At 45.0% G+C, this 226965-nt stretch overlaps 3 protein-coding genes across 16 annotated transcripts; 1 reads left to right on the top strand and 2 right to left on the bottom strand.

Annotated features, from left to right (window-relative positions):
* Positions 1 to 6124: 6124 nt before the first annotated feature.
* Positions 6125 to 40274, bottom strand: LOC115458128 (C-reactive protein-like). 4 transcript variants are annotated; one of them, XM_030187978.1, is made up of 4 exons: positions 40142 to 40274; positions 39723 to 39795; positions 27980 to 28055; positions 6125 to 6934 (listed from the first exon to the last, which is right to left on the bottom strand). In XM_030187978.1, the coding sequence occupies exons 3-4, from the start codon at positions 28041 to 28043 to the stop codon at positions 6312 to 6314; spliced, it is 687 nt and encodes a 228-aa protein (XP_030043838.1). In that variant the 5' UTR covers positions 28044 to 28055; positions 39723 to 39795; positions 40142 to 40274; the 3' UTR covers positions 6125 to 6311. The 4 variants fall into 4 exon arrangements, with proteins under 4 accessions (XP_030043838.1, XP_030043840.1, XP_030043837.1 ...); XM_030187980.1 differs by having other exon boundaries at positions 6125 to 6931; XM_030187977.1 differs by lacking the exon at positions 39723 to 39795.
* A 24792-nt stretch (positions 40275 to 65066) lies between these two features.
* Positions 65067 to 183829, top strand: DUSP23 (dual specificity phosphatase 23). Of its 10 annotated transcripts, none has more exons than XM_030187073.1 (5): positions 65067 to 65139; positions 87955 to 88058; positions 114268 to 114426; positions 171595 to 171880; positions 183374 to 183829. In XM_030187073.1, the coding sequence occupies exons 4-5, from the start codon at positions 171614 to 171616 to the stop codon at positions 183557 to 183559; spliced, it is 453 nt and encodes a 150-aa protein (XP_030042933.1). In that variant the 5' UTR covers positions 65067 to 65139; positions 87955 to 88058; positions 114268 to 114426; positions 171595 to 171613; the 3' UTR covers positions 183560 to 183829. The 10 variants fall into 10 exon arrangements, with proteins under 10 accessions (XP_030042933.1, XP_030042938.1, XP_030042935.1 ...); XM_030187074.1 differs by having other exon boundaries at positions 65121 to 65139; positions 87952 to 88058; XM_030187078.1 differs by lacking the exon at positions 114268 to 114426.
* On the bottom strand, positions 90325 to 106461 carry LOC115457599 (C-reactive protein-like). 2 transcript variants are annotated; one of them, XM_030187070.1, is made up of 2 exons: positions 106353 to 106461; positions 90325 to 91131 (listed from the first exon to the last, which is right to left on the bottom strand). In XM_030187070.1, the coding sequence occupies exons 1-2, from the start codon at positions 106414 to 106416 to the stop codon at positions 90512 to 90514; spliced, it is 684 nt and encodes a 227-aa protein (XP_030042930.1). In that variant the 5' UTR covers positions 106417 to 106461; the 3' UTR covers positions 90325 to 90511. The 2 variants fall into 2 exon arrangements, with proteins under 2 accessions (XP_030042930.1, XP_030042929.1); XM_030187069.1 differs by having other exon boundaries at positions 90325 to 91134; positions 106353 to 106458.
* Positions 183830 to 226965: the final 43136 nt, after the last annotated feature.

Raw genomic sequence — 226965 nt, 5'->3', positions numbered from 1 at the left:
GCAAGAGATAATAACAGGTAATTATTGTCCTTGGATCTGAATTTATAGTAATAGTTAATGCAGTTAAGTTAAACCTGGGGAATAAGCCCTCTTAAATAATACTGATTTCAACAATTTTCGAAAGTTCTGGGTAGATTTTACTTGTTTGAGTAGAGCATTCCATAATTGAATGCCTATGTATGTAAAGTTGGTGGCGTAAATTGATTTGTATTTGTTCATCAGTGACGTCTTGTTGCCACCTTCGCTATGCCTCTATCCCTGCGATGGGCAGTTGAGGATGTCCAAAATGTGTATGTTTCTGTGAGAAGGATGTCCATGCCTTTGCTATGCCTCTGACACCCCCTTTATTTATTTATTTGGATTTTGGATCACAAGTAGCAGCAGTGGGATTTGAACCGGCCACCTCTGGATTGCAAGACCACTGCTCTAACCACTAGGCCACTCCTCCACTCCACTCTCTTGATATTTGGCCATCCCTATGGGAGGGGGAAGTTCAGGACGTCCAAAATGTTTGAAAGAAAGACATCCACGCCTTCGTTATGCCTCCGCTGACACACACACATCTCTCCCCCCAGGGACCTGCATACTGCTGCGATGGACCAGAGTATGATATTTAAGGCTGGAAAAAAAAAGTTTTTAAAGTTGTTTTTTTCAGGGTGGGAGGAGGTTAGTGACCACTGGGAGAGTCAGGGGAGGTCATCCCCGATTCCCTCCGGTGTCATCTGGTCAGTTCGGGCACCTTTTTGAGGCTTGGTCGTAAGAAAATATGGACCAAGTAAAGTCGGCCAAGTGCTCATCAGGGACGCCCTTCTTTTTTCTATTATCGCTTGAGGACGCCCATCTGTTATACATGCCCCAGTCCTGCCTTTGCTACGCCTCCGACACGCCCCCGGGAACTTTGGTTATCCCCACGACGGGAAGCAGTTGGGGACGCCCAAAATCGGCTTTCGATTATGCCGATTTGGGCGACCCTGAGAGAAGGACGCCCATCTCCCGATTTGTGTCAAAAAATGGGCGCCCTTCTCTTTCGAAAATAAGCCTGTTTGTGTCGCTGCCGAAGGCGCCAGGGAGGCTCCCATGGCCACTCCCTGTGTTTGCTGAATGAATTGCCCAGCAACCCAAAAATAATTTTTCTCAATGACTAAAGTCGCCAATTGCATCAAGAAAGAAGTAGATATTCTCTGAGATTCTGCCAAATAGAAATGCTCTTGAGAGAAAATATCATCTAATGAGTTTAAGCAGGGTAGTTTAGCAAACACTTTTCCAAGTGCACTTTTAGTCTGAGATAACATTGTCAGGTGAGGATCCAGTACAAGTCCAAGAACCTTCAAAGAGGATTCCAGAGTAAATTGCTTATCATAAACTTCAAGCAGATTGAAACATTAGTCGATGATCTTAGCCATAACAATTTAGTCTCTTCTGCATTCAGTATCAAGCAATATTTCTTAATCCAGACGATTGTGCAGACCTGGGTTGTCACATTGGAGACATGGTTATTACAAAAATATCCTTTAAAATCAGCATATGTGACATGTAGGACTGTGCTGGTGAAGTTATGCAGGAATCAGTGCACTTTGAGCATGGCAAAAATGGTGACATAAGCTCTTCTGGAAAGGGATTTTCACATATGAATTGCATTAGAGGAAGCCTGCATGGAGATATGTGCTTTAACATCTTCTCAATATTGCTACAGCATCCTCAACTTGTATTTTAAGTAGATAAGGACGGTACCAGGAGCTAACTAACTCTGGAATGTTAGGAATTTAGAGAAAAAATCTGTAGCTGGACGGGACACAGAAACAAGATAGAAGGTAGAGGCTCAAAGCTGAGGGAGAGAAATATGTGGAAGAGGATAAGGATAAAGCTGAACTGTTTAACAGTTATTTCTGCTCTGTGTTCACGGATGAAAGGCCGGGGGTAGGACTGTAGAAAACAAAGGCTAATGGGAATGGATGTATGGTAGACCAAGACCCGTTTAAGGAGGACTGTGTTCGTGAGGAGCAAGTGAAACTAAAAGTAGACAGAGCGATGGGGCCTGATGGGATACACCCGAGGGTGGTCAAGGAACTGGGAGAAGTTGTGGTGGCTCCGCTGACTGACCTCTTCAATGCTTCCTTAGAAACTGGAGTGGTCCCGGAGGACTGGAGAAGGGCGGATGTGGTTCCTTTGCACAAGAGTGGAAGTAAGGAGGAGGCTGGGAATTACAGACCTGTCTGACCTCGGTGGTAAGCTAATGGAAAAGCTACTAAAGCGGAGGATTGTGAGATTTCTCAAACTGAATGGAATGCAGGACCCGAGGCAGCATGGCTTCACTAGTGGCAGGTCATGTCTGACGAATCTGACTGACTTCTTTGACTGGGTGACCAAACAGTTGGACGTGAGAGGGGCAACTAATAAATAAATTGAGTGCCCTCGGTATGGGGACCTAGAGTAACATAGGGTTAAAAATTGGTTGAATGGAAGGAGACAGAGGGTAGTGGTAAATGGAGCTTGCTTTGAATAAAAGGGTGTTGTCAGTGGAGTACCGCAGGGATCTGTCCTTGGGCTGGCTCTTTTTATCGTCTTTGTGAGCAATATTGCAGAAGGACTGTCTGGTAAGGTTTGTCTCTTTACGGATGATACCAAACTCTGCAACAGGGTGGACATCCTGAAGGGTGTGAATGACACGAGGAAGGACCTAGCGAAGCTGAAGGAATGGACTGATATTTGGCAACTAAGATTTAATCCCAAAAAGGTGCAGGGTCATGCATTTGGGTCGCAAGAATCCGAGGAAACGGTACATTATAGGGGGTGAAGTGCTTCAATGTACAAAGGAAGAGTGGGACTTGGGGGTGATTGTGTCTGATGACCTTAAAGCTTCTAAACGATAGAAAAAGTGATGGTCAAAGCCAGAAGGATGCTTGGATGCATAAAAAGAAGGATGACCAGTAGGAAAAAGGAGGTGATAGTGCCATTGTATAAATCTCTGGGGAGGCCCCCATTTAGAGTACTATGTGCAGTTCTGGAAACTGCACCTACAAAAAATTATAAACAGGATGGAGTCGGTCCAGAGGACAGCTACAAAATTACTAAGCGGTCTTGAACACAAAAAAATATAGGGACAGGCTTATGAACCTCTACATGTATACACTGGAAGACAGAAGGGAGAGAGGAGACATGATAAAGATGTTTAAATATCTCAAATGCATAAATGTACAGGAAGTGAGCCTTTTTCAACTGAAGGAGAGCTCTGGAACAAGGGGGCATACGATGAAGTTAAGAGGGAATAGGCTAAGGAATAATCTAAGAAAGTATTATTTCATGGAAAGGGTGGTGGAGGAGTGGAATGGCCTCCGGTTGGAGGTTATAGAGTCGAGGACTGTGTCAGAATTTAAAAAGGCATTGGATAAGCATGTGGGATCGCTTAGGAAAAGGAAGAGTTAGGGGGTTACAAAGTTGGCAGACTAGATGGACCATATGGCCTTTATCTGCCGTCATGTTTCTATGTTTCTCTGTTTCTATGTGGGAAAGATCATTCTGGAACATGGGTGGAATTAGTGACTAGATGAAAAATGATTGGTGATATAAGATAGATAGGCATATGAGATGGATGAGACATACAGACAGAAACTTATAAAAAGAAGGAACCACCCTTAGTCCAGGGGGGGGAGTCTAGGGGGTGGTTAGAAAGCTGATTATCACCTAGCGCCCCTGCGCCCCACTTCTAACCTTTCTACTTTTATGTTTTAGTAGCTGCTTGTATCTTCCCTTGCTGTTGATACTTGTCTGCTGATTGAAGTAAGAAAATAAAGAGAATTGTGCTGAAGTTGACAACCGGGTGTGAGAGAATCATTTGGGTAAGTCTTCCCCATCACAGAGGTGGTGTAAAAAGGGTATCTTCACAGTGAGTGTTCAGGTAGGCTGGTCTTGCTTGGAACAACTTGGCAACCACGAAGGGAAACAAACTATGCAATCGCGCCTGCTGAGTGTCAGTCCTCATGATTTAGAAGGTTCCCTGATTCGCCCGAAGCCTAGGTCGCCCGCATTGAGGGACTCCTAAATCATGCACTGTGGAAAGAAAAAAGGTGATTCTGATGCGGACCTGTATTTCCGGTCAGAATACCTTGTGTTTTGGTCAAGAAGATCCCAAAGAGGTAAGTTTTTATACTTTGTGTTATTTGTGCTTGTTGCGGTCAGTGTAGTATAGGGTTTATTACTTTATTTCGCTTGCATTTTGTTTTGTACCTAAGTCCACTTTGTTATACTTTAGTAGTAGCAGTGGTCTTATGGGTTTGCTGAGTGTACTTTCAGACTCATTTTCAAAAGAGAAGGATGCCCATCTTTCGACACAAATCGGAAGATGGGCGTCCTTTCTCTCAGAGTCGTCCAAATCGGTATAATCGAAAGCTGATTTTGGACGTCCCCAACTGCTTTCCGTCACAGGTACGGCCAAAGTTCAAGGGGGCGTATCGGAGGCATAGTGAAGGCGGGACGGGTGTGCCTAACACATGGACGTCCTCGGCCCTAATGGAAAAAAAAAAGGGCGTCCCTGACGTGCACTTAGACGACTTTACCTGGTCCTGTTTTTCTTACGACCAAGGCACAAAAAGGTGGCGGAAATGACCAGATGACCACCGGAGAGAATCGGGGATGACCTCCCCTTACTCCCCCAGTGGTCACTAACCCCCTCCCACCCTCAAAAAAACATCTTAAAAAATATTTTTTGCCAGCCTCAGATGTCATACTCGGGTCCATCACAGCAGTATGCAGGTACCTGGAGCAGTTTTAGTGGGTGCAGTGCACTTCAGGCAGGCAGACCCAGGCCCATCCCCCTTCCTACCTGTTAACATTTGTGGAGGAAACAGTGCGCCCTCCAAAACCCACTGTACCCACATCTAGGTGCCCCCCTTCACCTGTAAGGGCTATGGTAGTGGTGTACAGTTGTGGGTAGTGGGTTTTAGGGGGGGGTTGGGGGGCTCAATGGGTGTGCCTAAATTTTAGGCACGAGAACAGTGTGTGCATATATTCTATAAACTACCCCTACTTTAGGCATATAGAATCACGCCAACCACATGGTTTTACAGTACCGATTTTTAAGGCGCCATATATAGAATGTCCTCCTCTGTCACTTTTATCCAGTGGTGAAATTCCCTCCCTCTTAGGACTGTAAACACTGCCTCCACAGCATCCCCACAATTGGGTGGCCCAATGAGCAGCGTGCTGGTGTGGAAATCAAATAGCACTTGTCATTAAGCCACTAGTCTAACTCAGCTGCAATCATTTCAATGTAATCATTAAAGTTGTCTCCTCCTTTGGGCCTTCAGCATGATCAGAACTAGGGCTGGGATCCTGGCAGCAAGAGGTGCCCTCCCTCCTCTTCCATCAGTGCTGCCTGCAAAGTGGCAGCGCCCAGCCCTGCTCAATCCATCCTGAAATGCGCTAGGCGGGGCTTCACCCCTGGGATGCACTGGGCAGGGCACCGCCATTTTACAGGTAGCGCCGATGGAACAGGAGGGAGGATTTCCACCGGATTTCCAGCCTCCCCTGAACCTGTGTCGGGAGGGGGGGGGGGGGTCAGGGGGGCTGGAAGTATGCTGGACCGCCAATACCCTGTTGCAGGGGGGAGGGGAGTCAGGTCGGGCTGCCGGGGTTCCTGCCGGGGCTGCTGCATTGAGGAGAATGGGAGCCAGCTAGCATGCAAATGCATGCTAGACCGGGCTCACCATTCCTCCCCAATGGCCTGCAAATCCTAACACCAACTCTGAGCTGGTGTAGGGTTTGCCATGGCCAGCGAGTCAATCTTTGGTGCACTGGTTGATGATCATTGGGGAGGAATAGGTTTCGCATGCATTTGCATGCTACTTGCGATAAAAGCCCTATTTTGCGTGCATTTGCATGCTACTTGCGATAAAAGCCCTACTTTGCATGCATTTGCGTGCTAGTTGCGTTCAGAGCCCGCAAGAGTGTTTCACGCGCTCGGGGGCTCTGATCATGGGGTGGTAGAAAATGCAGGTGCTACTACGGCGCTAACAGCCTCTGGCGCCTGCGTTTGCTTCTGATCATTGGCCCAAGAAAATTTTTTAATTTATTCTTCATTATGAAACCAAAATATGTAATTCATTCAATCCAAAATTAGTACATTACATATTATTGCCAAACGTTTAAGTTTATTTTATATTGATCAGATCCAATTTCTGTAGAATGGATGCTATCTAGGATGCTACAAGGCACAGGAAGATCATCAACTTTCTTGGTAAATCTTAATTGCTCTTACACCCTGCTGGGAAAAAATATCGCAGCAGGAAACTCATGGGAGCATCAATTTTCCCTCCTCAACTTGTGTAATCCTCTAGCTTGGCCTCGATGATGGCATCACCTTTAAGATTATAGTCCAATGACCTCCAATTAAGGATATTGCCTTGGATCAAGTAACTATTGACCAAGGCCAACTGAATTTCATTGGGTGACAAAACAAAGTTCCACATCTGGACATCAGCTATTTCACCTACACATGATTGCTTTATATCGAATGATCCCCCATAGGAATCCTGATCTTGTCCCAGTATAATGATTGGTTGTGTGCCAACAGAGTACCCTTTCTTCAAGGTTTTTCTAGGTAGAGGCTTGCCATTGATCCACTGAGTCACCACTCCGGTAGAAGACTTCCAGCTGGTACAGATGTGCCTCCAGCCCAGGGGGCTTTCTGGGGCAGTGAAGACTATTTCTTCATCACCCACAGTCACTGAGTAGGCTGTGCTATTGATTATGTAAATAAGGATGTCATTAAACTTTTCTGGGTTCGCGATAGAGAGCAGACTGTAATCACGAGTCAGGACAGTGTAGCAGTTGAGACAGACAGTGAAGCTAGTAAGTGAAGATGTCGCCTGTGGCCTCAAAATCACATAGGAGGTGCTGGATTCTTTAGGGAAAAGGACCACGTTCTTATTCAGGTCTGCTGAAAAAGAATAAAGCAAGATGAAAGCAAGTTAATTCTCTTGTGTGTAGCATCTTCAAATTCCACAAGAGCTGCTTCTGTCCTCCTCTCCTCTCCTATTTGGGGTGTAAATGTATAAGCTATTTGAACATGTTAAATATCATTTGAATGCATAAATAGACTCTGATAAAATTTTTTTGGGACTATATATGCTTAAAAGTTGATGCCAGGAAAGCATTGCACCTATTTGTATGAGACATATGCATAATTCAAGAGGGCAGGGAACAAAATTACAGAGCATATATAGGCATGGATTAATGAGATAACACCAATATGAATTTAATCAAAGGAAATCTTGCCTCACCACTCTAACACATTTCTTTGAAGGGTGAATAAACGTTTGGATAAAGATGAGCTGGTCGATATTGTGTATCTGGATTTTCAACAGGCATTTGACAAAGTACCTCATAAAAGACTCCTGATGAAAATAGGATAGGAGGTAATGTCCTATTGTGTATTAAAAACTGGTTAGAAGATAGAAAATAGGGAGTAGGGTTAAATGGTCAGTATTCTCAATAGAGAAGGGTAGATAGTGGGGTTCCTCAGGGGTCTGTGCTGGGACTGCTGCTTTTTAACTTATTTATAAATGATCTAGAGATGGGAATAACTTGTGAGGTAATTATATTTGCTGAAGATACAAAGTTATTCAAAGTTGTAAAATCGTTAGAGGATTGTGAAAAATTAGAACAGGACCTTACGAGACTGGGCATCCAAATGGCAGATGATGTTTAATGTTAGCAAGTGTAAAGTGATGCATGTGGGGAAAAAGGAACCCAAACTATAGCTACATGATGCAAGGTTCCACATTAGGAGTCACTGCTCAGGAAAAGTATCTAGGTGTCTAAGAAAGTAAGCAGAATGTTAGGAATTATTAGGAAAAGAATGGAAAACAAAAATGAGAATATTATAATGCCCTTGTATCGCTCCATGGTGTGACCACATCTCAAATACCGTGTGCTGTTCTGGTTACCACATCTCAAAAAATAATATAATGGAATTAGAAAAGGTACAGAGAAGGGCGACAAAAATGATTAAGGAGATGGGACGACTTCCCTATGAGGAAAGGCTAAAGCAGCTAGGGCTCTTCAGCTTGGAGAAGAGATGGCTGAGGGGAGATCTGATAGAGGTCTATAAAATACCGTGTGGAATGGAACGGGTAGATGTGAGTTGCTTGTTTATTCTTTTCAAAAATATTAGGACCATGGGGTACGCAACGAAGATACTAAGTAGTAAATTTAAAGGAAATTGGAGAAAATATTTCTTCATTCAATACGTAATTAAACTCTGGAATTTATTGCCAGAGAATATAGTAAAAGCAGTTAGCTTAGTGGGGTTTTAAAAAGGTTTGGAAAAAAAAAGGTCCATAAGTCATTATTAAGATGGACTCAGAAAAAATCCATTGCAAGGATAAGCAGCACAAAATCTGTCTTACTGTTCTGGGCAGGGGCGTAGCCAGGCTTCGGCAAGAGGGGGGGCCAGAGCCCTAGGTGAGGGGGCACATTTTAGCCCCTCTGCTATTGCTGACCCCCCCGCCACCTTTGACGACCCCTGCCGACAACCCTCCCCTGCCGTCGCCGTGGGCTACCTTTGCTGGCGGGGGACCCCAATCCGCGCCAGCCGAGGAGGTCTTCTTCTTCCTCCAAAGGCTTCGTTCTGTTTCTGATAGAACGAAGCCTTGCAGATTAGCTGATCTGCAAGGCTTCGTTCTGTTTCTGTGAGTCTGACGTCCACAACGTGCAGGACGTCAGAAACAGAACGAAGCCTTCGGAAGAAAAAGAGGACCTTCTCGGCAGGCGGGGATTGGGGTCCCCCGCCAGAAAAAGGTAGCCGACGGCGGGGGAGGGCTGGCGGCGGGAGGGGGGTCGAGTGGGTCGTTGACGGGGGCCAGGGCCAAATCTACGGGGCCCAGCCCCCCTGGCCCAAGTAGCTACGCCACTGGTTCTAGGATCTTCCCAGGTACTTGATGGACCTTCGGTCTGTCCCAATATGGCAACGCTTACGTTATTTAACAGATGAAACAGTGACAGAATCACCACATGAATATATTTTATCAAATACAAACATACATGCTGATTCCCACTGGCACACAGATGCACAAAGGTCTTGGAACAGGTGTAACTTTGTGTGGAATGTTTCAGATAGGTTATGTTATAAATACAAGTTATAAGTATACATATTGCCTTTAAAAAATATGTACAGCATATATGCCTAGATATCTGGTTGCAAAATTCCCCTTTCAATGTACAGCAGTTCTTCCCCAGGGACTGCTTGCTTCCTAATCACAGCAAACACTAAAATTTACAACAAAATTCAAACAAATTAAGAGGGTCCTTTTTACTAAGCCGCAGCAAAAATGTCTTGGAGCACCCTTCCACAAGTTTTTACCACTGGCTAAGGCCATTTTTACCGCAGCAGTATAATGGCTGATTTTCCATTTTTTGAATTAATAGCCATACGCTAATGTTATAAACTATACAATAAATGGGGAAAAGAATCCAAACAATGCGTAACCATAAAAAACCAAAAAGGATTCTTTACATATTAGTTGGAGGAAAAAGCCTCAAGAAGCTCCGAGTTAACAACTAAAGGAGCAGGACTTCTTCATCATTGGCAAAAAGCCTCCTTGGAAACAAGTTATAAATTTCAACCAATAACTGCTTATCAAAAAGAGCGCTAAATACTTAGCTTATCTAGTCTCTTTCTTCCAGCTATTCTATTAATCAGACCGTGACCCAATGGTGGCCAGCGTTTCGGTAGCTGAATCAGGGTCAGCCGGTCAAAGAGTTTTAGCTCCGTTCACAAAAGCAGACTCTTGGACCAGCTGACCTTGAAGCAGCTTACCATCTAATATGTAAAGAATCCTTTGTGGTTTTTTATGCATACGCTAATGTTGCCATTAGCATACGGCCATTAAAAAAAATTACCACATGAGCACTTACCGACACCTATTTTGTAGGCGGTAAGGCCTCACACAGTAACCCTACACTAACCAGATAGCACTAAGGGTCCTTTTACTAAGCAGAGGGTTTCACTAAGGACCCTTTTACTAAGCTGTGGTAAAAGGGGGCCTATGCTAGCTTCAGCATGTGTTCTTGATGCATGCTGATAACCCTTCTTACTGCAGTGGGTAAAAGGCTGCCTTTTTTTTTTTGTCCAAAGGAAATGGCTGTGTGGTAAGTAAACCACTTACTGCATGACCATTTTTTTTTTTGGGGGGGGGGAGCCCTTACCACCACCCATTGAGATGGCGGTAAGAGCTCAACCGTGCTAACCTGGCAGTAACCAGACAGTGCATTGCACTGCCTGATTACCGCCGGGTAAGCCCTGGCGCTAACAAAATAGAAGATTTTTTTGTAGAGCTGCAAATGGCGCACACTGGGGGTGGGAACAACTGCCTACGCACCAACCCTTTAGAATGGATCCTCAGAAGCTTAGCTGAAATTGGGTGGCGGAGCAGGTGGGGGGAAGAGGGGTTGGTGGTTGAGAGGCTAGGATAGGGGAGGGCAGACTTATACAGTCTCTACCAGAGCTGGTGATGGGAGACGGGACTGGTGGTTGGGAGGCGGGAAATACTGCTGGGCAGACTTATACGGTCTGTGCCCTGAAAAAGACAGGTACAAATTCAAGATATGAGTTTATCTTGGGCAGACTAGATGGACCATGCAGGTCTTTTTCTGCCGTCATCTACTATGTTACTATGTTTAGTAAAAGATCCCTAACTGATTAGGACAGGAATGCCCACTTTCTGCCCCCCTCCAGAAAACTTAGAACAATTTTTAACACCCAGATTAACACCCGCTAATTTGGCAGTTACCGCATGAGTGCATCTCATGGTACGCCATTTTAAGCTGCATTAGGGCCATAAAATATTAAAATAGCACATCAATAATAGTTACATAAATTAGAATGTAACAAAATGGATGAATCGCATTAGCTATAAACTCACTCAGTCCATTTCTTGTCAGTGTTGAGCTATGCGATTAATTTAGATCATCAAGGCAGGATTCATTTACTGTAGCTTATTTCTGTGCCAAAACTCACTAAAGGGGTCTTTTACTAAGCGGCAATAAGCCCAACACCCCTCTGCACACCATTTCCGGCGCTACAAAAAATATTTTAATTTTTGTAGCGCTGGTGTTTACCGAGCAGTAATCGGGCAGTGCCGCGTGCTGCCTAGTTACTGCCGGGTTAGCGCGGAAGCCCTTACTGCTACCTCAGTGGGTGGCGGTAAGTGCTCCCCTGAAATGGTTACGCAGCAAGTGTTTCAGTTGCCACATGACCATTTGTTTAAAAAAAAAAAAAACAGCCTTTTACCCGCTGCAGTAAAAGGGGGCCTCAGCGAGGATCCAAAACACTTGCTGATGCCAGTGCAGGCCCCCTTTTGCCACAACTTAGTAAAAGGATCCCTGAGTCCATGAGTTCGGGCACAGGATAAGGTACAGTAAACGAATCTTGCCTTGATTAACAAAATTAATCGCACAACTCAAAACTGACCAACAAAATGGTCTGAGTGAGTTTTGGAACGTGTTCTTCAAATACATAAAAAATACACAAAAATATTAAAAATAAGGAAAACAAAAAATAATGTCCATCTGAACATAAAAACATTTAATTCCCTGTTATTGACTTTTCCATCTGTTAAAGGTATCCATTTTAAAACATTATTTTCTGGATCTTTTTTGTTTTCTACTATTCGTCTTTGGAACATTTTACCAGTACAGTTATCTACTATAATAAAACTCACCCTCAACGTTCTGAGGACACTGACATCAGTGAAGCCAAGCCCTGACTTCCTTCAAAAAGGTTCGAAGGTTCGTGGTGGTGAAGCCACCAAAATCACTCTGGGCCCCGCCCTCGAGGGCAGAGCAATAGCAGAACAACGAAGGGGTTGGCAGGCAGGGAGGCGGGGGGGGGGGGGAATCGCTCCGGGCCCCGCCCTCGCGTCAAACATCATGACGTTGGGGGCGGAGCAATGGCAGAACAACGAAGGGGTTGGCCAGGGAGGGAAGGGGGGGTGTTGGCGACGAAAACCTTGCTAGCACCCGTTTCATTTGCTCTGAAACGGGCCTCATTTACTAGTGTTCTATAACAAATCTTTTTGCCTTTCGGAAAGCTTTAAAAACACATTTATTCTCTAATTGTAAAGAGTTTGCTATAATTTGTTTTTTGTTATTTTAATAGTTTAAATTTGTTTTTGTTACATCCTGATTTATATATCAGTTGTTTTTCTTGTTACCTTGCCTTGAATTCCTTTTTTTGGCAGATTTGGTGGGTTATGGGTTATAAAACCAGATAACATAACATTGGGGAAGAGCTGAGGTAGAAAGAGAGACAGCAAGTGAGAGAGAGGCTGGGAACATCAAGCATAGTTGTTTGCCACTCTGCTTTAATAGTAAGCGTTTAGCTTAAAAAATAGTTTCTATGTAATAATAAATATTAAAATAATGTTTTTGCCTTATGTTTATATTTAGGTGAGGGATTGAGAGTGTTAGTGTATGCAGGTAACTATGGTGTCCTTTTACAAAGCTGTGATAAGCACTAACACAAACTTACCACAGTTTAAAATGATGTACCGTGCTGAGGCACCCTGCGGTAATTTTTGCATGCGTGTGCACAAACCGCGAGCTAAAATATTTTTTTCAATTTTTTCACAATGGAGGCGTGCCTGGGGCAGATAGTAGGTGTGTCTATGCAAATCAGCGTGTCATCATTGCTGCATTCTAACTAATTAGCACAGGTTTAGTACATGAGTCTCTACTGCTTACAAAATAGGTGGCGATAGGGGCTCACGTGTTAATGGTCAAATGCTAATAGCTCATGAGGTGTGAGGAGAGTGTACTCTTCCTGTCAGCTCCCAGATATGAGGTCTTGTATCAATTTAGATCACATAGAAGGGGAGGTGGCCTAGCGATAATTTTTTGAACTACATTAAACGTCCAGGAGATTCCAAATGCTTTCCTTAGCATCCCTCCGGACCGGCCCAGGATTGGACTGATGGGTTGTGCACGCCTTACAGCAGGTTGGGAGACTGAGAAAAAAACTCTGACTCTAGCGAGCCAATAGGAGCCCTGGTCATGTGACCCTAGCCTCAGTATTTTCTCAGTCTCCCAGCAGGTAGGAAGTGAGCCCTTTAGTCTCTCTTTGTTATCTTCAAAACTTTTTATTTTGTCTGTTCTGAAATTTGGTGTTTATTTTAGTCTGTGCCAGAGGAATTCTTTGGAGGCTTGTTAGCATTTAACTTTTGCCTCAGGGGTGTTATACTCGGGTGTCCCGGGTCCCTCCCCCTTTCTTTCCTCCCCATCTCCCTGCTAAAGATCACAGTTTTCAGGGAAGGGCCCCCTTTTGGCAAGCAAAGGGGCTGTTGCCTTTGGGAGAGGCAACCAGTTTAAAGTTTAAAAAAAAAAAAAAAAAGGGGGTCAGAGCTAAGCAGAGCTTCCCCATAGACTTAACGAGCACACAGCTCTGGTGTCTGTTTCTGTGGTATCTGTTTCAGTATCTGCAGCAGTGATTAAAAAAAAAAAAAAAAAAAGAGACAGGAACGGAAAGAAAGACTCGGAGAATTTTAGTCGCTCTTCAGGAGTCTTTTAAGATCTCTTTTCGCGGGTGTGTAGTTGGCTAATCGCTAAATTTTGTTATTTGTTTTTGGCACGAACCGTTCCGGCGCGTGCATGCGCGTCTCCGCGATGTCGGAGAAATTGAAGCGCTGCGCTGTCTGTCAGCGGCGGGGGGTTTCATCCGCCGGTTCTTGTAAATATTGTTCCTCTCTGACTTCGGGTCCGCTTTTCCCAGGGCCGAGCTCCTCTCCGTCACGGTCTATTTCTGTGGTACCGGAGGATTCGGGCACGCGTCAGGACGCTGTTCCCTCGGATTTGGCGCGAACGGCGGCCATTTTGAATCCGGCTACGGAGACGTCTTCGCGGTCGCAGCCTGCGATTTTACCTATATCAAATGTTGATGATTTGAATTCCTCAGCTCTGGTACAATCTGGGCCCGCTCAGGCAGGGGGTTTTCCTCCTGAGTTTGTGCTTCAGATGTACCAGGTGTTTTTGATGCACAAAGGTGATGCAGGGATGGGGGCAGGAGATACTACCAGTCCTGCTCCTCCTCCCTCTAAGAAATCGAGGGAAGCTGATTTGCATGGGATTTTTTGGGATCAGGAGATGCCCTATTTAGAGGAGGAGGAGGATCTGATGGACAATGCCTCCTTTGATCCTGATTTTGCTTCCTCTGATCCTGAGGCTGCTTCTTTTGTCCAGGGGGATGACCCTTCTGTAGCTAGAGTTTTTCACAGAGATGATTTGCAGGAGCTTATTGCTATGGTCTCCTCTACTTTGAATTTTGACAATCTTCCTCCAGTTCCTCAGACCCGTAAGGTAGACTTTTTGATCAAGGGGTCTAGATCCGCAGCTAAAACATTTCCCATGCATCAGGACATCTGGGATGTCATTAAAGCGCAATGGGAGATCCCAGATGCGGCTTTTCGTCCGACTAGATCTATGTCTCGTCTTTATCAGATTCCAGAAGCAGATAAAGCTATGCTTAAGGTCCCGGTGGTGGATGCAGTGGTGTCAGCAGTGGCTAAGCGCAATACGGTGCCCATGGATGGAGGCACGGCGCTGCGGGATGTCCAGGATAGAAGGCTAGATTCTCTGCTTAAGTCAGGTTTTGACGTTTCTTCATTGGCAGTACAGGCTGCCATTTGTGGCTCTTTGGTGGCTAGAGCCTGCTTTAGATGGGCAGAGAGAGTCTTGGACAGGACGTCGAATGATCTGCAAGCTATCGATTTGGAGATAGCTCGAATTGAGACGGGGGCAGCTTTTCTATCTGCTGCGAGCATCTTCTAAGTCCTTGGCTCTGGGGGTCGCTGCTTGCCGGTCTTTGTGGTTGAAGGGTTGGTCGGCGGATGCGGCCTCCAAGTCAAAGTTGAGCAAGTTTCCCTTTAAAGGTTCTTTCTTGTTTGGAGAAGAATTAGATAAGCTGGTTAATTCCTTAGGGGATGCCAAAGTTCCTCGTCTACCACAGGATAGGCCTCGTCTAGCCAACCGAGGGTCTTTTTCTGGTAGGAGTTCAGTGAGAGGCTTCCGTAGATTTTCAGCTGGTCGCGGTTATCAGCCTCCTAGGACTCGTTTTGGCAATAGGACTCAGTCCTTTCGGGGTCCTCGCAGAGGAGCAGGGTTTTCCAATCCAGGTTTTCGAGCCCAGAGTCGTTCTTCCCAATGAAGGTGCGAGGGCCTCTCCTCTGGTTCCTGTCAGAGCTCGTCTCTCTCAGTTCTATCAGAGGTGGGCCCACATCACTTCGGATCAGTGGGTCCTGGAGATTATTCGAGACGGTTATGCCTTAGAGTTCGCAAGGCCTATTTCAGACGCTTTTCTGGTGTCTCCCTGTCGCTCTCCTCTCAAGGCGAGGGCGGTTCGGGACACTCTACGAAGGCTTTTAGATCTGCAGGCTATCTGTCCAGTTCCTCCTGCGGAGTACGGGCTAGGCCGCTATTCCATTTATTTTGTAGTTCCCAAGAAGGAAGACTCTTTTCGTCCTATTTTAGATCTCAAGGCGGTCAATCGAGTGCTCAGGGTCTCAAGTTTTCGTATGGAGACTCTTCGCTCAGTCATAGTCGCGGTGCGCCAGGGAGAATACTTGACAGCCTTGGATCTCACAGAGGCCTACTTGCATATCCCTATTCGGCCGGCCCACCACAGGTTCTTGCGCTTTGCAATTCTGGGGCGGCATTACCAGTTTCGCGCCCTGCCTTTCGGTCTTGCGACGGCCCCGCGCATTTTTACCAAGGTCATGGTCGTGCTGGCCGCGGCTCTCAGGAAGGAAGGTATTCTCGTTTATCCATACCTGGACGACTGGTTAATCAGAGCAAAGTCTTATCAGGAGAGTTGCCGAGTCACAGACCAGGTGATGCGGTTCTTACAGTCTCTAGGTTGGGTAATAAATGTACCCAAGAGTCGGTTAATTCCTTCTCAGTCTCTGGAGTATCTAGGGATCGTTTTCGATACGGCTCGGGGCCGTGTCTTTCTGCCACAGGGCAGGATTGTAAAGCTCCGGTCTCAGATTCAGAACTTACTTCGTCAGCACCGTCCTTCAGCGCGGGATTATCTTCAGGTCCTCGGTTCCATGGCAGCCACAATAGAGGTAGTTCCCTGGGCCAGGCTGCACATGCGTCCTCTTCAGTGGTCCCTTCTGTCCCGGTGGTCCTCTCAGAGGGATTCGATACAGATGCGGTTACCTCTTCGCAACAGGGAGCGCAGCTCTCTGTTCTGGTGGCTGAGGATGAAGAATCTCACTGTAGGAATGCCTTTAGAACCTCCTCGTTGGATACAGTTAACGATGGATGCCAGTCTGCGAGGCTGGGGAGCGCATTGCCTAAGCAAATGGACCCAGGGGCTCTGGTCTCAGCTGGAAGCAGTTCAGTCCATCAACTTTCTAGAGACCAGGGCGATCAGGCTAGCGCTGCAGCATTTCAGTTCTCTACTGGCAGGCAAGGCAGTACGAGTCCTGTCAGACAATGCCTCGGCAGTGGCGTATATCAACCGCCAGGGAGGAACGAGGTGTCGCCTCTTGTGTCGGGAGGCGGAGAGTCTGCTAGCCTGGGCGGAAGTTCATCTGTCAGCCATCTCAGCATCGCATGTAGCAGGAGTGGAGAACGTTCAAGCCGATTTTTTCAGTCACACTCTCGACCCGGGAGAATGGGCTCTCAGCGATCAGGCGTTTCAGCTGATAGTGGACCGCTGGGGCACTCCAGTTCTGGATCTTTTTGCCACCAGTCTCAACTCAAAGGTCTCTCGATTCTTCAGTCGCCGAAAGGATGCAAGGGCAGAAGGAGTAGACGCTCTCTTACAGCACTGGCCCTCGGGCCTTCTTTACGCGTTTCCTCCGTGGCCGCTGATAGGTCGTCTCCTACAGAGGATAGAGGAACACGGGGGACCGGTAGTTCTGGTGGCACCAGACTGGCCTCGACGGCCTTGGTACGCGGATCTACAACGTCTGTTGGTGGCGTCTCCCCTTCCACTTCACAAGACTTTACTGGAGCAAGGGCCAGTTCCGCATCCAGATCCGGCTCGATTTTGTCTTACGGCTTGGCTCTTGAACGAGCCCGTCTAGCTAAGCGGGGTTTTTCAGCGACAGTGATTTCCACCATGCTTCGGTGTCGGCGGCGTTCCACCTCTCTCAACTATATTCGCACTTGGAGAATTTTTGAGGCCTGGTGTGCGGAGTTTGGTATTCTTCCTTTTTGGGCGTCCGTAGCTCAGATGTTAGATTTCCTGCAGAGAGGATTTGATAAAGGGCTGTCGCTTTCTTCTCTTAAGGTGCAGGCAGCAGCTCTTTCCTGCTTCAGAGGTAGGATTCGGGGTAAGTCTTGGACTAGTCTTCCCGATGTGGTCCGTTTTTTGAGGGGTGTCAGTCTTCTTCGCCCTCCAGTCAGATCATTTTTCCCATCGTGGGATCTTAACCTGGTTCTTACCACGCTGACAAAACCCCCATTTGAACCTTTGCGATCGTGTTCTTTGAAGGATTTGACGCTTAAGACAGTGTTTTTGGTGGCTATTGCCTCTGCGCGACGAGTTTCAGAGTTGCAAGCTTTTTCATGTAGATCTCCTTTTCTGGAATTTTCTAAGGAGCGAGTGGTTCTTCGTCCGGTTCCTTCCTTTTTGCCTAAGGTTGTGTCCCGTTTCCATCTGGCCCAGTCAGTTTTTCTTCCTGTTCTGGGGTCAGCCACAGGGAATCAGGAGCAGAGACAGTTGCATACTCTGGATGTTAGGAGAGTGCTTAAAAGGTATCTCGCTGTTACGGAGGAGTTTTGTCGCACGGACCGTCTTTTTCTTCTGGTGGCTGGTCATCGTAAGGGGTTGTCGGCTTCCAAGCCCACATTGTCTAGGTGGATCAAAGAAATGATAGCGTCAGCCTACCTTTTGGCAGGTAAACCAGTCCCGGACTCTGTTAAAGCTCATTCAACTAGAGGGCAGGCAGCGTCCTGGGCCGAGTGCTCTTTGGTTCCACCGGTGGAGATCTGTAAGGCAGCAACTTGGTCTTCTCTCCATTCCTTTTCTAAACATTACAGGCTTGATGTTCAGTGTCGACAGGAGGCGGTCTTTGCGTCACGGGTACTTTCAGCGGGCTTGCTGGGGTCCCTCCCGTAGGACTACTGCTTTGTTACGTCCCATCAGTCCAATCCTGGGCCGGTCCGGAGGGATGCTAAGGAAGGAGAAATTAGACCTTACCTGCTAATTTGCTTTCCTTTAATCCCTCCGGACCGGCCCAGGCCCCTCCCTTGGGCTATCTTTCTGTCTGTATTTGGATGTTCAGTTTATTTGTTTGCAGAGCTGTTTTTTTTGCTGGTTACATATATGTTTGAAAATATAAATGATGATTAAAAAAAAAAAAAATTAAGAGAAATCATTGCTCCCCTTTTCAGGCCATACCGCTGCCCTGGTAAGGGTACGTGGTGAGCCTTTTCAGTTAGGCCATACCGCTGCCCTGGTACGGGTACGTGGTGAGCCAATGCAGTCAGGCCATACCGCTGCTCTGGTTAGAGTATGTGGTGAGCCATTACAGTTCGGCCATACCGATTCTCTGGTTAGGGTTTTCGGTGAGCCATGATGATAAGGCCATACCGCTGCTCTGGTGAGAGTTGTCAGTGAGCCTTTGTTAGAGCACGTTTCCAATATGTGCTCCCTGGTTGCTTGAATTCCTCGGGGCACAGACTGTCTTCTTCCCTTTTTTCTGCTTTGTTAATCAAATACTGAGGCTAGGGTCACATGACCAGGGCTCCTATTGGCTCGCTAGAGTCAGAGTTTTTTTCTCAGTCTCCCAACCTGCTGGAAGGCGTGCACAACCCATCAGTCCAATCCTGGGCCGGTCCGGAGGGATTAAAGGAAAGCAAATTAGCAGGTAAGGTCTAATTTCTCCTTTGCCGTACTCTGAGACACTTATTGTAAAGATTTCATTTTCTTGTCTGATATATCTTTCTCTCTTTTACTGCACTCCTTCACCTACCGCAAACCAGTGGTGCCTTTGTAACCAGGCTTTGGCAGATGCCAAGATCAAATATCCCAATATCCTGATTTTGGGGGACTTTATCCCCGGGATTTAATACATTGTGCCTCGATTTCCACTTGTAAATTGAAACATATTCCAAAACAATGTGCATAACTTAATTAGTTAACAGCTAATCAGCACTGAAAACTGGATGTTAACAAGCAAAATTTATGTGCGTTACTTGCTAAGCGTATTCTGTAACGTGGTGCATGTAAATTCTAAGTCGCATAGTTGAAAAGTGGGTGTGTAATGGGCAGGTTGTGGGCATTTGTAAAATCTATGCACGTTGTTATAGAATACACCCACTCCACGCATAATTTAGGCATCGGGATTTACACCCAGGTTTTAGTTGGCATAATTGACCATGAAATTTGGTCACGTGGAGCAGCACTCAATGTATTGTTAATAATAATAAACATGCTGCATAAATATAATGAGAAACAGTTGAACAGTATAAAGTTCCTATGGTCAGTGAAGTGCAAGTATTAAGGCAAAAGAGATATGAGTCACAAACCTGTGAAAACAATAAGGGAGTCATAGAAACAACCTTGAGCAGCCTGGTGTGAAACAGAGACAGGGAGTCTGTGTAAGGGTAACAGAAGGAATGTTGCTTGCAGACATTTGTAGATAAGAAATGTGAGAACAAGCTTCAAAGAAAAGGGTTGCTGACGTGCACATTGGGTGCAGTATGAATGTAAGTGTATTTAAACTGAGGAGAAGATATGTATCTTAAGCAAAGCAAAGCAAACATATATCTCTGTATTACTGCTGAGCAAACATATATCTCTGTATTATTGCTAAAAATATATTGTGTAAGTATACTTTGCTTCCAGCGTGATGTTCTCATGCTGCCTCTGTCCAACGGAGGACAGTTGAAAAAATAAAAATCTTTTGATTATTCTTCTTTATAATAGGTGTCAGTTTCTTTGTTTACACACATATAAGGTGTAAATAAACAGTATTCTACAACATAAGCCTAAATTAAAATGTACTTTACAAAATATGCTTTGATTTCAACGCAGAGATCGAGGTGCAATACATAGAATCTAGCCCTACATGTCCACGTTGATGTCCCCTCCCACCTGAAAGTGTCTCCTTTCCTTTCTTTTCTTTTGGATCTTGATTTTCATCAGTGGGTGTCGCTCCCATCCATCAAGCAGGTCATACCATGGATTTGGTTCTGACCCACTTCAGTTCATCTCCTTGCTTGTCAAACTTTCTGACCACTCTGGTTTCTTGGTCTAACCACTTTGTTGTTCATTTTGATCTGACCACCGCATTCATTGGATACGTTTTGTCCATGAACATATTGTACCAAATGCATTCAAATTGTAGACCCACATATAATGCAGTCACCCCTGCTTGTTTGTATAAAACTTGGCATTAGTGGTCTATTCTCCTACAAAGACTTCCTCCCTTTCTCAACCAAGCTTTCCTTTGTCTACCTACTGTCATTTCCTGATTATTCTTACTATCTCTGTCCTGATGGGCCAGCTAGGGTGTGACCTTTCTCTCCAATCAAGGACTGCTCTTTGTGACCACCTCTGCTGCCTTCCATAATTTTCAAATAGGAACTGTTTCTTTTCTTTTTGAGAATTCTTCACAAATCTTAGCAGTTGAAGTAGATAGTTTATTGACCTTTTCAAATCATGTTAAACAGATTGTACAGCCAAAGAAAGGAGTGGTGTAGCCAGCAGGGCTCTTCCGTAAAGAAACAGCAGGATGAAGAATATAATGAATAAAACCTTTGTTCATCAGGACCCTGAAGAATAAAGGTTTTATTCATTATATTCCTCGTCCTGCTGTTTCTTTATGGAAGAGCCCTGCTGGTCACACTACTCCTTTCTTTGGCTTTTGTTGATGCAGTGGACTACGGTCCTCCAGACTGTACAAAAATCTTTCTTTACAATATGTAAAGAGTAATTCTTTTCGAAAAGATTTACGGAAAGAACCAAAACACAAAGTCCACACTTACTGTTCACTAATGCATCATACATTCACCTCTGAACTCTCATTCCCGTATTATCACATCATTCATACCTTACTCACAGAAAGATATATACCATATGTCTTCATGCCTTTTTATCGCCCTCTAAGCTCCCATTGTTTCCTTCCAAAGTTTCAATGTTTGTGCTCCATTGTTACATTCCTTAACGACACCTCAATTGTTTCGCATAATTCTGCACAATGTAATCCATAACCAATCTGTAATTTCCAACATTTAACTCATATTGTAAGCCACACTGAACCTGCAAAAAGGTGGGAAAATGTGGGATACAAATGCAATAAATAAATAAATAATTCGAAATTTTTTTTGGATTTGCTGAATTTAAAGATTGCTGGTTCAAGCATTAGTTCTAAGCAGATTGGATTCTTGTAATATTGTATGTGTTGGCTGTCTATGAAAATTTGGGAGTAGAATATAATTGGTACAGAATACTGCAGCACATCTTATATTTTAAGTTTCTAGATTTGAATTTGCTACTCCACTTCTTAGGAAGCTTTACTGGCTTCCGATTGAAGCCAGGGATCAGTTTAAACTTTACTCTTTTGTTTACAAAGTGTTAACTGGGTTAGCCCCTTTTTATCTTACTGATTGGACAAATTTGTTTTGTTCTAATTCCTCTTATTCTATGCGTAAATTGATGTTGCAACAGTTTCCTTCAATCAAACAGCTTAGATATAAATCTGTATTCAATTCTTCTTTATATTATCAGGCTGTAGTACGTTGGCATCTTCTGTCTCTGTAAATTCACACTCTCTCGAATTACTTAACCTTTCAGAAATCGATAAAAGTGTGGCTATTTGAGGAGTTTGAGTTTAATTTTGTTTTATTTTTGAAATTTATTGTAGTTCCTGGAAAGTTTTGATCCAGTCTTCTTTATGTAATCCACAACGAACTGGTCAGGTGTTTTGCAGAATAGAAGTACTGTATAGTATAGTACAGTATCTTTCTCTTTCTCCTGGATGTGTGGGTGTTCTTTTCAACCCCTCTGGCCCATAAGATCACAGCAAATGCCCTGCTATACGCCACCCTCCCCCACCCCCGGGCAGCAAACTTGTTGGAGTGGAAAAGTAGCCTAGTGGTCAGTGCAGCGGACTTTGATCCTGGAGAACTGTGTTTAATTACCACTGCAGCTCATTGTGACTCTAGGCAAGTTACTTAACCCTCCATTGCCTCGGGTACAAAATAAGTTCCCGTATATACTATTGTCTATAATTTTAGCCATAAGCTATAAAGTTTTACTTCAGGCACTATTTCCCATCCCCCATCTCTCTTTTCCTGTCAGCCACATGAAGGAATTTCTGGCTGGTCACATGCTCTGATGGTGAAAATGTTGCTAAGGCAACTGGCAACTAAGACACCTGGTATATCTTGTTACAAATGTAATTTACTGAAAGCAAGAATGGCAAGGACACCAATTGCAAGCTTCCAGCACATATGAAAGCCCCAATTATAAGTCTCCAGTTTATCTGAAATCTCCGACACAATAACTACTGGTATGGCTATCCTAACCTCTTGGGCCAATGCCTTCAAGATGAAATTAAACAAAGAGAAAACTCAGTTCCTAATTCTCTCATCTCATTACTCCCCACCCCTCCCGACTACTCTTAGCATCCCAGACGTTAAGCTCTCCATATCTGACAACCTAAAAATCCTTGGAGTGATGATTGACAACCATTTATCTTTCGAAAATCATGTCAAATCCATCACAAAGAAAATGTTTAACATGATGTGGATGCTAAAACGAGTGAAATCATATCTTCCCCTGGACACCTTCCGGAACCTAGTACAGTCCACGGTATTGACCCATGTAGACCACTGCAACAGTGTCTTCACTGGATGTAAGACCCAAATCCTGAAGAAACTTCAGACTTCCCAGAACACTGCGGCCAGACTTATCTTTGGCAAATCCAAATTCGATAGCGCAACATCTCTTCGAGAGAAGCTTCACTGGCTCCCCATCAGGGAAAGAATAACCTTCAAAGTACATACAATGATTCATAAGATCATACACGGAGAATCCCTTAATTACATGAGTAACCTTATCGACCTCCCTGTCAGAAACATCTCAGTGTTTTCACGTACTTATCTTAATTTACACCTTCCCACTTGCAAAGGAATCAAATACAGAACCATCTATGCATCCAGCTTTTCCTTTCTGGGCAGCCAGCTTTGGAACGCATTACCAAGATCCATCAGAGCAATTAATCACTATCTTCCTTTTAGGAAAATGTTGAAAACCCATCTCTTCAAGCAAGCTTACCCAAACGACCCGGCCTAACTCATATACATCACTCTTGTTATGACAAAATCTATATGAGGAGTGGCCTAGTGGTTAGGGTGGTGGACTTTGGTCCTGGGGAACTGAGGAACTGAGTTCAATTCCTACCTCAGGCACAGGCAGCTCCTTGTGACTCTGGGCAAGTCTCTTAATCCTCCATTGCCCCATGTAAGCCGCATTGAGCCTTCCATGAGTGGGAAAGCGCGGGGTACAAATGTAACAAAAAAAAAAAATCTTCACCATGTCACCCTAACTACTCCATACTCTCCCAGTCCTCCTTCCTACACCTTACCTCTTTATCTTATCTTCATTACTCCTTCCCATGTTAACTCTCACATTCTCAGAGCCGTCTATTTCTATGTTACATTACAGTTTGTATTATTCTCCTTACTGACTCTAACAATTGTATTTTGTTTATTATGTAAGTCGCATTCTACCTCCTTTTGTGGGAAAGTGTGGGGTATAAATGTAATAAATAAATAAATATGCAGCACCTATGATTGGTCCAGGGTAGAGGAGAGGTGGATGCTCACCACAGACAATAAAACCATGCTGCAGACAAAGGAACTCTGAAAAACTAGGCATGCTTGGAGAGAGAGTTTCAGATCCGTCCAATGGCCTATGGTTTTTCCCGAAGGGGTTTGCTCTCCCCACTTCATAGAAACTAATTCTCTATATCTAAGAATCTTTCTTTCTTTCTTTCTCTTTGTTCTGTGACCTTTGTATGAGGAACAAACTCTCCTTCCTTCTTTTTCTCTTCTTTATATAATTAGTCTAATTACTTATAATTACCAGAGGTACTGATGTTAGATTTTGTAAGTTTTGTTATAACTTTACAACTGATATCTGATGCTGTGATGGTGAGTGAGTAATTAAAGACTTTTAATTCTCTCTAATTCCTGTACATTTTTTTCTATAATCTTTTATAACATTTCATAAGTTCTTTAGAGAATGGCATCCAAACGCAGCCTAGTACACTATTGAGCTCATTTTCAAAAGAGAAGGATGCCCATCTTTCAACATAAATCAGAAGATGGGCGTCCTCACAGGCTCGTCCAAATCAGTATAATTGAAAGCCAGTTTTGGACGTCCCCAACTGCCTTCCGTCGCAGGGACGGCCAAAGTTCAAGGGGGCGTATTGGAGGAGTAGCGAAGGCGGGACTTGGGTGTGCCTAACATTAGGATGTCCTCGACCCATAATCGAAAGAAACAAGGACGTCCCTGATGAATACTTGGACAACTTTACCTGGTCATGATTTTCTTACGGCCAAGGCACAAAAAGGTGCCCGAAATGACCAGATGACCACCAGAGAGAATCGGGGATGACCTCCCCTTACTCCCCCAGTGGTCACTAACCCCCTCCCACCCTCAAAAAACATCTTTAAAAATATGTTGTGCCAGCCTCTATGCTAGACTCAGATGTCATACTCAGGTCCCTGGAGCAGTTTTAGTGGGTGCAGTGCACTTCAGGCAGGTGGACCCAGACCAATTCCCCCCCCCCCTACCTGTTACGTTTGTGGAGGAAACAGCGAGCCCTCCAAAACCCACCACAACCCACTGTACCCACATCTAGGTGCCCCCCTTCACCTGTAAGGGCTATGGTAGTGGTTACATTTGTACCCCACATTTTCCCATCTATTTGCAGGCTCAATGTGGCTTTCATAGAGCCGTGGGGTGAAAGCCTCGTCCAGTTATGAACAAATATAGAGTGCTGTTATTAAATGAAATAGATATGTACAGACAAATTAGGAAACAGAGTAAGGTTATGTAAAGTTCATTAAGTTCGTATCACATTTGGGTCTATTTGAGTTGTTGGATTCAGGTATTTAAGTTGGATCATTAGGATATGCTTTTTTGAACAGGAAAGTCTAGTGATTTCCGGATAGTGAGGTAGTCGTACAAAATTTTCACAGCCTTTGGGAGTGCACTTCAGAGTTGTGTACTTATATATGAAAAGCTGGATCCATGAACTGATTTGTATTTGAGTCCTTTACAACTAGGGTGGCGGAGATTTAAAAAGGAACGTGATGATCTGATTGAGTTTCTCGTCGGTAGGTCTATGAGGTCAGACATATATCCTGGGGCATCACCGTAAATAATTTTATGAACTAGGGTACAAATTTTAAAAGTAACACGCTCTCTGATTGGTAGCCAATGTAATTTTTCACGAAGGGGTGTGGCCCTGTCGAATCATGGTCTTCCAAATACAAGTCTGGCTGCAGTATTTTGAGCCATTTGAAGCTTCTTTATAAGATTTTCTTTGCATCCGGCATAAATTCCGTTAGAGTAGTCGGCATGGCTGAGGACCATTGATTTTATCAGATTGCAAAATATAGCTCTCGGGAAGAACGGTTTCACTCTTTTAAGTTTCCACATTGAGAGGAACATTTTCTTGATTGTAGAATTAACTTGGTTCTCGAATGTGAGGTTCCTGTCAATAATAACACTGAGGATTTTCAAATTATCTGAGATAGGGAGAGTGTAGTCTGAGGTAGTTAGGTTCAAGGGAATATTTAAGTTGTAGCGGGATGAAAGGATGAGGCAATGAGTTTTATCTTCATTTAATTTGAGCTTGAATGCTTTTGCCCATGAGTTCATGGTATGCAAGCCAAGGTTAATTTTGTTGGTGATTTCTGACAGATCATGTTTGAAGGGGATGAATATTGTAACATCGTCTGCATAGATGAAAGGGTTGAGGCCCTGAGTGGATAAGGCCTTGGCTAGTGGAGTCATCATTAGGTTGAAAAGGGTTAGTGATAATGGCGATCCTTGAGGTACTCCGCAATCTGTTTTCCATGGGGGTGATAAATTTAAATTTGATTTCACTTGATAAGATCGGTTGGTAAGGAAACCCTTAATCCAATTGATTACATTACCACCAATCCCGAAGTAATCCAGGAGTCTTGGAGGCATATTTTCTATGGAACTTTGGAAGGCTACGGGCTTTGAAAATGAGCCCCTCTTAGTAATATATTATGATCAACCATATCAAATGCACTAGACATATCGAATTGGAGAAGTACATTTTTGCCAATTGCTATTTCCTGCCTAAATCTGGCTAGAAGGGTGATTAACACTGTTTCAGTGCTATGATGGGGGCAAAATCCTGATTGTGATTCATGTAATATAGAGAATTTATCTATGTAATTGGCAAGCTATTTGGTTACCATACTTTCCATCAACTTAACTACTAATGGAATAGAAGCTACAGGGCGGTAGTTGGTGATATCACTTGGGTTTTTTTTTTCTTCGTATCTTTTGGAATTGGGGTACGTAGGATGTTGCCATTTCCTTTAGAGAAAAGACCTAGTTAAAGCATGAAATTCACGTAGGAAGTGAGATCTGCAATAAACAATCAGGTGCGAATTTTAATAAATAACTGGGACAGGTGTCTAGGGTGCAATGAGTATTGTATTGACTGCACTGGTAATTGAATCAGTATTGAGGAGAGCAAAATTTAACTAGACTCGATCCGCTGGGTGTTCTCCTGAGGATGGATCTAGACCAGTAATGAAGTTTTCAAAATTGATAGTGCTCTGAGGAAGGTTATTTCGTAGTTTAACAATTTTTTCATTAAAGTATTTGGCGAGTTCATCTGCAGATGGGATGTCAGACTTAGTTGTGGTGACCGAGGTAGTATCCAGAAGTTTATGTACAATTTGGAATATTTTCTTTGTGGCTTTAAGATCTGGACCTAGTTTGGTTTTATAATAGGTCCTTTTGGCTTGTCTTATTGCATATTTATACTTCCTTTGAACTTGTTTCCATGAATTAAGTGTTTTATCATCTTTCTTTTTTGTCCATGCTCGTTCAAACTTACTGGTTTGTTTTTTTAATTTTTTCAGATCGTCATTAAACCATGGAACAGGTTTAAGTCTATATGAAGTTCTTGTGCGTAAGAGTGCTATTATGTCTAGTATGTTTCTGCATTTTATATCCCATTCAGAAAGGAAGTTTAAGGAGTTCGTCTGAGTTGACCATCCGTTATGGTATATCTGTTGCCAAAATGAGATGGGATCAATATGGCCCCTGGTAGTATAGGTTGTTTGTTCTTGGGTATGAAATAAACCCTTATTGCGCCATAAAAGAGATAAGTATAATTTATAGGGTCGGACCAAGGAATTTCTGTCCATTTGGAATCTGATATAATCACGTTTTGGTCAACAGACAGTTTATACGATAGTAAGTCAAGTGTGTGTCCTTTAATATGAGTTGGATTCATGCTCGGCCATTTAAGATCACATGAGTTAAGGAATTCCATGCATTCCTGTGCATCTGTAGAATTCAGGTCTTCAAGGTGGAGGTTGATGTCACCTAAAATCAGTATATTAGAGTTGGTAGTACAAGTATTTGAAATTAAGTCCATGAAGTTTGACTGACTTTCATTCCAGTTCCCTGGAGGTCTATAGAACAAGACACAGGTCAGATGGTCAGACAGGGATTTGCTATGGATCCTAATTGATGCAATCTCTAAATGAGTTGTCATGGACTCAGCAATGGTGACAGTAGTAAGTGGGATTGGTGAATTAAAGCTATCCCACCACCTCGTTTTCCTTCCTAGTCCAATGAGTGATTTTATATCCTGGGGGGCATAGATCAAGGATGATGGGATCCTTTTGATCATGGATCCAAGTTTCACTTATAATGTGTTTGGGGCTCTCAGTGACAAATACCCACCTGTAGAGGTCATGGTTCCTGAGATCATCATAAAGAAGAGACAACACAACGAGATTCTCTCCATCTTCTCTGAGTCCTATTGGAAGAAGACAAATAATTAGATGTTAAGATGGGGAAGGATATCAGTCTTCACAAGCAGGAATATGGAAGTTCCAGCAGAAGATCTTTTTTTGTTTGTTTTTATTTGAACATTTTATTCAAATTTTAAACAAAGCATTCAAGTTTAAACATAAAGGGGGAATTCAGTAAATGGCGGCCAATGTTAGGCACCGGGAAGATCTGCATCCTTTGCAGAATAGTAGATTAGCACAGATCTCATGCCTATCTTTGGGTGCGAGCACTTTCACCTACACCTGGTGTAAATGCTGGCACGCAACTAGAGGCAGCTGGACAAGTAAATGACCCTATTCTATAACACTGCATCTATATTCTGGGCAAGTAACTTAACCCTCCATTGCCTACCGCATTGAGCCTGCCATGAATGGGAAAGCGCGGGGTACAAATGTAACAAAAATAAATATTCAGTCCAATCCTGCTCTAGATAGTTATGCAGGCCCCAGCTGAATATCGGCCAGGACCAGCATAACTTTATTTTTTAGCCCCCGCGATCCCCCTTCCAACTCCCAAAAAAGGTCCCGTCCCCCCAGAACACCACCCCAACTCCCAAAGTCTGGCTAGCCCCCCCCCCCCCCGAAACTCCCTTTACTCCCTAGAGGTTCAGTGGGGGTGATGGGGACAGGAGCGAAGTATTTGAGTGAGCTTTGCTTCTGCTCCCACTGGACCACCAGGGAACTATGGCTACCCAGACCAGGGGAGGTTGGGGATGTTACAAAGGGAGGGAGCTTCTGCATGGTGCAGTCTGGGGGGGGGGGGGGGGGGAGGGAAGCTTGTTTAGGGGCTGGGAGAAAGATCATAAGGGCTAAAAAGTTACACAGGTGCTGACACTGGCATAGCTAAGCGGGCTGAATTAGGACAGCTTTTGCGCTGTCCTAAATTCGCCCACTTAGCTATGCAGGTGCCAGCACTTAATATTGTCAGTACCCACATAACTGCCAGCTCCTCTCAAAGCTGCCCCCTGTACCACCCTTAACCTGCCCATTTTTTTTTAATGGGCAGTAAGAGCTGATAGCGGCACTGCCTGGTTATGTGCTGCTAAATATTGGTGGTTGGTCAGCCAGGAATTGATTACAGAGGGCCGGAGGCTCTCCTACCCATTTAAATCACTTTGAATATTGGGCCCTAGGATTTGTTGATAGGCATTAATCATACTGAGCAATTAAAGACTTTTTAATTGTAATTTATATACATATGGTTTACTTTACATACTCAATTGCTTACCCCCCCCTGTTTACTAAGCTGCGATAGCGGCTGGTTGTGTGCTAATCAGTGGCGTAGCAGGGGGGGCTGCCACCCGGGGCGGGGCGGTTCGCCGTTGCACCCCCCCCCCCCCCGGGTGCAGCACGGTGACCCCCCCCCCCGACCAGCTCCCGCACCCTACCTTTAAAAGGAATATCGGAATCCGAGGCGCAGCGCCTGCCCTGCACATAAAAGAAATGTGGACCATCGGGCCTTCCCTCGCTCTATCTGTCCCCCCCGCCGCTGACGCAACTTCCTATTTCCGCAAGGGTGGGACAGACAGAGCGAGAGAAGGCCCGACGGTCCACATTTCTTTATGTGCAGGGCAGACGCGAGGCGCTGTGCCTCGCCTCGGATTCCGATATTCTTTTTAAAGGTAGGGTGTGGGAGCTGGTCGGGGGGGGTGTCGATGCGCCGAGGGGGGGAGCTGGCAGGGAGCACCCCCCCCCCCTGAGCTGACACCCGGGGCAGACCGCCCCTCCCGCCCACCTTGGTACGCCACTGGTGCTAATGCTGACACAGCCCATTCACTATGAAAAATCTAGAGTGATTTTTCTTTGATAGAACAGCAATGATAGCATTATTCTTTATGCAGAGAAATCTTTGTTCAATTTGTTCTGGTTTCTCCCAGTGAAGACAGCCCGATATTCAACCAGTAGCGATCAGCGCTTTCCTGTCGCCGTCATTATCCATGGAAATTCAATGCTCTGGCACTGAATTTCCAGGTATATGGAGTCAGTGAAAACATAGCCGTTAAGGATAAAGAAGGATAAAGAACATAAAGATTTTATTTAATGCAGGCGTTCACCAAAACACAGCTGTGTTGGGTCATCAATAAATTATTAATGTGAGTGTGGATCCAGTGACATCATTATCCCCACTTTTGCTCAGTGTAGAGTATCGGCACTTTTTTCTAATTTCCAAGAATCATTTCTAGGGCAATCAAAACTAATATATTGAAAAGATAGTGCTTGTCTTTTGTTAAATTAAGCTCTGGGTGAATAGATCTAAAGAATAAAGATTACAGCACTAATTAAAAACTGGGCTAGAAATCCTAATATATCTTGAATGGATTTCCATATTTGTATCCAAATGAGTTTAATAGCGCCCTCAAATTTATCACAATACTAACATTTGTTCCTTTTCTTCATTGGTGTCCATATTGCTCTGTGTATTAAGAAATACAGGGATTGCATTATACTGGATTGAGCTGGTCCGATTATTTTATTTCTGAATTGTGTCCAATTAATTTCAGCTATTTCCATTTCTAAATTTTTAAACCAAACATCCTGAATGCCTTTTTTCCAAGGAGGAGGAAATATTTTTTCACTTAATGAACTTTTTGCCAAGTATATGATATCAGCAGTTAGTGTATCTGGGTTTCAAAAAGGTTTGGACAAGTTCTTGGAGGAAAAGTCCATAGTCTGTTATTGAGACAGACATGAGGAAGCCACTGCTTGTCTCTGGGATCAGGAGCATGAATCGTGTTACTATTTGGGATTCTGTCGACTATTTGTGACCTGAATTGGCCACTGTTGGAAGCAGGATACTGGGCTAGATGGACCATTGGTCTGACCCGTTATGGCTATTCTTATGTTCTTATGTACTTCTTCATGGAAAGGATGGAGAATTCATGGAATGGCCTCCCGGTGGAAGTGGTGAAGGTGAAAACAGTATATGAATTCAAGGGAGCTTTGGACAAGCATATAGGATCTCTAAGGGAGTGATAAGGAGAGAAGATGGGATGGATGGGCAGACTGGATAGGACATGTGTTTTTTATCTGCCTATATTTGTCAATATTTCTATGTTTCATGTGTACACCTCCCCACCCCCACCCCCCCTTGCAGTTGTGTGCTTAGCGACTTATTCATGCCGGTTACAGAACATCGCGTAGCACTTTTGCGCATAACTTTGAATTATTCATGCCATACACCTGCTGGAATTCTGTGATGTATGCACGCTTTTGGCACCTAAATTTAGGCATATATATGAAGACTAGTCATTTGTCATGCAAAACAATTATCAGCTTAGCCGGTGGTGGGAGGCAGGGCTGGTGGTTGGGAGGTGGGGATAGTGCTGGGCAGACTTATACGGTCTGTGCCAGAGCCGGTGGTGAGAGGCGGGGCTGGTAGTTGGGAGGTGGGGATAGTGCTGGGCAGACTTATACGGTCTGTGCCCTGAAAAAGACAGGTACAAATCAAGGTAAGGTACACACAAAAAATGGCACATGTGAGTTTATCTTGGGCAGACTGGGTGGACCATGCAGGTCTTTTTCTGCCATCATCTACTATGTTACTATTCAGCTTATAATCGAAAGTGATCGCCAGCCATCTTCCGACACAAATCGGGAGATGGCCGGCGATTTCTTAAAAGCGGCGAAATCGGTATAATCGAAAGCGGCATTTTTGACAGCATCGCCGCTTTCCCGTCGCTTCGCCGGCGAAAGTTCAAGGGGGCGACATGGGCGGGCATGGGTGTGGCTACCAGATGGCCAGCTTTCACTGATAATGGAAAAAAAAGCGGCGTTAAGCCGTATTTCACCGGGTTTACTTGGTCCTTTTATTTTCACGACCAAGCCTCAAAAAGGTGCCCCAACTGACCAGATGACCACTGGAGGGAATGGGGGATGACCTCCCCATACTCCCCCAGTGGTCACCAACCCCCTTCCATACTAAAAAAAATAAAACTAAAAACCTTTTTTGCCAGCCTGTATGCCAGCCTCAAATGCCGTACCCACCTCCATGACAGCAGAATGTGTTGTATCCTCCGACAGCCTTTCCCTGGTTGCGATGTGGCTCTCGGGTGACTGTGACACTTTTCTGTTAGGTGCCCTGCAGAATCACATTAGCAATGCATTGTGGTGGATGTAGGGTACTGGGCTGTATTCCCATGGTGCTTTCCCCCCTTGCTAACTGGGGTCAGAGCGTGCCCTGTTTTGTTTCCTGTTGTAGTCCATGTGGTAGTGGCCATTTTTGTAAGCCAGTTTTAGTTCCCTTTCCTGTGTTACCCACATTAGAGAACGTAGTTCTTATCTTGAATGGTGCTGAAAGAGGGCATTGTACACCATTGTGCCAGCTATGACCTACTGCTAATCTTAGTACCAGGGGACTCTTTGCCAGTGGGGCACAACCTCTGATCTGCAGTTACCTGTGAGTAAACGTGGTTATTTCAAGAAAGGACTTTTTCAGAGAGATTAGTCTTCAGGTGTGAACTGGTGTGCCAAAGTTATACAGCAGCAATAAGTCCTAGAGGCTGTATGCAGGTCCCTGGAGCAATTTTAGTGGGTGCAGTACATTTGTGGGTAGTGGGTTTGGGGGGCTCAGCTCCCAAAGTAAGGGAGCTATGCATGTGGAAGCTTTTCTGAAGTCCACCGCAGTGACCCCTAGGGTGGCTGGTTGGTGTCCTGGCATGTCAGGGGGGCCAGTGCACTAAAAGTGCTGGCTCCTCCAACGGCCAAATGCCTTGAATTTGGCCGGGGTTTGAGATGGCAGACATAACTTTCCATTATCGTTAAAAAACGAAGCCGGCCATCTCAAACTCCAGCCAGATCCAAGGCATTTGGCTGGCCGGAACCGTATTGTCGAAACAAAAGATGGCCAGCCATCTTTTTCGAAAATACGGGTCTGACCAGCTGTTTGCGGCGCCGCCAAAATACATCGCCGGCCATGTATTTCGCCGGCGACGTTCAATTATGACCCTCTATGTTACTATGTTATGTTACTATGTTAATAACATCAAATCATTAGAAAAAACACAGAAAATAAGAGAGAATGTGCTCAAAACTGTCCCCCTCTTTCTGCAAATTACATGGAGGAACTGTTTATCATCACTGCACATGAAAAAACCTTTTACTTCCAATAAAAAAAGTGCAAAGTTTCCAAAACTATGGGGGTCTTTTACTAAAGATTAGCTCGAGCTATCTGCAGCAAGGTCCATAGGAATAAAATGGGCCCTGCTGCAGATAACAAAATAAATCATTTACTTATATGTTGCAAAATGTCTGCAGAATTAGGAGAGACAGCTATAACATATGATATGAGCACTGGAATGTCATAATTGTGCCTCCTGATTGTGCAGACGTTTTGCACAGATAAGTATGTTATTTATCTTGTTTGCATAGTTTTGGAGACTTTGCACTTGTTTGGAAGTAAAAGGTTTTTTCATGCGCAGTGATGGTAAACAGTTCCATCACACTATTTGCATAGAGAGGGGGATTTTTTTTTTTTGTTTCTTTGCTTTTTCCTATTATTTGTTGCATTTGTATCTCACATTTTCCCACCTATTTGCAGGCTCAATGTGGCTTACATAGTACCGTAAAGGCGTTCGCCAATTCCGGTATAAACAGTTACACAGTGGTGTTATGGTAGAATAAGGTTCATGTGGAACAAACATAATTAGGGAATCGCAGGGGCGTAGCTAGACAACAGATTTTAGGTGGGCCTAGGCAAGAAGTGGGTGGGCACCAAGTATTCTCCCCCTCCTTCACCACCAAAAAAAATCTCAGCTGGTGGGAAAACTCTTCTTTCCCCCTTGGCAGTCTGCAGCAGGCATGCACTGAAAACTGAGCATGTGCAGGTTCCGGTATCATAGAGAGTAGCATTTGCATTACCATCAGGGGGAAGTCTTCAGTTGGCGGAACTTGGGATCCCCAGCAGTTACCTCTAATCATGTGCTACTGTTGGATGGGCCCCGGCCCACCTGTGGCTATGCCACTGGGGAATCGTATAGAGGAAGAGTTAAGTTATATCCATTACGTTCTTTGGTTTCGTAGTGTTGCAGGGTTCAGGTATTTAAGTAGGGTCGGTAGGGTATGCCTTTTGAACAAGTAGGTTTTTAGTGATTTCCGGAAGTTTAGGTGGTTATAGGTTGTTTTTCACGGCTTTTGGTAGTGCGTTCCATAGTTGTGTGCATATGTAGGAAAAGCTGGATGCATAAGTTGATTTGTATTTGAGTCCTTTGCAGCTTGGGTAGTGGAGGGTTAGATATGTTCGTGTTGATCCAGTTGTATTTCTGATTGGTAGGTCGATGAGCTCTGTCATGTATCCCGGGGCCTCGCCGCAGATAATCTTATGAACCAGGGTGCAGATTTTGAAGGCAGTACGTTCTTTGATTGGGAGCCAGTGCAATTTTTCATGCAGGGGTTTGGCGCTTTCAAATCGCGTTTTTCCAAATATAAGCCTGGCTGCCACGTTTTGAGTGGTCTGAAGTTTCTTTATGAGTTGTTCTTTGCATCCCGCATAAATTCCATTGCAGTAATCTAGGTGGCTTAGTACCATTGATTGTATCAGGTTCCAAAATGTTTCCCTTGGGAAGAATGGTTTCACGCGTTTGAGTTTCCACATTGAGTGGAACATTTTCTTTTTTATTTATTTATTTATTTATTTATTTAAATTTTCCAATATATCACCACATAAAGTGAATATACAACCGGCATTATTTAACATTAGGAAACAAAAATAAGTATATATCTTTACAGCCCATTTGTCCACAAGTTAAAGAAATTTGATTCCAAGATTAAGGAAATTAAAAAAGAAAAAAAAAATACAAAAATTAATAATCAATAGATGCTTCCTCTGGTTCAGACCCCAGCCTGCTAAATTAGGGAAGGCTTACTATATTCACATCAACTCTTGCATCAATAAACTCTTTCAACTGTTTTGGATCTACAAACTGAAAATGTTTACCCTCAAGCATCACATTACAAAAACAAGGAAATCGCAAAACAAAATTTGCTCCCAATGCCACCACCCTGGGGCGAAGTTCCAAAAAGGCCCTTCGTCTCATCTGTGTAGGCCGTGAGAGATCTGGAAAGATACGGACCTTTGAGCCCAAAAACAGATTTTCTAAGTGTCTCGACGAAAGCCGTACTACGGCATTCCTATCAGGCTCCAACGCGAAAGTGGCAAGCAGAGTTAACCTCTGAGTAACTATTTCTAATGAGCTTTCTAGGAATGAGGTAAGATTCACTCCCTCCCCTATTACGGGGGGGGGGGGGAGGGGGGGGGGTTCCCACCTCCACTCCAGTACTCCCAATGTAATAAGCCCGTGTAATGGGAGGGAGTGAGTCCTTGTCCATTCCCAGGATGTCCACCAAATATTTTTTAACCATCTCCAAAGGAGAAATTAACGGCGATTTGGGAAAATTAAGAAACCTAAGGTTAAGCCTTTTAGTCTGATTTTCAAGGTATTCAAGTCGTTTAGGTAGGAAATTATTGTCTTTAACCAAAGCTGTTTCTATAGATCCCATTTCTTGAATTTTGATATCCACACGTTCCAATTTCTGGGTTTGCTGTGCAGTCACTTGTGCTTGAAGCAGGGCAGCCTCAGAAAGAACTTCAATATCAGAAGAATTCTGCTTTAAAGTAATTTGCATAGAGGTTTGGCTATTGTAAACCATATCCCATAGTGACTCCAGCGTCACAATTGCTGGTCTAATCACTCCACTAGCCACAGGAGGAGATTGAGGTAGACTATCAGCCCGAGCTAACTTGGAAACAATAGCTTGAGGCAATACCTTTGAAGCCTGTTGTAGTAATGCTTCCCGAAGTTGAGAATCTATCTCCGTTGCTGCAGTCACACCCTCAGACAGGACCAGCTGAGCCACTTCGGCATCTGTCTCTGTTTGAACAGCCAGCAACTCTCTTCCAGGCTGGGGAGGTGCAATTCGCTCCTCAGGGTTCAAGGAAGCCCCGTTTCCACTCTCAATCGACTCCGAAGGGCCAAGAGCTGCAGTGGGGGTCGAAGTTCCCTGAGGACCCGGTTGCTGCCTGGGAAATTGCAGGGTTGTTTGTTTCATCGTCGAGGAGGTCACAGGAACTGAGGGAAATTCCTTTACCTTCCCCCTCTGCTTCCCCATGGTTAACGAGGCTACAGAGGCACCGAGAGAAACTCACAAACACAGCAGCCTCCAGGAGCAAACACAGGTGCGTCTATTCACAGCGCCATCTTGGAAAAACGAGTGGAACATTTTCTTAGTTGTGGATTTCACGTACATTTGTATCCCACCTTTTCCCACTTATTAGTAGGCTCAAAGTGGCTTACATAGTTCCGGAGAGGTGGTTACAGACTCCAGCGAAAAACAAATACAGTGTAGGGGTACAATTACAATGACAAATACAGTAAAGAAGTATCATTAAATAGGTTGGGGTGTTTCAGATAAAATGTCATAATGATCATGTGTCGGGGTTAAGTTACTGTCAGTTCCTGATAACTTGCCATATTTCAATATTCAGTAATTATATCAGTTCTGTGGGGTATGCCTTCTTGAACAGGGGAGTTTTTAGGGTTTTTTTTCGGAATTCTAGATGATTATTCATAGATTTCAGGCGTTTTGGTAGTGGATTCCAGAGCTGTGTGCATATGTAAGAGAAACTTGACGAATGTTGATTTATAGTTCAGGCTTTTACAACTTGGGAAGTGAAGAGTCAAGTATATTCTGACTGATTCAATTGTGTTTCTAATTGGTAAGTCGATTAGTTCAGTCATATAGCTCGGAGCTAGACCATGTATTATTCTGTGAACAAAGGTACAAATCTTGAAAGCGATATCTTGAAAGTGATAAGTTCCTTGATAGAAAGCCAGTGTAGATTTTCCTGGAGGGGTTTTGCGCTTTCAAATTTAGATTTTCCATATATAAGCCTGGCTGCCGTATTCTGAGCGGTCTGTAGTTTCCTAAGGATTTGATCTTTGCAACCCACAATTATTCCATTGCAATAATCGACATGTGTTAGTACCATTGTTTGAATCATGTTGCGAAAAGTTTCCCTCGGGAAGAATTGTCTCTACCTGTTTTCAAATCTATGCTGAAAACCCACCTTTCTCTCTGTGTCAGGTGTTCAGCGCTGCGTGCGTCTGGTAGTGCTATACAAATGCTAATAATAATAATAATAACAATTGGAGCAGCTAGACAACTGTAGAGGTCTGAATCAGAGATTTTTACATTTTCCTGAGAATTTTGCTAGCAGGCCCCTTCCCCCGTGGCATTTGTAAAAGAAGATCCTCCAGGGGATTAAGATCCCTAAGAAAATCCCTCTTTCTCGTTTGCAAATAATGATGGATTTGGAGGACTGAGATAATTCAAGGTGCCCTTTCACATTTCTGAATTAGCTCCTCTTGGGACATGAACTCCTCCTGTGTCACAAAATTTCAAATTCTTTGGCCACTCCTCGCGTAAACTATTCAAGAAATATTTAATACTGGTGTTGCAGTTTCCTGAGAATGGAAACCCCTCCGGAAGGAGTGGGGTAGTTTGTTTATTTTTTAAATTATTTTTAATTTTTATACACTGCCTTCAAGCTATTGAAGCAGTATAAATTCAGGTACAGTAGATATTTTTCTGTCCCTGTTTAGCTTACTAAGGTGTATTAGCATTTTTAGCACACGCTAAAAACACTAGCACGCCTACAGTGTGGCTTAGTAAACAGGGCCCTGAGTTTGTACCTGAGGCAATAGAGGGTTAAGTGACTTTCTCAAGATCATAGGAAGCTGCAGTGAAATTTGAACTAGGCTCCCCTGGCTCGTAGCTCACTGCTCTACCACTGGGCTACTTCTCCACTCCTGTGGAAGATTATGAGGCTGGGTCACCGCCAGCTTTATTGGAACAATTTTCCTAGTGACATTTGTTCTTTCCCAAGATGTGCAATCAATCATGAAACTGTACTTCTGTTGATCTCAAACTTTACTTCTGGGTCAGAGAAGCAGGGTGTTTCCTGTTAGAAAGCAAAGGCAGCTGAGGAAAAAATTATTCCTTTCTACTCACCATTTTCGATATAGTAACATAGTAGGTGATGGCAGATAAAGACCTGTACGGTCCATCCAGTCTGCCAACAAGATAAACTCATTTTACATGATATGCGATACTTTATATGTATACCCGAGTTTGATTTGTCCTTGCCTTTCTCAGGGCACAGACCGCATAAGTCTGCCCAGCACTCTTCTTGTACTAAAAGTTATGAAGCTAATGTCGAAGCCCCTTCAAATTTACACTCAAGCCCATCCCTATCTATTCAGTCACAATCAGGGCGTAGACCGCATAAGTCTGCCCAGCACTCTTCTTGTACTAAAAGTTATGAAGCTAATGTCGAAGCCCCTTCAGATTTACACTCAAGCCCATCCCTATCTATTCAGTCACGATCAGGGCGTAGACCGTAGAAGTCTGCCCAGCACCAGTTTTGCTTCTCAATTACTAGCGTCTCCACCCAATCCATTCCTTCTAACCAGGATTCCTTTGTGTTTATCCCACGCACGTTTGAATTGCATTACCATGTTCATCTCCATCACCTCCTGCAGGAGGGCATTCCATGTATCCACCACCTTCCCGAGTCTGCCCCCCTTCAACCTCAATTCATGTCCTCTAGTTCTGCCACCTTCTCGTCTCCAGAAAAGGTTTGCATGCAGATTATTACCTTTCAAATATTTGAATGTCTGTATCATGTCATCCCTGTTTTTCCTTTCCTCCAAAGTATATATGGAAAGTGCCCCCCCTCCACGCTCCCTTGAGATTTGGATGTACTGCAAATTAACTGCATACAAAAATGTCTAAAAAAAAAATAGGTTTCAAAAATACTGATTTGGACATTTTTGTGAGAAAAACGTCCAAATGCTGCTTTATGCCACTTTTTAGACGTTTTTCTCTTTTGAAAATGAGCCCCATAGGACCACAGTAGATGATGACAAATAAAGACCTGTACAGTCCATCCAGTCTGCTCAACAAGATAAACTCATAGTATAAGGTATGAGATAATACTATACACATATACTTGATCTTGCTATGTCTTGCTATGTCCTTGCCATTTTCAGGGCACAGGCTGTAGAAGTTTGCCCGGCACTGTCCTTGTTCTCCAGTTACTTAAGCTGAATCTGTCCAGCCATGATCAGGACACATCCCATAGAAGTCTGCCCAGCACTGGCTTTGCTTCCCAATTACTGGTGTTGCCATCCAATCACCACTAACCTTCTTTGGATCTATGTCTTCTATACAGGATTCCTTTGTGTTTATCCCACACATTATTGAATTCCATTACCGTTTTCATTTCCACCACCTCCCATGGGAGGGCATTCCAGGTTTCTACCACCCTCTCCGTGAAATAGTACTTCCTGACATTATTTCTGAGTCCCCCCCACCCCTGCAACCTCAATTCATACCCTCTAGTTCTACTACCTTTCTGTCTTGGGAAAAGGTTTGTTTGTAAGTTAATTTGTTAATTTGCTGTTGTAATTTTTTTTATTTTTATCCCCCATTGTATGTTATATGATAGACTATGTTCTGGGGGGGGGGGGGGTTCTAGTAAGAATTTATCTTTATTTGATTGCATTTGAAATTGCTATAAAGATTTATTTTTAAAAATCAAGTTCACAATAGACATCAGGTTAAGAGAAATACAATACCTGATCAAGCAAGAGGTTTCCAAATCAGATGGCTTCAAATGTCAGAATGCTTAAAGTGACAAGCAGCTAATTTCTGAAATGAAAGATTATGAAGGTATGAACCTTACAAATGATTGTTAAAGCCAGAGGTGACATTCCATTTCATAAGAACCTTTTAACACATAATTCTAAATGATAACATTAATTGAAGATATTCCAATCTGCCAATTAAAAGATGTTATAAATAAATACATACATACAGCAGCCAAGCTGGAAACACAATAATGTATGGTCTGCATTTTTGGAACAGGTCTAACAGGATGGAGAATAGCTTTGCCTTTAGGAGTTTATGAATGCATTTTTCTTTACTCCCCACGGTCCACTCCACCATCTGCTTGGCCAAATGTACTGAGAACTTGGTGACAAGAAAACGGACTTACGTTTCGTGGTCCCCACTCTGCCAAATGTTTTCTCTTCTGGAGTGGCCAGACTTTACAGAGTTGCCCTGTGCTCCTGGCTGTGCCTAGGCAAACTGTGAAATGTTTTTCTTCCTAGCTCTGAATAGTGGGAATTTTCAAAGACTGGAGGGAGGGTGTAGAGCGGGGTTAAAGAAATGTTAAGAATGATAAACAGAGAGTGGACAGCCCCCTGACAACTTGCTTCATGGCCAGGTCTCAACATGATTGCAAAACTGAATTAGCTGATTAGATATCTGTGCAGTGCCACTGTGCTAAACAGAGGTAATAGTCTCCCCCGCCCCCTTAAATTTCACAACAAAAATCAAACTCTGCAAAGTTGGAGTTGCCCCATTCAGAGCCATCAAGTGATGCAATTTCATTGTAGGAAAGAGACTTTAGGCCACACTTGGTTCTGGAAGTTACACCCCACAGCATCATGGCTTTCTATATTCAGAATCAGCCTTCCCTACAGAATACTCCTAATGTTTTTAGCCCCTTCTTTAATTATGAATTCCCTCTGGCCCAGGTATTTGCTAATGGCTAGCTGGGAGCTACCAAGGCCCTAAGTCATCATCAGGGTATAAACAAGTGCCCTCCTCAGAACAGCTTATTATCGGCTCATTTTAGAGGGGTGAGAGGCATGGGGGAGAAAGTTAAGACCTGAAGATTCATATAAGTACATAAGTAATGCCACACTGGGAAAAGATCAAGGGTCCATCGAGCCCAGCATCCTGTCCACGACAGCGGCCAATCCAGACCAAGGGCACCTGGCAAGCTTCCCAAACGTACAAATATTCTATACATGTTATTCCTGGAATTGTGGATTTTTCCCAAGTCCATTTAGTAGTGGTTTATGGACTTGTCCTTTAGGAAACCGTCTAACCCCCTTTTAAACTCTGCCAAGCTAACCGCCTTCACCACGTTCTCCGGCAACGAATTCCAGAGTTTAATTATGCGTTGGCTGAAGAAAACCTTTCTCCGATTTCTTTTAAATTTACTACACTGTAGTTTCATCGCATGCCCCCTAGTCCTAGTATTTTTGGAAAACGTGAACAGACGCTTCACAGCCACCTGTTCCACTCCACTCATTATTTTATATACCTCTATCATGTCTCCCCTCAGCCGTCTCTTCTCCAAGCTGAAAAGCCCTAGCCTCCTTAGTCTTTCTTCATAGGGAAGTCGTCCCATCCCCGCTATCATTTTAGTCGCCCTTCACTGCACCTTTTCCAATTCTACTATATCTTTCTTGAGATGCAGCGACCAGAATTGAACACAATACTCAAGGTGCAGTCGCACTATGGAGCGATACAACGGCATTATAACATCCTCACACCTGTTTTCCATACATTTCCTAATAATACCCAACATTCTATTTGCTTTCCTAGCCACAGCAGCACACTGAGCAGAAGGTTTCAGTGTATTATTGACAACGACACCCAGATCCCTTTCTTGGTCCGTAACACCTAACGTGGAACCTTGCATGACATAGCTATAATTCGGGTTCTTATTTCCCACATGCATCACCTTGCACTTGCTCACATTAAACGTCATCTGCCATTTATCCGCCCAGTCTCCCAGTCTCGTAAGGTCCTTCTGTAATTTTTCACAATCCTGTCGCGAGTTAACGACTTTGAATAACTTTGTGTCATCAGCAAATTTAATAACCTTGCTAGTTACTCCCATCTCTAAATCATTTATAAATATATTAAAAAGCAGCGGTCCTAGCACAGACCCCTGAGGAACCCCACTAACTACCCTTCTCCATTGTGAATACTGCCCATTTAACCCCACTCTCTGTTTCCTATCCTTCAACCAGTTTTTAATCCACAATAGGACATTTCCTCCTATCCCATGACCCTCCAATTTCCTCTGTAGCCTTCCATGAGGTACCTTGTCATACGCCTTTTGAAAATCCAGATACACAATATTTATTTATTTATTTATTTATTTTCATTTATACCCCGCCTTTTGCCACATTTTGTAGCCCCAAAGCGGCTTACAATGAACAATAAAATAGATAGTTACAGTTACATTTCAAAATTTAGAGCAGAAGAACAGGATAAGAAGGGAGAAGTAAGGGAGACAAAGATGGGCAGCAGGCCCAGGTAGACCAAGGGGAAGTATAGAAATCCAGTCTGATGTGAACAGGGCCAGCACGGCGAATGAAGCTCTGGAGTAACAGCAGCTGCATGCAAAGGCAGGACGAAGTCGGAGGCAGACATCCTCTACAATGGAGTCAGCGACACAGGATTCAAAATGGCAGACCAAACGGTCGTCCTCTACATCCCCAACCGTCAGAGCCAGAGTCCTCCTCCACGGACGAAGAGTCGACTCTGAAGAAGCCCGCAGAGGACAGCGATTCCAGCAGGGATCAGCTTAGAGGAGGCATAACGATGATTTCAGCAGCAGCTACAGTGAAGGAGTGAAAGCCGGCGAACTCGGCAACGATCAGCTGAGATGAAGCAGAGCCGGAGAGTGCTGCAGTGGCTGCTGTGAAGGAAGGAGAGCCGGCGAGTAGCAGGCTGCAGACCGAAAAGGTGACTCGATGCGGCCCCAATATCAACCAGCTCCCCTTTGTTCACATGTTTGTTTACTCCTTGAAAGAATTGAAGTAGATTGGTCAGGCAATACCCCTCATTAACCTTCCAATAAGCTGAGTCATTTGATGGGGGGGGGGGGGGGGGGGAGAGTGCCAATGGGCAGAGGGTGCACCCTCTACCACACATATAAGGCACCTGGGATAGCATAGAGAGTGCTGGCAAGTGAGTGCCTGGCTTTGTCCTTTTGAATGCATGGCGGTATAATTCTGGTTTCTCCACTGACTTTCCTAAACCAGTCAGAACTAGAAAACTCTGCGGGTCTGAAGTGAGATGGCAAACCCAACAATGAGGCTGAGGTGACAGTAAGTAATGGCACTAGCATATGGGGTAAGGTGCTTAAATTGCACACTTTCTTCATCCCTTATGAAGAGGAGTGTGGTAGCCGTGTTAGTCCACTCTTAAGGTTATCAATAGAAATCAAACAAAATAAAACATGGAAAAGAAAATAAGATGATACCTTTTTTATTGGACATAACTTAATACATTTCTTGATTAGCTTTCGAAGATTGCAACCTTCGAAAGCTAATCAAGAAATGTATTAAGTTATGTCCAATAAAAAAGGTATCATCTTATTTTCTTTTCCATGTTTTATTTTGTTTGATTCATCCCTTATGGAATCGCAGCCCCTTCCTCAATATTAATGTGTGCTGCAACTTAAAGTAAAACTCACAGCACAGCATTAAATTAAACTCACAAGTAAATACCTCATTAAGGGGTCCTTTTATCAAGCTGCGGTAAACACTAATGTGTGCTTACCGCAGCAAAAAAGGCCTTACACACAGGCATCCCACGATAATTTTCTGATCATGGACGCGCTTCCCACACGCTAAAAAATGGATGTTATTTTTTAGGGCCGGGGTGGGTCTCAGGGCGGAGAGAAGGCATGTTCTGTGCTAACTGGTTAGCGCAGTTTTCTCCGAGGACAGGCTGCTTGTTCTCACTGATGGGTCGACGTCCACGGTGGCCCCCACCATCGGAATTTTTCAAAGCAAAAATATCTCAAAGCTTTGAGAGAACCTTCTGGCACGCGGGACGTGGCTGTCTTCCTGCCGTCGGCGAGAGTCCCGCTCAGTTACCTTTCTTTCTGCGGTAAGAGAGGCAGTGTTTCTCGTCTCTTCGGACCCCTCAGAGAACCTTCGGCCGTTTTTTTTACGGAGTTTTTCTCCTGTTTATTTCTGTTTTCCGTTTTCTTCTCCTTGCCTTTAAAAAATAAAAGAAAAAACATTATTTCTTTAGTTTTGCCCTTTCCAAGTTTCCTTTCGCTTCCGCTGCGGCCCTCTTTTTTGTGCTCTCCCTTTTGGCACAATCGTGAATTTTGATCTCGCCGCCGCTATTTTTCCTTCCATGTCATTGAGGACTCCCAGCGGCTTCAAGAAGTGTACTCAGTGCAACCGGACGATCTCGGGTACCGACCCCCATGCGTGGTGTCTTCAGTGCCTTGGGCCCGACCATCGCCCAGACGCATGTAGTTGTGTCTTATTTATTTATTTATGGTTCATTTATATCCCACATTTTCCCACTCATGCAGGCACAATGTGGCTTACAAAAATTAGGAAAATATACAATAAAGCAGAAATACTTTGCAGAGGAGACAGAGGATAGACAGTGAGAGAAGTAACTAGCAACGGAAAGCAGAGCAGGGTGGGGAGCGTGAGGGGGATATCAATCAGCGGAGTAACTTGAAGAAATGGACACAGGGGTCGAGACAAGCTCTTCGGGATCTTCTTTTTGGTGCTTCGTCTGGTTCCTCGACGTCGACATCGGCACCGGGGATGGCATCGACTTCAGGAGCGCAGATAATGGCTGTCCGGAGACCACCGCACGCTGGGAGCAGTGAGCCGTCGAGTGGGTCTCCACGTGTCTCGAAGACTCCTGCTGTACAGGCCCACTGGGACCGACCACTCTCGGACCCGACTCCAAGGAGGCATGTGGATTCTACGTCCTCCTTGTCGATACCAAGGAGTATCGATGACGCGCATCGAGCGAAGGCTAAGAAGCATCGTCATCGGTCTCCTTCCAAGCACGATACCGGGAGCTCCGGGGCATCGAAGGATTTGGCACCCGTGAAGCGACGATGCCGTGAGGAGCGCTCACCCTCCATTCAAGAGGTGTCAGTGCGTCGGTCTTCGGGCAGCCCGGTACCACCTCCTCAACCTCCACGGGTTCTGACACCGATTCCTGCATCGACCCCGCAGCCTTCCTCGACAGTAACTCTGGATGAGCGCATCCGAGCCATTCTTCCAGGTCTTCTGGAAGGGTTTCTACGCCAGTCTGCTCCGGTACCGGGGGTGCTTGCACCCTCCGTACCATCGATGGAAGCGGCAGCTGGCTCTCCGCCTGTGGTGAGGTCTCCGACGCCGGTGCCGCCTGCGGCAACCGCCTCAGCTGCCACCCAGGCTGACTCCCCGTCGACATTGATGGAGGGAGCTTCATCGCCTCCAGCATGGGAGTCGACTTCTCGACATCGCCATCGAGGACATGGTTCCTTGGCGTTGAGACGGGCCCAGTTTCAGACTGCAGTTAAGGAATTCTTTTCTGATACCAATGAGGATGCCTTGTTGGATGAAGAGCAAGATCCCAGGTATTTGTCTTCTGAGGAGTCTTGTGGTCTTCCCTCTGATCCTACTCCTTCACCAGAAAGAAAGCTTTCTCCCCCGGAGAGTCTTTCTTTCTGTTCATTTGTCCAGAAAATGTCTGTGGCTATTCCCTTCCCTGTGGTATCTGAAGATGAGCCCAGGACTGAGATGCTCGAGGTCCTTGACTATCCTTCACCACCTAAGGAGTCATCCACGGTTCCTTTGCATAATGTGCTCAAGGAGACTCTTATGCGGAACTGGATGAAACCACTAAGTAATCCCACCATTCCCAAGAAAGCTGAGTCCCAGTATCGGATTCACGGAGAATCTGAGCTGATGAAGTCACAGTTACCTCACGACTCTATGGTTGTGGATTCCGCTCTCAAGAGAGCCAGGAGTTCTAGAGACTTTGCCTCGGCGCCCCCGGGGAGAGAATCTAGAACCCTGAACTCTTTTGGGAGAAAGGCCTATCAGTCCTCTATGCTCGTGGCCAAAATTCAATCTTACCAGCTCTACAGGAGCATTCACTTGAGGAACACGGTGAAGCAACTGGCGGACTTGGTCGATAAGCTCCCTCCGGAGCAGGCCAGGCCTTTTCAGGAGGTGGTCAGGCAGCAGAAGGCGTATCGTAAATTCCTATCCAGGGGTGCTTACAATTCTTTTGATGTTGCATCCAGAACCGCTGCCCAAGGTATAGTGATGCGCAGACTCTCATGGCTGCGTGCCTCTAACCTGGACAATCGAGTCCAGCAGCGGATTGCGGATGTCCCTTGTCGGGGGGATAATATTTTTGGTGAGACAGTCGAACAAGTGCTTGATCAGATCACTCAGCGGCAAACCGCTATGGACAATCTCTCCTGCCGGGCGCCTTCTGCTACTGCCTCATCAGGTAGATGTTTTTTCGGGGAAGGAAGAATGCTCCCTATGCTTATAATAAGTGTAGGTACAATCCTCCTTCTTGACAGCCTTCTCAGGCTCATCCCCAGCACGCTCGTTCTCGTCAACAGTGTGCGCCAAGGCAGGCCCCTGCAGCTCCCCAGCAAAAGCAAGGGGCAGGCTTTTGACCAGCTCCAGTTGAGCATAGCCGCTGTAAAACTGTCCGTGCCAGACGGCTTGCCAGTCGGAGGGAGGTTAAAAAATTTTCACCAAAGGTGGCCTCTCATAACTTCCGATCGGTGGGTTCTTCAAACAGTCCAGTTAGGATACTCTCTCAAGTTGATGTCCAAACCTCCAAATTGCCCACCAGGAGCTCAGTCCTTCAGCTTCCAGCACAGGCAGGTACTTGCAGAGGAACTCTCCACCCTTCTCAGCGCCAATGAGGTCGAGCCCGTTCCACCAGGGCAAGAAGGGCTAGGATTCTATTCCAGGTACTTTCTTGTACAAAAGAAAACAGGGGGATGCATCCCATCCTAGACCTAAGGGCCCTGAACAAATTCCTAGTCCCACAAAAGTTCAGGATGGTTTCCCTAGGCACCCTGCTTCCCATGATTCAGGAAAACGATTGGCTATGCTCTCTGGACTTAAAGGATGCTTACACGCATATTCCGATACTGCCAGCTCATAGACAGTATCTTCGATTCTGTCTGGGAACACGTCACTTCCAGTACTGTGTGCTGCCCTTTGGTCTGGCGTTTGCACCCAGGGTCTTTACAAAATGCCTGGCAGTAGTTGCAGCGTCGCTACGCAGACTGGGAGTGCATGTGTTCCCTTATCTCGACGATTGGCTGGTGAAGAACACCTCAGAGGCAGGAGCTCTACAGTCCATGCAGATAGATGACTATTCAACTACTGGAGCTACTCGGGTTTGTAATAAATTACCCCAAGTCCCATCTTTTTCCTGTTCAGAAACTGGAATTTATAGGAGCTCTGCTGGATTCACAGATGGCTTGTGCCTATCTTCCAGAAGCGAGAGCAGACAATCTTCTGTCTCTAGTTTCCAGGGCCAGGGCCTCTCAGCAGATCACAGCTCGGCAGATGTTGAGAATTTTAGGCCACACGGCCTCCACAGTCCATGTGACACCCATGGCCCGTCTTCACATGAGATCAGCTCAATGGACCCTAGCTTCTCAGTGGTGTCAAGATGCAGGGGATCTAGAGGATGCAATCCAGCTGTCCACCGATTTTCACAATTCTCTTCAGTGGTGGACAATTGGATCCCATTTGACCTTGGGACGTCCATTTCAAATTCCTCGGCCACAAAAAGTGCTGACAACGGATGCATCCCTCCTGGGGTGGGAAGCTCATGTCGATGGGCTTCACACTCAAGGAGTTTGGTCCCTCCAGGAAAACAGTCTTCAGATCAACCTCCTGGAGTTGCGAGCGATCTGGAACGCTCTAAAGGCTTTCAGAGATCGGCTGTCCAACCAAATTATCCAAATTCAGACAGACAGTCAGGTTGCCATGTACTACGTCAACAAGCAAGGGGGCACCGGATTTCGCCCCCTGTGTCAGGAAGCCATCAGGATGTGGCATTGGGCTCGCCGTTATGGCATGTTTCTCCAAGCCACCTATCTGGCAGGTGTAAACAACAGTCTGGCCGACAGGCTGAGCAGGATAATGCAACCTCACGAGTGGTCGTTCAACATGGGCGTTGTACGCAAGATCTTCTGAGAGTGGGGCACCCCCTCGGTGGATCTTTTTGCCACTCAGATCAATCACAAGGTCCCTCAGTTCTGTTCCAGGCTTCAGGCCCATGCAGACTAGCATCAGATGCCTTTCTCCTGCATTGGGGAACAGGCCTTCTGTATGCGTATCCTCCCATACCTCTGGTGTGGAAGAATTTGCTGAAACTCAAGCAAGACCGCGGAACCATGATTCTGATTGCTCCCTTCTGGCCGCGTCAGATTTGGTTCCCTCTTCTTCTGGAGTTGTCCTCCAAAGAACCGTGGAGATTGCACTGTTTTCCAACCCTTATAACTCAGAACGAGGGGGCGCTTCTGCATCCCAACCTCCGGTCTCTGGCTCTCAAAGCCTGGATGTTGAGAGCGTAGAATTCGCTTCCTTGGGTCTCTCTGAGGGTGTCTCCTGGGTTTTGCTTGCTTCCAGGAAAGATTCCACGAAAAGGTGCTACTTTTTCAAATGGAGGAGGTTTGCCATCTGGTGTGATAGCAAGGCCCTAGATCCTGCTTGAATACCTTCTACACTTGTCGGAGTCTGGTCTCAAGACCAACTCCGTAAGAGTTCATCTTAGCGCAATTAGTCCTTATCATCAACATGTGGAGAGTAAGCCTATCTCTGGACAGCCTTTAGTTGTGCGCTTCATGAGAGGTTTGCTTTTGTCTAAGCCCCCTGTCAAACCTCCACCAGTGTCATGGGATCTCAACGTCGTTCTCACCCAGCTGATGAAGCCTCCTTTTCAGCCACTGAATTCCTGCCATCTGAAGTACTTGACCTGGAAGGTCATTTTCTTGGTGGCTGTTACTTCGGCTCGTAGAGTCAGTGAGCTCCAAGCCTTAGTAGGTCATGCTCCTTATCTCAAGTTTCATCACAACAGAGTAGTCCTCCACACGCACCCTAAGTTCTTGCCGAAGGTGGTGTCAGAGTTCCATCTGAACCAGTCAATTGTCTTGCCAACATTTTTTCCCTGTCCTCATACCCGCCCTGCTGAACGTCATTTGCGTACATTGGACTGCAAGAGGCCTTTTATGTGGAGCGGACAAGCCCCTTCAGACAGTCCGCCCAAATGTTTGTTTCTTTTGATCCCAACAGAAGGAGAGTTGCAGTCAGGAAACGCACCATTTCCAATTGGCTAGCAGATTGCATTTCCTTCACTTCTGCCCAAGCTGGGCTGACTCTTGAGGGTCATGTCACGGCTCATAGTGTTAGAGCCATGGCAGCGTCGGCCCACTTGAAGTCAGCTACTATACAAGAGATTTGCAAGGCTGCGACGTGGTCATCAATCCACACATTCACATCTCACTACTGCCTTCAGCAGGATACCTGACGCGACAGTCGGTTCGGGCAGTCGGTGCTGCAGAATCTGTTCGGGGTTTAGGATCCAACTCCACCCCCCTAGGCCCATTTTTATTCTGTTCCAGGCTGCACTCTCAGGTTAGATGTTTTCTGCATTAGGTCAATCTCAGTTATGCCCTCGCCGTTGCAAGGCCCAATTGACCTTTGTTATTTTAAGTGAGCCTGGGTGCTAGGGATACCCCATCAGAGAGAGATAACAATGAAACATTCACTACAGGGAAACGTAACAAATGTCCTCGGAGAAAGTGAAGATACATACCTGTAGCAGGTATTCTCTGAGGACAGCAGACTGATTGTTCTCACAAACCCGCCTTTTCTTCTTGCTTTTGCATATAACTGAGCGGGACTCTCGCGCGATGGGCAGGAAGACTGCTGCGCATGCCAGAAGGTTCTCTCAAAGCTTTGAGATATTTTTGCTTTGAAAAATTCCGATGGTGGGGGCCGCCGTGGACGTCGACCCATCAGTGAGAACAATCAGCCTGCTGTCCTCAGAGAATACCTGCTACAGATATGTATCTTCGCTACATTGCCGCATGCTAACCAATTAGAGCATGATTAATATGTGAGCCCTTCACACACTAATGGGAAGATTAGCGTGTGGTCATTAATTGAAAAAAATTGAAAAAGTGGCCATTTTACCCATGCGGAAAAATGGCCTTAGAGTGCGGAAATTGCCTGTGTAAGGACACATTAGGGCCACGTTTTACTAGAATTTGATAAAAGAGCCCTTAAGAGGCCTATATACTAAAGTACACTAACTGTTTAAACACAGGCTTTAAATGTGTGAGGCAAATCATTACCACTTTTGTAAATACTATTAACGCACATTCCCATGTTAAATACCTAACATGACATTGCATGTTAATTTTAATTTGTAACCCACACATTCTAAAATCCTCAGCAGCAAAGGAGTGGGGTCTGAGCAGAGAAGGGTGAGGAAGACAGCACAGATGTTAACATACATTACCATAACACTTGTTAAGATAGGACCCGAAGTGGTGAACTGGATTAGGAACTGGTTGACGGGCAGACGCCAGAGGGTGGTGCAGTGGCGTAGCCAGACTGCCAATTTTGGGTGGGCCTGAACCCAGAGTGGGTGGGCACAAAATTTTCTCTCTACCCCCCTCCCCCAGCAAAATGTAGTCACACTCAGATACATTTGTCACACAGGGTAAAGTGCTGCTTTTCAGTGCATCAGATTTCAGACAATATATTTAATAGCCTAATCCTTTTCAGTGAGCTTCCAGAGGCCAAAACCTCCTGCCTCAGGTCAGTATAATGCTGTTACGGTATCCTCTCCTGACCTAAGGAAGGAAGTATTGGTCTCTGAAACTTTATTAACACCATATTACTTTATCCTAAATTAAAAATACAATTATTTTCTTTACCTTTGTTGTATGGCCATTTACTTTTTCTCATTGTGTTGCTCCCAGTCTCTAGATTCTGCTTTCCTTCGTTTTCGCTTAACTCTTCTGCCAGGGTTTCCTGGCCATTTGTCATTTTTCTCTCCTTTTTCTTTGCTTTCTTCAATATTTTTCTGCCTCTCTCTCTCTCTGTCCAGATTTAATTCATTCTTACTACCATTCTTTAATTTCCTTCATCTACTTATGGCTTTTCATCTTTTTCTCACCCTTGTTCTCCCCATGCCCCTTCCTCTTATTCTCCAGTCTTTCACTACTCTCCTTTTCCATCCAGCAGCTCTCTTCTTTCTCTCCCCATCCTTCCAGTGTCTCCCCTCTCTCTCCCCATCCTTCCAGTAGTCTCCCCTCTTTCTTTCTGCATCCTTCCATCCAGTGTCACCTCTTTCTCCCTACCCTTCCATCCAGCGTCTTCCCTCTTTCTCTCCCCATCCTTCCACCCATCTACCCTCTCTCCTGATCCTTCCACCTAATGTCTCTCTCTCCCTCCTTCTAACCAGTGTCTATCTCTGTACCCTTTTCTGTTCAGTGTCCCTTCTCTCTCCACATCCTTCCAGTCTCGCCCCTTTCTCTCTGCATCCTTTCATCCATCTCCCCTCTTTCTCTCCCCATCCTTCCATCCAGTGTCTCTCTCCCTGTCCATCGCCATCCTTCCATCCGTTTTCCCTTTCTCTGCCATCCTTCCATCCGTTTTCCCTCTTTCTCTGCCATCCTTCCGTCTGTTTTCCCTCTTTCTCTGCCATCCTTCCGTCTGTTTTCCCTCTTTCTCTGCCATCCTTCCGTCTGTTTTCCCTCTTTCTCTCCCCATCCTTCCATTTTCCCTCTCTCTGCCATCCTCACATCTGTTTTCCCTCTTTCTCTCCCCATCCTTCCGTTTTCCCTTTCTCTGCCATCCTTCCATTTTCCCTCTCTCTGCCATCCTCACATCTTTCCCTCTTTCTCTCCCCATCCTTCCATTTTCCCTCTTTCTCTCCCCATCCTTCCATTTTCCCTCTTTCTCTGCCATCCTCCTGTTTTCCCTCTTTCTCTCCCCATCCTTCTGTTTTCCCTCTTTCTCTCCCCATCCTTCAGTTTTCCCTCTTTCTCTGCCATCCTCCTATCTGTTTTCCCTCTTTCTCTCCCCATCCTTCTGTTTTCCCTCGTGCTCCCCAGTCCCCATCCTGCCATCCGTTTTCCCTCTTTCTCTCCCCATCCTTCTGTTTTCCCTCGTTCTCCCCAGTCCCCATCCTGCCATCCGTTTTCCCTCTTTCTCTCCCCATCCTTCCATTTTCCCTCTTTCTCCCCAGTCCCTATCCTGCCATCTGTTTTCCCTCTTTCTCTCCCCATCCTTCCATTTTCCCTCTTTCTCCCCAGTCCCCATCCTGCCATCCGTTTTCCCTCTTTCTCTCCCCATCCTTCCGTTTTCCTTCTTTCTCCTCAGTCCCCATCCTGCCATCCGTTTTCCCTCTTTCTCCCCAGTCCCCATCCTGCCATCTGATTCAGGCCCGCCAGCCCCAGCTACAAAAAGAAGCGCTCAGCTGATTGAGCTGAGCGCCGCCACCAACGCTAAAGACGAGAAAAAAATGTTAAAAAAAAAAAAGCGCGGTACCGCAGGCAGCCTCGAAGCATTGGCTGCTGGCTCTGCAGGCTCCTCCTGTCTCTTACGTCACTGCCCCTGGTTCGCTCCAGGGGCAGTGACGTAAGAGACGGGAGGAGCCTGCAGAGCCAGCAGCCAATGCTTCGAGGCTGCCTACGGTGCCGCTTTTTTAAAAACATTTTTTCTCGTTGTTAACGTTGGCGGCAGCGCTCAGCTCAGTCAGCTGAGCACTTCTTCTTTTTGTAGCGCCGGCCCTGCTGCTCAACAGGAAAAGCAGCAGTGGCTGGCAATGGGAGCAATGGGAGTGGGCGGGCCAGAGCTGAAATTGGGTGGGCCTGGGCCCACCCAGGCCCACCTGTAGCTACGCCCCTGGGGTGGTGGTTAATGGAATTCGCTCGGAGGAGGGAAATGTGAGTAGTGGAGTGCCTCAAGGATCGGTGCTGGGGCCGATTCTGTTCAATATATTTGTGAGTGACATTGCCGAAGGGTTAGAAGGTAAAGTTTGCCTATTTGTAGATGATACTAAGATCTGTAACAGAGTGGACACCCGGGAGGGAGTGGAAAACATGAAAAAGGATCTGAGGAAGCTAGAAGAATGGTCTACGGTTTGGCAATTAAAATTCAATGCGAAGAAATGCAAAGTGATGCACGGGAGACGTATGTGTTAGGCGGTGAGAGTCTGATAGCTACGGACGGGGAGAGGGATCTTGGGGTGATAGTATCTGAGGATTTGAAGGCGACAAAACAGTGTGACAAGACGGTGGCTGTAGCTAGAAGGTTGTTAGGCTGTATAGAGAGAGGTGTGACCAGCATAAGAAAGGGCGTGTTGATGCCCCTGTATAAGTCATTGGTGAAGCCCCACCTGGAGTATTGTGTTCAGTTTTGGAGGCCGTATCTTGCTAAGGATATAAAAAGAATTGAAGCGGTGCAAAGAAAAGCTACGAGAATGGTATGGGATTTGCGTTGCAAGACGTATGAGGAGAGACTTGCTGACCTAAACATGTATACTCTGGAGGAAAGGAGAAACAGGGGTGATATGATACAGACGTTCAAATATTTGAAAGGTATTAATCCGCAAACGAACCTTCTCCGGAGATGTGAAGGCGGTAGAACGAGAGGACATGAAATGAGATTGAAGGGGGGCAGACTGAAGAAAAATGTCAGGAAGTATTTTTTCATGGAGAGAGTAGTGGATGCTTGGAATGCCCTCCCGTGGGAGGTGGTGGAAAACGGTAACAGAATTCAAACATGCGTGGGATAAACATAAAGGAATCCTGTTAAGAAGTAATGGATCCTCAGGATCTTAGCCGAGATTGGGTGGCAGAGCCGGTGGTGGGAAGCGGGGCTGGTGGTTGGGTGGCGGGGATAGTGCTGGGCAGACTTATACGGTCTGTGCCAGAGCCGGTGGTGGGAGGCGGGACTGGTGGTTTAGAGGCGGGGATAGTGCTGGGCAGACTTATACGGTCTGTGCCAGAGCCGGTGGTGGGAGGCGGGAATGGTGGTTGGGAGGCGGGGATAGTGCTGGGCAAACTTATACGGTCTGTGCCAGAGCCGGTGGTGGGAGGGCGGGGCTGGTGGTTGGGAGGCGGGGATAGTGCTGGGCAGACTTATACGGTCTGTGCCCTGAAGAGGACAGGTACAAATCAAGGTAGGGTATACACAAAAAGTAGCACATATGAGTTGATCTTGTTGGGCAGACTAGATGGACCGTGCAGGTCTTTTTCTGCCGTCATCTACTATGTTACTATGTTATGTTAATGACAAAGCAAGATAACACATACTAAAGGGCTCCTTTAAACACAAAGGAATCCTGTTTAGTTTATCCTATGCATGTTTGAATTCCATTACCGTTTTCATTTCTACAACCTCCTGCGGGAGGGCATTCTACATATCCACCACGTATCCTGTCCCCCCTTCAACCTCAATTCATGTCCTCTAGTTCTACTGCCTTCCCGTCTTCAGAAAAGGTTTGTTTACGGATTAATACCTTTCAAATATTTGAACGTGAGTATCATATCACCCCTGTTTCTCCTTTCCTCCAAAGTGTACATGTTCAGGTCGGCAAGTCTCTCCTTGTACAGTTTGCAATGTAAATCCCATATCATTTTCGTAGCTTTTCTTTGCACCGTTTCCAGTCTTTTTACATCCTTAGCTAGATACGGCCTCCAAAACTGAACACAATACTCCAAGAGGGGCCTCACCCACGACTTGTAGAGGGGTATCAACACCTCTTTTCTTCTGCTGGTTATACCCCTCTCTCTGCAGCCTAGCATCCTTCTGGCCACGGCCATCGCCTTGTCACATTGTTTCTTCACCTTCAGATCCTCGGACACTAACACCCCAAGGTCTCTCTCCTAAGTCGAGCTTACTAATCTCTCCCCTCCTATCTGGTATCTCTCTTTTGGGTTTCTGCACCCCAAGTACGTGACTCTACACTTCTTGGCATTAAAGTTTCCATGCAAGATCCAAAAAATGGGGATCCCCATGGGACAATTCTTACAGATAAGAAGATTATGTCAGGATGAACAATCTTTTGAAAAACATGCAGCGGACTTATATCAAAGATTAAGAAAACGAGGGTATCCAGAGAAGACACTGAGAATGGCACGTAAGAGAGCCAGGAATGCACACCGTCAGTGGTTACTACAACCTCACTTTCGCTCATGTAATTCACTAAAACGCATGGTATGTGTTCTACCTTACTCTAATCGCACCAATTACATCAAAAGAATCATTCAAAGACATTGCCCGTTGATGAAATTAAACAATGTTTCTCCAGACCTCTGTTTTGCCTATAAAAGATCTAGGAACTTAGGTGAACTGTTGAATAATAGGAGAGATAATGAAACATTCACTACAGGGAAACATAACAAATGTCATGGATCTGTATACTGCCGCCATGCGTGGTGCACGTCTGAAATCACACACCCAGCCACAGGGAAAAGATATGTACTTCGCAACAACACTGACTGTGAATCCAGAAGGGTAATATATGGCATCCGATGTCCATGCACGAAATGGTACAAACCAAGCGATGCATCAAGGATCGGATTGCGGAACATCTCAGTAATATAAGAAACCAAAAGAAGGACACACCATTAGTTGCCCATTGGGCAGAGGTGGGGCATCAGGAAAAGGATTTGTTATTCATAGTATTACAGAAACTACAGGATGACTTTTCAGGAGATGTAGTATCTAAACTACTGCAAATGGAAAAGCGATTCATCTACCAATGGAAGACAGTGGAACATGTATGTGATGTGTTTGGTGATGCTCTCGATGAGTCAATCCAGTGGATCTTTCATCATGTAGTTGGGGCAGTTGTGTAGCATACAGTATGTATATGCATATTTTATTAGTAGTTTTTTTTAATTTTTTTACTGTGTTTAGTTCTGGAGATTTAAATGTGGACCAGATTCCATCTGCTGCGGTGTAGATGTCGTTACTTTCAAATTCTTGTATGAAATCAGTTATGGATGTTTGTGGTTTTGCTAGGTTTAATCTTGTTTGTTATTTTGTTTTTGACATATTGTGCCAGCTCCTCCGTAATTGGAAGCGATTCAGTTGATGTTAATGTCTTGGGTTTTCAGTAGTTAGTTCATGAGTTCAAATATTTTTTTTTCGTATTGGTCTGTTCAAGGTTTGCGTATGTGTTGTAGCGTTCTGCTTTAGCTTTCTTTATGTTGTCTATATATTTTCTTATAGCTTTTCTCCATGTGGCTTTGTTTGTGTCTGTTTTGTTTTTGGCCCATGTTCTTTTACGTTTCCTGCATAGTTTTTCATGTGTAGTACCTCAACAATAAACCATGAGAGTGATTGTTTTTTTATTTCTTGTTTTTGTTTTGAGTGGTGCTATTTTGTTTAGTGTTTTCTTCGCTTGCTTCGTCCCATTTCCTCATGAAATGTATATCTTTGGGTGTTTTGTCATTATGCTCATTCCTCATTATTGTCCAGAAGTGTGGCTGTCTACTTTCCGTCTGGTTGTGAATGTGTGTGGTGTTCTTGGTTCTCTTTTCATGCCATTATTTTTCCATTGTAGTGTGACAGCTTGCTGTGGTCTGATCATATTACCTCTTCCCATTTGTGGTTTTCTAGTATGTGATTGTTGTTTGCTGAGAATATGTGTGCTAGTATGTCCAGTAGGTGCCCTTTTGTTTGTGTTGTTTTGAAGTTCCATTGGATTATGAAATTCATTAGGGTTCTTGTGTTGATGTTGTTTTGTTTTTCTAGGTACAGGTTGATTATCTCCCAGCAGTAGGACATTTGGTTGATTAGGGCAGATGTTTGATACAAAGTCCATAAAGTAGTATTGTGCACTTCCTGGGAGGTGGTGGTAAAGTATGAGTGGAGGAGTGGCCTAGTGGTTAGGGTGGTGGACTTTGGTCCTGAGGAACTGAGTTCAATTCCCGGCACAGGCAGCTCCTCGTGACTCTGGGCAAGTCACTTAACCCTCCATTGCCTGCCACATTGAGCCTGCCATGAATAGGGAAAGCGCGGGGTACAAAATGTAACAAAAAAAAAAGTATGATACATAATTGTTCAACTAGTGCTGTGTCAGTGATTCTGTATGCCAGGATTTCAATTTCGGAGGATGTGTGTTTAGTGACAAGTTCTACTGTGAAGGAAGACATATATTATTGCAACTCCTCTTCACTTCTTTTTAGTTCTGGAAATATGAACTGATTTATATCCTTATGGACATAGGTCTAGAAGTGCAGGGTCATCTTCGAGGCATAGCCATGTTTCAGTTAGGAGCAGTAACCCAATTTGTTCTGTTTCTATACAGTCTCTCAGTAATTCTAACCTGTTTACTGCTGCTCTTGCGTTTATATATCCTATGGGTATCATAACATATGGTTCATGTTTGATGTTGGAGAGTTTTACATTTTGTATATGTCTGTGTGTTTCATTTGTTTTAAGATTGTGATTTTGTTGGTTATTTTTCTGGTTTTTGCATTGTTGGTTGTTTGTTTTGTTGCCGTTTTGTTGTTGGATTTGTGATGAGAACTGGGCATTTAAAAATCTGTCCTTTAATTGGGAATGGGACTTGATATACCACCTTTCTGTGTTTTTTGCAACTACATTCAAAGCAGTGTACATAGTATACACAGGTACTTATTTGTATCTGGGGCAATGGAGGGTTAGGTGACTTGCCCAGGAGCTGCAGTGGGAATTGAACCCAGTTCCCCAGGATCAAAGCCCACTGCAGTAACCACTAGGCTGCATTCTCAGAAATCATAGCATAAGTATAGACAGTTATTAGAGAATGACATGGGGATGGTGACAGAGCCCATGGGGACAGGACGGGGACAGATCCTGTGGGAATGTGGACAGAATTTGTCCCTGTGTTATTTTCTACTTTGAAGCCTGTTAATGAACTGGACTGTTGTTTATGTTTGAGTGATGCAATGATATTTTGATTTTTTGGAAAAACAAGCAAACATGCTGGCCAAAACTAGCAAAATCTGCATGGGGGATCCTGTACATTGCTGCTACCAGCACATCTTCTAAGAAGACATTTTCTATTGCAGAAAGGACTGTGGAAGACAGGAGAGTTCGACTGAATCCTGAGATTATTCATGACTTATTTATCCACAGAATAAAAAATCATGCATACATAGAAACATGTCTAAAAAATATATAAGTACATAAGTGTTGCCATACTGGGACAAACCGAAGGTCCATCAAGCCTTTGGTTCCAACAGTGGCCAATCCAGGTCACAAGTACCTGGCAAGAACCCAAAACAATACATTTTATACTGCTTACCCGGAAATAAGCAGTGGATTTTCCCAAGTCCATTTTAATAATGGCCTATGGCGCCTTCCTTTAGGAAACCATCCAAACCTTTTAAAAACCTCGCTAAGCTAACTGGTTTTACTACATTCTCTGGCAATGAATTCCAGAGTTTAATTACATTGTGTGCCTCTCTAATCCTGATATTTTTGGAAAGAGTAAACAAGCGATTCGAGTCTACCCGTTCTACTCCACTCAGTATTTTATATACCTCTATCATATCTCCCCTCAGCCATCTTTTCGCCAAGCTGTTTCTGCCTTTCCTCATAGGGAAGTCATCCCACCACCTTTATCATTTTCGTCGCCTTTCTCTGTGCCTTTTCTAATTCCACTATATCTTTTTTTGAGATGCGGTGACCAGAATTGCACACAGTATTCAAGGTGCGGTCGCACCATGGAGTGATACAAAGGCATTATAACATCCTCATTTTTATTTTCCATTATTTATTTATTTATTTATTGCATTTGTATCCCACATTTTTCCACCTATTTGCGGGCTCAGTGTGGCTTACAATAAGACTTGAATAATAGAAATACATTTGTTACGACTAGGTTATGGATTACATAGAACAGAGTTGTGCGAGACATTTGAATATCATTGGGAATATAACAATGGGACATCAACATAGAAACATTAGAAGGAGACAATGGGAAAAAAGGGCATTATTAGACACCTAGACATATAGTGTACATAGTTCCGTGAATAAATGTATGATTGACTGGATAAAGGGATGATGGATCAGAAGTGGATGTGTATTGCATTGGTGAACAGTGAGTGTCCTAATAATGCCTAACATTCTATTTGCTTTCTTTGCTGCCACAGCACACTGAGCAGAGAGTTTCAAAGTATCATCAACAATAACTCCTAGATCCTTTTCCTGGTTGGTGACTCCTAATGTGGAACCCTGCATCATATAGCTATACTTCGGGTTCCTCTTTCCCACATGCACCACTTTGTACTTGCTCACATTAAACATCATCTGCCATCTGGATGCCCAGTCTCGTATGGTCGTCTTGCAATTTTTCACAATCCTCTTGCGATTTAACAACTTGAACAACTTTGAATAACTTTGTGTTGTCTGCAAATTTAATTACTTCACTAGTTAGTCCCATATCTAGATCATTTATAAATATGTTAAAAAGCATTAGACCCAACACAGACCCCTGGGGAACCCCACTATCTACCCTTCTCTATTGAGAATACTGGCCATTAAACCCTACTCTCTGTTTTCTATAATTTAACCAGTTTTTAATCCATAATAGAACACTACCTCCTATCCCATGACTTTCCAATTTCCTCTGGAGTCTTTCATGAGGTACTTTGTCAATGCCTTTTGAAAATCCAGATACACAATATCGACCGGCTCACCTTTATCCACATGTTCGTTCGCCCCTTCAAAGAAATGTAGTAGATAGGTGAAGCAAGATTTCCCTTCACTAAATCCATGTTGGCTTTGTCTCATTAATCCATACTTTTGAATTAGCTCTTTAATTTTGTTCTTTATAATAGTCTCTACCATTTTGCCCAGCACCACCGTCAGGGTCATAGGTCTGTATATTTCCCGGATCACCTCTGGAACCCTTTTTTAAAAAATCTGCGTTATATTGGCCATCCTCCAATCTTCCGGTACCATGCTTGATTTTAAAGATAAATTATATATTACTAACAATAGTTCTGCAAGTTCATTTTTCAATTCTGTCAATACTCTGGGATGAAAACCATCTGATCCTGGCAATTTGCTACTCTGCAATTTATCAAATTGCCTCATTACATCTTCCAGGTTTGCAGAGATTTGATTCAGTTTCTCTGACTCGTCAGCACTGAATACCATTTCTGGCACTAGTATCTCTCCTACATCTTCCTTGGTGAAGACAGAAGCAAAAAATTAATTTAATCTCTCCACTATGGCCTTGATCTCTCTGAGTGACCCTTTTACCCCTTGGTCATCTAGCGATACAACTGATTCTTTTGCCGGCTTCTTGCTTTTAATATACTTAATAAAGTTTTTACTAAGCATTTTTGCCTTTAATGCAATCTTCTTTTCATAGTCTCTCTTTGCCTTCCTTATCAGTGCTTTGCATTTGATTTGCCATTCTAAGATTCTTTGCAGAAGTCAGCTATTGTTGGGGTTGGAAGGGTAGAGGGTGGCTGTGGGGAGGTTATTATAGTTGCTTGTTATTATTATTGTTTTCTATTTGTGATTTACAAACAACAGTTGCACAGCATATTCTTCCTTTTTTTTACTTCGGCTTCTGGGCTTAGATGAGGACAGAGCCCACAGGAATGGGGCGAGGATGGCAACAGAACCTGCGGGGATGGGACAGAGACAGACCCTGCAGGGATGGAGTGGGGACAGAGACAGAACCCACGGGGTCAGGAATAGACTTTGTCCCTGTGTCATTCTCTCAACAGTTATTCACACATTATCACACGCACACACCAGAACTGGCAGCCATATACACAGTGCAAAAGTAAACAACAACTTCTACAGAGTACATCCAAAACAATTTTTATTTCCTCATTTCCATTTTCAAAACTTCTAGACAGCAGATGTACAGACCAGAAGGACCCAAAGCAGTCCAAAACAAGTAAAGTCAGAAACAATACAGTTTATACCTAATTGTGCAACCACCCTTAGGTTTCGCCTTTGAGTTTAAAAAGCAATACCATATGCACGTAAGGTCTGGATAAACAAATTAAGACCACAGTAGCATAGTAGATGACGGCAGATGACCTGTATGGTCCATCCAATCAAAGGTTTAAGCAAATGCCCTAAATATGTAATACATGGTAGCAATAATGAAATGGTGATGGAATATTCAAATAGTAGGCAGCCAACAGGTTTATTTTCCAATGAAAATAAATAACTTTATATGAACTTGGTGGCTATTAGTGTGCTGCCTGCATTTACATCCAAACAGACTTTAAGTAGAAATAAACATATACAACAGAATTGGCACATTTAGACTGACTCTGGACTTCTGCATGAAGGTAGTATTTCCCTCATTATTCAATACCTGTCTTTTAAATAGTAGTAATAAAAAATATCAAGTGCATCTTTATAATTATTATTAGTATTTGTATAGCGCTACCAGACGTACACAGCACTGAACATCTGACACAGAGACAGTCCCTGCTCAAAAGAGCTTACAATCTAAATAATACAGACAGACAAGACGGTTACGGGTGATGAAAAGTAATGGGTAATGAAGTAATAGGTGGTAAAGAGTAATGGGTGAGAAAGAAGATAGGGACAAGGGGAGGGCAATTGAGTAGTAGCTAGGAACTAAAAGCAGCAGTGAAAAAGTGGGATTTCAGCATAGATTTGAAAATAGGTAGAGATGGAGCTAGACGTATAGGTTCAGGAAGTCTATTCCAGGCATAAGGTGCCGCGAGAGAAAAGGAACGAAGCCTGGAGTTAGCAGTGGAGGAGAAGGGGGATGACAAGAGAGATTTGTCCAGTGAGCGGAGTTCACGGGGAGGAATGTAGAGAGAGATAAGAGTGGAGAGGTAATGGGGGCCTGCAGAGTGGATGCATTTAAAGGTCAGTAAGAGAAGTTTAAACTTTATGCGGAAGTGGACAGGGAGCCAGTGAAGTGATTTGAGGAGTGGGCAAGTGTGGGTAAAACGATTCTGACGGAAAATAAGTCGTGCCGCAGAATTTTGGACAGACTGGAGAGGAGAGAGATGGCTGAGCGGAAGACCAGTGAGAAGTAAATTGCAATAGTCCAAGCAAGAGGCGACAAGGGTGTGGATAAGGGTTCTGGTAGCGTATTCAGAAAGGAAGGGGTGAATTTTGCTAATGTTGTAGATAAAGAAACAAAACTAAAATCACAGATGTAAAAAAGCCAAATTGGCTTTTTTACATCTGTGATTTTAGTTTGGTCTTTCTGGATATCTTCCGTTTTTGTTGTTTTCTTGTTTTTTACTGGAGATTTGGACTCTCTTTGTTGTGGGTAGAAAAAGAAACGACAGGTTTTAGCGACCTGTTGAATATGTGCAGAGAAGGAGAGTGAGGAATCAAAGATGACTCCAAGGTTACGAGCCGAGGAGATAGGGAGGATGTGAAAGCCATTAACAGAGATAGAGAAAGGGGGAAGAGGGGAGGTGGGTTTAGGGGTAAAAATGAGAAGTTCCGTTTTGGTCATGTTAAGCTTTAGATGACGCTGAGACATCCAATCAGCAATGTCGGACAAGCAGGCTGAAATTTTGTCCTGGATAGGGGTTGAGATTTCAGGGGTGGAGATGTAGATCTGAGAGTCATCAGCCTTCGTGGCCATTCCTCTCCTACTCTCCTCCGCTCTCTTTTACTCCTTCTCTTACTCTCAGATGGTGACATCAATCCCAATCCTGGTCCTTCCCTTCTGCCTTCTTCCTACTTATGCAGACCACATCGTGACGTCTCAAATCTCATCTCTATTCCTCTACTTCCCTCTTACTCCTTACCCTTCTCTTGCGCCCTATGGAATGCCAGCTCCATCTGCAATAAACTTCCCTACATTCACGACCTCTTCATTTCTCGTTCCCTCCATCTACTTGCCTTAACTGAAACTTGGCTCTCCCGATGACTCTACTTCTGTTGCGGCCCTTTGCCATGGTGGTTATCTTTTCTCTCATACCCCTCACCCTGCCAGCTGCGGTGGTGGCGTTGGATTGCTACTCTCTCCCTCCTGCAAATTCCAACCTCTTCTTCCACCCCAGTCTCATTGTTTTTTGTCCTTTGAAGTCCACTCCATCCGCCTTTTCACTCCTCTGCCTCTCCGACTGGCAGTCCCTTTCATTCTTTCTCACTGACTTTGAAGCCTGGCTTTCCTTCTTTCATGATCCTACATCCCCCTCCATCATCCTTGGTGACTTTAACATCCATACTGATGATCCCTCTGACTCTCATGCTTCCCAATTCCTTGCCTCATTCAATCTTCAGCTGTGCTCCTCTGCACCCACCCACCAAAATAGTCACTGCCTTCACCTTATCCTCTCCTCTAACTGCTTTCCCTCCAGCTTCTGTTCCTCAGTTCTCCCCCTTTCTGACCATCACCTATTAACCTTCACACTCAATCACCCTCCTCCCCAGTCCCACCCAATCTCTACCCCCACATCTAGGAATCTTCAAGATATTGACCCCCTTACTCTGTCCTCTTGTGTCTCTAACCTTTTCTCTTCCACCACTCTATCTAAGTCTGTCAATGAAACCGTTTCTTCCTATAATACTATCGTCTTCTCTGCTCTGGACACTCTTGCCCCTTCCATGCTTTTTTACATCTGTGATTTTAGTTTTGTTTATCTACAACATTAGCAAAATTCACCCCTTCCTTTCTGAATATGCTACCAGAACCCTTATCCACACCCTTGTTGCCTCTCGCTTGGACTATTGCAATTTACTTCTCACTGGTCTTCCGCTCAGCCTCTCTCTCCTCTCCAGTCTGTCCAAAATTCTGCGGCACGACTTATTTTCCGTCAGAATCGTTTTACCCACACTTGCCCACTCCTCAAATCACTTCACTGGCTCCCTGTCCACTTCCGCATAAAGTTTAAACTTCTCTTACTGACCTTTAAATGCATCCACTCTGCAGGCCCCCATTACCTCTCCACTCTTATCTCTCTCTACATTCCTCCCCGTGAACTCCGCTCACTGGACAAATCTCTCTTGTCATCCCCCTTCTCCTCCACTGCTAACTCCAGGCTTCGTTCCTTTTCTCTCGCGGCACCTTATGCCTGGAATAGACTTCCTGAACCTATACGTCTAGCTCCATCTCTACCTATTTTCAAATCTATGCTGAAATCCCACTTTTTCACTGCTGCTTTTAGTTCCTAGCTACTACTCAATTGCCCTCCCCTTGTCCCTTCCTTCTTTCTCACCCATTACTCTTTACCACCTATTACTTCATTACCCATTACTTTTCATCACCCGTAACCGTCTTGTCTGTCTGTATTATTTTTAGATTGTAAGCTCTATTGAGCAGGGACTCTCTCTATGTCAGGTGTTCAGCGCTGCGTGCGTCTGGTAGCGCTATATAAATGTTAATAATAATAATAAAGACGGTATTGAAAGTCATGGGATGAAATATATAAATAATCAGTGCAGTTTTTCTAGCGAAAAAGGTGCCGGTACTCAAATGCCAGGCCACCCTTCAGGGGTGGGGTGGTCACTGAGGGACCCACCCCATAATAGCCAGGCCCCTGCAACCAGTCACAGAATCTATGACAAGGCAGAATTGGTGTGTAGGGTCTGAGCTTTCATTAAAACTTGGGGACCATGGGTCAATTTTAGCAGACAATGGAAAAGGTGCAGGTACTCAGTACCCCCTCAAAAAAAAAGCCCTGGTAATAATATAAGATACCACAGCATTCCACAAAACAAAAGAAACAAGTTCCTACATACCATCTTTCTCTTTTGATGTGTACCCATGCCATGTGAAAAAAATGTTAAATGCTCCTAGGTTTCAACTTAATTAATGTTTAAAAACAACCCTACTTATAAATAGTAAAGTGGTGAGCTGAAGAAGGGTTACCTTCCAAAGCTAATCAAAAGATGTATTAAGTTGATACTCATCCTATTTTCTTTTCTATGTTTTGACTTATAAATAGAAACGCTGAATGTTGCGAACGTCATAACTCAATACGTATGCAAGGGTATCCCTATAACAAGCCCCTCGAAATAAAACACTGATTACGATTTAGAAGTAACTACTATAGCCGATGCAAGGAAGGTTATTCGTTCTCACGATTCCTCTGTGTACATCCCTAAGCTGCAAAAGCCAGCATGTTTCTATTCCCAAAAACGATGCGGCAGCGGTTAGTTTTTTGTTTTTGCGTCCACCAGTATGGCGGCTACAAAGGTGGGGGGGGGGGGGCGACTTCATCTTTTTGACGTCATGCCGTACCTGCCATTACACTTCGTTGTCTCTGATGCTGCTGGTGGTTTGTGTATATCAGCGTGACCTAACCTTTGCTGCATTACGCCGGGCACGAGTAAGTGCGGCTGCGCAGAATTATTGAGGGAAGGAGGGAAGAAGGAGTGCTTGAACATCTTGGAGAGCTAGGTAGGTTGGCGGTAACCGAGATTGCCACGGGATCTCTACTAGGTTCTTTGAGATCGCCCGCGACACAGCCTTGCAGCAAGGAGGCTAATTTTGCTGCAGCTTTCCTAAGTTCTCCAGAGTCCCGCCTTCTCTGACGCTACTTCCTGTTTCCAGCAAGGCGGGACGTGTGTGTCATAGGGGACCGTCACAGGTGACTGACGCGGCCGGGGCAAGGAAGGACAGTCTCGGTCGTCTAATATATAGATCTCTTTCAGAGAGGGACGGGGCACTGGAGAAGGAAAGTTGTGGGTTTGTTGCTGCATTGGGCAACCTCAGAATCAGATATGAGTTTGAGGGAAGCCTAGAGGGGGGGAAACATGTGAGGGCAGCCGAATGCGTATGATCTTTTCTAACCTTAAACCTTATGTCGAATAGGGTCTCGCTATAGTCGATGTCCTAATGTATGTTACAATCCAATTTATTACTTAGGAGCCTTCATGCAATACCATAATGTATTCTTCTTTCCTATGTATGTATGCACATGGTGTGTGTGTATATATATATATATATATATATATCATGATCTGGCCCATATATGTTATGTTAGTACATAAGTACATAAGTAGTGCCATACTGGGAAAGACCAAAGGTTAGGGTTACCATACGTCCGGATTTCCCCGGACATGTCCTCTTTTTGAGGGCATGTCCGGGGCGTCCGGCGGATTTTGCCCCCGCCCACGTTTGTCCGGATTTCTGGACAAACGTGGGTGCGGGCAGGCGCGTGTGGGCGGGCGATCGGCGCGTGGTCTCCCGTCTCCTCCCCTTCCTTACCATGTTCCCTGGTGGTCTAGTGACGTCTTCGGGGCAGGAAAGAGCCCCCTCTTTCCTGCCCGGAGCGCTGCCTCCCCTGTCTATCATCCTTCTCGGTCTGGCTGGGGATTCAAAATGGCCGCCGAGAGTTGAACTCTCGCGAGGCCGCTTCAACTCTCGGTGGCCATTTTGAATCCCCAGCCATACCGAGGAGGATGCAGCAGGCAAGGGCAGGCAGCGCTCCGGGCAGGAAAGAGGGGGCTCTTTCCTGCCCCGAAGAGAAGACGCTACTAGACCACCAGGGCTAGACAGTAAGTGAGGGGGGGGGTATGTGATGGGGGGGAGGGGACTATGTGACGGGGGGGGAATAGGGGCGGAACGGGAACCCGGACCTGAAGGGGGCGGGGCAGGGGCGGGGCATGGGGCGGGGGCGGGGTAGGGGGCGTGACATGTGTCCTCTTTTTCAGAGGACACAAAATGGTAACCCTACCAAAGGTCCATCTAGCCCAGCATCCTGTCACCGACAGTGGCCAATCCAGGTCAAGGGCACCTGGCACGCTCCCCATGTATGCACCTTAAACCAATATCATTTGTAATTCTGTTACCCGGAAATGGCAACTGCCATTACGGCAAATGTAAGCCACATTGAGCCTGCAAATTGGTGGGAAAATGTGGGATACAAATGCTACAAATAAATAAAAAAGCCTCGTAAAAAAGACAACTGTTCTCCATGTGGCCTGGCACCAAGAAAAGTGTTTTAAGTGTTTCATCTCAGCCTGTGCAGAACGAGCCATGAAATCTCACAGCTCCTCTCGAGACTGGTTCTGTTGCAGCCAGAAATGAAGTTCTTTAGGGGGTCTTTTACTAAAGTTTAGCTGCAGTTATCTGCACAGGGCCTATAGGAATAACATGGGCCCTGCTAAAGGTAACTCGCGGTAAGCTTTAGTAAAAGACCCACTTAGTACTTTAGTTGCATGCAGGCCACAAGGGGGAAGAGTTTGATGAAGGGATCTTGAGGCAGCATAGAGTACAGCTAGAGAGAGGTAAAGGCAGTGTGTGTTACACATGCGGCCTTCCAGTACCACCACCGCTGCTGGCATTTTGTTTTTGTTTTAAATAGAGTAGTATGTAAAGTAGCAGATGGCATGACTTTTTGCTGGACTTGCACGATGGTAGTTTTTTTTTCCTGGATAGCGTGGAGGCAATATGGATCAACTCTGGGCAGAAAATTGTGCTTCACTCAATGTCAAGAAATCTGTACATAGGTTCAGCACATAGACTTGCCAGAAGAGGCAATGGAAACGGGCATGATGGTGTGCCCAGACTACTGCTCTTCACTGGTTGAGCCACGTAGCTTTTTTTCTGTAGGCATGCTTCTTGTAAAAGTAGTTACCAGGATTTGTACACTAGCTTTGAAGCTCTAATGAGTGAGTGTGAAAGGGGACTCAAACATTTTGAAGGCTCTCGTGCTCAAATGAGTGGGACATACTCCCAGTGAGCGAGAGACAGGGTGCACAGACAGAACCTACATTAAAGGGGGCAGCAAGGGCACCTGCCCTGAACCCCACAGCTACATAGGGTCCACATAGTCTGGCATCTCTGCCCCTCCCTGGTCTACCTTCAAATGTACCTTTCTTTATAGAGGTTGCTGGTAACGATTCTGCTACTCTGCCTGGGGCCAGCCCCTGAGCTTTTCCTCTATCATATCTCACCCCCTCTAACACTACTCCCTATTTTAGCCTGGGTGGAATACATCGCAGCAGCAGAGGAAAGCTCTGGTGCCAACTGCACCCAGGGTGTCATAATTGCTGCCAGTGACCCCCTGTTAAAATATTAAAAACAAGCAAACCACACCCACACACATATTTGAAGATAGACTGGGGGGGGGGGGGGTATGCCGGACCACATGTGGGAGGGGATGGGGAGTGGAGGGATAAATGACCCGCTTGGAGCAGAGCAGAGGGGAAGGAGAGAGAGATGAGGATCAATATGTGGAATATGAGATGGGGAAATGTGCATCAAAGATGTCTTTGTATTATGTTCAGTACAAAAAGGAAAAGCACACAACTATGGAACGCATTACCAAAAGCTGTGACAACAATGTATGACCACCTAAACTTCCGGAAATTACTAAAAACTAACCTGTTCAAAAAGGCATACCCTACCGACCCAACTTAAATGCCTGAACCCTGCAACACAATCAAAACCAAAGAGCGTAATGGACATAACACAACTCTTCCTCTCTACGATTCCCTATTGTGACTGTTACACGTGAACCTTATTCTACCACTACATCACTTTGTAATTGCTCATACCAGAATTGGCGATCGCCTTTACGGTACTATGTAAGCCACATTGAGCCTGCAAATAGGTGGGAAAATGTGGGATACAAATGTAACAAATAAAAAATAAAATTTCTATCTTTTCTCCAGTGTTGCAGTACCTGCTGAGATTGATTTATTGGGTTTCCTAGTTCAGTTTTGTCTTCATATTTCTATTTTGTTGTATTTTGTTCCATGGTACTTGATATACCACATTTCATTAAACATATCAATGCAGTTTACTATGTAACATAGATCAAAACCATACAGACATAATTCTCATAACAAATACAATAAACATACTAAAAATAAAATAACTACATAAAATATCCAGTGAACACGAGGAGGGAGAAGTACATAGCACAATAGTATTTTACCTAATAACATTGATTTTCAGAAATACAAAAGGAAAATTGAAATGGAATCTAAAATTCAAATATTAAATGATTAGAAGACCCCAATACACCATTAAAAAAATACAATTATTTAACACCTTCATCCATGTTCCTGAATAAATAACCACGTCTTTGGCCTTGATTTGAATTTAGAGTATGTTACTTCTTTATATAAATCTGTTGGTAAGGAGTTCCAAAGTTTTGATACAGTACAGCTAAAGACCGTATGATGAGATGAATCCAACCATACTTGCAAATAATACCCAGGAGATTTTGCTTCAGTTCGACCTGTGAGCAGCATTTGATATGGTCGACCATAGTTAATTGCTCATAAAACTTGGAGATAAGTATTACAGGATTGGTATTGAATTGGTTTAGAAACTTTTTAATTCATAGAAAATATGTTAAGATGAAAGGAAATTTATCAGATGCTTGGGGTTCCATAAGTGTCCCCTTTATCACTGATTCTTTTCATTGTGTTCATGAGCACTCTTGATTCTCTTTTTTTTGGCTGCTGCTGAAGTTGTCTACTCATAATAATGATGATCAAGCACTACCACTTTAATCCTTATTTTTTTATTGCATTTGTATCCCACGTTTTCCCACCTCTTTGCAGGCTCAATGTGGCTTACAATACATCATGGATAATGGAAGTAAGAAGAGATTAGATATTTGGTATTACAGAAGGATTTTGGGTTGCATGGTAATAGAATACATGATAGTAATATAACAGTAGGCATTGTTAAACATTTCTGGATGTAATCCTTATGTCAATTATGGTCTCTCTATAGTCGATGACTTAATGTATGTTACAAGCTAATCTATCACTCAGGAACTAATATGCAATACCATAACGTATTCTTCTTTACCATGTATGTATGCACCTTAATGCAATGCCTTTTGTAATTCTGTTACCCGGAAATGGCAACCGCCATTAAGGCAAATGTAAGCCACATTGAGCCTGCAAATTGGTGGGAAAATGTGGGATACAAATGCTACAAATAAATAAATAATGCAGGTGATATTTTTATCTTGGTACCAGTACATAGTAATTTGACTTATACATCTTGTAACTGAGTGCATAGAGAAGCCAAAAGCATGGGCATTGGCTTCCATGTTATAGCTAAATACAAGTACAACCATGGTTCTCTGGTTCACTAATCAAGTGGACAGTTTGCCTGAAAATATTCAGATTGTACTAAATGAGAAGTGGACAGTAGAGAAATCTTCCAGAGTACTGGAAGTGTATCAACACTTAAACAATGGGTAAAATTGATGTCAATATAGTTATCAATAAATCCTCTGCATTCAATAATAAACAATCGTATAAATCTTTATCAAAAAATGTTTTTGAAATTGTTCCTCCATCATACACTAAAACCTATATTAGACACAGCATTACTACAAGCCCAAACTATCCCATACCATTACAATACATACAGTAATCAATCTTAGCCCTCTTAACACAGGAGACCTTCAAAGATGTTCCCAAATATATGTCCCAAACCCTCAGTTTAAGAAGTCCAAGCAAAAGCAAGCTTCATATAAAACAGTCCTGTATAGTGGCAACTGCTAAAGTACAAAGCCAGCAAATGTAACTCATCTGTAAAAGTTGCTCAATCCCAAAGCAAAGCTTGCAAATGCAGATGCACCGAGGCACAGGAAAGTTGCACCCTACATCTCCTGTCAAGTTCCATTCACAGAACATTGCGTTGTTCATAATTCTAGTTGTATAATATATTCTCAAGATCTGACATGGTCCATGTTTTGCAAATACTGTTCTAAACATAAGGGAACCCCACATGCCCACATCTATTTATTTATTTAGATTTTGCTCACACCTTTTTCAGTAGTAGCTCAAGGTGAGTTACATTCAAGTACACTGGCTATTTCTCTGTCCCAGGAGGGCTCACAATCTAAGTTTGTACCTGAGGCAATGGCGGGTTAAGTGATTTGCTCAAGATCACAAGGAGCAGCAGTGGGATTTGAACTGGCCACTTCTGGATTGCAAGACCGGTGCAAGACTAGGCCACTTCTCCACTTTTCTAAAAGCTTTTAAACCAAGATCAGACCTAGTAATTGCAACCCAATATCATCAGAAATCAGGCAGTAAAAGCACCATCAACACCGCTCCCTGGCACGGAGTCGGCTCAGCAAAATGCCAACACGTGCGTATGGAAGATGCTAGGTTTCCAGAGGATAAATCTCCTGCCCTTAAACAGCTGACCAGTCTACTTCCTTGTTGAGTCCATAAGGCTCAACAGTTCTCAAATGAAAAATGTATAGATCAATAATCTATTCAGGAAAGTTTTTCTAAAATTGAGACAGCTGCAAACTGTTTGACCTTATTTTCATGAATTTCATTTCAGGCTGCTGGTTCAGAGTCTTATTCTGGCCCAGTTAGATTATTGCAACTTGCTGTATTTAGGTATTTCAGGAAAATCGAGGAATCGCCAATAGTTGCTCCAAAATATGGCAGCATGTATGATTCGCAGAATGAGGAAGCTACATTGGCTTCCACCATAGGCACAAATACGTTTAAAATCTTGTATCATTTTTTAAAAATTTGGCAAGGTTTACTACCAGAACAAGTTGTTCATTTGGTATCCCATTCCTGTAGGCTGAGTTTTACACGTTCATTGCATTGTCTGGACCTAGTTGGTCCTGCATTTAAGGGAATAAGATTTAAAACAGGTTTGCAGAGTTCTTTTTCATACTAAGCTGTTCAAGTGTGGAATAATTTACTGTTAAATATAAAACATCAATTTTCCTATTCATTATTTCTGAAGGGTTTTAACATTTTTCTCTTTAAGGAATATACTGCCGGATTCTATATAGTGTGCCTAGAGATCCGTGCTGAAATCCAGGCATCTTCTATAACAAGAAAGCAAAGGGGCAGACAATCCGCAAACTCCAAAGTGGAAACTGTACAAAGCAGATCGTTAATAAACCAAGATATATTTTATTGATATAACAGAGTTAAAATATGCATACAATAGCCCATATGCACCTGCCCATAGCATGCTTCACTGTAGTGTGAGACTCTGTATTGCATGGAGGAGGAGGGGTCATAGAGTCTGGGTGCATGATACACTATGAATGCATGCATGTGTAGTGTAGTGCAAAGCAGGTACAACACATAGACAGTGCACATGTGTCAGTGCTTTGACTTTGGAAATAGATCTTCTCACTCCCCTCTTTCTTCACTCTAGTTTGCTCTTGGCCATGTTTCTACAGAAGAGGGAGAGAATGTGTGCAGCAGAGGACATATTTGGATTTAGTTATAATTTGCAGCCTGATGACAATGGCCTGACCTGTTTCACTTTGAAGGATCGAATCATGTTCAGCAACTAGAAGATTACATCAAATCTAAATACAACTTTGTGGTGGCAAACCATATGCCAAATACATAAATTCAAACTTAAAGCTGCTGAAAGAATTGGCATTGATTACAACAAAAGTGAAGCAATTATGAAAAATAATTGATGACAATGGATCCTCAGAAGCTTAGCTACAATTGGGTGGCAGAGCAGGTGGGGGGAAGAGGGGTTGGTGGTTGGGAGGCGAGGATAGGGGAGGGCAGACTTTTATACGGTCTGTGCCAGAGCCGGTGATGGAAGGCGGGACAGGTGGTTGGGAGGCAGGAAAAACTGCTGGGCAGACTTATACGGTCTGTGCCCTGAGAAAGACAGGTACAAATCAAGGTAAGGTATACACATGAGTTTATCTTGGGCAGACTGGATGGACCGTGCAGGTCTTTTTCTGCCATCATCTACTATGTTACTATGTTTTAAAAAATCAGTTCCCATTGACAATCAATTTTGCTATAGTTTGATTTATATAATCTAAATTACATAAATTTCCTTCCAGCTGAATATTTAATATCATTGCTTTGGACTCTTTCCGTTGTTTTTAGTATTTTGGTTTTTGGTAGTTTGTATTTGTTACTTAAAGTGTTAAATTAGACAAGGACCCATGGTGCTGTAGGAAGCACTGGGAAGTACTTTGTGTATGTGTACAAGTGGTTTCATTACTAGTGCACAGCATTCCAGACTCATCTCTGTGATTCTCAGCCAGATTTTCAGAATGTCCATGCATACTTGATCCAATATATGTATATTTAACTCATGCATATTCATTACAGATACCCACTGGCTGTGAGGTTTCCTGAGGGCAGGTTTGGGAACCACTGTTCTAATGTTTGATGACAGTTCCTGCGCCTCACTTATTTTCTCCCCCCATGCTGCTCCTATTCTGCTTTCTTTGGGGACATAGAGCTGGTCCCCTACACAGTCTAGGTCCCTACTTCAGTCCCCTTATGTGCCCTCTCTGTAGGTGCTAGGGAGCCTTCCTCTGCCTGCAGGGAGCAGCTCCCTCTGGGCCACAAGCACCTGTGTACTGTACATCTGCGCACAAACTTACTATGCCTGAATTCTTGGAGCATCATATAGAAAAACAGGATAAAAATGTAGAATTTACAGAATTATAATTACAGAAGTGCCACTTCTACAAGTCCTCCTGTTAAATGAAATAATCAGCAGGTGTATCTGTCTTGGAAAGACAGGCCACACTGGGACTAGAACCCAGAAATCCTAGGTCTAACCAGATGAGTTGTGTCTGTTAGTGCTGCTCCACTTCACTCATGCATAATAATGGCTGTACTAAGGATAGGCAGCCAGAAAAGGTTTGTCTTTTCTTGTGTTTATGGAAATTTTCATTTTATTTGGAGTTTTCTGGCTATTTTGTTGTTTTTGTCAGTTTCCAGTAAATGTAGGCACTCTTTGGACTTCTGCGCATTATAGGCTAGATTTTATATATAGCGCCTAAAACAATCGGTGCCGAAAAAGTGCTATTCTATAAACTGCACTTACAGTTAGGTATGGTTTCTAGAGTAGTGCTACATAAGTATTGCCATACTGGGACAGACCAAAGGTCCATCAAACCCAGCATCCTGTTTCCCACAGTGGCCAATCCAGGTCACAAGTACCTGGCAAGATCTCCAAAAAAGTACATTTTGTGCTGCTTATCCTAGAAATAAGCAGTGGATTTTCCCCACATCCATTTTAATAATGGTCTATGAACTTTTCCTTTAGAAAGCCATCCAAACCTTTTTTTTTTTAAACCTTTTAAGCCAACTGCTTTTACTACATTCTCTGGCAACGAATTCCAGAGTTTAATTACATGTTGAGTGGTGAAAACTTTTCTCTGATTAGTTTTAAATTTACTACTTTGTAGCCTCATTGTGTGCCCCCTAGTCCTGGTAAACAATTCACATCTGCAGGTCTTTTTCTGCCGTCATCTACTATGTTACTATGTTACCCGTTCCACTCCACTCATTATTTTATAGACCTCTATCATATCTCCCCTCAGCCGTCTTCAAGCCGAAGAGCCCCAGCCGCTTTAGCCTTTCCTCATAGGGAAGTCATCCCATCCCCTTTATCATTTTTGTTGCTCTTCTCTGTACCTTTTCTAATTCCATTATATCATTTTTTTGAGATGCGGTGACCAAAACTTTGCCGCAGCCAGTGACCAAAATTTTGGCGCACTGACCGCTGATCATTGGCGATGAATGCGGTAAGCCCTGTTTAGCATGCATTAGCATGCTACTTGCGCAAAGAGCCCTCAAACACGTTGTTTCACGCGCTCAAGGGCTCTGATCATGGGGCAATAGCAAATGCCGGTGCTAGTATGGCGCTAGCAGCCTCTAGCGCCGGCATTTGCTTTTGGTCATCCGCCTGCTAGGGCTGTACTGGGACTGTTGAACTTTGCAGAGACTGGATACCAAATTATGCGCATTACACCAGTGCATTGAGGAAAGACCTGAAAGGGATAGGCCCCATGGATGGTGCTGTATCTGTTACGCTATCCACTGAGGATGAGAACACTTTGCAGGATTTGACTGACATCACAGGAAGTCAGACACTCTGATAGCCCAATTATGATTAACCTTTCTACCTTTTTACTGCCTCAGACACAAATACTGCGGCTGCAGTATTGACCCAGAAAAGAGAAGGAATGTACAAACCCCTTTTGGTCAGCCAGTTTCACACCCACAGAGCTGGGATTTACAGATTGTGCGAAGGCAGTAGTAGCCTGTGCCATGGCTATAAGGAAAGCATCATACATGGTACAGGATAAACGACTTATAGTTTATGCCACCCAAGCTTTAAAAGCAGTACCATATACAAAAAGTCAATCCCTTTAAAATCCCTCAAAAATGGGATGCAGGGACGTATACCAAAAGCGAATACTATGAAACTCTCTACTAAATAATTTGTGAAGGGACACAGGCCCAGATGCATTAAAGACATTGGTAATTCCCGTTCCCTACCGATTCCATAGCGAATCGGTAGGGAACGGGAATGCATCAACGATAGGGAATGCAAATGAGCTACTCGTTGTAGCTCACTTGCATTCTCTAGTCCTTCGGTACCTGAGTCGGAGAATCGGGACGTCCCTTTAGATTAGGCTCCTCTTCCTGGTCTCTTCAGCCAATCAAAGCGGGCTTAGCTGGCTGTTGTCAGCGAAACGCGCTCTGATTGGCTGAAGAGACCAGGAAGAGGAGCCTAATCTAAAGGGACATCCCGATTCTCCGGCAACCAGGAAAACATAAAAGTTTTGCTGTGGAGGGGCGGCGAAGACAAAATAGAAGGGGGGAAAAAACACCAGCGCCGGCAGAGCTAAAAAAAAAATGCGAAAAAAAAGACTTCTCTCAGAAGCGCAGGGAGAGTATGTCCTTAAAGGACGCCCCTCACATGCGCTCCCTGCTTTTTTTTTTTCTTTTTTACCTTTTTTGGGGGCCCTTTTCCGATTCCCTCACAGGAGCCCTAACAAGAGGTCAGACATCTCGTTAGGGTTCCTATGGTAAGGGAATCGGAAAAACGGTAGTGCAGCTCATTATAATAGCTTTTCAATCATTTGCATTCCGTTTTCGTTGCCTGCTACCGTGGCAGGGAAAATGCCCTTAGTGCATGCCCGGAGTGAACTACTTGCGTTTTAAACTGGCTGGAACCAGTTTAAAACGCAAGTTGTGGGCTTGTTAGGTTTTGTGCATCTGGGCCACAGAGAGTTCAGCAGTAGTATAGGTTGTTTCCACAGCCAAGCTGCTTACAGTGAGTCTGGCCGCGACAGCGGCTCACTAGCAAGCTCTATGCATCATGATTTACTCTCTTTAAAGTGTTTCCTCAATATTTTTTGTGTAAATACACCATTACAAACTTAAAGTGAAAGAAGTAAAACAATATTACTTGCTTTTGGTATATGTCCAAATATAAATACAAGGAGAACACTCCTCTGAGGAGGAAGAAAACAGCCTTATAAACACAAAACTTAAACTTGCCTGGCTGTAACAAAACACATGTGCTATATCATGTGCACTGCAATAATAGTCAATCAAGACCGAACTTATCTGAGTCCAAAGTTCTGTCAGTATTCTCAGACGAGATTTCCTGAGATTAGTCACGCCCTAGGACGTGACTAATCTCTTTCACTTTAAGTCTGTAGTGGTGTATTTACACAAAACATATTGGGGAAACACTTTATCATGATGTATAGTGGAGTGGCCTAGTGGTTAGGGTGGTGGACTTTGGTCCTGAGGAACTGAGTTCAATTCCCACTTCAGGCACAGGCAGCTCCTTGTGACTCTGGGCAAGTCACTTAACCCTCCATTGCCCCAGGTACAAATAAGTACCTGTATACAATATGTAAGCCGCATTGAGCCTGCCAAGAGTGGGAAAGCGCGGGGTACAAATGTAACAAAAAAAAATATAGAGAGCTTGCTAGTGAGCCGCTTTCGCACTGAAAACCAGCTTGGCTGTGGAAACAGCCTATACTGATCTCTCTGTGTACCCCTTCACAAATTATTTAGCATAGTAGAGAGTTTCATAGTACTCGCTTTTGGTATATGCCTCTGCATCCCAGTTTTGAGGGATTTTAAAGGGATTGACGTTTTGTATATAGATTTTGTTTGTGTCTCTCCCACGGATTTCGTGTTTTTGCATTAGAAGCAGTACTGGCATTACCAAATGCTTCATGGTCACCCACTAGACTTGCAAATTATATGGCACTGATAGAATTGCCAAATGTACAAATACACCCCTTTCCAAAGGCAACCCCCGCAGAAGCATTGCTACAGGCCTCAGAAGGGCCTGTTTAGGGAGATAACCCACAGTGTGAAGATGTTTCTAAATCTCTATTGGTACATTCTGAACCAATGAAAAAAGGGATAGTTTTGCTCATTGATGGTTCTGCTAAAGGCAACTGTTTAGCCCCTGAGGCTGTTGGATTTGCTGTCCTTAAAGCCAATTTGAAATCAGATATTCCTCCCACAAAACCATTATATTAGCAGGCTTTAGACCCGATTCTCCAAACAGGCCAATCAACTGAAATGATGGCTTGTGCTGTTGCAGTGTTACTTATGTTACAGCGTATCACTATTTACTCTGATTCTGCATATGTTGTTGGTGCCTTAACTACATACCTGACTCTGTGGGCTAGGAGGGGATTCATAGCAGATTCTGGGACACTGTTGACACATCAAGAGCTTTTAATGTCCCTATTTAAACTACTCTTAGAGAAAAAGAAAATTAATACCACAGTTGCAATTGTGAACTGTTGTGCACACACCCAAGGGAAAGACTGGAAAGGAGATGTTGATGCCCCTCTACAAGTCTTTGGTGAGGCCCTTGCTAAAGACGTAAAAAGACTGGAAGCGGTGCAAAGAAAAGCTACAAAAATGATATGGGATTTGCGTTGCAAACCATACGAGGAGAGACTTGCTGACCTGAACGTGTGGTGGCTGCCCCTATATAAAGGATCTTTACTGTTGCTATAACTTCTCCCTTTGCCATCTTAGTAGACAGAGATCCCCACTGGCACCACATCTGTACCTTGAGACCCTGCCTATAAATTGCTACTTCCCCCACTTTGCAAGAGGGCACAACATGAAAAACTTTTACTTACACTGTATATTTGGGTGAACATTCATTTTGACTTTTGCAGTACTTTCTATGCTTGTATGGTTTTATGACCCTGGATGCTGGACTGTGTTATGGTTGAACAAAAGGAGGGGTAGATAATGAAGTATATGACTCCGCTTTGCTAACTCAGGAGTTGTTTGCCAAGAATCAGTGGTACCGGTTTGTGTCTGCCCATGTCAAGGCATCATTCCCTAATGTCTCTTGTGTTGCTTGTTCATTAAGGTTCACCTCTACTACCTTTATGTGTAATTTCTACATTTCCTCTCCTCTTTCTTATAATGCCTCTTATCGCAATGCATGTGTGTTGGTTTGCCCTTTCACTTTACAATCTTGTGAGGCACGTTCTTGTAAAACAAGCAACTGCCATGTTCCAAGTGCATACTGTTCATTCTTCTCAAGCTTACTGTTATGCCAGTCGTTCTACCTACTACTACTACTACTACTATTTAGCATTTCTATAGCGCTACAAGGCATACGCAGCGCTGCACAAACATAGAAGAAAGACAGTCCCTGCTCAAAGAGCTTACAATCTAATAGACAAAAAATAAATAAAGTAATCAAATCAATTAATGTGAACGGGAAGGAAGAGAGGAGGGTAGGTGGAGACAAGTGGTTACGAGTCAAAAGCAATGTTAAAGAGGTGGGCTTTCAGTCTAGATTTAAAGGTGGCCAAGGATGGGGCAAGACGTAGGGGCTCAGGAAGTTTATTCCAGGCGTAGGGTGCAGCGAGACAGAAGGCGCGAAGTCTGGAGTTGGCAGTAGTGGAGAAGGGAACAGATAAGAAGGATTTATCCATGGAGCGGAGTGCATGGGAAGGGGTGTAGGGAAGGACGAGTCGCATGCCTGGTCTTACAACACCTGCTACCTCTCCGCTTTGTATTGCTACTGTTCAGACATCTTCCCAATGTTCTACAGCTCTTTCCCGTGTGCGTACACTGTTTTCATTTTCTCTACTCATTGCAGGTATATGGCTGCCTGCTAATGTTACTGTTACCTTTACTGGTGGATGTCTGGCTTTGACACTAGGCTTCTGCAATGGATCTCATTTTTCTGCTATAATCTATTCTGTTCCCCTCATTCTCATGTCAATCTCTTATTTAAAGCTGCTTCTGCTTCCTGCCCTTTTTGTTACTTCTTCAAATTTACTGGACAACAGGTAGGAAACCATCCCCTTGTACTTCTTACAGCTTGCTTTTGTTTAATGGTACCCACAAACTCATGGATATTTTTTTGGCAGTGTGGCTTCAAGATCTATGATCAACTGCCTGGTCACAATTGCCTCTCCTATGCTTGTAATGCATGATACTAGCATTTACAAGCATTTGCATGATACTAATATCTCTCATATGCTTCCACCGCCTCTGCCCCAATTCCTTATCCTTCTTCCCCCCCACCCCAGAAGAAAAAGGTCTACTTTGCTGATTCTGATGTTCCAGGTGAATTCCTTTTGTTTTCAAAGACTGAGACATTCTGGGCTTCACTTTTTGCACCTGTCCAAGCAGCTGCAAATGCCAAATGGATTTCAAAAATTAGGTATGATTTAATGCTGTCAATTAATTCCACTACTGAAGGTTTAAATGACATCTGTGAAGAGCTTGCTGCCAATACCCAACAAAACCGTATAGCCTTAGATTCGCTGCTTATAGCATCAAGTGTATGTGTTATGTTTAGCCCATCCTGATATACTTATATTCCCTCTTCCAGAGGCCCTTCAGGTAATTTGACAAAAGTGCTCCAACAGTTGCATGAATTGAGAAGGTGTATGGAAACTGAAGCTAGGCCTGTTGATACTACTTGGGACTCTTGGTTTGGATCTATATTTTTATGGTTTGGGAATCTGGGATATGCAGTGAAAATAGTGTTGCTTATTATTGTTAGAATATTTTTATTCCTGCCAGTCATGAATTGTCTTTCACATTGTTGCCTTAACGTCTGTAAAAAGCATGGAGTAATGCAGAACATATTTGTACAGATGAGTCAGATGTGCAACACCCATTGTTAATGTCTTATGTGTAAGGATACCCTTTCTTTCCTTTCTGTCCTTCTAGGACTCTATCTCTCTCTTTACATACTAGCATAGGCACCCGGTATAAGAGGCTTGGACAGCAGGATGGATCAGCTGTTTCTATAGAAATGCTAAATAGTAGTAGTAGTAGTTCTCCGGCCAGTCCCGCTGCTCTGGGGGGTTTAAATAGCAGCAGGCTGCAGTGAAAGCCATCTCTAGCCTTTTGTAACCAGTTGTAATTTGATTACCTGTTGGGAGAGCAGAGCAGGGGGGATTGGTTGGACGTGTCCTGGGTTGCCACGAAGATATTTAACTAGGCTGAATTCCTGCACATGAGCACTTCATACCAAAGAGACTTGCACTGACCTCTGAAATTTTAAAAGTGCTAAAAATAAGTTTTAAAAGTATTTGCATTAAATCTAATTGCAGAATTTAGGTGCTAGTAAGTGGGCTTGGTATGCTATCTACTCAAATTTGCTCAAGCCATATGCAAATTAGTCCATTTTTGGGAGGTTCTCATTTGCTTATTTATGGGTAAAAATTGTTAGAAATGTTTACAGCCTTAATGTTAGGGCATGGCTCTGATCAAAAATGTGAAATTTGATCAAAAAACGAAGGGTTAGCTAGTGTTTTTGACTAAAACTTCCCATTAGAGTGTCTGTATGTTAATCTGCATTCAAATAGAGCTCTCTGATTGGATGAGCAGCTCCTGTTAGAAAATCTGCCCGGGAACAGAGAGGAGAGGAGAGAATCAATGGGTGGGTGGGTGTGGATGGCTGGAGGGGGGGGGCAGGGGAGAGGAGAGAATCAATGGGTGGGTATGGATGGCTGGAGAGGGGGCAGGGGAGCGAAGAGAATGGGTGGGTGTGGATGGCTGGAGGGGGGCAGGGGAGAGGAAAGTTGCTGGACATTGATGGAGGAGAGGGAAGGGAGAGAGAAGAAATGCTGGACATGGATGGAGGGGAGGAAAGAGTGAGGAAGGAGATGAGATGAGGGAAAAGGAAGAGAGAAAAACTGCACAGGGATGAAGAAAATAGGCAGAAGCTGGATCTACTGAACAGTCAAGTCTGCTGAGGACCCAGCTTTTATTTATGGATGTAGGACAAGAAATGAAGAAGAAAGGCAGAAAGTAAAGAAATAAATGGAAAGGAAGCCCTGGAAACGGAGGTAAGAGGACAGATAGCAGCAGAATCGGATACTGGGCCAGCATGATCAGAAAAACAAAGTCACCAGACAACAAAGGTGGAAAAGATCATTTTATTTTCATTATAGTGTTTGGAATATGTCCACTTTGAGAATCAGGTGCTCAACATTAAAAGTTTATATTTATTTACTTATTTATGGCATTTTATCCCACATTAAACATGAATTAGGATGTTTTGTGGCTCTACATGAGAATTTTCATATTGTTGACAGTCTGCATTTTCCGTATGGGTGGTATATTGGTGTATTAGGTTCTGCCCAGTGTAATATTTATGGTACAGTAAGGTTCTGAGTGTGTTTTTGCACAAAGTTGTGCATAGTGTTTTGCAGTTGAGCGATTGTGGTTAGTATATGCTTTGAGCAACCACTTTATTCTTTGACATATGATACATATCTAATATCTAAATTTAATAAAAGGTATTAATTGTGACTTTTATTTTTATTTTTTCTGTGTTGACAATTATGGATTTAAGCCCCACCCCTAACCCCGCCCCCTTTAGCCTCCCCAAACAGTTGGGCCACCGACTGCCTATGCATACTAGGATTTTAGGAAGAAGAAATTGAGGGCTAATTAAGTGATAATCTCAGTTTTAGTATAGTAGAATGTGTTTCCTAATTGTACTGCTCAGGTGGTGTTCTGCCTTTTTTTTCTCCAGCCACTGTCATCTGCTTTGCCTGTTATGATCTCTCCTAGTGGGCTCGGTGGGCTTTTATCCCCACTGAGAGCACTCTTTTGAGTGGGTTTAAGGTCTACTTGTAAGATTCTTCATCCCACCTGGCCTGTGTGACATCCTAATCCATGCCGGTTTCTTTGTCTAGGACTCTACCTTTTAACTGGCTCAGACTGACAGTGTCAGTTTTCCGCCCCTAAAACAGGGAGAAGATTGTATTGTCAGAAAGGTAGGCCAGACTAACAAATAACAACAACCAGATAGGAGATTCCACGCAGACCCGTGTGTTACATAGTTTTTGATAAGCAGTATAAATAAGAATATCCAAAGGGGCAACGTGATCAGTATGACTGGTGCTGGTGAAGACAAGCATAGGGTGAGACACCCTGAGCATTGCAAATGATGGAAGTGTAAGCTGTTCTATAAAAGAGAACCCCCAGACCTAGGCTGAGAGGAGTTGAGCAGAAGTTTAGGAAGCTAAACCTTCTCTTTGCTCCTAATTTTAATTCCCTCTTCTCTTTGTTTTAGTACCTGCACTGTACTACTACTACTACTTAACATTTCTAAAGCGCTACTAGGGTTACGCAGCGCTGTACAAATTAACAAAGAAGGACGGTCCCTGCTCAAAGGAGCTTACAATCTAAAGGACGAAATGTCAAGTTGGGGTAGTCTAGATTTCCTGAGTAGAGGTGTAGTGGTTAGGTGCCGAAGGCGACATTGAAGAGGTGGGCTTTGAGCAATGATTTGAAGATGGGCAGGGAGGGGGCCTGGCGTATGGGCTCAGGGAGTTTGTTCCAAGCATTTGAGGCAGAAAGGGCAGAGCCTGGAGTTGGCGGTGGTGGAGAAGGGTACTAAAGGAAGGGATTTGTCTTGAGCGGAGGTTACGGGTAGGGACGTAAGGGGAGATGAGGGTAGAGAGGTGAGGAGGGGCTGCAGATCGAGTGCATTTGTAGGTTAGTAGGAGAAGCTTGAACTGTATGCGGTATCTGATCGAAAGCCAGTGAAGTGACTTGAGGAGAGGGTTGATATGAGTATATCGGTCAAGGCAGAAGATAAGACATGCAGCAGAGTTCTGAACGGACTGAAGGGGGGATAGATGGCTAAGTGGGAGGCCGGTGAGGAGTAGGTTGCAGTAGTCAAAGCGAGAGGTAATGAGAGAGTGGATGAGAGTTTGGGTGGTGTGCTCAGAGAGGAAGGGGCGAATTTTGCTAATGTTATAGAGGAAGAAGCGACAGGTCTTGGCTATCTGCTGGATATTCGCAGAGAAGGAGAGGGAGGAGTCGAAGATGACACCAAGGTTGCGGGCAGATGAGACGGGAACGATGAGGGTGTTATCAACTGAGATAGAGAATGAAGGGAGAGGCGAAGTGGGCTTGGGTGGGAAGACAATAAGTTCAGTCTTGGCCATGTTCAGTTTCAGGTGGCGGTTGGACATCCAGGCAGCAATGTCAGATAAGCAGGCCGATACTTTGGCCTGTGTTTCCGCAGTGATGTCTGGTGTGGTCTGCTTTTAGATTGCTGAATGCTGACAATTAAGTGAGAGAAAAATAAAGAAGTTTGATATTGACGCTGACAACCAGTTTGTGGTAAACCCTCCACCTGGGAGAGGTGAGAGGAAGAAGTTATTCCCTTAGTGAGTGTCCAGAAAGAGCAGGCCCACCTTCTGAGACAGTAGCTTCTTTGAGACAGGTGTTCACCTAGTTGCTCATTATGAGTTTCAGATTCAGATGGAAGTGAGTGGTTACGCTTGATTCTTAAAATCTGACTAAGCCTACCATCAAACTATGTGGATGAAAACTAGTGTAATGAAGTAGTATATTCTTTGCTTCTTCCTTGCAATACAGGGTAATCTGAATGGTGGAAGATTGTCTATAAATTCGAACATCCAAAAAGAATCAATCGATTGGGCATTACATTTTTGAAAACCGTTCATATGGATATACTTCAAAAGTTGCTATATATAGAGGGGCATAATTGAACAGGGCGCCCGAGTTTTCCTGAGGGCGTCCTCGCAGGACGTCCCACGAAGGGGCAGGGAAATCTGTATTATCGAAAAAAGATGGGTGTCCATCTTTCATTTCGATAATACGGTCAGGGATGCCCAAATCTCAACATTTAGGTCGACCTTAGAGATGGTTGTCCTTTGTTTTTGACGATAATGGAAACTGAGGACGCTCATCTCAAAAACGACCAAATCCAACTCATTTGGTCGTGGGAGAAGCCAGTATTCATAGTGCACTGGTCCCCCTGACATGCCAGGCCACCAACCGGGCACCCTAGGGGGCACTGCAGTGGATTAACTGATGCACTAACTGAACGGAAAAAGCCCTTCCCTTACTGATCCCTTAGCAATTCGGAAAGGAACGGGCATGCAAATGAACTGCTCGCTGTTAGCTCATTTGCACACGATTTCCTTCCTAAGGAGGGGAAACCAGTGCAGAGCAGCCAAGTGTTATGCGTGTATAATAGCAATCTACAACCTTAAATAAATTGCTGTCTACAACCTTAAAAAAACAATACAAGTCCAGGTGAAAATGTCCAAGTGTTATTGTTATTATTACATTTATATCCCACATTTTCCCTCTGATCGCAGGCTCAAAGTGGTTTACAAAGTCTGTAGTGCAAGCTACAGTACAAGAAGAACAATTATACAAATTGAGAATAAGACATAAAATAACAATTAAACATCAAAAAGGCAAGAGATAATAACAGGTAATTATTGTCCTTGGATCTGAATTTATAGTAATAGTTAATGCAGTTAAGTTAAACCTGGGGAATAAGCCCTCTTAAATAATACTGATTTCAACAATTTTTGGAAGTTCTGGGTAGATTTTACTTGTTTGGGTAGAGCATTCCATAATTGAATGCCTATGTATGTAAAGTTGGTGGTGTAAATTGATTTGTATTTGTTCATCAGCGACGTCTTGTTTTTTAGTATGGGTGAAGGGTGTCCAAGTGTTGCCACCTTCGCTATGCCTCTATCCCTGCGATGGGCAGTTGAGGATATCCAAAATGTGTATGTTTCTGTGAGAAAGATGTCCATGCCTTTGCTATGCCTCTGACACCCCCTTTATTTATTTATTTATTTATTTGGATTTTGGATCACAAGTAGCAGCAGTGGGATTTGAACCGGCCACCACTGCTCTAACCACTAGGCCACTCCTCCACTCCACTCTCTTGATATTTGGCCATCTCTATGGGAGGGGGGAATTCAGGACGTCCAAAATGTTTGAAAGAAAGACATCCACGCCTTCGTTATGCCTCCGCTGACACACACACATCTCTCCCCCCAGGGACCTGCATACTGCTGCGATGGACCTGAGTATGATATTTAAGGCTGGAAAAAAAAGTTTTTAAAGTTGTTTTTTTGAGGGTGGGAAGGGGTTAGTGACCACTGGGAGAGTCAGGGGAGGTCATCCCCGATTCCCTCCAGTGTCATCTGGTCAGTTCGGGCACCTTTTTGAGGCTTGGTCGTAAGAAAAAATGGACAAAGTAAAGTCGGCCAAGTGCTCATCAGGGATGCCCTTCTTTTTTCCATTATCGCTCGAGGACGCCCATCTGTTAGACATGCCCCAGTCCCGCCTTCGCTACGCCTCCGACACGCCCCCGGGAACTTTGGTCATCCCCACGATGGGAAGCAGTTGGGGACGCCCAAAATCGGCTTTCGATTATGCCGATTTGGGCGACCCTGAGAGAAAGACGCCCATCTCCTGATTTGTGTCAAAAAATGGGCGCCCTTTTCTTTCGAAAATAAGCCTGTTTGTGTCGCTGCCGAAGGCGTCAGGGAGGCTCCCATGGCCACTCCCTGTGTTTGCTGAATGAACTGCCCAGCAACCCAAAAATAATTTTTTTCAATGACTAAAGTCGCCAATTGCATCAAGAAAGAAGTAGATATTCTCTGAGATTCTGCCAAATAGAAATGCTCTTGAGAGAAAATATCTAATGAGTTTAAGCAGGGTAGTTTAGCAAACACTTTTCCAAGAGCACTCTTAGTCTGAGATAACATTGTCAGGTGAGGATCCAGTACAAGTCCAAGAACCTTCAAAGAGGATTCCAGAGTAAATTGCTTATCATAAACTTCAAGCAGATTGAAACATTAGTCGATGATCTTAGCCATAACAATTTAGTCTCTTCTGCATTCAGTATCAAGCAATATTTCTTAATCCAGACGATTGTGCAGACCTGGGTTGTCACATTGGAGACATGGTTATTACAAAAATATCCTTTAAAATCAGCATATGTGACATGTAGGACTGTGCTGGTGAAGTTATGCAGGAATCAGTGTACTTTGAGCATGGCAAAAATGGTGACATAAGCTCGTCTGGAAAGGGATTTTCACATATGAATTGCATTAGAGGAAGCCTGCATGGAGATATGTGCTTTAACATCTTCTCAATATTGCTACAGCATCCTCAACTTGTATTTTAAGTAGATAAGGAAGGTACCAGGAGCTAACTAACTCTGGAATGTTAGGAATTTAGAGAAAAACTCTGTAGCTGGATGGGACACAGAAACAAGATAGAAGGTAGAGGCTCAAAGCTGAGGGAGAGAAATATGTGGAAGAGGATAAGGATAAAGCTGAACTGTTTAACAATTATTTCTGCTCTGTGTTCACGGATGAAAGGCCGGGGGTAGGACTGTAGAAAACAAAGGCTAATGGGAATGGATGTATGGTAGACCAAGACCCGTTTAAGGAGGACTGTGTTCGTGAGGAGCAAGCGAAACTAAAAGTAGACAGAGCGATGGGGCCTGATGGGATACACCCGAGGGTGGTCAAGGAACTGGGAGAAGTTGTGGTGGCTCCGCTGACTGACCTCTTCAATGCTTCCTTAGAAACTGGAGTGGTCCCGGAGGACTGGAGAAGGGCGGATGTGGTTCCTTTGCACAAGAGTGGAAGTAAGGAGGAGGCTGGGAATTACAGACCTGTCTGACCTCGGTGGTAAGCTAATGGAAAAGCTACTAAAGCGGAGGATTGTGAGATTTCTCAAACTGAATGGAATGCAGGACCCGAGGCAGCATGGCTTCACTAGTGGCAGGTCATGTCAGACGAATCTGACGGACTTCTTTGACTGGGTGACCAAACAGTTGGACGTGAGAGGGGCGACTAATAAATAAATTGAGTGCCCTCGGTATGGGGACCTAGAGTAACATAGGGTTAAGAGACAGAGGGTAGTGGTAAATGGAGCTTGCTCTGAATAAAAGGGTGTTGTCAGTGGAGTACCACAGGCTGGCTCTTTTTATCGTCTTTGTGAGCGATATTGCAGAAGGACTGTCTGGTAAGGTTTGTCTCTTTGCGGATGATACCAAACTCTGCAACAGGGTGGACATCCTGAAGGGCGTGAATGACACGAGGAAGGACCTAGCGAAGCTGAAGGAATGGACTGATATTTGGCAACTAAGATTTAATCCCAAAAAGGTGCAGGGTCATGCATTTGGGTCGCAAGAATCCGAGGAAATGGTACATTATAGGGGGTGAAGTGCTTAGCACTTCACCCCCTATAATGTACCGTTTCCTCGGATTCATTGGTACAAAGGAAGAGTGGGACTTGGGGGTGATTGTGTCTGATGACCTTAAAGCTTCTAAACAATAGAAAAAGTGATGGTCAAAGCCAGAAGGATGCTTGGATGCATAAAAAGAAGGATGACCAGTAGGAAAAAGGAGGTGATAGTGCCATTGTATAAATCTCTGGGGAGGCCCCCATTTAGAGTACTGTGTGCAGTTTTGGAGACTGCACCTACAAAAAAATATAAACAGGATGGAGTCGGTCCAGAGGACAGCTACAAAATTACTAAGCGGTCTTGAACACAAAAAAATATAGGGACAGGCTTATGAACCTCTACATGTATACGCTGGAAGAGAGAAGGGAGAGAGGAGACATGATAAAGATGTTCAAATATCTCAAATGCATAAATGTACAGGAAGTGAGCCTTTTTCAACTGAAGGAGAGCTCTGGAAAGAGGGGGCATACGATGAAGTTAAGAGGGAATAGGCTAAGGAATAATCTAAGAAAGTATTATTTCATGGAAGGGGTGGTGGAGGAGTGGAATGGCCTCCGGTTGGAGGTTATAGGGTCGAGGACTGTGTCAGAATTTAAAAAGGCATTGGATAAGCAAGTGGGATCGCTTAGGAAAAGGAAGAGTTAGGAGTTACAGAGTTGGCAGACTAGATGGGCCATATGGCCTTTATCTGCCATCATGTTTCTATGTTTCTCTGTTTCTATGTGGGAAAGATTATTCTGGAACATGGGTGGAATTAGTGACTAGATGAAAAATGATTGGTGATATAAGATAGATAGGCATATGAGATGGATGGGACATACAGACAGAAACTTATAAAAAGAAGGAACCACCCTTAGTCCAGGGGGGGGGAGTCTAGGGGGTGGTTAGAAAGCTGATTATCACCTAGCGCCCCTGCGCCCCACTTCTAACCTTTCTACTTTTATGTTTTAGTAGGTGCTTGTATCTTCCCTTGCTGTTGATACTTGTCTGCTGATTGAAGTAAGAAAATAAAGAGAATTGTGCTGAAGTTGACAACCGGGTGTGAGAGAATCATTTGGGTAAGTCTTCCCCATCACAGAGGTGGTGTGAAGAGGGTATCTTCACAGTGAGTGTTCAGGTAGGCTGGTCTTGCTTGGAACAACTTGGCAACCACGAAGGGAAACAAACTATGCAATCGCGCCTGCTGAGTGTCAGTCCTCATGATTTAGAAGGTTCCCTGATTCGCCTGAAGCCTAGGTCGCCCGCATTGAGGGACTCCTAAATCATGCACTGTGGAAAGAAAAAAGGTGATTCTGATGCGGACCCGTATTTCCAGTCAGAATACCTCGTGTTTTGGTCAAGAAGATCCCAAAGAGGTAAGTTTTTATACTTTGAGTTATTTGTACTTGTTGCGGTCAGTGTAGTATAGGGTTTATTACTTTATTTTGCTTGCATTTTGTTTTGTACCTAAGTCCACTTTGTTATACTTTAGTAGTAGCAGTGGTCTTATGGGTTTGCTGAGTGTACTTTCAGACTCATTTTCAAAAGAGAAGGATGCCCATCTTTCGACACAAATCGGAAGATGGGCGTCCTTTCTCTCAGAGTCGTCCAAATCGGTATAATCGAAAGCTGATTTTGGACATCCCCAACTGCTTTCCGTCACAGGGACGGCCAAAGTTCAAGGGGGCGTATCGGAGGCGTAGTGAAGGCGGGACGGGTGTGCCTAACACATGGACGTCCTCGGCCCTAATGGAAAAAAAAAAGGGCGTCCCTGACGTGCACTTAGACGACTTTACCTGGTCCTGTTTTTCTTACGACCAAGGCACAAAAAGGTGGCGGAAATGACCAGATGACCACCGGAGAGAATCGGGGATGACCTCCCCTTACTCCCCCAGTGGTCACTAACCCCCCTCCCACCCTCAAAAAAAACATCTTAAAAAAATATTTTTTGCCAGCCTCAGATGTCATACTCGGGTCCATCACAGCAGTATGCAGGTACCTGGAGCAGTTTTAGTGGGTGCAATGCACTTCAGGCAGGCAGACCCAGGCCCATCCCCCTTCCTACCTGTTAACATTTGTGGAGGAAACAGTGAGCCCTCCAAAACCCACTGTACCCACATCTAGGTGCCCCCCTTCACCTGTAAGGGCTATGGTAGTGGTGTACAGTTGTAGGTAGTGGGTTTTAGGGGGGGGGTTGGGGGGCTCAATGGGTGTGCCTAAATTTTAAGCACGAGAACAGTGTGTGCATATATTCTATAAACTACCCCTACTTTAGGCATATAGAATCACGCCAACCGCATGGTTTTACAGTACATGATTTTTAAGGCGCCATATATAGAATTTCCTCCTCTGTCACTTTTTAGGACTGTAAACACTACCACCACAGCATCCCCAGAATTGGGTGGCCCAATGAGCAGCGTGCTGGTGTGGAAATCAAATAGCACTTGTCATTAAGCCACTAGTCTAACTCAGCTGCAATCATTTCAATGTAATCATTAAAGTTGTCTCCTCCTTTGGGCCTTCAGCATGATCAGAACTAGGGCTGGGATCCTGGCAGCAAGAGGTGCCCTCCCTCCTCTTCCATCAGTGCTGCCTGCAAAATGGCAGCGCCCAGCCCTGCTCAGTCCATCCTGAAATGCGCTAGGCGGGGCTTCACCCCTGGGATGCACTGGGCAGGGCGCCGCCATTTTACAGGCAGCGCCGATGGAACAGGAGGGAGGATTTCCACCGGATTTCCAGCCTCCCCTGAACCTGTGTCGGGGGGGGGGGGGGTCAGGGGGGCTGGAAGTATGCTGGACCTCCAATACCCTGTTGCAGGGGGGAGGGGAGTCAGGTCGGGCTGCCGGGGTTCCTGCCGGGGCTGCTGCATTGAGGAGAATGGGAGCCAGCTAGCATGCAAATACATGCTAGACAGGGCTCACCATTCCTCCCCAATGGTCTGCAAATCCTAACACCAACTCCGAGCTGGTGTAGGGTTTGCCATGGCCAGCGAGTCAATCTTTGGTGCACTGGTTGATGATCATTGGGGAGGAATATGTTTAGCATGCATTTGCATGCTACTTGCGATAAAAGCCCTATTTTGCGTGATTTGCATGCTACTTGCGATAAAAGCCCTATTTTGCATGTATTTGCATTCTAGTTGCGTTCAGAGCCCGCAAGAGTGTTGTTTCACGCGCTCGGGGGCTCTGATCATGGGGTGGTAGAAAACGCAGGTGCTACTACGGCGCTAACAGCCTCTGGCGCCTGCGTTTGCTTCTGATCATTGGCCCAAGAACATTTTTTAATTTATTCTTCATTATGAAACCAAAATATGTAATTCATTCAATCCAAAATTAGTACATTACATATTATTGCCAAACGTTTAAGTTTATTTTATATTGATCAGATCCAATTTCTGTAGAATGGATGCTATCTAGGATGCTACAAGGCACAGGAAGATCATCAACTTTCTTGGTAAATCTTAATTGCTCTTATATCCTGCTGGGAAAAAATATCGCAGCAGGAAACTCATGGGAGCATCAATTTTCCCTCCTCAACTTGTGTAATCCTCTAGCTTGGCCTCGATGATGGCATCACCTTTAAGATTATAGTCCAATGACCTCCAATTAAGGATATTGCCTTGGATCAAGTAACTATTGACCAAGGCCAACTGAATTTCATTGGGTGACAAAACAAAGTTCCACATCTGGACATCAGCTATTTCACCTACACATGATTGCTTTATATCGAATGATCCCCCATAGGAATCCTGATCTTGTCCCAGTATAATGATTGGTTGTGTGCCAACAGAGTACCCTTTCTTCAAGGTTTTTCTAGGTAGAGGCTTGCCATTGATCCACTGAGTCACCACTCCGGTAGAAGACTTCCAGCTGGTACAGATGTGCTTCCAGCCCAGGGGGCTTTCTGGGGCAGTGAAGACTATTTCTTCATCACCCACAGTCACTGAGTAGGCTGTGCTATTGGTTATGTAAATAAGGATGTCATTAAACTTTTCTGGGTTCGCGATAGAGAGCAGACTGTAATCACGAGTCAGAACAGTGTAGTAGTTGAGACAGACAGTGAAGCTAGTAAGTGAAGATGTTGCCTGTGGCTTCAAAATCACATACGAGGTGCTGGATTCTTTAGGGAAAAGGACCACGTTCTTATTCAGGTCTGCTGAAAAAGAATACAACAAGATGAAAGGAAGTTAATTCTCTTGTGTGTAGCATCTTCAAATTCCACAAGAGCTGCTTCTGTCCTCCTCTCCTCTCCTATTTGGGGTGTAAATGTATAAGCTATTTGAACATGTTAAATTTCATTTGCATGCATAAATAGACTCTGATAAAAATTTTGGGACTATATATGCTTAAAAGTTGATGCCAGGAAAGCGTTGCACCTATTTGTATGAGACATATGCATAATTCAAGAGGGCAGGGAACAAAATTACAGAGCATATATAGGCATGGATTAATGAGATAACGCCAATATGAATTTAATCAAAGGAAATCTTGCCTCACCACTCTAACTCATTTCTTTGAAGGGTGAATAATCATTTGGATAAAGATGAGCTGGTCGATATTGTGTATCTGGATTTTCAACAGGCATTTGACAAAGTACCTCATAAAAGACTCCTGATGAAATTAGAATGTCATAGGATAGGAGGTAATGTCCTATTGTGGATTAAAACTGGTTAAAAGATAGAACATAGGGAGTAGGGTTAAATGGTCAGTATTCTCATTAGAGAAGGGTAGATAGTGGGGTTCCTCAGGGGTCTGTGCTGGGTCTGCTGCTTTTTAACTTATTTATAAATGATCTAGAGATGGGAATAACTTGTGAGGTAATTATATTTGCTGAAGATACAAAGTTATTCATAGTTGTAAAATCGTTAGAGGATAGTGAAAAATTACAACAGGACCTTAAGAGACCTGGGCATCCAAATGGCAGATGATGTTTAATGTGAGCAAGTGTAAAGTGATGCATGTGGGAAAAAGGAACCCAAACTATAGCTACATGATACAAGGTTCCACATTAGGAGTCACTGCTCAGGAAAAGGATCTAGGTATCTAAGAAAGTAAGCAGAATGTTAGGAATTATTAGGAAAAGAATGGAAAACAAAAATGAGAATATTATAATGCCTTTGTATCGCTCCATGGTGTGACCAAATCTCAAATACTGTGTGCTGTTCTGGTTACCACATCTCAAAAAATAATATAATGGAATTAGAAAAGGTACAGAGAAGGGCGACAAAAATGATGAAGGAGATGGGACGACTTCCCTATAAGGAAAGGCTAAAGCAGCTAGGGCTCTTCAGCTTGGAGAAGAGATGGCTGAGGGGAGATCTGATAGAGGTCTATAAAATACCTTGTGGAATGGAACAGGTAGATGTGAGTTGCTTGTTTGTTCTTTTCAAAAATATTAGGACCATGGGGTACGCAACGAAGATACTAAGTAGTAAATTGAAAGGAAATTGGAGAAAATATTTCTTCACTCAATACGTAATTAAACTCTGGAATTTATTGCCAGAGAATATAGTAAAAGCAGTTAGCTTAGTGGGGTTTTAAAAAGGTTTGGGAAAAAAAGGTCCATAAGTCATTATTAAGATGGAGTCAGAAAAAATCCATTGCAAGGATAAGCAGCACAAAATCTGTCTTACTGTTCTGGGCAGGGGCGTAGCCAGGCTTCGGCGAGAGGGGAGGCCAGAGCCCTAGGTGAGGGGGCACATTTTAGCCCCTCTGTTATTGCTGACCCCCCCCCCCCCCGCCACCTTTGACGACCCCTGCCGACAACCCTCCCCTGCCGTTGCCGTGGGCTACCTTTGCTGGCGGGGGACCCCAGTCCCCGCCAGCCGAGGAGGTCTTCTTCTTCCTCCAAAGGCTTCGTTCTGTTTCTGATAGAACGAAGCCTTGCAGATTAGCTGATCTGCAAGGCTTCGTTCTGTTTCTGTGAGTCTGACGTCCACAACGTGCAGGACGTCAGAAACAGAACGAAGCCTTCGGAAGAAAAAGAGGACCTTCTCGGCAGGCGGGGATTGGGGTCCCCCGCCAGAAAAAGGTAGCCGACGGCGGGGGAGGGCTGGCGGCAGGAGGGGGGGTCGAGAGGGTCGTTGACAGGGGGCCAGGGCCAAATCTACGGGGCCCAGCCCCCCTGGCCCCACGTAGCTACGCCACTGGTTCTAGGATCTTGCCAGGTACTTGTGACCTTGGAAACAGGATACTGGGCTTGATGGACCTTCGGTCTGTCCCAATATGGCAACGCTTATGTTATTTATCAGATGAAACAGTGACAGAATCATCACATGAATATATTTTATCAAATACAAACGTACATGCTGATTCCCACTGGCACACGGATGCACAAAGGTCTTGGAACAGGTGTAACTTTGTGTGGAATGTTTCAGATAGGTTATGTTATAAATACACATAAGTATATATATTGCCTTTAAAAAATATGTACAGCATATGTGCCTAGATATCTGGTTGCAAAATTCCCCTTTCAATGTACAGCAGTTCTTCCCCAGGGACTGCTTGCTTCCTAATCACAGCAAACACTAAAATTTACAACAAAATTCAAACAAATTAAGAGGGTCCTTTTTACTAAGCGGCAGCAAAAATGTCTTGGAGCACCCTTCCACAAGTTTTTACCACTGGCTGAGGCCATTTTTACCGCAGCAGTATAATGGCTGATTTTCCATTTTTTGAATTAATAGCCATACGCTAATGTTATAAACTATACAATAAATGGGGAAAAGAATCCAAACAATGCGTAACCATAAAAAACCAAAAAGGATTCTTTACATATTAGTTGGAGGAAAAAGCCTCAAGAAGCTCCGAGTTAACAACTAAAGGAGCAGGACTTCTTCATCATTGGCAAAAAGCCTCCTTGGAAACAAGTTATAAATTTCAACCAATAAGTGCTTCTCAAAAAGAGCGCTAAATACTTAGCTTATCTAGTCTCTTTCTTCCAGCTATTCTATTAATCAGACCGTGACCCAATGGTGGCCAGCGTTTCGGTAGCTGAATCAGGGTCAGCCGGTCAAAGAGTTTTAGCTCCGTTCACAAAAGCAGACTCTTTGACTGGCTGACCTTGATGCAGCTTACCATCTATGTTTAAACTGTTTTATTAACGATTATCACAATACAAAGTAATGTAGAATATGCATATAGCATTGCTTGATATACAAAACAGCATTCTTGCAACATATTCAACTTCGCCAATCACTTTTCGTCCCCATTTTTCTCCCCCCTCCCCTCTTAACAATTCCTTGGCCCATGTTAACATTAGGTTTTAAATGACTCATGTTCCTAATATCATACACTTGAATACTTCATTAGGTAAGATAGTGCTTATCACAAATATCAGAAAATGAAACATTAAAGCTCTAGAGCACTGCCAGGCTTTAGCCATATACATCACACTCAACCCCTCCAGCCCCCCACCCAGTCCCTCCTCCCCCTTGCAAGCAGATCCACTCTAGACTAATTTACTACTACATGGTGCCCTTACTCTCCAATATACCGCTATTTATCAGGCATTGACAAGCAGACTACGTCCCCTTGGGCTGAGTATTTGCAGGTATGGTGTCCAAATCTGTATAAAGCGCACTCTACGTTTAGGCGATTGTTTTGAATCCCTAGCCTCCCAAGAGGCCAGAAGATGCACCTGATTGCGCCAATGCCAGTAAGCTGGTCCTTCCGATGAGACCCAGTATTGCATAATGCATTTCCGCGCTACCAAGCTCAGCTTCCTGCATAACATTATAGCAGGGGCGCCTAATGGAGCAAACGCTCTTGGTTGATCCAACAGAAACTGCCGCTCCGTTCCTTGAACTCTGTTCCCCAATCGAATCAAAAACCCTCTTACCCTCTGCCAAAACATGCGCACCTTGGGGCATTGCCATAATGCATGATATAACGAGCTGGGACCCCCTCCGCATTTAGAACACCCCGAGTTGTCCGGCCCCAACATATGAGCCAGTTGTGTTCTAGACATATACCCCCGTAGGACCACTCTATAACCACACTCCCTCAGCCTCTCATCTGTTACCAACGCCCGGATGCCCTTCAAGGTGGCTGACACATCCCATGTTGCCAGGGAGGTCCCCAGATCTTGTTCCCATTTTCGCTTAAGATCAACATATTGCCTCTGGGACCTACGCCTAGCCAGTGCCCCATACAATGCTGATACAGATTGTTTTGCAGCTTACCATCTAATATGTAAAGAATCCTTTGTGGTTTTTTATGCATACGCTAATGTTGCCATTAGCATACGGCCATTAAAAAAAATTACCACATGAGCACTTACCGACACCTATTTTGTAGGCGGTAAGGCCTCACACAGTAACCCTACACTAACCAGATAGCACTAAGGGTCCTTCTACTAAGCAGAGGGTTTCACTAAGGACCCTTTTACTAAGCTGTGGTAAAAGGGGGCCTATGCTAGAGTCAGCATGTGTTCTTGATGCATGCTGATAACCCTTCTTACCGCAGTGGGTAAAAGGCTGCCTTTTTTTTTTTGTCCAAAGGAAATGGCTGTGTGGTAAGTAAACCACTTACTGCATGGCCATTTTTTTTGTGGGGTGGGGGGGGGGAGCCCTTACCACCACCCATTGAGAGGGCGGTAAGAGCTCAACCGTGCTAACCTGGCAGTAACCAGACAGTGCATGGCACTGCCTGATTACCGCTGGGTAAGCCCTGGTGCTAACAAAATAGAAGATTTTTTTGTAGAGCTGCAAATGGCGCACACTTGGGAGTGGGAACAACTGCCTACGCACCAACCCTTTAGTAAAAGATCTCCTAACTGATTAGGACAGGAATGCCCACTTTCTGCCCCCCTCTAGAAAACTTAGAACAATTTTTAACACCCAGATTAACACCCGCTAATTTGGCAGTTACCGCATGAGTGCATCTCATGGTATGCCACTTTAAGCGGCATTAGGGCCATAAAATATTAAAATAGCACATCAATAATAGTTACATAAATTAGAATGTAACAAAATGGATGAATCGCATTAGGGTGGTGGACTTTGGTCCTGGGGAACTGAGGAACTGAGTTCAATTCCCACTTCAGGCACAGGCAGCTCCTTGTGACTCTGGGCAAGTCACTTAACCCTCCATTGCCCCAGGTACAAATAAGTACCTGTAAGCCGCATTGAGCCTACCATGAGTGGGAAAGCGCGGGGTACAAATGTAACAAAAAATAAAATAGCTATAAACTCACTCAGTCCATTTCTTGTCAGTGTTGAGCTATGCGATTAATTTAGATCATCAAGGCAGGATTCATTTACTGTAGCTTATTTCTGTGCCAAAACTCACTAAAGGGGTCTTTTACTAAGCGGCAATAAGCCCAGCACCCCAGTGCACACCATTTCCGGCGCTACAAAAAATATTTTAATTTTTGTAGCGCTGGTGTTTACCGAGCAGTAATCGGGCAGTGCCGCGTGCTGCCTAGTTACTGCCAGGTTAGCACGGAAGCCCTTACTGCTACCTCAGTGGGTGGCGGTAAGTGCTCCCCTGAAATGGTTACGCAGCAAGTGTTTCAGTTGCCGCATGACCATTTCTTTTAAAAAAACAAACAAACAGCCTTTTACCCGCTGCAGTAAAAGGGGGCCTCAGCGAGGATCCAAAACACTTGCTGATGCCAGTGCCCCCTTTTGCCGCAACTTAGTAAAAGGATCCCTGAGTCCATGAGTTCGGGCACAGGATAAGGTACAGTAAACGAATCTTGCCTTGATTAACAAAATTAATCGCACAACTCAAAACTGACCAACAAAATGGTCTGAGTGAGTTTTGGAACGTGTTCTTCAAATACATAAAAAATACACAAAAATATTAAAAATAAGGAAAACAAAAAATAATGTCCATCTGAACATAAAAACATTTAATTCCCTGTTATTGACTTTTCCATCTGTTAAAGGTATCCATTTTAAAACATTATTTTCTAGATCTTTTTTGTTTTCTACTATTCGTCTTTGGAACATTTTACCAGTACAGTTATCTACTATAATAAAACTCACCCTCAACGTTCTAAGGACACTGACGTCAGTGAAGCCAAGCCCTGACTTCCACCAAAATCGCTCTGGGCCCCGCCCTCGAGGGCGGAGCAATAGCAGAACAACGAAGGGGTTGGCAGGCAGGGGGGGGGGGGGAATCGCTCCGGGCCCCGCCCTCGCATCAAACATCATGACGTTGGGGGCAGAGCAATGGCAGAACAACGAAGGGGTTGGCCAGGGAGGGGGGGGGGGGGTGTTGGCAACGAAAACCTTGCTAGCACCCATTTCATTTGCTCTGAAACGGGCCTCATTTACTAGTGTTCTATAACAAATCTTTTTGCCTTTTGGAAAGCTTTAAAAACACATTTATTCTCTAATTGTAAAGAGTTTGCTATAATTTGTTTGTTTTTTGTTATTTTAATAGTTTAAATTTGTTTTTGTTACATCCTGATTTATATATCAGTTGTTTTTCTTGTTACCTTGCCTTGAATTCCTTTTTTTGGCAGATTTGGTGGGTTATGGGTTATAAAACCAGATAACATAACATTGGGGAAGAGCTGAGGTAGAAAGAGAGACAGCAAGTGAGAGAGAGGCTGGGAACATCAAGCATAGTTGTTTGCCACTCTGCTTTAATAGTAAGCGTTTAGCTTAAAAAATAGTTTCTATGTAATAAAAAATATTAAAATAATGTTTTTGCCTTATGTTTATATTTAGGTGAGGGATTGAGAGTGTTAGTGTATGCAGATAACTATGGTGTCCTTTTACAAAGCTGTGATAAGCACTAACACAAACTTACCACAGTTTAAAATGATGTACCGTGGAGTGCTGAGGCACCCTGCGGTAATTTTTGCATGTGTGTGCACAAACTGCGAGCTAAAATATTTTTTTCAATTTTTTCACAATGGAGGCGTGCCTGGGGCAGATAGTAGGTGTGTCTATGCAAATCAGCGTGTCATCATTGCTGCATTCTAACTAATTAGCACAGGTTTAGTACATGAGTCTCTACTGCTTACAAAATAGGTGGCGATAGGGGCTCATGTGTTAATGGTCAAATGCTAATAGCTCATGAGGTGTGAGGAGAGTGTACTCTTCCAATGTCAGCTCCCAGATATGAGGTCTTGTATCAATTTAGATCACATAGAAGGGGAGGTGGCCTAGCGATAATTTTTTGAACTACATTAAATGTCCAGGAGATTCCAAATGCTTTTGCCGTACTCTGAGACACTTATTGTAAAGATTTCATTTTCTTGTCTGATATATCTTTCTCTCTTCTACTGCACTCCTTCACCTACCGCAAACCAGTGGTGCCTTTGTAACCAGGCTTTGGCAGATGCTAAGCTCAAATATCCCAATATCCTGATTTTGGGGGACTTTATCCCCGGGATTTGATACATTGTGCCTCGATTTCCACTTGTAAATTGAAACATATTCCAAAACAATGTGCATAACTTAATTAGTTAACAGCTAATCAGCACTGAAAACTGGATGTTAACAAGCAAAATTTATGTGCGTTACTTGCTAAGCGTATTCTGTAACGTGGTGCATGTAAATTCTAAGTCGCATAGTTGAAAAGTGAGTGTGTAATGGGCAGGTTGTGGGCATTTGTAAAATCTATGCACGTTGTTATAGAATACACCCACTCCACGCATAATTTAGGCATCGGGATTTACACCAGGTTTTAGTTGGCATAATTGACCATGACTAAATTTGGTCACATGGAGCAGCACTCAATGTATTCTACAACATAAGCCTAAATTAAAATGTACTTTACAAAATATGCTTTGATTTCCACGCAGAGATCGAGGTGCAATACATAGAATCTAGCCCTACATGTCCACGTCGATGTCCCCTCCCACCTGAAAGTGTCTCCTTTCCTTTCTTTTCTTTTGGATCTTGATTTTCATCAGTGGGTGTCGCTCCCATCCATCCAGCAGGTCATACCATGGATTTGGTTCTGACCCACTTCAGTTCATCTCCTTGCTTGTCAAACTTTGACCACTCTGGTTTCTTGGTCTAACCACTTTGTTGTTCATTTTGATCTGACCACCACATTCATTGGATACGTTTTGTCCATGAACATATTGTACCAAATGCATTCAAATTGTAGACCCACATATAATGCAGTCACCCCTGCTTGTTTGTATAAAACTTGGTATTAGTGGTCTATTCTCCTACAAAGACTTCCTCCCTTTCTCAGCCAAGCTTTCCTTTGTCTACCTACTGTCATTTCCTGATTATTCTTACTATCTCTGTCCTGATGGGCCAGCTAGGGTATGACCTTTCTCTCCAATCAAGGACTGCTCTTTGTGACCACCTCTGCTGCCTTCCGTAATTTTCAAATAGGAACTGTTTCTTTTCTTTTTGAGAATTCTTCACAAATCTTAGCAGTTGAAGTAGATAGTTTATTGACCTTTTCAAATCATGTTAAACAGATTGTACAGCCAAAGAAAGGAGTGGTGTAGCCAGCAGGGCTCTTCCGTAAAGAAACAGCAGGATGAAGAATATAATGACTAAAAACCTTTGTTCATCAGGACCCTGAAGAATAAAGGTTTTATTCATTATATTCCTCGTCCTGCTGTTTCTTTATGGAAGAGCCCTGCTGGTCACACTACTCCTTTCTTTGGCTTTTGTTGATGCAGTGGAATACGGTCCTCCAGACTGTACAAAAATCTTTCTTTACAATATGTAAAGAGTAATTCGAAATTTTTTTGGATTTGCTGAATTTAAAGATTGCTGGTTCAAGCATTAGTTCTAAACAGATTGGATTATTGTAATATTGTATGTGTTGGTTGTCTATGAAAATTTGGGAGTAGAATACAATTGGTACAGAATACTGCAGCACATCTTATATTTTAAGTTTCTAGATTTGAATTTGCTACTCCACTTCTTAAGAAGCTTTACTGGCTTCCGATTGAAGCCAGGGATCAGTTTAAACTTTACTCTTTTGTTTACAAACTGGGTTAGCCCCTTTCTATCTTACTGATTGGACAAATGTGTTTTGTTCTAATTCCTCTTATTCTATGCGTAAATTGATGTTGCAACAGTTTCCTTCAATCAAACAGCTCAGATATAAATCTGTATTCAATTCTTCTTTATATTATCAGGCTGTGGTACGTTGGCATCTTCTATCTCTGGAAATTCACACTCTCTCGAATTACTTAACCTTTCAGAAATCGATAAAAATGTGGCTATTTGAGAAGTTTTTTTGAGTTTAGTTTTGTTTTATTTTTGAAATTTATTGTAGTTCCTGGAAAGGTTTGATCCAGTCTTCTTTATGTAATCCACAACGAACTGGTCAGGTGTTTTGCAGAATAGAAGTACTGTATAGTATAGTACAGTATCTTTCTCTTTCTCCTGGATGTGTGGGTGTTCTTTTCAACCCCTCTGGCCCATAAGATCACAGCACATGCCCTGCTACAGCCCCCCCCCACCTGGGCAGCAAACTTGTTGGAGTGGAAAAGTAGCCTAGTGGTCAGTGCAGCGGACTTTGATCCTGGAGAACTGTGTTTAATTACCACTGCAGCTCATTGTGACTCTAGGCAAGTTACTTAACCCTCCATTGCCTCGGGTACAAAATAAGTTCCCGTATATACTATTGTCTATAATTTTAGCTATAAGCTATAAAGTTTTACTTCAGGTATACTGCACTATTTCCCATCCCCCATCTCTCTTTTCCTGTCAGCCACATGAAGGAATTTCTGGCTGGTCACATGCTCTGATGGTGAAAATGTTGCTAAGGCAACTGGCAACTAAGACACCTGGTATATCTTGTTACAAATGTAATTTACTGAAAGCAAGAATGGCAAGGACACCAATTGCAAGCTTCCAGCACATATGAAAGCCCCAATTACAAGTCTCCAGTTTATCTGAAATCTCCGACACAATAACTACTGGTATGGCTATCCTAACCTCTTGGGCCAATGCCTTCAAGATGAAATTAAACAAAGAGAAAACTCAGTTCCTAATTCTCTCATCTCATTACTCCCCACCCCTCCCGACTACTCTTAGCATCCCAGACGTTAAGCTCTCCATATCTGACAACCTAAAAATCCTTGGAGTGATGATTGACAACCATTTATCTTTTGAAAATCATGTCAAATCCATCACAAAGAAAATGTTTAACATGATGTGGATGCTAAAACGAGTGAAATCATATCTTCCCCTGGACACCTTCCGGAACCTAGTACAGTCCACGGTATTGACCCATGTAGACTACTGCAACAGTGTCTTCACTGGATGTAAGACCCAAATCCTGAAGAAACTTCAGACTTCCCAGAACACTGCGGCCAGACTTATCTTTGGCAAATCCAAATTCGATAGCGCAACATCTCTTCGAGAGAAGCTTCACTGGCTCCCCATCAGGGAAAGAATAACCTTCAAAGTACATACAATGATTCATAAGATCATACACGGAGAAGCCCTTAATTACATGAGTAACCTTATCGACCTCCCTATCAGAAACAGCTCAGTGTTTTCACGTACTTATCTTAATTTACACCTTCCCACTTGCAAAGGAATCAAATACAGAACCATCTATGCATCCAGCTTTTCCTTTCTGGGCAGCCAGCTTTGGAACGCATTACCAAGATCCATCAGAGCAATTAATCACTATCTTCCTTTTAGGAAAATGTTGAAAACCCATCTCTTCAAGCAAGCTTACCCAAACGACCCAGCCTAACTCATATACATCACTCTTGTTAAGACAAAATCTATATGAGGAGTGGCCTAGTGGTTAGGGTGGTGGACTTTGGTCCTGGGGAACTGAGGAACTGAGTTCAATTCCTACCTCAGGCACAGGCAGCTCCTTGTGACTCTGGGCAAGTCACTTAATCCTCCATTGCCCCATGTAAGCCGCATTGAGCCTGCCATGAGTGGGAAAGCGTGGGGTACAAATGTAAGAAAAAAAAAAAAAATCTTCACCATGTCACCCTAACTACTCCATACTCTCCCAGTCCTCCCTCCCCCATCCTTCCTACACCTTACCTCTTTATCTTATCTTCATTACTTCTTCCCATGTTAACTCACACATTCTCAGAGCCGTCTATTTCTATGTTACATTACAGTTTGTATTATTCTCCTTACTGACTCTAACAATTGTAATTTTGTTTATTATGTAAGTCGCATTGTACCTCCTTTTGTGGGAAAGTGCGGGGTATAAATGTAATAAAGAAATAAATATGCAGCACCTATGATTGGTCCAGGGTAGAGGAGAGGTGGATGCTCACCACAGCCAATAAAACCATGCTGCAGACAAAGGAACTCTGAAAAACTAGGCATGCTTGGAGAGAGAGTTTCAGATCCGTCCAATGGCCTATGGTTTTTCCCGAAGGGGTTTGCTCTCCCCACTTCATAGAAACTAATTCTCTATATCTAAGAATCTTTCTTTCTTTCTTTCTTTCTTTCTTTCTTTCTCTTTGTTCTGTGACCTTTGTATGAGGAACAAACTCTCCTTCCTTCTTTTTCTCTTCTTTATATAATTAGTCTAATTACTTATAATTACCAGAGGTACTGATGTTAGATTTTGTAAGTTTTGTTATAACTTTACAACTGATATCTGATGCTGTGATGGTGAGTGAGTAATTAAAGACTTTTAATTCTCTCTAATTCCTATACATTTTTTTCTATAATCTTTTATAACATTTCATAAGTTCTTTAGAGAATGGCATCCAGACGCAGCCTACTACACTATTGAGCTCATTTTCAAAAGAGAAGGATGCCCATCTTTCAACATAAATCAGAAGATGGGCGTCCTCACAGGCTCGTCCAAATCAGTATAATTGAAAGCCAGTTTTGGACGTCCCCAACTGCCTTCCGTCGCAGGGACGGCCAAAGTTCAAGGGGGCGTATTGGAGGAGTAGCGAAGGCGGGACTTGGGTGTGCCTAACACTAGGATGTCTTCGACCCATAATCGAAAGAAACAAGGACGTCCCTGATGAATACTTGGACAACTTTACCTGGTCATGATTTTCTTACGGCCAAGGCACAAAAAGGTGCCCGAAATGACCAGATGACCACCAGAGAGAATCGGGGATGACCTCCCCTTACTCCCCCAGTGGTCACTAACCCCCTCCCACCCTCAAAAAACATCTTTAAAAATATGTTGTGCCAGCCTCTATGCTAGCCTCAGATGTCATACTCAGGTCCATCACAGCAGTATGCAGGTCCCTGGAGCAGTTTTAGTGGGTGCAGTGCACTTCAGGCAGGTGGACCCAGACCAATTCCCCCCCCCCCCCCCCACCTGTTACGTTTGTGGAGGAAACAGCGAGCCCTCCAAAACCCACCACAAACCCACTGTACCCACATCTAGGTGCCCCCCTTCACCTGTAAGGGCTATGGTAGTGGTTACATTTGTACCCCACATTTTCCCATCTATTTGCAGGCTCAATGTGGCTTTCATAGAGCCGTGGGGCGAAAGCCTCGTCCAGTTATGAACAAATATAGAGTGCTGTTATTAAATGAAATAGATATGTACAGACAAATTAGGAAACAGAGTAAGGTTATGTAAAGTTCATTAAGTTCGTATCACATTTGGGTCTATTTGAGTTGTTGGATTCAGGTATTTAAGTTGGATCATTAGGATATGCTTTTTCGAACAGGAAAGTCTTTAGTGATTTCCGGAAGTTGAGGTAGTCGTACAAAATTTTCACAGCCTTTGGGAGTGCACTTCAGAGTTGTGTACTTATATATGAAAAGCTGGATCCATGAACTGATTTGTATTTGAGTCCTTTACAACTAGGGTGGCGGAGATTTAAAAAGGAACGTGATGATCTGATTGAGTTTCTCGTCGGTAGGTCTATGAGGTCAGACATATATCCTGGGGCATCACCATAAATAATTTTATGAACTAGGGTACAAATTTTAAAAGTAATACGCTCTCTGATTGGTAGCCAATGTAATTTTTCACGAAGTGGTGTGGCCCTGTCGAATTGTGGTCTTCCAAATACAAGTCTGGCTGCCGTATTTTGAGCTTCTTTATAAGATTTTCTTTGCATCCGGCATAAATTCCGTTAGAGTAGTCGGCATGGCTGAGGACCATTGATTTTATCAGATTGCAAAATATAGCTCTTGGGAAGAACGGTTTCACTCTTTTAAGTTTCCACATGGAGAGGAACATTTTCTTGATTGTAGAATTAACTTGGCTCTTGAATGTGAGGTTCCTGTCAATAATAACACCGAGGATTTTCAAATTATCTGAGATAGGGAGAGTGTAGTCTGAGGTACTTAGGTTCAAGGGAATATTTGAGTTGTAGCGGGATGAAAGGATGAGGCAATGAGTTTTATCTGCATTTAATTTGAGCTTGAATGCTTTTGCCCATGAGTTCATGGTATGCAAACCAAGGTTAATTTCGTTGGTGATTTCTCATAAATCATGTTTGAAGGGGATGAATATTATAACATCGTCAGCATAGATGAAGGGGTTGAGGCCCTGAGTGGATAAGGCCTTGGCTAGTGGAGTCATCATTAGGTTGAAAAGGGTTGGTGATAATGACGATCCTTGAGGTACTCCGCAATCTGCTTTCCATGGGGGTGATAAATTTAAATTTGATTTCACTTGATAAGATCTGGTGGTAAGGAAACCCTTAATCCAATTGATTACATTACCACCAATCCCGAAGTAATCCAGGAGTCTTGGAGGCATATTTTCTATGGAACTTTGGAAGGCTACGGGCTTTGAAAATGAGCCCCTCTTAGTAATATATTATGATCAACCATATCAAATGCACTAGACATATCGAATTGGAGAAGTACATTTTTGCCAATTGCTATTTCCTGCCTAAATCTGGCTAGAAGGGTGATTAACACTGTTTCAGTGCTATGACGGGGGCACAATCCTGATTGTGATTCATGTAATATAGAGAATTTATCTATGTAATTGGCAAGCTGTTTGGTTACCATACTTTCCATCAACTTAACTACTAATGGAATAGAAGCTACAGGGCGGTAGTTGGTGATATCACTTGTTTTTTTTTTCTTCGTATCTTTTGGAATTGGGGTACGTAGAATGTTGCCATTTCCTTCAGAGAAAAGACCTAGTTAAAGCATGAAATTCACGTAGGAAGTGAGATCTGCAATAAACAATCAGGTGCGAATTTTAATAAATAACTGGGACAGGTGTCTAGGGTGCAATCAGTATTGTATTGACTGCACTGGTAATTGAATCAGTATTGAGGAGAGCAAAATTTAACTAGACTCGATCCGCTGGGTGTTCTCCTGAGGATGGATCTAGACCAGTAATGAAGTTTTCAAAATTGATAGTGCTCTGAGGAAGGTTATTTCGTAGTTTAACAATTTTTTCATTAAAGTATTTGGCGAGTTCATCTGCAGATGGGATGTCAGACTTAGTTGTGGTGACCGAGGTAGTATCCAGAAGTTTATGTACAATTTGGAATATTTTCTTTGTGGCTTTAAGATCTGGACCTAGTTTGGTTTTATAATAGGTCCTTTTGGCTTGTCTTATTGCATATTTATACTTCCTTTGAACTTGTTTCCATGCATTAAGTGTTTTATCATCTTTCTTTTTTGTCCATGCTCGTTCAAACTTACTGATTTGTTTTTTTAATTTTTTCAGATCGTCATTAAACCATGGAACAGGTTTAAGTCTATATGAAGTTCTTGTGCGTAAGAGTGCTATTATGTCTAGTATGTTTCTGCATCTTATATCCCATTCAGAAAGGAAGTTTAAGGAGTTTGTCTGAGTTGACCATCCGTTATGGTATATCTGTTGCCAAAATGAGATGGGATCAATATGGCCCCTGGTAGTATAGGTTGTTTGTTCTTGGGTATGAAATAAACCCTTATTGCGCCATAAAAGAGATAAGTATAATTTATAGTGGTCGGACCAAGGAATTTCTGTCCATTTGGAATCTGATATAATCACGTTTTGGTCAACAGACAGTTTATACGATAGTAAGTCAAGTGTGTGTCCTTTAATATGAGTTGGATTCATGCTCGGCCATTTAAGATCACATGAGTTAAGGAATTCCATGCATTCCTGTGCATCTGTAGAATTCAGGTCTTCAAGGTGGAGGTTGATGTCACCTAAAATCAGTATATTAGAGTTTGGTAGTACAAGTATTTGAAATGAAGTCCATGAAGTTTGATTGACTTTCATTCCAATTCCCTGGAGGTCTATAGAACAAGACGCAGGTCAGATGGTCAGACAGGGATTTGCTATGGATCCTAATTGATGCAATCTCTAAATGAGTTGTCATGGACTCAGCAATGGTGACAGTAGTAAGTGGGATTGGTGAATTAAAGCTATCCCACCACCTCGTTTTCCTTCCTAGTCCAATGAGTGATTTTATATCCTGGGGGCATAGATCAAGGACGATGGGATCCTCTTGATCATGGATCCAAGTTTCACTTATGATGTGTTTGGGGCTCTCAGTGACACATACCCACCCACCTGTAGAGGTCATGGTTCCTGAGATCATCATAAAGAAGAGACAACACAACGAGATTCTCTCCATCTTCTCTGAGTCCTATTGGAAGAAGACAAATAATTAGATGTTAAGATGGGGAAGGATATCAGTCTTCACAAGCAGGAATATGGAAGTTCCAGCAGAAGATCTTTTTTTGTTTGTTTTTATTTGAACATTTTATTCAAATTTTAAACAAAGCATTCAAGTTTAAACATAAAGGGGGAATTCAGTAAATGGCGGCCAATGTTAGGCACCGGGAAGATCTGCATCCTTTGCAGAATAGTAGATTAGCACAGATCTCATGCCTATCTTTGGGTGCGAGCACTTTCACCTACACCTGGTGTAAATGCTGGCACGCAACTAGAGGCAGCTGGACAAGTAAATTACCCTATTCTATAATACTGCATCTATATTCAGTCCGATCCTGCTCTAGATAGTTATGCAGGCCCCAGCTGAATATCGGCCAGGACCAGCATAACTTTATTTTTTAGCCCCCGCAATCCCCCTTCCAACCCCCAAAAAAGGTCCCCTCCCCCCAGAACACCACCCCAACTCCCAAGGTCTGGATAGCCCCCCCCCCCCCCCGAAACTCCCTTTGCTCCCTAGAGGTTCAGTGGGGGTGATGGGGACAGGAGCGAAGTATTTGAGTGAGCTTTGCTTCTGCTCCCACTGGACCACCAGGGAACTACGGCTACCCAGACCAGGGGAGGTTGGGGATGTTACAAAGGGAGGGAGCTTCTGCATGGTGCAGTCTGGGGGGGGGGGGGAGGGAGGGAGGGAAGCTTGTTTAGGGGCTGGGAGAAAGATCATGAGGGCTAAAAAGTTACACAGGTGCTGACGCTGGCATAGCTAAGCGGGCTGAATTAGGACAGCTTTTGAGCTGTCCTAAATTCGCCCACATAGCTATGCAGGTGCCAGCACTTAATATTGTCAGTACCCACATAACTGCCAGCTCCTCTCAAAGCCGCCCCCTGTACCACCCTTAACCTGCCCATTTTTTTTTTAATGGGCAGTAAGAGCTGATAGTTAGCGGCACTGCCTGGTTATGTGCTGCTAAATATTGGTGGTTGGTCAGCCAGGAATTGATTATAGAGGGCCGGAGGCTCTCCTACCCATTCAAATCACTTTGAATATTGGGCCCTAGGATTTGTTGACAGGCATTAATCATACTGAGCAATTAAAGACTTTTTAATTGTAATTTATATACATATGGTTTACTTTACATACTCAATTGCTTACCCCCCTGTTTACTAAGCTGCGATAGTGGCTGGTTGTGTGCTAATCAGTGGCGTAGCAGGGGGGGCGGCCACCCGGGGCAGGGCGGTTCACCGTTGCACCCTCCCCAGGTGCAGCACGATGACCCCCCCTGACCAGCTCCCGCACCCTACCTTTAAAAAGAATATTGGAATCCGAGGCGAGGCGCAACGCCTTGCGCCTGCCCTGCATATAAAAGAAATGTGGACCGTCGGGCCTTCCCTCGCTCTATCTGTCCCGCCCGCCGCTGATGCAACTTCCTATTTCCGCAAGGGCGGGACACAGAGCGAGAGAAGGCCCGACTGTCCACATTTCTTTTAATTGCAGGCGCGAGGCGCTGTGCCTTGCCTCGGATTCCGATATTCTTTTTAAAGGTAGGGTGCGGGAGCTGTTCGGAGGGGGTGTCGATGCGCCGAGGGGGGGAGCTGGCAGGGAGCACCCCCCCCCCCTGAGCTGACACCCGGGGCGGACCGCCTCTCCCGCCCCCCCCTTGCTACGCCACTGGTGCTAATGCTGACAACAGCCCATTCACTTTGAAAAATCTAGAGTGATTTTTCTTTGATAGAACAGCAATGATAGCATTATTCTTTATGCAGAGAAATCTTTGTTCAATTTGTTCTGGTTTCTCCCAGTGAAGACGGCCCAATATTCAACCAGTAGCGATCAGCGCTTTCCTGACTGTCGCCATCATTATCCCTGGAAATTCAATGCTCTGGCACTGAATTTCCAGGTATATGGAGTCAGTGAAAACATAGCCGTTAAGGATAAAGAACATAAAGATGTTATTTAATGCAGGCGTTCACCAAAACACAGCTGTGTTGGGTCATCAATAAATTATTAACGTGAGTGTGGATCCAGTGACATCATTATCCCCACTTTTGCTCAGTGTAGAGTATCGGCACTTTTTTCTAATTTCCAAGAATCATTTCTAGGGCAATCAAAACTAATATATTGAAAAGATAGTGCTTGTCTTTTGTTAAATTAAGCTCTTGGTGAATAGATCTAAAGAATAAAGATTACAGCACTAATTAAAAACTGGGCTAGAAATCCTAATATATCTTGAATGGATTTCCATATTTGTATCCAAATGAGTTTATAGCGCCCTCAAATTTATCACAATACTAACATTTGTTCCTTTTCTTCATTGGCGTCCATATTGCTCTGTGTATTAAGAAATACAGGGATTGCATTATACTGGATTGAGCTGGTCCGATTATTTTATTTCTGAATTGTGTCCAATTAATTTCAGCTGTTTCCATTTCTAAATTTTTAAACCAAACATCCTGAATGCCTTTTTTCCAAGGAGGAGGAGGAGGAAATATTTTTTCACTTAATGAACTTTTTGCCAAGTATATGATATCAGCAGTTAGTGTATCTGGGTTTCAAAAAGGTTTGGCCAAGTTCTTGGAGGAAAAGTCCATAGTCTGTTATTGAGACAGACATGAGGAAGCCACTGCTTGTCTCTGGGATCAGGAGCATGAATCTTGCTACTATTTGGGATTCTGTCGACTATTTGTGACCTGAATTGGCCACTGTTGGAAGCAGGATACTGGGCTAGATGGACCATTGGTCTGACCCGTTATGGCTATTCTTATGTTCTTATGTACTTCTTCATGGAAAGGATAGAGAATTAATGGAATGGCCTCCCGGTGGAAATGGTGAAGGTGAAAACAGTATCTGAATTCAAGGGAGCTTTGGACAAGCATATAGGATCTCTAAGGGAGTGATAAGGAGAGAAGATGGGATGGATGGGCAGACTGGATAGGACATGTGTTTTTTTATCTGCCTATATTTGTCAATATTTCTATGTTTCATGTGTACACCTCCCCACCCCCACCCCCCCTTGCAGTTGTGTGCTTAGCGACTTATTCATGCCGGTTACAGAACATTGCCTAGCACTTTTGCGCATAACTTTGAATTATTCATGCCATACACCTGCTGGAATTCTGTGATGTATGCACGCTTTTGGCACCTAAATTTAGGCATATATATGAAGACTAGTCATTTGTCATGCAAAACAATTATTAGCTTAGCCGGTGGTGGGAGGCAGGGCTGGTGGTTGGGAGGTGGGGATAGTGCTGGGCAGACTTATACGGTCTGTGCCCTGAAAAGGACAGGTACAAATCAAGGTAAGGTACACACAAAAGATGGCACATGTGAGTTTATCTTGTTGGGCAGACTGGGTGGACCGTGCAGGTCTTTTTCTGCCGTCATCTACTATGTTACTATTCAGCTTATAATCGAAAGTGATCGCCAGCCATCTTCCAACACAAATCGGGAGATGGCTGGCGATTTCTTAAAAGCGGCGAAATTGGTATAATCGAAAGCAGCATTTTTGACAGCATCGCCGCTTTCCCATTGCTTCGCCGGCGAAAGTTCAAGGGGGCGACATGGGCGGGCATGGGTGTGGCTACCAGATGGCCGGCTTTCACTGATAATGGAAAAAAAAGCGGCGTTAAGCCGTATTTCGCCGGGTTTACTTGGTCCTTTTATTTTCATGACCAAGCCTCAAAAAGGTGCCCCAACTGACCAGATGACCACTGGAGGGAATGGGGGATGACCTCCCCATACTCCCCCAGTGGTCACCAACCCCCTTCCATACTAAAAAAAATAAAACTAAAAACCTTTTTTGCCAGCCTCAAATGCCGTACCCACCTCCATGACAGCAGAATGTGTTGTATCCTCCGACAGCCTTTCCCTGGTTGCGATGTGGCTCTCGGGTGACTGTGACACTTTTCTGTTAGGTGCCCTGCAGAATCACATTAGCAATGCATTGTGGTGGATGTAGGGTACTGGGCTCTACTCCCATGGTGCTTTCCCCCCCTGCTAACTGGGTCAGAGCGTGCCCTGTTTTGTTTCCTGTTGTAGTCCATGCGGTAGTGGCCATTTTTGTAAGCCAGTTTTAGTTCCCTTTCCTGTGTTACCCACATTAGAGAATGTAGTTCTTACCTTGAATGGTGCTGAAAGAGGGCATTGTACACCATTGTGCCAGCTATGACCTACTGCTAATCTTAGTACCAGGGGACTCTTTGCCAGTGGGGCACAACCTCTGATCTGCAGTTACCTGTGAGTAAACGTGGTTATTTCAAGAAAGGACTTTTTCAGAGAGATTAGTCTTCAGGTGTGAACTGGTGTGCCAAAGTTATACAGCAGCAATAAGTCCTAGAGGCTGTATGCAGGTCCCTGGAGCAATTTTAGTGGGTGCAGTACATTTGTGGGTAGTGGGTTTGGGGGGCTCAGCTCCCAAAGTAAGGGAGCTATGCATGTGGAAGCTTTTCTGAAGTCCACCGCAGTGACCCCTAGGGTGGCTGGTTGGTGTCCTGGCATGTCAGGGGGGCCAGTGCACTAAAAATGCTGGCTCCTCCAACGGCCAAATGCCTTGAATTTGGCCGGGGTTTGAGATGGCAGACATAACTTTCCATTATCGCTAAAAAACGAAGCCGGCCATCTCAAACTCCGGCCAGATCCAAGGCATTTGGCTGGCCGGAACCGTATTGTCGAAACAAAAGATGGCCAGCCATCTTTTTCGAAAATACGGGTCTGACCAGCTGTTTGCGGCGCCGCCAAAATACATTGCCGGCCATGTATTTCGCCGGCGACGTTCAATTATGCCCCTCTATGTTACTATGTTAATAACATCAAATCATTAGAAAAAACACAGAAAATAAGAGAGAATGTGCTCAAAATTGTCCCCCTCTCTCTGCAAATAACATGGAGGAACTATTTATCATCACTGCACATGAAAAAAACCTTTTACTTCCAATAAAAAAAGTGCAAAGTTTCCAAAACTATGGGGGTCTTTTACTAAAAATTAGCTCAAGTTATCTGCAGCAAGGCCCATAGAAATAAAATGGGCCCTGCTGCAGATAACAAATAAATCATTTACTTATGTTTTGCAAAACGTCTGCAGAATTAGGAGAGACAGCTATAACATATGATATGAGCACTGGAATGTCATAATTGTGCCTCCTGATTGTGCAGAAGTTTTGCACAGATAAGTATGTTATTTATCTTGTTTGCATAGTTTTGGAGACTTTGCACTTGTTTGGAAGTAAAAGGTTTTTTCATGTGCAGTGATGGTAAACAGTTCCATCACACTATTTGCATAGAGAGGGGGATTTTTTGTTACTTTGCTTTTTCCTATTATTTGTTGCATTTGTATCTCACATTTTCCCACCTATTTGCAGGCTCAATGTGGCTTACATAATACCGTAAAGGCGTTCGCCAATTCCGGTATAAACAGTTACACAGTGATGTTATGGTAGAATAAGGTTCATGTGGAACAAACATAATTAGGGAATCGCAGGGGCGTAGCTAGACAACAGATTTTAGGTGGGCCTAGGCAAGAAGTGGGTGGGCACCAAGTATTCTCCCCCTCCTTCACCACCAAAAAAAAAAATCTCAGCTGGTGGGAAAACTCTTCTTTCCCCCTTGGCAGTCTGCAACAGGCATGCACTGAAAACTGAGCATGTGCAGGTTCCGGTATCGTAGAGAGTAGCATTTGCATTACCATCAGGGGGAAGTCTTCAGTTGGCGGAACTTGGGATCCCCAGCAGTTACCTCTAATCATGTGCTACTGTTGGATGGGCCCCGGCCCACCTGTGGCTATGCCACTGGGGAATCGTATAGAGGAAGAGTTAAGTTATATCCATTACGTTCTTTGGTTTCGTAGTGTTGCAGGGTTCAGGTATTTAAGTAGGGTCAGTAGGGTGTGCCTTTTTGAACAAGTAGGCTTTTAGTGATTTCCGGAAGTTTAGGTGGTTAGAGGTTGTTTTCACGGCTTTTGGTAGTGCGTTCCATAGTTGTGTGCTTATATAGGAAAAGCTGGATGCATAAGTTGATTTGTATTTGAGTCCTTTGCAGCTTGGGTAGTGGAGGTTTAGATATGTTCGTGTTGATCCGGTTGTATTTCTGATTGGTAGGTCGATGAGGTCTGTCATGTATCCCGGGGCCTCGCCGCAGATAATCTTATGAACCAGGGTGCAGATTTTGAAAGCAGTACGTTCTTTGATTGCGAGCCAGTGCAATTTTTCATGGAGGGGTTTGGCGCTTTCAAATCGCGTTTTTCCAAATATAAGCCTGGCTGCCACGTTTTGAGTGGTCTGAAGTTTCTTTATGAGTTGTTCTTTGCATCCCGCATAAATTCCATTGCAGTAATCTAGGTGGCTTAGTACCATTGATTGTATCAGGTTCCAAAATGTTTCCCTCGGGAAGAATGGTTTCACACGTTTGAGTTTCCACATTGAGTGGAACATTTTCTTAGTTGTGGATTTCACGTACATTTGTATCCCACCTTTTCCCACTTATTAGTAGGCTCAAAGTGGCTTACATAGTTCCGGAGAGGTGATTACAGTTACAGAGGCGAAAAACAAATACAGTGTAGGGGTACAATTACAACGACAAATACAGTAAAGAAGTATCATTAAATAGGTTGGGGTGTATATTCAGTAATTATGTCAGTTCTGTGGGGGTATGCCTTCTTGAACAGGGGAGTTTTTAGGTTTTTTTCAGAATTCTAGATGATTATTCATAGATTTCAGGCGTTTTGGTAGTGGATTCCAGAGCTGTGTGCATATGTAAGAGAAACTTGACGAATGTTGATTTATAGTTCAGGCTTTTACAACTTGGGAAGTGAAGAGTCAAGTATATTCTGACTGATTCAATTGTGTTTCTAATTGGTAAGTCATATAGCTCGGAGCTAGACCATGTATTATTCTGTGAACAAAGGTACAAATCTTGAAAGCGATATCTTGAAAGCAATAAGTTCCTTGATAGAAAGCCAGTGTAGATTTTCCTGGAGGGGTTTTGTGCTTTCAAATTTAGATTTTCCATATATATAAGCCTGGCTGCCGTATTCTGAGCTGTCTGTAGTTTCCTAAGGATTTGATCTTTGCAACCCACATATATTCCATTGCAATAATCGACATGTGTTAGTACCATTGTTTGAATCATGTTGTGAAAAGTTTCCCTCGGGAAGAATTGTTTTACCCGTTTGAGTTTCCACATTTTGTGGAACATTTTCTTTGTAATGGCAGAGGCTTGGTTCTCTAGTGTTAGGTTGCTGTCAGTATTAATGCCGAGGATTTTAAGGTTGTTTGAGATTGGAAGAGTATGTTCCGAGGTATGTATGGCTGTGGGATGGTTAATGAAATGATGAGATGAAATAATGAGGCAGTGTTTTTTCTTTGTTGAGTTTTAATTTGAATGTCGTAGCCCAGATATCCATTAGGCTAAGGCTGTTTTTTATTATATTGGTGATTTCTGAAGGGTTTGATTTGAAAGGTATATATATTGTGACATCATCCGCATACAGAAAAGGGTTAAGGCCTTGATTGAAAAGAGACATGGCTAAGGGGAGGTCATCATTAGATTGAAAAGGATGGGTGAGAGAGGTGATCCCTGTGGTACTCCACAATCAGTTTCCCAGGGTGGAGAAATAATCGAGTTTGACTTTACTTGATATGACCTTATGGTTAGGAATCCTTTGATCCATTTGAGTATATTTCCACCGATTCCTATCTTGTCGAGTATTGTGGTCTGCCATAATTTGGAATGGCAAATGACTAGCCTTTATTTATACATTTAAGTATTTTGCCTAGTTTGATGTGTTATATAATAATCCCTTGTGTTGTTCCTAAATTTAAGCATCTTCTTATGGAACTGCCTCTGTTGCTGCTGTTAAAGATGGCATAGAATAACTGACACAAAACTTAGAACGTACCCTGGCTGGGATGAAAAGCAGAATGCAGACTGTGGAACAGAATGTGGAGGATATTAAGTAAATCCACGCAGAATTAATTAAAGGTAAGATAATGGTACATCAACAATTGTACATTAGCAAAATTCGCCCCTTCCTTTCTGAATACGCTGCCAAAACCCTTATCCACACCCTTGTCACCTCTCGCTTGGATTATTGCAATTTACTTCTCACTGGTCTTCCGCTCAGTCATCTCTCTCCTCTCCAGTCTGTGCAAAATTCTGCAGCACGGCTTATTTTCTGCCAAAATCGTTATACCCACACTAGCCCACTCTTCAAGTCACTTCACTGGCTCCCTGTCCGCTTCCGTATACAGTTCAAACTTCTCTTACTGGCCTTTAAATGCATCCATTCTGCAGCTCCCCATTACCTCTCCACTCTCATCTCTCCCTACATTCCTCCCCGTGACCTCCGCTTACTGGACAAATCTCTCTTGTCGTCCCCCTTTCCTCCACCTGCTAACTCCAGGCTTCATTCCTTTTCTCTCGCGGCACCTTATGCCTGGAATAAACTTCCTGAGCCTGTACGTTTAGCTCCATCTCTACCTGTTTTCAAATCTATGCTGAAAACCCACCTTTTCACTGCTGCTTTTGGTTACTAGCCACTACTCATTTGCCTACCCCCTTGTTCCTTCTCACCCAGTACTTCCCTCGCCCTTAATTGTCTTGTCTGTCTGTATTATTTTAGATTGTAAGCTCTATTGAGCATGGACTGTCTCTCTGTGTCAGGTGTTCAGCGCTGCTTGCGTCTGGTAGTGCTATACAAATGCTAATAATTATAACAATTGGAGCAGCTAGAGAACTGTAGAGGTCTCAATCAGAGATTTTTACATTTTCCTGAGAATTTTGCTAGCAGGCCCCTTGCAAAAGAAGATCCTCCAGGGGATTAAGATCCCTAAGAAAATCCATCTTTCTCGTTTGCAAATAATGATGGATTTGGAGGACTGAGATAATTCAAGGTGCCCTTTCACATTTCTGAATTAGCTCCTCTTGGGACATGAACTCCTCCTGTGTCACAAAATTTCAAATTCTTTGGCCACTCCTCGCGTAAACTATTCAAGAAATATTTAATACTGAGAATGGAAACCCTCTGGAAGGAGTGGGGTTGTTTGTTTATTTTTTTTAATTATTTTTAACTTTTATACACTGCCTTCAAGCTATTGTAGCAGTATAAATTCAGGTACAGTAGATATTTTTCTGTCCCTGTTTAGCTTACTAAGGTGTATTAGCATTTTTAGCACACGCTAAAAACACTAGCACGCCTACAGTGTGGCTTAGTAAACAGGGCCCTGAGTTTGTACCTGAATCAATAGAGGGTTAAGTGACTTGCTCAAGATCATAGGAAGCTGCAGTGAGATTTGAACTAGGCTCCCCTGGCTCGTAGCTCACTGCTCTACCACTGGGCTACTTCTCCACTCCTGTGGAAGATTATGAGGCTGGGTCACTGCCAGCTTTATTGGAACAATTTTCCTAGTGACATTTGTTCTTTCCCAAGATGTGCATACAATCATGAAACTGTACTTCTGTTGATCTCAAACTTTACTTCTGGGTCAGAGAAGCAGGGTGTTTCCTGTTAGAAAGCAAAGGCAGCTGAGGAAACAATTATTCCTTTCTACTCACCATTTTCAATATAGTCCAGTCTGCCAACAAGATAAACTCATTTTACATGATATGCGATACTTTATATGTATACCCGAGTTTGATTTGTCCTTGTCTTTCTCAGGGCACAGACCGCATAAGTCTGCCCAGCACTCTTCTTGTATTAAAAGTTATGAAGCTAATGTCGAAGCCCCTTCAAATTTACACTCAAGCCCATCCCTATCTATTCAGTCACGATCAGGGCTTAGACCATAGAAGTCTGCCCAGCATCAGTTTTGCTTCCCAATTACCAGCGTCTCCACCCAATCCATTCCTTCTAAACAGGATTCCTTTGTGTTTATCCCACGCACGTTTGAATTCCATTACCATGTTCATCTCCATCACCTCCTGCAGGAGGGCATTCCATGTATCCACCACCCTCTCCGTGAAAAAATACTTCCTGACATTACTCCCGAGTCTGCCCCCCTTCAACCTCAATTCATGTCCTCTAGTTCTGCCACCTTCTCGTCTCCAGAAAAGGTTTGCATGCAGATTATTACCTTTCAAATATTTGAATGTCTGTATCATGTCATCCCTGTTTTTCCTTTCCTCCAAAGTATATATGGAAAATGCCCCCCCCCCCCCAATGTGCTCTGTGTATTTAAAAAACATCCAAGTGAAAAATGCACAAAATCAAGTCATTAGGATGTAGGAGGGCACTGCAGTGGACTTCACATAAAAGCTCCAAGGTACAAATCTCACCATTGCTCCCTTATATTGTATAGTGAGCCCTCTAAAACCCACCAAACACCTTCTGTACCTAATTGTACACCACTAGAATAGCCCTTATGGCTGCAGGTGTCACCTATTTGTGGGTACAGAAGGTTTTGGTGGGCTTTGGAGGGCTCACACTTTCCACCACAAGTGTAACAGTTAGATACATTTATAGAGGGTATGTGGCTCCTTCTCAATTGACGCACATGGGAGGTATCATGGTCTAGAGTGTCTCAAGTGTGGGAGGAGCCCGGGCACCTTAGTACATATGTTTTGGAGCTGCCCAGCTCTGGAGAGGTTTTGGAGTAAAATCCGACTGTTCTGGACACATCAGCTGGGCATTCCTGTGTTGAGGATGATAGAGCAATTACTGTTGGATGTACCAGGGACTTTTGGAGGTAGGAATCGATTTGAGATATTAATGCTTCGCAAGATGTGCTTAGTAGCTAGGAAATGTATTCTTCAATATTGGACTGTTGCAGACTCCCTGGCTTACTGGCATTGGAGGAATCAGCTCCACCTGTTGATAGCCTGGGAGGCTAGAGACTCTAGGCTTTCCCAGAGGAGACGAACTACCTTTTTGGCAATTTGGGGTCCTTATCTACAACATCTAAGTCCCAGAGGACGTAGCTTCCTCCTCAATAACGGGTGACTGTCCACTAGGATTATTATGGCTCCCTTTGGTTCCTGGGAGGGGGGAGGGGGGAAGGAGGGGAGAGGACGGGGGGGATGTTAGGGAGGGGGGGTTGGCCTGTTTGGTAAGATCTTGATGTTGAGTTAGATAGCCTATTGAACTGTGACTGAAGATAGTTAGTATTTGATAGTCTGGTGTTCTGTGGCAAATGCATATTTTGTATGATTTGTTATTTTTAGAGATTATGTGAAATAGCATGGGGGGAGATAAAAGGATGCTCAGGGATAGGGAAGAAATATTCAAATGTTTGAGATGTTGTTCCACAATGAGTGGAGTTATGCAACATGTTTTGTTTGTGTAATTTGCTAAGGGGCATGGACTGTTATGGTTTAACAAGCTGACTTCTCAATAAAATTGTTTAAACATAAATGGAAGTAAAATTAAACTCTCCTTTCATTACATAAGTACATAAGTATTGCCATACTGGGAAAGCGCAAAGGTGGCCAGTCCAGGTCACAAATACCTGGTAAGATTCCAAAAATGTACAAAACATTTTATACTGCTTATCCCAGAAATAGTGGATTTTCCCCAAGTCCATTTAATAACGGTCTATGGACGTTTCCTTTAGGAAGCCGTCCAAACCTTTTTTAAAGCTAACCGCCTTTACCGCATTCTGTGGCAACGAATTCCAGAGTTTAATTACACGTTGAGTGAAGAAAAAGTTTCTCCGATTCATTTTAAATTTACTACATTGTAGCTTCAAAATTTACTACATTGTAGCTTCATCGCATGCCCCCTAGTCCTAGTATTTTTGGAAAGCGTGATCAGACGCTTCACATCTACCCGTTCAACTCCACTCATTATTTTATAGACCTTTATCATATCTCCCCTCAGCTGCCTTTTCTCCAAGCTGAAGAGCCCTAGCCGCTTTAGCCTTTCCTCATAGGGATAGTATTTTTGATTGAACTATTAACCAGAATGATTGTCTAGGAAAGTAGTCTCTTACCTTCTCAGTTTCCATAGTGTTTTGAAACATTTTGGTGTTACTGCTGATATTTGACTATCCAGTGATAGATGTTTATCAAGGATAATTCCTAATATTTCAATTTGGTATGTTTGTTAGTTGATTGTGAAATGTTGGTAAGATGTGGGTTTGTGTGGGCTGGTTAGAACCAGGAATTTGTGTTTTTTCTCTGTTTAGTTTTAGTTTGAAAGTTGTTGCCCAGTTTTCCATGAGGTTCAGGCCTTTTTTAAAATTCTTTCCGTTATTTCTGTGAAACAGTATGTAGATGGTGAGTTGTCTGCATATATGAATGGGTTGAAGCCCACTGTTTCCAGTTTTTTTCCGAGTGGCGCCATCATTACATTGAACAGTATTGGTGATACCTGTGGTAACCCGCACTCAAAGGTCCATGAGGTTGATAGCTAGTTAGACATCTTCACAATGTAGGATCTGGTCCTGAGGAAACCATTGAACCATGCTGCCACTGCTTCGCCGACTCCCATGTGGTCAAGTAGGGTCATTAGTGTCGTGTGGACTACTAGGTCAAACGTGCTTGACATATTGAATTGCAGTAGTACTAAGTTTTGCCCTTGGCATATTAGGCTTCATTATCAAGGTTGTTGTGACAGTCTCAGCGCTGTGTTGTGGTCTAAAGCCTAATTGGGAGTTATGAAAGATTGAAAATTGCATCAGGTATTTCATTAGCTGTTATGCTACAAGTCTCTCCTTTGTTTTGGGCAGTAGTGGTATTGAGGCCACTGGTCTGAAGTTGGTGATGTCGCTAATTTTGCTTTTTGAGTTCTTGGGGATTGGTATTAATACTACAGATATCCAATGTATCTGAATGTAACTCACCTTGAGCTGCTACTGAAAAAGGTGTGAGCAAAATTCAAATCCAAATAAATATGTTATCTTTTTTGGGAACATATATGTGATGTGTTTGGTGAAGCTCTCGATGAATCAGTCCAGTGGATCTTTCATCATGTAGTTGGGGCAGTTGTGTAGCATACAGTATATATATATATATATATATATATATATATATATATATATGCATATTTTATTAATAGTTTTTTTTTTTTACTGTGTTTAGTTCTGGAGATTTAAATGTGGACCAGATTCCATCTGCTGCGGTGTAGATGTCGTTACTTTCACATTCTTGCATGAAATCAGTTATGGATGTTTGTTGTTTTGCTAGGTTTAATCTTGTTTGTTTTTTTGTTTTTGACATATTGTGCTAGCTCTTCCGCGATTCAGTTGATGTTAATACTACTACTACTACTTAACATTTCTAAAGCGCTACTAGGGTTACGCAGCGCTGTACAATTTAACATAGAAGGACAGTCCCTGCTCAAAGAGCTTACAGTCTAAAGGACACGTGAACAGTCAGTCTGATAGGGGCAGTCAAATTGGGGCAGTCAGGATTTCCTGAGAGGTAAGAGTTAGGTGCCGAACGCAGCATTGAAGAGGTGGGCTTTAAGCAAAGACTTGAAGATGGGCAGGGAGGGGGCTTGGCGTAAGGGCTCGGGAAGGTTGTTCCAAGCATAGGGTGAGGCGAGGCAGAATGAGCGGAGCCTGGAGTTAGCGGTGGTGGAGAAGGGTAATGAGAGGAGGGATTTGTCCTGTGAACGGAGGTTTTGGGCAGGAACGTAAGGGGAGATTAGGGTAGAGAGGTAGTGAGGGGCAGCAGACTGAGTGCATTTGTAGGTAAGAAGGAGAAGCTTGAACTGAATGCGGTATCTGATTGGAAGCCAGTGAAGTGACCTGAGGAGAGGGGTGATATGAGTATATCGGTTCTGGCGGAATATAAGACGTGCAGCAGAGTTCTGAACAGATTGAAGGGGGGATAGGTGGCTAAGTGGGAGGCCAGTGAGGAGTAAGTTGCAGTAGTCAAGGCGAGAGGTAATGAGAGCGTGGACGAGAGTTTGGGTGGTGTGTTCCGAGAGGAAAGGGCGAATTTTGCTGATGTTAAAGAGGAAGAAGTGACAGGTCTTGGCTATCTGCGGGATATGCGCAGAGAAGGAGAGGGAGGAGTCAAAGATGACTCAGAGGTTGCGGGCAGATGAGACGGGGAGGATGAGGGTGTTATCAACTGAGATAGAAAGTGGAGGAAGAGGAGAAGTGGGTTTTGATGGAAAGATAATGTTTGGGTTTTCAGTAGTTTGTTCATGAGTTCAAATATTTTTTTTCGTCTTGGTCTGTTCAAGGTTTGCGTATGTGTTGTAGCGTTCTGCTTTAGCTTTATGTTGTCTGTATATTTTCTTACAGCTTTTCTCCATGTGGCTTTGTTTGTGTCTATTTTGTTTTTGGCCCATGTTCTTTTACGTTTCCTGCACAGTTTTTCATGTGTAGTAGCTCATCAGTAAACCATGAGAGTGATTGTTTTTTATTTCTTGTTTTTGAGCCAGTAATGGCGTCTGTCCTATCTTTTGGCAGTTTTGACACAGACAGCGTCTGGTAGGATTGAACAAATGCTAAGTGGTGGCTGGCAATTTACTCAGACTGTCTGAACATTCTTGCTCATATATTGTGAAGACACACTTTGACCCCTGAGGCAGGCGCTTGTGCGCCGAAACACGGCCTGTGTCGGGTCTTTTTCACAATAAAGGACTGCCATTGTCTCTTTCTTGAAGGCCCAGTGTTGCTTTTTCTTGTTTATAAAAAAAAAAAAGAACATAAGTGTTGCCATACTGGGACAAACCGAAGGTCCATCAAGCCCAGTATCCTGTTTCCAACAGTGGCCAATCCATGTCACAAGTACCTGGCAAGATCCCAAAACAATACAATACATTTTATTCTGCTTACCCGGAAAGAAAATGGATTTTCCCAAGTCCATTTTAATAATGGCCTATGGAGCCTTCCTTTAGGAAACCATCCAAACCTTTTAAAAACCTTGCTAAGCTAACTGGTTTTACTACATTCTCTGGCAACGAATTCCAGAGTTTAATTACATTGTGTGCCCCCTAATCCTGGTATTTTTGGAAAGAGTAAACAAGCGATTTGAGTCTACCCGTTCCACTCCACTCAGTATTTTATATACCTCTATCATATTGCTCCTCAGCCGTCTTTTCTCCAAGCTGAACAGCCAAGCTGTTTCTGCCTTTCCTCATAGGGAAGTCATCCCATCCCCTTTATCATTTTCGTTGCCCTTCTCTGTACCTTTTCTAATTCCACTATATATTTTTTGAGATGCGGTGACCAGAATTGCACCATGTGATACAAAGGCATTATAACATCCTCATTATTATTTTCCATTCCTTTCCTAATAATACCTAACATTCTATTTGCTGTCTTTGCTGCCACAGCACACTGAGCAGAGAGTTTCAAAGTATCATCAACAATAACTCCTAGATACTTTTCCTGGTTGGTGACTCCTAACGTGGAACCCTGCATCATATAGCTATAGTTCGGGTTCCTCTTTCCCACATGCACCACTTTGTACTTGCTCACATTAAACATCATCTGCCTTCTGGATGCCCAGTCTCGTATGGTCGTCTTGCAATTTTTCACAATCCTCTTGCGATTTAACAACTTGCACAACTTTGAATAACTTTGTGTCGTCTGCAAATTTAATTACCTCACTAGTTATTCCCATATCTAGATCATTTATAAACATGTTAAAAAGCAGTAGACCCAACACAGACCCCTGGGGAACCCCACTATCTACTCTTCTCTATTAAGAATACTGGCCATTTAACCCTACTCTGTTTTCTATCCTTTAACCAGTTTTTAATCCACAACACTACCTCCTATCCCATGACTTTCCAATTTCCTCTGGAGTCTTTCATGAGGTACTTTGTCAAATGCCTTTTGAAAATCCAGATACACAATATCAACCGGCTCACCTTTATCCACATGTTCGTTCACCCCTTCAAAGAAATGTAGTAGATAGGTGGAGCAAGATTTCCCTTCACTAAATCCATGTTGGCATTGTCGCATTAATCCATGCTTTTGAATTAGCTCTTTAATTTTGTTCTTTATAATAGTCTCTACCATTTTGCTCGGCACCAACATCAGGGTCACAGGTCTGTAATTTCCTGGATCACCTCTGGAACCCTTTTTAAAAAATCAGTGTTATATTGGCCATCCTCCAATCTTCCGGTACCATGCTTGATTTTAAAGATAAATTATATATTACTAACAATAGTTCTGCAAGTTTATTTTTCAATTCTGTCAATACTCTGGGATGAAAACCATCTGATCCTGGCAATTTGCTGCTCTTCAATTTATCAAATTGACTCATTACATCTCCAGGTTTACAGAGATTTGATTCAGTTTCTCTGACTCTGAATACCATTTCTGTAACCAGTATCTCTCCCACATCTTCCTTGGTGAAGATAGAAGCAAAATATTAATTTAATCTCTCCACTATGGCCTTGATCTCTCTGAGTGCCCCTTTTATCCCTCGGTCATCTAGCGATACAACTGATTCTTTTGCCGGCTTCTTGCTTTTAATATACTTAGTAAAGTTTTACTAAGCATTTTTGCCTCCAACGCAATCTTCTTTTCATAGTCTCTCTTTGCCTTCCTTATCAGTGCTTTGTATTTGATTTGCCATTCTAAGATTCCTTAGGGTCGCAGAAGTCAGCTATTGTTGGGGTTGGAAGGGTAGGGGGTGGCTGTGGGGAGGTTATTATAGTTGCTTGTTATTATTATTATTTTCTATTTGTGATTTACAAACAACAGTTGCACAGCATATTCTTCCTTTTCATACTTCGGCTTCTGGGCTTAGATGAGGACAGAGCCCACAGGAATGGGGCGAGGACGGCGACAGAACCTGTGGGGATGGGACAGAGACAGACCCTGCAGGGATGGAGTGGGGACAGAGACAGAACCCACAGGCACAGGAGAATAGACTTTGTCTCTGTGTCATTCTCTCAACAGTTATTCACACATTATCACACGCACACACCAGAACTGGCAGCCATATACACACTGCAAAAGTAAACAACAACTTCTACAGAGTACATCCAAAACTTAATTTTTATTTCCTCATTTCCATTTTCAAAACTTCTAGACAGCAGATGTACAGACTAGAAGGACCCAAAGCAGTCCAAAACAAGTAAAGTCAGAAACAATACAGTTTATACCTAATTGTGCAACCACCCTTAGGTTTCGCCTTTGAGTTTAAAAAGCAATACCATATGCACGTAAGGTCTGGATAAACAAATTAAGACCACAGTAGCATAGTAGATGACGGCAGATGACCTGTATGGTCCATCCAATCAAAGGTTTAATCAAATGCCCTAAATATGTAATACGTGGTAGCAATAATGAAATGGTGATGGAATATTCACATAGTAGGCAGCCAACAGGCTTATTTTCCAATGAAAATAAATAACTTTATATGAACTTGGCGGCTAATAGTGTGCTGCCTGCATTTACATCCAAATAGACTAAGTAGAAATAAACATATACAACAGAATTAGCACATTTAGACTGACTCTGGACTTCTGCATGAAGGTAGTATTTCCCTCATTATTCAATACCTGTCTTTTAAGTAGTAGTACTAAAAAATATCAAGTGCATCTTTATAATATACCGCTGCATTTCACAAAACAAAAGAAACAAGTTCCTACATACCATCTTTCTCTTTTGATGTACCCATGTGAAAAAAAATGTTAAATACTCCCAGGTTTCAACCTAATTAATGTTTAAAAACAGCCCTCTACTTTTAGAGGGTTGCGGGGTTGGTGGTTGGGAGGCGGAGAATAGTGCTGGGCAGACTTATACGGTCTGTGCCAGAGCCGGTGGTGGGAGGGGGCTGGTGGTTGGGAGGAGGGGATAGTGCTGGGCAGACTTATACGGTCTGTGCCCTGAAAAAGACAGGTACAAATCAAGGTAAGGTATACACATGAGTTCATCTTGTTGGGCAGACTGGATGGACCGTGCAGGTCTTTTTCTGCCGTCATCTACTATGCTACTATGTTAAATAGTAAAGTGGTGAGCTGAAGAAGGGTTACCTTCCAAAGCTAATCAAAAGATGTATTAAGTTGATACTCATCCTATTTTCTTTTCTATGTTTTGATGTATAAATAGAAACTCTGAATGTTGAGAACCTGATACTCATAACTCAGTGTCTGTTGTGGTGGCTCTTTACTAGGTGAAAAACATCTCAGCACCAATACAACGTATGCTAGGGTATCCCTATAACAAGCCCCTCGAAATAACACACTGATAACGATTTAGAAGTAACTACTACTCTAGCTGATGCAAGGTTATTTGTTCTGACGATGCCTCTGTGTACATTCCCTAAGCTACAAAAGCCAGCATGTTTCTATTCCCAAATTTAATATAATTTTTATTGATTTCATATACTTACAGAGATATCGACACTGCATAGTGTAATATAGCCAATAATTACAAAGTAAACAAGAAAAAAAAAAAAGAGTATTTCTTCAAATAACTGTACATCACTTGGCTTCTTTAGACCTCTACATTAAGAAGGGGGGGGGGGGGGGGTAGGAATCTGTGAAGTTAACACCACTTTCTCCGAGGACAAGCAGGCTGCTTGTTCTCACGACTGGGTTGACGTCCGCGGCAGCCCCCACCAACTGGAAGAAGCTTCGCGGGACGGTCGGCACGCAGGGCACGCCCACCGCGCATGCGCGGCCGTCTTCCCGCCCGTGCGCGACCGCTCCCGCCAGTTACTTTTTTTCCGCGACTGAGAGAGTTGTGCAATTGCCTCTCTCTCTGTTCAGCCGCCGGATTTTCGACCGCGTTTACGCGGATCGTCGCTTTTGGATTCCCGTTCGGTTTCCTCTTTTCTTTTCTTTCTTTTGTCTTGTAAAAAAAAAAAAAAAAAAAAAAGATTTCGCGCGTGTGGAGCACGCGCTCCCCTTTTCCCTCGCTTCTAGCGGGGACGCCACGTTGCGGCCTAGTGGCCGCTCGGTCGGTTAGTTTTTTCGTGGTGTGATTTTAGCCACCATTGCCGACTTTGACTTCGCCGACGCGATTTTTTCCGTCGATGTCCTCGAAGGTCCCGAGTGGATTTAAAAAGTGTGGTCGCTGCGGCCGGCCGATCTCGCAGACCGACACCCACGCTTGGTGCCTCCAGTGCCTCGGGCCGGAGCACAATCTCAAGTCGTGCGCTTTGTGTCTCGGTCTCCGGAAACGGACTCAGGTTGCGAGGCAAGTTCTACGGGACCGTCTTTTTGGAACTTGCGCCGGCCCCTCGACGTCGACCTCGACGGCATCGGTATCGAAGGCCGGTTCTTCGGTACCGGTATCGATGCCCGAGACATCGGCACCGATGGCAGCGACCCCAGGAGAACAGGTCCCGTCGGCCCGCCGGTCCGCCGGTGAGAGTGGGGTTGAGAGGCCGCGTGGGCAGTCGGCCCCGGTCACTCCCTCAGCTCGTGAGCCACGGGACCGAACCCTGTCGGACCCGGTACCTCGAGACCGAGGGGGATCGACCTCCTCCTCCTCCATGCCCTCCGGCGCCGGTGACGTGCACCGGAAAAAGGACAAGAAGCGCCGTCACCGGGAGCCCTCGGTGCACCCTGAGGAGGAGTCGACGCCGAAGCGTCATCGCAGAGAGGAGAGATCTCCGTCGGTGGTGGAGGTACCGACGCGTCGGGGTTCCGGCACCTCGGTGCCGTCTCCTGGCCCCCAGCAGCTTCTGGCACCGACACCCTTACCGGCCCCCACCGCCTTTCCCGGCCGCGGGCCTGGACGAGTGCCTCAGAGCCATCCTTCCGGGGATCCTGGAAGGGCTGATGCGCCAGGCTCTGCCGGCGTCGGGGGTGCTTGCGCCCCCGACGCCGATGACTGTGGCGCCGGCGAGCTCTAGCCCGGCGCCGGGGCTGTCGACACCGCCGCCGCTTGCGGTGCCGGTCTCGACCGCCACGCAGGTGGAGTCCCCGTCGACGTCGATGGAGGGAGCTCCGTCCCCGCCGGCGCGGGAGTCCACCGCTCGACGACACCGAGACCTCGGTGCCCTCGACGTCGAGCCGGGCCCGGTACCGGACTCAGCTACATGAGCTAATGTCCGATACCGAGGATGAGGACTCGTGGGGGGAAGAGGAGGACCCGAGATATTTCTCCTCAGAGGAGTCTACGGGCCTTCCCTCGGACCCCACGCCATCACCGGAGAGGAAGCTCTCCCCTCCTGAGAGTCTCTCCTTTGCCTCCTTTGTGCGGGATATGTCTATTAGCATTCCCTTCCCCGTGGTCTCTGTGGAAGAGCCGAGGGCCGAGATGCTCGAGGTCCTCGACTATCCATCACCACCTAGAGAGTCCTCCACGGTACCCGCTGCACAATGTCCTGAAGGAGACGCTGCTTCGGAACTGGGTGCGACCATTAACTAACCCCACCATTCCCAAGAAAGCAGAGTCCCAGTACAGGATCCACTCTGACCCAGAGCTCATGCGGCCCCAGTTGCCCCATGACTCAGCGGTCGTGGATTCTGCTCTCAAGAGGGCACGGAGTTCGAGGGATACCGCCTCGGCGCCCCCGGGGCGGGAGTCTCGCACTCTGGACTCGTTTGGGAGGAAGGCCTACCAATCCTCCATGCTCGTGACCCGCATCCAATCCTACCTGCTCTATATGAGCATCCACATGCGGACCAATGTGCAACAGCTGGCGGACCTGGTCGATAAGCTCCCGCCGGAGCAGTCCAGGCCATATCAGGAGGTGGTCAGGCAGCTGAAGGCGTGCAGAAAGTTCCTGTCCAGGGGGATTTTTGACACCTGTGACGTGGCATCTCGTGCTGCGGCCCAAGGTATAGTGATGCGCAGGCTCTCATGGCTGCGTGCCTCTGACCTGGACAACCGCACCCAGCAGAGACTGGCTGACGTCCCTTGCCGGGGGGATAACATTTTGGTGAGAAGGTCGAGCAGATGGTTGACCAACTGCATCAGCGGGAAACCGCTCTCGACAAGCTCTCCCACCGGGCGCCTTCAGCACCCGCCCCCACGGGCGGGCGTTTTTTCCCGGGCCCGGCAGGCTGCACCCTATTCTTTTGCGAAGCGTAGGTACAACCAGCCGGCCCGAAGGCCTCGTCAGGCACAGGGACAGCCCCAGCGCGCTCGTTCCCGTCAACAGCGTGCGCCTAAGCAGCCCCCTGCGCCTCCACAGCAAAAGCCGGGGACGGGCTTTTGACTGGATCCACGGGAACATAGCCGCCCTACAAGTGTCCGTACCGGACGATCTGCCGGTCGGAGGGAGGTTAAAATTTTTTCACCAAAGGTGGCCTCTCATAACCTCCGACCAGTGGGTTCTCCAAATAGTGCGGTGCGGATACGCCCTGAATTTGGCCTCCCTGCCCCAAATTGTCCTCCGGGAGCTCAGTCTTTCAGCTCCCATCACAAGCAGGTACTTGCAGAGGAACTCTCCGCCCTTCTCAGCGCCAATGCGGTCGAGCCCGTACCACCCGGGCAGGAAGGGCAGGGATTCTATTCCAGGTACTTCCTTGTGGAAAAGAAAACAGGGGGGATGCGTCCCATCCTAGACCTGAGAGGCCTGAACAAATTCCTGGTCAAAGAAAAGTTCAGGATGCTTTCCTTGGGCACCCTGCTGCCAATGATTCAGAAAAACGATTGGCTATGTTCCCTGGATTTAAAGGACGCATATACTCACATACCGATACTGCCAGCTCACAGACAGTATCTCAGATTCCGCCTGGGCGCACGGCACTTTCAGTATTGTGTGCTGCCCTTTGGGCTCGCCTCTGCCCCACGAGTGTTTACCAAGTGCCTCGTGGTGGTAGCGGCCTACCTACGCAAGCTGGGAGTGCACGTGTTCCCATATCTCGACGATTGGCTGGTCAAGAACACCTCGGAGGCAGGAGCCCTCCGGTCCATGCAGTGCACTATTCAACTTCTGGAGCTGCTGGGGTTTGTGATAAATTACCCAAAGTCCCATCTCCAGCCAGCCCAGTCTCTGGAATTCATAGGAGCTCTGCTGAATACCCAGACGGCTCAGGCCTACCTTCCCGAAGCGAGGGCCACCAATCTCCTGGCCCTGGCTTCGCAGACCAGAGCGTCTCAGCAGGTCACAGCTCGGCAGATGTTGAGACTTCTGGGTCATATGGCCTCCACAGTTCATGTGACTCCCATGGCTCGTCTTCACATGAGATCTGCTCAATGGACCCTAGCTTCCCAGTGGTTCCAAGCCACTGGGAATCTAGAGGATGTCATCCGCCTCTCCACCAGTTGCCGCACTTCACTGCTCTGGTGGACCATACGGACCAATTTGACCCTGGGACGTCCATTCCAAATTCCGCAGCCCACGAAAGTGCTGACAACGGATGCATCTCGCCTGGGGTGGGGAGCCCATGTCGATGGGCTTCACACCCAGGGTATGTGGTCCCTCCAGGAAAAGGATCTGCAGATCAACCTCCTGGAGCTCCGAGCGATCTGGAACGCACTGAAGGCTTTCAGAGATCGGCTGTCCTGCCAAATTATCCAAATTCGGACAGACAATCAGGTTGCAATGTATTACGTCAACAAGCAGGGGGGCACCGGATCTCGCCCCCTGTGTCAGGAGGCCGTCGGGATGTGGCGTTGGGCGTGTCGGTTCGGCATGCTCCTCCAAGCCACGTACCTGGCAGGCGTAATCAACAGTCTGGCCGACAGACTGAGCAGAGTCATGCAACCGCACGAGTGGTCGCTCCATGCCAGAGTGGTACGCAAGATCTTCCGAGAGTGGGGCACCCCCTCGGTGGACCTTTTCGCCTCTCAGACCAACCACAAGCTGCCTCTGTTCTGTTCCAGACTTCAGGCACACGGCAGGCTAGCGTCGGACGCCTTTCTCCTCCATTGGGGGACCGGCCTCCTGTATGCTTATCCTCCCCTACCTTTGGTGGGGAAGACCTTACTGAAGCTCAAGCAAGACCGCGGCACCATGATTCTGATAGCGCCCTTTTGGCCCCGTCAGATCTGGTTCCCTCTTCTTCTGGAGTTGTCCTCCGAGGAACCGTGGAGATTGGAGTGTTTTCCGACTCTCATCTCGCAGAACGACGGAGCGTTGCTGCACCCCAACCTTCAGTCCCTGGCTCTCACGGCCTGGATGTTGAGGGCGTAGACTTCACTGCGTTGGGTCTGTCTGAGGGTGTCTCCCGGGTCTTGCTTGCCTCTAGGAAGGATTCCACTAAAAAGAGTTACTTTTTCAAGTGGAGGAGGTTTGTCGTGTGGTGTGAGAGCAAGGCCCTAGAACCTCGTTCTTGCCCTGCACAGAACCTGCTTGAATACCTTCTGCACTTATCAGAGTCTGGCCTCAAGACCAACTCAGTAAGGAATCACCTTAGTGCGATTAGTGCTTACCATTATCGTGTGGAAGGTAAAGCCATCTCTGGAGAGCCTTTAGTCGTTCGATTCATGAGAGGCTTGCTTTTCTCAAAGCCCCCTATCAAGCCTCCTACTGTGTCATGGGATCTCAACGTCGTCCTCACCCAGCTGATGAAACCTCCTTTTGAGCCACTGAATACCTGCCATCTGAAGTACTTGACCTGGAAGGTCATTTTCTTGGTGGCAGTTACTTCAGCTCGTAGGGTCAGTGAGCTTCAAGCCCTAGTAGCTCAGGCTCCATATACCAAATTTCATCACAACAGAGTAGTGCTCCGCACCCACCCAAAGTTCCTGCTGAAGGTGGTGTCGGAGTTCCATCTTAACCAGTCAATTGTCTTGCCAACATTCTTCCCCAGGCCGCATACCCGCCCTGCTGAACGTCAGTTGCACACATTGGACTGCAAGAGAGCATTGGCCTTCTACTTGGAGCGGACACAGCCCAACAGACAGTCCGCCCAATTGTTTATTTCTTTCGACCCTAACAGGCTAGGGGTCGCTGTCGGGAAACGCACCATCTCCAATTGGTTAGCAGATTGCATTTCCTTCACTTACGCCCAGGCTGGGCTGACTCTTGAGGGTCATGTCACGGCTCATAGTGTCAGAGCCATGGCAGCGTCGGTGGCCCACTTGAAGTCAGCCACTATTGAAGAGATCTGCAAGGCTGCGACGTGGTCATCTGTCCACACATTCACATCTCATTACTGCCTCCAGCAGGATACCCGACGCGACAGTCGGTTCGGGCAGTCGGTGCTGCAGAATCTGTTTGGGGTGTAAATCCAACTCCACCCTCCAGGACCCGAATTTATTCTGGTCAGGCTGCACTCTCAGTTAGTTGTTCTTCGTAGGTCAATTTCTGTTATACCCTCGCCGTTGCGAGGTTCCATTGACCTGGGTTCTTGTTTTGAGTGAGCCTGAGAGCTAGGGATACCCCAGTCGTGAGAACAAGCAGCCTGCTTGTCCTCGGAGAAAGGGTATGATACATACCTGTAGCAGTTGTTCTCCGAGGACAGCAGGCTGATTGTTCTCACCTACCCTCCCTCCTCCCCTTTGGAGTTGCGTTTTCTTCATTTTTGCTAGTCATTCAACTGGCGGGAGCGGTCGCGCACGGGCGGGAAGACGGCCGCGCATGCGCGGTGGGCGTGCCCTGCGTGCCGACCGTCCCGCGAAGCTTCTTCCGGTTGGTGGGGGCTGCCGCGGACGTCAACCCAGTCGTGAGAACAATCAGCCTGCTGTCCTCGGAGAACAACTGCTACAGGTATGTATCATACCCTTTACATACAGTGGGGGAAATAAGTATTTGATCCCTTGCTGATTTTGTAAGTTTGCCCACTGACAAAGACATGAGCAGCCCATAATTGAAGGGTAGGTTATTGGTAACAGTGAGAGATAGCACATCACAAATTAAATCCGGAAAATCACATTGTGGAAAGTATATGAATTTATTTGCATTCTGCAGAGGGAAATAAGTATTTGATCCCCCACCAACCAGTAAGAGATCTGGCCCCTACAGACCAGGTAGATGCTCCAAATCAACTCGTTACCTGCATGACAGACAGCTGTCGGCAATGGTCACCTGTATGAAAGACACCTGTCCACAGACTCAGTGAATCAGTCAGACTCTAACCTCTACAAAATGGCCAAGAGCAAGGAGCTGTCTAAGGATGTCAGGGACAAGATCATACACCTGCACAAGGCTGGAATGGGCTACAAAACCATCAGTAAGACGCTGGGCGAGAAGGAGACAACTGTTGGTGCCATAGTAAGAAAATGGAAGAAGTACAAAATGACTGTCAATCGACAAAGATCTGGGGCTCCACGCAAAATCTCACCTCGTGGGGTATCCTTGATCATGAGGAAGGTTAGAAATCAGCCTACAACTACAAGGGGGGAACTTGTCAATGATCTCAAGGCAGCTGGGACCACTGTCACCACGAAAACCATTGGTAACACATTACGACATAACGGATTGCAATCCTGCAGTGCCCGCAAGGTCCCCCTGCTCCGGAAGGCACATGTGACGGCCCGTCTGAAGTTTGCCAGTGAACACCTGGATGATGCCGAGAGTGATTGGGAGAAGGTGCTGTGGTCAGATGAGACAAAAATTGAGCTCTTTGGCATGAACTCAACTCGCCGTGTTTGGAGGAAGAGAAATGCTGCCTATGACCCAAAGAACACCGTCCCCACTGTCAAGCATGAAGGTGGAAATGTTATGTTTTGGGGGTGTTTCTCTGCTAAGGGCACAGGACTACTTCACCGCATCAATGGGAGAATGGATGGGGCCATGTACCGTACAATTCTGAGTGACAACCTCCTTCCCTCCACCAGGGCCTTAAAAATGGGTCGTGGCTGGGTCTTCCAGCACGACAATGACCCAAAACATACAGCCAAGGCAACAAAGGAGTGGCTCAGGAAGAAGCACATTAGGGTCATGGAGTGGCCTAGCCAGTCACCAGACCTTAATCCCATTGAAAACTTATGGAGGGAGCTGAAGCTGCGAGTTGCCAAGCGACAGCCCAGAACTCTTAATGATTTAGAGATGATCTGCAAAGAGGAGTGGACCAAAATTCCTCCTGACATGTGTGCAAACCTCATCATCAACTACAGAAGACGTCTGACCGCTGTGCTTGCCAACAAGGGTTTTGCCACCAAGTATTAGGTCTTGTTTGCCAGAGGGATTAAATACTTATTTCCCTCTGCAGAATGCAAATAAATTCATATACTTTCCACAATGTGATTTTCCGGATTTAATTTGTGATGTGCTATCTCTCACTGTTACCAATAACCTACCCTTCAATTATGGGCTGCTCATGTCTTTGTCAGTGGGCAAACTTACAAAATCAGCAAGGGATCAAATACTTATTTCCCCCACTGTACATAATTAAGCAATATTTTTGGTTCCGTATATCCCATTACAAACTTTATCTCTGCAGTTCTCTACCATCTAGGAAGGTCTGGAGTTGATCAGGTGTATAATATATGTATTTTGCCTGGTTTAATCTAATAACACATTTGCAGGGATATGCCAGGAGGAAAGAACCCCCTAATTCCAGAACTTTAGACCTCATAGAAATTTTTTTCGCTTTTCCTGAGTGAATTTAGTCACATCAGGGTAAAGCCAAATCTTCTGACCTGCAAATACCCTATTTGTTGACTTAAAATAAAGACGCATTATTGCATTTAAGTCCTGTTGAAAAACGAACGAAACTAACAACGTCCCCCTTTCAGGTGCTTCTTCAATAGTCTGTTCCAAAATGGCCGTGACGTTTTGCAAACCTGTTGAATTCTCTGTATCTGCTTTTTTCATTGTAGTTGGTATATAATAAATCTTGTTCAGTGGGGGAAACACTTCTTGAGGGAATCTCAGATTTTCTTTCAAATATCTGTTAAACATATCATTTGGTGATACAGCCAACAACCTTGGAAAATTCAATACACGGAGATTCAATCTCCTGTTATAATTCTCCACTTGTTCTAATTTTCTTCTTAAATCTATAGTATCCTTTATCACAGCCACTTTAAATTCGTCATTTTGTTTAGTCTCTCTTTGTAAGGTCTCAATTTTTAAGGAAAAATCTTGCTTCACCAATTCAAGGGAGTTCTTTACCTCCTGAACATTTAGACTCAAAAGTTTTACCTCTTCAGATGATTGTTTCAGGGTCTTTTCTATTTCTAGCAGCTTCATCCAGATCCTTTCCAAGCTCACCTCCATCTCTCCTGCTGCCCCAGATGTCTTTTGAGAATCGGGCTTCCCTCTGGGCTCCTCGGTTTCACCCCTTCCGGGTTCCGAGTGAAACCCCGCTCGACTCACCACAGTAGCAGGGCAAGGAGGCGTCGCAGAGCATGGCGGGGAGAGAGATATTTCAGCTTCCAGCGGGGAAGCCGCTCCACCGGCTCGACCCGCTAAGGACTCTGCACTGCTTCTCTGGGATAAAGCGGGGAAGAAGCGCACCACCCGCGCCTACCGGGATGGACGTCGCTGGAGGTAAGGGATCCCTCCGGATCGCCCCTTTCCGTTTTGTATGTGGCATTTAAGAAAAAAGACATAGAAAACCAGCTGAAATCGGTAGTTGAAGGCAGGAGCTCGCTTCAAACGTTCCCGCTACGGCGCCATCTTGACACGCCCCCATCAGCCGTTTCTATTCCCAAAAACGATGCGGCAGCGGGGTTAGTTTGTTTTGCGTCCACCAGTATGGCGGCTACTTCATCTTCTTGACATCATGCCGTCCCTGTCATTTAATTTCCTGGTCTGTGTATGTCAGCATGACCTTTGCTGCATTACGCCGGGCAGGAAGTAAGTGTGGCTGCGATGAATTATTGAGGGGAAGGGAAGAAGGAGTGCTTGAACATCTTGGAGAGCTAGGTAGGTTGGCGGTAACTGAGATTGCCAAGGCATTCCCGCAAACCCCGTTCCCGTGCAGCCTCTAGGGTTCTTTGAGATTGCCCGCGACACAGCCTTGCAGCAAGGAGGTTAATTTTGCTGCAGCTTTCCTAAGCTCCCCAGCGTGTGACCCACCTTCCGTCCTCTTCTGTGACGCTACTTCCTGTTTCCGGCAAGGCGGGACGTGTGTGTCATAGGTGAAGGGGCAAGGACTCAGTCGTCCAATAGATCTCCTTCAGAGGACGGAGGCACTGGAGAAGGGAAGTTGTGGGATTGGGCAACCTCAGAATCAGATATTTATTTGTTTTATTATTTATTGCACTTGTATCCCACATTTTCCCACCTCTTTGCAGGCTCAATGTGGCTTACAATATTTATTTATTTATTTTAGGTCATTTATACCTCGCCTTTTGCCACAGTTTTGCAGCCCCAAAGCGGCTTACAATGAACTAATAAAATAATTACAATGAAAAGGGAGAAGGGATGGAACGGAAAGAGGAGGAAGGAAGGGAATAAAAATACAATCTTAAAACAAATAAACAGGCAGGTATGGGAGAGAAAAGTAAAAGAAAGAGGAGGAAGGAAGGAAAAGGAAAGGTCCAGAATCAGGTCTTGACTCGCTGGGAATCATGGAATCAGGTGAACAGGACAGCAGAGCTGAGAAGAAACATCATATTTGGCAGGAAGAGGCACTATCGGGCATCTCCAACGACGACGAACAGCTGATCGATGGATAACTCTGTAGTTGTGCAGCACAGCCATTTTCAGACCGTCCAACGTGGCTAGGTGACACAATGCAACATGTGCTAGTACGAATCTCTCGACTGAAAGACTGCCTGGCAGGGCAGGGCCCTCTGGAGCTTCCGTGTAGGAGGACGCTGTCAGTCGCAAGATATGGACGTAAGATGTGTCTGTCTTGCCCGCGATCCGTTTCCATCCCCTGAGACCAATCCCGATCCCGATGGCGGTCCCAAACGGCAACCAGCAGCTGAACGACATCTGCGACAGGCACCTCCTCTGAAACAGCAGGACTGCAGAGGCAGCGCCAGGCCCAGCTGACAGCATGGGCAGATAGGGCGGAGACACGCCGGCAACGGAGCAAGGATAAACCGCCGCACTCCCCGTGATGTTGGACCAGAACAGAGACAATCAGAAGTGAGTCTGCGGACCTTGGATAGCTGGCACGATCAGAACAGGCCAAATCATGGCTCAAGAAAAGGGTTTACTCCATCATGGATAGTGGAAATATATACGAGAATAGACATTTAGTATTACAGAAGTATTTTGGGTAACATGATAATAATAAAGCATGATAGTTGTATAACAAGCAAATATTATAAGACAATTCTGGATATATGTGGAGGAGATCATATTTGTTGATCTTTGTGGTATGCCTTGTTAAAGAGATGGGTCTTCAGTAGTTTGCGGAAGTTAGTTAGTTCATAGATCGTTTTTAAGATATGAGTTTGAGGGAGGAGTAGAGGGGGAAATGTGAGGGCAGCCGAATGCGTATGATCTTTTCTAACCTCGTAAAAAAAACATAAGTACATAAGTAATGCCACACTGGGAAAAGACCAAAGGTCCATCGAGCCCAGCATCCTGTCCACGACAGCGGCCAATCCAGGCCAAGGGCACCTGGCAAGCTTCCCAAACGTACAAACATTCTATACATGTTATTCCTGGAATTCTGGATTTTTCCCAAGTCCATTTAGTAGTGGTTTATGGACTCTTCTCCATGCGGCCCGTCACCAAGAAAAGTGTTTTAAGTGTTTCATCTCGGCCTGTGCCGTATGAGCCATGAAATCTCACTGCTCCTTTCGAGACTTTGGTTCTGTTGCAGCCAGAAATGAAGTTCTTTAGGGGGGTTTTTTTACTAAAGTTTAGCTGGAGTTATCTGCACAGGGTCTATAGGAATAATATGGGCCCTGCTAAAGGTAACTCACGCTAAATTTTAGTAAAAGACCCACTTTACTTGCTGGTGGCCACAAGGGGGGAGAGTTTGATGAAGGGATCGTGAGGCAGCGTAGAGTACAGCTAGAGAGAGGTAAAGGCAGTGTGTGTTACACATGTGGCCTTCCAGTACCACCACCGCTGCTGGCGTTTTGTTTTGCATGCTTCTTGTAAAAGTAGTTAGCAGGATTTGTACACTAGCTTTGAAGCTCTAATGAGTGAGTGTGAAAGGGGACTCAAACATTTTGAAGGCTCTCATGCTCAAATGAGTGGGACATACTCCCAGTGAGCGAGAGACAGGGTGCACAGACAGAACCTACATTAAAGGGGGCAGCAAGGGCACCTGCCCTGAGCCCCACAGCTACATAGGGTCCACATAGTCTGGCATCTCTGCCCCTCCCTGGTCTACCTTCAAATGTACCTTTCTTTATAGAGGTTGCTGGTAACGATTCTGCTACTCTGCCTGGGGCCAGCCCCTGAGCTTTCCCTCAATCATATCTCCCCCCTCTAACACAACTTCCTATTTTAGCCTGGGTGGAATACATCGCAGCAGCAGAGGAAAGCTCTGGTGCCAACTGCACCCAGGGTATCAGAATTGCTGCCAGTGACCCCCTGTTAAAAATTTTTTTAAAACAAACCACACACACACATATTTGTAGGTAGACTGGGATGGGGGTTGAGAGAGGGGGGTATGCCGGACCTCATGTGGGAGGGGAAGGGGATTGGAGGGATAAATGACCAGCTTGGAGCAGAGCGGAGGGGAAGGAGAGAGAGATGAGGATTAATATGTGGAATATGAGATGGGGAAATGTGCATCAAAGATGTCTTTGTATTATGTTCAGTACAAAAAGGAAAAGCACACAACTATGGAACGCATTACTAAAAGCCGTGAACAACATATGACCACCTAAACTTCCGGAAATCACTAAAAACTAACCTGTTCAAAAATGCATACCCTACCGACCCAACTTAAATGCCTGAACCCTGCAACACAATCAAAACCAAAGAGTGTAATGGACATAACACAACTCTTACTCTCTACGAGTCCCTATTGTGACTGTTACACGTGAACCTTATTCTACCACTACATCACTTTGTAATTGCTCATACCGGAATTGGCGATCGCCTTTACGGTACTATGTAAGCCACATTGAGCCTGCAAATAGGTGGGAAAATGTGGGATACAAATGTAACAAATAAAAAATAAAATTTCTATCTTTTCTCCAGTGTTGCAGTACCTGCTGAGATTGATTTGGGGTTCCTAGTTCAGTTTTGTCTTCATATTTCTATTTTTATATTGTTTATTGTATTTTGTTCCATGGTACTTGATATACCACATTCCATTAAACATATCAATGCAGTTTACAAGGAGGCTCATTTTCAAAGCACTTAGCCTCCCAAAGTTCTATAGAAACCTATGGAACTTAGCCTCCCAAAGTGCTTTGAAAATATGCCTCTAAGTAACATAGATCAAAAACATACAGACATAATTCTCATAACAAATACAATAAAAACATATTAAAAATAAAATAACTACATAAAATATCCAGTGAACACAAGAGGAGGGAGAAGTACATAGCACAACAGTATTTTACCTAATAACATTGATTTTTAGAGATACAAAAGGAAAACTGAAATGGAATCTAAAATTCAAATATTAAATGATTAGAAGACCCCAATACACCATTTAAAAAAATACAATTATTTAACACCTTCATCCATGTTCCTGAATAAATAACCACGTCTTTGGCCTTGATTTGAATTTAGAGTATGTTACTTCTTTATTTATATCTGTTGGTAAGGAGTTCCAAAGTTTTGATACAGTACAGCTAAAGACCGTATGATGAGATGAATCCAACCATACTCTTTTAAAAGAGTTGCTTGCAAATAATACCCAGGTGATTTTGCTTCGGTTCGACCTGTCAGCAGCATTTGATAAGGTTAATCATAGTTTATTGCTCGTAAAACTTGGAGATAAGTATTACAGGATTGGTATTGAATTGGTTTAGAAAATGTTTAATTCATAGAAAATGTTAAGATGAAAGGAAATTTATCAGATGCTTGACAACCTCCATGTGGGGTTCCACAGGTATCCCCTTTATCACTGATTCTTTTCAATGTGTTCATGAGCATTCTTGATTCTCTCTTTTTCTGGCTGCTGATGAAGTTGTCTACTCATAATGCAGGTGATATTTTTATCTTGGTACCCATACATAGTAATTTGACTTATACATCTTGTAACTGAGTGCATAGAGAAGCCAAAAGCATGGGCATTGGCTTCCATGTTATAGCTAAATACAAGTAAAACCAAGGTTCTCTGGTTCACTAATCAAGTGGACAGTTTGCCTGAAATTATTCAGATTGTACTAAATGAGAAGTGGACAGTAGAGAAATCTTCCAGAGCACTGGAAGTAATGTTAGATTCTTCTCTCTCCTTTGAAGTGTATCAACACTTAAACAATTGGTAAAATTGATGACAATATAGTTATCAATAAATCCTCTGCATTAAATAAACAATCATATAAATCTTTATCAAAAATTGTTCCTCCATCATACACTAAAACCTATATTAGACACAGCATTACTACACGCCCAAACTATCCCAGACCATTACAATACATACAGTAACCAATCTTAGCCCTACTTCAGTCCCCTTATGTGCCCTCTCTGTAGGTGCTGGGGAGCCTTCCTCTGCCTGCAGGGAGCAGCTCCCTCTGGGCCACAAGCACCTGTGTACTGTACATCTGGGCACAAACTTACTATAGTAGATGACGGCAGAAAAAGACCTGCACGGTCCATCTAGTCTGCCCAACAATTTAAACTCATATGTGCTACTTTATGTGTATACCTGACCTTGATTTTCGTCTGCCATTTTCAGGGCACAATCTCCGCTAAGCTTCTGAGGATCCCTTGCTGCCAAACAGTGCCATTCCTAGGGGCGCTGTCACCCGGGGCGGATTGCCGATGCGCCCCCCCCCCCCCCCCCCACCCGTGCAGCGCGACCCCCTCACCCCGGCGAAAGAACCCCCTCATGCCTGAATTCTTGTAGCATCATATAGAAAAACAGGATAAAAATGTAGAATTTACAGAATTATAATTTCAGAAGTGCCACTTCTACAAGTCCTTCTGTTAAATGAAATAATCAGCAGGTGTATCTGTCTTGGAAAGACAGGCCACACTGGGACTAGAACCCAGAAATCCTAGGTCTAACTAGTTGAGTTGTGTCTATTAGTGCTGCTCCACTTCACTCATGCATAATAATGGCTGTACTAGGAATAGGCAGCCAGAAAAGGTTTGTCTTTTCTTGTGTTTATGAACATTTTCATTTTATTTGGAGTTTTCTGGCTATTTTGTTGTTTTTGTCTGTTTCCAATAAATGTAGGTACTCTTTGGACTTCTGCACATTATAGGCTAGATTCTATATATAGCGCCTAAAAGAATCGGTGCCGAAAAAGTGCTAATCTATAAACTGCATTTAAAGTTAGGTATGGTTTCTAGAATAGTATTTACATAAGTATTGCCATACTGGGAAAGACCAAAGGTCCATCAAACCCAGCATCCTGTTTCCCACAGTGGCCAATCCAGGTCACAAGTACCTGGCAAGATCTCAAAAAAGTACATTTTATGCTGCTTATCCTAGAAATAAGCAGTGGATTTTTCACCACATCCATTTTAATAATGGTCTATGAACTTTTCCATTAGAAAGCCATCCAAACCTTTTTTTTAAACCTTCTAAGCCAACTGCTTTTACTACATTCTCTGGCAACAAATTCCAGAGTTTAATTACATGTTGAGTGAAGAAAACGTTTCTCTGATTCGTTTTAAATTTACTACTTTGTAGCCTCATTGCGTGCCCCCTAGTCCTGGTATTTTTGGAAAGAGTAAACAATTCACATCCACCCGTTCCACTCCACTCATTATTTTATAGACCTCTATCATATCTCCCCTCAGTCGTCTTCAAGCCGAAGAGCCCCAGCCGCTTTAGCCTTTCCTCATAGGGAAGTCATCCCATCCCCTTTATCATCTTTATCGCTCTTCTCTGTACCTTTTCTAATTCCACTATATCATTTTTGGAGATGTGGTGACCAGAATTGAACACAATATTCGAGGTGCGGTTGCACCATGGAGTGATACAAAGGCATTATAATGTCCTCATTTTTGTTTTCCATTCTTTTCCTAATAATACCTAACATTCTATTTGCTTTCTTAGCCACAGCTGCACACTGAGCAGAGGGTTTCAACGTATCATTAACGATGACTCCTAGATCCCTTTCCTGGTCAGTGGCTCCTAATGTAGAACTTTGCATCATGTAGCTATAATTTGGTTTCCTCTTTCCCACATGCATCACTTTGCACTTACTCACATTAAACTTCATCTGCCATTTAGATGCACTTTAGGCATGGTCATTTGCAACAACTGAAACATGGTGCAAATTGTTGTACTTAAATTAGGTGTGTATGACCATTATTTTATAACTGGGCACATAAATTTTAGGAATGTCCCTTTCTGCCCATGACCCAATTCTGCACCCCCTTTTTAACTAGTGTATAAAATTTAGGCACGTGTATTGCAATTAAATCTAATTAGTGCCAACAATTGCTTGTTTGCTTGTTAAGCCAATTATTGGAACTAATTAGCTTCAATTAAAATGCATGTGCAAATTAGGTATGTGCCCAAATTTGCGCACACATTTTTAGGAACTTTTTATAGAATTAGGTGGGATATGAAAAGAGGGTATACATGTGCAGTGGTTCACACACGACGTGGTGGATCCTGTATCATCTATTATTGATCTGCTTTTATCATATCCACTCTATAAATAGGCCTAAAGTGTGCCTGTAGGTTTCCCGTTTGTCCCAGCATTCTTTTTTTTTCCTGAATGGCAAACACTGGGTGAAATTCTGCAGCTGTAGAAACAGTACAGTGAAAATGGGATGCTTAAACACCCGCACAGTATAAGCATCATTGATTTGTTTAATTACTTTTTTTAAATTTGCAGCACAGACCACTTCATGAGGTGAAGGTTTTATAGTTTGTGTGTGTGTGGGGGGGGGGGGGGGATTATTTTTGAACTTGTATGTATATTTTCCCCGTAAACTCTGAGACTACTTGCTGTTGGGAGTAGTTGCTGTTTTTGCGGTCACTTGGGAAAGGGCCCCAGTTCTCTGTGTTTATTGCTGCTCATGTAAATTAGTTCAAAATCCAGAATGAAAAAGAAACATCTAGGGAGTTTTCTATTAAGGACCACACTCCCCAAATTAGGATTTATCTGTTAGCACTCAGTCTGCGGCTCCTCACTACCTCTCCACCCTCATCTCCCCCTATGTTCCCGCCCGCAACCTCCGCTCACAGGACAAAGCCCTTCTCTCAGTACCCTTCTCCACCACTGCCAACTCCAGGCTCCGCTCATTCTGCCTTGCCTCACCCTATGCCTGGAACAATCTTCCTTTACCCATACGCCATGCCCCCTCCCTACCCATCTTCAAATCTCTGCTTAAAACCCACCTCTTCAATGCTGCCTTCGGCGCCTAACCGCTTGAGAAATATAGAATGCCCCAATCTATCCACCCTATTAGATTAACTGTTCACTCGTCCTCTAGATTGTTCTCTTGTCTTTTAGATTGTAAGCTCTTTGAGCAGGGACTGTCTTTCTATGTTTAAATTGTACAGCGCTGCGTAACCCTAGTAGCGCTTTAGAAATGTTAGTTAGTTAGTTAGTTATCAGGGAAAAGGTGCTCACTCTGTGTGAAATAGTGTGCCCTCTTTCCACACAGAGGACCAGATTCTATGTATGATGCCTGAAAACTCCGAGCGTAATAAATTTCCACCTAAGCGTATTCTTTAAGTGGCGCCCATATTTATACGTGGTACATAGAATACGCTTGGTTGATATCACAGCGTTTAAAACTATGCGCATCTGTTTACACCAAGGGAAACATGGCGTAAATACTGGCACATAGATTTAGACACACAGGGACATATTCTATAACAGTGTGTGTAAATTTTGGAACACACACGAAATTCCTATAACCACGCCCTTTTTTGGCTGAGTATGCTAGAATTTAGGCGCGGTGCGTTACAGAATACTCTTAGTGAGTTCTGTGTGTAAACCTTAATTATTGCCAGTTAGTGTTCATTATTGCTTGTTAAGACAGTTAAGGTACACATGTTATAGAACATGCCTGGATTTCGATGCAATATATAGAACTGGGTTGAGTGCATTATTTATAGTGAATGACAAAACATGAAATGTCATTTGTTTTCTGCTCGTTTTTGTTTAGTAATTACATGCAATAAAATACTACTACTACTACTGCTACTACTATTTAACATTTCTAAAGCGCTACCAGGGTTACGCAGCGCTGTACAATCTAACAAAGAAGGACAGTCCCTGCTCAAAGGAGCTTACAATCTAAAGGACAAAAGTGCAGTCAATCAAATTGGGGGCAGTCTAGATTTCCTGGATAGAGGTACAATGGTTAGGTGCCGAAAGCGACATTGAAGAGGTGGGCTTTGAGCAAGGGTTTGAAGATGGGCAGGGAGGGGGCTTGGCGTATGGGCTCAGGGAGTTTATTCCAAGCATAGGGTGAGGCGAGGCAGAAAGGGCGGAGCCTGGAGTTGGCGGTGATGGAGAAGGGTACTGAGAGGAGGGATTTGTCCTGTGAGCGGAGGTTACGAGTAGGAGTGTAAGGGGAGATGAGGGTAGAGAGGTAACGAGGGGCTGCAGATTGAGTGCATTTGTAGGTGAGTAGGAGAAGCTTGAACTGTATACGGTACCTGATCGGAAGCCAGTGAAGTGACTTGAGGAGAGGGGTGATATGAGCATATCGATCTAGGCGGAAGATAAGATGGGCAGCAGAGTTCTGAACGGATTGAAGGGGGGATAGATGGTTAAGTGGGAGGCCAGTGAGGAGTAGGTTGCAGTAGTCAAGGCGAGAGGTGATGAGAGAGTGGATGAGAGTTCGGGTGGTGTGCTCGGAGAGGAAGGGGCGAATTTTGCTGATGTTATAGAGAAAGAAGCGACAGGTCTTGGCTGTCTGCTGGATATGCGCAGAGAAGGAGAGGGAGGAGTCGAAGATGACTCCAAGGTTGCGGGCAGATTAGATGGGGAGGATGAGGGTGTTGTCGACTGAAATAGAGAGTGGGGGGAGAGAAGAAGTGGGTTTGGGTGGAAAGACAACGAGCTCGGTCTTGGCCATGTTCAGTTTCAGGTGGCGGTTGGACATCCAGGCAGCAGTGTCGGATAAGCAGGCTGATACTTTGGCCTGGGTTTCCGCAGTGATGTCTGGTGTGGAGAGATAGAGCTGGGTGTCGTCAGCATAAAGATGATATTGAAAACCATGAGATGAGATCAGCGAGCCCAGGGAAGAGGTGTAGATTGATAAAAGAAGGGGTCCAAGGACAGATCCCTGAGGAACTCCAAAAGAGAGTGGGATGGGGGTGGAGGAAGATCCATGAAAATGTACTCTGAAGGTACGGTGGGAGAGAGAAGAGGAGAACCAGGAGAGGACAGAGCCCTGAACCCAAGTGAGGATAGTGTAGCAAGAAGTAAATTATGATTGACAGTGTCAAAAGCGGTGGATAGGTCGAGGAGGATGAGGATGGAGTAGTGACCTTTGGATTTGGCAAGGAACAGGATATGTTGCTGATATTCCTTAAGTTGCATACGGCAGCCTCAAATGTACTGCCATTTGCCAAGCACTCTTGGTCTGAATTAATCTGGGACTTTCACACCTTGAGACTTACAGCAGTTCAGATAGTGTATACACAGTCTAGGGCCATGATGGTGAACCTATGACACGCGTGTCAGTACTGACACGCTTAGCCATTTTCGGTGACACGCGGCCGCATGTGGCCGCATACAGAGAAGCAGCGGCGTTCCCCGGGGCGGATCGCCGATGCGTCCCCCCCCCCCAGGTGCAGCGCGACCTCCCCCCCCCCCCCCCCCGGCGAAATCACCCCCCCCCCCCCCGTGCATGTTTACCCGCTGGGGGGGTGCCGTGTGCGCTCCTATTGGCTCCCTCCGAGTCCTCCGCTTGTTCCCTCCCTGCTGCTCCCTCTGCCCCGGCTCCTGCACGGCCGTTAGGGGATCTTTGACCTCACTTCCGGCCGGCGGAGCAGAGAGCAGCGGAATGCCATGGGGGACGCATCTCTGGGGGCCCTGTGATCGCCATTACCACATAACCACAGCAACCATCATCCAATCTACTGTTCTGGGGTGTCGTGGATTTCTAATTGACCATCATTGCTGAGATAGGTGAGGGGGAGGCTGGGAGAGGCGAGGGCATGTGCTATGGGTGCCGTTTCCCGCCATTAGAAATAGCGGCAGCCATCTTAATTTACATAAGGTGGTCAGTTAGGCTAGTTAACCCCTAATTGCCTGCAGGGCTAACAGGCCATCTATAATTCTATCTTCTGTCACTGCCCCCCTGATGGAGAACCCAAAAATAAAAAACCAAGGTTAAGTAAAGGAAGTGGTAGTAGCAGTAGCCGACCCTTTCAAGAGACATGGACCGAGATGTATGGCATTATAGAAAAAAATGGCAGATCATTTTGCGTTCTATGTACTGAAACGGTAGTAAGCAGAACGTGGAATATAAATAGACATTTTGAAACTAATCATTCCCAGCTCTTGAAAAAAAGTGAGGATGAAAGGAAGGAATACATTTCCAGGCAGCTACACTTTTATAAGAGCCAATCTAAGTCCATCCTTAAATTTGTAAAAGGTTCTACAAATTTAACATCTGCAAGTTTGAGCATTGCTCACTCCATAGCTCAGCATGGAAAAGCACTCAGTGAGGGAGAATTTATTAAAGAAACTCTCCTAAGATGTGCACCAGTTCTATTTCACGATATGCAGAATAAAGATGCAATTATTAAGAGAATATCTGAGTTACCAGGAAATTTGGAGTGCCTGGATCCAATTACCAGACACTTTTAGCACCCTGAAAAATATAGCAATGGCTTTACTCACAATTTTTCCCTCTACGTAGTTTTGTGAAACCTTATTCTCAGCGTTAAATAATATCAAAACCAACAAAAGAAACAGATTGAAAGATGAAGTTAGTAGTGCTTGCTTGGGCTTGAAGTGTACAAAATACCAACCTTCAATTGAAGATTTAGCCAATGAAATTCAGCAACAAAAAAGTCACTAATAGGCAGATTAGTTAAAGAATTCCCCCTCCCCCTCACTTATCTTAGTTCACGGCACCCCACACAAGTTAAATAATATCAAGACCAACAAAAGAAACCGACTGACAGATGAACAAAGAAGTCACTAAGCAGGTAAGTTAAATAAATAGGTTTTGGTTTATTAAATACAGTTATATATTACAATTATACATTTTTGTTATTTAAACTATAAATATCGCGAAATTATGTTTTTTTTCTCGAAGTGACACACCACCCGAGTTATGCTCGGTTTTTTGGCGAATTTTGACACACCAAGCTCAAAAGGTTGCCCATCACTGGTCTAGGGCAAAGCCCATGGTTTTCTGTAGCTGGTTTTTCAAACTTCTGCTGCAATTTTATGTCAAACTTGCATTTTGTATTAAGTTTGAGATGTTTTCCTAAGCTCATTGAAAAATAAAAGGGAAAACGGGGTAAAGTATATGCTACTTTTTTGATAAATGTATTTTTAGAAAATGTAACCTGCTGTACACTGCCTTGAATGAATCTCTTCATAAAGGTAGTTAATAAATACCAATAAATAAATCCATCAGTCCCCTTTGGACTTGGGGTAATCACGTAACCTGCTGTACACTGCCTTGAGCGAATCTCTTCATAAAGGCAGTTAATAAATACATTAGTCTCCTTTGGAATCAGGGTAATCGCAAGAATCTCTGTGAGACCAGTCAAGTCTGTATGTTTACCAGAAGATGGCAGCAGCAGTACAGGTCTGAATCAAGGAGGTTAGATTGAGAATAGGAGACCCTATGAACAAGGAGGTACGAGACTATCTAGCCCATTATATGGCTTGAAGCCAGTATGCGGAGATTGCTGACACACTGGTTCATCCAAAACAATAGCAAACGCTATTGAAAATAATAGCAAAAATATTATTAGAAATAAGGGACTGCCTGTTCGTGATCCATCTAAAGAAAGGCAAAAGCTGTTCCAGTTGGATAGGCCGTGCCTTGAAAAGTGGAGGACAAAAGATTTTTTTTAACTTATTTGAAAGCTTCCCATATGTAGATATAAATATCATGAAATCAAAACGTAACCAAAGATAATAAGTTTATGGTTTATTTTATTTATTTATTAGGATTTATTTACCGCCTTTTTCAAGGATTCACTCAAGGCGATGTACAGTAGGAATAGATCAAGTATGAGCAATAGACAATTACAGCAGTAAAAATATTCAAAAACAATACAAAGTATGGCATGGTATACTATTTACAATTCCATAAACTTAGAATAGTTTGCATAAATAGTTTGCGGGTGTCTCTCAAGAACTTTTAAACAAAACGGAACCTCAAATCTCCTGACAGAGGAAAAATACAGATGTATCAAGAACCCTTTATCAATTTAGGAGTCCGTTTATATCATTGGTTCCAGCAAGGAGACAAAAGGGAAAATCTAATCAGTCGCAAAAACTCACTGTGAGTGAGTAAATCGAGTGACTTAAAAAACCCTTATCTCCTTGCTAATTACCTAATGAGAGGCACCAAACTGCATTAGACTGAATCAAACTCAAGTAATTAATAGAGACTGCATGAACCTACCCCTATAGAACCCCCTAACTCCACCATACCAAACTGATAACTTCAAGTTTTATGTAAATCCCATGTGGAAAATAGCAGTACTTAGCTTAAAAACATGGGGGAGAGAGTCCAAACCGGCAGGGAAGAAATAAGTCGGCAGTCTCTTTCGTTTCCTGGTCCCAGCCTCTTATACTATCCTTCAACAAGTGTGCCTTGTTTCACCAATGCTATGGCTGCTTCAGGAAGGATGCAGGAATTAATCCTAAAAAATTCAACACGACCAAAGAACCTGAGCCCCAGTCGCTGAAAACACAAAGATGGCGCAGAGGGAATTGACTCCGCTGACCTTTTAAATCCAGAGATATTATGGGTCAGTCAATCAGATCAGAGGACACCTCCCCCTATCAAGACGAGTGGCCCCCTCCTCTGAAAGTAAAGTAAAATTTAACTAATAATAAGCATTCCATTCAACATTTCTGTTAAGACCCTTAGGTTCTACTTAAGTACATACGTAATGCCATACTGGGAAAAGACCAAAGGCCCATCAAGCCCAGCATCCTGTCCCCGACAGCGGCCAATCCAGGTCAAGGGCACCTGGCAGCTTGCCAAATGTACAAACATTCTATACATGTTATTCCTGAAATTGTGGATTTTTCCAAGTCCATTTAGTAGCGGTCTATGGACTTGTCCTTTAGGAAACCGTCCAAACCCTTTTTAAGCTCTGCCAAGCTAACCGCCTGCACCACATTCTCCGGCAACGAATTCCTGAGTTTAATTACGCGTTGGCTGAAGAAACATTTTCTCCTATTTGTTTTAAATGTACTACACTGTAGTTTCATAGCATGCCCCCTAGTCCTACTATTTTTAGAAAGCGTGAACAGACGCTTCACATCCACCTGTTCCACTCCACTCATTATTTTATATACCTCTATCATGTCTCCCCTCAGCCGTCTCTTCTCCAAGCTGAAAAGCCCTAGCCTCCTTAGTCTTTCTTCATAGGGAAGTCATCCCATCCCCGGTATCATTTTCGTTGCCCTTCACTGCACCATGGAACGATACAATGGTATTATATCTTCCTCACACCTGTTTTCTATACCTTTCCTAATAATACCCAACATTCTATTCGCTTTCCTAGCCGCAGCAGCACACTGAGCAGAAGGTTTCAACGTATCATCAATGACGACACCTAGATCCCTTTCTTGGTCCATGACTCCTAACGTGGAACCTTGCATGACATAGCTATAATTCGGGTTCCTCTTTCCCACATGCATCACTTTGCACTTGTTCACATTAAACGTCATCTGCCATTTAGACGCCCAGTCTCGTAAGGTCCGCTTGTAATTTTTCACAATCCGCCTGCGATTTAACGACTTTGAATAACTTTGTGTCATCCGCAAATTTAATTACCTCACTAGTTAGTCCCATCTCTAGGTCATTTATAAATATGTTAAAAAGCAGCGGTCCCAGCACAGAGCCCTGGGGAACCCCACTAACTACCCTTCTCCATTGAGAATACTGACTATTTAACCCTACTTTCTGTTTTCTATCCTTTAACCAGTTTTTAATTCACAATAGAACACTACCTCCTATCCCATGACTCTCCAATTTCCTCTGGAGTCTTTCATGAGGTACTTTGTCAAACGCCTTCTGAAAATCCAGATACACAATATCAACTGGCTCCCCTTTATCCACATGTTTGTTCACCCCTTCAAAGAAATGTAGTAGATTGGTGAGGCAAGATTTCCCTTCACTAAATCCATGTTGACTTTGTCTGATTAATCCATGGTTTTGAATATGCTCTGTAATTCTGTTCTTAATAATAGTCTCTACCATTTTGCCCGGCACCGACATCAGACTCACCGGTCTATAATTTCCCGGATCACCTCTGGATCCTTTTTAAAAAATCGGTGTTACATTGGCCACCCTCCAATCTTCCGGAGCCACTCTTGATTTTAAGGATAAATTACATATTTCTAACAATAGCTCCGCAAGCTCATTTTTCAGTTCTATCAGTACTCTGGGATGAATACCATCCGGTCCAGGAGATTTGCTACTCTTCAGGTTGTAGAACTGACCCATTAAATCCTCCAGGTTTACAGAGAATTCATTAAGTTTCTCCGACTCGTCAGCTTCGAATACCATTTCCGGCACTGGTATCCCACCCAAATCTTCCTCTGTGAAGACCAAAGCAAAAAATTCATTTAATCTCTCCGCTACGGCTTTGTCTTCCCTGATCGCCCCTTTTACTCCTCGGTCATCTAGCGGTCCAACTGATTCTTTTGCCGGCTTCCTGCTTTTAATATATGTACAAAAAAGTTTTACTATATGTTTTTGCCTCCAACGCAATCTTTTTTTCGAAGTCATCTTAGCTTTCCTTATCAGCGCTTTGCATTTGACTTGACATTCCTTATGCCGTTTCTTATTATTTTCAGTCGGTTCCTTCTTCCATTTTCTGAAGGATTTTCGTTTACCTCTAATAGCTTCCTTCACCTCACTATTTAACCATGCCGGCTGTCATTTAGTCTTCCGTCCTCCTTTTTTAATACGCAGAATATATTTGGCCTGGGCGTCCAGGATGGTGTTTTTTAACAGCATCCACGCCTGATATAAATTTTTTTTTTTTATAAATCTCTTTATTGAAAGTCAGATTAATTTTACAAGTTTGAAAACCATGTTTAACAGTTAGTCTCGTCTCAGAATAAACAAATAAGTATGTTACTATGTTTTCTCCCTCTCCCACCCTCCCCCCTCCCGTTCCCCCCCTCCCTCCGAACAGTTGCCTATTCCTGCTATTGCATATCTATCTCTTTGCATTCAGTCCAGCTTATAAATTCAAAATCTTGCTTCGTGCTGATGAAGTCAATGTGTCCCAAAAGGGTGCCCAAGTGGTACAAAATATATCTCCTTTCTTTGAGGTTAAGTCTGATATTCCTGAACGTTCCAAAGTACAAAATTGAATCATTGACGAGCGCCAGTGTGCAATCGTGGGCCCAGCCGGATCTAACCACAGCTGCAATATCACCTTCCTTGCCATCAACATAGCTTTTTTCAGGAAGATTTTCATGCCTCGTGGTGTAGGACTCTGTATGTGGAAGACGTCAAACAATTGCTCCGGTGATGGGCGCCAAACAGCTTTCCAAAAGATAGAAACATGTCTTGTGAGAGCTACCCAAAATGGCTTGATTCTCCTGCAGGTCCAAAACATATGGCCCAAATGGGCTTGTTCCTCTGTACATCTTGGGCAGTTGTTATTTTCTCGTAGAGTAGCCCGATATGCTCTGTGTGGTGAGATATGTAATCTTAGTACAAACTTATAATGCAATTCCCACCAACTGGCATTATCTGTTAGATGATAAACTGACATTAGACAAGATTCTACCTGGTCTGGTCTCATATTTAAGACTAACTCTTGACTCCATTTCTGTGCTTCTTTCGAATAATCATATTTTCCAATTCTATCTCTCAACATGCCATGAAAGTGAGGCAGTGAGCAAAAGAAATTGAATAATTCTGAGAAATCATATGAAGGGTTAATTTTGTTTAAAGGTGCTCAGATATTATTTTAAATTCTCAGTTCTGCTAGCAAGTGAAGGAATGTTATCTGGTTTAAGTTATTTACATTTGCTGGGCTGGGTTAGAAAGGTCAGACACAGGAATTTCTTTCAACCTTGTGAGGGATGGATTGCTAAGCAAACACATGTATTCTATTATGAGCCGGTATATAGCAGGCTGTTTGTTTAGGATTAGTTTAAAATGCTTAGAAGAAATACTGTTTAGAGAGAGGCAATAGATTAGTATTTACAAGTTTTTGATATTTAGAATATGTTTACTCTGTGTAGTTAAATGTAGAATGTCTGTTAAATTCTGTATTACTCTTTGTCTGCTGTTTAAGACTGCAGTTGAGGAGATCAACATGTGGTTAGACTTATCTGCAGTTCTGGCTGGTTTAATATATAAGCTGATAGGTGAACGAGGTCAGGGCTAGTTAGCTCTCGTCTCCTTGATTAATTATAAGCTAAGTGTAGGACTGGGTCAGTTTGAGGAATACCAAACCTATGTAACTGATATTTCAAAAGTAATGATTGGTTGAGGCAAGGTGACCAATCTATTCCTTAAACCAATTGGGAGTAAAGGGGGCTAGGCTAGGAGGAGGGCTTAGGACCCTATTTAAGTAGGAGCAGAAGCAGTTTACGTCAGAAGGAGCTCAGAAGAAAGAGAAGGACAGAAGGAACAGATAGAAGAAGGAGAAGACACAGAGAGCTGAGAGAAAGACACAGAGAGCTGAGAGAAAGAGAAGAAGAGACTTAATGCTGATGTCCTGCTTTGTTTGCTGGCAAATAAAGAAGATTTCACTCTCATTCTGGTGTGTGCTGTCTGACTCCTGAAGCATCACAAATTCCTATCCCAATTCCTGCAACAATTCTTGGTGGCAGCGGTGGGATAAATCCTGCATTAATCCCAGCACCCAACTGACTGGAGAACATTTGCCGGGTATGTATTCTGTATTTTGTATTGTAATCCTAGCTAGGAAGTTGTAAACCAGCCCCTCAAGAAAGAGGGAAGGAGAATCTGATCAATTCTCAGCAAAGGCCCTAGTACCTTCTAGTCGCGGGGACTAGAAGCGAAAACGCTTGAGCTTATCTGTATCTGAGAAATTTGAAATTGTTGGGTGGGATTTTCTGTATGGGATGTGTGATGCTTGAATGTTAGAAGAGTGCAGACCTCTTACTGCATTCTCAAAAACTCCTTCCCTCTTTGTGTGTTGTAACTGTAAGCATTATGGGTGGGACATCATCTAGAACAATTGCTACCCCCCTAGATTGTATGCTTAGAAATTTCAAAAAAGGATTTTTAATTAATGATTATGGACAGACTTTAAGCTCAGGTACTTTAAGAACCTTGTGTGAAGTTGAGTGGCCATCTATGGGAGTGGGGTGGCCCCCTAGTGGCAGCTTAGATATTGAAGTAATCCGGAAGGTCTACAGCATAGTAGTAGGAGGACCAGAATATTCTGAACAACTCCCTTATATACAGTGGGGGAAATAAGTATTTGATCCCTTGCTGATTTTGTAAGTTTGCCCACTGACAAAGACATGAGCAGCCCATAATTGAAGGGTAGGTTATTGGTAACAGTGAGAGATAGCACATCACAAATTAAATCCGGAAAATCACATTGTGGAAAGTATATGAATTTATTTGCATTCTGCAGAGGGAAATAAGTATTTGATCCCTCTGGCAAACAAGACCTAATACTTGGTGGCAAAACCCTTGTTGGCAAGCACAGCGGTCAGACGTCTTCTGTAGTTGATGATGAGGTTTGCACACATGTCAGGAGGAATTTTGGTCCACTCCTCTTTGCAGATCATCTCTAAATCATTAAGAGTTCTGGGCTGTCGCTTGGCAACTCGCAGCTTCAGCTCCCTCCATAAGTTTTCAATGGGATTAAGGTCTGGTGACTGGCTAGGCCACTCCATGACCCTAATGTGCTTCTTCCTGAGCCACTCCTTGTTGCCTTGGCTGTATGTTTTGGGTCATTGTCGTGCTGGAAGACCCAGCCACGACCCATTTTTAAGGCCCTGGTGGAGGGAAGGAGGTTGTCACTCAGAATTGTACGGTACATGGCCCCATCCATTCTCCCATTGATGCGGTGAAGTAGTCCTGTGCCCTTAGCAGAGAAACACCCCCAAAACATAACATTTCCACCTCCATGCTTGACAGTGGGGACGGTGTTCTTTGGGTCATAGGCAGCATTTCTCTTCCTCCAAACACGGCGAGTTGAGTTCATGCCAAAGAGCTCAATTTTTGTCTCATCTGACCACAGCACCTTCTCCCAATCACTCTCGGCATCATCCAGGTGTTCACTGGCAAACTTCAGACGGGCCGTCACATGTGCCTTCCGGAGCAGGGGGACCTTGCGGGCACTGCAGGATTGCAATCCGTTATGTCGTAATGTGTTACCAATGGTTTTTCGTGGTGACAGTGGTCCCAGCTGCCTTGAGATCATTGACAAGTTCCCCCCTTGTAGTTGTAGGCTGATTTCTAACCTTCCTCATGATCAAGGATACCCCACGAGGTGAGATTTTGCGTGGAGCCCCAGATCTTTGTCGATTGACAGTCATTTTGTACTTCTTCCATTTTCTTACTATGGCACCAACAGTTGTCTCCTTCTCGCCCAGCGTCTTACTGATGGTTTTGTAGCCCATTCCAGCCTTGTGCAGGTGTATGATCTTGTCCCTGACATCCTTAGACAGCTCCTTGCTCTTGGCCATTTTGTAGAGGTTAGAGTCTGACTGATTCACTGAGTCTGTGGACAGGTGTCTTTCATACAGGTGACCATTGCCGACAGCTGTCTGTCATGCAGGTAACGAGTTGATTTGGAGCATCTACCTGGTCTGTAGGGGCCAGATCTCTTACTGGTTGGTGGGGGATCAAATACTTATTTCCCTCTGCAGAATGCAAATAAATTCATATACTTTCCACAATGTGATTTTCCGGATTTAATTTGTGATGTGCTATCTCTCACTGTTACCAATAACCTACCCTTCAATTATGGGCTGCTCATGTCTTTGTCAGTGGGCAAACTTACAAAATCAGCAAGGGATCAAATACTTATTTCCCCCACTGTAGATTCCTGGGACAGCCTTGTGACTGACCCTCCCTCTTGGTTGAAAACTTATATGGGATCCCCAGTAAAATTCATGTTAGGCCGTGTTCAAAGAAAGATTAGAAAATCTAAACTAGAAGAGGGAAAGAGCCCTAGGAAGCCTACCACCCAATCGGTGGCTTCCGCCCCTACCCTGTCTGAGAAACCCATACTCTCTGATGACCCCTCAGACCTTGAGCCGCCACCTTATGGCCCATTGTTGGGGTTCCGTGCCGCCCCCAGAGATCCACGCCGCCCAGCCCAAGCCTCTCCAGCACAGGCTTCTCCGGATAGTTCTTCCCCTCCTGTGCCAAACCTGCCACACCCTAGGTTGGACTTTTCACCTGGCCTCTACCCTTCTGTGCCAAATCCTCTCCTGTTAACCTCTGAAGACCCGTTTTGGGTTCCACTCCCTGACTCCTCAACTCCCGACAGCCCAGCCTCTCCTTCTAATACCCCTACCCACTCATCAGGGGCCCGGCATCCCTTTCAATGGACTGATTCACCTGTGACCACCTCTCAGTCTATGAGTACCCTCCCCATCCCTCAGGGGTTCAACACACCTCCACTGAATGGGTTAGGACCTGCTGCAATTACCTTTGAGCATGATAGGAGGGTAGCTCCTAGCTCTACCTCAGGTTCCATTCCCACCTCCTCGAGAGTTCTGCCACTTCGTCAGGTAACTACCACTCGACCGGATCCTAATAATCAGGGTCAGGTTATACAGGCACAGGCCTATCAGTATGTACCCTTCACAACCACCGATCTCCTGAATTGGAAGACGCATTATCCCTCTTATACTGAAAAGCCTCAGGCGGTGGTGGACCTAGTGACTAGCATTATGGCCACCCATAACCCAACCTGGACTGATTGTCAACAACTTCTCCTGACCCTCTTCACAACTGAGGAGAGGCGGAAGATTTTGCAAAATGCTGAGGCCATCACGCGAGAGCGTGTTCCCGAGAGGACACAGGACCCAGAGGGATGGGTTAGAGCTCGGTTTCCTCGCGCAGCTCCAGATTGGGATCCGAATGATGGGCAGCACTATGAACTGTTGTCTGGCTATTGCCGGGACTTACTGGAAGGTATGAGGAAAGGCATAAAGAGGCCCATTAATCTGGCAAAGGTCTCTGAAATTCTCCAAGGGGCAACTGAATCCCCTGGGGCCTTTCTAGAGCGACTAATTGAAGCCTACAGAACATACACCCCATTTGACCCTGAAGCCCAAGAAAACCAGAGAATGGTGAATAGCGCATTGGTGGCCCAGAGTATGCCAGATATCCGGAAGAAGTTGCAGCGTCAGGAGGGATTCGCAGGGATGAATACCACCCAGCTAATTGAGATCGCAACCAAGGTTTTCATTAATAGAGATCAGGAGGTGCGCCGAGAGGCTGACCGGAAGATGCAGAAGAAGGCCGACCTTTTAGCGGCAGCCATTACTAATTCCACTCTTAATCGAGGTCGACCTCTAGCTAATGGGAAGCCAAAGTGGGACCCCGGACCACCAGCCAGGCTCCGAGATTCCTTCAATCAATCCCGGCCAAGGGGGGAGAATCCCAGACCAAGATTGGAGAGGGATCAGTGTGCCTATTGTAAGGAAAGAGGGCACTGGAAAGATGAATGCCCCCAGAGGCGCCAGGGACTGAGAAGGGGACCAGGAGATCGAGGAAGCCGAGGCCGAGTTCGAGAGGGAAGATATGAGCCTCCTGAATCTGACATCATCGGGATAGCCGAGATGGCAGAATGGGACGAATAGGACAGACCGGGTTCCTACAAACTGGGCTCCCAGGAACCTATGGTCAAGTTAACTATAGGGAGCCGCTCAATTCCATTCATGATTGATACAGGAGCTGAACATTCTGTTGTGACGGAGCGATTAGCGCCTGTGTCTGGAAAAACTGTCCGAGTGGTGGGTGCCACGGGGGTGCAGAACCGGAGGCCCTTCCTGACAACCCGTAGATGCCAATTGGGCTCACACATAGTCACTCATGAATTCCTGTATATGCCAGACTGTCCAATCCCTTTGTTAGGTCGAGACCTGCTGTCCAAGCTTAGGGCCCAAATTTCCTTTGACTCTGATGGCCAGACTTCAGTCTCCTTTCGGCCCCCAGCATCCAGCCCTAAGGGTATACTGAGTTTCTGTTGCCCTCTTGAAGAAGAATGGCGGCTGCATCAGTCGCAGGGCCAAGTTGACCTACCCCTGGCAGACAGCTTTCAGGTCAGTGGGGTATGGGCAGAAGATAATTCCCCAGGGTTGGCCCGAAATATTCCTCCTGTACATGTAGACTTACTTCCAAGTGCCCGGCCAATCCATCTTCGCCAATACCCAATTCCCAGAAAGGCTCTGGAAGGGATCCAAGCACATTTGAATCGTCTGTTATCCCATGGAATTATTCGTCCTTGCCAGTCTCCATGGAATACGCCACTATTGCCAGTTCAGAAGCCAGGGACTGAGGATTACCGGCCAGTCCAAGACTTACGAGTGGTTAACAAATCCACTATTTCATTACACCCTGTAGTGCCTAATCCATATGTCCTGCTAGGATTGATACCTTCTGGAGCTACCCATTTCACGACACTAGACCTAAAAGATGCCTTCTTTTGTATTCGGGTGGCCCCCCGCCAGTCAATTGCTTTTTGCCTTTCAATGGGAAAACCCAGTAACAGGAAGGAAGCTTCAGTATACATGGACCCGCCTGCCACAGGGGTTCAAGAATTCCCCCACTATTTTTGGGGACAGCCCTAGGACAAGACCTTAAGACTTTTAAATCTGAGCCTTCCAGGCGAGTTTTACTCCAGTATGTAGATGATCTCCTGATTGCAGCAGTGACTCAGGAAGAGTGTTTTGAGGCTACCAGAGAATTGCTGGAGCTACTCTTGGATGCAGGCTATAAGGTCTCACGCTCAAAGGCCCAACTTTGTCAGTCAGAAGTGAAGTATCTGGGCTTTTGCATTTCCCAGGGAAGTCGGAGATTGGATGCTAGTAGGAAGCAAGCAGTAGCTGCAATTCCCCAACCCAAGTCCAGAAGGGAAGTTAGGGAATTTCTGGGAGCAGCCGGATTCTGCAGAATTTGGATTCCAAATTTTGCATTGATGGCGAAACCCCTATACCAAGCCACAAAGGGGGGTGAAAAGGAACCATTTGAATGGGGATCTACTGCTCAACAATCTTTCATTGCCATAAAGAAAGCCCTACTCCAAGCCCCTGCGTTAGGCCTTCCTGATGTGGAGAAACTTTTCTCATTGTATGTCCATGAGAGACAGGGGGTTGCTCTGGGTGTGCTGACCCAGATGATGGGATCCTGGCAGAGGCCTGTTGCATACCTGTCTAAACAGCTGGATGGAGTGGCTAAAGGATGGCCAGCCTGCATGAGGGCCATTGCAGCAACAGCCTTACTGGTCCAGGAAGCTGATAAGTTGACCTTGGGGCAAGAACTGGTTGTTAAAGTCCCCCATGCAGTTCTCACCCTCATGGAGTATAAGGGCAACCACTGGTTTACAAATAACCGCATGGTTAAGTACCAAGCTAGTTTGTGTGAGAATCCACGGATACACCTGGAAACAGTGGCTACATTCAATCCCGCCACTCTTTTGCCAGCATCTGAGGGACCACCGGATCATGACTGTATCCAAACCATGGATGAAGTGTATTCCAGTCGACCAGATCTTAAAGATGTTCCATGGAGGGACCCAGATGTAATTTATTTCACAGATGGAAGCAGTTATGTGGAGAACTCCAAGCGACTGGCAGGCTATGCTGTGGTGACAGAAGACAAGGTGATAGAAGCAAGAGCCCTGCCCCAAGGAACTTCAGCTCAGAAAGCAGAACTTGTGGCCCTCATACGAGCTCTGGAGTTAGCAGCAGGACTGGTAACCAACATTTATACTGATTCCAAATATGCCTTCACAACTCTACATGCTCATGGAGCTTTGTATAAGGAAAAGGGACTCATAAATGCTGCAGGCCAACCTGTTAAGTATGGACCTGAAATACTTCAGTTGCTAGAGGCTGTGTGGGCCCCTAAGAAGGTAGCTGTCATTCATTGCAGGGGACACCAAAGAATAGATACTCCAGTGGCCCGAGGGAACCGCCATGCTGATCGGGTGGCCAAGGAAGCTGCTCGAGGACCCCCAGCAAGTACTGTGACCCCCCTGTTCCAAATTCGATTGCAAGAATGGACACCTATGTATACCCAAATGGAAGAGAAATGGGCTCAAGAAGAAGGTGCAGTAAGGAGACCTGATGGCTGGTTACATCTCCCTGATACCAGAGTTCTGGTGCCACGCCACCTAGCTTGGCCTGTAGTGTCTCAAGCTCATGACCTATCACACTTAGGGAAAACAGCACTAGCCCGCCTACTCAATCGAGTAGTGGTGCTGGAAGGATTGGATAGTCTGGTTGCCACTGCCTCTGCCCACAAAAGTATTTTAGCGGGGTGCGGAGTTGGGCCTCTAAATCCAATATATCCTTCAGTCTCTCCCATACTTCTGAAGTGAGCATCCTACTGTCCAAGGACTGCACATAGTGGCGAATTTGATAGTATGCAAATATGTCACCTTCGGCTAGACCAAATTCCTCACATAAACTTTGAAATGGCTTAATAGTCCCCTGCTCCGTTATCACATGAAAGAGATAACATATCCCTTTCGCGGCCCACACTTGAAATACTCGCGATGTATCTCCCACAGGGAAATCACAATTCCCTTGAATTGGCAGTAGCGGGGTCATCTTAGGGTTTATAGCATATATTCTACACATCAACCTCCATGCCCTACGCAGAGGCCGAAAAATTATATTTAAGTGTCTCGAGAGGTTTGTTCCCTTTGCCGTGGAATGGAGCCAATGGGCAAAATGCTGTGGTTTCAGGAGGGATACTTCTGACCTGGTACAGGTGAAAAATTGAGTCGATCTGAACCAGTCTGAGAGGTGACGAGCACTACTAGCTACTGTGAAAAGGCGTAAATTCAACAACCCCAATCCCCCCTTGACACGTGGTAACATGGCTCTCACGAGTGATATACGTGCTCTTTTCCCTTGCCAAAGAAATTTGGTTAACTGCCTGCCCAACCATTTTTCGTCTTTATAACTCAACATGAGTGGCAGAGTTTGAAACATATAAATCCATTTTGGAAATAAGATCATATTGTACAGCGCCACTCGTCCCAGCAATGAAATGGGTAATCCCTGCCAGCCCCGCATTACCTCTTCCATTTTGGTTTTGTGGGCCTCTATATTTTTATGGTATAGTTGTGATAGATCCGCCGTAATATATATCCCTTAATATTTTACTACTGTAGATTCCCACTTTAACGGGAATGGGCCAACCCAATTATCTTTTATTTCAGACTGAATTGGTAAGACCAATGATTTTTGATAGTTTAGGGAGAATCCTGAGTAAAAGGTGAATTCATCTAGTGTTGACAGTAATCTTGGTATAGAACTATCTGGTCGAGTGAGCGTGAGGAAAATATCATCCGCAAACGCCAATATCTTCACTGGCTGCTCCGGCAACTCAACCCCAAAAATATCCGTATCTTGCTGTATGGTTCGCAATAAGGGTTCTAAATAAAGCAAGAATAATAATGGGGACAATGGGCATCCCTGCCTCGTTCCCTGGGACACCTCAAATGAATGTGATTTATATCCATTTACCAAAATACTAGCAGTCGGGTTGTAATATAAAGATTTAATAGCCTGTAGGAACCAACCTCCTATACCTATATGTGTAAGAACCTGAAATAAATAATCCCATTGAACCTTATCAAATGCTTTCTCCGCATCTAGACTGACCAATGCTAATTGTTGTTTGTTTGATTTACAATGAGCTGTAGATAAAAGTACTTTTCTCACATTAAGGACAGAATGACGTCCTCGTACAAATCCTACTTGATGTTCTCCCACTACCTGAGGTATATGAATAGCTAGTCGGTCAGCTAGAATCCTGGCCAAAATTTTTAGGTCAACATTTAGTAAGGATATAGGCCTATAGGATTCAACCCTGTCACGCGGTTTACCAGGCTTTGGTATTAGAGTGATCAACGCTTCATTTTCCAAAGAAGAGAAAAAACCCCTATCCACCACTGCATCATAGTAATCCAGTAATGGGCCACACAATTGTAACTCCAACATTTTGTAATACTCATGGGAAAAGCCGTCTAAGCCCAGAGATGAACCTCCTGGCAGGGATTTAATTACTTTTTGAATTTCTACGGCTTGGATAGGCTGTGATAAGTGGAGCTGAGCTGCTGGAGATAGCTTTGGTAGACCTGCGTCTTCAAGATAATCAGTTAAAACCGGGCCTTGCTCATTTTGTGGCCTTGTGTACATCTTTTTGAAATATGAATGGAAAACGTGCCATTTCTGTTGGAGTAGAAGTAGGGCGTCCACCTTCTGTACTTATCATAGGGATGAATTTCGAATGAGTTTCAGAACGTGCCAGGTGTGCTAGTAATTTCCCGGATTTGTTTCCAAAACGTTGGTAGTTATGTTTCCTAAAGATTAGTCTGGATTTAGTTTTTTCATGAATATATGCATTTAATGCCGCTAAAGAAGCATTCATCTGTTCTCTATTTAAGGGTGTTGGATTTGCTATAAATATCTGTTTTGTTTTTCGGTAATCCTTTTCTAGATTAATAATAGCAGTCGCTAAACGTTTATTTCTAGCACTCATAAATGCTATCACCTCTCCTCGCATCACTGCCTTGGAAGCTTCCCAAAAGAGTGTTGCAGATGAACAGGAGCTTAGATTTGTTTCCTCATAATTTTTCCAACTCAATAGTAGATGTTCTAGAAATTTTTTATCTTGTTTTAAATAGGAGGGGAATCTCCACATATGAGACTCCCTAGCTCTCTCCTCCATTGTCAAATCTATCCATATTGGAGTATGATCTGAAACAGCTAAGGGGCCAATGATAGCTTGGTGGATTTTATGAAACCAAGTGGTAGATATCAGTATATAATCTATGCGCGACCATGTTTGGTGGGCCTTCGATTGATGTGTATAATCTCTGACAGTAGGATTTAGTAGGCGCCACGGGTCTACCACTTGTAAGGTGGAGCAAAAATGAGCAAGTCCTCCCTTCCTCCCAGACCCCGGGCCAGGGCTTGGTGATGATCGGTCCAATTGTGGGTCTAAGACTGTATTGAAATCACCTGCCCAAACCCAAGGGGCATCTAGGTATTTATGACCCAGAGTTATAAGAGATTGAAAAAAGGATTGTGAATACCCATTAGGCCCATAGAGTGCACATAAGTAAAAGTTTTGACCCTGATAATTTACCTTCAAGAGTACTATTCTACCTTCACTGTCTTTATACAATAGCTGTGTCTGACATTGCAATCTTTTTTTAATCAAAATGGCTACCCCACTACGTTTTTTGTCCGCAGACGAATAGTAACAATGTTCTACCCATTGCTGCTGCAATTTTTGGTGTTCCGTGTCCGTTAGTTTTGTTTCTTGCAGACACGCTATGTCTGCATTCTGTCTTTTTAATTGGGTCAATATTTTGGAACGTTTTATTGGGGATGAGATGCCGGCAACATTCCACGAAACTATTCTAAGTTTGACCGCACCTTTTGGTTTTGCCTGTCACCACATCTCAAGATTTTAACCATTTTGTTTTGAGCCCCCGGATGCCCAGCCTCCTCCGGGAACCACTCTCTCTGAGACACCAACCTGCTGACCAATCTCTCAGATTGGGGAAAACCGTCATGGACTTTTGGACGGCAACCCACTGAGAAATTAGACCGCAAGAATTTATAATTATTTGCTATTACCTCCTTCACATTTATCATTGTTTGCATGCACTTAGCAGTATATAGTTTTTTTTTACCCACACTCCCAGCTCCCTCCCTCCCCCCCCTTCTTTTAAACCCCCAAACTCCCACCATTTTGTCCCGGACCTTCTACGTCAAGCGCGGGACAATAGTCAGAATGATGCCCTAAGGGACCCCCCATCCTTCATTTATAATGTATAACATTTCGTTTTCTATTACACTATATCTCTGGAACTTACTTCTATACAAGTTACCATTAGCATTTCTTTTACAATTATAAGTTTCAATAAAAGTCAATCAAACCCGTCAGGATTCTATTGCTAATGTCTCCAGCCAGCTTTTTGCCTCCTCAGGCGAGTGAAATGAGTGCCAGCGATTCCCTTGTGAAACTTTCAGTATGGCTGGATATTGTAAGGAAAAGCGTAGGTGTTTTGCTACTAGTAGCGCACAAACTGGAGAAAATGTCCGTCGCTTCGTGGAAAGAGCCCCGGAGTAATCCTGGAAGAGTCGTATTCTCTGCCCATCAAATTTTACATCCTCCGGATGGCTTTTATAATGACTTAGAATCTGTGCTTTTTGTGAGTATCGATGAAACTTTGCGATTATGATCCTGGGCCTATTGTCCGTCGCACGGACTGGCCCCACTCGGTGAGCACGTTCTAGGGTGATAGGATAAATTTCCCCCGCTGACGGAAATTGTGCTGTTAGCCAAGTTTGCAGAGTGGTTAGTAAAGATTTTTCTGGCAGCGATTCAGGAAAGCCGAGAAATCGCAAATTTTCTCTTCGAGATCTATTTTCTAGATCTTCAATCTTCTCTTGTTGAGATTTAGTTAAGGATTCCAGCTGCTTTATCGCTGAGGAGTGTGACTCCAGAATGTCTTCGACGTCTGATACTCTACACTCCAACTCCCCGGCTCGCCGAGTAAGTTCCGCGGTAGACTGAGCAATCCCTGCTATCTGTTCCGATAGTTGTAAAAACCGGGGATCCAGTGCTTTTACTACCGCTTCTGTTATCTCAGGGATCAAGGTGGATGGCTGTTGTATTTGCGAGGGAGATGGTGGCGTCGACGCCATCTTGTCTTCCCCCATGCGCGCACGATCTTGTATTCTTTTTGAAGATTTTGAGGACATTTGCGTTGAATGTCTGCTTAGAAATTTGTCCATGCGTTCTTCTCCGGTATTTGAGGTAGTTTCAGTTCCAATTAACGTCGTTCTGCTAACAAAAAGAGCCGAAGGATGGGGTTCCCTGAGCGGGCGAAGCTAGGCACGTCCACTTCCCCTCACAGCATCACGTGACCTCCCCGCCTGATATAAATTTTTGACCCTCGCAGTCATTCCTCTAAGTTTTCTTTTCACCATTCTTCTCATTTTATCATAGTCTCCTTTTTTAAAGTTAAACGCTAACGTATTTGATTTCCTATGTATAGTTACTTCAGAGCTAATATCAAATCTGATCATATTATGATCACTGTTATCAAGCGGCACCAAATCATGCGCTCCACTAAGGACTAGGTCTAGAATTTTTCCTTCTCTCATCGGTTCGTGTACCAGCTGCTCCATAAAGCTGTCCTTCATTTCATCATGGAATTTTACCTCCCTAGCGTGTCCTGCTGTTACATTTACCCAGTCAATATCAGGGTAATTGAAATCACCCATTATTATTGTGTTGCCCATTTTGTTTGCGTCCCTAATTTCCTTTAACATTTCTGCATCTGTCTGTTCATCCTGGCCAGGCGGACGGTAGTACACTCCTATCATTATCCTTTTCCCCTTTACACATGGAATGTCAATCCACAGTGATTCCAAGAAGCATTTTCTCCGATTTGTTTTAAATTTACTACACTGTAGTTTAATCGCATGCCCCCTAGTCCTAGTATTTTTGGAAAGCGTGAACAGACGCTTCACATCCACCTGTTCCACTCCACTCATTATTTTATATACCTCTATCATGTCTCCCCTCAGCCGTCTCTTCTCCAAGCTGTATAGCCCTAGCCTCCTTAGTCTTTCTTCATAGGGAAGTCGTCCCATCCCCACTATCATTTTAGTCGCCCTTCGCTGCACCTTTTCCAATTCTACTATATCTTTCTTGAGATGCGGCGACCAGAATTGAACACAATACTCATCCTGACTACTTTCCCTGCTTCTCTCAGCTGTGGTGAATGTACACTAACAACTCTGGCATCCCTTATAAGGGAGAAAGTAGAAACTTTGCTATTTCATTCCTTAAGTGAACACATTGTGATATAATTGTGTAAGAAATCTCTTCTGTTCCTTGCTGGAGCAGCAGCGTTGTGGTTATCTATACCCATACCACGCCCAGCCTGGGCTGCTCTGACTCACTTTATTCATGGAACAGGTTCTAGTGCCTCCTTTGTGGGTCAGTGACCACCTGCCCTCTGTAGTGAGGTTTCTCCTGCTTTGTCATGTATGTATATATTTATTTATTTCTGTACTGCGCAATCTACCATTCTAAGCAGTGTACAGTAAATCATATTAAATCATTAATTACATATAAGAACCACATAAAATCACACATGAAACAAACTCTACTCCCTTCTATTACTGCTCTGAGTATCACGTGACCAACCTGGCTTAAAGAAAATGGCACACTCTTCATTCTCAGTAAAAATTTAAGTAGTCTGCAAAAGCACACTGAAACAGCTGCATCTTTAGCATTCTTTTAAACCGATTCAAGGATTTGAGTATTCTCGTTGGGGGTAACTTATTCCACAATATAGGTACCATAATATTTTTAAAAATTGTGGTTCTGTATTGCTGTAAACGTACCACCCAAAAGGAAATAAATTAGATGTGACAGATCTCAAAGATCTACAAGTGCAAACTAGCAGAGATGACAAATGATACAATATTAGTTACTACTTTAAAACAGTGGAGGAGTGGCCTAGTGGTTAGGGTGGTGGACTCTGGTCCTGGGGAACTGAGTTTGATTCCCACTTCAGGGCACAGGCAGCTCCTTGTGACTCTGGGCAAGTCACTCCATTGCTCCAGGTACAAATAACTACTACTACTATTTAACATTTATTTATTTTTTGTCTATTAGATTGTAAGCTCTTTGAGCAGGGACTGTCTTTCTTCTATGTTTGTGCAGCGCTGCGTATGCCTTGTAGCGCTATAGAAATGCTAAATAGTAGTAGTAGTAGTAGTAACATTTCTAAAGCGCTACTAGGGTTACGCAGCGCTGTACAATTTAACATAAAGGACAGTCCCTGCTCAAAGAGCTTACAATCTAAAGGACAAGTGAACAGTCAGTCCGATAGGGGTAGTCAAATTGGGGCAGTCTGGATTTTCTGAGAGGTGAGAGGTGCCGAAGGCAGCATTGAAGAGGTGGGCTTTGAGCAAAGACTTGAAGATGGGCAGGGAGGGGGCTTGGCGTAAGGGCTCAGGAAGGTTGTTCCAGGCATAGGGTGAGGCGAGGCAGAATGAGCGGAGCCTGGAGTTGGCGGTGGTGGAGAAGGGTACCGAGAGGAGGGATTTGTCCTGTGAACGGAGGTTTCGGGCTGAAACATAAGGGGAGATGAGGGTAGAGAGGTAGTGAGGGGCAGCAGACTGAGTGCATTTGTAGGTAAGAAGGAGAAGCTTGAACTGAATACGATATCTGATTAGAAGCCAGTGAAGTGACCTGAGGAAGAGGGGTGATATGAGTAGATCGGTTCTGGCGGAATATAAGACGTGCAGCAGAGTTCTGGCCAGATTGAAGGGGGGATAGATGGCTAAGTGGGAGGCCCGTGAGGAGTAGGTTGCAGTAGTCAAGGCGCAAGGTAATGAGAGCGTGGACGAGGGTTCGGGTGGTGTGTTCAGAGAGGAAAGGGCGAATTTTGCTGATGTTGAAGAGGAAGAAGCGACAGGTCTTGGCTATCTGCTGGATATGCGTGGAGAAGGAGAGGGAGGAGTCGAAGATGACGGGGAGGATGAGGGTGTTATCAACTGAGATGGAAAGTGGAGGAAGAGGAGAAGTGGGTTTTGGTGGAAAGTCGATGAGCTCAGTCTTGGACATGTTCAGTTTCAGGTGGCGGTTGGACATCCAGGCAGCAATGTCTGATAAGCAGGCCGATATCTTTGCCTGGGTCTCCACGGTGATGTTTGGTATGTGAGATACAGCTGGGTGTCATCAGCATAGAGATGATACTGGAAGCCATGAGATGAGATCAGGGAGCCCAGGGAAGGGGTGTAGATTGAGAAGAGAAGGGGTCCAAGGACAGATCCCTGGGGAACACCAACAGATAGCGGAATGGGGGTGGAGGAAGATCCATGAGAGTGAACTCTGAAGGTGCAGTGGGAGAGACAGGAGGAGAACCAGGAGAGGACAGAGCCCTGGAACCCAATTGAGGACAGTGTGGCAAGGAGTAAATCATGATTGACATTGTCAAAAGCGGCGGATAGATCGAGGAGGATGAGGATGGAGTAGTGGCCTCTGGATTTGGCAAGGAACAGGTCATTACAGACTTTAGAGAGTGCTGTTTCTGTCGAGTGAAGGGGGCGAAAACCGGATTGAAGTGGATCGCGGATGGCATGAGAGGAGAGAAAATCAAGGCAGCGGCTGTGAACGACACGCTCAAGTATTTTGGAGAGGAAGGGTAGGAGGGAGATGAGGCGATAGTTGGAGGTACAGGTAGGTTCAAGTGAGGGTTTTTTGAGGAGAGGTGTGACTACGGCGTGCTTGAAAGTGTCAGGGACAGTTGCAGTGGAGAGAGAGAGGTTGAGGTTATGACAGATGGTGGGGGTGACAGTATGAGAGATGGTGGTAAGTAAGTTGGTGGGGATGGGATCAGAGGAACAGGTGGTGCATTTTGAGGAGGAAAGAAGGCGAGCGGTTTCCTCCTCGGTGATGTCAGGAAAGGAGGAGAGAGAGGCCTGGGTTGGTTGGTTGAGGGAGAGGGTTGAAGGGTGAAGATGCGGAGATGGCTTGCTAGTGAACTCAAGGTTGATCTTTTGCACCTTGTCGCGGAAGTAATCGGCCAGTGATTGAGGAGAGAGCGAGGGGGGGTGGGAGCGGGGGGCACTTTGAGGAGGGAGTTAAGGGTGGCGAAGAGACGACGGGGATTGGAGCTGAGAGAGTTGGTCAATTGGGTGTAATAGTCCTGTTTGGCAAGGAATAGGGAGGAGTGGAAGGAGGATAGCATGAATTTGTAGTGAAGGAAATCTGAATGGGTGCGAGATTTCCTCCAGAGGCGTTCAGCAGATCGGGTTCAGGAACGAAGGTAGCGGATGCAAGGAGTCAGCCAAGACTGAGGAATAGTACGCTTTGTGGGACGGGAGGTGGATGGTGCGAGGGTGTCCAGAGCAAAGGAGAGAGTGGCATAGGAAGCGGAGACAGCCTTGTCGACAGACTCGGAGGACATGATGGAGGGGAGGAGATTAGAAATACTAGAGGATAATGTGGGAGGGACAATAGCCTGCAGATTCCTGGAGGTAGTGGTAAGAGTTGGACTGGGCTGAGGGGGGGGGGGTGAAGAAGTGTGAAGGTGATCAGGCGATCGGAGAGAGGAAGAGCTGAAGCGTTGAAATTGGAGGGAGAGCCGGAAGAGGAGAGGATGAGGTCAAGACAATGGCCATCTCGGTGAGTAGGGGTGGTGGAGCATAGTTGGAGGTTGAAGGAGGATATTAGAGTGAGGAACTGAGGAGCGTGAGGGTCGGATAGGTCATCAACGTGTATGTTAAAGTCTCCGAGAATGAGGGACGGAGATGAGGGTTCAAGAAAAACGGAAAGCCAGGCATCAAAGTCGGTGAGGAAGGAGGAGAGGGATTTATTAGGGGGGCAGTAAATGACTGCCACTCTGAGTGGCAATGGGTGGAATAGCTGGATGGAGTGTGCTTCAAAGGATGAGAAGCAGTGAGACTGCGGTAGGAGGAGGGGTTGGAAACTACAGGAGGGCGAGAGTAGTAGCCCGACGCCTCCACTGCGGCCAACTGGGCGGGGAGTGTGGGAGAAGAGATAACCTCCATGGCAAAGGGCCGCGACTGAGGCAGAGTCGTCAGGGGAGAGCCAGGTTTCAGTTAGGGCGAGCAGTTGAAGGGAGCGAGAGATGAAGAGATCATGGATGAAGGGCAGTTTGTTGCAGACCGAGTGGGCATTCCACAGGGCACATGAGAAGGGGAGAGAAGAGGGGGGAAGGAGGGGAATAGAGATGAGATTGGAGACATCACGGAATCATTTGCATGGATAGAAGGAGGCCAGGTGAGGGGGGCCTGGATTAGGATTAATGTCTCCCACAGATAGCAAGAGGAGGAGTAAAAGAGTGCGAAGGAGGGTGGGGGAGGTCGGGCGACGAAGACGGGATGCACTTAGTAGGAACGGTGATGGGTTAATGGCAGGAAGGAAGTGTTGAAGGTTGAGAGCTAGGAAGGAGGAGGGGGACAAGAGAGATGGTGAGGTGGTGAGGGATGGAGTGAATAGGGTATTGGCGTAGCGAGCAGGAAGGGAGGGGACATGGGTGGGCAATGACTTCCAGCGGTAGACAGCGGTGGGGGAGGGGAAAAAGATTAGGAAGGGACAGGGCAAGGAAGAGAATGTGGACAGGGGCCATAAATAGTGATTGAGGTGTAGCAGGTGTGTATTTAGTGACTGAGGTGTGAAACGGAGAGAAAGAGCGGAAAGCTGGATTGGAGGTTTGGAATTGATGGGATTGAGGGCTGGAGAGCAGGTAAGTCAATGGCTGACAAGTTAGCAGGCAGGCAAGTAAGTCAATGGCAGACAAGCTAGCAAGCAGGCAGGCAGGTTGGTTGATGGGTTAACAGGCAGGCAGGAGCAGGACTAGAGTCAGCTGGAGCAGACGGATTGAAGTAAACTGGAACGGATGGGCTGGAGCACTGAAGTAGACCAGCTGAGATAGATGGACTGGAACAGGTGGCAGGACTGGAGCAGACTGTAGCACTTTGGAGGTTGGTTTTATAGGCTAGCAGGCAGGCAGGAACAAGCTGGAGCAGGTGCACTGATTAGGCGGATGGGACAGGCTGGATCGACTGGCTGGAGAAGCTGGATCAGGCGGGCTGGAGAAGCTGGATTAGGTGGACTGGAACAAGCAAGGAGCAGATGGACAGCTTGTATATATGTAAACCACTTTGAATGGAGTTGCAAAAACCTCAGAAAGGGCGGTATATCAAGTCTCATTAACAGGATTCCATGCAGAATCTTAAAAAGTAGCAACATTCCATGTAGAACCCCAAAGAATAGCAAGATTCCAGAATCCCAGCCTATTTGATATCCTACATGGAATGTTGCTACTATTGAGATTCTGTTGCTACTATTTGAGATTCTACATGGAATGTTGCTATTCCACTAGCAACATTCCACGTCGAAGCCTGCCCTTGCAGATCGGCAACATGGCCGCGCAGGCTTCTGTTTCTGTGAGTCTGACGTCCTGCCACGTTGCTAATCTGCAAGGGCAGGCTTCTACATGGAATGTTGCTAGTGGGGGAGTAGCCTAGTGGTTAGTGCAGCGGACTCTGATCCTGGGGAACTGGGTTTGATTCCCACTGCAGCTCCTTGTGACTCTGGGCAAGTCACTTAACCCTCCATTGCCCCATGTAAGCCGCATTGAGCCTGCCATGAGTGGGAAAGCGCGGGGTACAAATGTAACAAAAAAAAAAAATAACAATAATTTATACTGAATCAGGAACGCTTGGCAACCAATGCAACTTCTTCAATTTGATCATAAGCTCTCCTGGCAGGGACTTGGGAGTTGTGAATTATCTTAGGCAGCATGATATGACACTGACAAAGACTAGTGTCTTTGGACGATACAGGAATGGTGGTTAACAGAATGATAATTGTGGATTGACAGCAGGGTTTAAAAAAGGTTTGGAGAAGTTCCTACAAGAAAAGTCCGTAAGGCATTATTAAGATGGATTTGAGAAAATCCTCTGCTTATTTCTAGGATAAGCAGCATAAAATCTGTTTTTACTCTTTTGGGTTCTTGCCAGGTACTTGTGACCTGGATTGGCCACTGTTGGAAACAGGATACTGGGCTTGATAGACCTTCGGTCTGTCCCAGTATGGCTGGCGCTGCTTATGTTCGTAGTGCTCAGTTTGTTAGGATGCTTGAGGTGCATGCTAAGTGGGGATTCCTCTGGTGTATGTGCAAGGATGTCGATGCTTTTCATACAGGATACAATAATACTGCAAGCTAGTGGAGATCTTACTTGTAGTTCATGTGTTGTCTAAAAACTCAGCAGAGATGAACTGGGTCACATTTCTTCCCTGGGTCTTCTTGGCTTATATGTGAGGTTTGCTACTTGCCATAGGGCAGGAACCTGGTTTTACTATGGTTTCAGCGCAGGTGTTAATTCATGCGGAAACCATTACCACATACCACATTAAAATGCATGGTAATGCAGTTATTAACAATACTGAGGCTGTGCAAAAAAGGGTTTTTGACAGCAGTGTACATGGGAAACCTTTTGCTAAGTCTGGGGCAGTGTAGAAGAGTTAGCCAAAAGTGGAGGCCGTATCTTGCTAAGGATGTAAAAAGAATTGAAGCGGTGCAAAGAAAAGCTACGAAAATGGTATGGGATTTGCGTTACAAGACGTATGAGGAGAGACTTGCGCACCAGAACATGTATACCCTGGAGGAGAGGAGAAACAGGGGTGATATGATAAAGACGTTCAGATATTTGAAAGGTATAAATCCGCAAATGAACCTTTTCCGGAGATGGGAAGGCGGTAAAACGAGAGGACATGAAATGAGATTGAAGGGGGGCAGACTCAAGAAAAATGTCAGGAAGTATTTTTTCACGGAGAGAGTGGTGGATGCTTGGAATGCCCTCCCGCGGGAGGTGGTGGAGATGAAAATGATAACGGAATTCAAAAATGCGTGGGATAAACATAAAGGAATCCTGTTCAGAAGGAATGGATCCTCAGAAGCTTAGCCGAGATTGGGTGGCAGAGCCAGGTGGGGGAGGCGGGGCTGGTGGTTGGGAGGCGGGGATAGTGCTGGGCAGACTTCTACGATCTGCGACCTGAAAATGGCAGATACAAATCAAGGTAAGGGATACACAAAAAGTAGCACATATGAGTTTATCTTGTTGGACAGACTGGATGGACCATGCAGGTCTTTTTCTGCCGTCATCTACTATGTTACTATGTAAAACCTGAGTGGAGTTGGCCAGGGCTCTAATAGGTTTAATAGGTATGTTAGTCATGCTGCTAAAGTCATGTTGCTTGGGGTGGAGCAGCTCCATCCCTCCCTCTGACAGTGCCAAGGCTTAAAAAGCGGATACAGGAAGCAGACAGTAAAGATCCTTTCCTAGAGCTGGTGCTATTATGAATGCAGAAGAGGCAAAGCAAGGAGCGAGGTGAGCAGAGAGAAACCAGAACAGCAGAGGGCAGGGAGCAGAGTGTCTGGCACTGTCTGCCTGTAGGCAGCTTAAACGTTTTGGCAATGCAACTTCAGGGCAGTTCTTTTCCAATTTTATTCCTAAATAATGGAGAGGGTTAAATGTCTAGAAGGGGCAGATTCTTCTTACATTATCATTGGCATTACCCTCCTGTGGCATCCACATTCTGTTCATGCAATGTTAACATTTGTGAGATTTGAATACATTGCTTTAATTTCCATAAGCATAGATGTGTGACTCATCCAGTCACTGTTTGGTAGGTATTTACCTGGCACTGGATTGTCGTTTTCACTTGTTACAAATTTTCCTCTGGGGTAATAGTGTAAACCACAGAGCCATCTGTGATCCATGAAGCATGCACCATGTTGACCAACATCTTGTGCTCTGATTTACATGGGGAACAACACAGACTACTCTTCAGATTCCATACTCTCTCTGCAGTAACTGAAAATGAGAGGAAGGAAGGAATTTTTATTATTCTCACTTGTTTAACGCCACCAGACATACAAAGGACAATAAAGAGACAAATAAGAGACAGCCCCTGCTCCTTAGAGCTTAGAATCTAGTCACAGAAAGGACAGACACACAGACAAAAAAAACATGTAAGACTTACAACATTACAATCAGGGCTTTGGAGTCAGTACACCAAACTTTTGACTCCGACTCCTCCATTTTTCTACTGTCGGACTCCAGCTCTGACTCCTACTGATATTATATTTTACATTTTTTATTCTGGATCTAAAGTACTGGATCTGTGTTATATAAGTTAAAATGATACATTTGCCATATATTATAATGTGTTTTTTTTTTTTTTAAATTTTGAAGCTGGAGTCAGTTGACGCCACCCAAAATTGCTCCCGACTCCGACTCCACAGCCCTGATTACAACAGTGAAGCCCTGAATGGGAAGAACTAAACTAGGTGGGTTATAACTAGGGTTAGATGAGGAGGAGGCAACTTTAACTGAGTAAATGAGGATCAAATCTTTCCCAAAATGTTGCATATAGTTAGCTAAAGCTATACACAAAGGTTTTAACCCCCCAAAAGGCCTGAGCTGGGAGTCCGCAGCATGGTCACATCTTATTAATTTCTGTTAAGTCTTTGGCTCCTGACACTTTCTCATTTGGTTCTAGTGCCCCAGGTGAGAGGACCATGCCTCCAGAGCCGCCCCATAACTTCTCCTGGGTGGCACCACAGCTGGCGGGGATGGCAATGCCAAGACTGCCGGCCCACTACCAGTACTTGCATGAGAATGGCATCCGCCACCTTGTGACCCTGTGCGAGAGGAAGCCCCCCTACCATGACACCTGCCCCGGCATCCAGCTGCACCACATCCGCATCGGAGACTTCTGCCCCCCGACTCTGGACCAGATCAAACGTTTCCTGCAGATCGTGGAGGAGGCCAGCACCAAGAAAGAGGTGTGTGTGAAACGGAAGTAGATTTCTAGTCATAGAACTATCTGTCTGAGATGGTTTATGAAGAGAGGATCTCGTTTGAAGGCAGTGGGTGAACCAAATGTTTCTTCAAGGTCTTTCCCAGCTCCTGTGAGGGAGCAGGAAAAGATGTGAGCACATGTCAAACTGTACTCACGCTTTGGGAGAAATAGTGGTCCTGGGAGTTTGATTGCCCCATATGTGGTTTGGGAAGGAGGTCTAAAAGCCATAGCAAAACTGATTTCAAATGCACAGGGGTTTGTTAGGGGGAGGGTTTTGCTTCTCCTCCATCCTCCCCCTGGGTAGAAAGAGGGTTAAGAAATCAAAAGAAGGCTGACTTGATGAACTTCAGACCATCCTTCAACCTAACCAACTAGAACCCCCCCCCCCCCCCCATCTGTACAGCCGCTTCTGGGTCGGATGGCATGGCAGCATGTATCGAGTACCCAGACTACATGCAAGTATAAAAAGGCACCAGGAGAGAGGGGTCAGTATTCTTTGTCTGCTACCAGGACCAACTTAAGGCACAAGTCAGGTGAGGCACTGGCTCAGGGTAAAGCTTAAGGGTAACAAAAGCCTGCCTCACGGCAAATTGTACAGCGCTGCGTAACCCTAGTAGCGCTTTAGAAATGCTAGTTAGTAGTAGTAGTAGTGGGTTTACCGTTTGTTATGGCCAGAGTGTGCTCTTCTGCTCTAGCTGCTATGCTCTCCTCCTAGCACTGCCACCAGCCAGTGGCGTTTCTAGGGGGGCTGACACCCGGGGCGGATCGCCGATGCGCCCCGCCCCACCCCCCGGGTGCAGCGCCCCCCCCCCCCCCCCCGGAACAGCGCGACACCCCCCCCCCCCCCCCCGGCGAAAGAAAATGCACTCCGCTGGGGGGGGGAGGGGGGGGTGCTGCGCGCCTGCCGGCTCTTCGTTTTCATGCTCCCTCTGCCCCGGAACAGGAAGTAACCTGTTCCGGGGCAAAGGGAGCATGAAAACGAAGAGCCGACAGGTTACTTCCTGTTCCGGGGCAGAGGGAGCATGAAAACGAAGAGCCGGCAGGCGCGCGGCACCCCCCCCCCCCAGCGGCGTGCACCCGGGGCGGACCGCCCCCCCCCCCCCCCTTGGTACGCCACTGCCACCAGCACAATTACAGGTTTAAACGTAAGAACAGGTACTTCCTGTTCTATCTAAATCTGCTGCAGGCCAGGAATCTGAGGTCTTCCAGCATCCCCTGCTCCTTCAGGGGACATCAAATCTCTGGTGGTTCAGCGAGCCCAATGTGACCCCTAATCCTCACACTTAACTAAATATCACCCTGACATCCTCCCTCCATTCCCTACTCCCAGAACCCCAACTCACCACAAGGGCCTTGAGGGTGACAGATACAGGACTGATCCCCTCTCACTTCAGCCCTGGTAGCTGCATTCTTCAAAATAGCTCCGCAAACCCCTTATTGGTAGTCTCATGATGTTACTGCTAGGGGGCTCAAGCTGCTATATTAAGGGGGGGAAGCCCTTATATGGCATCTTGAATCCCCTAGTGGAGCAATTTTCAAGAAGGCAGCTGCTGGGACAGGAACAAGTGGGGATCCCCTGGAAGGCAGCTCATGAGGGTAGGCAGGCTGGCTGGCTGGAAGAGAGCTGATTAGGGGATGAGGGTGCCACATTCCCTGGAGCCAGCCCTGCCTGATTCAGTAGGTACTAATAGTGAGGCACTCTGAGGTAAAATGTCTTGGTTAGGGTTGCACAGTGGTAGGGGTGAGACCGTGACTCATGTGCTACTGCCAAGTACCGGTGGTGAGAGCTGGAACGCCCAGTCCCAGGTTTCTCTTTCACTCTACCTACAGCTGTTCTGACCTGAAGAGGTGACGTATTCCAAGGATGAAAACTTCCTAATACCTGTTGAATAGTTAACAAGTCAGACAATCCATCAGGCTTAAAAAGACAAAGAGTTGCATATCAGTGCCCTACATGCTACCAATAGTTTTGACAGATACAACCTGCGTAAGGAGTGACAGTAGAGGGTATGATCAACCCAGCTATGAGGAAAGGATTAGCGAGTAGGGTAGGCACACAGCCCTGATTGGGTGCAGTAGAAGGACAATGGGATTCCTTGACAGAAGAGCTTATAATGGTAAGTTTCACCCAAAGTGACCTGTCTCAAGGTCTTACAGAATCACTGAGAGCCAGGATTAATACCCTGTGTTTTTCTGTGTCTCAGCCTTTACTGGTTTGTACTATAGCATGGCATGTTGAGTCCGTGTTCTTCCTTTTAAGCATCTGTTGTATTCTGTCCCTTGTGGCAGCAGTATAGCAGTGCCCAGGTCTAAGATAATGTTCTGGGGCTTATACCTTTTTTTTGTTTTTATTTTTGACAGGGCCAAAAGTTTCAGCCCATCAGTTTTCTGCTTCACCTTTGAGCCTCCAGCTAGGTCAGAATCGGTTCTGGAATTCTGATGCTGTGAACCTTCATTTATGGCTACCCAGAGATTTCTGCCCTGTCCTATCTCCCTCTAACCCCTGGCATACGTACTCTGGTCCTTGCAGGAGTAGTGTCATAAGCACAAGGTCCTTATGGAAACCTGCAATCAGTTTATTAAGATTTACTTTACCGCCTTTACTGAACAAACAGGACAAGGTGGTATACAGTCTGAAAACAAATAAATGAAAGGAACTCTATTAATGATAGGAAAACAAAAAGAATATCACACACTAAACAAAAAAAACCACAATAAACAAGTCTCATGCCTGTCTACTCACAGTCTCTCAAATGCCTGCTGATAAAAGAAAGTTTTTAGCAAAGATTTCAATTTTAAAAAAAGATAACTTGGCATGACGTTCAAAGGGCAGTCCATTCCAAGCTGCAGGGGCTGTAAAGAAAAAGGCTGAATGTCTAGTGGTTTCAAATATTCCCACTGCAGCTCCTTTTGACCTTGGGCAAGCCACTTAACCCTCCATTGCCCCAGGTACAAAAACTTAGATTGTGAGTCCTCTAGGGACAGAGAAGGTACCTGCATATAATGTGTACAGCGCTGCATATGTCTAGTAGCGCTATAGAAATGATTAGTAGCAGTAGCAGCAGCAATCTTGGCCCGGGCAATACAAGTCTATGGTCATTTAAAGAACAAAAAACTCGCGCAGGACAGTAGGGGATAATAAGTGATTCTAAATTCAGGGGAGTACCCTTTGGTCTATCCCAGTGTGGCAATACTTATGTACTTATAACTGTTTTGGAATCTTGCCAGGTATTTGTGACCTGGATTGGCTACTGTTGGGAATAGTGGTTGGTGGTTGGGAGGCGGGGATAGGGCTGGGCAGACTTATACGGTCTGTGCCAGAGCCGGTGGTGGGAAGCGGGACTGGTGGTTGGGAGGCGGGGATAGTGCTGGGCAGACTTGTACGGTCTGTGCCAGAGCCGGGGTTGGGAGGCAGGGCTGGGGAGGTGAGGATAGTGCTGGGCAGACTTGTACGGTCTGTGCCTGTGCCAGAGCTGGTGGTTGGGAGGTGGGGCTGTTGGTTGGGAGGCGGGGATAGTGCGGGGCAGACTTATACGGTCTGTGCCCTGAAGAGCATAGGTACAAATCAAAGTAGGGTATACACAAAAAGCAGCAAATATGAGTTATCTTGTTGGGCAGGCTGGATGGACTGTGCAGGTCTTTTTCTGCCGTCATCTACTATGTTACTATGTTACAGGATGCTGGGTTTGATGGACCTTTGGTCTGTCCCAGTATGACAGTACTTATGTACTTCTAACTTTTCGGGAATGCTTGAAAAGTAAGAACCAAAAGTTTTGAACTGAACATGAAATTTGATTAGTAACTATTGATACCGAGCTAACAAATGGGAGACATGTTCATACCTACCCGCACTACAAAAAAGTCGAATAGCAGTATTTTAGATAACCTGTAACCTTTTTATATTTGAGTGGGATACACCACAATACACTGTTACAGTAGTCTAGTTTAGACATTAAAATAGCATGAATTAGTGTATGGAAAGACCTGATCAAAAAATTTTCTAACAGACCTTAATTGCCTCAAGGCAAAAAAACCTGAACGTGCTAGTGTAGAAACCTGAGGTGCAAAAGAAAGTTGGGAATCCAGAATCATCCCAAGATGGGATGACTTGTGTATGAAGTAAGTTTAACGACCTTTCTGTGTAAGGTGAATTTGCGGTTACCCAAAGGCTACTATCTTGTCATGGTTTAAGAAGTGATACTCAGCTAACCACTCTCAATTGATAGAAGACCACCCTGGAGTGGGGACAGATCAATATTTTACAAGTCGGCATAATAAACCATTAGAATATCGTCAGCATAGATATAAAAGCGAAAACCAAGATGCTGGATTAAGAGACCAAGTGGAATTAGAAAAATGTTAAACAGAGGGGACAAAATGGATCCCTGTGGAACATCGCAATCAAACGGCCTAAGCAAAGATGTTTCAGGTGTAGAAACTTGAAAAAAATGATTAGATAAAAAAAGAAGAAAACCGTCTGATCTTTGCAATCCCAAGCTAATCTGTGGAAGTAAGAAAATGGTCAATAAGATCAAAGGCAGCTGTCAGATCTAATGACACCACCAAAGTTACTGAACCCTTATCTAAACCAGCATGGAGCTCACTGACTATAGGAAGTAAGAGTGGTTTAGTACTATGATTGGCTCAAAAGCCAGATTGGTACAGTTGAATGACAGTTTGCTCAACAAATTTAGCCAATTGCAAGTGGTCGACCTTTTCAGTCAACTTGGATAAGACGCAAATGTTAAAAATTGGACGGTAATTTGCAGGAACCGCTGGATCTGGTTACGGGGTCTTAAGAATAGGACAGACAGTTGCTATTTTCCAAGACTCAGGAGCTGAACTCAAAAATAAGCTATGATTAATAATAGAAAGTACAAGAAAGGGACACCCAAGATGGCTGCTGTCACATGAAGCTGGGCAGCCATGCTCCTGTTTGCTCCCAACAAGTGTTTGCCTTCGACTCTATTTTTCAAAGGTGAGGAAGAGGAGAGGAAAGGTAAAGGCAGTCTCCTTACCGAGTCCCCAATGATGCCCCAGACCTTGTTTCTGCAATTTGCTTGACCTGTAATGGTGTGGGAGCTACCGGATGTCCCCTCGCTGAATTAGAAGGAGATAGAATCGTTGAGCCCTCCTGATCGCACTCTTCTGCAGCTGGCTGCTTCCAGTTCGCTGACTGTAGGCAGGGCAGATTCCCCTGGTAAGTTTGTCTCAAGGAGGAGAAGGAGCACTTGGCACTGCCCTGAGGCTGGAGTAGAGGTCCAAATAAGCCGGTGGTGGAACAGGCTAACTAAAATAAAATAATACCCAGACCTGGATCAGCCTTTGGGCCAGCTGCAACGACCTCATCACTGAAACTGCAAGTGGTGCAGGCATGCCCTTTGGTGGTTTCGCCTGGAGCTTTTGGAGGAGGAGAGCTTTCCCCTGTGATGACTTAGAACCCATCTGGAAGGCAATAACTGATTTGAAAACTACTGTGAGTATGCAAATAGACCAAGTGGAGACCTGAGCTTAAACCTGTGTGTACTAACTTTAAGGCTATATAGTCAACTGTTCTATAAAAGAACCAGGAGGGCTTGTTGGAATTGAGAAAACAAGTGGAAGAGCTAAAAAAAGACTCAGAAATCCCTTATCCAGGACTGTATTAATATTCATTGGAAGCAAAAACAGCTTGAAAACAACTTGAGACAGAATAAGTGGCTGAACAAGGGGTTTTGGCTCCCTCCCCAGTGTTACCGGATAGTTTTAATATATCAGAGATTTTGGAAACATCATTGGATACAGTGGAAGATTGGGCTACATTACTTGTGTCCTTTGCTTTTGAATCTAATGTGCTGAGGATGTTATATTGCATTTGTTTCGAACCATGGTGAGACTGCACCTCGAATATTGTGTTCACTTCTGGTCGTCATATCTCAAAAAAGATATAGTGGAATTAGAAAAGGTGCAGAGAAGGGCGACAAAAATGATAAAGGGGATGGGACGACTTCCCTATGAGGAAAGGCTAAAGCGGCTAGGGCTTTTTGGCTTGGAGAAAAGGCAGCTGAGGGGAGATATGATAGAAGTCTATAAAATAATGAGTGGAGTTGAACGGGTAGATGTGAAGCGTCTGTTTACACTTTCCAAAAATACTCGGACTAGGGGGCATGTGATGAAGCTACAATGTAGTAAATTTAAAATGAATCGGAGAAAATGTTTCTTCACTCAACGTGTAATTAAACTCTGGAATTCGTTGCCAGAGAATGTGGTAAAGGCGGTTAGCTTAGCGGAGTTTAAAAAAGGTTTGGACGGCTTCCTAAAGAAAAAGTCCATAGACCATTATTAAATGGACCTGGGGAAAATCCACTATTTCTGGGATAAGCAGTATAGAATGTTTTGCACTTTTTTGGGATCTTGCCAGGTATTTGTGACCTGGATTGGCCAGTGTTGGAAACAGGATACTGGGCTTGATGGACCTTTGGTCTTTCCCAGTATGGCAATACTTACTTACTTATATTTCAAACATCATTCAGATATATTTCTAGGGAAAAGAGTTTGGTGTTTTCCATATATGCAAGGAAACCCAAGAGCGTCTGTGGTGCTTCCTGATCATGCATATTAGAGGTATTAATAATGGTGGTACTTTCTTTCTTAGCTTCCCTGTTGAATGTTTCGTGAAAACAGTGGAGGAGTGGCCTAGTGGTTAGGGTGGTGGACTTTGGTCCTGGGGAACTGAGTTCAATTCCCGGCACAGGCAGCTCCTTGTGACTCTGGGCAAGTCACTTAACCCTCCGTTGCCTGCCGCATTGAGCCTGCCATGAGTGGGAAAGCGCGGGGTACAAACGTAACAAAAAAAAATAAAAAATTCAAGGTATACAATATATTTTCTTTGACCTTAGACAGTTATCGTCGTTTCTGGATAATAAGTTTCCAATTCAAATTGGACTACCTTCTTAGATGGGTATTTTCATTAGATGGGTAGACTCATCTTTGGAAAACCTAAATATGAAAGTGCAAAGCCCCTAAGAGAGAAACTACACTGGCTCCCGCTCAAGGAACGAATCGAGTTCAAGATCTGCACAACTGTACACAAAATCATTCATGCAGAGGCACCTTTATATATGCTAAACCTAGTGGACTTACCGCCCAGAAACGCCAAAAGATCGGCCCGCAAATTCCTCAATCTGAACTTCCCCAGCTGCAAAGGAACGAAATACAAACAAGCCTATGCTACTACCTTTGCGTACAAAAGCATACAGTTATGGAATGCACTACCTATGGCCCTGAAATCCATGGACAACCTACCCAGCTTTCGCAAATCCTTGAAGACATATCTCTTCAATAAAGCTTATAAATAAAACCCTTCAGGATCTAAATCATTCCCTACACAAATACATCAAAAACACATCCCATATGACATTAACTTACACATCTCCACCTAAATCACCTCATACCTCAGCTTGTTAGTGACAGTATATACGATCATGTAATGTACATAAGAACATGTACCGTATTTTTCGGACTATAAGACGCACCGGACCATAAGACGCACCTAGGTTTTAGAGGAGGGAAATAGGAAAAAAAAATTTTTCCTTTTTCCCTCCTCTAAAACCTAGGTGCTCCGGTGCGTCTTGTCCGAGTTTTGGATCGCCGTCCCCTACTTACGTGATGCCATGTTCCCTGGTGGTCTAGTGACGTCGGGGCAGGAAAGAGCCCCCTCTTTCCTGCCCATCGCGCTGCTCTCCGTGCTCCTGACTGCTTCCTGACAGTCTCGGCGAGATTCAAAATGGCCGCCGAGAATCCCAAATTTTGGGGGAAAAAAGTGCGTCTTATAGTCCGAAAAATACGGTAATGACTGATTCATAACACCACTCTGTAAGCCACATTGAGCCTGCAAAAAGGTGGGATAATGTGGGGTACAAATACAATAAATAATTCTGGAGTCTCGGGAATTTGGAATTTAGTGTTGACAGTTGCTCTTTTTTGTGGAATCTGTTGTTCTGTAAATTTCCTTCTAGATTTTTGTTTGGAATGGTCTCTTCTCCCATAGTGGACAAAACTATTATTTTATTTTCTAGTTTATTATACTTATTGTATTGCTTTGGGATATCATTCTTTATTCAGTTTTTCTATTATCAAGTATTTTGCTTGTATAATAATTTAAAATTTCAATAAATACAAAAAAAATAGAACACACTAAAGGCAGTAATCCCTGTTCATTCAATTTTACCCAAGAAGATGGAACAGGATCTAAACGACAAGTAGTTATGTGGGTTTTTGACAATAGCTTAGAGAGTGGTACAAGAGTTTGTAGGTGAAATTTAGACTATGTTGGAGTTCCCATTGCCGTAGTAAGGGGACTTCTTCCATCCATAACAGTAGTTGCTGTAGGTGTCATGAACTGAGAATGTAAAGTTGTTGTTGTTTTATTTTAGGAAACAAATAGTCTGCAAATTGTTCCACTGCTGGAAGTGAAAACTTTGTTCAAGAAGGAGGAGATGTTAGTTAAACTTAAATATCGAAGAAAAAAATAATTTGCGGGATTAGCTGAATCTCTAATTACAGTTGAATAACATTCCTTTCTTGCCTTTTTAAGGGGCCCTGCACTAGCGGTGGTGGCTGGTTTTGCCGCACACTGAGGCCCTTTTTACCACAGCAGGTGCAAAGACCGAAAAAAGAAATGTCGTGCGGTAAGACTTCACTTACTGCATGGCCATTTTGGGGGGGAGCACTTACTGCCACCCATTGAGGTGGCAGTAAGGGTTCCTACACTAACTCGGTGGCACGCACTGCCCAATTACCACCGGGTAACTACTGTGGTAAAAAATAGGAACCTATTTTCCTTAGCGCCAGGAATGGCGCGTGCTGAGGGTGGAGCTATCGCTGGCGCCCGCATTGGGCCGGCGGTAGTTCCAGATTCCCATGTGGTATACGCAGGTTGTGCTTACTGCTGCTTTGTGAAAGGGCCCCTAAATGAATAGTTGTAGAGGTGCTGCCGTTCTTTACAAATTGAATGTGTATCTAGGGTCCTATTTTTCCTCCATCTGTGTTCAGCCTGATGGACTTGTTGTTTCAGCATATGTAGATCTTTATTAAACCACAGTTGACGGCAGAATTTTGAACAGAGTACTTCAGTGGGGCAATGGAATCAAAGGCACCGCTCAGTGTAGTATTCCAAGTAACTACATAGTAACATAGTAGATGACGGCAGAAAAAAGACCTGCACGGTCCATCCAGTCTGCCCAACAAGACAACTCATGTATTCCCTACTTTGATTTGTACCTGTGCTCTTCAGGGCACAGACCGTATAAGTCTGCCCAGCACTATCCCCACCTCCCAACCACCGGCTCTGGCACAGACCGTATAAGTCTGCCCAGCACTATCCTCGCCTCCCAACCACCAGCCCCGCCTCCCACCACCAGCTCTGGCACAGACCGTATAAGTCTGCCCAGCACTATCCCCGCCTCCCAACCACCAGCCCCGCCTCCCACCACCCGTTCTGGCACAGACCGTATAAGTCTGCTCAGCACTATCCCCACCTCCCAACCACCGGCTCTGGCACAGACCGTATAAGTCTGCCCAGCACTATCCCCGCCTCCCAACCACCAGCCCCGCCTCCCACCACCCGTTCTGGCACAGACCGTATAAGTCTGCTCAGCACTATCCCCACCTCCCAACCACCGGCTCTGGCACAGACCGTATAAGTCTGCCCAGCACTATCCCCGCCTCCCAACCACCAGCCCCGCCTCCCACCACCGGCTCTGGCACAGACCGTATAAGTCTGCCCAGCACTATCCCCGCCTCCCAACCACCAGCCCCGCCTCCCAACCACCGGCTCTGGCCCAGACCATATAAGTCTGCCCAGCACTATCCCCGCCTCCCAACCACCGGCTCTGGCACAGACCTATAAGTCTGCCCAGCACTATCCCCGCCTCCCAACCACCAGCCTCGCCTCCCACCACCGGCTCTGGCACAGACCATATAAGTCTGCTCAGCACTATCCCCGCCTCCCAACCACCAGCCCTGCCTCCCACCACCGGCTCTGGCACAGACCGTACTTGTTCTTCCAGAGGAAGGGTCACAAAATCTGCAAGAAATCGAGTAAATAGTGGTGGAAAAGAAGTAAAATCTATACAGTGCAGTGACCTCATCCAGTAACCATCAGATCTAGAAGAAGAAAAAGAGCCCATCAGACCACGTAACTAAAAGGAAAGTTGTTGGGAAGACTGGATGGACCATACAGGTCTTATCTGCCGTCTTCTACTATGTAACTATGTAAAAAAAAAATGATCTGATCGAAATACAGGCAGAGATGAAAATCAGATAATGCAAATGGAAACGAAACATGGATCCCAGTATTGCTTTTAAGCGATGATCAAGACCCCTCTACTTGGGGGCTGGAGCATTCACAGCTGATCGTGGGGTGGAGAAGGGGATACACAGAAGAGCCAATGGGGAGCAAGCCAGGGGCCACCCATCTAGTAGAATACAACACTCCTACTGAACCCCTGGATAAGCCCAGGGGCTACAGGGTTAGCTTATCGCTCTATATCCAGTCATCATTCTTGTTTCAAAATTGTTTTCCCAACACTTTGGAATCAGCTTCTGCTTTCCATATGGGCTTTGATCCTGGCGAACTGGGAGCCAGATGCACAAAGGTCCCGTTAAGAATCCGTCTGCATTTCCAAATCGGTAAAAATTTACCGATTTAGAAACACAGAGGGATTCAGAAAGAGAATCGCATACAAATGAGCTGCTCGTTGCTTTTGCGACCCAGCTCATTTGCATGCAATTTGGGGGAAGCCAGTCGGTGAGCAGAACAGTCAGTCGCTATGCGTGGCTCCTCTGTGCATGCTGCAGACGGCTCTCATACACGCAGACAAAGGATTTATGCAGTTTCAGAGTCGATGCACAAATATGTTTCTTACGTAGTGGTCACTTTCTGGGTGCGGTTGAGGGAAGCTGGGTTTGATTCCCACTGCAGCAGCTTGTGACTCTGGACAAGTCACTTAAGCCTCCATTGCCCCAGGTACAAAATAAGTACCTATATATAATGTAAACCACTCTGATTGTAACCACAGAAAGGTGGTATATCAAGTCCCATCCCCTTTCCCCCTTTCCTTTTAAAAAATGTAAGCAGGCATTTGACACTTTTTTTTTTCCTTAAGGCATTTCCTACAGATTAAACTTTGCCTCCAGGGTAGTTCCCTGCCCTTCCCTTCACATTTGTTCTTTTTGACTACCTTTGTCTAGGTCTTTTTGCCCCTGTCCCTCCTTTTGTAACTTAGGTCAATATTTGTAATCATTTTAAAGTAGTTGCTTTCTGCTGTTTTTAGTTAATTGATATATTTTAATGCAACACCTTGTGTTTCTTCCTCTGTCTGTCCCCTTTTCATTTCTACTCTTGAGCTGTAATCTACTTAGATGCAATGGGTTACTCTTTGCCCTGAGCAGCCTACAACTAAGCCTTACCTCTGCATTTTTACGCTCTCTGCAGGGTGTGGGGGTCCACTGTCTGCATGGTTATGGAAGGACTGGCACCATGCTCGCCTGCTACCTGGTAAAAGCGCAGAAAATTACCGGCGTGGATGCCATCCATGAAATCCGGCGCCTGAGGCAGGGCTCAATTGAAACACAAGAGCAGGAGAAAGCCATCATCCAGTTCCACCACCACATCAAGTGAGACAAGGGCACAATGCCTCGCTCTCCAGTTCTGGAGCTTCAGGGTAAATTCCTCCTACCTAGCTACCCCTGGGGAAGGACAGTCTTGAGCAGCAGTTCTTCCACCTTTCCCCTCAGACAAAAACAAGTTTCCTGTTTCTCTGCTGACATCACTATATGTGCCTACGGAAAGTCCGGTTCTGCTGTGCTGTTTGGAATAGCTCCTTCATTCTACAGTGGACATAATAATAGTAGGAATATGAAATAACAATAAATATGGATTTATTATTTATGTCCATGAGAGGAAGTCTCTCGGAGCCCTTGAAACTTTTTAAGGGTAGCAACCAGAAAAATGACTTTTTCCAAAATGGCAGGGAGAGCTCCCTCACAAAAAAAACAAAAACCTGCTTAAGATGTATAAAATAACCTAAAATTTGGTTATACACTTTTAAAAAATAGGTGCCGGTGCCAAATAAAATAGTAGTAAGTTATGCACGTAACTGTTGAGCACACCCTTACCCTGCCCATGTGCCTCCCTTATGATAAGCAAGTAGCGCATTAAAGTAATAGAATTCCGCTTAGCCACCAGATCCTATATAAGTCGCCCAAATTTGGGCGCAGATCACAGATCCTCATGTAAACTAATTAGCCGATTAAGCGATAACAATCTATTTTATTGGGGTTCACAAGCCCTTAATTTGCAGTAATTAGGAGTTGTGTAGATGTGCCCTATGCCTTCTTCTGTACCTAAATTTCTTAGTGCGCAACTCCAAACAGGGCGTGACCACGGCAGGGGCAGATCGGGGTGCTGCCAGAAATTAGGCGTGATGTTACAGAATGCCTGGATTTGCATACCTAATTGTAAATGCTTACACCCAAAGTCAGGTGTGAGATGCTTGCTAATCCTAGTATAATGTAAAGGTCTTCCGTGTTGAGCGCCTTTTACAGAACACTAACTTAGCATGGATCATCCCGCACCTAACTTTGGATGCCATTTATTGAATCCCCCCCCCTAAAGGCCAGATTCTATATATGGCGCTTAATCTGCGCGTAAACATTTCCGCCTAGGCATAGTCTATAAGATTTAGATGCGGTATATAGAATACTCTTAGTTAACATCCCAGAAGTACCTAAAACTACGTGCCTCCATTTACACCAATGAACACGTGTAAATTTGGGAACGCCCACGAAAAGCCAGTTTCTGTGCCCATGGCCATGCCCCTTTGAACTGCACGCTTTAGAATTTAGGCACAGTTCATTACAGAATATGCTTAGCGAGTTATGCATGCAAATTCTAATTGTTGCCAATTAGTACTCATTATTGCTTGTTAAATGCTGTTAAAAACACTGATTGGCTTGTTAAGCCAGTTAAGTTTCGTGCATTGTTATGGAATATGCTTAGATTTCAGCGCAGAACACTAGGCGTGATATAGATAATCCGGCAGTAAATGAGTTGTGCACTGAGGTTATACAATACCGCTTAGCACCCAGCTAGCAGTTACACAAGTAACCATACTAGTCACACTCATAAGAGCTGGTGTTTATATAACTTACGAGCACTGCTTCGTGCGTAAACATAGGCACCAAGATATAGACTTGCCCTTAATGCCCCTCATTCTATAACCGGGCGCCAGCATTTATGCACTCCTTGCGCACATAAGTTTATAGAATATTGTCGTGTGTATAAGTGTTTGCTTACCTGCATAAGTAACAGCAGGTGCCCAAGTGGCCTAGCGCAGACATGAGGGGTCAAAGCATGGGTGGGCACTCACTTATACTGTAAATTAGGCACATTCCTACCAGATTTATGGACCTGCAGTTATGCAGGTCTGTGGCAGGTGGAAATGAGGAAGTGTAAATGATAGACATGCTGATGGTGCATTACGCTACTATTCTGTAACCGAATCTGAGTGCCCAGTTGTCATTAGAAAATAATTGCCTATTGTGCGTTATCAGAGCACCTAAATGGAGGCGCCCCCCTCCCCCTGTTAGAGAACTGCTTCCTATGGGAATAATTTTTTAAAGGTTTTCCATTTTTATTTTATTTAAATCATTTCTAGGCACATAACCAAAAAACATTCACAGGTAATATAAAATACTATATATACTCGAATATAAAATGAGATTTTGGTCCCAAAAATGGGGGTCTTGGTTTATATTTGAGTCCCCACCTGATGACCGGCACTTTTGCCTCCTCTCCCCACCTGATAACCAGCACTGCTGTCCCTGTAGCATCCACCGTTCCCTCCCCAACTGGAAGCTCGCACTCGCTCACTTCCTCTATTGTAAAGAGGAACCCTCCCCCTCCCTGGGCCTACCTTACAGTCCTGGTGGTCTGTTGGTGAGCTGGGACAGGAGTGATCCTCCTATGCTCCTGCTCATGCGTTCTCCGTATTGAAAATGGCTGCCACAAGTTTCAGCAGCAGTCTTGCGAGATTGCCGCGGGAATTCGCAGCAGCCATTTTCAGTACAGAGACTGAATGGGCAGGAGCATAGGAGAGAATCGCTCCTGCCTCAGCTCAACACTGGACCACCAGGGCTGTAAGGTAGGCTTGAGGGGAGGGGGCAGAACCAGCCATGGCAGGACACATCGGGAAAGGCAGGAATGCCGGATGCCACTGGGGTGGGGGGGGGGGGGGGGCAGGAGAAGGAAGGAGAGAGAACTTTATATTCAAGTAATCCTATCGGTTTATTAACATTTTTCCCCCTTTTTTTTAGGGGAAAAATGTTATCTTGGTTAGCTTCAGATGGGTTTCTATTTGAGTATTTACAGTACTTAAAAAAAAAAAAAAAAAAAAACAATAATTCAGTTTTAACATAATACATTTTAAGATTTGCCAGCCATGTGCCAATCAATGTATCCATATCATGTAAAATTCCATTTTTTTAAATCAGTCTAACAATTTACATAGCTTTTTAAAGTGCTTTCTAACAGGTAAAAGCTGATCAAAATTGCAGAGTTGATCAGGTAAAGAGTTCCAGAGTTGTGGTCCCATGACTTGAAGAGGATGGCACATCTAGTAAAATAAGTTGTAGGAACATATACCCCGGATTCTATAAAGGGTGCGCAAAATTGCGTGCCATTTTGAGATGAGCGTGTAACTAAATTGGCTAGTGAGCCAATTGGTGCCAATAACTGGATGCTAACAATCATTTGCGTAAATTGGCAACAATTTGGATTTACGCACACATTCTATAAAGATCCGCATGCAACTCAAAACAGGACGTGGCTATGGGAGGTGCATGGGTGAGTCAGGGGCATTCACTAAAGATGTGTGCAGTATTATCCAATACCGGGGATTCACACCTGAATTACGTGCCTGGATTTACACCAGTTTCAGTTGGTGTAATCCTTGTGCCCAAAGTTTGGCATGGCAGTCGGCTCAAAGTGCTATAATGTAAATGATGCCAAACTTGGGGCACCATTTATAGAATAGCGCTCCACGCAGATTTTTTTTCTGCAACAAATTTTGAGTGCCACTTACTGAATCTAGTCTAATCACTCAGGGTAGTAATTAGTCGAGTCTCGTCTGCTATGTGTATGACATGGATCTATAATTGGGCCCTAAAAGTTCACCACCCCTCCCCCAATATTCAGTGGCACTGAAGTGGGCACTGCCACGGAATATTGCCTCTGACCACCACCAAAAAAAGGTGGGCAGGTCAGGGGTGATACAGGAGGCGGCGTTAGGGAGGAGATGGGGTTATGTGGGTGCCAGCACTGAATATCGGCCAATATCTGCATAACATTTTGTATCTTAAAGTCCCCAATCCCCCTCCCCTCAGTCCACGTGTGTGTGTGTGTTTGCGCCTACACATGTAGGCTCCATGATCCCTTTCACTTTCAACCTGTAGTACCGCATGAGCTGTCACAAAAGATCACAGCATCCATTTGGTACTGGCAGTCACAAGAGGCAGGAGTGAGGGGGCTTCTCTCTTGCCCCCCAATGCTCCAACTAGACCACCAGGGAGCAAAGGTAGACCTGGGGGGACCTACCTGGACTGCTGGGTGGGATTTGGGGTTGAGAGTGGTCCATTCCGGGGGGGGGGGGGGGGGAGGGGTCTTTATGCCATGGGCTGAGAGGAAGGGGTGGGAAGTAGGGGGATCAAGGGACTTTTTTTTTAAGCTACAAAAGGTTATGTGGGTCCCAGCAACTGCCTTATGCGGACCCCAGCTGAATATCATCTGATCCCACATGAGCTCCTGCAGCCAGCCTGCTTGAAGTTAGCCCCTGGTAATTGGTGCTGGCACCCGGAAATGGCCCAACACTGAATATTAGGGGCTAATTTAGCCAGCCATGATCAGCATTTCAAAAGCTTGGACCGCCGCAGGTTGAATATTGACCTGCTTGTGTTTTTTTTATAGCAAATAAAGGTGTCAGACCATCCTTCACAGGTAGGGTAATCAGTGAGGGACCTACTTCATAACAGCCAGGCCCCTGCAATCAGAGTTTAATGGAATTCCTTTTAATGTGTTCTGTTACACCAGTATATCCTGTTCCAATAAAACATAAGGCAGCACTGGTTTTCAGAGCCTGGGATCGTTCATTAATTCTTGGGAACAATGTGTCAATTTTAGCAGGTAACAGAAAAGGTGCCAGTACTCAGAATCCCCCGAATAAAGCCCTGCCTATAACCATCCTATATAATAAAAAGCACCTCCAATGTTCTGAAGCTGACTCCGCGGCAGTGAAAGTTTGAAGGGTTCGTGCTGCCTCTAACGCTGTATTCATCTCCTGAATTGATGTCACGCATTTCCGGATTCGTCACAAACAGCACTGACCCAACCACAGGATAGCAGCACGAGGCACAACCTGAGCGTCTATATCTTTCCCTTCGAGTTCGTTCCCTCAGAGTCCTGCCCTCGCAGAAAGAGGAAATTACGTCAGCAGGCGGGACTCAGAGGGAACGAAGGGAAGGCTACAGACGGGCAGGGCTTTCAAAGATGTGGCCGCTTTGACGGAGGTAAACAGGGGAACGAGGAGAAGCTCTGGGTGGCTGGAGGGGGGCCAGGGTAGCGAGGAGAATCTCTGGGTGGCTGGAGGGGGGGAGCAGGGGAGAGAGGACACTCACTGAGTGCCTGGAGGGGGGGGGGCAGGGGAGAGAGGAGAATCGCAGGGTGGCAGGAGGGGGGGGCAGGCGAGAGAGGAGAATTGCTGGGTGGCTGGAGAGGGCAGGGGAGAGAGGAGAATCCCTGGGTGGCTGGAGGGGGGGCAGGGGAGAGAAGAGCATCGCTGGGTGGCTGGAGGGGGGCAGGGGAGAGAAGAGCATCGCTGGGTGGCTGGAGGGGGGGCAGGGGAGAGAGGAGAATCGCTGGGTGGATGGAGGGGGGCAGGGGAAAGAGGAGAATTGCTAGGTGGTTGGAGGGGGGGCAGGGGAGAGAGGAGAATCACTGGGTGGCTGGAGGGGGAGCAGGGGACAGAGGAGACACACTCGCACCCAACGGTCTCACTCTCTCTCTGTCACACACACTCGCACATTCACTCTCACACACACTCTCTCAAACATACACACTCTGAGAAAAACCTTGCTAGCACCCGTTTCATTTGTGTCAGAAACGGGCCTGTTTTACCAGTTATTACTAATTTAACATTTTTTATATTCCCCCTCCCCCATGAGTCCTCCAATAACCTGTATTAATCCCCTCTACCCTCGTGCTCCCCTTACCCTGGACCATCTGTCTCCCTTTCTACCTCATTCTTCTTTCCATTCAGACAAACTGGGCAGTGCCTGAGGGCCCAGAGGCTCTGCCTGGTTGACCACCACCACCTCACATTACAGCCCTCCCCATCCTACCTTGGAGGGCCCTAGTGGTCTAGTGGCCTCTGTAGTGCCATCATGTTTTAAAAATGGCTGCTGAGACTTCCTGCGGTAGTCTCGTGAGACTGCCAAGGCCAGCACAACTACTGCTGGAAGTCTCAGCAGCCATTTTGAAAACAGGGCAGGGCCGGGCACAGTAGCAATAGCAAGCAGGAAATAGCGGGGTTCTTTCCTGCCCCGAAGAAAGACACTAGACCACCAGGGCCCTTCTAAGTAGGACCAAGGAGGACCCACTTTGGTTCAGGGTTCTGTAGTATATGGGAAGGGGGCGGCAACTGCAGTGGGGGGGGGGGGGGGCTGTAGTGTGCGGAAGTGGGGCAGCCCCAATGATCTTTACTGCCCGGGGGCCCCGACCACTGACAGTCCGCCCCTGCCGGTGTGGTGTGTGTGGAAGCAGGCACAATCTTGACCATGTGCATAAATGGCTGTCCAGTTTTATAAAAGGTCTTTTCTACTTGGGAAATAAGCTTTATATAATTTAACCCCAACAAGTGCGCCAAGGTTACACAGTGGCTTCTTCATAACAAAAAGTTATTTCACTGAGAGCTGAGAGGAAGGATAATAGATTAAGCTTAAACTGGATTGTGGCCTTAAGGAAAAGGCATGTCTAATGACCTCAGGGGTAAAAGTCAAAGGTTAAAATAAAGCCCATAAAATATTTGTGAGGAACTGAAATGGGTCCTGTGAACAATAAAACCAGCAGGGGAAGGGTCAAGCTAAAAGTTTGATAATGATCATTCTGCTTTCATAACAGTATAAAAACAGTCCCAGCTTGCACCAGCAGAAGGTGATGTGAGTACTGCAATGAATGAACTACCTTTATGTGACTGAAGGAGTTAAGCAAGACCCTGTACAAGTCAGACTGCATTTGAAGTACTATGTTCAGTTTTGAGGTCATATCTTGCCAAAGACTCAAAGCCATTCAGAGAAAAGCAACCAAAATGCTACAGGCTCTGTGCCGGAAGACATGGGCAAAGGGAGAAATATCTCCCAATCTCTTTAATCATCAATTTACATACACCTTTACAAACAAACATTGGCATTAGGCTGAGTCCAGAACACATACTTCTACATTTGCTCCACAAATGCATCCAATATACTGCAGTTATCATTTCTTTGTGTCCTCTCAGCCACAATTCCGTATTTACGAAAAGGGCAGTGTTCCATCATAGTAAAGTTTGATGTATCCTTCCAATTCACAACTTTAAATTTAACAGTAATAGCTAACAAAAAAAAAAAAAATCAAATGTATCTCTTTTAGAAATTGGGATATGTAAATCCATCAGTTTCCAAATAATAATCTTGTATGTGAGCGATTCATGAATAACTAAAATAGTCAAGATCACTGTTCAAATATCTGCTCGATACTCTCACTGCACAACTGGGTTGTGATCACCCAACCAGAAGCAGCCATCGGTCTGTTTCACTGTTCCTTCTCTTCGCCCTGTTTCTGAAGGTGAAGGATTGGGACACTGAAGGCCAAAAGGAACAAGAGGATAGGGTAATATCTTGCTACGAGAGGCAGAAAGAGTTAAAACTAAAATGAAATGGAAAGGGAAAGATCAATGACTGACACAGATATAGGTGAGGTATAAAGAAATGAAGATGAGGGAAGAGAAACTGGTATAACAAAGTAAGCAGAGCAGTGGTGATGTCACGCTACAGAGTGACATCAATGCCTAGCTAGCAGCTAGTCCTATGTGTACCCAGCAGATCCATTTCTGGAAATTCATTATGAGTACGGATTGAGACATAGAACTGAAAGGCGAAAGGAGCAAGAGGATAGGGATAGATTTTGCTATGAGTGATAAATATAGAGAGAAACGAAATGAAATGAAGTGGGGGAAAGAACAATGTCTGACACACAGAGGAGGTATGAAAGAAGACAGGAATAGAGAGATGAAATATAAACTGGATTTGATGGCTTGGAATAGAGCAGTGGTGAGATCACAATTTAGAGTGGCTGCTAGTCCTGTGTGTGCTCAACACATCTATTCCTGGAAATTCACTAGGATTAACAAGTTGAAAAGTGTGTACTTATAGTGTAATATAACAGTGCTGTTCTGTCCCCTGACAGCCTTACACTAGTTTGTAGTGTGGCTCTAAAATACGTTTAATGCCTTTATTGTTATTCTCACATCTAAGGATTTTTACTGCTGCAGTTCTCACTGCAAAGATATATGAGCAATGCATTGTGTGTAATGTAGTCTCACATGTAATGCAGTCATCCCTTCTTGTCTGTATAAAATCTGTTACTAGTGGTCTATTCTCCTGCAACGACCTTGGCTCTTTTATCTACCTGCTGTCATTTCCTGGTCATTCTTACAATCTCTGTCCTGAGAGGTCAGCTGGGCATGACCTTCTTTCCCTCTAATTGAGGACTGCTCCCTGGGACCACCCCCCTGCTACTTGATGGCAGGTTCTGTCCCTACTGGCCCCTTTACATCAGCCTCCCTGGGCTTGTGTGAGCCCTTTGTTTCTTGACCTCCCCTTCTCCATTCGGCATTCTCCATCTTGCTTCAGACAGCTATGTCCTGCTAAACCCCCTTGTAACAAACCCGTTTTTTACCTTGTTCATTCTTTCTCATAAGATATTGCATATTCTAGCCACCCAGCTCTGAACTGCTCACATCTGTTTAACTATTCTCCACCTATGCAATAAAGCTTCTTCCCTTCGATTTCTGTCTCCAACCACTGATACAGCTCTCAGAATAATGGAGTCTCTGTTGCCTTGGGGCAATACTTCTGAACATCTGACTGTGAGTAAACTATCTATATTTATTCAATAAAGGAAATTTCAGAAAATAAAGAGGCTTCAGGTGTTTGCTGGTGTGCCAAAGTTATACTTCACAGGCTTCACAGATATTAAGCTTTAAAAGGCCTAGACAAGTGCTTTTCCTCTTTTTTTCTTTCCTCGGACTTAGACCAATGCTGCAGTGAGTACAGCGGTAGGAACGTTTTAGAAGACGTAGGGGACACAAACCCATCTACACCAGGTGTTCTGCAGTTTGCACATCTTGTTCTTTTCATCTTGAAGATCACTGTAGCCAAATAATCTAAGTACTCTGTCAAGCTGGCTCAGCCTCCCAGATTGCTGCCTGAATCTCACTCCAGGGCTGGGCTGTGATCGCTCAACCAGAAGCAGAAATCAGTCTTTCTCCCTATTCATTTTCCATGTTTCAAAGGTGAAGGACTGGGACACAGAACTGAAGGGCGAAAGGAGCAAGAGGATAGAGTAGTATTCTGCTATGAGAGATAGAGAGAAAAAGAGAGAGAAAATTAAAACTAAAATGAAAGGGAAAGGTCAATGTCTGACACAAACGAATGAAGACAAGAGGATTACATTGAAATATAAACTGGTTTGAAGGACTGAGGTAGAGCAATGGTGAGGTCACAATACATTTATCTGGGGGAGGGGGTGTTTCTGAGGGATGTATTTGCACAAGAAGGCACACAATTTAGGGTTACCATATGGCTCCAGAAAAAGGAGGACGGATTGAGCCAGCCGGGTTTTACTTCCATTGCTTTGAAAGCAATGGATGTAAAACCCGGCTGGCTCAATCCGTCCTCCTTTTTCTGGAGCCATATGGTAACCAGGGTTGCCAGGTGGAAAATTTTTTTCCCACCCAAACCAGCCTAAATCCAGCCCAAAACCCGCCCAAACTCAAACCCCGCCCCTGACACCCCCGCTGTCAACCCCGCCGTCATCGGCCCCGCCTCCCCATCATCGGCCCTGCCTCCCACGTCATTGGCCCCGCCCCAGAACGTCACTAACCCCGCCCCCCGCGGCCAAAAAAACCGCCTAAAAAACCACCCAAAAGACAAAAAAGAAGCCCAAAAAACCGCAACCCGCCGCGGGCAAAAATTTCCTGCGGCGGGTCGCGGAAAACTGCCCAGTTGGGCGGTAAAACCGCCCACCTGGCAACACTGATGGTAACTCGTCTGTGTATCTGAACAAGCTATTTTATTGGTCTCTCTTTAACTGGCATTCTTTTTTTTTTTTTTTTTTTTTTTTAAAGTTTCTTTATTGCAACATGAAGACATATACAAACATCTGCTACCACCTGCAGCTCAGTGTCACTCTGTACATTGCAACAAAAACAGTGCAGATTATACACCCACAGACTTGTATGCTTTGGTCCTCATGTCTTTTTCCTTATTAACCCCTTCCCTTATAAATGAAACTCCCCCTCCCCTCCCCCTATCCCGCTTACCCTCCCTCCTCCTCCCCTATCTGGCTATCCATTCCTTTGCCTCCCTTAACCCACCGATCCGGGGTCCGGTGCCAAGAGCAGGTCCTGCGCTCTCCCCCATATGTCTTTATACTGACGGTTGCTGAGCACCGTTGTAAACTTTAATGTCATATACATCCCTTGAGCCATTTCCTTCATATAAGTCTTCCACTGATCCAAGGATGGGGGCGAAGTATCAACCCACGCTTGTAAAATGCATTTCTTCACTAATAGAGCAGCCAACAGAACAAATTTACACTGGGCTGCACCCAGTCCTTGCTGTCTAAGAGATTCCCCACAGCCCATCAAAATAGCTGAATACTTCCACTCCATTTCACGCTGCAATGTCTCTTCAATAAGGCTCCCACACTCTTCCCACATTTATTGCAAGCATCATTCTCCCACATCCCCATGATCTTGCCCCCTCTCTTTAGTGATGTGCACCCTATATAGGATCCTTCTACTGTATGACTTGCAGAGCTGCATTTGGGGTCATCTTGCCTAGTCCCCCAAAGACTGTGCCCAGTCGTTTCACGGATATCTCCCCGCCTGTGTCCCTACTCCAAATCTCTGCTAACTGTGGAATATGTTGTGCACCCTGGGATTCCCGGATTAATTGGCACCATTGCGACAGTCTATTGAAGTTTGGCGGAATTTGCAAAAAAAATTTGGTCTAACTGCGTGAAATACACCCGTTCCCGTCTCCTGCGTTCCACACTCAGCACATAATCTCTAACTTGAAGGTATGCAAAGAATTGCGAGCCAGGTAGCTGTAATTCATCTCTAACTTCGGCAAACGTTGGGAAAGCCTCCTCTCCCGTTTTCCTAAATTGTCCTATGAATCTACAGCCCTTTTCACGCCAGTCACTAAATACTGATACTCCTTGACCCGCCGGGAAGGCCATGTTGCCCGTTAGTGACAGGAATGGACTAGTTCCTCGCACTGTACCGCCATGCCCTCTCCACCATCTCCAGGCCAGCTGCAGCGCTGCTACATATGGGTTATCCACTATCTTTTTGGCTCCTTTCACTGCCCACGACTCTAATACTGTGAACGGGTCATTCTGACCACACCAACTCTCCCAGAAACCCACCGTGACATAGAAACCCTCCCCCGACTGCAGCTCATGAATCCACCGCATTAGCGCTGCCACATTGTAAGTCCTTAAATCTGGCAACTTTAGGCCTCCCTGTTTACGAGTATGAGTAAGTTTAACAAAGGAGAAACGTGGATGTTTCGCCCGCCAAATAAAGGTACTTATCACACTCCGATACAAACCAACCTCCGTCCTCCGTACCCATAGAGGAAGCATTTGTAAGGGGTATATTAATTTAGGCAGCATTATCATCTTAACCAAAGCTATCCGGCCCATAAAACTTATAGACAAATCTTTCCACTTGCCGCAAAGTATTTTTACTTCCTCCACCCGATCCGACACAATCTTCTTATGTACCCATCTCTGATCCGCGCTTAAGAACACTCCTAAGTACTTATTGCCCTTTTGGGCCCATGTCAGAGGGAACACCATCTGTGTCCTACTTGCACAGGGATCACTGATGGGCAACGCTTCTGACTTCCCAAAATGTATACTAAGCCCTGAAAGTTCCCCATACTCCTTAATAATATCCATTGCCAGAGGTAGCGTTTGAGACGCCTTATCCAACATCAAAAGCACGTCGTCGGCAAACAAATGTATTCTATATTCTGCTCCCCCTACTCGTAACCCTGTTAATCTAGGCTCCTGCCGTATTCTAGCCGCCAGATGTTCCAGTGTCAGGATAAAGAGTAGCGGCGACAACGGTGATGGATCCTCTGTGCTATTTCTTTCTTGTTTGAAGGGGGAGGGGTTAGAGTGGTATTGGTTTTATGTTTCTAGATAGTTCATCCTTTTTAAAGCCTGCAGATATCACAAATGTGAGTGTACCTGAACAAGACAACAGAAGTGGCTAGAACACAGTACTTAACCATATTCTCAGCTTGGAAAGCAACACTTCCTATTCAACCATAGGGACCAGGGAACCAGCAGATCCGACAGCTGCATCTGCTCCCAGCAGGTAGGAAGAATGCACTGGGGGGGGGGGGGGGGGGTGCACAGCAGCGATCCGCCCTGGGTGGCAGCCAACTAAGGAACGTCACTGCTGCCAGCTCACCAGATATTCAAACCTATACTTCTAGCTCAGTGTGAGAAAAGAGCTGCCAAGTGAATACTACTTTGATTGCCTTCTCTTCATCTCATTTCCCTGTCTCTTTCTTTTTCTCTGTGTCTTAGGGGCCCCTTTTGAAAAATGGCCTGCGCTGGTGTATTGGACACGCGCAGGTCCATTTCTCAGCGCGCCTACAAAAAGGCCTTTTTTTTTTCTTGGATGAAAATGGATGTGCAGCAAAATGAATATTGGCGTTTCCATCTTGGGTCTGATCTGAGACCTTACTACCAGCAATTGACCTAGTGGTAAAGTCTCATGTGTTAACCGGAAGGTAATGGTCTACGCACGTAAAAAATGAAATTACCATCCAGGCCACGCGGTAGTTCAAAATTAACGCACGTTGGATGTGCCTATGCGGCTTAGTAAAAGGGCCCCTTAGTTTTAAAGTTGTATTATTACTTATCGGGGTAGTGATATGTGATTTTACTTTTTTAGCAGAAATCATAAATTTGCATATCCTTCACTTAAGCAGATTGCTCTATTCTGATAGGTCATAGACATTTCATCCCCGTATTCACACCAGGTGTCTGAGTAGAAAAGCAAGGCACAGTGCCCCCTCGCGTGCACGGAGCCACCTATAACATGGCGTCATGCCCCAACGGGCATGCGCAGCGGGGTGCGGGCGAGGCATGGCGGGCATGTTCCCACCGCCCAAGGGCACCCCGCTGGTAAGGGGGGTGGCGAGCTAGAAGGGATTTAAAAGCCCCTGGGCGGAGCCCGGACAACCTCTTCAGGCGTCCGGGTACCAGCATGCAACACGCACCTCTCGGATACAGCCTTGTGCGCCTCAACCCGGCCCGATCACCGGTTCACCGTGAGCAGCAGGGACATACCTGTAGCCATCAGTGTGCTTCGCTGATTCAAATGCCCCTAGGCTTGTTTTTCCCCAACTTCCAGCTCCATTTACCGACGGAGCACCGCGAATATCGTCGCGCTTTGCGGCGGAGGCAGCGCTATCACGTTGATCATTGGGCGGCGGAGGCATCGCTCAAACGAGCCACTGTGGGCTCCCTTGTAAGTAAAACCTCCGGTTGGGGTGTCCGGTGGGCGGGGGATACAGGACCCGGATCCTCCAGGGAACTCGCGGATCCCTGATCCCCGCCATGGGCTGAATACTGAATAGAGAGCGGTCTGCGGGCGGGCAGCGTCAGCGATGAGTTGTAGGTGCACCTCCTCTTTGCCTCACCTGCTTCCATTCCGGCCATTCTTCCGGGCTCGTGCACGACTGCGGTGCGGGAAGACTGGGCCTGAGGGCGCGCGGGCCGAGCCGGGCGCCGTGTGGAGTCCGGGGCGCCATGTGGATGGGGTGGGGTCTCCCATTGCATCCCTTCCGCGGCTTGCGGCCTCCCAGCCTTTAAAAAAAAAAGAAGCAGAAATTTTGGGGGTAGTGGGCGTGGAGCTCATCGCGTTGCGAATTCGATGAACACAACACAGCGCTGCGATACTCTTTTAGAAGGTAAAACAAAGTGGTGCAATAGACAGAGATTGAAGGGAGCCCGTCTAGTCCACTGTACGCAAGGAGGCCAATTTGGTTAATCTTTGTTTCCACTCCCCCTTGCTATTCACTCACAACAAAGCATAACCTATGAGGTGCTGCAATGAGGTCTAATAGACATCAGGGGAAGTGAGCTTATCTAGTCCACTGTTTGCAAGGAAGCCAGTTGGGTCGATCTCTGTTTCCACTCCCCCATGCAGCCGTCAGTCCCACTCACTCAAAACAAAGCAAGCAAACAAACATAGCAACATAGTAGATGATGACAGAAAAAGACCTACACGATCCATATAGTCTGCCCAACAATTTAAACTCACATGTGCCACGTTATGTGTATACTTGAACAGGATCTGTTTCTGCCATTGTCAGGACACAGACCGCAGAAGCAATCATACGTTAGTCCCCGATGTAAGCAATGGGCTGTCCCACGAGGGAGCACACAGGCGGCAACCATCTAGGATAGCTCTAGGTCGCACGGGAGTAAAGGGAAGTACATAGGACAGACATATATGATCAGAGCGCACAAGCGGTGGCCATCTTGGGGTGGTTAGACAAAGAGTTATGGGTATCACTCAGGGCGACCATATTGGAGAGGGCACGAATCGAATGGCCTCCAGGCTCTTAATAGGGGATAGCAGCCATCTTGGTAGGCCATGACAGGGAATTCGAATGCACACTCCTCCGGCGTGCCATGTCCCAGGACAGACGCACATTTAAAAAAAAAAAAAAAAAAGAGGGACTACGAGTCCTACTTATAGACAACGTGTGGCCTTTGAAAGAAATGTTCTCACCAGTGACCAGCAGATCGCAGTTGAAGAACTAACCAGCTTCCGCACAAGACATACCACAAAGAACAACACATGTGAACTCCCCCACATGTATTAAGAAATGTCCTATAATGTACTCTTGTTATATTACTATCATGCTTTATCATTATTATTATTATTATTAGCATTTGTATAGCGCTACCAGACTCACGCAGCACTGAACACCTGACACAGAGAGACAGTCCCTGCTCAATAGTGCTTACAATCAAAAATACAGACAGACAAGACAATTAAGGGCGAGGGAAGTACTGGGCGAGAAGGAACAAGGGGAGGGCAATCAAGTAGTGGCTACGAGCCAAAAGAAGTGGTGAAAAGGCAGGTTTTCAGCATAGATTCGAAAACAGGCAACCCAAAATCCTTCTGTAATACCAAATGTCTATTCTCTTCTTCCACTATGCACGATATATTGTAAGCCACATTGAGCCTGCAAGAGGTGGGAAAATGTAGGATACAAATGCAATGAGTAAATAAATAAATAAATAAAGATAGATAGATAGGAGAATTGCACAGAAGAACAGGAAAATTTCCGATGGCAATCGTACTTGCTTATGTCTCATCTCTTTCTCTGTCTTTCATAATTTCAAAGCAGGTTTCAGCTGGCAGCACTCTGACGCCGATGGCAACATATGGTAACAATCCTTAGAATGGGCCTGTTTATTAAATTTACAGAGTCCGTAGTAAGAAAGTATTAAAGAATTGTAATGGATGGAAATTAAAGGTATGCCAGCCTTCGGGTGCTAATACCTTTAGACGGGGCCTGCTTCTTAAATTTACAGTGTCTGGGATGGAAACTTAAGGTATTCCAGCCGTGGGCAGGGAAAGAGAAGACTAGGATGAAAATAATTTTGGACAGGAATGTCATCAGCTGCTACTAAATGAAGTATAGAAGTCGTTATATTATACACTAGTAAAAAAGCCCCGTTTCTGATGCAAATGAAACGGGGGCTAGCAAGGTTTTCTTCTGTGTGCATGTGGGAGTGTGTGTGTCCCTGCCCTCTGGCCTCTCTCCCCTCCCCCCCTGAGTCCTTCACTGTTACAGAGCGAGCGATTTGATTTCATGCTTTGCTGTTTTCCTTCACTGACTGTGTTACAGAGAGGGCGGGGCAGACACTCATGGGGAAACCGGATATCTCTCCCCCTTCACACTTCCGGCTGGAGGCTTCATAGAACGTTGGTGTTGCCTTTTATATAGAGAGATATTGCGAGCAAGAGTAGCTCCCTATGACTAGTGGATGGTTGATTGGAGACCAGCCAGTAACAGCTCCCTAAATGCACAGTAGATGGCAACCAATACCCTTCCTCTCAACCAAAAGGGAGGAAACCTCGGCCACGCCGCTAAGACAGCAGGTAGCTCTGCCTGTTAAAGAGAGTTTCCCACCAGCACCAGCAGACCTCAGCATTACATTTACCATTGCCTTTTAAAGAGATGTCCCCAACAGCAGATGGTGGCATAACATAGCATTGAGAATTTACCATGCCGATGGCACCATATACGGCAAGTATATATGTATGTATATACGTATATTGGTATGGGTATATGTACAGGTATAGATAGGTATATCGCTAAAAGATAGTGAGAAATAGACGTTTCAATTGTGGGGGCCTCGCCGGTGCAATGCACGAATGTAATCCAGATAAGTGAGTAATGACCATTTCGTTAGTCTATCTTTTCAGTCCATCTTTCAGAGATATCACCTCAACCAACTAAGAGACCAGTGTCAGCGGCTGGGACAAGCAGACAAGGGCTAAGAAAATAGAAAAGAGTGGAAGGTGGACAAACATCATCACACAAGCCCAGAGACGGTCATGGATGGCACGGAGTGCGAGAACAGCCAGCCGCGGACCTGGGAGCTCAGAGCCGAGTTAGTTCGGCTAACAGCATGGCGCATCCGCAGCATCCGGGCAACGTCAATCAGGTTTGAAGCAGAATCTAGCACATGGGAACAAGACCACTAGGCGGTGGGGATTGGCACAATAATAGAGGCCCACATACTCGAAGAAGGTTTTACCCAGGGTTTAGAATTCCTTATTTCGGCCCGAGTTTCGGAAGAGCGTTTAGGAACTCCAATCAGGGATGCGCATGTGCCGGGAGGCTCGGGCACGAACAGATAAGGCAGTGAAACCAGGGAAGGTGGCGGGCCTTTTTTCCCTAATCAGCCTTGTCGAAAGGATCAGTGTGTACCCAGTAGGAATTATCACCAAAATGACCGTGGTTGATACAAGCCCATGATGCACCAGATATTAAACAGCAGGTGACTCCGGTGAATGAATCCCCCCCCCCCCCCCGACAATTAGGGCAGAGATCCCTCCCGAGGATAGTAGGGCAGGGATCCGTCATGGCCAAGGCAGACATCGAGTCGGCCCGAGGCAGACATCAAGTCGGCGCCGAATATTGCTGCCAGCACACTAGGACGATGTCTGGGCTGTAAGTGGGGTTTAATTCGATTATGATAAGTGCATGTACATGGGTTGCTCGGCATCCTGCGCCGGGTGTGAATGTGTCAGCACATTGCTGCAGTGAGCCCAGGCGATAACGAATAACATTCACTGCCCGTGAAGGTTATCAATAGAAATCAAACAAAATAAAACATGGAAAAGAAAATAAGATGATACCTTTTTTATTGGACATAACTTAATACATTTCTTGATTAGCTTTCGAAGGTTGCCCTTCTTCGTCAGATCGGAAATAAGCAAATAAGTACATAAGTACATAAGTACATAAGTAGTGCCATACTGGGAAAGACCAAAGGTCCATCTAGCCCAGCATCCTGTCACCGACAGTGGCCAATCCAGGTCAAGGGCACCTGGCACGCTCCCCAAACGTAAAAACATTCCAGACAAGTTATACCTAAAAATGCGGAATTTTTCCAAGTCCATTTAATAGCGGTCTATGGACTTGTCCTTTAGGAATCTATCTAACCCCTTTTTAAACTCCGTCAAGCTAACCGCCCGTACCACGTTCTCCGGCAACGAATTCCAGAGTCTAATTACACGTTGGGTGAAGAAAAATGTGTTAGCAGATAGTATATATAAGAGAAACGTCAAAGCATTACTTTGACAGTCTGACAGAGTGGGAGGGTGGGGGTATGCATGGGGACATCAAAGCATTTCATTGATATTCTAACAGGATGGGTGTTGGTAGGTGAGAGGAGGGTAATAAACAGAGAAATAAACAGAGAAATACAGCTTTATGGTTTATAATGGATTAGAAAACCCAGATCCTTATTAAGTCCTGTTTGTTGGGTGTCAAAATATTCAATCATTCTTATTTCAAAGGTCTTACGTTCTGTGTTTGCCCAGCGCATCCTTTCCTGGAAATTGCATTGTTCTCTTTTTAATATGCATAAAATGATCCACTCCCCCTTTTCCCAGGCTGCCCCATACTATTAAAAAAAAAAAGACTACTGATAGGGGGTGTCCCAGCCCTGCCCCCGTTTCCAGGCTGGTAATAAGAGCGCTGAATAGGAATCTCCCCCCTCCCCCTGTCCAAAAAAAGGACAGTAGTGGGTTCCTCAACTAGTACTCTGACCAGTTGGAAGAGAGGGGTGGGGAATTTCCCTGCTAGTAAAACTGGAAGTAGGTAATCTCTGGCTCAGAGGAGAATCCAGAGGTCAGTGGCCAGACTCATTTGAGGACAGGCAGAGCAGCAACAAGAAGAGACACAGCCATCACTCTGCAAATGATTCAGGAGAAGAACATAAGTACATAAGTAATGCCACACTGGGAAAAGACCAAGGGTCCATCGAGCCCAGCATCCTGTCCATGACAGTGGCCAATCCAGGCCAAGGGCACCTGGCAAGCTTCCCAAATGTACAAACATTCTATACATGTTATTCCTGGAATTGTGGATTTTTCCCAAGTCCATTTAGTAGCGGTTTATGGACTAGTCCTTTAGGAAACCGTCTAACCCCTTTTTAAACTCTGCCAAGCTAACCACCTTCACCACATTCTCCGGCAACGAATTCCAGAGTTTAATTACGCGTTGGGTGAAGAAACATTTTCTCTGATTTATTTTGAATTTACTACACTGTAGTTTCATCGCATGCCCCCTAGTCCTAGTATTTTTGGAAAGCGTGAACAGACGCTTCACATCCACCTGTTCCACTCCACTCATTATTTTATATACCTCTATCCTGTCTCCCCTCAGCCGTTCTCCAAGCTGAAAAGCCCTAGCCTCCTTAGTCTTTCTTCATAGGGAAGTTGTCCCATCCCCGCTATCATTTTAGTTGCCCTTCGCTGCACCTTTTCCAATTCCACTGGGCAAGTATGATACTAGGATGGGGAGAAGAAATATGAAAAGGGGGCAGGTGGGGCTTGGAAATGTGCTGATGCAAGGACAGAAAAAGGGAACAGGTGTGAGAAGGGGGGGATTAAGCTGGAGCTGGGGGTTGATGTAGGGGCCAGGTAAGAGAAGGGCTGCTGGGGCTGGGCCTGAGGACTGATGCAGACGGCAGGTAAGAGAAGGGGAGCTGGAGTAAGGGGCTGATGCTGGAGAAGGGGAGCTGGATCTTGAGGGTGATGCAGAGGGTAGGTAAGAAATGAGCTGGGACTGGGAGCTGATGCAGAGGGCAGGTAAAAGAAGGGAATGGAGCTGAGGGGCATTTGAGGGAAGTGGAGCTGGAGCTGGGCATAGAGGGTGGTAGACTGCACCAGGTGTCAGCTATAACCCTTATGACAAAGGGTGGGGGGTAACCTGAATGGTGCTCAGTCATCTAGACTATTGCAACGCACTATATGCCGGCTGTAAAGAACAAATAATCAAGAAACTTCAAACAGCCCACAACACTGCAGCTAGACTCATATTTGGCAAACCAAAATTTGAAAGCGCCAAGCCCTTACGAGAAAAACTACACTGGCTCCCACTTAAGGAACGCATCGCATTCAAGGTATGCTCACTAGTTCACAAAATTATCCATGGAGACGCACCAGCTTACATGTCAACCTTGATAGACCTACCACCTAGGAACGCCAAAAGATCATCCCGCATATTCCTTGATCTACACTTCCCCAGCTGCAAAGGAATGAAATACAAACTAATGCATACATCAAACTTTACCTACCTGAGCACACGGTTATGGAACGCAGTGCCGCGCAGCTTGAAATCGATCTACGAAAGAACGAACTTCTGCTCATTACTGAAGACCCATCTCTTTAATAAAGCGTACCACAAAGATCAACCAATGTGAATATGCACAACTCGCCCACCTTTATTCAGAACTGTCTCTTAATATCTGCCTGTATACTATTACTTTGTTTTATTATCATCATGACGACCAGAACCCTGCAATACTAAATGTTCATTTACTAACATTCTTCCACTACTCATGATGTATTGTAAGCCACTTTGAGCCTGCAAAGAGGTGGGGTAAGGTGGGATACAAATGCAACAAATAAATAAATTAATTATGTCAAAGGTACAAAGGCCCTGGCTGCCTTTCTGGGCAGACTGGATGGGCCATACTGGTCTTTATCTGCTGTCATTTACTATGTTACTATCCAGCTTATAATCGAAAGTAATCGCCGGCTATTTCCCGACAGAAATCGGGATATGGCCGGCAGTTTTGCAAAAGCGTAGAAAAGCATATAATCGAAAGCTACATTTGTGATAGCTTCGCCGCTTTCCCTTCGCCTCGCCGGCGAAAGTTCAAAGGGGCGTGTTGGCGGCGAAGCGAAGGCGGGACATGGGCAGGCTTGGGCGTGGCTACCAGATGGCTGGCTTTCGTGGATAATGGAAAAATAAAACCCGGCGATAAGCAGTATTTCGCCGGGTTTACTTGGTCCTTTTATTTTCATGACCAAGCCTCAAAAAGGTGCCCCAACTGACCAGATGACCACCGGAGAGAATGGGGGATGACCTCCCCTTACTCCCCCAGAGGTCGCCAACCCCCTCCCACACTAAAATTATTAAAATACAAACCTTTTTTGCCAGCCTGTATGCCAGCCTCAAATGTCATACCCAGCACCCTGACAGCAGTATGCAGGTCCCTGGAACAGTTGTTGGTTGCAGTGGACTGCAGAAAGGCAGAGCCAGGCCCATCCCCCCCCTACCTGTTCCACTTGTGGTGGGTAATGTTGAGCCCTCCCAAACCCCCCAAAACCCACTGTACCCACATGTAGGTGCCCCCCTTCAGCCCTTAGGGCTAGGGTAATGGTGCACACTTGTGGGCAGTGGGTTTTGGGGGACTCAGCACACAAGGGAAGGGTGCTATGCACCTGGAAGCTAATTTGGTTGTTTATAAAAGATGTTTGAAGTGCCCCCTAGGGTGCCCGGTTGGTGTCCTGGCATGTGAGGGGGACCATTGCACTACAAATGCTGGCTCCTCCCACGGCCAAATGCCTTGGATTTCACCAGGTTTGAGATCGCCGGCAGTTTTTTCCATTATCGCGGAAAAACAAAAGTGGCGATCCCAAACCCAGCGAAATCCAAGGCATTTCGCCGGCCCACACCATATTATCGAAAAAAAAGATGGCCGGCCATCTTTTTTGAAAATACGGTTCCGGCCAGCTGTTGCGCCGCTGCCAAAATAGATCGCCGGCGACGTTCGATTATTCCCCTCTATGTAAGACACCATTCTTGCTAGCAGGGCGGAAAACCTGTTTCTCAGATGGGTTTGTGAAAGTGACACTTCGCACACTTTACAATAATAAAAATCAACAAACAGGATGGGAAATGTTCCTAAATGTTTTCGGGTGCCAACAAACAGATGAAGAACTTCCCAGAGCTCCTCCTTATGATGTCTGTCTGATTAATAAATTAATTTTTTATATATTTTTCTTAGATTTAGTTCCAGGAGGGAGCTGTTTGGCACAATGCCAGCAGTAAGACAGCACTAGCAGTATATCTGAGAGACTAAAATTATACTAAAACCAATGCAGAGCTGAGATTTTATTGCACAAATGCAGTCCTTCTGATAAGCCTGTGAGATCTACATTCCATCCTGTCAGTGCAGAATGGATATAACAGACTATTAATAAAATGGTCCACTAGATGGCAGCAAAGCATTAAATCTCAGAGGAAACACACAGCGTGGAGAGTGGAGAATTGGAGAATGACATGGGGATAACATTTGTCCCCATCCTAGTGGGTTCTGTCTCTGTGCCCACCCTATCCCCCCCCCCCCCCCCGCAGGTTCTGTCTCTGCAGGCCCTGTCTCTGCCCCGCCCCCACGGAGTCTGTCCCCATCCCCATGGGCTCTGTCCTCATCTACAGAAGCCTCGAACACTTATGATTTTATATTTAAATCTTTTTATTAAAGTATGAAAAGGAACAATATGCTGTGCAACTGTTGTTTATAAATCACAAATAGAAAACAATAATAACAACATGCAGCTATAATAACCGCCCAACTACCACCCTCAACCCCAATAATAGCTGACTTCTACTACCCCAAGGAATCCTAATCCACCCTGTTAAAATGTCCAGAGGTACAAAATACAGCCCGTTCTGTATGCCCTAGCAGATGAGAAATATGCCCTATGAAGCACTGTTGTGATTTTTTAATCTGTGGATGACTAAATTATCAACAATCTCAGGATTAGCTCTCCTGTCTTCCACACAGGGGCGTAGTCAGACACCCAATTTTGGGTGGGCCTGGGCCCAAGATTGGTGGGCAGAAGAACTCTGCCCTGTCCCACAAATGATTTGGTCTCTTCCTCTCTCGCCTGCATGCCATATGGTCTCTCAAACATCCCTCTCCCCCAGTGGCGTTCCTAGGGGGGGGCGGTCCGCCCCGGGTGTACGCCGCTGGGGGGGGGGGGGGGGTACCGCGCGCACGCACGCCTGTCCTCCATTTGTCCCTGCTTCTTCTCTGCCCCGGAACAGGTTACTTCCTGTTCCAGGGCAGAGAAGAAGCATGGACCAACGGAGGGCAGGCGCGTGCGGCACCCCCCCCCCCCCCAGCGGTGTGCACCCGGCGGGGGGGTGGGTTCCTTCACGGGGGTGTCCTTTCGCCGGGGGGGGGCGCTGCACCCAGGGGCTGGGGTGCATCGGCGACCCACCCCGGGTGCCAGCCCCCCCAGGAACGCCACTGCAGTCTCCCCCCATATCTTTTAAATAGCAGATTTTCACTGGCAGCAAGCAGCAAATAATACACACTGCTCATGTTGGCTCCACAGCCTTCCCTCTGATGCAACTTCCTGTTTCCGCATAGGCAGGAATACATCAGAGGGAAGGCTGGTATGCAGGAAGGACAGGAATTTTCAGCTGGTGGGACTTGGGAATCCCTGCCAGACATTTTATAGGTGTGCTGCTACTGGGTGGGCCTGAGCCGCTGCTTCCACAGACCTTCCTGCAATAGAAGATGTCTTCTCAAAAGATGTGCTGCTGGTAGCAGGAATGTACAGGATCCCTCATGCACATTTTGCTAGTTGTGGCCAGCATGTTTGCTTGTTTTTCCAAAAAATATCTTTGTCTGCATCACTCAAACATAAACAACAGTCCAGTTCATTAACAGGTTTCAAAATAGAAAATGACACAGGGACAAACGGGCTCTGTTCTCCATCTCCCTACAACATACCCCTCCCAATCTCTTTCCTTTTGCCTATCATACCTTGTTTAGCTTTCCACGTTCAATTCACATATTCTTAAAACCTTACTATTATTATGTTTGTTACAATTTATAATATTCTCCTTACAATACTTTGTAATTCTATTTACTATGTAAGCCGCATTGAACCTGCTGTGTGCGGGAAAGCGCGGGGTACAAATGTAATAAATAAATAAATCCCCACCCTGTCCCCATGGGATCTATCCCCATCCACACCGTATCCCGCAGGATCTATCCCCACCCCTTCCCTGTGGGCTCTGACCCTGCCCCTGTCCCCGTGTCATTCTCTAATGGAGATCTCTACAATAGTCTGGAAGACCCCTGAGCTCTTATTCACCCCCTTTCCTAGATCTTCTACCCTGTAAGCTCAATGAAGCAGTGAAGGATGCTGAGAATGTGGCAAATGTTATCCCTCCCCAGTGGCGTAGTCAGCAATTTTTAACAGGGGATGCATCTCCCGCACCCCCCTGTCCTGCCCTTCAAAAAAATGGGAAGTTGCGTCAGAAGGGGTGGGACACTTCAGAGAGAAAGTCCCGGTGCAGGCTGTCTGTAAGTGTTGCTGCCATTGCCTGGGCAAAAACTGGAGTAGAGATTATTTTAAGTAGGGTTACCACTAATCAAAAACCAGTTTGAACCTAACATACTTTGTAATGGATTTCCCAAACACTCCCACTACTTTCAAAAATGAAAATAGTAAGTAAATGCTTACACAGAGAACCTCAATCTTCCCAGTAGGGAAAGTACCAAAGGCACAAGCAAGTCTACTACTCTTCAAAGGGAACAGGATAATAACATTGGTTCTTAATAATACAGGAAAAAAGAAGCACCCGGAAAAACTCCACTTCAGGGAGAAAACCTGGGTGGTTCAAAAAAAAAAAACTCAATTCCAGATAATAAGGGACAGATGGGAAGCCCGTTACATAGTAACTACGTCTTGGGAAACACCCTAACCAAACTATTAATATTATAAAAAGAGAATTTTCTGACGTCTACTGCACTAAAAAAGTTAGTAGCAGTATCAACAGCTCCCACTGATAATGCAAAAACAGACAAAAAGACTGAACTAGTATTAAATGGAATGCCATCCTGCGGGAGGTGGTGGAGAGGAAAACGGTAACGAAATTCAAACAGGCGTGGGATAAACATAAAGGAATCCTGTTCAGAAGAAAGGGATCCTCAGGAGCTTAGCCGAGATTGGGTGGCAGCAGTGGCGTAGGAAGGGGGGGGGGCGGTGGGGCGGTCCGCCCCAGGTGCACGCCGCTGGGGGGTGTCGGTGCCTTGCTGGTTCCTTGCTCTCTCTGCCCCGGAACAGGTTACTTCCTGTTCCGGGGCAGAGAGAGCAGGTAACCAGCGAGGCTCCGACACCCCCCAGCGGCGTGCACTCGGCGGATTGGCTCTCCCACCCGCCCCTCACTGCCTTCCAGGTATGTTCTCGGAGGGTGGGGTTGTGCTCCGGAGGGGGGAGGGTGCGCAGCGGCGACCCGCCCCGGGTGTCAGCTGCCCTCGCGACACCACTGGGTGGCAGAGCTGGTGGTGGGAGGTGGGGATAGTGCTGGCCAGACTTATACGGTCTGGGCCAGAGCCAGTGGTGGGAGGCGGGGATAGTACTGGGCAGACTTATACGGTCTGGGCCAGAGCCGGTGGTGGGAGGCGGGGATAGTGCTGGCCAGACTTGTACGGTCTGTGCCCTGAAAATGACAGTTAAAAATCAAGGTAAGATATACACAAAAACTAGCACATATGAGTTTGTCTTGTTGGGCAGACTGGATGGACCGTGCAGGTCTTTTTCTGCCGTCGTCTACTATGTTACTATGTAAACAATATAGACCCGTTAAGCACCATTCACAAAACCCAAAAATGTCAAGAGTAAAAATCAACAAACTTGTACTTAGCTGCTAGATGTTTTCAAAAAGTATTCTAGGCTTTTTGTAAGTAGGGTTACCATACATTCGGGTTTTTCCGAACATGGGCCTCCTTTTTGAGGGGACTGTCAGGGATCCGGGCAGTTTCAAACCTACCCATTTGTCTGGGTTTCTGGGCTGGGCTGGCTAGCTGGCCTCCCCACCCCTCCGAGCCTCAGGGTGCCTTCCCCGAACCTACCTTAATGCACCCTGGTGGTCTAGTGGCTTCTTCAGGGCAGGAAAGAACCCCACTCTTTCCTGCCCGCTCCCACTAACCTGCTAGATGGCAACTCTTCTTCAAAATGGCTGCCGAGACTTCAAGTGGCAGCCTCGCAAGACGGGTCTTGCGAAGCTGCCGCTTGAAATCTCTGCAGCAGTGGCATAGCCAGATAGCCAATTTTGGGTGGGTCTGAGCTCAGAGCGGGTGGGCACCACATTTTCTATCTCCTCCCTTCCCCATTCTTCATTCCTCCACCAGCATACTCAAAAACATAAATTCTTTTCTACCTTTGTTGTCTGGACATTTTATTTTTCCATCATGTTGGTTCCAGCTTTTCTTTTCTCCTCTCTCCTGTCTTATTCCATTTCCTCACTACACCTGTCTGACATATTGATCTTTCCTTTTTGACTCTTTCCTCTCTTTTTGTCTTTTCTGCCTCTTTCTACTTAAATATCACCCTCTTTGTGCTCACCCTTCTTTTTACCTTTTCAGCTACCTATCAAATTTCCAACTCTTCCTCTCACTCACTAGCTTTCCCATTCCCCATATCACTCCTTCCCCAGCCTTCCATTCCCTTTCATCTTTAATCTACTCTCCATTACCATATTTCTACCCTATGTAATCACTATCCTCTTCTCATTCATTCCCCCCCACACACACACATGGTTCCACCATTCCCAGCCTCTTCCTCCTTCCTTCTAGTTCAGCGTCTGCTCCCTCTTTCTCCTCTACCCACCCTCATAGCCTTCTATCTTCCTGTCCCTGCCACTCCGTCCCCAGCATCTTTCTGTCCCTTCCCTGCCCCCTCACCCTGTTCCAGCATTTCTCCCACTCTCTTCCCTCCCTCTCTCAATCCTTTCTGCCCCTGGATCCAACATCTCCCTCTTTCTCCCCCCTCCCCATTTCAATCTCTCCTTCTCTCTTCCCCTCCTCTCTCTCTCTCCCCCCTTCCACCCCAGGTTCAACATTTCTATTTCTCCCCTCCCCCTGCTGTATGCAGCATCTCTCCTTACTTCACCTTTGCTGCCATTTCTCCCTCTCCACCCCTTACAGCATCTCTCCTTCTCTCCCTCTCATGACCATGTCCAACATTTCTCCTTCTCTTGTCCCCATGCAGAATCTCTCCTTCCCTCCCACAACCATGTCCAATATACCTCCTTCTCTTGTCCCCCCCCCCCCCCGTGCAGCATCTCTCCCACCCTGTCCAACAATTCTCCCTTTGTGTTTCCTTCCTCCCTCCTGTTGTCTAGCCTTCCCAGTCTGTGGGAAGTAAGCTGGGCTCAGCTGGGGAGGCTTCTGCAGTCCTGCAACTCCCTCCCTCTCTCCCTGCAGCAATTCCTACAGGCTGCCCGCACTTGACCCCAAAGCCTTATTTCCACCCAAGCCGAAATAGAAAGTAGCATCAGAGGAGGGCGGGACACGGCAGAAAGAAGGTTTCCGGGTCAGCTGCAGGCAGCCTGTCAGAATTGCTGCTGCTGCTGAGGAACACGAAAGCCTTTGGGTGGGCCTGATCCCAACTTGGCTATCCAAGCTATCCACCAGTGGCTACCATTTTGAAGAGGCGGTGGCAGTGAGGTCAGCAGCTGCAGGCAGGAAAGAGTGAGGTTCTTTCCTGCTCTGAAGAGGCCACTAGACCACCACAGCCTGTTAAGGAATGTTCAGGGAGGGCACTGACTCAGGGCTGGAGGGGAGGCGAATGCATGGCTGAAGTTGTAGGTGGGTGGAGTTATGGAGGGAGCTGTAAAAAAGGTGGATGGAGTGTGGGTGGATGGATAGAGGCTGGAAAAAAGATTGATGAGGGGGACCAGGGTTGCCAGGTACCCGGTCCCCAAACCCGCCCAAAAAGTTCACACCCCCACCCCCGCCGTCATCAACCCCGCCCCCGCCATCAACTCCGCCCCTGCCGTCATCGGCCCCGCCTCCTCCATCATCAGCCCCGCCCAAAACATCATCTAACCCCTCCCAAAATGCCACTAGCCCCGCCCCCGCAGCCCAAAAAACCGCACAAAAAACGCGGAAAAAAACAAAAACAAGCCCAAAAAACCGCGACCCGCAGCGGGCAAAAATTTCCCGCAGCAGGTCGCGGAAAACCGCCCAATTGGGTGGGAAAACCGCCCACCTGGCAACCTTGAGGGGGACATACACTGGGGGAAATACAGACATGGATAGAAGGGGAAGGCGAGGAGAGGGAGACACGCTGCTCATGGATGTTTGCTTTTTTTGGAAATATACATCTTTTCTAATTTTGTATTTAGCAGAGTACAGAAAAAAATGCACTTCTGTTACTTTTACCAGTATTTTCACTGCTTATAGAATCTAGGACTAGAGGGCATGAGTTGAAGCTACAGTGTGGTAAATTTAAAACGAATCGGAGAAAATTTTTCTTCACCCAACGTGTAATTAGACTCTGGAATTCGTTGCCGGAGAACGTGGTACGGGCGGTTAGCTTGACGGAGTTTAAAAAGGGGTTAGATAGATTCCTAAAGGACAAGTCCATAGACCGCTATTAAATGGACTTGGAAAAATTCCGCATTTTTAGGTATAACTTGTCTGGAATGTTTTTACGTTTGGGGAGCGTGCCAGGTGCCCTTGACCTGGATTGGCCACTGTCGGTGACAGGATGCTGGGCTAGATGGACCTTTGGTCTTTCCCAGTATGGCACTACTTATGTACTTATGGCTTTCTTGGGGAGGTCAAGGTGACTATGCAGTGCAGTGCAGTGCAGTGCACTATTTTATTTTGTGTTCTCTTTTTTGTCTTTTTTGTCTTTGCATAACTCTAATTTTATGCACAGGCGGGGGGGCCGGGACTGATAGGTGGTGTATACGCAACACATGCACCTTGAATAAATATGCCACTGTCCCTCCCCCTCCTCCTCTCCCTTTCCTTTGGGGTTGTGCTTTTGTTCTTAAACCAGAAGATGGAGGACTGAAGGTAGAGATTGTGCCAAGTATTTGAAAGCTTCAGGACCTAGGCCCACAAGCACATGCCATCCAAGCCCACCCCAACAGAAATTTAGCTAATGAAATTCACCAGTCCCTGCCATGACCTGTCCACCTCCTGGAAGAGCTGGGCTCTTGAGGCTTCAAGGAAGTTTGTGGCAATCTATTATTATTATTACATTTGTACCCCACACTTTCCCACTCATAGCAGGTTCAATGTGGCTTACATATTGTATACAGGTACTTATTTGTACCTGGGGCAATGGAGGGTTAAGTGACTTGCCCAGAGTCACAAGGAGCTGCCTGTGCCTGCAGTGGGAATCGAACCCAGTTCCCCAGGACCAAAGTCCACCACTCTAACCACTAGGCCACTCCTCCACTCTACTCTGAAAATATACCTAAAACTGCATTCTTTAAATTTAGTCACCACAAAAAAAATGTAATACCCGTATGAAAGCCGTAGACTAGTGGATATATATATATCCTGCTGCTACACAGAAAAGAGTTATGTACTGGACGAAACCAGCCAAATCATCTCACAAAATCTCATTTTCGCAACATGCAAATCCATTGTGTAGGATATAACCAGGTCAGAAACTCTGAACTGGGGCCAGGATACATTACATTGAGAAGCTGGAAAAGGGGGTAGGTTGCATTTTACTGTGAGTTGTCTGATTGGGTTTTAAGTAGTAGATGTTTGCATGTTGTATATTGTAACTCACCTCAAGGTCTGCAATAAAGGTGAGTCATAAATGTAAGCAAATATTTAAAGTTACTAATGTTCTCTGGCTTGATAGGCTTCCCCTTAGCGTCTACTCAGAGAGGAACGATGCATACATACCATATGCCTTATTTACGACCTAGCAGTTTTGCAATGATGAGCTTTTCGATACTCTTGGGAGTAACAGGAAATTCATTAGTCAAATACATTTTGGACCATGCCCTGGAAGTCATTAACTGCTCAACTGCTGAGACAAGCGTGAACTAAACACACATCTGAAAACTAAATTATACAAGGCTAGGGAAGAAATTGAACAATATGGCTTCTCAGCCTTGCTTTGGTGAAGATCAAATATTAAGTTCAGAGATGGGAGCTATAGATGGTCCCTTTGTGGTCTTTCACTAAGATGAGCAATCTATATTACAGACATGATCATGGGAAATGGAGACCAGAATGACTCACCCAGTCTGTCTCATTAAGCATTTAAGCGCCACTCTGTGTGGGATAACCCTCCTCCCCTCTTGCCTTCTGTTTAGAGCTCTAACCACTGAAGACACCCAACCCCCTCTGGGGCCACAAAACCATCTCATCCTGTCCAAATGTGGACAGCTATAACCTCCCATAAAACAGAAAGATCCGGAATCCAGTCCAACCCCATGAATAATGTTTCCCAATGTTCTTCATTAATTACAAGTCCCAATTTATTTTTATTAAAGAAAGATTTAATCTTCATAGTAAATATGCCTCTGTTAATGCCAAAGAAAGGCACGGGAAAGTGCAAATCAAGTTCTCCAATTTTCTTATAATGGGGTCAGTGCTTGGGGGTGGGGGGGGGGGGGGTTAAAGAATGAAGCTGGTATTTTTTTAGTAAATGGGACAGGTCATTTTCGATGTGACGTCTAAATCCGATTCTGGATGTTTTGCCCAAAACATCCAAAAATCAAGTGGCGAACATAGCCATTTTCAAACAAGTAGCCACATATAGGTGACACCTGCAGCCATAAGGGCTATTGTAGTGATGTACAGATGGGTACAGTAGGGTTTTGGAGGGCTTAAACTTTCCACCACAAGTGAAACAGTTAGAGTTAGTTATGGACCTGGGTCCCCCTTCTCTACAGTGCACTGCACTGACCACTGGGCTACTCCAGGGACCTGCTTGCTGCTCCAATATGACTGGCCATAACATCTGATGCTATCATAGAGGCTGGTATGTACTGTTTCTTTCACATCTTTCGGGAGGGAGTCATTGTCCACTGGGGGATTAAGGGGGGGGGGGGGGTCATGCCGCAATCCCTCTAGTGGTCATCTGGTCATTTAGGGCACCTTTTGTGACTTAATTGTGATTCAAACAGATCTAGACCAAAACGTCCAACTTTTAGTCCTGGATTTATTTTTCTTTGTTCTATTATGGCAGACAAAGGGCCAAGTTGTGGGAACACCCAAATCCCACATCCAACACACCTCCTTGTGATGTGGATGCACTGCAGACACACTGCATAGAAAAACATCTTTAAAATGTATTTTGAGGGGGCGTGTCAAGATGGCGGATTACTAGAAGGACGCTCTGTCATGTTGCTGAGATTTTCCCTGGTGGATACGATTTTTCTTATTGAGAAAGTTTTTCTTTAAATGCTCAAATATGCCTCACACCAAGAGGAAAGGGGTACTTAAGGGTTTACCGACGATAAACCCCAATAATGCCCTTACCCAGACGACATTGGACAGATTCGCCACTAGCACTCCTCGTCAAACCGGCTCGAGTTTGATTCCCGCGGGGGGAGAAAACGGTGGAGTTTCTCCCTCACAGGAAATAGTAACAACTTTGTCCTCGCCGGATGTTAACCCGCCGCCATGCCCTGCAGGACTCAGAAATGGGCTAGAATCCCTTGAGACGTCCGAAAGTGGCGCAACGGGATCTCCTATCGTCGGAGCTCAGTCTGAAACCCTCGGAGATACCAGCAAAGTTGAGCTTGCGGCTCCCATGGCAGCAACATTAGACTCTATTCGGGAGGTTTTACAATCTTTGACTACCTCAGTTGCTCAAATGGTGAGTAAATTGGACTTTTTGACAAGTGCATTTGAAACTTTCAAAAAAGAATCGGCTGAAAACAATAATGCTGTACAACAAGATCTTTCCACTCTAAAGCAGAAGACAGAAGCCCTTGTTAAGGATAAATTAATGACTCATCGTAAGATTGAGCAGTTTGAAAACTATAATAGACGTTTAAATCTGCGTTTGTTGAATTTTCCCAGATCCATAGAAATGGACGCTATGACATTGTTTAAGAAGTATTTGGCTGAAATTCTTCAGTACTCTCCAGAATCTTTTCCTCCAGTTAATAAAATTTATTATTTGCCTGCTACAAAAAACTCTGGGAGTTTGAAGGAAATACAGGCAATACAGAATTTAACTGCTCTCTTAGAACGCTCTGAAATTGAAATACTTGAAAGAAGAACACTACTTGTATCATTGGTCTTTGAACAGGACTTAAATTCAATAATGAAACTTTACTTCAAAAATTTAACAAAAGTCTTTTTGGGTGAGAAAATATGGATATATCCTGATGTGGTAAAAACCACACAGGATAGGAGAAAAGCTTTTCTTTTATTTAGAGAGGATATTCGAAATTTGGGAGCTCGATTTACCTTGTCTTACCCGTGCAAATGCATGATAACTTACTTGGATAAAAAATATGTATTTTTCGAACCTGAGCAGCTGAAAGTTTTTGTAGAAATGAAGAAAATAACCAGATAGACTCTGATGTTAAGAGAACTAGGTTTAACGAATGTATAATAAGGAGTAAATCCGGCCTTTCTTTGTTTATTATAAGTTATCTTAGATTGAAATCCACCAGTTTTCTTTCCTCACGCCCCCACAATTTTCAAATGGTGGTCTAAGAAAGAGTATTGATTTTTTCTTTTTCCTTTTAATTTAAAGGAGTTGATATTGTATATTTTTGGAAATTATATGGTCTGTTTTTCTTTAGCAAGAGTTTAACTTGTATTATATTGAAACTATAAATAAATAAATTAAAAAAAAAAAATGTATTTTGAAAATAGCAATTTGGAAGTGTTTGCAAGAAAAATGTCCATCTGCCATATTTGCCACTTTTTGGATGTTTTTCTGTTTCAAAAATGAGCCCCAACAGTAGAGGGATTGAAGCATAAAACAAACAATCCAAAGCAAAAAAGCACCAAAAGCCTTAAAAAACGGAACGTATTCTTTTATTAACAGTTTGAATCAGTGTTGAACATCAGTGACCCAACATGGGCCACGTTTCAGCTCTCAACACCTGCATCAGGGGTTGGGTTCCAAAATGAACAAGCGCAACATTGGGCTCTCAATAATGATTATTGACCTATTCAAAAGTCAAATATTCAGCAATCCGTTTCCAAACAGATTGCTGTTTTTGACTTTTTAATAGGTCTGTAATCATTACTGAAAGCCTGGTGTTGGCCTGATTCATTTTGGAACCATTGTGTTGTACAACCCCTGATGCATGCTTTGAGAGCCGAAACACGACCCATGTCGGCCATTTATATACAGCATTCGTTCCATTTTTGAAGGCTCTTGGTACTTTTTTGCTTTGGATTAAAAAATGAGTCCCATAATGATTGTTAAAACCGCTCTATTGACAGTACAAAAGGGAAACCAGTGTTTTCTCATTATTCCTAGCTCATAGAGCAGCAGCAGTGCAAGCTTCACAAACACACACCCTGTTATTAGCCATTCATGTCACATACTTTTATTGAATGTAAACTTACAAGTACAACAGTACATTCAGAAAATGTCCAATATTTTTGTTCCTCTGTGCTTCTAGTTACAGATTCCATCTTCACAGGTTTATAGCATGATACGCTAAACATCTTTTCATACAACAGATAACATTTCAGGGGTCAAAGTTGGGATTGAACTGAATTGTGGAGGAGTGGCCTAGTGGTTAGGGTGGTGGACTTTGGTCCTGAGGAACTGGGTTCGATTCCCACTTCAGGCACAGGCAGCTCCTTGTGACTCTGGGCAAGTCACTTAACCCTCCATTGCCCCAGGTATATATTATGTAAGCCGCATTGAGCCTGCCATGAGTGGGAAAGTGCGGGGTATAAATGTAACAAAAATAAAAAATTTGAGATTCCGTTGCTACTATTTGAGATTCTACATGGAATGTTAATGTTGCTATTCCACTAGCAACATTCCATGTAGAAGCCTGCCCTTGCAGATCAGCTGCGCAGGCTTCTGCTTCTGTGAGTCTGACGTCCTGGACGTCAGACTCACAGAAACAGAACCCTGCGTGGCTGCGTTGCTGATGTGCAAGGGCAGGCTTCTACATGGAATGTTGCTAGTGGAATAGCAACATTCCATGTAGAAGCCTGCCCTTGCAGATCAGCTGCGCAGGCTTCTGCTTCTGTGAGTCTGACGTCCTGGACGTCAGACTCACAGAAACAGAACCCTGCGTGGCTGCGTTGCTGATGTGCAAGGGCAGGCCTCTACATGGAATGTTGCTAGTGGAATAGCAACATTCCATGTAGAATCTCAAATAGTAGCAACAGTGGAGGAGTGGCCTAGTGGTTAGGGTGGTGGACTTTGGTCCTGAGGAACTGAGTTCGATTCCCACTGCAGGCACAGGCAGCTCCTTGTGACTCTGGGCAAGTCACTTAACCCTCCATTGCCCCATGTAAGCCGCATTGAGCCTGCCATGAGTGGGAAAGTGCGGGGTACAAATGTAACAAAAATAAAATAGATACTATTGGAGATTCTACATGGAATGTTGCTATTCCACTAGAAACATTCCATGTAGAAGGCTGCGCAGGCTTCTGTTTCTGTGAGTCTGACGTCCTGCACGTACGAAGCAGAAGCCTGCGCAGCCACATTGGTGATCTGCAAGGGCCGACTTCTACATGGAATGTCCTGCACGTACGAAGCAGAAGCCTGCGCAGCCACATTGGTGATCTGCAAGGGCCGACTTCTACATGGAATGTTGCTAGTGGAATAGCAACATTCCATGTAGAATCTCAAATAGTAGCAACAGTGGAGGAGTGGCCAAGTGGTTAGGGTGGTGGACTCTGGTCCTGGGGAACTGAGGATCTGAGTTCAATTCCCACTTCAGGCACAGGCAGCTCCTTGTGACTCTGGGCAAGTCACTTAACCCTCCATTGCCCCATGTAAGCCGCATTGAGCCTGCCATGAGTGGGAAAGTGCGGGGTACAAATGTAACAAAAAAAAAAAAAAAGATAGGGACCACTGAGTACAATGCATGAAATGAAGTATTGAAAGATTTATGTAAGAAAAGGAATAGACTGAAGGGAGGTTGGATTTTACTTTTAGATTTAAGTACATTTTCCAAGTTACAGTTCAGACACTTTGGTTATTATTTCCCTGCACAGAAGAGCTAACAATTTGCAGTGGAGGATGAATTGCTTTGTCCCAAGGTGACGAGTGAGATTTGAACCCTGGCTTCCCCGTCCTTTTCTGAATTAAATCTATAAGTTCCAAAAAAATTGAGAAGGATTCTGGCAAACTCCTCAAGCACACAGTAGAGTACTTAATTTATCTGCATAAGGTGTTATGGATAGACTGTGGGTTAAATCCTAGCTGTTCCGGGTGGGATGGGGGTTGAGGGAGGGTTAGCGGGGTGCTGTAGAGTTTGGTTTCTCCTCTTGTTATGGGATTTTTCCTTTCAGTTGTTTTGTTAGATTTTCCTTACTTATATGTAAAAGTCTATGTGAATATATTATTTAGACTGTTGGCTACTGTGATTTCAATAAAAATGATTAAAATATAAAGCTACTAGTAAAAAAGCCCCGTTTCTGATGCAAATGAAACGGGGGGCTAGCAATGTTTTCTTTTGTGTGCATGTGGGAGTGTGTGTGTCCCTGCCCTCTGGCCTCTCTCCCCTCCCCGCTCTGAGTCCTTCACTGTTACAGAGCCAGCGATTTGATTTCGTGCTCTGCTGTTTTCCTTCACTGACTGTGTTACAGAGAGGGCGGGGCAGACACTCATAGGGAAACCGGATATCTCGCCCCCTTCCGGCTGGAGGCTTCATAGAACGTTGGTGTTGCTTTTTATATAGAGAGATAATTGGCTTAGATGCTACCAGGTAGATTCAGCAGCATTATCCAGTTAAGTGTTGCTAAATATACCCGGTTCGTTCCGGACAAATGATTTAAATGGCCAGGCCATGATTTAAATCGCTTTGAATATCGACCCTTCATCATTTTCTGAATATTGGACCCCTTGTTTCTTAGCACCAGATATCGGGCAGTGGCTTTCCCCAGGGGGTTTTGAACTTTTTCTCTAAAGATCCCCTCCATGGCACAAATGGTTGAACTGCGGAACGTTTGAAACAGTGCCCGTTATGCCAAAACCATCAGTTTGTCCCTAGGCAAAACTTGCACAAAAAATTCTATTTTGGTGAAAGCTGCACAGCCACATGACTTTTGCTTGCTTCTGAAGTCTGATCCTTTGCTTCTCATAAGTACATAAGTGTTGCCATACTGGGACAGATCAAAGGTCCATCAAGCCCAGCATCCTGTTTCCAACAGTGGCCAATCCAGGTCACAAATACCTGGCAAGAACCCAAAAAAGTACAAAACATTTTATACTGCTTATCCCAGAAATAGTGGATTTCCCCCAAGTCCATTTAATAATGGTCTATGCACTTTTCCTTTAGGAAGCCGTCAAACCTTTTTTAAAATCCACTAAGCTAACCGCCTTTACCACATTCTCTGGTAACGAATTCCAGAGTTTAATTACACGTTGAATGAAGAAACATTTTCTCCGATTCGTTTTAAATGTACTACTTTGTAGCTTCATCGCATGCCCCCTAGTCCTAGTATTTTTGGAAAGCGTAAACAGACGCTTCACATCTACCCATTCAACTCCACTCATTATTTTATAGACTTCTATCATATCGCCCCTCAGCCGCCTTTTCTCCAAGCTGAATTATGTGAAGACCGGAGCTGGAGTCTGAAGGAGGTGGCCCTAACAGTGCAGTGTGCCCCCGAGGTACACAGCAGTGCAATATTTCAACAGTCACATGGTCTTGAGGGGTGGGCAAGGGAGAACCTAGGGCGCAATACCACAGGGTCTTTAATAGGCATACGATAAATCCATCTTCTCCTCTTTGTGACCAATTGGTGACCCCAATCCTATCCTATCCTACCCTCCCGCTTAGTTATAGTAATAGAAGGCAAGGAGGAACGAAATTCTGTTCTGCATTCTTCACTTGTTATGGGGAAGTGCTCCCTCCAGGGCACTGATCGCTAGTCTTTCAGAGGCAAGAAACGGAGGCAGTGTATGTGGAAAAATAAGCAGGGCTTAATTTCTGTCACAAAGGCCTGGAATGCAGTTCCACCACTTCATTTCAGACACCAGAATAACAGAGGTGTTGTACTCTAGCCCCTTTCTTCTGGGCAGTCTGCAGAGAAAAGGAGGGAAGGGGTTGAGCATGGAACGGAGCAGAGAGCAGTCACTCCACTCCCTGATCCAGCTCTGGCCTCCTGCTGTTGCTCCTGTCCCTGGCCTGCCTGCACCCTCTCCCAGTTCCACTTCTTCTTTGTCTAGAAATTAAGCTCTGGGGAAAAGGGCCTAGTTTGGCACAACAAAGTGGCCCACACCTGCAACTCTCCCTGACATATATCCAGTGTGTTTTTTCTAGCGAAAAAGGTGCCGGTACTCAAATGGCAGGCCACCCTTCAGGGGTGGGGTGATCACTGAGGGACCCACCCCACAATAGCCCAGTGGCGTAGCCACAGGTTGGCCTGGGTGGGCCGGGGCTCACCCATTTAGGGCTCAGGCCCACCCAACAGTAGCACATGTTTAGTGGTAGCTGGTGGGATCCCAAGCTCGGCCAGCTGAAGACTGCAAATGTTGAATTTTCAGTGCATGCCTGCTGCAGACTGCCAAGGTGGAAAGAAGCGTTTTCCCACCAGTTGAGATATTTTTTGGGTGGTGGTTGGGGGAGGGGAACAATTGATGCCCACCCACTTCTTCCCTAGGCCCACGCAAAATCTGTTGTCTGGCTACGCCCCTGCAATAGCCAGGCCCCCTTGCAACCAGTCACAGAATCTAAGACAAGGCAGAATTGTTATGTAGAGCCTGAGCTCTTTAATTAAAACTTGGGGACCATGAGTCAATTTTAGCAATGGAAAAGGTGCCGGTACTCAGTACCCCCAAGTACCCCCTCAAAAAAAAGTCCTACATACATCAACTGTGCCAAGCAACTAAACAACAACAGCACAGTATGGTTGTTCCTTGGACGTTACTGGCTCGGGTGACTTGGCGGCTACCCTACCTCCACATACAAATTTTGGTTTAATAAAGCTGCTGCCATTTTATTCTACAAAAATGTGTTGACAGTTTTGGGGAGACCATGGAGGAGACCAAGAGATTGTCCTGTCTGTCGTCTATGTTAATCCCCAATTTTTCTGAAAGTGAGGGGTGCCAAACAAGAAAGTCCAATCCCATCTCAGGGGCTGTGCCCAAAAGCATTTGCCGCAAACATTTTCTTGCTTTTGTGGGGAGAAACCACATGAACCAGGTACATCTGCAAATACTTTTTATTTCTTTGCTGCTGAATCTAAGGGTGACAAGACATTTCTTAGATATTTTAGTGATTGGAGGAAGTGCAAAAGTTGGTTTGGGAGGCTCAAAGGTGAAGGAAGAAACACATAGAAGCTGATAAAGATAAGGCAATATTGCTTAATAAATATTTCTGTTTTTGTTCACAGATGGAGGGCTGGGAGCAGGACCGCAGAAGACAAACACGAATAGGAATGGAGGTGCGGTAGTCCCTGAACAACTTTCAGAAGATTGTGTTCATGGGGAGCTGGCTAAACTAAATGTGGACAAAGCAATGGGGCCAGATGGCATACATTTGAGGGTACTGAAGAAACTTAGGGAAGTTCTGGCTGCTGGCTGACCTTTTCAATGCTTCTGTAGTTGCAAGTGGTATCAGAGGACTAGAGAAGGGCAGATGTGGTCACTCTCCACAAAAGCAGAAGTAAGGAAGAGATTGGGAAATACAGGCTGGTAAGTCTGACTTCTGTGATAAGTACATTAATGGAAACACTTTGAAAACAGAGACTAGTAAAGTTTCTGGAATCCAGTCGATTGCAGGACCTGAGGCAGGATGGTTTTATTAGAGGTAGATCTTGCCAGACTAATCTTATTAGCTTCTTTGACTCGGTGAGCAAAGAGTTGCATCAAGGGAGAGCATTTGATGTGGTGCATTTAGATTTTAGCAAAGCCTTTGACACAGTTCCGCATAAACAACTAATAAATAAACTAAGGCCCAGTTGCACAAAACCTAATGAGCCAGCAATGTGCTTTTACACTGGTTCCAACCGGTTTAGCGAGCAAAGACTACAGCAAGCCACACACAAAAGGGTTCTCCAAGCTCTTTTCCTGTCATGGAAGCAGCTAATGAAAACGGAATGCAAAAATATTGGCCTAGTGGTTAGGGTGGTGGACTTTGGTCCTGGGGAACTGAGGAACTGAGTTCGATTCCCACTTCAGGCACAGGCAGCTCCTTGTGACTCTGGGCAAGTCACTTAACCCTCCATTGCCCCATGTAAGCTGCATTGAGCCTGCCATGAGCCTTCCATGTAGAAGGCTGCGCAGGCTTCTGTTTCTGTGAGTCTGACGTCCTGCACGAACGTGCAGGACGTCAGACTCACAGAAGCAGAAGCCTGCGCGGCCACATTGGTGATCTGCAAGGGCCGACTTCTAGTGGAATAGCAACATTCCATGTAGAATCTCAAATAGTAGCAACAGTGGAGGAGTGGCCTAGTGGTTAGGGTGGTGGACTTTAGTCCTGGGGAACTGAGGAACTGAGTTTGATTCCCACTTCAGGCACAGGCAGCTCCTTGTGACTCTGGGCAAGTCACTTAACCCTCCATTGCCCCATGTAAGCCACATTGAGCCTGCCATGAGTGGGAAAGCGCGGGGTACAAATGTAAAAAATAAAATAATGAGCTAATTACTATACAAATGTGCATACAAAGTGATACACAGCCATTTTCTGAACAATGCACACAAGCAGCCCCTACCTTTACTGTGGAAAATTTAACAGGAGGTCTGGAGCTGTCAGTAATGCCTGGCTTGGGCTGTTGAGAGCTGTGGACCGTCTGTTGTGCTGGTGCTCAGATTAGGCGGAGGAACGGCTTCTGACATGTGCTGCTGATAGTTCAAATGAGAAGTCCCAACTGCCTCTGCTTGAACTGTCCTTTAAAAAGCTATTTTTATTTCTTTAAAAAAAAAAAAGGATTCTCCATGATCTGCCGCTATTAAAAACCTGATAGTCCACAAGATGAGTTAAAATCCAAGGACCTCTGGCGCAATTGTGCAGTTAAAAACTATAGTAGCCATGAAGGACGGTGCTTGCATGGGGTCTTTGCTTGTTCCGGCATTGTTATGAACACTGTTTCCCAGCAGATCCAACACCTTTACCTCTTGTACTATGTCCTGCATTCCACTAAGGATTAGATTAAAAATAGCTCCCCTCTTGTTGGTTCCTGGACTAGTTGCTCCGAGATGCAGTCATTTATTATATCTAGGAATTTTACCTCCCTAGCCCTCTCTGATGTTAACATTCATTCAGTCAGTCAATACTGGGGTAATTGAAATCACCCAGTATGGAAACCTATCTCTCAAAAGTTTATTGCAACATTCTATCACTGGGTCACTCTTGAATGAACCTTTGTAGTTTTCCTTTGTCTAATCTCTTTCCTGATAGTAACATTTCAATTCTGTTTTTGTCCTTGTTAATCATTATATTGTAATTTTCTTATTTGTTACTAGTAAATAAGGCCCTTTTCTGACACAAATGAAACGGGCGCTAGCGAGGTTTTCCTAGGAGTGTGTATGTTTGAGAGAGTGTATGTGAGAGTGACTGTGTGTGAGAGAGAGAGGGAGTGAATGTGCGAGTGTGTGTGTGAGACAAAAAGTGTATGTGTGAGACAGAGAGTGTGTGCGAGTACGTATGTGAGACAGTGACTGTGAGAGTGTGTTTCACACAGATACACTGTGTGTGAGAGTGTGTGTGAGACAGAGTGTGAGAGAGTATGTGTGCAATACACAGACTCTCTGAGTCCGAGAGAGTGTATGAGAGTGAATGTGTGAGACCGACTGTGTGACACATAGAGAGTGAATGTGATACAGTGTGAGACATAGTGTGAGAGACATGAGAGAGAGAAAGACACTGACTGTGAGTGAGTGTGTGTGACAGAGATACCTCCCCCCTCTCGGGTCTGAGGACCCCCTCCCCCCTCTCAGGTATAAGGACCCCCTCCCCCTGCCTGAGGTCTCAGGACTTCCTGCCTCACCCCCCCCCCCCCCGCGTGGTTAGCAGCACCGTGCGAGTGTGTGTGTGACAGAGAGTGAGACTGTGTGTTAGTGTGTGTGTGAGAGAGAGAGTGTGTGTGATTGTCCTTTCTCCCCTGCCCCCCCCTCCAGCCACCCAGCGATCCTCCTCTCTCCTCTGGCCTCCCCTCCAGCCAGCCAGTGATTCTCATCTCCCCTGCCCCCCATCCAGCCACCCAGCTATTCCCCTGGCCTGCCCTCCAGCCACCCAGCGATTCTGCTCTCTCCCCTGCCCCCCTTCAGCCACCCAGCGATTGTCCTGTGTCCCCTACCCCCCTCCAGCCACCCTGCGATTCTCCTGTATCCCCTGCCCCCCCTCGAGCCATGCAGCGATTCTCCCCTGCCCCCCTCCATTCTTCCAGCGATTCTGCTCTCTCCCCTGCCCCACCCAGCGGTGTTCCTCATACCTTTGCCAAACTTTAAGCACCTGCAACGTTCTGAAGCTGACTCCGTGGCTTCCTTGAAGGTTTCGTTGGTTCGTTACGGTGTTTTACCCACCCTCGACGTCATGACATTTTGACACAAGGGCGTTTAGACGCGAGGGCGGGGCAGAGAGCGATCTACACCGTTACGAAACCCACGAACCCTTGAGTGAAGCCACGGAGTCAGCTTCAGAACGTTGGCGGTGCCTTTTATTATAGTAGATATTGTTCAATTCGAAAACTCAATAAAATATTGGAACTAAAAAAATGACTAAAGGCTGAGAAATGGGCAAAGTTCCACATATGACACTTTTCCAACATAAATTCTTTTTTTTTTTATGTCTGTTTTGAACGGCACAATCCCAAAAAACTGTTGTTGGCAAACTGAAGCCATAACTTTTCACACACCTTTTCTTGATTCCCTATCTCAGGGCAGATCCATGCTGAAAAGTAGACCTACATCTGGTTGTAAGCATTGCACACATGGGCTTGTTTGGAATGTAGATGTCACCTGCCCCTAGACACAGGTCATTCAGCACCTCCTTCCCCTGGCATGACCCTCATCCCCCTCCCTCCCACTGCAGCACATGAGCAGTACCTCTTACCTGTGGCTGCCAGCTTCAATCTAAAATCTGCGCCCTGAGTACTGGCAGATCCTATGAGACTATAGGGCCCTGTGCCGTTCAGACTGAAGCTGGCAGAGGAGGACGAGGAAGTGGACACTTATAAGCAGTGCATATTTTCTAAAGAAAAAGGTGCCGGTACTCAAATGGTAGGCCACCCTTCAGGGGTGCGAGTGATCACTGAGGGACCCACCCCACAATAGTGAGGCCCCCTGCAACCAGTAACAGAACCTATGATAAGGCAGAATTGTTGTGTAGAGCCTGAGCTCTTTCATTAAAACTTGGAGACCATGGGTCAATATTAGCAGACAATGGAAACGGTGCCGGTACTCAGTACCCCCAAGTACCCCCTCAAAAAAAGCCCTGCTTATAAGAGACCCCACGTTCCTCCTGGAGATAGGACGGATGAAGGTGAGATCACAGTGCCACATACAATGCAGGCACAGGTATAGTTTACCTGCTTATTTTGGGAGGCAAGGGGTAAAGATTTTGGGAGGCAGCAGGAGGAAGGGGCTCCTCCCCCCCAAAAAATGACACCTATGAGTGCTTAAAGGAAAACATAGCCCCAGTTATATCTCCATGCACTGGGGCAAAACCAGGGCTGGATCCGTGTTTTCAGTATGACCTGGTTGAGGGCAGCCCTATGAGTCAGATCAGCATGGATCTTGGGGGCCTGGCTTCCTGCCAGCCTCCCTTTAACTTTACTAGTCCTCAGCTTTTCAGAGAAGGACATACAGTGCTGCAGGCTAGGAATGTCCCAGTAAAACTAGGATTTAAAAATACCATAAACACTTTGTTGACCATCTGGGCTGTTTTCAGCTTAGTCTTGGACAGAAAAAGTGACCTGCCTAATGGCAGCAGGGCTGATCCAAGGGTATGTGATGTTTTATCCGGAGCAGTGTTTTTCAAGTAATTATTCGGTGATTGGTCCTTTTCCCGCCAAAACCATAATATTCTATATACGACTGTACACGCCAGTTTGTCCTTTTCATCCGAGACGTGATTTTATAGACTCCTGAGGCAGGCCAGTTGACCGAAACATGGTTGTATCAAGTCTTTACAGTGACACAATAAACTTGGATTTACACTAAGCATTGTCAAGAGATTTATTTTCAAGTCAACTTTTTCCAGTGTGCTTTACATCAACTTCTACCTCCTAGTGTGTTTTAAGTACTACTAATCATTTCTATAGCAGTACTAGATGCAGGGGCGTAGCTACTATGGGGCCATGGGGGCCTGGGCCCCCGTAGATTTGGCACTGGACCCCTCCTGTCACGACCCTCTCGAACCCCCTTCCTGCCGCCAACCTTCCCCCACCGCCGTCGCATACTTTGCTGGTGGGGGACCCCAGCTCCTGCCAGCCGGTCCTCTCCTCGGCCACGCGGCGTTGCTTGCTGAATGATCATCAAGTTTCTGTCAGATGCACGCACAGGATGTCAGATGCACGCACAGAAACTTGATCCGATCATTCAGCAAGCAACGCCATGTGGCCGAAAGGACTTCGGCTGGCGGGGGTTGGGGTCCCCTGCCAGCAAAGGTATGCGGTGGGAGAGGGTTGGCGGTGGGAAGGGGGGTCGAGAGGGTTGCGGCGGCGGTGGGGGGTGTGTGTGAAAGTTGGCGGCGGTGGGCAGGGGGTCATCAGCACCAGGGGGGGCTAAAATGTGCCCCCTCACCTCGGGCTCTGGCCCCCCCCTCCCATCGAAGTCTGGCTACGCCCCTGACTAGATGTAGGCAGCACTGTACACATTATATGCAGATACTTTCTCTGTCCCTAGAGGGCTCACAATCTACGTTTTTTTTGTACCTGGGGCAATGGAGAGTTAAGTGACTTGCCCAAGGTCACAAGGAGCTGCAGTGGGAACCAAACTCAGGTTGCCAGGATCAAAGCCCACTGCACTAACCATTTAGCCACTCCTCCTAGTATCCTCTCCTTAATGCCTCTAATATTAGTTTCCCAAACCTCACACTAACACTATTTGCTTTTGTCTCTCACCTAGAGTGTAAACGGCACTGAACCCTGGAGGAAAGGGGATATTAGCTGTAGACAAGAATTGATTTGAATTGAAGATCACAGACGCAGAGAAAGGACAATCTTGGAACTTTTTCGAGTGCTAGTTT

The sequence above is a fragment of the Microcaecilia unicolor genome, chromosome 14 (assembly GCF_901765095.1).
Source record: "Microcaecilia unicolor chromosome 14, aMicUni1.1, whole genome shotgun sequence".
In the NCBI taxonomy this organism is placed as follows: Eukaryota; Metazoa; Chordata; class Amphibia; order Gymnophiona; family Siphonopidae; genus Microcaecilia; species Microcaecilia unicolor.
The sequence above is the reverse complement of the archived record's forward strand: the minus strand, read 5'-3'. Positions and strand labels throughout refer to the sequence as shown.

Bases quoted from the DNA above. Each gene is read 5' to 3' on its own strand.
- LOC115458128 (XM_030187978.1), bottom strand. From the start codon at position 28,043: ATGGAGAGAATCTCGTTGTGTTGTCTCTTCTTTATGATGATCTCAGGA. The intron at 6,935-27,979 runs GTGGGTATTTGT...ATTCTTTTTCAG, and splicing joins AGGAACCATGACCTCTACAG to CAGACCTGAATAAGAACGTG.
- LOC115457599 (XM_030187069.1), bottom strand. From the start codon at position 106,416: ATGGAGAGAATCTCGTTGTGTTGTCTCTTCTTTATGATGATCTCAGGA. The intron at 91,135-106,352 runs GTGGGTGGGTAT...ATTCTTTTTCAG, and splicing joins AGGAACCATGACCTCTACAG to CAGACCTGAATAAGAACGTG.
- DUSP23 (XM_030187071.1), top strand. From the start codon at position 170,389: ATGAATGCAGAAGAGGCAAAGCAAGGAGCGAG. The intron at 170,421-171,594 runs GTGAGCAGAGAG...ATTTGGTTCTAG, and splicing joins GAGGCAAAGCAAGGAGCGAG to TGCCCCAGGTGAGAGGACCA. The intron at 171,881-183,373 runs GTGTGTGTGAAA...CGCTCTCTGCAG, and splicing joins AGGCCAGCACCAAGAAAGAG to GGTGTGGGGGTCCACTGTCT.